The sequence below is a fragment of the Paroedura picta genome, chromosome 7, assembly GCF_049243985.1.
Source record: "Paroedura picta isolate Pp20150507F chromosome 7, Ppicta_v3.0, whole genome shotgun sequence".
NCBI lineage: Eukaryota > Metazoa > Chordata > Lepidosauria > Squamata > Gekkonidae > Paroedura > Paroedura picta.
In genome coordinates this window covers 77,048,418-77,336,775 of record NC_135375.1, presented here as the reverse complement: position 1 = coordinate 77,336,775, position 288,358 = coordinate 77,048,418, and the positions used below count along the sequence as shown (strand labels likewise).

The 288,358-nt window shown below is 42.1% G+C and overlaps 2 long non-coding RNA genes across 2 annotated transcripts; one reads left to right on the top strand and one right to left on the bottom strand.

Annotated features, from left to right (window-relative positions):
- The first annotated feature begins 152,541 nt into the window (after positions 1-152,541).
- On the top strand, positions 152,542-275,733 carry LOC143841923 (uncharacterized). The gene is made up of 3 exons (XR_013232949.1): positions 152,542-152,571; positions 183,042-183,212; positions 275,611-275,733. It is a non-coding gene; the product is annotated as an uncharacterized LOC143841923 (long non-coding RNA).
- LOC143841830 (uncharacterized) lies at positions 189,459-199,056 on the bottom strand. Its single transcript, XR_013232877.1, has 3 exons — positions 198,972-199,056; positions 195,069-195,132; positions 189,459-189,519 (listed from the first exon to the last, which is right to left on the bottom strand). It is a non-coding gene; the product is annotated as an uncharacterized LOC143841830 (long non-coding RNA).
- Positions 275,734-288,358: the final 12,625 nt, after the last annotated feature.

Genomic DNA, 288,358 nt, shown 5'->3' with positions numbered 1-288,358 from the left:
CTAAGCAGTTGCTGAGTCTCAAAGGATTATGATTTTAAAAATCCGTAGCACATTCCTTTGTGATATATAGGCTAATTACTTGGTGTAGTAAGATTTTATTTCTTGTACCTGGCAGTTTAAAGCTTCGAGCTATTAAAGGAATGCTTTGGTAATTTAAATTATCTGCTTTCTGTGCCATTTTTAACTGGTAAAATCACCGCTTTTTTTGGACTACAATCATTACATTGGCTGATGAAGTGTGCATGCACAGGAAAGCTCACACCTTGAATAAAGCTTTGCTGGTCTTAATGGTGCCTTCGGACTAAATTTTTGTTTGCTACTTCAGACTAACATGGCTACCCACCTGAATCCAGCACCAGTTAATTCATGTAGCATTTGTAGAAATAAAAAGGCAGAAATCCTGCACCTTTATTAATTCTTTCTAAGCCAAAAAGCCTCTGGAAAACACAGAAAACGCTGGAACAGGCACTACACAAACAAGAGTACCACTAATAACAGTGGGATGAGTTACAGACACCTGAGAACAATATTTTAGAAATGAAAAAATTGAACTCTTACCCATTTATTAACCCCTTTCAGGCCAAAATGCATCTTGAACACTCCAGAACTGGCATTAAACAAACAAGAGTACCACGAAACATGGGGATGTATTACTGATACTCAAGAACAATATTTAGAAATGAAAGAATATAACTCTTACCCCTTTATTAACCCATTCTGGGCCAAAATGCCACTGAAACACACCAAAACAGGTATTAAACAAGCAAAAGTAGCACACAAAAAATAGGGGAATGCATTACAGACACTCAAGGATATTTTTGAAATGAAAAAGTCGAGCTCCCACACCTTGATTGATGCCTCTGGAATATCCTGCAAAAGGCTGAAACACACATTAAATAAATAATAGTACCTCAAAAAATCAAGTTGTCAAATCAATTGACATTTGATCTTATCTGACAACTGTCAGCACACTAACTCATCAGATCTACTTGGACAGCTGTCAAGATGCAGGGCTATTTTCAAAACATTTTAAACTTTCTTTAACAGGTCTCAGTATTAAGCCATTGCAAAAAAGAAATATTTATAACTAAGCAGCAGGCATCACAATAATATGCCATTTACAAAAACAATTTAAGTCAAACTCTGCATTAAATTAAATTTGGTAACATCTTGATGAATATAAAGTTGAGGTTGAAACACGTAGATAATGAAGAACTTCATGTCATTTGCTGTATGTCTCCCCTCTATGAAGTGAGGAACAAGAGGAGAGTCCAAATGTCCAATTCTGGACCGGTGTTCTCCAATTTGTGTCTTAATAGGTCTTCTGCTGATACCTGTATACAACTTTGGGTACCTACATAATATGCAATATACAGAATTTTTTGTTTTGCAGCTAGAAAAATTTGTGAGATCTTTGAAAAAGTTAGCAGCTGGCCACTCAAACCTCTTAGTTCCTAGAGCAAACTGACACATATTACAATTTCTACATTTAAAATGACCTCATGGACCAGTCTGGTCTCCAATTAAGTCATCTCTAGTTAGGACATCACTTCTAACAAGCATGTCCTTAAAACTGGATGTCCTCCTTCAACCCAGAAATAAAGGTAAATCACACCTCTGTATGTCTGAGACTATATGCCAAGGATTTTTTTTTAAAAATATGCTGAATTGAATAGGAAAGAGGAGAAAACTGAAAGGCACATGTAAAATGCTTATTATATGCCCTTGTGGCTTCTGCACCAAATAAGGAATCCTTTTTACAGCTGTTTACTCAGAATAAAACCTAATTGATGACCTGAGTAAGATACTTTTGTTCTCTCAAATGTGTACACAAATTATTAGTAGCTATTTTAAATTTATGTTCTAAAGTTGCATTCCATTTCAAACAGAGCATCTGACCAAATGGTAAATTGTTACAGAGGTATCCTGTATGATGGGAAGTAAAATGTAGAAGAACATTCTGATGTGGGTTTTCTAAAAGGGTGGGCATAAAACTGGTCAAGACCATTCCTGCAGACCTCTGTGTCAAGGAAAGTAATTTTATTAGGATGATAACTTGAAGTGTATTCAATGTTTTAATCTATAGAATTCATCCAGTCCTTAAAGTTGTCAAACCACATTTTGTTCCTAAAAATAAGGAAATCATCAATAAAGTGATCAAATATGATGTCATAAAAGAAAGGATTAACCTTTTAATTAAGAATAATATACATATATATATATATTAATTTGCTATGCTGGGTGCTGCCGGGCTGCCCATGGCAACCTCTAGATCTATGTGAAATAGCAAAATCCACTTGCAAACCATCACTGGAATTGATTGAAACTACAGTAACTAGCACATGTGAAAGTGCCTGAAGTTATATGACAGATCCTAGGTGAACCATGGCTGATTTTTGGGAAAATTTAAATACTGTGCACTCAGCTGTACATTTGGAAATATGTTGGAAGACATAATGCAAGATCAGCTTGTGTGGTGCATAGGAGATTTAGCTATTCAACACTATCTTCTAGCTGTTCCAGACTTGATCTTGAAGATAGCTTTAGAAAGCCCATTCAACAGAGTTTACAGATCAAAGAATGAAAACACCCTGGGAGAATGGACCTGGATATAATAGTAGCCAGTGATGGCTGGGCAGAATATTCCTACTTCCTATTGTCCACTGAGATGGGGTTATCTCTAGTTCATTCTGTCATTCAAAGTATTTTTTTAAAGACTTTGGGAAGAGGAATTTGATACCCTAAACACTAATTTCCTGCTCAGCAGGGGAAAGATCAGCCCATTGGTGGTGAGGTTAAATTAATAAATTTGGTTCCTAGCAGAAGGCTGTGCCTGGTTTCTTCTCCAAATACTCACTTTAAACTAGGCTCAGCTATCAATACTTGGCAAATGACTCAAAGCTTCAATTATTACTTTTGCTGCCTCAAAATAAATCTTATTAGACATATTAGGCACCATACACACAGCTAAATTATACTAATAGGGGACTGCCATAGGTGATTCTTTGCCATCAGATTGGTCATGTGTACATCTCCAGAAATGGAAATCAGAGAACATTAAAGGAAAAATGCCAATGGATTACAGTGTTTGGCAGTGTTGCAATTACTGGACTGATAATAATATCTTATTATATATTATCCTCCTATAAAATAGTAATAACTCTTATTGTAAGCTGATGACAAATTATTGCTTTCAACTCTGGATTCATCCAAAGGGCAGGGGGATGGGAAAGGATACATTTTAAACAATAGGCGGTGACCTATTCAACAGGCAAACCAGCTTGGCACTGCCACTGCAAGGATTTAACAAAATGACACCATGACTTCATCAATGGTACTCAGCAATGTAAGCTAAGTTGAACCTGTCAACAGCTGTGATGGCACAGTGATGGCTAATTTCCCCATAAACTGTTCATAGCCTATTTTACATTTACAGATGAATTAGAATGAAGAGTCAGTTCCATCTCTTAAAATCATACCTCAACTTTTCATTTCACTTACCTTTGCTATTTGTGTTTGTTCACTTAGTGCATGTTCCTCTGAGGCTCCTTATGATGAATGCTCATATTTTCTATCACCATATGAATTCAGAAACCATTTAAACCAAGATTTAATTTGGATTCCAGACAGTAGAGTTTAGCATTAAGAGATTCCAAATAAGAGTTACAGTCTAGAATTTTTTGTGGTTCTGCTGTAAATATCTCTGTCTAGAATTCATTGTGTTGTCGATTTAACAATCACAGAAGCACTGACAGAGAGGACTGCCTTGGCTATTAGGCAGACCTTCAGGTTCAGAAGTATTACCTAAAACAGATTAGTCTCCCGAATTATGGATTGGGAGAAGGATATTAACAAACTCTAAGAGACCTCAGCAAGACAAACAACATGTGGAATCTCTGGGGTGTCCCTGCCATAAAACTCATACAGAGGCTAAATCTGAAATTAAATCAAAAGGATCTTTATTGAAAAAATAGCTTTAAAAACTAACAATTTGCACACAATTTAAATAAATGCAAGGATACAAGAAAGTAAAGGGTTGAGATGGTGCGATGGGGTATAATAATTTGAGTCAAAGAAAGTTTAATAGCGACCTTCCACAACATGAAGAAATCTAAAGGAGAAACAGCAAGACATTCTTTGTGCTGCTGGAGGCATGGTTTGGATCTGACAGCAACACACACACACAGCCATGGCCAAGTGCATTTGTTTAAATACTTAGTTTCGTGTCTAGAAGCTACGGCTGTAGCATCTAGATAATGTACATTTTGTTTCCTGTAGGTGCATAAACATGGCTGAGTCAGCTTCCTGGGTGAAACTGACATGTCTTAGTACATTTCTGGCCAACTGATGCTTTGCTAATGAGATGCAGGCAATGTTGTCCAAAAGGTAGTTTGCGAGCAAACGTCCCTTTTGCACATGGAGGGGTCTGAGTACTAATAAAAGGACTATGTGCCTGAGTACCAAATGCTTATTTGTTTGTTGGTTGAAGTCTCTGTCTGTCTCTGTCTCTAAATGGGTCTTCATTCAACCTGACCATTGGCTATGTCAACTAGTTACATGCCACACAGATTATGATGATGAACTCACAACTTTATCACTAATCTAAGGAAGTTATAAATGTAGATTAAAACATTCCAAGGATTGAAAGGAGGATGTAGTAAAATCAAGCAACTTATTACAATGTCTTTTAGCTGGTTCTCCAGTGGGTTTTTAAAAATGGGCTCCACTTCCCTATCTCCAAGACTTAAGGAAAAAGCTGCTTTGAATCATCTTTTTTATTTTACTGGTTTTCAATGCACTTTTAAAGAGGGAGAAAGGATGCTTTGTTTCCTTTGTATTTATTTACATCACATAGGCACTGAATTTTTTAGCAGTTCAAACTAAGTCTTTTTTTATACCTAAACTGCTAGTTCATTTTTTGTCTGAAACCTGAATGTAGCTGGATATATATTTTTCATAATGCATGAAAGGGAACAAAACACCAGCAAATTCTTTCAAAGCTCTAGTTACTTTTCTCTGGTAAAGCCAATAAAACCTGCTCTTTGTTAATAGACTAAACTGGCATGACCCAAAATGCATTAGGCGAGTGGTTAGAGAGAATATATACAACCTGATACATATTTATACATCCCCCCACACACACACACACTTTGACAGAGAGCACAACTTCTGCTTCTCATGTTCTTCATGGAGGGAAGGGGACCATAATTGAGGATCTATCCATTTTCTTAAGGAAAATTGTTACACTTCATGCACACTCAAATTGCATAAAGATATCTGATTGTAGAGAAGGGAATAATAACCATGTTATATTGGGTTTGCATAATGCCATACTTGGTGATCTGCTGCTGATGTCTTGTACATCATGCCCTCTATTAGGCACAGCCATAGTAGGTCCTGTGACTAAGACCTGCATACCTAATGCTTGATGTGTTTCAAAGGATAGCCAGCTTGATGTAGTGGTTAGAAGTGAGGACTTCTAATATGGTGTTGTTGTTATGTGCGAAGTCGTGTCCGACCCATCGCGACCCCATGGACAATGATCCTCCAGGCCTTCCTGTCCTCTACCATTCCCCGGAGTCCATTTAAGTTTGCACCTACTGCTTCAGTGACTCCATCCAGCCACCTCATTCTCTGTCGTCCCCTTCTTCTTTTGCCCTCGATCGCTCCCAGCATTAGGCTCTTCTCCAGGGAATCCTTCCTTCTCATGAGGTGGCCAACGTATTTGAGTTTCATCTTCAGGATCTGGCCTTCTAAAGAGCAGTCAGGGTTGATCTCCTCTAGGACTGACCGGTTTGTTCGCCTTGCAGTCCAAGGGACTCGCAAGAGTCTTCTCCAGCACCAGAGTTCAAAAGCCTCAATTCTTTGACGCTCGGCCTTCCTTATGGTCCAACTTTCGCAGCCATACATTGCAACTGGGAAGACCATAGCCTTGACTAAACGCACTTTTGTTGGCAGGGTGATGTCTCTGCTTTTTAGGATGCTGTCTAGATTTGCCATAGCTTTCCTCCCCAGGAGCAAGCGTCTTTTAATTTCTTTGCTGCAGTCCCCATCTGCAGTGATCTTAGAGCCCAGGAAAATAAAATCTGTCACTATCTCCATTTCTTCCCCATCTATTTGCCAGGAATTGAGAGGGCCGGATGCCATGATCTTTGTTTTCTTGATGTTGAGTTTCAAGCCAACCTTTGCACTCTCCTCCTTCACCCGCATCAACAGGCTATTTAGTTCCTCTTCACTTTCTGCCATTAGAGTGGTATCATCTGCATATCTGAGGTTGTTGATATTTCTCCCTGCAATCTTGATCCCAATTTGTGACTCCTCTAATCCCGCATTTCTCATGATGTGCTCTGCATACAAGTTAAATAGGCAAGGTGACAGTATACAGCCTTGCCGAACTCCTTTCTCAATTTTGAACCAGTCAGTGATTCCATGTTCAGTTCTCACTGTTGCTTCTTGACCTGCATATAAATTTCTCAAGAGACAAATAAGATGCTCTGGTATTCCCATCTCTTTAAGAACTTGCCACAATTTGATCCATGATCCAGCATATGTTGGCAATTTCCACACAATCAAAGGCTTTAGCATAGTCAATGAAGCAGAAGTAGACGTTCTTCTGGTACTCCCTAGCTTTCTCCATGATCCAGCGTATGTTGGCAATTTGATCTCTAGTTCCTCTGCCTCTTCGAAATCCTGCCTGTACTTCTGGAAGTTCTCGGTCCACATATTGCTGGAGCCTAGCTTGTAGGATTTTGAGCATAACTTTGCTAGCATGAGAAATTAGTGCAATGGTGCGGTAGTTTGAACATTCTTTGGCATTGCCCTTCTTTGGGATTGGAATGTAAACTGACCTTTTCCAATCCTGTGGCCATTGTTGAGTTTTCCAAATTTGCTGGCATATTGAGTGTAGCACTTTTACTGCATCGTCCTTTAAGATTTTGAATAGTTCAACTGGAATGCTGTCACCACCACTAGCTTTATTATTGCTCAGACTTCCTAAGGCCCATTTGACTTCACATTCCAGGATGTCTGTCTCCAGGTCAGTAACTACCCCACTGTGGTCATCAGGGATGTTAAGTTCGCTCTTGTATAGTTGTTCTGTATAATTTTGCCACCTTTGTTTAATCTCTTCTGCTTCTGTGAGGTCCCTACCATGTTGGTCCTTTATCATACCCAACTTTGCATGAAACGTTCTCTTCATATCTCCAATTTTCTTGAAAAGATCTCTGGTCCTCCCCATTCTATTGTTTTGTTCTATTTGTTTGCACTGTTCATTTAAGAAGGCATTCTTATCTCTCCTAGCTTTTCTCTGGAATTCTGCATTCAATTGGGTGTATCTTTCTCTTTCTCCCTTGCCTTTCACTTCCCTTTTCTCCTTAGCTATTTGTAAAGCTTCCTCAGAGAGCCATTTTGATTTCTTGCATTTCTTTTTCTTTGGGATGGTTTTAGTTGCTACCTCTTGTACAATGTTGCGAACCTCCATCCATAGTTCTTCAGGCACTCTGTCTATCAGATCTAATTCCTTAAATCTATTTGTCACCTCTACTGTGTATTCGTCGGGGATATGATTTAGTTCATACCTGAGTGGCCTAGTGCTTTTCCCTACTTTCTTCAATTTAAGCCTAAATTTTGCAACAAGAAGCTCATGATCTAATATGGTGAGCCGGGTTTAATTCCGCATTCCCAAACATGCACCCAGCTGGGTGACCTTGGGCTCACCACAGCACTGATAAAGCTGTTCTGACTAAGCAGTAATATCAGGGCTCTCTCAGCCTCACCCATCTCACAATGTGTCTATTGTAGGGAAAGGAAAAGAAAGGCAATTGTAAGCCACTTTGACCAATTATGCACAGGCTGGAATGCCTAAGATGACAGCAAAAGGGCTTCGGGAAAAAATCCCAAATTATACTTGAGGTTGCCGCCATCCCATCCCAGCCCTGGCCCGACCCAGGCCCTCAGAAGGCCCATGTTAAGGAAACACAGATTCTTCCGCATTCCCACATCCACTACCAGCGCAGGTGAGGGCAAGGTCAGGCTAGCCCAGTGTATAATCAGAGGAGCCAAGCCTTTGGGCCCAGCTCCTCTCCCGACCTACAATGTCTCTGCAGGGACACCTCCCACCTCTGCCAGCTCCATGGTTCCACAGAGCTGACATGGGCATCTCCCCACCCCCATCATGGTGGAAGAGCAGCAGCCCCGTGCCCCCACTCCCCACGCCAATGCTGATGCCACTGCAGAATGCTCCTGGCTCTTTTGGCCCCGTGTTGTGTGTGCAGGGTCATTGCATCAGGGCAGCCAGTGTGCACCGGGGAGACCGTCCCCCGCATGCATGCAGGGAATGGCGGGGCTTTTTTTCTCACCGCAACAAAATGGTGGCAGCCCGGTGTGGCTGCCATCATGCATAATAGGTCTTTGAGGTTCCTTCGGGTAGAGAAAAGCAGCATATAAGTACCAACTCTTCTTCTAAATAGGTTTTGTAAAACTCAAGTCTGTTCATTGGGGTTTAATCTGATGACATGGGTTTAGGGTTGCACTATTTGGGTGCTTATTAGTTATCCACCACCCAGACATGGCTATTCTTGAGTGCTAATTTTCTATGAAGTGGCAACTGTAAGGTTGGATCAAATGCAAAGTTTTTATGGTAGGACGATTTCTCTCCAAGGAGCATTAATTTATAGTATGAAGAAGTGACAAATTCGTGCTGTGTCATTTTGTACATGAGGGTCTGTGACAGCTGAGCCAGTATGGTGTAGTGGTTAAGAGTGGTGGCTTCTAATCTGACAAGGTGGGTTTGATTCCCTGCTCCCCCATATGCAGCCATCTGGGTGACCTTGGGCTCATCACAGCACTGATAGAGCTGTTCTGACCGATCAGTAATATCAGGCCTTTGAGCTGCTTTGAGTCTCCTGGTAGAGAAAAGAGGCATATAAAAAACAACAACTCCTCCTCTTCTTCTTCTATAAAGATAATGGCACCAGGGTTGCACATAACACAGTTCTCCTTGTAATCTAAAGATCTCCTACCTTTCAAGCAAACTGAACAAAGAATATATGTGTTATCAGTTTTATAGACCCTCCAAAGAAGGCAACTCCCTTCAAACTGCATTCTGTACTGATTCCTCAAATGATGGTCATTCAGCAGATCAGCAGGAGACCTCCAACTGGCCACAGCACTAAGAAAACATGTGTGCATTTTCCTTCTCTTGCAGTGACCGACTGATAATAGTGTCTTCCCATTCCCTCCTTCCTTGTTTGCTTCTGTTTGCTTCTTTTTACAAAATAAGCTTCTTTTGCAAAATTCTCCTTTCTGTGCCTTCCCGTTTTGTAAGGACCTGGAGTCGGCTGCTTTTCAACAAAATGGCCCAAAAATTGCATTGGAGTGAGTGCTGCCAAGCTGGTAAAGAATCACCAAGTTTCAAGCAAATTGTGTCAAGGGGATGAATTGTATAAATCCTTGAACAAGCGGGAAAGAAAACTGCTGTTCTTTGTGGCTTGTCTGCCTTGCAAGGATCCCATCAGAAGGAAGAAATGCCATTGCTCTGGGAATCAGTAGAATCAAAGAAACCCAACCAAATGCTGTGGCCTTCTAGCAGCATCAACAAAAACCCCATAGATTATTCTGGAAGGGAGCCAATTAATTAATTAATTAATTAATTAATTAATTAATTAGATTTTTATACCGCCCTCCCATATAGCTCAGGGCAGTTTCATATAACATTGTGGGGTAATACATGGAATGGCCTAATCATATAACATAGAAAAACATCAACAATAATCCAATAGTGGTTTAAATTAACATAGTATCAATGATTTTGATTAACAATAATATTACAGGAATGACAATTTAGATGAAAACCCCCAGAGAGGTCAGACCTTTATAGGCCATGGAAGAGATGTTTGAGGCGGGGACCTGTAGGTGTTATTGGGTAGCTCAGTCTCAGCGGAATGCCTGCTGGAGGAGCTCCCTTTTGCAGGCCCTGCACAATTGTGAGTGTTCAGGAAGAGCCCTGATCTCTTCCGGGACTTTGTTCCACCAGGTGGGGGCAGGACAGAAAAAGCTCTGGCCCTCATTGAGGACCAACATGCTTCTTTGGGGCCAGAGATCACCAACCAGTTGGCAGTGGCAGAGCATAATGCTCTTTTGGGGGTATAGGCAGAGAGATGGTCTCTCAGATACACTGGGACCAGACTTTGTGTGGTCTTGAAGGTAAGAACCAAAACCTTAAGCCAGATCCAGAATTTGATTGGGAACCAGCTGAGTTGTTGAAGTTTTGGTGTATTGGTGAGAATCCTGTGTGCAGCATTCTGAACCAATTGTAGTTCCGAATCAAGGATAAGGGTAGGCCTGTATAGAGTAAGTTGCAGAACTCTGGTCTAGAGGTGACCATCACATTGATCACTGTGGCTAGGTGTTCTAGTGCTAAGTAGAGCACTAGTAGTTTGGCTTGGCTTAGTTGGTAGAAGGCCTGCTGCTCTACGCTCGTGACCTGTGCCTCCATGGAGAGGGAGGCGTCACACCCAGGTTTCTGGTAGAGTGGGCGATTGCTAGACACACTCCATCCAGTTGGGTAAATGCACTTCATTGCATGGTCCTATCCTACCCAGTCACAGGACCTCCGTCTTTGAAGGGTTGAGCTTCAGACAACTCCTCTTGAGTAATTTTGTCACTGCTTTCAGGAATCTGGCTAATTTTCTGGGGGGGGGATCAGGGTGGTCATTCATCAGGAGGAAGAGCTGGGTTTGTATTGCTGTCCCAGAGAACCATGGCAATAGCCCAAAGTAGTAATTTCCATACATCTTGGCTTAGGGATTTTATTATGCACACCCCATTTGGCTCCTCCACCTCTTCTCCTGTTCAGGTGCTTGTGTTGTTGTTTGTTTTGTAAGTAGATTTCAGTCCTTGTTAGGGCGAAAAACTGGATATAAACAAACATATGCATAAAATTTCTTTCTAGTCGGGAATGCACACATGACTATTAGTTGCATAAGTTTCTTTTTCTTCGTGCCACATTATTACAGTTAAAATCAGTGTGTTTTCAACATCAGTCATAGATGAAGTATAAATAGCACCAAGGGCATGAAAGAAACAACACAAAAATCAGCAATGCCAGCATTGAAAGAAGAAAAGAAACTGATAATAACATAGCATATAAAATCAAAACAAGGCATGAAATTAGCTATTGGCTTATGCCCAGCCTTATATAAACCACCCTAGGTTTCCTGAAGGGAAAAACAAAATGAAAACATGATGAATAAATCCAATGTATAAAGTAGTGTTAAAATGAGGAGACTTTATCAATACCCTCTTATTGACTGCCTTGGTGATTTAAGTAAACTGTTAAAAGAGGATTCAATTTCTGTGGAGTGGTGCTGGCTGCACTATTCTAAATGCAAGGAAATAAACTAGCCATAATTTATGGTAACATAAATTTTCTAAAAATAAATTAAAGGACAGATAAACATTTGCAGTCCATAGCATCACAGGTCTATTATCAGCACACAGGGAGGAAAGATTGCTGTAATCTTACAGCACCAAACAATGAACTCTAATTAGATTTCTCTCTACATCAAAGATATTCTTAAAATGGTTTTCTAATTTTTATGAAGGATTTCAGAAAGACATGATAAAGTAGATGAAAACAGAAGAGACAATTAAAAAAATAACTGAAAGGCTGGATGACATTGGAGGGAAAACATACAATTCTTTGTTAAACTGTATGCTATAACCTTGTTTTGGAATTTTCTCATGATAGGAACTTGACTCATGAAAGTCAATCAATCAAAACCCATTAGTATCAGTGGCAATGTTGCCATAGCTGACTCCAATACTTGATGCCTCTGTTATGTCTGCCTGCCTGTTTATCTCATTTGATCCAGGTAGATGAAGTAAAGCTGGAAGTCACTGATACCATTGGTCCAACCTTCAAACACTTAATCCCATATTACTCAGGATTGGAGAAGGAGCATTTTTCATGTGGCCATCATAGCCCTGGTAAGGAAGCAGCAAGATGACTGTGTGGAGTATATGAAAAATATTTTCTCTTTCTAGGGTCTTTTACCACTGATGCTAAGAGGCACTGGCATCCCCAGCCTGCTATGCTTACAGACTTGAGAACTGTCCTGCCCAAGCATGAGAACAGCAGTCGTAAAAATGTTAGGTAAAATATTGCACTCTGTAAACTATCTGGAAAATAAACATTTTTTTTTCTAGAGTGCACCATTTTAGATTGTAAATCTAAGTAAAGGAACTAGTCCTCTCTTGTCTCTCCCAAACTCATTTCCAGCAGTTGGGTTAGCGTGATAGATTGGTATTGGGGGTTTCCCACCAATCAGCTGATGGAAGGTAAGGAAGAGCCCTTTTTCCTCTCCCTGACTCAACCTCCTTTCTCTCCTTCTAGCACTTAGCTGCTGTTTTGACTTCTGCTAAGGCTAGTGAGAGCAGCAGAGAGGCATTACCTTTGTCTGCAGAAGTCATCCACTAATGGCCTCAGTGTCCTCTCTGTCCTGTAGTTCGGTTTGAAAACAAACAGAAAGAGATTTACAGCAGATGATTTATCCATGGAGGCCTGGAATCTATTCAGTTATTGTTTTTTTTTTCCCAGGAAGAGCAAATTAAATAGTGGGTGATAATTCTTCTATAGCAAACTATGTAGTAAATATAGATAAATCCACTCTTTGCATATTACTGCATAAGTGCCCTTTAGAAGACATAAAGACAACCTTCAACCAGAAGTCAAATTGCAGCAAATCAGTGTGCCCATACATGTGCATGTTTCATGCAGAGTAGAGCTAGATAACAGATTTTCCCCTGAGAATCAAGACAGCAGACTGTTCATTAAATACTTGCAGGGCATCGAAAGTGGTTATTTTGGCTCCTTCATCAATGCTATGGGCAGTGAGGAAGAGAGACTTGAAAGTGCCCTGGAGCCAAAATACAAATGAAAGTTTATTTCAAAGGTGAAAGTTCTAAAGGATGGAAATTGTCTTGCAACTCCAAGGAGCTCAGGCGAGAAACAGTGCTTGGCAGATAAAAGCTGCATGTGAAAAAGACAGGACTGCCTTCTCCTTTGGCAACCACTTCATCTTCTTCAACATAGCTTGTTGATTCCCTGCTACCACCCCCATCCCTTTAGTTTTCATGACTTCTGCTTTGACACAGTTCTTTTCCTTCTTTATTTTAGCAATTGACTATCTCTGCTTTTAGCCTTTCCTTGTCTTTTGAGATTTCCATTTCATGACAAAAGACTGTAGCTCAATTTACAAAGTAGTGTTGCTGAAGTACGACAATGTGTTTTCCAGATCCAAAGATAAATACGTATCTGAAGAGTCTTGCTTAATCATTTATCAGTTCACAAATTACAATCACAAATTGACTGTGTGGAGTCAACAACCTCCCTCTCGCCAAGCTATTCATTGTCTTCTGTTTTGGCAATAACTCTTCACAAAAGGAAATGTGGTATTTATGCTAATCTAAAAAGAATGCATATTATTCAATTTAAGCTCTTTTCTATAGTTGTTTTTACTGGCTCTGGTCCTGTGAATTAACAGCAGAAATAACACACTGGAATCGGTCAGGTGAAGCGTTTTTCATCATTTGGCAGATCTTCTATGTTATTCCTTGTTTTCAATGCAATGGTTGCATCCAGCCTGAATTTGCACTCAGTCGTGCTCAGTTCACCTCCATACCACAGCAATATTCCATCAGTTTCAGCCTATACAGGTCCCATGATCACCAGTCTTTTGGGTGCCTCTGCTTTTTCACCAGCAGAAAAGTAGGTGGATCCAATTCAATGTGCCCCCAAAAACCCAGGCAGAATAAGGCAATGAAAGGACCCTAAGCTCATTTACTTAGCCTGTATCCTGGGCAGAGTCTGCACTTACTTTTTTTATTCCATTGTCAATCCTGTTGAATTCAGATCGCTTTGAACTCGGGTCTTCCTATTCCCCCCCTCCCCATTGAAACAGGAAAGTCTTCTGCACGTGGTTAGGGAGGCTCAGAAGAGGGGAGGGGGAGGCAAATGGAGACTTTCTCTGTTTTCTTGAAGGGGGGAAAGGATCCAAGAAGTCAGAGGAGGGAGGAAAAAATCCTTTCTTTTCTTGAAGAGGGCACAAAAGAAAATCCAAGGCCGACAGAAGTTGAGAGAAATTAGGGTTCTCCTTTGAGGCAGGCTTGTCACATGACCACCTGTAGCCAATCACGGGTCCTCTACCACGGAGGAGAGCCCAAATTCAAAACAATGCGATTTTCTGAATATATTCAGGATTAGCAGCAGTCTGAGATATCCCACAATAAAGGTAGGGTCACTCCAGATCAATCCTTCTTGCTGCAGAAGGAAAATTTAAATCACCCAAAATCCAAACGGAAATAGCATTCTGTGTAGAGGGCAGGGACTGAATCGATCTGGGGTTGGAATAAAAGCTCCGTGCAGTTTACACCCTGGTTGCAACAATACTAATAGTAATCCATAGGAATGGGCAAGAACCTAAAAATTCTGGTTCTGTTCAAGTTTGGGGTGGGGGAAGGAAGCAAAACATGTGCTCAATGACTTGCAGCAATTTAAAATTAATAGCTGATGGATGGACCAATACTAACAGCAGGGCAGGTACACCTGTCCATTGCTAATTTGAAATGGTTGTGAGCCATTTCACTGATCTGTTTCACTTCCCATTGCTTGGAAGTGGGTGGGGGAGTGAAATGGATGTGTTAAATGACTTGCAGCCATTTAAACCTAACAGCTGATGGGCCGATACACCAGGCTGTTAGTTTGTAGGAACTTTGACCCATTTCATCAGTCCATTTTGCTTTCAAGTAGGGAGAAGTGAAATTGACAGATGAAATGCTTACAGACATTTCAGCCAAAGAGTGGTGTGGGTGCACCCATCTGATGTTAGACTGAAATGATTGTGTACCATTTCACCAGTAGACCTTGTTTGGAAACAGGGTGAAGTGAAATGTGTGGGTTAAATTGCCTGCAGCCATTTACATATAACAACTGATGAGTGGATCTGTCCTGCTCAGCTGTTAGATTTAGATGGCCTGAATAGTGAAACCAAATGAGACAAAAGTCAGGTAAATGTTTGGGAAAGGCACCTTCCCTGAACATTGGTTCCGAGATGCCGAACCAGTTCAAGTTCATGGCAAAATCTGGTTTGTGAACTGGATCATGCCCATCCCTAGTAATCAAGTCCTGTTATTTATTATTTAGCTTCCAAACTGTGTTAAGCAGTTCAGAATCTTGAAGGGAAATATCTACTGTCCATGGGTTTATACTGTATGACTGATTTGTTTAGGACTTTTTGTGCAGTCATGGGTATTCAAGTACTAAAAATACACAAGCCACTATTTTTGAATTAGTCACACTGGCTTTATTTCTTTATTGTGTGACTGGGCTCTACAAATTGTAGCAGTAGTACTAAGAAAATCAAAAGAATTTGAGCATGTGGTTATCAAAGTGTAGCCATCTATGCTATATGATGTTTGGAAATATATATATATATCCAAAAGCAAGCTGTTTTATAGTATGGACATTTGCTGATCAAAGGAGGGGGGAAATTAAACATTTCTCTGATATACCCATGCTTCAGTATACCTATGTAGCTTTTTATCCCATCTTTTATACAGAATCACAGCCTTAAGCCCTTCCATGTTTCTAGACTTTTGGTGGGGGGGGGGGGCTTTCTGTTTTGCTGATAAGATCTGCCATTTAAAAATTTATGTGCTGTATATATGTTGTATGATCTGGTACGCACACCTAGGTATAAAAAGTTAGGTCCAAATCAACTTTATATGACAAAAGTATAAAATATGTCTTCCAAGTAGTACTGGCAGTACAGTATTTTATATCTTCACTATATATTGAGATGGAGGATGTGAAAAATCACAAGCATATTTTTCTCACTTAATGTTCATTACTGCCAATTCCACATTCTGAAAAGTTTGAAGCAAATAAAAACGGTTATGGAGATGTGTAAAATGTGTTGTAAAATTGTAAACTTCGCATCCTGGGATGCTTTTAAGAATGCATCTGTTGGTTTCTAAGCATTTAGACTTTTCATTACTGATGATTGAAACTTTTTTCTCATCTCTTTAAACTTGCAGTTCTTGAAGTATCTGAAAAGTTTGGGCTAAATAACAGATTACTTTACATATGTGAAACGGTTAGCTATTCTTCATGACAAGCAAGAGAGCTGAACTAAACTTAAAACCAAAATTCGTTTAGAAATATTTTCAGTAGACGAAAATTGAACTTGAACCTAAAATATCTCAATGACTTTGAAACTGAACCAGACCTGAACTATTAAAAGGGGAGGGGACCTGGCAATCAGTTCCAAATAAGGGATTAAATAGTAATGAGAGTTTTTCTCTGTTCCAGCTAGGTTTGGAGTAGCTGTATTTCTGAAGAGGAGGAACAGAAGAGGTTATTAAGCACAGCCTAGAACTGATCTTTCTTGTGCTAAACTACAGGCTTGCTCTCCCACAGATAGGGGTGCCAGTCTCCAGATGGGACATGAGGATACCTAGAATTGCAGCTCATCTCCAGACTACAGAGATCAGTTCCCCTGGAGAAAATGAATGCTTTGGGGGGCAGAATCTATTACCGTTTCCACACTAGCGGATATCATTCGGATTTGCTTTTCTAAACAGTCAACTGTTACGTCCATGTCTTCAAGTGCAGATCCAAATTGCCCCCTCACTCCCCTACGGCAAAAGAATCGCCAGAAAACACAATTTTTTTTTTCAAGCAGGGTCTAATGGGATCTAATTCATATCTGTTTGGTGAAAAAATGCTTGCATTCAGGTTTTTTGCCATGCCTGCCGAGGAACTAGAACACACACCTTTCCTCATTGCTGTCCTCCCTCCATTCCAAAAATCTGCCCTATCCCTGCATGGTGGCCATTTCTCCTGGTCCACCAGTGGAATTCTTTTTTGTATTTTTAAAAATTGATGATTTACATATTACTGTAGCATTCCCCTATATCAGTGGTCCCCAACCTTTTTATCACCGGGGACCACTCAACACCGGGGACCACTCACCGGGGACCATTCAACGCTTTTTACTGAGGCCCAATGGGCGGGGTAGTTTACTCCTCTACTCTCAACCACTGCCCTAACGCTCTCTGATCGCTATGGTAATGTTTAAACATCCCTTCAAAATAAGATACAGACACGCCACAACAATGAAGTGTGTTGTAAAGGGCTGGGGGGATGAAGTAAAGGGCTGGGGGGGGGGAAGAGAAGGCGTCCTTCGGGGCCCACCTCCAATTAGTCGAAGGACCACATGTGGTCCGCAGCCCACAGGTTGGGGATCGCTACCCTATATGACAAATATGGATGAACTCCTTCCTGAAAAAGGTCTCTAGTGATAGAGGAGGAAAATGTGAGAAAACTCATGTGGATGCTTTGTTAACACTGTAAATGCTTCTGTATCCACAGACATTACAAAAGACCAAGTGGAAATGACTTTCATTTGGGAAGCCTTGGCTCAAATTGGTTGTGTCCGCCTATATTTAAATAGTTTGTTTGCAACCATTTTACTACAGTTTGAAACACTGTGAATCTACTGAGACAGACAACTGCCCAGCTCAGTCAGTTTGCTATCATCTTCGGCAGTAATAGCCAGCTTGGTGTAGCTGTTAAGAGTGGCAGCTTCTAATTTGGTGGGCCACGTTTGATTCCCTACTCCTCCACATGCAGCCAGCTGGGTGACCTTGGACCAGTCACAGTCCTGTTGGAAGTTTTTCTCACAGAGCAGTGCCTTTTAGAACTCTCTCAGGCTCATCTACCTCACAGAGTATCCGTTGTGGAGAGAGGAAGGGAAGGCAGTTGGTAATCGCTTTAAGACTCCTTCGGGGAGTGAAAAACAGGGTATAAAAGCCAACTCTTTTTCTTTTTCCAAATCAATCTAGACATAGATAAGCATTTGTTTGTTTAATTATTGACTCTAAACTTTACCTTATTCTTATAGTTTATTTAGTTAATACATGTGCATCAGCACAGTTCCAGTCTAGGCTTTACTAATATATTAGCTGGATAGAGGAACTGCTATGAAGAACTTTGGTTGGCCTTGTGTTCCTTCATTCATTTCTCCTGAATATACTATATGTTTATTAAAAAGACTATCACCATCTTCCGGGATGAGTGCAGCATCTTACATTGATGATGAAATATGAACTCATGCTGAGCTCTGTAGGGATTTTGACAAAGAAGCTACCACCTATCTGAGAGAAAGAAGCCTCTTCACAAGCAAGCACTGACTCAGGTACTCCCTCACAGAAAAATATATTTCTAATATTTTCTTCTTTTAAACTTGGCACAGACCACCAGGGCTGCATTTCCTGTCTTCCCTCCTTTTGATGCCTATGAGGCCTTTGCAGGAATAAATGGATCCAGAGTTCTGGGATATGAAAATAGATTGTGAAGCCAGAACACATGCTTTATTGTTGAACTATGCTGGAGAGAAAATGCATGCCATTTTCACTATCCTCCAAGACACTGGTGGGGATAATAATTAAAGCAGAGCAAATTAGGCACTAACAAAGCATTTTCCTCCAAAGAAGAATGCTGATTTTGAGGTGTTTTGATCTTGCCAGGCTAAACAGAAGTAGGGACAATGCACAGATGAGTTTCATGCATGTTTGAAACACCTAGCTGCATTATGTGAGTTCAGCACCATAGTGAGTTGAAAACTCAAATACACATGGAAGTGCCTGTCCTGTCTCAGAAGGCAAATATTGAGGAGCCAAACCTGATAGTTCTAAATATCTTAGGTGTAGCTGTGACAGACTGCCTAGAAAAGTCTGAAAACCTTTGAATGACAGGCTGCTTTAATGGAATTCTGAGGAGATCATCAGTTAAGAAATGACAGCTTGGAACTGACACTGGAAGAAGAGACAGTTTAGCACTGATGGTAGACTAGAAAAGAGGCTGAAGGCATAAGAGGATCACAGAGGATCCCCATTCAAGCTGAAAAGAGACAGAGATTCCAGCAACAAGTAAACCCTGTTCAGTGAAAAGGGAGGTAGCTCTAAAGAGAGAAGTGATCCCTTGGTCTGTATACATAGAAGGATTTGGGGTACTTTTGTTTCCTGCCTTCTAAACATGAAGTATCAGTGCAACTCAGACAACTATGCTTGAATTTAAAGCAGAAAGCCTTTCTCCCCAAAGATTCAAAGACCTTGTTGAAAAGTAAAAACACTTACTTGTTGGCAATAAATTAGCTGGATTTAGTATAATTTCAAAGGTAACTTGGTGCTTGATGGAGGAAGGGAAGAGGACGGGCAATTCGTTACCATAGTATTTGATGACTATGAGATAGCAGAGACACGAGCACAGACACTGCTTTTAATACAGAAGGAGTAACAATGGCTGTTAAGTCCATGATGGAATGAGCCAAACACAGACCAGGCACCTCATGCTATTGTTGTGGAGAACATTACCCCCATGAGCCACCTATCCAGTCACAGGAAATGTTTATTACAAATGCAGCAAGTCAAACTATTTTGCAGCAGTTCATAAATCAAAATGATGGTTGCTTAGAAAAATTGCTACACCATCCCAATATAGAAATCCAAAGGCACAAAACGACTATTAATGAAGTTAATTCTAACTAACCTATAGCATTCATGCTTCCATGTAAGAACACTACAGCCGTGAGAAGCCAGATGACCTCTATACTTTCACCATCTCCTCAGTGCAAAAGGCACAAAATGAACCTAGTGTTCAACCACAATACAAAATATTCCCGCAGGGGCAAGAAATAGAGATCTTCATATGTACTGGTGCCACAGTCTATGATATGACTAAACAAACATATGACATGCTGGTTAGCAAACCCATTACGATTGACAGAAATGAAGTTTTATACATATGGGTCACACCAACAATTACCAATCTGTAGACAATTCTAAAGACAGTTTCATAATTGCAGAACCACAGCTATCTTCTGTGTTGCATCAGATGGCATTGATAATCCACTCAACCATGGAACAACTACTGAACTGATTTGTTTTCATGTAGTTTGCCACATGCACACGTCCCATTTGGTTATGATTCTTTGACTTAACACAAATATGTTTTTGTGGCATAGGTAAGCATACAAACAATTAGGTTAAGCTGCATATTTCTACCACTGTGAGGCCTGTGGTTTTACCACACAGACCCATTCCATTCTATGTATGAAAACTAGTAGAAGAGGAACTAGAATATTTAGAAAATGTTGATATAATTGATAACATGAAAGACCCTAGCCCATGGTCTCACCAGTTGTGGTTCCTCCCAAATCCAAGCAACATACCTACATGTGTCTTGCATTCACAATGAACTGTTCTTCATTGGAAGTCTGCCATTAATGTAAAAAAATTCTTCTAACGCTTCTTCTCTGCAACGAAAATCTGTACCATGGGGTAAATACAGTACACAAACACAATTATAATTGTGTCTTTTTTCCTTTTTCTCTTTTATTCTTCTTATAAAACACTTCCAAAGTTCCTACATATTAATTGTACTGATATTTTCTCCTCATGTACTGAAAACTGTATATTTATATTCAGGAAAATTATCTGTTGCCCATAAACAATAACAACCTTTGTCTAAAAGAGGAAGTGATTTTTGCCTGTTCAGTTGCATATGAATAGAACAGATTGCCTGCTTTTCCAAAGATTGCATGCAGACTGACAGGCTTTTAAATCAAAATTGTTTACCTATTCTTTACCCTTTAAAAAAAAAAAGAATCATACCAATACATTGCAGATTGTTTCTTTCTATGAGGACAAGGGGGCAGAAAATTGGAAGATTGTGCTAATTATTTCATGCATATGTTGCTGGTCATAACTAGAGAATGTTGTTGATTTTATGTTATTTTGATTACATTAATACTGCATGAATTATGCAGGTAGGCATTAGTTTGCCTCTCCCCAACTGGGCAATGGGACCCAGATAGTAGCTATTTCAGCAGTTAAATGCTGATGATCTCAGACCATGATATTGAAGGTTTATGGAGTCTTTCTTCACATAACTGCTGATGTAGATCGTCCAGTGTGTTTGAGGTCTACATGAGCTGCTCTCCTGACATATGGTTCATAGCAACCTTTGTGAAGCCATATGGCACAGGTGGTCAAGCCATTTCATCTGGATTTGTTCCAAAGCATGCACAGCTACAAAGTCAAATGAGTAAAAGTCATTTTGCCGCAGGACTTTCACAGTTATAATTCATAGAGTTATGGGTCAGGACCAAGACTTGCTTTGACAATTGGTAGATACGATTAAAATGTACATATTTAAAGATGTATTCCTTCTTATCACATGACCTATCTGCATAGCAAATGTTTTTTTTTTTATATTGTGGTAAGTTACAAAACCCAACCTAGCCAGAATCCAACCTGCATACTTCATATGTGAATAGGCATTAAAATAAATTGTAACAGCACTTTTTGCTTATTGCCCCTACCTAACATTATGGTGAGATTGTTGGCACTTAAAAAAATTATTTGCAGTAGTTGGGTATAAAAGCCACCCATCCAGAGACTTCCTTCCCATATAACATGTAATAAAGTTTCACATCCAGAAGTAATTTCTTCTTGACCCTATTCTTTTTAATATAGAGAACCTATAGGGGAGATCTCATTAGGATTACAGTATGCATGCAAGCAGATCTGTCCCCATTCTTACTGGGTGAGTAGATATCTATGAAGCATGAGAGAATGCCAGCAAAGCTTACAAGAATCAGAGGCCAAGAGCTAAAATAATTCAATATAAAACAAAGAAATTCAAGGAGTGTTACAAAACATTTATAGTCTTTTTGCCCAACCATCTCTATTTTTTTTCAAATGAGGCACCATTTTGCAAGCAAAACAAAAGTTGAATATAGCTCAAATAAAACTGAGAGTATCTGTGTTACAGAAATGGCAAATCACAGGGTTGAAAGTGAAGGGTGTAGAACAGAAAGGAGCTTGTGCAAGATGATCTCTCCTTCCTTTCCCTTGCTCTGGAGCCTCCTGCCCCTCCAGTGTGCTATAAGAACATTAGAACAGTTATAAGTAATAAACATGGAGATAAAGATCATTCTGGTATTAGTTTAATTAGAAACAGCATTTTATTTTATTTTTATATCTCCTTGCCTTTACTCCTTTCTTCTCCTTTCTCTCTTTAGAATAAGTATTTAAAACTTGTTCCCAACTTTTGGGAGATGTCTTTTAACTTTCTCTCTGTGTGGTGCTACTCCTCTAAATGACACCTAAAGGTGTGATTTGGAAATTACCATTTTTTTACAGAATCAAGAAACCATGGCTGGACACCCTCCCCCTTCATGATGGAATAGAGCTAAGGTTGCTGACTGACCAAAGAAAAGAAATGTCCTCAACCTTCCTAATGCCATGACCCTTTAATACAGTTCCTCTTGTTGTGGTGACTCCCTACCATAAAATTATGCAAGTGTTCTTTCACAAAACTGAACAATGGTGTGAAGATTCATTGTTCATATAAATTGTTTTGTTTTTTCTGGGGCTTCTCATTTCAGTTCTGCCTCTTGTGCCAGCATGCATGGGCACCTGCAGGAAGAGCAGCAACAATGGCAATGACCCCCCCCCCAGCCAAGCTGCTCAACCTGCTGAGGCCCCGTGAGAGGGTTGCTTAACCCCCAAAGGGGTCCTGACCCCCAGTTTGAGAACCGCTGCCTCAACAGGATGTGATGTGGGATGCGTTGTGTTCCTTTCACATATTAAGCCTCTATTAAAGTGAGAGGACTTTTTTTTCTCCAGGCCTTTTAGCAGCCATAACAAGAGTTGCTCTTTACTTGCATAACCTAACCACTGAAATTGGGGCTAATGTGGAACAGAAGAGAGCAGATATAAAATTCCAGAGAGACATCTTTTTTCTCTAAAGATTTGCTTATGAGGGGGGGGGGAATCACAGAAGGCAAAGACGATATATAAAGTACCCAGGTTCTCTGAAACAATATCACTGTTTCTTTTTCTTTACATTGATTTTTCCTTATAGTGAAACTATTCTATTCTGCTTAAAATACTGTTTCATTCCCTAGATCTAGTGAGAATGCTTAGAGGATGATACATTTGTTTAATGTATAGATGTAGCTATTTTACTGTTTAAATTGATATCAAAATCATTTGAATATTCAGTCTTTCATAGCAGACAAAATGGGGACTGAGCTTTTCCTCCCGTCTCCTCTGTTTCCTTACTCAACAAGAACACTCAACATGCACAAAGCCAACAAATCCTAGAATCTCTGTTCTGGAACCTAAATATCCTAGAATAGTAAGGATGTTAAATGATATTGCAGATTATTTAATCCTCAAGGAATAAATGGGAGGATGGATCCTCATTTCATACAAGTGATAACTCACAAGCAGAAATTCTGTATTCCCTGCTCACGTACCATTTCCCTGCCCAGATCACACAGAAGCAAAGGACAAAAACTAAAGCTAAGTATGTAGGCTTACATCCCCTGTTGTATTGCCGTATCTTAAAAACCTAAAGATGGGACTCCAAGGTAAGCAATTTCTCACTTTATCCATGCCATCAAATCACAGATGGATAATATATTTTAATTTTCATCCTAAAACATGAAAACAAGAGAAAAGTGCTGCTGTAGTTTTTGGGATTACTGAGCATTGTAATGGGTGCTGCTGCTGTAGTTTTTGGGATTACTGAGCATTGTTTTCAGAATAATAGACATTTTCTCACATGAGGCTAAAGTGGCTCTTGCTTTGACTGATTTGTAAAGCAAATGTAAAGCTAGATAGGTAAAGATTCTCCAGCTCTTGACAGTTCCACATGAAAAATAATCAGATATTCAATAAATAGTTTGAAAATGTTGCTGTCCATTCTGCATTCAGAGCAAGAGGTTGAGGAGGCAGCCATGGCAGGGCCTTATTTAGAGGTTAGTACTATGAGGTGTAATCAGGTTCCAGTTTGAAGGCTGAAGCACCAGGAGTCAGGACACAAGGCTGATCCAGAAAAAAAGCAGGAGCTAGAAACCAAAGTTGTTGCTAGTGAGGAACTGGCCAGAACCACTCAGGATCTACAGCAGGGGTAGACAACCTGTGGTCCTCCAGATGTTCATGGACTACAATTCCCTTGAGCCCCTGCCATCAGTTGCTCATGGGAATTGTAGTCCATGAACATCTGGAGGACCACAGGTTGACTACCGCTGATCTATAGGACTTCAATAGGTCATCCCTATCCAGGTATTTCTTGTCCTTTAAAAGGAGACAGCATTTCCTCCAGTCACAATCTTCTCTACCTTTATCTCTTTTTCCTTCAATGCTTCAGCAGTGAAGGTGGGGAGATCACATGGTACTCAGGGGCAGGGAGGGATTGTAATTCCTGGGAAGCATTCATGTTTGTGGATGGCTCTGACTATAAATCATATGGAGGTCCCATGCTTGCTGACAGTTCTAGTTACAGAACTTCGGAAGAATATGCATCACTTGACTACCTCCATTAATGGGTTGAAGCATTCTTAGTCATTCTCAGACTCCCCATTGACTGGATGTGGCTGAGGCATAGAGAGATGGGCTGGGCTGAATAGTGAATCATGACAACCACTAGACTTAGTTATGACAAAACTATGTAACATGACATTATTTTATTTATTTAATTGCACCCTTAAGGGCAATGGCCATTAGCCCTGGGCCTGATGTGGATCTTGCCAAGGGAACCTCATTGTACAAACATCCATGCCATCACTAACTGCTTATCTCCTGAGTATAAAGATCAGCTCCTCAGGAAAAATGGCTGCTTTGGAATGCGGACTATGAGGCATTGCACAATTTTGAGGGCCCACCTTCAAACCAAAAGGAATATTTCCAACCTTTGTTGTGGTTGTCAGCCCTTCAGTCATGCCTGACTCTTGGTGATCTCATGGCATAGTTGTCGTCATGATCCCCAATCCCACACCACCTCCCTCAGCCATGCAATGTTTTCATCTTGATTGCATTCAAACAGTGCCCCTTGTCAGCCTGGTTTCATTTTTTACTGACCAATCCTAGAATAATTGCTTTCTCCATTGAGTTGCATCGCACAATATGGTCAAAGTAAGTGAGCTGGAGTTTCGTGACTTTGCCCAGCAATGATATATTATATTTTATGCACTGTAGTATTTCCTTATTTGTGACTTTTGCTGTCCATGGAACCCACAGAAGCCTTCTCCAACACCAGAGTTCAAATGAATCGATTCTTCTCTTGTCCAATTTTTCCATTGCCCAACTTTCACACCCATAAGTGGCTATTGGAAATATGATAGATCTAACTAATCTGCATTTGGTAGTCAGGCTTATATCCTTGCTTTTCCATGTTTGGTCCAAGCACATAATTGCTGACCAACCCAGAGTAATTTGACATTTTATTTTTATACTGCAATCACCACACATCAATTTGTGATCCTAGAAAAATGAATTCTTGAATGCATTCTATCTCTTCACCATCAATTGTTATTGTGACATGTCTGTTTTTGGCAGTGTTCATTATTTTTTATTTTATTTTTTTTATAGAAAGTTTTTATTTTATTTTCCAGAATTGAAGAGTTGAAGACAGTGAGATACATGCAATCTACATTGTTAATACAAAAAAGGAGAGCTATACTCTTCATTTGATACACTTGGTTCCCCATTTTTAATCCCTTTTGTAAATAGTTCAGGTAAGGGCCCCATTGTTCTTGAAAGGCCTCTTAGTGTCAGTTTGGCTATCTTGGTAAGATCAGCTAGTTTATTCACCCAGTCTTCTGTCGAGGGTAGTTCTTACGTTTTCCATTTCTTGGCCAATTCTAGTTTTTCTGCCGTCGTCGCATAGAAGAAGAAGCTCTGTATGTGGGTTAGGAAGCACTGTGGAAAAACATTTTGGTTCCCTGTTTCAATCTTAAAAACCCTCTTCTCTCCATTTAAGATTATAAACTGGCTACAATATTATGGACTTTTACCCAAAGCTTATAGACTTTTTATAGACTTTTTCACGTTTGCACCACATTTAAAAAGAGAAGTCTACCTTGTTACCATCATTTCAACATTTGTTTGCATAGTTTCTGATAGTTTTAACAATCATAAACAGTTTATACTTAACGTAGTCCTAGAGCCCTCCACATTTTCACTAGAAAAAGGGAAAAAGGAAAGAAAAAAAAAAAGAATAAGCCTACTTAATTGTACAGAAAGAAGAGAAACAAATATGTATAAGTATACATTGTTAATACCAGAAATAATAAAATGGAGTCTTCATTAATTAATAGAATAGATTTTTCGTTAGTTATATTTACACCTCCTCAGTTAAAAACCTTCTTTTAGTTATGCTTTAAATTTAGGCTGAAAGTCACTACAGAGATATGCTAGATAATTCAAATTCAGCTATCATAGGAAATCTAAAACCCCACACTATAATATAAGCCCATTCCATTAGGTGTCTCCTTTTAGTTATGCTTTGATTTTGAGCTAGTAGGCAGTGCGAAATTAGGTTTAATAATACAGATTCAGCTTACTTAAAAGATCTTAGACCCCAGATTAACTTCTTAACTAGTTATATTGCCTATATGGCTACATACAGGAGGTAAAAGAGGAAAGGAATTTCGACCACTGTGTTGCATTTCCATTCCCCAAGCTTCTTAAGGAGGTCTCATTTCGAGGCTTATTACGTCTTGTGGCTCCCGTTGACTAATGTTCTGTCCTATTGGTCTTTGGCTGGGAAAGTACAGTTGTAGTCTTTCCCTCGAAGTATACATCGATAAATCTTGAAGCAGTTGTACCTCCTGGACTCCAATATCAGTACAGATGTTTTTCCATGAAGCTCCTTTCAATCGATTGCTTTCACCGCAGATCCATATGTCTTTCTTGTGTATTGTTGCTTTGGAGTGGCTATATATCTTCTCAGGTAGGGTGTCCTTATCTGAGCTGCAAGACTCTGACATCCCCTTTTCCATCTCCATAATTTCAGATTCCTCTTCTGCTGGTAATTTTCCATCTTGTTTAAAGCTATCATCAGCCACTACTATTGGTTCATCATTCCTGTTAGAGACTTCTTCCTTAATGCCTTTAAACTCCATGAGCATATTTTTAAGTGAACCATTTAGAGATTCTTTCAGGTCTTGTGTTTGTTTATCTAGAAGATATGCAAATTTTTTAAACGAAAACATGTTCCAGGTTTGGAATTTTGTTAGACTTAATCAGTTATGCATATGTTGTTTCCAAAATATATTTGCAATTTTGCAAATAGCCAGTAGAGGTCCTACAGAGTCCTAACGAAAGCAACAGTCTGTTTTGAATTAAAGGAATGTTTCTAGAGCTTAGTTCTCGCGAGATTCCACGGCTCTAATCTCTCTTATCTTCGAAGACCAAAAACAGATATAATAAGAGCTGTTATTTATTAGTTTGAGTTGATTTAAGTCCTTCTTCGCTTAGAAAAGAAAATTAGCCTGCCTCATGATGAGGTGGCATCAAGCAGAGCCAGAAACGGGGGGAAAAGTAAAGACGGAGAAGCGGAAAAGCACTTGCATCTCTGCGTTGATTAATGACTCAATATCTTGGAATTTGGCTGCTTCACCCCCTCAGTGGTAATAAATCCTGTCACTCTGGCTTGTTTGGATTAGCGAGAGCAACTCTCCACGCCGAGAGTTCATTCCAGGGAAGAAGGTGCCGAGGGAAACCCCACTCACTGTTTGTAGGCTCTGATGTCTGCCAGATGTTTTCACTCCGGAGTTGTGGTGAGTCGAAGGTCTTGCTGGGAGGTATCCAATTATCTTTGTAGATTAAAATAAGCTTTGTAGATTGCAGAGTTGAAAAAAGAGGAAAAGGAAAAAAGATTTTAAGATGGCGGACGGCGCTTGCTGGACCCTGTGCACACTGAGCTTACGTTCCAGTGGGAGATTAATTTCCCTGCGGAACAGAGAGGCCCCAGAGATTCACAAGGAATTCCTGAGAAGATTTATGGTTGGGTTAGCGTACCCAAAACCCGATTCTGTCAATCACAGCAGTGATTGACCCTCAGTGGAACAGGAGCTCGAAGTATTCGAGCTATCCAAGTGCCATGGCTCCGCCTCCTCCCCCGGCAGTGTTCATTATTTTTGATGTGAAACATCTATTGCGGTAATAGGGACAGCAAGATGAAGTGGAAATAGACTACGGAAGGGGCAGGCCTAAATGAGCTCTGAGGAAGCAATCGCAGTACGCATCCTCAGCTACCAAGCCACAGCTGCTGCCCCCTCTGTTCTCCTCACTCTCATCACACCTTCGCTAGTACCTGAGCAAAAGAGTGAAGAGGGAGGAAGACAAGGAGGCTGCTGGAGATGGTGGTGTGGGGCACGGCATGAGAAGGGGCCCGGACGCTTGATGGACGGTGGCCTGCTGGCAGAAGTGAGCAGGAGGAGGAAGGAAGTGCCACTGAGCTGCCTATCTGGCCCAGTGCGCAGGCCACTGACATCAGCACCCAGGGGGCAGGCCCAAGTGCCGTTTTATAAGTAGTAGCATCTATATGTCCACTTATCTAGTCTTCTATTTACTCCGACACCAACCTGACCTTTTGGGGGGATGCTGTAATAAATGCTTTGTGGAACTGATGTAGCTATTTTTAACATGTTTGTTGCCTATTTTAAATTAATTTCATTATTCTAATTATTGTATGTTATGTGTAACTGTGCACTGTCCTGAACCAGTGCGCTGGGAGGGCGGTCTAAAATAAATAAATAAATAAATAAATAAATAAATAAATAAATAAATAAATAAATAAATAAATAAATAAATAAATAAATAGCTATTCTCTACTTTGCGCTACTCAGGCATCATTTGGACTATTTCTGGACACTAAGCTTTATTAAAGACTGGAACTGGAATGGACTCAGGGGTGGGTAACAAAGATAGCTGATGGTAAAAGAAAGATCCTATGAGAAGAGCTTGAAGAAACCTTGTATGTTTAGAAGAGGAGACTGCGCAGAGAAACATTGGTCTTCTTTAGCTACCTGAAGGATTTGACGGAAGGGAGAACAAAGACATTCTCTGCTGCTCCTAAGGACAACACTAGATTTAACTGGCTTATGTTACAGGAGGGTAGATTTAAGTTGAATATTCTAATGGCGATAAGAGTTTGACAATGGTACCAGTTATCTGGGGGAAAGGGCTCTTTCTTGCTGATGATTTTCAACAGAACTCTAGTGAATCATGTGTTGGAATGGCCATATACAAGCTCTGGATTTATTGAACTGAGCAAGGTGTTGGACTAGATGTCTTATCTAGTTGGAGTAGAGGCATTCAACTCTAAGATTCTAAGATCAGAATAGGACTACTAAAAGTGACCTGCCTAGATGAATATGATTCGCTGTATTTTGCCAGCTGTTTGAGAGCTGTGAATTTTTACAATCACATGGATGCAAAAAGGTCATGGTGTTTAACAGTGGAGCTATGGGTTAAACTATGTGGGATACAAAGTGACCTGAGTCATATAACACAGCTGTATTGATACGTGACTGGGTCAGAGTTGGGAAGTAAAATGTTCTCTATAAAATGATCACCATAGTTGATTATCTGTACCATATTTTATTCTCTTCTATTCCTAGTGGGGTTTGTACATCTTCTGGGGATGGTAAGATTCCACTGCCCCTGCTCTCCTTCCCTGCCACAGAAATCTAGAATAGGTAATTATGGATAGAAGTGTTTAAAATGTTTTAGACATTTAATTATTTATTGTGTGAATTTAAATATTTTATTATTGTGTATTGTTTTCATTATGATGTATTCCACCCTGAGTCTGAGGAGAAAGGATGGGTAGCAAATACAATCAATCAATCAATCAATCGATCGCCTTCTATAATGTGTCTTTTGTGCTTCAAACCTATGGAATACATACGTTCAATTTTTTTTGGTTTTTCAATAAACTGTAGGTCTAATTCTAGACTCCTTTGTTACAGCAATGGAGCACATCCATATCCATTGTTCCCTCTTAATATTTGTGAAACAGCCCTGGGGATGAAGAGTGGACTGGCTATCCGAGATGGAATAGGGCCCATCAGGGTGTGGCCAGCAAAGTTAGCCACACCCTGATTGGCCCTCTCCCTCCAGCTCCCACCCTCCCTCCTTGTCTGCTAGAAGCCGTGTGGCTGCGGCCTCCATTTTTGCCCATGAGGGGAGAGGTGACAATAGGGTTTTGCAGCCCATAGGTACACTCCTGCTGCAAACTTCCCTGTGGGCCACAAAGCCCGATTGCTGAGGCGGCAACAGGGCTTTGTGGCCCTAAGGGATGCTGGCACTGGGAGGGAGCTGGGGGAGGGGAATTTCCACTGTCCCTTCAGCCCACTAAGCCGGCTTCGTGGGTTGATGGAACACTTCCATGGGGGGGCCTTCTCCTGACCCCTTAGACCCCTTTCAAAGCCTATTTTTAAAATCAGCTTTGATGTTAGTGAAGGATATAAAACTTGAATGTTGTGTTCCATCTTCCACTTGGAATTGTGTATAAAACTTTTCTTGCAAACAAGAATCAACACGGTATCAGAGTATAAAAGAATCCAAATTGTTTTTGCATTTAATAGAGACCGAGGTGTTTATTGAGTTTTGAAGAGACAGTTTGTTGTTTTCAAGTTTACAGGGACATTTTAATTATCACCTGAGATATACCCATATTTTAGGTTTTAATTGACAACACATAATTATCTGTTTTCTCTAACTTCAGTGGTATCATAAGCCAAAGAAAATGAGAAAAAATGGATGAAAGTTGCCAGGCAAGGGGATTCGGTAGTATATTTTTAAAAAAGACATATGTGTGTAGTTTTACTTCTAGCCAATTCATTTTTTTCCAGTAGTACAAGACAGCTGATGGTTGGCCACTTTTGAACATTTTCCTTGTTTTTAAAAGGTAAGCTAGAAAAGGTGCTGATACAACAGCATCTTTTGACCTTGTTTGTCACATTTTTCTGCACATTGAATCTGTCACTCATGGTATTTGGTAATGACTGTAGGAGAACACTGAGCTAAGCATGGAACAGTGAAAGAAAAGCAGCAAAATTGTTCAATAGTTCTGCAGCACAAGCTATGCAAGGGCGAAAACAGGCCTGCTCATGTCTTGAGTAACTGTTGAAAGCTGAGCAGTACATGGAGGAAAAAGTGACCTAACAATTAGTAGTGAAGATTACAAAGTTAAGGCAGCTTTTCATGTCCCTAAGGAAAACAGCAGCTGTTCTTCTGAACAAGTTAAACCCTTTGCATTTCTTTATATGAAAAGGATGTTCTTTAAATCAACACATTAGAAAAACAGCCACACCAGCAAACTATAATAAGCTGGTTCCTGACACATAGTACATGCAACAGGAATAGTTTCTCATTTGCAGAGATGTCATACTTCATAGTTAAAAAGGAGACTCTGAGATATTTTCATGATAATGGATAACCCTCAGAGAAGTGAGAGGAAATCAACAAAGGTGACTTTTCTTTCTGAAAGTTCCACATATCAGAGGCAAGGAGAAGAATGCTTGCTGTCAGAATTCCTCTTCATCCTGCACTCTGATTTGACTGTCATAAGGTGCTCAGATGATGGGGAATCTCTTTTCACAAGAATGTCACACCCATGTGTGAAGAGGCCAGAGCTTGTAATCATGAAAATTAAAGGTGGCTGCTTGCTTTTCTCTTGACACATTTGCAGGTCATATTCAACATATAAACAAAGCACAAAGCTACATGTTGAGATGCCTTAAGGTTTTCACTGTTTTTTGCTTGTCTGGCTTCATAATACAGTATGCCAAGCTGTTTTAAGGGGACTTATTCAAATAAAGGATACTAGGTCTTCAAAAGAAGAAGAAGAAGAAGAAGAGTTGGTTCTTATATGCCGCTTTTCCCTACCTGAAGGAGACTCAAAGCGGCTTACAGTCGCCTTCCCATTCCTCTCCCCACAACAGACAGCCTGTGAGGTGGGTGAGGCTGAGAGAGCCCTGATATTACTGCTTTGTCAGAACAGCTTTATCAGTGCTGTCGGGGAGCCCAAGGTCACCCAGATTGTTGCATGTGGGGGAGTGCAGAATCGAACCTGGCATGCCAGATTAGAAGTTCGCACTCCTAACCACTACACCAAACTGGCTCTCTTGGGAGTGGAAGGCTATTCAGTTATTGCCTGTGTGGACCTGTTGCCAGAGACAAACAGAATGGAGAGGCAATCTTCCTTTTAACATAAAGTACAATAAGTGACAGTGTTCCTGACAGGAAAACATGGAACCCTCTGGAGAAAGCATGACCCTAGATTTTTATTGCTAGAGAACAAAAAGGTGCTGAGCAAACGTTTGGGTGTTTTCTAAAAGAAATTCAAAGCACTTTGTTCTTTGCAGTCTCAAGGCATGAGGCAGAATCATCGCCTGCACTATTCTCAAATTGGAAAAAAAATGTGTATTCTGCAAGCTATTTCCAGTGCTAGTTTGTTGGAGTAATAATATTAGCAGCAAATAGTTCAAATAGTTGCCCATGTAATTCATCCTGTAACCCCTGTGGATGTACTCCCAGGATATGTCCCACAGAGTACAGCAGTTTCTCATGGTGGGATCATGAAACAAACTGTAGACCACAAGCCCATGTACTTTGCTGAGCAACATCCCTCCGCTAAGATGACTAAAAGGATTGGGACAGCTTTCTCATGAGAAAAAGCTGAACAGACTGGGACTTTTCAGTTTAGAAAAAAAGATGATTATGGGGAGGGGAGGTATGAGAGATGTGTATTAAATTATACATGGGATTGAGATAGTAGAAAGAAATAGGGACATCCAATGAAGTAGGTTCAGGACAGACAGAAGGAAATCCTTATTAAATAAAAATTGTGGAATTCACTGTCAGTGGGTGTAGTGATGACAACCAACAAAGACATATGGCTTTTAAAAGGAATGGACCACTGGCTTGATCTAGAAGAGGTTTCCCTATGTTCTAAGACCAGTGTGGAGACTCTGGCAGGCAGATAGTTGTGTTTGAGATAGTAGGTCATGTTCATACTTGACCTATAGTAATGATCCAAGACATAGGGTGACAAATGGGGTTGTGTTTCATGAGCACTTATTCTCCAACACAAACTATGTTACAGGGTAGTTAACCATTGCAAGAGAATACAAGTTGTTGAGTATTCTTGAGATAGTGCTTTAGCTCCTAGTCTACAAAGAGCTGGATCCAGACATGAACAGAATTAAGGCATGCAGAAGTTTACAAGGTGTTACAATAGTCAGCTCTGCTAGAAGTTTTCATCTTGTTCTGCAAACACTTGGACATGCTGAAAAGCATGCTGAGAAAATACCCCATAATGATGAGTCTTGAGATGTAAAATTGCCTATTTGTAAGCAGAGGCCTTCCACATACAGAAATCTGAGTCTGGCCCATGTACTTATTAGAAAATAGATATGTTTATTAGCTTATTAGAAAATAGGTATGTCATTTTTCCTGTTCAGGAATGCAGGCTGAGTTGGATCCCGTGGAGTATTTCCACAAGTGGGAAGGGGCAGTGATATCACAATTCACCTTTATAATATTCCCAGGGGTCCTGTACCCTGACCCCAAACAGTCTTTTGAGCAGTGGAAGAGAACAAGGAAAGTCTGCTCCAGTAACAAAATTGTCTTTTTCCATCAATGGAAATGTTCTGTGGGATCCAAGCCTGTTTTTAGCTATGAGCCCGACTTGATCATGCTAGTGCTGTGGATATATGGTTCATGATCACTTCTGTTTGAATAATATTATTGCCATTCTTAAGAAGGTGAACATTTTAAACACCCTAGCATTTTAGTTGTGCATACAACCATTTGAAAATAAATTTATGTTGACTTCACTGGAAACAGATTTTGGCCTATAGAATGTTCTTTAAACATTTGGTACCACAAAGATATATACAAAGAAATGCAAATAAAGAATCTGTAGCTTCAGTTATTACCCTTTAGAAATAACATGTTATCATTGGGGAGGGAGGGGGAATCCCAGTCTATTAAAGAATAACACTTTTGAGGAATCAAACCATTTTTGGATTTTTCTTTCCGGAATGCTGATGATAATTGCTACTGTATCTCATCTGAATGCCATTTCTAGATGGGGATTTTTCCTCTCAAATTGTTTCAGAGGATTCCTGTTCATCCAGCTAGGCTGAACTATTTAGGTGTGGACCTGCTACCGCTCCTTAACCTCTGCCTTTTTTTTTGCACTGGCCTGAGACTTGTTTACTTAGGTATTTCTAATGCAAAATATGGTGGAATGAATATCTCATTTGCCAAAATGCAGGAGACATGAAAAGCTGATGTTATTGTGCTCCAAATACAAATCTAGACCTCATTCTATAATTTTCTAAGTGTTGTATTTAAGTACATGTTACCCAAATATGTTAGGTCCATAAATGACCAAAACAGAATACTGGGATGACTGTATGGAAGCACAAAATAGCTGAATCCAGCATGGTAAATTGACACACAAGGAGTCTTCAATCTTCAACACAGTATCTGTTTAATAGTTCTAACACATTTCGCTACACAGTGTTATTTATTAGTCTGATATGTATTGTATATAGTCTAATTATGTCTGTAGCCAATGTAATGGCTTAAGAGAACAGTGAATTTGGAGGATATATTGTAGTATTAGGGATAGAATGAATGTCAGTGATTTTCAATATTCAAAGGGATTATCATGTTTCTACAGTTAACGTCCCAACCAAGCAAGTTTGTTAATAGTTCTTACCGAGCTGCCAAAATAGCACAGCAAATTGTCATGTTCGTCACTGTGCAATTAAACCAATTGTGTAATGATGATTCAGATCAGCAGAAGCCTGCCTATGCTTTTGAAGTGAAGAGGGTGTGAAATCAACAGATCTTGGCTTTTGAGTGGGAAAATATGATCAATTTCCAAAGGATAGCAATATTTTACAATAGTTGTATTTTTTCCAAATGTGAAGGAACACCCATGAACTTCTTTTATAAAATAACTAGCAAGAAAGCCCATTGTAACCAGGAATGCAATGGGCGCTAGGACCCAGGGGACACCAGGAGGTGCTTTTTTTTCCTGCTGCGTGGAGCTCCTACAGGGTTTTTTTTTTTCTGCTGCTTGGAGCTGGGAAAGGCTCCTTCAGGGTTTTGTTTTCTGCTGCTTGGATCTGCGAAAGGCTCCTACAGGGTTTTTTTTTCTGCTGCTTGGAGCTGTGAAAGGCTCCTGCAGGGTTTTTTTTTTCTGCTAGCTCTCGTGGGCGTGCCGGCTTGGAGCTCCTACAGGGGTTTTTTTTCCTGCTGCTTGGAGCTGGGAAAGGCTCCTTCAGGGTTTTGTTTTCTGCTGCTTGGATCTGCGAAAGGCTCCTACAGGGTTTTTTTTTTCTGCTGCTTGGATCTGCGAAAGGCTCCTACAGGGTTTTTTTTTCTGCTGCTTGGAGCTGTGAAAGGCTCCTGCAGGGTTTTTTTTTTCTGCTAGCTCTCGTGGGCGTGCCGGCTTGGAGCTCCTACAGGGGTTTTTTTTTCTGCTGCTTGGAGCTGGGAAAGGCTCCTACAGGGTTTTGTTTTCTGCTGCTTGGATCTGCGAAAGGCTCCTACAGGGTTTTTTTTTTCTGCTGCTTGGATCTGCGAAAGGCTCCTACAGGGTTTTTTTTTCTGCTGCTTGGAGCTGTGAAAGGCTCCTGCAGGGTTTTTTTTTTCTGCTAGCTCTCGTGGGCGTGCCGGCTTGGAGCTCCTACAGGGGTTTTTTTTTCTGCTGCTTGGAGCTGGGAAAGGCTCCTTCAGGGTTTTGTTTTCTGCTGCTTGGATCTGCGAAAGGCTCCTACAGGGTTTTTTTTTCTGCTGCGTGGAGCTGCGAAAGGCTCCTACAGGGTTTTTTTTTTCTGCTGCCTCTCGTCGGCGCGGCGGCTTGGAGCTCCTACAGGGGTTTTTTTTTCTGCTGCGTGGAGCTGCGAAAGGCTCCTACAGGGTTAATTTTTTTCTGCTGCCTCTCGTCGGTGCGGCGGCTTGGAGCTCCTACAGGGGTTTTTTTTTCTGCTGCCTCTCGTCGCGCTAGCGGCGAAAGGCTCCTCCGGGGGTGTTTCTTTTTTTTCTGCAGCTTCTCGGCGGCTGGAGTCTTGTGTTGTGTTTGCGGCGGGGGCTTCCTTGGGGCCGGCCTGACGCGGTGAGAGACGCTTCGCGCCTCTCACCACGTCAGGCCGGGAGCAACTGCGAGCCGCGCTGAGCGCGGCTCGCAGTTGCTGGGGCTGGGAATCGGAGGGACCAATTGGCAGGCGCTTCGCGCCTGCCGTTTGGTCCCTCCGGTTGTCTGTCATGAGGAAGGGTCCAATCCGGACCCTTCCTCATCCCGGACACATCCCGCCCCAGAACCCCTTACTGTTTTATTTAGTCCGTGGCGCCCGCGGCGCCACGGGCGGTGTACAGATAGAGTCCCCATCATCAGTGCCCCCAGCTCAATGGATATGAAGGCACATTTGAAGGCACAAAGCCTCATTGGGCAATGAAAGATATTAGCAGCCTATTGGGAGGTGAGTCTGGGTGGCTATATATTTGACAGACACATCCTTCAAGGAGGCTTTGTCTGATGGCTGCTGTCCATCCACACTTTCTTTTAGATGTCATGGGACTAGTCAGTTGCCCATAGGGCCAAGCAGCAATTTTGGAGGGTTCCCCATATTGGCATCTGAGGGTGCGTTTTTTTATCAGCTTCTTAATGTGAGTGACAGTAGTCACCCCCCCCTCCTTAATTAGACCTGGTCACTGACTATACACACCATTACTAGTTTGCACAGTGATGGGGCTGTCTGATCTCATGAGGTAGGGATTATTGGCCAGCACCCTGAGGCATCCAATGAGGTGGAGGGAGTGTCCAGAACAACAAATCACTGGCTTTGTGACTGGTGCAAGTGGGAATAAGCAGCCCTTGGTGCTGAGTAGCAGTTTTCAAAGCTTGGTAGTTCATGTGTAGCTCATCAGGTGAGAGAGAAGGGGCTGGGCACCTATCAGCATGTTGTGTGCAGTTGATGATAAAGCTGGCAGGGTGTACTGGTTGTGTTAGGTTGAGTCACCCAGAAATATTACACAGACCAGTTTAACTAAACAAATAAATTAAATCCCAGCTATTATTTTGTATCTTCTTTGGATGGGTGCTTGGGACAATAGTGAGGCTATCCATTCTTTCACACAACATAATCCTGCCTCCATTATGTGACAGTGTAAGATGAGCATTTCTGAATCAGACAAAAGAGCCATCTAGTCCAGCAACTTGATTCCCACAGCAGCTGAACAAATGTCATGGAAGGCCCATAGCAAGGTTAAGACACCAAAGCCTCCCCCTGTAATTGCTTCCTACAAATGACATTGGGGGCCTTTTCGCACAGGGATCTTTGTTGCAAATTGTTTGCGGAATGAAAAATCGCCATTTAAAATAGTGGAATTCGTCGTTATGCATACCTGCCTTTGTAGTGGAATCAGTTGCGTTTTTTAGCGTTTCCCACAGGCTTCCGGTCTCGGCAGAAATCGCTAGAAAGGAAGCGCTATTGCCAAGCTCGTCCCGCCCCTGGCCGTCAAGCAGCCAATGGGCAGCCATTAGCATGCTCCCAAACAGCCCCTTTCCCTTTAAGAAAGGTTTAAAAAAAAAAAAACGACCCATAGCAACGAATCTAGGTAGATTCGTTGCTACGGAGAGACCCATCCAGCTGCCTAATGTGAGCTGTCGTTTGATTGTATGATCGTTCGCACGCTGCCTCGAGTGATAAAAAAAAAATCCCCCCCCCCCTCTCATGGGCCCGATTTTCGGCTGAATTTATTTGTAAAAAATAAAGGGACTTTATTTCAGCAAACGGGCTTTTCAGTGGTTTGTGCTTAGTGACTAAAGGTGAAGGACTGAAGCCAGGGAAGCCTCTAAACAGAAAGAGGCTCGCCGGTGCGTTTATCCCCACTCGCTCGGAGAAAAAAAAATGGCGATCGCTTCGCCGGAAGTTTGGAGGAGAGAGCCAGGGGGAGGGACTTTGAAGAACCAGCAACAATGGTAACGCACAGGTCTTTAGCGCTACTGTTGCAGATCAGTTGCAGGAGTGTATCGCTATCCGGAGGGTGAATCCACTTTTCTGGATTCCCCTGAAAGCGCCACAACGAAGCGCTTTTTGCTGATTGGTTTCAGGATTGTTGCAGATTGTCTACAACGTCGTGGGTTATGGCAAATTAGTAGCGTTTCCAAATAGCAACCATTGTGCTACTTTGAAGCCGTGCGAAATGGCCCTCAGAATTACCCATGTTATGACCATGAAGGTCCCATTCAGCCATCATGCCTAATAGCCATCGGTGGGCCCATCATCCATGATTGCCTCTAATTGACTCTTAAAGCCATCTAACTTAGTGGTCTAGGTGCATCAACAAATTCTATGGAAGCACCTTCCACTATTTAATTACACATTGCCTGGAAATGTTTTCCCCCTTTTTGGTCATCCTGATTTTACAAACAAGAATAAAGATGCTAATCCAGAAATTACATATTGACAGCTATATGATACATCCTGGCAGGCAATGGCTGTCTTCAGAGAGGTAGAAATATCATCAGTGGATATAAATGGAAACGTTTTCCTTGTGTCTACCATTAGTCAGCACCAATGCCTCATCAGCAATCCATACATTTGGTGAGAAAATATAGACTGTATCTATTTAAGCAAAACATTCAGTTCATCTGACCTCGTTTAATCAAATGCTGTAAAAGCTTGAAATACTGAGAGTTCATATTGCACTGTACATTTTTTGAGGGGAAAACTCGATGGTTTATTATATATGTCTTGAAAGCTGGAACTCTGGTGTTGTAACGAAAAGTAACACTGAAGTGTCAATTCAAAATGAGCCTCACTTAGCGCCTGACTTTGTGAAGTCCATCATACACTTTTGTCATCGAATATCAGATGTAACTGGAAGTGTCGGCACAGAGACAGAGTGAAGAAAACCTATCATCTCATTTACCTGTGCTAAATGTTGTCGTGACATGTCCCTTTAAGTCCTTTGTTTCACTTTGATAAGCATATCAATTTGCTGCATTATTTTTCTCCCACAAATATGCCCATCAAGTTAGACATGCACCAAACCAAAGTGCCATAAATCTTGTTACCTAGGGGTGAAAATAAAAATGCTAAATCAATTTTGAAAATATGAGCAAAGTCTTGATTTACCTCAGCTGTCACCAGACCAGTCGCTCCACTGAACAATGATCAACTTCATCCCATCTCATGTAGATGACTAATAAGTGTATAACAGGTAAATTAATAATAATGGATGTGTCCAATATTTCCAGTATTTTTGTACTTACAACACAATATATCCACAGTGATGTGATTAATTTGTGGTAAGGATGGGAAGAGAGGGGTCGGATACATATGGAGGATCCTATGTACTGAAACAACTGCATATAAGTAGAAATGTATAACTTGAGAGGGTGACATATCACCTGCTGGTTTGGGATACAAATACTCTTCAGTCCCCTTCTGCTACTTTATAGTCTTGTATAGGAAATCCATTGCAGCAGAATACTCTCATATCAGGGTTAACACTATCAACACAAAGGGGAAATCTGAACATAATAAGGACTTGTGTCTAGGAGATTTGGCTGTCAGCAAGGATGAGGGATATGTTAACTTGGACTTTTTTGTTTCTTTTAGTTTTTGTCCATGACCTGGCAGAATATATTTGTTAACAACTTTTTTTGGTTTTATGCCATTCTTATGTTATTACAGTACTAGTAATCAAGCCCGCTGTAATAAAAATACAGTGGGCTGTAGGCAAGGGAGCCCCCGGCAGCCGTGCACAGCGCGGCTGCCGGGGGCTCCCTTGCCGGCAGCCTGACGCGTTGGAGGCGCAAAGCGACTCCCAAGGGAGCAACTCTGCGTGGCTCGCAGTTGCTTCATTGTCGGCAGGGCGGGAATCGGCCGGGCCCGGCCGATGGTCTGTCCAGAGGAAGGGGCCAATCGGCACCCTTCCTCATCCTGGACAGAGCCCGCCCTAACTCCTCCCACAAAGCCCTTACGGCTTTATTTAGTCCGCGGAGCCCGTGGCGCCACGGGCTGTGTTAAGATTCTATGGCATTTGTATGCTGTTTATATACAACTGATGATGCAAACTTAAGTTTTGAATATCTTTAAATAGGACAGGGTCCTATTAAATAAAAGAGTAAGGCCACCTGGGGAGGAGTTAGGGCGGGCCCTGACCAGGATAAAAACTCAGAGGGCCCAATCAGGAGCCGCGAATGCCTCAGGGCATTCCTTTTGAGAGGGGGGACTATCCCCTTCTGCCAAACAGTTGCCTGACAGGGAGGCTACAGAAAAGCCCCTTCTCACTTAAAATACTGCTCTGGATGGGGGTTAGACACAGCCAAGCCATGTGTCTTTCTTCTTTGCAACTCTCTGCAGATTTGAGGCCACTGCACAGCGTTATTCTGAAGCTGGCTCTTTTGTCTCCTGTTTCATCTGCACAACAATCCTGTGCAGTAGGCCTCAAGTCTTTCAATTCAACAACAACCTGTGTGGGAAGCCTTAAATGTTTCTTCTCTACCACAACCCTGTCCAAAGTAGCCCTTTCTGCCTGGGGAGCTGATCTTTATACTCTGCAGGTGAGCTGTAATTACAGGAGCTCTCCAGGCCACACCAGTAGGTTGGCTACCCCTGGGTTGGAAATATTCCTGGAGGTTTGGAGGTGGGACTTCAAAATCGTACAATGCCTCAGAGTCCAGCCTTCAAATGAGCCATTTTTGCCTGCAGTTGGTAGGGAGTGGTGCAGGAGTGTCCCTCCTGGCCTATGGGTTATGGCCAGCCCTTATCAGCAACTGTTTGTATTCTTGGGCGCAGACAGGCAGACCAGCATCAGTCCTGTGAGTCTGGAAAGTGCTGGAAGATCTAAATAAATATTTACAGCCTGAAACTAAATAAAGAACAAGTAAATGTCTGGAGACACATCGTAACTGAAATAGTAACTGGCAAATAAACTTGGCCTTGCAAATAAAAAAAACAGTATTAAAAACCTTACTAAGGTCAAGACTGCTGTGCACAGACAGTCTTCCTCTTAGGGTTGCCAGCTTCCCTGTGAGCCTCGCTACCCCGCCTCCCTCATGGTCTACTATGGGGAGAGAAGGAGAAGACGATTGAAAAATGCTTTGAGACACCTGAGGCCTGTTGTGTCACTGCGGCCCATTCCCAGTTCTCTCAGATCTCTCACAACCCTACATTCCTCACAGGTTGACTATTGTGGAGAGACAAATGGAAAAGGTGTTTGTAAACCGCTTTGAGACTCTTTTGGGTAGTAAGCAATAGGGTACAAAAATCCGTTCTTCTAAGGAGCAACCATGAAAGAAGCATGTGGGCACATAACATTTTACCAACAGTGAAAATATGGGAGACAGAAGGAACAGGGTGGACACCTGTGTACTGTGACTACCCTATGTGTATTAGGGCAGAGGGGCATTTCAGTTAATGTGGCCTCATTCACACAAGAAGGGAAATGATGCAGAACTGGGGGGAATTGGTTGCCATGTAATCTTCCCCTAAGAAGAGTCTCCAGTCTGATTTTCCCTTCACATATCTGAGGACATGGCTCTGGAAAGCTCATCTGTAACCACTATGCCACAATTCTCAAAGGTCAGTCCTCTCCCACAATCAACGAACATTCCACACCACAGGTTCTTGACACCCATGGCCTCATTTGCCACCATGCCACCACAACCTCCCACACAACACACATGACAACCCCATGCCCTTACAGACTGGACAACTCCTCCCCTTCCTCTTCCCACTGCCAAGCTCTAGCGCCCGTTGTATTCTTGGAGACAACGGGCTTTGCCCCTATTCATTAGTATAATCCGAGGGAAAAGATGATTTCAGGTTTTTCTTCAAGTAGACAAGCCGATTAAGGAAAATGTTGAATCAATCTCATACCTTAATGAAATAAAGCTAGATAGCTAGTCAGAAGTGTATGCTTTTTGAGAGACTGATCCTATCTTTAATGCTGGTAAAACAACCCAAGTGGTGGCATATGAAAATACTCTACTGGAATCAATAGATTGTTCAAAATTACTGAAGGGAAAGCCTTGTCTCAGTACTAGAATTACAATTATGCAAAACGTTATCTGTGTTTCGGTTCAGATCTTTAGCTAACTGTGATGTATATGAATGAGCTTCAGAGGGTTTAGTTCCGTTTAGGATTTGACTGCCCAAAGCATACCTACATGATCTCACAATTTAGTGATCTTGGTATTCCTTAGTGTCTGTGATTTCTGCAGGTGCTAGAGAAAAAAAATTTTTTAAACAGGAATGGTAGAAAATGGGTGGACCATTCTCTATCTAGGCTGGCAGTCTTCTCTGTTGAAGTTTGTGAACTTGAAGAGATTTGACTGAATTCCATTAGAAGGGACAGAAATCTAAAGGGGATGCAGCTACCATAATATGTTAATCTCTAATTTTTACTAAAAGTGAGGCAAACCTCTATACAATTCGTCACACATTTGCAATTTTGTGAAAATGTTCTTCTGTTAGTATAAATTGTTCTCTGGTGTCCCTGACTACAATATCATATCATGGCATTTGCCCATTTCCTACACAATCTCTGCTTAAGTAGGATCACCTATGTGAATAGTGACCAGTCCTTGTGGCAGAAGTATTGCATGGGGGTAGGGTTCAGAGTAAAATGGTGCTGAAGCAGGATTAGGTGCATCCTAACAAATACCTTCAAGGATCGCTGCCTTGCCGTGGCAAGGGGGCTTGCGTAGCTCAGTGAAGCTATGAGCTATGCTGTGCAGGGCCACCCAAGACGGACAGATCATAGCAGAGAGCTCTGACAAAAGGTGATCCACTGGAGAAGGAAATGGCAAACCACTCCAGTATGTTTGCCATGAAAACCCAATGGACAAGTTCAAAAGGCAAAACGATATGATGCCGGAAGATGAGCCCCTCAGGTCGGAAGGTGTCAAATATGCTACTGGTGATGAGCAGATGGCTAGTATGAGTAGCACCAGAATGAATGAAGCGACTGGGACAAAGCCGAAAGGATGCTCAATTGTGGAAGTAACTGGTGGCAAAAAGACAGTCTGATGCTGTAAAGATTTTTATTCCATAGGAACCTGGAATGTCAGATCCATGAATCAAGGCAAGCTGGACATGGATAAACAAGAGATGACAAGACTGAACATCGACATTTTAGAAATCAGTGACCTAAAATGGACAAGAATGGGTGAATTTAATTCAGATGACCATCAGGTATACTACTGTGGACAAGAATCTCGCAGAAGAAATGGAGTAGCCTTCATAATCAATAAGAGAGTAGGAAAAGCAGTCTTGGGATACAATCCCTAAAATGACAGAATGATCTCAGTTTGAATCCAAGGCAAACCATTCAACATCACAGTAATCCAGGTGTATGCCCCAACCACTGCTGCTGAAGAGGATGAAGTTGACCACTTCTATGAAGCCCTACAACACCTTCTAGAAGCAATGCCAAAAAATGATGTGCTTATCATCATGGGGGATTGGAATGCTAAAGTAGAAAGCCAAAAGATAACCAGGATAACAAGTTTGGCCTTGGAGTACAAAATGAAGCAGGGCACAGGCTGGTAGAATTTTGTCAAGAGAATACAATGGTCATAGCAAACACTCTTTTCCAACAACCCAAGAGACAACTCTACACATGGACATCACCAGACGGTCAAGACAGAAATCAGATTGGCTATGTGCTCTGCAGCCGAAGATGGAGAAATTCTATACAATCAGTAAAAACAAGACCAGGAGTTGATTGTGGTTCAGATCATCAGCTTCTTTTTGCAAGATTTAGGCTTAAATTAAAGAAAGTAGGGAAAAGCACTAGGCCATGCAGGTATGAACTAAATCATATCCCCAATGAATATACAGTAGAAGTGACAAATAGATTTAAGGAATTAGATCTGATAGACAGAGTGCCTGAAGAACTATGGACAGAGGTTTGCAACATTGTACAAGAGGTAGCAACTAAAACCATCCCAAAGAAAAAGAAATGCAAGAAATCAAAATGGCTGTCTGAGGAAGCTTTACAAATAGCTAAGGAGAGAAGGGAAGTGAAAGGTAAGGGGAAAGAGAAAGATGTACCCAATTGAATGCAGAATTCCAGAGAAAAGCTAGAAGAGATAAGAATGCCTTCTTAAATGAACAGTGCAAACAAATAGAAGAAAACAATAGAATGGGGAGGACCAGAGATCTTTTCAAGAAAATTGGAGATATGAAGAGAACATTTCATGCAAAGATGGGTATGATAAGGGACCAAAATGGTAGGGACCTCAAAGAAGCAGACGAGATTTTATAAAGGTGGCAAAATTATACAGAAGAACTATACAAGAGCGAGCTTAACATCCCTGATAACCACAATGGGGTAGTTACTGACCTGGAGCCAGACATCCGGGAATGTGAAGTCAATGGGCCTTAGGAAGTCTGAGCAACAATAAAGCTAGTGGTGGTGCCAGCATTCCAGTTGAACTATTCAAAATATTAAAAGATGATGCAGTAGAAGTGCTACACTCAATATGCCAGCATATTTGGAAAACTCAACAATGGCCACAGGATGGGAAAAGGTCAGTTTACATTCCAATCCCAAAGAAGGGCAATGCCATAGAATGTTCAAACTACCGCACCATTGCACTTATTTCTCGTGCTAGCAAAGTTATGCTCAAAAGCTAGGCTCCAGCAATATGTGGACCGAGAACTTCCAGAAGTACATGCAGGATTTCGAAGAGAGATCAAATTGCCAACATATGCTGGATCATGGATCAAATTGTGGCAAGTTCTTAAAGAGATGGGAATACCAGAGCATATTATTTGTCTCTTGAGAAACTTATATGCAGGTCAAGAAGCAACAGTGAGAACTGAACATGGAATCACTGATTGGTTCAAAATTGAGAAAGGAGTTCGGCAAGGCTGTATACTGTCACCTTGCCTATTTAACTTGTATGCAGTGCACATCATGAGAAAGGCGGGATTAGAAGAGTCACAAATTGGGATCAAGATTGCAGGGAGAAATATCAACAACCTCAGATATGCAGATGATACTACTCTAATGGCAGAAAGTGAAGAGGAACTAAAGAACCTGTTGATGCGGGTGAAGAAGGAGAATGCAAAAGTTGGCTTGAAACTCAGCATCAAGAAAACAAAGATCATGGCATCCAGCCCTCTCAATTCCTGGCAAATAGATGGGGAAGAAATGGAGATAGTGAGAGATTTTATTTTCCTGGGCTCCAAGATCACCGCAGATGGGGACTGCAGCAAAGAAATTAAAAGATGCTTACTCCTGGGGAGGAAAGCTACGGCAAATCTAGGCAGCATCCTAAAAAGCAGAGACATCACCCTGCCAACAAAAGTGCGTTTAGTCAAGGCTATGGTATTCCCAGTTGCAATGTATGGCTGTGAAAGTTGGACCATAAGGAAGGCCGAGCGTCAAAGAATTGAGGTTTTTGAACTCTGGTGCTGGAGAAGACTCTTGTGAGTCCCTTGGACTGCAAGGCAGACAAACCGGTCAGTCCTAGAGGAGATCAGCCCTGACTGCTCCTTAGAAGACCAGATCCTGAAGATGAAACTCAAATACTTTGGCCACCTCATGAGAAGGAAGGATTCCCTAGAGAAGAGCCTAATGCTGGGAGCGATTGAGGGCAAAAGAAGAAGGGGACGACAGAGAATGAGGTGACTGGATGGAGTCACTGAAGCAGTAGGTGCAAACTTAAATGGACTCCGGGGAATGGTAGAGGACAGGAAGACCTGGAGGATCATTGTTCATAGGGGTGTGATGGGTCGGACACGACTTCACACCTAACAGCAACAACAAATACCAAAAAGACAGTGATACAACTCAAGGTCAGAATTACTAGATCTTAATCTATAAACAACCTCATTGATAATCAGTTATACAGTTCTACATTCCTCCAATCAGCAGCAGCCATTAGAGGACACAATGGCATCAAGCCAGACTGGGAAATGAAAACATTTTACAGTCCAGTCCAAATTTAGCACTTTAAAGCATCATTCATTTCAGTGGAAGTGTGTGCTTAACCCCCCCCCCATTAAAATTAATTAACTCTGTAAAAAAATGTTTAGCTCTATGTGGATCATGCCCTAAGTGGCTTATCTTAAAAAAAAAAAAGTGGAATTGCTAAATTCTTGCCAAAATTTGAAACTGAAGAATATTTGGCACAACTCTAATTTTTATTATAAATCACAATGGATATGTCCTCTCTTTGTGATGCAAAATAATTTCTGTCTGAAGGGAGTTGTCACCATCTTCAAATCACAAGAGGTTCAGTTTCTCCTTATCAGGAAGAACAATGAGATTTGAATCCTCTGAAGTTGAAGCTCTTCATACAGCAAGAAAACACTGGGAAGCATTGCTTAACTGTTATGCAAGACCACTAGGGAAAACAGACTTCTGTTAAGAATAATTCTTGCTATAGATATCCTTTTTTCAATCCCACACACTGCTAAGAAGCTCGGGGGGGGGGGAGAGAGTGAGAATCTAGAGGACAAGGTGAGTGAGCTGTAGCCCTTGATACCACACATTTTTCATTTATCCAAATAAGATATAAAGTATCCTGAAGCAGATTTTTACATATTATATTTTGCTGCACCAAGCTGATTGTAATTCTGTCATTGCATTTCTTCATTAATATATAGGCAACCCAAATATAGGCAACCCAGCTCTCCAGTCTTCAGAAGTGAGATGCAATGCCTTACATTTACTTCTCATACAGAAAGAAAAGATGTTAATTATTACCAATGTTAAAAACTAAACTGTTAATTATAGAGGCAGCAATTTGTCTACCATGGGATTTGACATAACAACATAATAAAGAAACGATAATAACAACATAATAGAGAAAGTGGAATAACCCCAAAACTACTAAGTCCAAACATGTAACAGTTACTAAAAAGGATGTATAGGTATTTTTAGACCCCCCCCCCCTTCATTTCTTCTTTCTGCTGTGCTTTCATTAGATACCCCTAATCCTTTAAGGCATGACGTCTCTCCCAAACAGTGGATTTGAGTTCATCCTTTTTATGATACTGCAGAACTTGCTTGACATTTAGTTTGATTAATGTCTGGCAGTATTGAGAGAGGATGTTCCAGTGGGACTGCCCAGAGGTAATCACAGGAACGAGGATCTATGTTGCCCTATTTTAGCTGAGCTGTCAGAACAGGAATCCCCCAATGATTATAGCACTTAGGTTGTGATCCAGCTAAACTGTTTGTGTAAAATGTCAGAGAACCCTTAGCTGCTAGAGGTTTCTAAAAAGCAATTCTACTGCAACTGTTCACACTGTGGAAGAGGCCAGCCATTGTCCAGTTGAAACACAAGTTTTGATAATGAATGCTTAGAATCATGAGCATAGAAGACTTTGATGTGATTCTCACCTTGGGGATATATGTGCTTGGTAAAATGGCAAGGCCCATTAATAAGCAAATGAGCCTTTGTAATATAAGGGATTTACAACCACATTTTGGAAAGTAGAAAATTGAGATTGCAGGTTATATCATTTGATGGCAGCGGAAGTGGAGGGTGGCTCAGGGGAACCTACTTCAAAATCTGAGGATGAGCATCTTCTCCAGGAACTTGAGGGGCTGGATCTGACTGATGTTCTTGGGCTCTCTGACATTGAGGGGCTGGTGGCTAAGAACAAGGCTGCTTGCCTCCTAGGAGAGCGGTCCACATGCACATAGAGTGCACCTGGCACCAGGACTGTGGTACACTTCCCTAGTATGAGGTTGCGGGATCCTACTACACTGGCTATTGGAGCTGGGCACGATGTGGGGGTACCAGCAAACAGGAGCCTAATGATGGAGTTCACAGTGCTTCAGCATGGGTTCTTGCTGGGAGACCCACCAACAGCCAGCAGGGCACCCCTCTGAATCTTGGCCGGGGATACACATGACCCCATGCCTCCCCACCAGCAAGGTACCTTCCAGCCAGGTCGAGGCTGGTGAGGAGGAAGTGATTAGTGGGGGTCCAACTATGATGGTGCCCACTAAGGACTTCTGGACTATGATTGACCATGTCCAGACATGCCAGTTGATGCTGGAGGATGCACGCTCACAACTGAAAAGCATCTACTTTCTACAGGGTGATAACCAACTAACACCCTCTCCCCCTGGGGTTGGGGGAGATTTGGATGCTACTCTCCTGGGAAATGTGGATAACCTGCAGTGAATGGCACCCCACCACAGGTCAATCTCCAGGAAACCCTGCTGCCTCCCCAGCACATGTACCCTCCCTTCCCGGTGCAAGCCCATCTCATTAATGAATACATCTGTTCTCAACTGGTAGTGCAAGCCGTTTTGGATTGTGATTGCAAACTGGCCTAATCAAACCTGAGACTGTCTGGGGGCTGGAACTATAGACTGAGGATCTAGAGTTTACCATTATTATGACACAGGGTGATGGGAAGCTGGTGCAGTTGTGAATTGGGCTCTATCATCTGCATGACGATAGCCCCAGTCTCTGGGTACTTGGTGCTCCTGGGTCTGCACTGGTTTATGGCCCACTTATCCATTTTACTGTGATAAGAATGCAAGGTTGAGATCTCCAGTTCTAAGTGTATCGTACATTTCTGGATGTGTCCTCCCACTGAGAATATCTTGGCTAAGGTGACCATGAATGTTGGTGCACACTCCTTCCATTTGCACATGCGTGTTTTGGCCTGTGTGGGAGGGGGTGGCCACCCCGAAGATTGAGGACCTACCAGAGTGCTACCAAGACTTTCCCCTAGTGTTTTCAAGGGAGGAGTGTGACCAACTATCACCTCACTATCCTACAGATTGCACAATAGAGCTGAAACCAGGGGCCACTCTGCCTAAAACTAAACTCTACAATATGAGCCCCACAGAGTTGATGGAGCTCTGTAACTTCATGAATAAGAACCTTGCTCAAGGTTTTATCTATCCATGGCTGCCCCAGTCCTCCTTGTAAAGAAAAAGGATGGGATGTTCTGGCTATGCATGGACAACCGAGCCATCAATGCCATTTTGAAGTCCAACACCTACCTCACCCCTCTGATTAAAGACCTGTTGGGTCAATTGGGATAGGAGAAAGTATTTACCAAGCTTGACCTGAGGGAGACCCTGGGGATGAATGGAAAATGACATTACATACCCCCATGGGGCATTTTGAGTACCTCGTCATGCTGTTTGGGTTAAGTGGGATTCCAGGTGTAGTTCTGAATTGATCAGTGATGTTCTGCATAACCTGCTCTACAAGGGTGTTATTGTTTATTTGATGACATCCTCATATAAAGCCAAATGCTGGAAGAACTCATATCCCTGGTGTGGGACATTCCCCAATAGCTCCTTGACAACAAACTCTATGCCAAACTATCTCAGTGCAAGTTTCATAGAGAGAGTCTGGACTATCTGGGGTATAGGGTCTCCCTGGAGGCCATCCAAGTGGATCCAGCTAAGGTCCAGGATGTCCTCGGCTGCCCAATCCCTGAATGCACAGAGAGTTGCAATCCTTCTTGGGCTTCAGCAATTTTTACTGGGACTACCTGCCTCACTTCTCCCAAGTTGCTCTGCCCCTCACTGATTTGTTAAAGATGCAGGGATTGGGAGAAGGAGCAACAAACCAAGTAGCCATTTTGAATGGACCAAGGCAAGCTATGAGGCTTTTGCAGAACTAAAGAGATTATTCACCACCAAGCCAGTGTTGTCTCATCTGGGCCCAGGCCACCAATTAATCATGCAAATATATGCTAGCAATGCAGCTATAGACAGAGTATAGACAGATGGGAGGATGGTAGGCTGCACCTGTGCGCATACATCTCCTACAAATTCACTGTGGAAGAATGGAACTGGGAGAAAGACGCAGCCACGGTGAAAACTGCTCTAACTGCCTGGTACCATTTTCTGGAGAGAGTTGGGGTGCCATTTCAGATCTGGACAAGCCACATAAACTGAGTGCCAAGCTGATTAGATGGGGTCTTTGAGGGGCTTTCAGCTGCCTCTCACCACCCGGTGGAGTGGCTGGAGGTCATGTTATGCAACTTCAGATTTATTTCCATAGCAGGCAGGCTGGGGAATGGGGGGATATGGGGTAGCTGGCAGGTCACCCGGTGCTGGATCACTGTGCTGATTCTGAAGTTGTATTCCATAAAAGCTGTGTCCTATTTTTCTTCTAGTCATGTTTCAGGCGTTGTTTCTAACTCTCACTCTCTTGCTCCCTCCCCTGCCCCTATGCTGTCAAGGCAATGGTTGGAAATGTATTTGTACAAATCTAATGAACTTTTTATTATTGTGTCCTTGGTAATATTATTGTGTACAAAAAGTGGTAATCCAGCCTCAACTCCCCTGTGGTGTTGCCACAACACAGACTAACTTGTCAGGTCTATAAAGATAGAGGTTGAAGCAAGAGAAAACTGTATGGCAAATTTAACAGTAAAATAATTGTTTTCTACATGGATGGAATTGCTTGATAATCTTTTTCAAGGGCTGAAAGGATTGTGATGCTAAATGTCACTAAGCTAGCTCCAAATGACAGCTCCCCCCTCCTAAGTGCTCTTTTGCCACTGCTAGTTCACAGCATTAATGCAATCTATGACTAACTCTCCAGTTACTGAAAGATGTGAAAATAATTACATGTTATGCCTGAGATACTATAAACAGTGACACAGTCTTGGAGTTCTGCAAAGCAAGTAAACGTTTAGTTTGCCTCTTTTCACTTTGCTGTGTGCAACTTGCTTGAGAAAGCAGTGATTTGAGTAGGTGAATTTCCTCGAGGTTAGGCTGGATTCTGGAGGTTTTTTTTGGGGGGGGGATCACTTGGGTATGAAACTGGTATCACAGTGGGTAGGCAGGTAGTTATGAGTTCCTGCACTGTGCTGGGGGTTGGACTGGATGACCCTGGAGATCCCTTCCAACTCTATGTTTCTCTGATCTAAAGCTATACAAACACCAAACCAACTTAATTCTACTATATCATTGCTACTCTAGCAAAATTTACTCCAGTACCATCATTTCAGTGCTCTGTTGGGAGGTGTTATTTCTCCTTGTGAATATTTAAAATAGTACACAATATAAGGAGGTTGTACAAGCCATGCCAGCCACCCACCATGTGAATTGCAGCATCTGTTCCATTCTATAAATGCTCAAACAGTATCTTGTTGCATAGAGAATTAAAATTGCAGCTATTGTCCCAAAGTGTCTCAGCACTGCCTTCAGTATAATTGAGATAAGATTAAAAGTAAAGGATCCTTGCATAATATACTGGAAGAGCCTTGGGAGAAAAGTATACCCACTACAAAATGGAAGTTTTTCCAGCCCCATTTAATGTATCTCTCTTCTACTGTGGTGGCTGGCATGATATGGCATGCAATCATCCATCCACTTGCTAGCCATAATTAACCCTCCTATCATTGCTTCCCAAGGGTACCAAGGCATTACACTTATCATTCCACAACAGGACTAATACATATTTATTGCATTCCAAAAACCCCACTTCAATTAATAGCAATGATGTGCAGCAAATGTATTCCTTAGGCAGGTTTTATTGCGTTAACATCCCTTAATATGGGAGCTTCATCATGTACTACAATTCATGCTCACTGGTGTCACCCGGTGTATTTAGCAAAGTGCAGTCATTTTTAACAAATCTCATAGCAATTACACATGCATGAGGATGCTTCAATAAAATGGCTAGGCTCTCATTCACTTTTTAGTGTATCTTTCCCAGATGACTTTTTGTCCAAGCTATGTATAGATTTCTTTTCATTTGTTTGTTTGCCTATGGACAATTTTGAGAGACTAGGATGAAAAACATTATTTCATTCTTCTGTCAAATATTCCTTCACTTTAGGCATTTTACTGTACTGATTTCTTTTTCAGCTCAGAGGGAGAAAATAGAACTGGTAGGCCAAGCTGTTGACGGTTATTCACCCACCGGCAAGCAATAATTTTCATTTCCTGTGCTTTATTCGTGCCAATGTGGAAATAATCAATAACAGCAACAACTGTGGATCCTGTTGTTTTAAGCACAATGTACACTGGTCTGAGAAGAGCTTGTGAAATCTGTGAAATCTTGGTTGCATGGAAACATTGTATGCTACAAAGTCCAGAAGTGGTATACTTACAAAGCCACCAAATGGAGGGCAAAGGACAATGCAATCTAATGGGGAGCTGGCCTTTGCTGGAAAAAGGGTACTGGAATCTGACTCAACAAATCATTTTTTTTTTAAGTGAAACATTTCTCATTTTCTATTGAAATGGAACAGATGCGGCACCACTTGTGCAGAATATGGTTAGGAAGCATAGTTGTGTACACACCCACCTGGGGCCACTCCCTTTCCCACCCCCTCCAGACCCATCATGGGCCAGGCATATGGTCATATCACCCAATAAAAGGTTAACAATTCTTGAAAAAGTATATTTTAAAAATTAACTCCTACCCATTTGGGAAACACTTCCATGGCCATCAAGAAACCCCAGGATTTCATGAAAGCCTAGTTGAGAAAGCCTTCTCTAAGCAATCAAATACAGCACTAGTTTTGAAGGTCCAGATATGTAATTTCCTTTTACGTCTGAACCAACTGGGAAGGCATGGTATAAATATTTAAATAAATAAATAAATAAATAAATAAATAAATAAATGTGCAAACTTTGCTATTTAATAATATATGGTCAGCAATCCTCAAATGTTATGTCAAGAGTGATCTTCAGGAAATAAACAGCTTCAAAAATTGCCTATCTTAGACCGTTTATGCACTGGGAACTTCACTGCCCTATCTCCCATGCAGGAGCACAAATTGGGGGCAGATGAGGCACACCAGGCCAAATGCTCCCCTGTGTGGGTTCAGGAAGAGGTGGGGCCACCTGCCATGACTAAAATTCCAGCCTGCAGCTGGGCATGAAACTTCCAGTCTTAGAGCCCCAAATACTCAGCCACTGAACGGGATGTTCTCTACTCAAATCTGGCCTTCCCTTCTTCTATTCCTGGGCAGGCCTGGAACTATGTCACTATGCCAACATATCTTCTGAGATATGCTGGGGTAACTTGGAGATATGATTGCACAAGGCCCTGGATCCACCATAACAGTGGTGAGAGCTGGTACGAAGCAACCACTGCCCTCCTATCAAAGTGCCACTAATGCAATTCCCTGTACCAGTAGGGAATGGGGCAAGCAAAGTAGCACAAGTCCAGTGGGTTGGTTCCCTAATCCATTTCAGCCTGGGAACACCCCAGGACTGTTGGAAAGTTATGCCAATAAAACTCATGGTTACCTCATAGGCACTCAAGGAGGCTGAAAAAAATCAATACCCCAGACAGCTACTATATCCATATATCCTAGGAATGTTAGGAAGACGTCAAGTTCAAGGGATCTTTGCCTCTTACCAGCTGGGGCAATGGCAGCTGCTGCCCAGTAATCCTGCAACACAATTAGAATCATAGAATCATAGAGTTGGAAGGGGCCATACAGGCCATCTAGTCCAACCCCCTGCTCAATGCAGGATCAGCCCTAAGTATCCTAAAGCATCCAAGAAAAGTGTGTATCCAACCTTTGCTTGAAGACTGCCAGTGAGGGGGAGTTCACCACCTCCTTAGGCAGCCTATTCCACTGCTGAACTACTCTGACTGCGAAAAAATTTTTCCTGATATATTGTTGTACTTGTAGTTTAAACCCATTACTGCGTGTCCTTTCCTCCGCCGCCAACGGGAACAGCATCCTGCCCTCCTCCAAATGACATCCTTTCAAATACTTAAAGAGGGCTATCATGTCCCCTCTCAACCAACTTTTCTCCAGGCTGAACATTCCCTATCTTCATAGGGCTTGGTCCCTTGGCCCCAGATCATCCTCGTCGCTCTCCTCTGTACCCTTTCAATTTTATCTAGTCCTTCTTGAAGTGAGGCCTCCAGAACTGCACACAGTACTCCAGGTGTGGTCTGACCAGTGCCGTATACAATGGGACTATGACATCTTGTGATTTTGATGTGATGCCCCTGTTGATACAGCCCAAAATGACATTTGCCCTTTTTACCGCTGCATCACACTGCCTGCTCATGTTTAGTTTACAATCCACAAGTACCCAAAGGTCTCATTCACACACAGTGTTACCTAGAAGCATATCCCCCATCCAGTAGGCATGCTTTTCATTTTTCTGACCCAGATGCAGAATTTTACACTTATCCTTATTAAATTGCATCTTGTTCTCATTTGCCCATTTTCCCATTCTGTTCAGATCTCGTTCAACTCTATCTCTATCTTTTGGAGTATTTGCCAGTCCTCTCAATTTGGTGTCATCTGCAAACTTGATGAGTAGTCCCTCCACCCCCTCATCTAGATCATTAATAAATATGTTTAAAAGTACCGGACCGAGCACTGAGCTCTGAGGTACCCCGCTACTCACCTCCCTCCAGTCTGATGAAACACCATTGACAACAACCAGTCTGATGAAACACCATTGACAACAAATTACATCATCAAGTGTTCAAACACCTGCTTGATGACCATGACGGTGAGTCTGGTCTGGTGAGTCTGGTGAGTCTGGTTGTAGGTGCCATGGTCCACTGGGTTCATCCCTGGCATATGGCATGAAGAAGTATGGGAATATGTGGTAGCCCTGGTGGAATAAAAGACAGTTGTCAGGGCCCCACCATTGCCTAGCACCCTTTGATGGCAGAGGAACTGACCCAACAATTATCCCTTGCTCTCTGGTCAAACAGTCAGCAGACAGTTGAGACCAGACATAGCTAAGATTTGTGCATCATGCATGGCACCTGGGAACTTGGCCACAAAAAGTTCACAAATATGCTCTGGTGGCTGCAGGTGGTTTATAGAAGTTCAGGCTGTAGAAGTTGTGTTGGTTGTTAGCAACTCTTTCTGGGGGGTTATAGGTGTAATTTGGGCACAATCCATGTCCCTCAATATCTTGGAGGCCAACAAATATACTAGACAAGACACAGATGAAGATTAGTTCCAGCTCCATTGGGAAAAACACATGTTTCTGCAGCTCTTCCTGGGGGGTTATAGCAGTTAATGTTTTCTCATTCAGAAGGAATGAAATGCTTCTTACTACAAGGTTTTTCTCATTAAAAATGTATAGCATGAAAAAGTCCTCAACATTTTCCAATTTCTCCAATGGAAAACCTAGGAAATTTGGGTGAGCACTGGAACAAACTATGATTTTATTTTATTTTTAGAATTTTGGAATGATTTAAATAAAAAGGCCAGATTCTAATGGAAATGTGTGGTATAAAAATGTGAAACAGGTCAATTCACATCATTGCACATTTTTATGTATATCATAGAAGATATATATTTTTTCAAGACTTCTTTGTTCTTTAAACAGTTTTGCCAACAATGAATCTGCTGCGACATGTTGAATGATAATGTATCATTAAACAGATGAATGTTTTAGAGTATTTCTGACCAAATAATACAATTTAACTTGTTCAGTAGAGAATTTGTTTTCTATCTCTTTTAGTTTTCCTATCTCTCACACGAAAAAAGTTAAAATATATGTGCTGCTGTAACAGAGACTTGAGAAATTTGCAACTCTTTCTTAAATATTGAGTATATTGGCAATTTTTCTTACAAACATGAACATTCATACTTTTCAGTTCCATAAATATGCCAAATGGTACAATTTTATATGTCAACTAAATTGTACATGGTGCATTTGATATTGTTAAATGGGTAAAGGAACTTCAGATTTAATAGGAAAGCAAGTTTTGCATGTATTTCATTTATTTATACTCCGTCTCCCCAATGGAGACCCAAAGCAGCTTACATTGTACTCCTCCCCTCCGTCTTATCCTCAAACAAGGAAGTGTGTGATTGGCACAAGGTAATCCAGCAACTTTCCATAGCAGAGTGGGGATTTGAACTTGGATCCTATTCCAGCATTTTAACCACTAAACCAGTGGTCCCCAACCTTTTTATCACCAGGGACCGGTCAACACTTGACAATTTTACTGAGGCCCAGCGGGGGGGAGGTAGTCTTTTGCTGAGGGACGTTGCTGCTGCTGCCTGAGCTTTCCCGCCGGCGCCCCTGACTTCCCGCTGCCCACTGGGGGGCGCTGCCAGCAGTAGCTGCGCAATGGCGCGCCGAGGGGAAGCCCCAGCCATGGCGGCCACTGAAGAGCACCAAAGGTGAGCCGGTGGGTGGCAGGGCAGCCCCTAAGGCAGCAGCCAGGGAGGAGGACAAGGAGGAGCCGCAGCCCGGTACCAACTGATCTACGGACCGGCACTGGACCCCGGACCGGGGGTTGGGGACCACTGCACTAAACTATACTGGCTTTTAATTTTCTCCATTATTACCATTATTGCCAGAGACAGAATGACTCCCCCCCCAAAAAAAAAGTTCTTCTCATGCCTTCATGGAAACAAGGATGATGAAAAATCAGGGTTTCATGTTGGATGTATAAATGCTGCAAATTCAATGTATTGCCTCTTTTAAAACAAACAAACAAACAAACAAACAAACAAACATGGCAGGCCAATTCCACACAGCAGAAAAGGCCAAGAGGGCACTCACATGGAAGCGAGGCTGATCCACATTTCCACATGATGCAACCATTGGGCAGCCCCCCTCATGGGAGAATCCATGTTTCAACAGTGGCATAGAGGGGGCAAAAATGACCCTGTTGGCTTTGCAGTGCTTCACTGAGCTGCAGGGCAGGCTAGGACTTTTCTTTTTTATTTTGCAAGAAGATAGGATGGTGTTCTATGCAGTCCCACCTAACTGCAAAATAAATAAAAAAACATGGGTGTTCCCCCCTTGCACAGCAGAACCTATCTGCTGCTGCTGTGTTTCCCAGAGGGACACATTTCAGTGAGGCACCAGATGTCCCGCTGAAATGTGTCTCCCATGGGGACATATAAAGCTGCAGAGCATAAAGCATAAAGCTCCACAGCCCAGCACTGCCAGCCACCCAACACTGCCGCCACTGTGCGGAATGACACGCAGTAATGCATATTGAGAGCATTGTGGGTAGTATGTGTTTCCAAGTAAGCTGATCAGCAGCCTCTTTCTTAGCCCTCACAATAGTCATATCTGAAAAGGGCTACATCTATCTTTATCTGAGAGGCAGGACTGTCTATGGCTCCCCCAGGCCACATCTCAGCATTGAGTCAATCCAACTGATGTCAGTGAGTGTAAGTATACTTAAGTGTGGATGAGTTTGATACCCCAGTGGAGAGACAAGTTAGCTGCTGCATAGGGTGCAGAATGGCCCTAAACTAATTTTTTGACATTGAGAAGGTGATCATGATGTGTGGTTAAATTTGTTTAACATTTTAATCTCCAACATGTCAGCCTATATAGCTGTGCTGCCCCTTTACAAGTGCCATCATATAACAATGCAAGCAGTGACTGACAATACTAATAAATTAAAAAGAAATGTTCACCTGGGTATAATTAAATTAAATGTGGGGAAAGTTGTAGATTAATGCCTGCAATCAAAGCATGTGCTTTAATCACCTCAACTGTCACTGTAATTTATGGGCAATCCTCTTCGACAATTTCTTTTACCTAAACATTTAAGGGATGCATATGAACATTATGTTACCGTACTTTTGGTCAGAATGGTGGGCATTTGGATCAATATCTGCATGTTCTCCTCAAGCAACGTCTAAGAAATGTTGAGCTTCTCTGATAATTCAAGTAGTCAAAGCCGTCACTACACCAGAGGGAGGGAGGGCTCTACAGCAAAGCTCTCAAAGTCTTCTGCATGGCCCAATTATTTCCATAATTTATTTGTTCTTTTCCAGATCACCTTCCTTACTGAAACTGAAAGGGAATTTAAAAAAAAAACATTAAAATACATGTACAACAAACACAAACACATATACAATATCTATATACGTGAAATCATGATGGTACACCCTGACAAAATGCTGAAGGTTCCAAAGCCTCCTATTGGTGGAATCTCTCCCCCCCCCACCAGGCCAATTGCTGCTCTTGCTTAGGATTCCACACCCCCTTCTTCCCTTCAGGCCTGCTGTGAAGGGAGCCTCTAACAGCCACTAACTTAAGCAAGGAATTTGTTTCCAAGAGCTATTCAGGGGAGTCTGTGAGTGTGCATGGGCACTCCTTTTGATGCTTTCTCCTTCTGCCTAATGGCTAGCTGACAGGGAGGCCACAGAAAAGCCCCTTTCTCATTTACTATACTGCTGTGGATGGTCTTGCTCCCCTCTTTGAACCTTTGAGGCCTACCACACTGGGCTGTTGTGCAGTTGAAACTGGATGCTGTTCCAAGGTTCTTTTGCCAGCTTGGTATAGTGGTTAGGAGTGCAGACTTCTAATCTGGCAGGCCAGGTTTAATTCCATACTCCCCCACATGCAACCAGCTGGGTGACCTTGGGCTTGCCACGGTGTTGATAAAGCTGTTCTAACCGAGCAGTAATATCAGGGCTCTATCAGCCTTACTGATCTCACAGGAAAGGGAAGGTGAGTATAAGCTGCTCACAGGGTGTCTGTTGGGAGAGGAAAGGGAAGACGACTGTAAGCCGCTTGAGACTCCTTTGGGTAGAGAAAAGCGGCATATAAGAACCAACGTCTTCTTCTTTTTGCCTCCTGTTCCATCTGCACAATAACCCTTTGCAGTAGGCCTTAAGAGTTTCATCTCCAAAACAACCTGTGTGGGAGACCTTAAATGTTTCTTTTGCACAGCAGCCCTGCCCACCCTCCAAAGCAGCCATTTCTTCCTGGAGAGCTGATCTTTATAGTCTGGAGATGACCTGTAATTCCAGGAGATTTCCAGGCCTCATCTGGAGGTTGGCTATCCCTGGGTTGGAAATCCTTGAGGTTTGGTGGTGGGGCCTCAAAAAGGTATAATGCTTCAGAGTCCATCCTCCAAAGCAGCAATTTTTGCCTGCAGAGCTGATCTTTATAGTTTAGCGATGAGCAGCAATAGTAGAGACAATGGTAGAGGTATCCCTTACCAGCAAGAATTTGTATATTTTGGTGCAAACAGACAGATAAACCAACTGGATGGTAAAGACAATGGTAGAGGCCTGCAGGCTGAGGTTGGGGTGGCATGGCACAGGTATGTCCCACCTGGCTATGGGCACTAGCCAGCCCTTACCAGCAAAAGTTTGGGCAATTCCACACATTAAAAAAAAGTAGCATTACACCAGCGAAATGGCGTAGTGCTAAAAATATTTGCAACCCCAACCATTCCTCACCTTCTGGCTCTCTCACTTCCATCTGCCACCTTCTTGCACTCCTTACACTCTGCATGCTTGTTTGAAATGGCAGAAGAGAGCAACACATTTTAAACACGACTCTTTTCCACCTGTTAATCAAGCCAGGCAGCCAATTCCTTTTCTCCATACTTTAAAGGGCCCACAGTGCCAGCTAATTTTTTAAAGTAACATTTCTCCATTTAAACACCTATGCATCTAATCATAGATTAGATTTATTTTATAATACCACCCCTTATGGAATCATGAGTCTGTAATCTTTAAAAAAATAATCTCATTCCTGATCTTTTTTTGGGGGGGGGACTTTACAGAGGCATGCTTTGTGTTTAAACTATTCAAAGGCCGAGACTAACCTCAGGCCGCGGCTTGACGCGGCGGCGGCGCTAGGAAGCCGCGTGCTCCTGTCGGGCTTCGGAGCCCGAGTCACGTGGCAGGGGCTGAGCGCGGGCCTATATAAGGCCGAGCGCTGGGCTTCTCGGCCTCTTCGCGCCGCAGCCAGCAGGACAGCGTGCTGTCTCGCTGTGCTTGGGAGTAGGCCTGGGGAGGCGCGGCTGAAGAGTAGCGGGCAGAAGCGGCGGCTGATTGTGACCTGGTTTAGGTGCCGCTTGTCCCGCAACAGAAAACTACAAAAAAAAAAAAAAAAAAAAACCGGGCATTTTACTTCAAGGGGTTAGGAGCGGCGCGGAGATGCCTGGCCGGCGCGCTTCGGCTAAAAAGGGGGAGGTGGCCCAACGGGCATCAGGGGATTCCCCCAGGCAGTCCCCCCCGCCAGCAGGGAGCCGCTCCAGTCTGAGGGCGGACTCGGGAAGACGGGCCAGTGCGTTGCGGGCACGCGACGCATGGGCTGGGGCTGTGCCTGTGTCAAAGCCCAAGGGCGGGAGTAAGCCACAACCGGCCCGGGGCGGGGGCAGCGCGCCATCAAAGGCGGGTACCCCAAAGGGCAGGGCAGCATCTAAAGCTGCGGGTAGCGGGGCCAGGCCCAAGGGGCCTAGTATACGGCTCGCGCGGCGGGCTCGTAGGGTGTCTGCTTCGCCAGGGGGCACGAGTGTCTCTTATAGCCCTGAGATTGGGGGCGAAGGGCATGAAGCCAGGCGGGGTAGGCTGAGGGAGAGGAGGCCAGCTGGCACAGCTGGCAGCGGGTCCGGGCCCAGGGAGCCTAGAAAGCGGCTCGGGCACCGGGTTCGCAGGGAGTCTCCTTCGCCAACTGAGGGGCCTAGCTCTTCCAGCTCTGATATTGGGGGCAAGGAGCAGGGAGCCAGGCGGGGGAGGCGAGGAACAAGGAAAGCAAAATCTCCTTCTCCGCTCCGGCGGAAGAGGTCGGGAGGTAGCTCAGGTGCGGCTGCGTCTAGAGCTATTCCTCAAGGTAGTCGGGGGAGGAGCAGGTCGAAAAAATTAAGGGGGGTAACAGGCAGTAAGAAAAATAGCCGTCATGGCAGAATTTCTTCATCTTCGCCCTCTTCGGGGCAGTCTAGCTCATCAAAATTGCCTGGGTATTGGGTAGGCTTCTCTAGGGCGGCAGCCCGATTTGCTGCTAGAGGTCCTTCTCAGTCAGCGGTGTCAGGGCAGAGCTCATCACCATCGCTTAGCCAAGTGGGCAGTTCTGATTCTTTTGTAATTCAGGACGAGTCGGAGCAGAAGGGGACGAGGCGTAGGAAGAAGCAGTCTGAGGCTTCTAAAAAGCGGCGACGTTCTTCCCGAAAAAGTCCGTCGTCTGGTGAGTCGTCCACATGGGACGAAGGGGATGATTCAATTCATGATGGCTGGTTTTGGATTGAAGGTGCTTTTGTACCAGGCCTTCCTCCATGGTTAGCAAATCGGAGAAAAGAAGCTAAGCGGCTTCTTGATGAGGCTGGGATTAGCAAAAGCAAGAGGGAACCGCCCACAGGTTTTAAAACCGGTGAAGCACCACCAGGAGTGCATTTGCCGCCGAGGATTCGCGAACGGGTCCTTGATGGTCACTTTGTAGACTTCTTTGAGCTGGCCGCTGGGTATGCAAAAAAGGAAAAATCAAGCACTCGGGGGGACAAGTTTAAACCCAAGCCTCAGGGTGAGAGGTCAATGCTCAATTGGATTAAGGGCTTTATTGAGTTTCAGGGATTGATTTGCGGGGCATATCCTGAGAGAGGATGGCACTTGAATCGCTACTTCAAACAAGTGGTCAAGGCATGGGAAACGGCGGGCGAGGAAGCGGCAATTGAATACGATCGTGAGTTCAGAGAACTCGCCTCTCAAAACGCTTCCACCCGTTGGGATCTCAGGTTCCACGACGCGTGGATCGTGGAAGTTGGCCCCAGCGTGAGACAGCGAAGGGAAAGGGGAAAAAACAGCACTTCAGTACCGGTCAAAAAGTTGTCCGGTCTGGTGTGTTGGGATTTTAATAGGGCCAGCTGCAAGCGCAGGAGGTGCAGATTTGATCACCGTTGTGAAGCTTGCGGTGGGGGCCATTCGGGGGCCAATTGTACGTCGGGTTCTGGACAGCCCTTTCGTGGATCCCGGTCCTCTGGAAAGAAGGACGGAGGATCGGGATCTGCAACAAATCCCTCCAACGGCAAAGCAGCATAAATGCAAGGGGTATCTCAGCAGTTTGGCTCCTACGCCCATCAAGCTGGGTCCCCTCCTCTGTTGGCTTTACAGTTACCCTGACGTAGCGGCCAGGGATTATTTAGCCAAGGGTTTTATAGAAGGGTTTCGTATACCGTTCACAGGCCTTAGGGAGGCCACTGTGTGTGGTAATCTGAAATCAGCGCAGGAGCTGCCGGAGGTTGTGGCAGCGAAGATCAGCAAGGAATGTCTAGCTGGCAGGGTGGCAGGCCCCTTTGATAGCATGCCTATGAAGAACTTGAGGGTGTCCCCATTAGGGGTGGTGCCGAAAAAGACCCAAGGCCAGTACAGGCTCATCCACCACCTATCCTATCCGCGGGGCAGTTCTGTAAACGACCATATACCAGAGGACTTGTGCTCAGTGAAGTACACTTCATTTGATGCCGCGGTAACCATGGTGCGGGAGTGCGGACGGAACGCAATGATCGCAAAATGCGATATACAGTCGGCTTTTCGGCTCCTTCCGGTACACCCCGAGGACTTCTGCCTGCTGGGCTTCCGCTTCAGAGAGCTATGGTATGTAGATAAAGCCATGCCTATGGGCTGTTCCATTGCCTGTGCGGCTTTTGAGAAGTTTAGCTCATTTTTGGAGTGGGCGGTGCGAATTAAAGGGGAGTTTACGAGTATAGTCCATTATTTAGATGATTTTTTGATAGCGGGCCCTGGAGGTTCGGGTGTATGCGGGAGCAGGCTACGTTTGCTTCAATGGGTGATGGAGCAATTGGGCGTTCCTTTGGCCAATGAGAAGACGGAAGGCCCAGCCACTAGACTCACATTTTTGGGTATTGAAATTGATTCAGTGGCTGGGACTTCCAGGCTCCCCCGAGACAAGTTGCTTACACTTAAAGAAATGCTCAAGGGGTTGTTACAGAGAAAGAAATGTACGCTAAGGGAATTGCAAGTTGCCCTGGGCCACCTGAATTTTGCATGTAAGGCGGTGGCTCCGGGCAGGGCATTTTGTGCGCGCTTGGCGCATGCGACAAGGGGCATTCAAAAACCTTTTCATCATATTCGGCTGACCAAGGAAATGAAGGCCGATATTAAGGTATGGGAAAACTTTTTGGAAAACTTCAACGGTGTGGCCATTTGGCAGACACCTTATGAGCTGCGGGACATGCTCCAAGTACAATCGGACGCTGCCGGTAGCAGCGGCTTTGGAGTGTTTTTCCAAAATAGGTGGTGTGCCGAGCGATGGCCTGACAATTGGTCGGACGCCGTTCGCAGGGATTTAACCTTTTTGGAATTCTTTCCTATATTGGTGGCCATATTAATGTGGGGGCACGTTTTTTCCAACAAAAAGGTTTTATTCTGGTGTGACAACCAGGCAGTGGTTAGGATCCTGAACAGACAGACATCAAGGTCGCCCCGGGTCATGCGTTTGGTGAGGCGCATGGTCTTGGAGTGCTTGTCGCTTAATATATCCTTTTCAGCGCAGCACGTGGCGGGAGTAAAGAATGAGGTAGCCGACGCCCTCTCTCGTTTTCAGGTAGAGAGGTTTCGTCGGCTCGCCCCGGCGGCGAATCCAGACCCAGACGTATGCCCCGGAGAGCTATGGAGTCTTGGCGACGAATAATCGTTGACGGGGTCTTGTCATCCCTGGCGCCATCGACTCGACGAGCATATGAAAGGGCAGCCTTTGGGTTTATAGACTTTGCCAGGCGGGCTGGTCATCAATCTGCTTGGCCAATGGAGGAAGAATTGGCTTTGCGATATTTGGCCCATTTGAAAGAAAGAGAGTTGTCGTGCAAAACGTTAAAAGTGACTTTAACGGGGTTGTCATTCTGCAGTAAAGCACTTGGGAGTTGGGACCCTGGGACTTCCTTTTTGGCCAGAAGGGCAATAAGAGGTTGGGGGCGGCAGACTCCCGGACTGGCCGATTCCAGAAGACCGATTACGTCTTCCATTTTGGGTTCCATGTTTGGGATGTTACCAGAGATTTGTTTCTCTAAGTTTGAAGTTGCCCTGTTCAAGGCGGTATTTAGCCTGGCGTTTCACGGCGCCTTTAGGATTGGGGAGATCGTGTCATCTTCGACAGTGCCCTGGGGCTCGGGGGCATTGGCCGTTTCGGATGTCCACCTAGGTGACGGACGGGTTTCCTGCTTCCTGCGGAGCTCAAAGTGCGACCAACGGGGCAAGGGTTCATGGGTGGTACTGGTGGCCATGGGGGATTCACGTATTTGTCCATGCTATTGCATGAAGCGCTACCTACAGTTTCGGCCACCTTTGTCTGGCCCATTGTTCATTCATGGGGACGGGAAGTGTTTGTCCAGGTTCCAGTTCACAGCCGTTATGCGATCTTGTCTGACTAGCCTGGGCCTGCAGGCGAGTGCATACGGTACTCATTCCTTCAGAATTGGAGCTGCCACTGAAGCACACATGATGGGCAAGTCCACGGATAAGATCAAACGGCTTGGGAGGTGGAAGTCGGAGGCGTTTAGGAGTTATATCCGCCCGAAGCTTTGTGACTAACATATGCTCTTTGCAGGTCTTCTTCCATCGATGCCGGCAGTGCTGATAGTAGGGCACAGCATCCCGTACTGGGCCAGCCGATATGCTGCAAGATCGGGTTGGGGGACTCACCTTGGTTTAGAGTCATCGTGCCGAGTCATCTGGTCGGGACATCGGGGTTTGCGATGGCATGAAGTGCTTCGTGTGGTTTCTGACGAAGTTTATCGGCATGGAGCGCCTGATTTTCTCCTTCTGCACGCAGGAGAGAACGACTTACCCACGATGTCCGGTCGGTGCCTGGGCCTAAACATCAAGGCTGACTTACCTGTTCTTCATCAGCGGCTGCCGCGGACTAAACTGCTTTGGTCTGATATGCTAGACAGGCTTACTTGGCGCTCGGCCGAAAGGCCTGAAAGGGTTAATTGGGCCAAGCAAAAAGTCAACAAAGTAGCCCGCAAAGTTGTTCTTGGTTTGGGGGGGGATGTTATCGGACATCCTGATATTTCTTTTCGTTTACCACCCCTGTTCAGGAGGGATGGTGTACACCTTTCTGATTGGGGGTGTGATTTGTGGTTGTTCGATATTCGGGCGGGGTTATGTGATAATTTGTTCCATGAGGGTTGGCGGGAACGGGGCAGTGTTGCTCCCGTTCAGTGGCGTATGTCGGCCGGTAAGGAACCTGTTTGGCAGGGAGTCCCGTCTGCGTACGGGACTCCCGTCTGAAGGGGGTCTCCTTAACGAGGCCGGTCACTGAAAAGGCGCAGCCTACCCGGCTGGGGGGCTAGGGGCCTGTGGCCAGGCAGCTGTAGAGCCCAATGGAGGCGGACGCCCTTTGGTTCTCTATAGTTGCCTCCCTGCGGGGAGATACCGTGACGCAGTGTGACCTGCCCTCCCGGCTGGGAGTGTGGCGGGGACCCCAAGCGCCACGGTGGTGAATATATTGCAGCCGGACGGCTGAATATGGTCAGGTTCCTTTCCCGGTCGTAGGGCCAACCCTCCGTTGAGGGTATGTTATAATAAAGGCTGTGGCCATTTTAATGCCAACAGGAGCAGTGCCTTCCTTTATAGTCGCCGCCTGATAGTCAATCAAAGGCCGAGACTAACCTCAGGCCGCGGCTTGACGCGGCGGCGGCGCTAGGAAGCCGCGTGCTCCTGTCGGGCTTCGGAGCCCGAGTCACGTGGCAGGGGCTGAGCGCGGGCCTATATAAGGCCGAGCGCTGGGCTTCTCGGCCTCTTCGCGCCGCAGCCAGCAGGACAGCAACCCTCCCTCCCGCCCTGTTTTATAATACTTGTTTCTTGTTTCTAATTTGTCACAGCTGCGTATGTCGGCCGGTAAGGAACCTGTTTGGCAGGGAGTCCCGTCTGCGTACGGGACTCCCGTCTGAAGGGGGTCTCCTTAACGAGGCCGGTCACTGAAAAGGCGCAGCCTACCCGGCTGGGGGGCTAGGGGCCTGTGGCCAGGCAGCTGTAGAGCCCAATGGAGGCGGACGCCCTTTGGTTCTCTATAGTTGCCTCCCTGCGGGGAGATACCGTGACGCAGTGTGACCTGCCCTCCCGGCTGGGAGTGTGGCGGGGACCCCAAGCGCCACGGTGGTGAATATATTGCAGCCGGACGGCTGAATATGGTCAGGTTCCTTTCCCGGTCGTAGGGCCAACCCTCCGTTGAGGGTATGTTATAATAAAGGCTGTGGCCATTTTAATGCCAACAGGAGCAGTGCCTTCCTTTATAGTCGCCGCCTGATAGTCAATCATTGCTCCAGGCAGTTTGCTTAAAAAAAAAAAACAACTGTTCCTGGAAGAAGGATGAGGGAGCCAGGTGCAAGGGCAGGACATTGGAGGTGGAGATAGCACTTCTTAACCTCCATACGTTTCCTTAGCATGAGGCTTGCTGGTTTCTCTTCTGTAGCTCATACTACATAGGTTGGGGAATCTACTTTATATGATTCCCCAACTAGCGCTTTAAAATGGAAGATGTTGCTTGAAGTTTACTGGATGGACATGGGACGTTGGCAATGTCATGCAAAACTCCAAAAATATGGCACCTTCATAAGGTAAGCATTTCACAGTATTTATCGGGTGTGGAATGGCTCTTTGTACTTTTTGGCGCAAACAGAGAGACAGACCAGCAAGGGTCCTATGAGTCTGGAATGTACAGGAAGATCTTAATAAGGAATATTTAGACCCTGTAACTGTAAATGGTGAACAAGCAACAGGCTGGGGAAACAGAGGCAGAAGTGACTTTGGTCAAGTCTAGTATGATAAATAAATATCATTATTTAACATTAAGGTCCTATGAAACAAAAGGCAAAAGTGTCCCAGAATTTCACTTGGGAGTTTGCATAAAAAGTGTTTACAGGAAAGTAAATAGTGAGATTTTGGGGGGAACTAGGTTTTCCAGTTTTATTAGGCAACAATTTGACTTGCTTTGCAGACAACAGGAACTGCAGTTGCCAGCAGTAGGCCTCAGTCTTCAGAAGGGTAGAGCCAAGCAACACTGTGCTAGCTAAGCCCAGTGAAAACAAGGTTTTAGCTATAGCATATTCTATTAGCATATATGGAAGTTGTCTAAGTATATACATTTAAAAAAAAAAGAAATGACCTTAATTATTTCAAGTTGGCTGAGGCCATATTCATGATCAAGTCAATGTCTTTATACTGCATTGTTTTCTGTTTTATTGTAGAATATTCTTCATTTCAAGATATTTTCAAGTCTTAACTAATGATGATTTCAAGGCACATAATTATCTGAATTGGAATATAAATGGTCATATGCTGATGTAATATGGATCCAACACCATTTCCCTGAAAAATTCTGAGCTCTGTGTAAGATGTCATAAGTTTCCATAACATGAAATAAAAACCATTGTCATAACTGTGCAGACTCTTGTGATATGTTGGTTTAAAATGCTCAAAATCTCTGAGCTTTATTTTTTCCATGCATTCTCTAAGAATACTTATAATTACTGACCCATGAAGCCAAAGGATTCAACACCTTTATCGACTTCTTCAATAAAATATATACCTTTGTCTTTAAACCAGTTTCCTGTAACAGTCAAGAAACACTATATCCATGGAAACTCCTCGATTTGTAATTTACTGCTCCAGCTACAAATGCACAGTATAATAGTCTCAAGGTGGCATTCACATGCCAAAGAATAACAAGTTCATTATACAGTAGAGTAGACGGTGTTACAGATGCTTAGTGTTGATAAAAGTCAGCTTTATCAGCTTTAGAAACTCTCTCAGTTTGGTTAATAGAGCAGGATGATAGATATCTGCTCTTGCCAGAAATTTAAGCAACCGGGAACAAGTTTCTCCACTGTCCACTATCCTCACAAAATATTGGATCTCCACCTCCAGATTTTATTATTTCCCTAAACAACTCTGAGCACTTTTTGTCCTAATCAATGTGGAGTTTGAGTAACTTTATTATTGGAGCAACTTTGATGGCAGCACCATATATGAATAAAACCCTCCTTTAAAAGAAGAAATATTGATCAGGGCTTTATGAGACAACCTACATCCATAGTGTGATTCTGCTGAATGGTTTTTTCATTCATTTTGGATTTTTAAGCACTTTTCTTGGCAATAAAATGGAGCTCTTTGACCAGATCTTTGGTTGAGGCCAGGACAATTAAGATCTGAGCCCCTCCCTGAGCCAGCCAGGTCATTGGGCTACCCCAGTTGTTATTCCCCTGAGCCATTAGCCAAGAAGCTTGTAGGGCCAGGAGAGGGAGTCTATTTTATCACCACCAGGGGAGGCTTTTATCTGGTTTTATGATGTATTTTTATGGGTATTTTATTGTGGAGTATTGATGTTACCTGCCATGAGGCATTGTTTGAGAGTGGCAAGCTAAGTAAGTAAGTAAGTAAATAAATAAATAAATAAATAAATAGTACATATGTGCGTACATACATACATACATACATACATACATACATACATACATACATGCATGCATGCGCTATTTTTCTTATCTGGAAATACACAGTTTGTAGATATGATCAACTTACACCATTTGCAAAACATCCCACAGGAACAGAAAGGCGGTAAATCATTCAGAATTATTGGTGTTCTGGCCAAAATTTGCAGTGCTTAACAGATTTCCATGAGCTAAAGCACAACTTTAAACACCACTCCAAGGAATCTCAATATACAATATAATCCTTAAAAAGTGTTACATCACTATAAATCCACTGACTTCAACTGATACAATCAAATGTGCTTAGAATTACATGGAAATTCACTTATAAGAATGGACATGAACTGGAAAAAAATCCGTTTTCTTCAATTCATGATTTGTGACATGCCTGGTTCACAAACTGCGAACTGGTGTGAACTTTTAGCTGCCAAACAATAGGTTCATGATGTGGTAGAATGCTCCAGTATGCTATAGTCAACAAACCCACAAGGAATCTCTGGCTGACTCTCTACCAAACCTCCAAGTTAGGTGAGGATTGGGTTTACATAGTCCAAGTTACAGTCCCCCAAAGAAGGTGCCTCTGGGAATGGTTTTCTGGGGAAACAACAGGTACAGGTTGAGAAGCTTCGAGAGTGTATGGAATGGAACCTGTACATGCTAGAGACACCAAACTCAATGGGGACCTTCCCCAATGCTCCTCTATATACCCTCCAAGTTCTGCCCCCTATGTTGCTTTGAACTTTGGTGAACATTGAGTGGAAAAAGTCTGTCTGGAAATATATCTATTTACAAACCACCACAAACTGCTTGGAACTTGATGGAAAGTTTGTGCCAGTTGACGTGTCATGAACTTCAGTTCACAAACCATGAACTAGCCAAAACAACAAAAGCCAGTTTGGTGTAGTGGTAAAGAGTGGCAGACTCTAATGGAGAAGAGGATTTGATTTCCCCATTCCTCCTTCATATACAGCCAGCTGGGGATGACCTTGGCCAATCACAGTTCTCTTAAGAACTGTTCTCATAGAGCTCTCTCAGTCCCACACAGATTATCTGTTGTGGGAAGACGAAGGGTAAGGTATTTGTAAGCTGCTTTGGGTCTCTTTCAAGCATTGAAAAGTTGTTTATAAAAAAACAGTTCTCCTCTTCTTCTCATAATCCATCGGAAACTTTAGTTCATGAGCCACTTTGTGCCCATCCTTGGTCACCTACAATTACATGAAAAGAACAATTGTATTTGTTTACAGTTGTACAAACTAGTAAAAACAACTTTGAATATCAAATAAGTCTTTGACTACTCTAAGAAATGTTGATGATTTTCTTCTACTCACAGGAAAGGGCATCAACACCAGTTGAAGAAAAGTAACTTCAGTGGAAGTGTTGAACCTGATCAATATCAGCCAAAATAATAGATCTACCAGACACGTCAATACCGTGAGGGTTTAATAGTCATCCAAGGTTGCAGGTCTGGAATAAAGCATGAAAGTTCACAAGCTGTGATGGCAAACATAAATGAGGCAAATTGATCAGAAGACTATCCGGATAGAGAGCTGGTAATTCCTGGAATCTGCTTCTGTTAATAAACAAGAGCAGAGTGAAAACAAAGAAATCAGACCCCCCTCCCCCCAAAAAAAAGAATTTGTCCCATCAACTACATATATAATTCTACACTGAATTTTATGGATTCCCCCCCCCCCTTGGCTGCAATGGGATGGTATCTGGTAAATCTATCTGAATAATGTCATTTAAAAAAAGAGAGAGAAAGATCAAGTTAATCAGCTCTTGAAATATTTCTATAGCCAATACAGCAATGAAAGAATTGTGCCCTTGTGCCCTTTGTGCTGCAGTGTGGCCACTCTTATCATTTCTGGGACAATCTGCTATCTTGGACCTGTCACAGCACACAGGATATTTGTGATAAATGACTTAGCAGCAGCTGCTGCAGGCCCTTCCAAAATAACAGATTAGGTACAGTATCATATGCAGAGTAATGCAGAGTGAAACTGACTGGCTGGATATTTTGGAATCGAAATCGGTACATCTTTTTCTTTACAGTTTATACCCTGCAAAGTACCATTGAACCTAGTGAAAATCATTTCCCCAAGGTCACTTGTGGGCTAAAGTAAGAATACATTGAGCCAATTTTGCAGATTGTTGCAATAATCTAATTTGTACAGTCACCCTCTACCCCCTTGCGTTCTCTCATTTGTTCCTTTCTGCTTCTTCTTGCACTCAGTTCTCCTACTTGGATAAAATAATTTTTTATTCTGTCATACATCTTTATTTCAGAACATAACCTTATCCAACCACTCATTTTACTTGGAAAGAAGGAATCTTCTTTGTTCTGGGAAAGTTCCTGACTCACCAACAGCCCTCACATTGAATTATAAGCAGCTCCTGGACAGCAGAGTCCAGAAGAAAGTGAATCTGAGGCTCATTCCGCACAATGGCAAAAGTACTGCATGGTTCAGTGCAATATTTTGTAGCGTGTCACCATTATTTAACACTTGACAGCCCTCTCACTGTTTTCTTCGTTAGTCTTTCGCTTCTAGTATTCCTCACCCTCTTCCGTTTAAGCCCAAGGATGGGCAACGTGTTTCAAAGTTGTAGCGCTCATCCCTGCCCGTTCCTGTCAATCACTCTTGACAACCAATTACCTCACAGCACAGCTTGTGGGTTTAAAACCCCTGTGGTTTGCCGGGAATAATAACTTTAAAAGTATTAATTATTTGTTGAAACGAGTACATAGGTTGGTGGAACATTTTTTTAAAACATTTTCCTTGCACCCCACAAATTTTGGTGAATTCTCATTCCCATACAACACACACACATGGAACACCTGAATACAGCTTTCAGGAAGCACACCTTCTTCTCCCTCGTGGTGGCTGATCTCAGATCTACTCTGCAATAGAGAATCTCTTTCGTGCTTTGCTAGCCCAGCTGTTCCTTCTCATAGGTTGTGCCTATGCAACCCTTCAGAAGATGAGGGCAGACGCAAGTGCTTTCAAGAAGATAGATAATAAGGAGAAGGTATCATCTCAGACTCGCCCTCACAAAGCAACACCAGACACTCATTGCCTCCAGGAGGGTTCTCATGTCAGCCAGGAAAAGGTTGTACACTCTCTCCAAGCTCTGGTTCCCCAAGCATATGTGGGTGGACAAGAGGACCACCAACTGGTGGGATAATTTTGTGTTTGCCCACTGGAATGATGACCAATGGATCATGAACTTCAGGATGTCCAGGGGAACCTTCTTCAAAATTGTTAATGTGCTTCGAGGGAGGGTTGAGTGCCAGCAGACATGTCTGAGGTGGCCCATTCCAGTGGAGAAGTGTGTGGTTGCTGCCCTCTGGTACCTAGCCAGCCCTAATTACTACAAGCTAGTAGAAAAGCAGTTTAGCATAGGAGTCTCCACCATGGGAGAGATGGTTCTGGAGTTCTGCTTTGCAATGGACGTGGAACTCTACAGTATAGTGGTTTGCCTGGGCGACAGACTTGGAAAGGTAGGTTATCTGTGTGCCTCTTTAAATGTTTTTTCCCCTTCGATGTCTCACAGCAGCAACAAACATCCATTATTCTTTGCCCACAGCCCAGCACAAAACAGGGCAGTGGGCAAAGAAGGCAGCTTTAAAGTCTCTTTAAACCCACCCTCATTAATGTTTGTCTTCTGTATTGATTGCAGAACATGGATGGCTTCAGAAGCCTTGGCTTCCCACATTGCTTTGCTGTGGTGGATGGGAGCCACATACCAAACAGATCTCCAGAGGGGGGCATTAAGGAGTATGGGAATAGAAAGGACATCTGCTCCGTGCTTCTACAGGGCACCGTTGAACAATCTGGTCATTTCATTGATGCAGAGGTGGGCTGGAATGGGAGAAGACATAATGCCCTTGTCTTCCAGGAGTCCAATTTTTGCTGTGCCATAAATGCAGGGGTATTTCTCCCTGGAAAACCTATGGTGACCATTGAGGGAGTCCAGGTGCCTGTGCTGATCCTGGGTGATGGAGATTATCCCCCATACAAGCAGCCAAGGACAGATTTGCAGAGCTACTACAACCTCTGCCACCCACATGCAAAAAATGTGGTGGAATGTGCCTTTTGCTATCTTAAGGTGCTTTGGAGACCCTTAGGCTCAGAGATCCTTGTCCACCTCAATCATGTCACCCCTCTTGTAATTGCTTTTGTGATTCTGCACAATACTTGAGAAGAGAAGGGTCATGAGGTGCCTGTTTACCTGGAGGAGCTAATAGCAATGGCGGTGAGTAAAGAGCCTAAAGCCACCAGAAGATCATATGACCAGGGTGTCATTGTAAGAGATTCCATTGCAAACAACACAGATAAGCCTTTCTCCCTGTATTAAAGTTAAAATAAAGCTTGATTTGTTTCTTTGAAGGTCTACTTTTTCTTGTCTGTTACTGGCATGAGGTTTACAATGAGAGGGTGTCCAGAGGGCTCAGAGGACATCATGAATGGGGACTTTGGGTTATGTCCCTTTAAATGGTTTGAATTACATCTCTGTGCTTCAGAACAGTGGTCCCCAACCCCAATATTATTTTTGCGTCTATGCGTTCTATGAAAATATTTGTTGCTCCATATAGACCAAATTTTTAATCAAGAACCCCCCCCCCTGTCAATAGTGTCCCGCTTTACCTATGTTAAAATCTGGTCACCCTAGTCTTTAATGGGAGTCCACTAGAGTCCCCCCCCATACACCAAGTCTCCCAAAGGATTCATCCCTGGGGGTAGAAGGCTGCTAGATTTGAATCCCTTACCCTGGCCCATAAGCACACCCAGAAAGCCAAACTCTTTATTGCCAGCCCCCCAAAATGATCTTTCCCCTCTTTGTCCTGTCCCATCAGCCACACTAGCTCCAGCAGCCATGGCCTCCCAGCCTACCCCTGCAGCATCCCAGCAAGAGAGCCCAGAGGAAGAAGGGCAGGTGGGCACACCTGATGAGGGAACCTCCTCTTCTCAAGCTGCCAGAGGTTTGTACAGGAAAACTTATAACACTAGGGAACTTGTAAAACCGTGGCATTGCCAACTACACATTTATATGTTGAAAGTTTTCTTGACTTCCCTCTTTTATACCTTTCTTACGGGAGAAACTCATGTTGCACAGCTGCAGCAACGTGTCTCTGTCCTGGAAAAGTGCTGTGAGGACCTAGAGGCGTGGAAACAGAAATGTGGAAGGGTCCTCAAAAGGCATGAGCACCTTATAAAAGAACTGTTGGAGAAAATTAATGAACTTTCTGAGGAAGTGGGGGGGAGGGGGTGTTGGGAAAGGGGTGTAAATAGTTATTTGGGAGTTGTTAAGGTTGTTGATGTTTATTGTTATTGTGTTTGATGTTGGGGTGTTTGGGAAGGGAGGAAGAGTTTTTTGTCCTTTTCCTGTTTGTAAACCTTTAATAATAATTATTATTATTATTTGTTGTAAATTGGCTGTGTTTTTGCTAGACTCCCCCCCCCCCCCGGCAATTAAGGTGCCCGCACTCTCAACCCCACATCCACACACTGATACAATCACAGCAGTGAGAGAAAATGTCAGGGAAAATTTTTCCAGTTAGTTCCCCACATAAAAACATCTCTTGCCATTGCACAGAGACAAGAAGAGCACACAATCACACCCAAAGGGTTTTTATTAATATGAAAACAGGGGGTGGTGCAATGGGAATGGGTCACCAGCCTTGCTTTCCTCACTAGCAGCCTTGCCTGGTGTGCTTGGAGTGTGTGGTCCTGGTGTTGTGGGGTTGTGTGGTAAGGCTGGTTGTGGGGGGAGTGCTCGATCCCCGGCCTCCTTTGCTTCCATAACAACTACAGCCCTCTCTAACCCTATTCTGTTGATGGATTCAAGAGTGCTTTCAAGAATTGCATGTCCCCTCTCCATGTTGGCATTGAAAGCCTAAACCTCTCTGTTAGACAAGGCATCAAGCCTGCCCAAGTACTCTCACTCAATGCGAACCATGGAACCCACTATGGCCCTGCACTGCCGCATGTCTTCCTCCCCCTGCTCTAGGAGCCTGTGTCCAAGGTTGGTCAGAAGGCCAACCCTCCTTTGCCTCCTCCTTTCTACACATAAGCCGCTCCTCCACGGTCTGTGCACTCCTTGACAACTCAGGAGTGCCTGGCCTCTGCCGGTGTCCTGGAAGCTTGAAGCCTGTGAGGAAGACGCCATCTCAAGTGGGCAAGGCAAGGGAGACAATGTCCAGCCAGCTTGCCTTTTTAAACCTTTCCGACCTCTCGCTGGCAGAGAGGATTCCAGGCTCCTGATTGGCTGGTGAATGCGCAATGTAATTCAATCCTTGTCTGCAACGTTTTCTTTGTCCACCGAGCATGCAGTTGCTGCCATAACAACTGATGGCACATTTGTGTGTACTCATTGCTCCACACAATAATGTTTAAAAAAGAAATAAAGGAATACTCCATGGATGGACAGGATATTAATCTAGCTTCGCACACTTAGCCCCTGTAGTGTCACTAGTTGCCCATCCAAGAACAAAGAAGCACTTACATTTGGGGGTGGGGGGGAATATCACCAGGGGAAGCAATATGAAAACTGGCTCTGCAAGACTGCAGGCAGGTTATATCTGAAGTGTAATTTCAAAAAAGAAAACTGCCCCACTCAGTGTGGTTTCAACACCACAAAAATACCATAGCTTTGCAAGCCAATCAAACATATTTTTCTGGTGCGGGGGGGGGGGTTTGGTAAGCCTATGTATGTTCTGGAAGACATTCTTAATAAAGGTTTTTTTTTGGGGGGAGAGGTAACGTGGGAGAAGCGCAATTTGGGACAAGTCCAGGAAAACTTCAACATTTTGCATCCTCCCAAAGGCATGTGAATGGGTATTCGTTGCTCCAGCCTATTCAGCATTTTTAAAAAGAAAAGTAAGTAGCGTTACTTTTTCTATTTTTAAAAAGAAAAATTAATGCTACTTCACCTCCAGACCTTTCCTTTGCCGGTTGCTCACTGCCAGCTTATGTCTCCCCCCCCCCCCCCCCGTGGAATCTAGTTTTGTTGATTCCCCAACTCTTGCTACAAATCGGAGGATGTAGTAAGAGTTTTGCAGGAGGCGGGATGTGGACGATGTCATTTCAAAATGAGGAAAATATAGTGTCTGCGGGAGGTAAGCCTCACACTATTTTTTCATAATGCGGAATGAGCCTGAATATTCTGCATTATGACTTTATTGCTGAATTGAGAGAAGTAACAGAAAACTGAGCTCCATTCAAATGAGACCCATATACATTAAAGAGAAGCATTATCTAGTGGCTTAACAAGCAAAACAAAATCCAAACGTATTTGTTCAGTTTAAAATTGATTTTGGTGTCCTGAGCAGATTACATTTTTGGTAATTAAGTAAATAGATATATGGAAGAAAGTCTACCCAAGCTGATATTTTTTTCATCTGCTTTACAAAACAGCTCAACTTTTTGTAATCCAGGGGCAAGGGGAGATCTTCCTAGCTAGTTCATCATGCCCAGAATATCTAAAGACCGATTTAAAAATCCTCAAGCTTACTCTTTCCAGTAGTCAAAATACCAATGAGAATAATATTGACAGATCAAGCTGAAACAATATGACTTTTGCCTTGTTCTCCCTTTTGAACTGGTTTAGGAAAGTGCCTCTTTTATCTGAAATGAATTAAGACGACCTGTAAGTTTTGTCGGTGCCTTCAGTACAGGAATGTCCCTTGGAAAGTTCACCATCCTTATAGTCAAGCTTACTCCTCGGCTTTGATATGGTTTCATCAGGACTTGAAGGTGACCGCCTTGGCTTTATTATGATTTGTCAGAGTTGTTCTCCTGGTTACACATTTCTGAGTAATAGTAAATCTTGAATTCCATAGTAATATTTCCAAACAGCAAAGTACTCAACACATGCATGCCTGATTCTGCGCTACAACAAACTGTACACAGAACTGCCAAGTTTGGTTTCGTTTCACTGTTTTCAAGAAAATGAAATATTACCTGCACAGAAAGTGTGTGGTCTGGCATGAGAGCAAGTACAAAAAGCCTGACTATATACTGTTTGGAGGCTTACTATGGCTCCCAGAAACATGTGCATTATGTTTTGAGTTTATCCTTGTAACTGTGCTGACTAGACCCATTCTTGTGGGTCATTTCTTGAGCCTCTTGTGGTGCAGAGTAGTAAAACAGTAGACATGCAGTCCAGTCTGAAAGCTCTGCCCACGAGGCTGGGAGTTCAATCCCAGCAGCCGGCTCAAGGTTGACTCAGCCTTCCATCCTTCCGAGGTTGGTAAAATGAGTACCCAGCTTGCTGGGGGGGGGGGGGGTAAACGGTAGCGACTGGGGAAGGGAATGGCAAACCACCCCGTATTGAGTTTGCCATGAAAACGCTGGAGAGCATCACCCCAAGGGTCAGACATGACTCAGTGCTTGCACAGGGAATACCTTAACCTTTTACTTAGACCCATTCTATGTCCTGGCACGGCATCTGAGGATTTCCAGAGTATAATTCCTATATAAGATCATATGTTTGAGGATTGCCAGGACTAAGTTGGGACATTTCTGGAGTTTTGAGGGATGGGGCCTTGGGCAGGAGTGTGTTGGGGTAGGGGAAGCACCTTAGCAGGGTATAGTGCTATATAACTCTAAAGCAGCCATTTTCCCCAGGGGGACTGATCCCTAGTCTGGAGATCAGTTGAAATCCTGGGAGCTCTCCATGGCCTCACTTGGGTGTTGGGAACTATAGTTTGAAATTCAGGAAGGCCTTTTTAGCTGCCAAATTTCGAAAGAATTTCAATGCTGGAATCCTGGCCAGGAAAGAGTTCTGGGCATTCTGCTCAGTATGCCCTTTAACCTGATGATGACGAGTCTTACCAGAAAACTGCCTCAACTTTTTTTGGCTTACATGATGCAGAGAGCAATAGTCAGTTATTATTTTAAATGTAAATTTGGCTTTAAAACACGTTGTAATAGATACGTTGGGTGGGGGGTGGGAAGGAAGACTTGGAATAATGGAGCTATACCATCCCATTTTTTACAGGAAGATAAAGGGAGGTTGCTACAGAATCCTATTTAGAGCGAAAAAGTATAATTACTTGTGGCTGCTGTGATGTTAAAATTACTCCAAAGATTGAAATCTGTGTCACTTCTTGCATGGCTGAAATGCCTTGGAAGCCACAGTATATCCTCCCCAGGTAGAGGCTGGAGTTTGATTTTTTTTACTAATCTGGTGCCTTCCTTGAAAAACTAAAAACCCCTGTCAGTCTGGGGTTTATTGTCTTATTTCTACTGAAACAATGTAATGCATTAACATATAAATGGTTGTATTCACAATCTATACTACTTTTTGGAATGTCCAGCAGAGGGCAGTAAAATATAACATTGCCCGGTCATAGTACTAGGTCAGGTCATGCTGATGACAAGTGAACCTTTGTGGTCATAAGGGCAGGTAATGGCACCAGTAAGTGAAAAGAAAACAGAACAGAAATGTTGGCTGTTATACTCTGCTTTTCTCTATCCAAGAAATCTCAAAGCAGCTTCTAATCTCCTTCTCTTCCACTCTCCACATGAAACACCTTGTCATGTAGGTGGGGCTGAAAGAGCTCTGAGAGAATTGTGATTGGCCCAAGGTCACCAACAGACTTCACGTGGAAGAGTAGGAATTCAAAACAAGATCTCTGGATTAGAGTCTTCTGCTCTTAACCACTAAACTGTGCTGGCTCATGAGGCATGCGTGGTCCCACATGAGGCCTAAGCTTCTGTGTGGAACTCTTGCCACCTGAAAGTGGCATGCAAGTGGAGCCATGCAGAAATCCCCAAGCTGGGCATACCACAGCAAGAGCTTGACTCCAGGAGGTCTCCAACCCGGGGAAGCATGCAGGCATAGCCATCCCCCCAAATAGATCCAGCTCAATGCCTGAAACCACCATCAGCTGTGACATAATGAAAAGAGCAAGAATTGCCACATTTACAATCATAAAATGGTGAGGAAAGGAGTATCTAAGGAGCTCAAGGCCAGGGACTTTAAATAGGGGAAGAGCGGAGCACTGAAGCTTGTGCTTTTCAGTTCTGCCTCCTTCCAAGCTCTGCACACACCAGATGCAAGCACCAAGTGGCCAGCCAATGCCTGGTCACATGAAAGGTACCCTTCTGCCCGGCCACATACAAAAAACACCACAGTAGAAACACATGGTCCTTTTCCCTTCTAAGAGCCAAGCTCTGCGGCCACAAAACAACCTCTTGGTAAGCCTGCGGCCACAGTTTCTTTTCTATTAGGGTTGATAATTCCATGTTGCATCCACAACTTGGAAGAAGAACTGTTGAACAGCCTCTTCTCTTCCAGTGAATATTCCCCCCCTAACTTAGACCAACTTATTCTGTGGATGTGCTGACTATCACTTCCAATAAATACTTCCAAGTGAGCTTCCACTTCTCCTTGAGTAACTGTATTAGTTTTGCATTTCCTACTCATCAGCTCTCTCTATTACCTGTCCACATGCCTGCCTGCTTGTCCCTATTTCACAGGTTCCTTCATTCATGATAGAGCTGCCAAGCCACATCCTGGATCCCTCCCCCCACCAGATCATTTGGGGTAGGGAAAGTTACACCAATTAAACCATAGAGTTTCTGGCAAATCCTAAAGCCCCCCCGCTCAGAATCATGATACCACATGGTAGTGTGATGCTGGTTGCCTCCTCTCTGCCTCCATGTTTCTCCTGCTTGCCTTTCAGTCCCTGGTAGACAATGATGAGGATTGTCACAAGGTCTCAAAACACTAACTCTATTACCTAGTAGTCCTTTATGGCCTTACAAGATGTTGTCCAGTGACTAGTAAAATGTTTATCCACATATTTGCCTGTAAGGAAAAGGGAGAAAACATAATAACACTATATAGCAATTATATTGGGCATTTCAAGCTTTCCCAGCCATTCACATGTATTAATCCAGTAACTATCACTGGCTGCTGTATTATTACCTCCACTGCCTTCAGCAACAGGATATTATTTTTCAGGCATGTTGGTAACCAGAATTTAGATCTCCTACAGACTGTGGGTTGGATTCAGTAGATTTCCTCAAATGGAAAGGTGATAATTTTTGTTAATTCTCCCTTCCCATGGTAGACCACTGACTCCCTTCATGTCATTCCTTGAGATCCTTTATCATCCAGGAATAGTTTTTTCCAGGAGCATTTTGGTATGGAATATGATAAAAGTATGTAAATATTTATTGTGTATGCGACAATGGTCGGGTGTGTTCCCTGCTCTCACATTTCTGTATTTTTGTTGTACTCATTACTAGTTTGGCTGCCAACTCAGGTTTAGGAAATACCTGGGGACTGGAGGGCAGAATCTGTGGAGGGCAGAGTTTAATGGTGGTGGGAAGTTAATGAGGGATGTAGTTCCATAAAGTCAACCCTCTGGCATTGCCATTTCCTCAAGGACAGGGGTGGCCAAACTGTAACTCTCCAGATGTCCATAGACTGCAATTCCCATGAGCCCCTGCCAGCACATGCAAACTTTATGCAAGGTAAGCAAAAGCTCCCCCTCCAACCCTTACAGCTGAGAACAGTGAATTAATTAACAATGATGTTAGATGCTTATGGAAATGGTCTTGAGTTTTTAATGTGGGGAGGGCCAGTGTGGGGAGGGCTACTCTTACCAAATTACTAGTCTTTTCCCTGACATCTGGCAAGACAGGGAACATTGTCTAATTGTGGCTGTGTCTCCTTTTTTCACAACATACACACACACATACCTATGTACTTGCACTCAATTCAGACATCACCAGAAATTGTTGGTAAAAACAAAACAAACACTATTATGAGTTTGTGAAAGCAGGAATTCAGCTCCCAAATGATCAAATCTCAGTTTGCCTTGGCAAGTTTTTGGTTCGTTATCTTTTCTTGCATCAAGCCAGGCAAAAGCCAAGCTTAAACCATTAGCAAATCTGGATGTCAGCTTTGCAGTCATCATTAAGATGAATTGAATTGAATTCTTTATGATTAGTCCATTAAAACATTTATACCTTGTGTTTCCTCATGGTTTGATTGTGGTAAATAAATCATCTCAAGATCCTGACATCAGACCCATTTGATGGACCCTAACTTATCATAGTTGGTTGGAGTGGCCTGCTCAGTTCTATTTTCACATGGCACTATGGTTTAATTAAACAAGACAATCATAGTACGTATAATGTAATTAAACTGAGGCTTCATGTGAAGACTCACCTGAGTGATATAAATGCACAGTGGGGAAATATTTCTATGCTCTCCCCAACCATGCATAAAGGAGGGGTGTGTGCTTTGTGGTGGGTTTTCCTTTACTAAACCCTTCAGTGAAGGAGATGCTGAAACCTCTTTAGTCACTGCATTCAGATTCTGAAAGGAAACCTGTTTTTTTGTTGTTGTTGTTCCCTTTTGGAATCTGAAGTTCATTGTTTCTTGTTCTGTGCTTAATAAACTGGACACACGATTGTTCCTCTTCTTCCTGATATAATTCAAAATATTTGAAAACTGTCTAATCAAATGCTTCCAAAATGGTCTCCTGTGTAGCTTCACGTTTATGAATATTTCACAGTTTGCTCTTGTTGAAACTGAACTTTGACAACATTCTTTTGACATGGCAGATTCATTTGATTAACTAATGTCCAAGATTTTCTGGTGCAATGACAGGGGAATACCTTTAAAATGAAAAAGCCACTAGTTAAAAGGGTCTTTATTTAAAGAACAAATAAATGAACAATTACTTTAAAAAGTAAAAAGAAACTTACCTCTTACAACTTCAGTGTCACTATATTCTAAGCCCCATGAGTCTATATTACTTCCCATAACCACATTCATTGATATATCAAAAACATCATCACTTCTACTGTGCTAATAAAAAGGATTTATGAAAATTAAAGACAGATATATGTGGAAAAGCTTCACATACTTACATATGGAAAAAAGCTTCCTTTTTCATTTTGATAATAAATTGCTTTACTTTTCATTTCTATGGTCAGAACATAAGGTAGTGCCTTACTGGGCCAGACTGATATTCTGATGTTTAAACTTGTCCATCCTTTGGTATCCAAGAGAAGCCATTCAACAAGTAAGCAGAGAACAAGAGTCACTGAATGTGTGTGTGTGTGAAGTAGCTGTGAATTCCCTGCATTGTTGGACTAGATGCCCCTTAGGATCCCTTCTAGCTCTATGTTTCTAAATAGGGCATGAAGGTGCCAGTATACAGATGCATGCTGCCTCTGAACATGAAGGTTCCAGTTTTGCTGTCTTAGCTAAGCTATAGATAGTCCTATGCTCTATGGACAGACCTAGAATATATCCCCATTGAAAAGGCATTGCCACTGTAGCAACAACAAAGAAACTATTTGAGTCAGAACTATTTTTCTGCCCTTTACTCTGTTATCCTTCCTGCCACACACACACACACACACACACACACACACACACACACACACACACGTGGCTTTTTGTCAGAGTTTTTTTTAAGTCGTTACTAACACCATAGAACTGCAATAGTATAACTATATATTGGGACAGCCACCTAATTCCTAGCATACTTTAAAAATCTTTAGCCATTTTCATTGTGGAGATGAGTGGGAAAGATATATGAACCCAATAGATTGTTATAATTGAATAACCCAGAACCTCTCAGAGGTTGAGAGAAGCCTGGGCTGCTTCTATTGTTCTGAGGCTTTAGTGGAAGCAAAAGGAAGGTAGGAAGCCATGTTGAGCCTAGTAGGTATGGGCTCCTCTGCTGCCCTGCATAGCTCCCAGTCTTGTCATAGTTTGTCAAGTATGCCATACAAGTGATGTGCCCTGGTAAGGGGAAATAAGGTTATAGTTGTATGATGAATGTCTTCTGTCAATGTATCCCTGGAACCACATGTATAATTTCATCTCAAATGGAGATATAATCAAAAGTGTATCCTATTGTAATAACATGGCAATTACTGTTGTTAAAATTGTCAAAAAGACCTGTGGTAGCATAATATGCAAGTCATAGAAAGCTACTAATGCTGATGTAGATGTGCACATTCCTGTTCACATGGTGTGCAAAGTTGTGTTGATTTCCACCCTACAAAAAATAAAGATTGCATCAAAGAATTATAGCAATTGTAATACTGGGAGATCTCCAGGCCCTACCTGGAGGTTGGCAGCCCTCCTTGTAGAAGCACCCCTGTTCTCCATGAAGAAGAGCTGCATTGCTAGATCTAGCACCCAAGACACTCTATTAGTCTAGTGTTGCAAGATACCTGGGTTATTTACAATAAGCTTTTGAACTTTTCTTCTTTTTTCTTTGTCTCTTTCTCCGACTTGGATAACAGTGGCAAGTCAACATCCTCTCTTCATGTTAAGTCTGCCAGTATTTTGGAAGATCTCAAAGGTGATGTCATGCGAAGCTGTAACCTGAGCAGTCCTTGCCTCCCTGCCAATAGTAGGGGCAAGAATGCTGACTCTGAGAATATCTATCGTGCCTGAACACTTGCTTGACAGGAGGGGGGAGGAATGAGAGAAAGCCAATGGCTGGATATATCTTTGATGATACTGAGCAAAATTATCCCCTTTCTATTTTTGCTTTGCAGTTCCTCCTTAACAAATGGCATCTCAATTATACTGTAAGAACAATAGTCTATATTTTTCCAAGGGCTAAAATTATGAGCGGGTTCAAGAAGGCTAAAGCACACACACATATTAGAGGGGAGGGGGAGGCAGAGAGTTCAGACAGATTAAATTAAGCATGAGGACTCAGAGAGAGAAACAAACCGCCAACAAATGTAACTAATACAGAAAGTTGAAATGACTAATTCTGTGGTACAGACTTGAAAGCATATTCCTTCCGTCACGTTAGAAGCACAGTCTGCCCTTGAAAACTCATTTGAAACTTGGCCAAGGAAATTTTTTTTAAAGACTTTCTTCACTGCCTTTGTCTCAGTGTTCACACTTTCTTTCTTCTTTACATTGTAGTTACACATCTAGAGGTGTTTTAAGTTTCTGGGGGAAATTAGCATTCTTACTATATGAAATGATCCTAAGGGAATTAATTTTAAAGTTATTCATTCTAGTATATTAAATAAGCATCTTATAGAGTATCCCCATTGCTCTAGTTGTTTAAAGGATACTTCTGATGTGACCTTTTTCCTATTTACATTATGAAGAGCAACCAGAAAAATGGGCATAATGGAACATTTTTGTTCCAAGGGAATGAGGAGGCTTGCAAGGCTAAGCCTAATGTTTGCTCAAGAGTCCAGAATCTTTCCTACATTTACATGGTTCAGAACAGATCGACCCAGTCACTAGCATTAGGATTGTGCATGCATCTCCCCTCACCACACATGTGAGATAATATATAATTTAAAATTTCAATGCATACAGGTCACAATCTCCACTATGGATAAAGGTGGAGTATAAATAAAGTGAATAAATAATAAATATATTTGAAGTTGGAATTAGGGATCAGCACAAACTGGCTGATGAACTACAATTTGTCATGAATTTTGGCCCACTCATGATTCACAAAATGATGTTCATGCCACAACTGCCACAAACATCCACACATTTTGATGCAGTTCATGGTAGTTTGTGAAGAGCAGAAAGCAAGGGTTTATCCTGGCTTTCTGCTCTTCATAAAAACAGCTACGTGGTTCAAATGGTTCAGAGTGTTCTGTTCCCCAAGAAAAGCTGTTTCAAAAAGCTGACTGGCAGGATTTAAATGGCTCTGAGCTGTTTAAATGACTCATCTTTGAGTGGAGCAGAAAGCAGGGTCAAAGTAACTCAGAGCCATTTAAGCCAAATAGCTGAGCAGTGGTCCCTACCCCTTCTTTTTCCTTCCTGTGAAAAACTTGGAACTGTAAACATTAAGTTTCTCATGAATCAATAAAAACTGGTGAAGCAGCATATCAGTTCATGGTTCGGTTAATGGTTCAGTCACAAACTATGAACTGAACTGTCAAAGTGCAATTCATGCTTTCCTGGAAGGGGAGTGGCTAGCGGACCCATCCCCAACCTTCAGGGAGATCGGAGCAAAGCCACAACCCAGAGAGGGCTGGAGGCCCCACTCATACCTAGGCCAGAACACTCCTGGAGGCCACGAGAGACTGGGCCCAGTGAGGGGGGGATGTCATGAGCCACAAGGCCCCACAAAACTTGAACATGCAAGAATACTTGAGCTTAATGGTGTTATGACATTGGAGCCCCCAGAGATACCACTAGTCCAAGAAACTGCACTGGTGGCTGGGAGGGATAACAGGAACCCCCACAGGAACCCACCCCATTCAGTTGTATGGGCAGGTAACACCAAGAATCCCAGGAAGGGAGTCAGAGAGAGGCAGAAAAGAGAATTACCTGAAGCCTTGGAGCTCACGGCTCAGCCGAAGCCAGAGGGGTGTGTCCAATGCCAGGACAAGTCAGAGTTGCCAAGAGATTCCAAAGGAGTGGTAGCCTCAATAATCCCAGCAAAATGGCAAGGGTGAGTGAGGCACATGCCTCAACCCCACCTCCCTTGCCCCCTCAGAAGGGCTAGCTAGAGGAGTCTCTTAGAGAGGGACAGCTTCCATGGGAGCCTCAGGATGCATGGAAAGAAGAACAGAGAAAATACTTACTGACAGCCCAATGGAAAGGCAAAACCTCCCTCAATGGAGATGACATGGCCAGGGGGGAAGGGATTCCAGTTTAAGAGGTGGGAGGCAGGGCAAACACAGGGGATGAAAGGATGCTGAGGAAGGAGGGAGGGGTCATTGTATGAGGAAACAGGTAGACTCAAGAAGAGTTTAATGGTGTGAGTGAGAGAAAAGAACTGGAATAAACAGCACAAGTATATTGCATCCTGGTCTTGATGTCTTTATGACTGTTTATGCACTGGGAACTTCACTGCCCCAGCTCCCATGCAGGAGCACCAATCGGGGGCGGGTGAGGCACACCAGGCCAAATGCTTACCTGTGTGGGTACAGGAAGAGGTGGGGCAACCGTCCCTGACTAAAACTCCAGCCTGCAGCCTGGTATGAAACCTCCAGTGCATAAATGGTCTTTCAGAATCAACCAAGATAGCAAAGGGTGGTAGAGGGTTGGTGGTCAGGCCATGTGACAACATAGTGCCCATTCCTAGTTGGAAGGCTGATAAAAAATTGAGTTGATGAATGGCTGAGGAGAGAATAAAACAGGGGAAGTGGAGAAAATATGTGTGTTGCCAGGAGGAGAGAAAAAGAACTAGTGTGGGGAAGGAGATACAGGAGAAAATGAAGTCCTCCCTCACAAGTCCTTGAGGGAGCCTGTAAGTGGGCCTAAATGAGATACTGGAAGCATAAAATGAAGTTACAGTTTTCCCAGGCAGAGGCCAGAAGGAAGGAAGGAAAACTTAAGACAAAGTAGCAGATAAAAGTAGGTTAGTTTGCGGGGAAGGAGATAGGGTTGACAAATTCAGATTAGAAAATGCCTAGAAGTTGCGGGGGGGGGGGGGGGGAGCCTGGAGACTGAGGGAGATAGAATATGAAGAGAGAAGGGACATCAGGTGGGCATAATGCCATACACTTCACCTTTAAAGGAGCCATTTTCTCCATGGGAATTAGGGTTGCCAACCCCCAGCTGTGTGCATTTGGTTTATTTGAATAAGGAGGGGGGAAAAAACCTTACCCGTTATTTGGGGGGGGTATTTTCTAAGCTGACCACAAATTCTCTGATCTGTTTCAGCTCCCAGTAAACTTGTCAATTTTTTCCTGATCATTTGTCTGTTTTGTTTCTCCCCTCTCCCAAGTGAGGGGAAGTGAACTGGACCACCAAAATGCTTACCAGCCATTTAAACATAGTAGCTTGATGGATCCACCTATCAGCCGTTAGGTTTACATGGCCAACAGTCATTTAAACCTTCCTTTCCGCTTCCCTCTTCCAAACTGAGGGAACTCAAAGGGACTGCTGAAATAGCTTGAAGCCATTCCAGTCTAACAATATGTGAGTGCTTTTCAAGCCACACAACTTTCATTCCTGACTTCATGTAAACTTGAAGCTGAATATCATTTTGGTATTGGGATTTGGGAATATCAGGAAATACCAATATTTTTTTTCTGGTTAAGTATAACTGAATCCCCCAAAATACCATATGTGTATGTGCACACCCCTATTTACAACTGCTCTCCAGATGACAAAGAAAATGGTTACTTTTAACGGTAGAATTGATGGCATTATATTCTGCTGAAGTCCCTCTCCTCAAACCTCTTACTCCCTAATTTCCACCCCCATATGTTCAGGAATTTCCCAGGCTCGAGCTGGCAACCCTAGGGGGAAACTGATCTTTGTAGTTGGGTGCCTGGTTGTGATTCGAGGAGATCTCCAGGCCCCAGCTAGAGGCTGACAACTCTAGAAGGAGAGAAGGAGAGAAGGAGGGGGAAACATGGAGAGGCATTGGAGGCTTTCAGGAAAGAGAAAGAGGAAATCATGGGGGCGGGGGGGAGGAATGAGACGCATCCCTCAAGACTTTGCAGGTTCCCATGTGAATTATATTGCATTTATATACAAGTAATTTTGAACAATATATTATTTTGATGCATGGGATTGGCACAAGGAAACAGAAAATAGTGTGAAAATAATGATCCAAGTCTAATTTGTACAAGGAAGAATATTAAAGTATTGGATTTTAAAGCTTTGATGAAATGGTAATTCCAGCAGAAGGGGTCTATAATAGTACATCTTTGGGATGAAAGTACATGTATAATAGTACATCTTTGAGATCTGGAAGAAAAAGGCTCTAATAAACCAAAATGGAACAAGGCAAGTGGTTCATAAAATCAAATAAAATTGTACCGCAGCTTACTAAATGACTTGTAGAGGAAGTTGTGGAAACTGGAAGCTTATGATTAAAATATATATGTATTTGGGGTAGTGATGCTTGGCTCTTCAAACTGAGGACAGGTCAGAAGTTGGTACTGAAGATTCAGATACATAGCGCACCAAAAAACAAACCAATCAAAAATCTCAACACAAATCATATGCAAAGCTGTTGCTGCTTTCCTATTGGTTTGTAATGCAATTTTAAGCAGTTACACCATTCAAAGTAATAGGGTTGGAAGGACGTGACTCGAGGATCACACTGCTAGTATTGTTGCTGTCATTTATGTATTTCACTGATGTCTCACTTTTCTTCTCAATGGGGAATCAAAACATTCTAATCTCTACTTTATCCTCATGGCAACTCAGTGTGATAGGTCAGGCTGAGAGTGAGAGACTGGCTCAACTTCAGCCAGTGAGTTTCTATGGCACAAATGAGGATGAGAACCTGCATGTCCCAGATCCTTTGAGTCCAAAATTCTAAACAACATTCCATACTGACTTCTATAATGTCATTGTTGTTGTTATTGTTGCTATTTTATTGTTACTGTTATTGTTGTCTTTTATGACGACAGCTGTTCTTGATTTAGTATTTATTCTTTTAAATTTTATGTTGTAAAACATCTGATTCCTGAATGCTTTTGTAGAAAGAGAAAATATAAACCTGATCAACGAATGCATAATTAAAACCATAAAATGTATAGGCTTAGGACAACTTCAGTTATTCAGTGACTTAAGTTTGTTTCTCCTAAATGTTCTACTTCATTGCACTCAGTACCCTCCTTGATGTGTGAAGCAATATCACTGCTAGAGTAACCTCGGCTGTCCTTTCTATAGATCAGATAACAGTGTCCTATTGATATTCACTGTTCTACCAGGTTTCTAATATCCCCAATACAGCTGTGTTTTCTTCCATTATCAGGCATTCTGAACTCGCTCTCCTTGGCTTTGGAGCTCCTATCAATAGCATATAAGCGCTTCTATATTTTCCAAAAGGGTGGTTGCATTAGTGCCTTCAGGACCTATAAATCAATAGTGGAACACCCTTTTCTGGCCCATAAAATCTGTGCCATAATAAATTTGCTAGTCTTTAATATGCCACAGAACTCCTGTTGTTGTTGTTGTTGTTGTTGTTAGGTGCGAAGTCGTGTCTGACCCATCGCGACCCCATGGACAATGATCCTCCAGGCCTTCCTGTCCTCTACCATTCCCCGGAGTCCATTTAAGTTTTCACTGACTGCTTCAGTGACTCCATCCAGCCACCTCATTCTCTGTCGTCCCCTTCTTCTTTTGCCCTCGATCACTCCCAGCATTAGGCTCTTCTCCAGGGAGCCCTTCCTTATGTTAGCAATAATGTTTGGGGGATGGAGAAAGCAATCTGGGGAGAGAAAATGTTGTAATAATGAGTACCCTCGGTTATCCTCAAGTATAAAGCAGATCCTGACAAAGTTTCAAGGTATGATGAACATTGGAACATAGAACAGTTGAATTCGTGTTTAGTGGTACCATGAGCAGGGGTAGTTACAGAGATGTTTGTGAGCTGCCAAAAACCACCATGGTTCTCCAAGACAATTCTTATCATATCATCCAAGCAAATGTTATATGAAATCAAACCAAGTAACTTGAGTTGTTACCCAGGACCCCTATCACCCACTCCAGTCCCGCATAATTGTTGTTAAAGTGCTTGGGAACAATTACTGCAGTGCTATCCAATTTTGCACGTGTTTGAGTGCCAGAATCCAATGGAGTCCCATTTAACTTCAGAAGAAGAGACTTGTCAAAGTCGATGGGATTAATAAAAAGGAAGTTGAAGAAGTTGGAAAAGTTAAGAAGGACAATTGAGAACAATAAAAAAGAGAATTGAAACCAAGTATAAATTGACAATAAAGCTAGCAAAGAATTAACATGAGAATCAAACAGCTTAATGCATATAAATATAATAAAAATACTTAGAAATCAGAAAAAAGGGAAACAATGAGGAAGGTGATAGGAATTTTCAAAGACAGTGGTACAAAAAGAATGAACAGGAAGATGGAATAGAGTTAAGTGATTTTTGTTGTTTTTGTTGTTGTTGCATATATTAGCTAGGGAACATGAACATGCCTTGCCTGCATTATGAACCAAGCTCTTTCTTACGTACATTGGTGTTTCTCCACTGCAGCCAGATAAATATACCTCAGTTGTTTGAATGTCATTTTCTGAGTTTCTGTGAAGTTTGAAATCCATTGCAATAACTGTAGCATTGTCAGTAGACAGGAAATGTTTGCTTACTACAGTACTCTGTGAGTGTGACTTTTGCAGGTCCTTGAGCTTGATGGTAGGGTGCATAAGTCTTCTGAAAGTGACTCTGATACATTGATTTATGAAAATGTTTCAGAAATAAAACAAGTGAGAAGAACAATGGGATGACTAAAGGGATGATGCACAGCTGTGCAAACATAGGAAGACAAGCCAAAGATCTGCATTGTATACTGAAGCTACCAATCTTTCAAGTTTTTGTTTGTTTGTTTTAGTTTTGTTTTTTAAGAAATGAAAATGTACAGATTTTAGTTCCAGGAGTTTCAGCAGTGGTCTGCTAGCACACAGAAGGACGGAGGTTAGTTCTCCAGAACAACAGTTATATTCATTTTACATGGTGAACACAAATGATCATGTAATGTGCACTGACTTTTGCTTTTTATGAAAAAACTTCAAATTAAAAATCTTATGAAATTTTAACAGATTAGGACTAGCCAGTGCTGTTGTAAGAAAAGGCAGACAAACATCAGGACTGATATAGGTGTAGCTGTGATTTATACAATCTCAAGAAAGTTAAGCATGTTGTTAGAAATCAGTGAAAATGGAAATCAATGGGACCAATGGCATTCATATTCACTGGAAAGTAACTTCCACTGAATTCAATTAGACTTGCTCCCAAGTTACATAGGTAATAACTGCTAACAAATATATGCTGAAGTTCCATTGCTTACCTTTCTCAGGATCGGGCCAGTGAGCAAGAAGCCACAGAAATCAAGAGCAGCCAGTGTTCACACACAATTTGATCCAAAGGAGCTGTAGAATGAAAAGGCTCCCATGTTTGACTACATTATCTGCCGGCTGCTCTTTTCACATGATAAGAAACTGCACAGTGCTTTTACAAATATTATTTTTACAAACTGTTTTCCTTGATTGAGAAAAAGGGCCTTCATGCAGGTAAACTTCCATGAAGGACTGAAGCATCCACAAGCATCCTGATACCAGGATTTGTCAGTAAATAAATAGTGATGAATCATTGGCTTGAGCTGCCCTTCCTTGATGCCCTCAATGTTCAGAAGGGCAGGACTGCCACATAGGTTTGCATATTTCCACAATTTGAAAGCCATGGCTAGGAGAATTATTAGCTGGAGGTGGCTGCTGCACTACTGTACAACTCCTTTACCAGAGACTTTAACAGAGTTCATTGTGGTTGGATGTTCTTTTGGACTGGGGGAAATACAGTACTGTAGGTAGTGAACCTTTTCATCATGTCGGCTTATTGGGAGAAATTAGCATCCTAGGACCTATATTATTTGAATTAGTTCAGCAAAGATCTTGATCAAGAGTTCTTGTGCTTCAGGCCTGCACAATGCCTGACCAGTAGCACCTTTCAAGAACATTTTGTGAGCCTTGCTGGACCTAACTGACACCATGAAATGAATTGCTTCTGAAAGGGAAAAGGCTTATGAGTTAAAAAAAAAATCCTAGGCATTCTGCAGAGCCTCTTGAAAGCTGCTGTAAAGTGGTGAACAGAGAATTGGTTAGAGTAAACTATATTTGCTGAAAGGACAAGGCTAGAGAGAAGCTTTTCAGCCTGTTATACAAGAGATGACTTATGATACGTATCTTTGGGAGTGAGATCCTGTGATGAAATTCATGATTCAAAGCCAAACATTCAGCAGCCAGCATGTACACTATTTACTGGAGGTAATGAGATTGAGCAGAAGAATATGTGAACATGGTGTCAGTCTGTATAACACTGAAAAAAATATTGTTTAGGGTTGTATTACCAACTAAAATGAACACTTTTTTAAAAAAGAAAGAAAGAAATGTCAATATCTGTGAAAGATCCCTCATGGACATAGAGTCATCATTTATTTCTTTTGGAGTTAGAGAAATGTGGCTTGTTTTAAAATGAATGGTACAGACTAACAGTTTGAACTAGCCTAAGCCTTGAATATTATCACCAGTGAACTATTACATCATTCAGAACCCACTTTTTCTCACATGTAGAATAAGAGCAAATCAGCTCACAAACTATAGTTCATGACAAATTTTGACTGTTTTGTGGTTTGTGAACAGAAGTTTGTGGCAGGTCAACTGGAACAGACCTTCCATGAACTTTCAAGCAGTTTCCAGTGGTGAAGTTTGTTTGTGAATGGATATTTCCAGACAAACTGTCTCTGCTCAAAATAGGAATAATGTTCACCAAACTTAAAAGCAACAGGGAGTATTCTCCAGCCTTGGAAACACTGTTATCAGTTTCAAACTAGTCATGTCAGATTCAAGAGCCCCCCCCCCCTTGTCATTCCTTTTTTCCCCCTCTCTTCCCATTTTTTTGCACGGAGATTGCAAAATATAACCCCCTGTTGCTTGGATTTGTGACTGTGGTTTGAAATCAGTTTTTTCCCTCTTCAATGGAAACAATCGAGGATGGGGTCATCTTCTTTATGGGATGATAACTTGAACCCATAAAACCATTGGAGGGCAGTTAGAGGAGAGTCAGCCAGAGAATTCCTGCAAGCTTGGTATCTCTAGCTAGTGTCTCTACCATGTCACAAATCTCACAAACCAAAAGTTCATGATATTCATGGCTAATGAACTGCACATGCCACAAATCATGAGTAAACTACATTTTCCAGGTTTTTGCCCAACCCTACTCATATAAGCCGTTCTAATTACTATGATTGCTAAAATAATCTTAAGGGGAGGTTCTCCATAGGTAGCCTATTAAGTACATCTACTGGTACAATACAAGACAAAAAAAATCCTTATCAATTGGGGTTAGCAGTTAGCATTGCCAGCTTCCTGGTGCATTTTGGCAATCTCCCGGAATTACATGATCTCAAGATGACACAGATCAATTCTCCTTAAGAAAATGGCTACTCAGGAAGGTGGACTCTATTGTATTATATTGTTCTCAGGTCCCCCCTCTTCCCAAAGGCTGCTGTTCCTAGATTTCAAGTCTCAAGGAATTTTGTTACTTGGAATTGGCAACCCTACATAAAACCAAAATCACCAACCTAAGAACATAGTCATCATCAAACAACAACTACAGTACATGTAAATCCAAAAACAAATTGAGATGGGTGCATCTTTAGGTCCTGATGAAAGGAGGCAGGCAAATTCCAACAAGAGAAAATTCAACAGATGGGATAGTGGCAACACAAAAGATTCTATTTCTCTCTGTCTCTCATGGAAATCCTCCTTTCTTCATACCAAACTTTGTTACTTCAGAGAAATGCAGATTACAGCCTGTTATACAATCATCTCAGTGTCTGGGCATGACAATATGGAAAGAGACAATTCTGTTAGGTACACTGGTTGACTGTAGGAGGCTTTGTATTGAGTTAGGCCTGGGGAAAAAACTCTCAAATTCACTTAAAAAAAACAAATTGAAATGATATGCTGAAAAGAATTTTGTGGCAAAGCAACCAAGGGCTAATGTGTATAGTAACAATCTCATCCCATTGGATCTTTGTGCGTACATGATGATGGCGATGATATCCACTCAGTCGTGGCCAGCCCTCGGCAATTCTATAGAAAAGCCTTCGCCATGCACCCCTGTCTCTGACTGCTTCTTTTAGTTGGTTCATGGTCATTCCTGTATTGGCTTTGATCGTATCGAACTAGCGGGTCCTTTGGCAACCACGTTTCCTTTTGCTGGTGACCATTCAGAGCATTAATGATTTTTCTAGTGAGTTTGATTGCATGATGTATCCAAAGTAAGTGAGCTTTAGCCGTAATATCTTCCCTTCTAATGACATAGTTGGTTTGCTCCTCTCTAAAACTATCTTGTTGGTAACTTTGGCTGTCCATGGTATTGACAGCATTCATCTCCAACACCATAATTCAAAAGCATCTATTCTCCTCCTGTCTTCCTTTTTGAGGGTCCAGCTTTCATGTCCATTGGTTGTTATGGGGAAGACAACAGCGTTGCCTAGCTGGCATTTTGTATTAAGGCTGATATCCTTACTCTTCCATATTTAGTTCATGGCTAACATAGCGTTCCGGCCCAGTATTATTTGCCGTTTGATTTCATGACTGCATCCACCAATTTGATTGATCATAGAGCCAAGAAAGATGAAATCATCAATACATTCAATGTTCTCATTGTCAATCTTGACTTTGATGCTACTGCCAGTAGTTGTCATGATCTTGGTCTTTTTGATATTTAGGTATAGTCACATCTTTTCACTTTCTTCTTTTAGTATCTTTATCCGGCCTACATAGTCCTTATCATCTTCAAGGCCAGAGTTAGAAATGGGATAATTGATTCATGATAAGAAAGTATCGGAGGGGGGAAATCAAGAGTGATGAGGTAATTTTCAGGAGTTCCATCCTGATTGGATTATCATCATCTGATGTCTGTTGGCCAAAAGCTATAATAAGGCTAAGAGCCTGAATGAGAAAGCTAGTTTGGATTCTGATGGGCTAAAGGCCTGGACTATGATATACTTAGGTCACATAGAGGACACTTAATCTAAGGCTTTTGAGGTTGGAATTTTAAGATTTGCTAATGCAGGTTTCAAAAGTGTTAGATAATTAAGCTAGATTTTCTTGTTTTCTTTTCTGTATAGTTTTAGCGTGGTGTGTTGTCTAGTTTATTATCTATTTCTGAATATTATTTAAATGAATTTCATAGGATTGCTTGTCTTGTGTACACAAGCTCTGGGAACCCATGGGGTTCAGGCTGAAATCCTTGACACTAACTGACCCCTTCCAGTATACTGGTAGCCATGCTGTGAACTAGTTGGAGCTTCTAAACTATTTTCAGCACCCCCTAGATTTAATTATAGTAATCTAATCTGGAAATCACTTATTGGTGGATTACCCTGGTGAGATCTTGCTGAAGGTTAACTTTAAGTCATATGTTTTTTTGTTTTGACATCTATCCTTATGTTAAACAGTGAGTTAGCTTTAACCTTTTAAATGAGAGGGTAAAAAAACAATTACAAAGTTAATTCATTAATTGTCTCCTTTATCCATGCCAACATGAAAAGCTCACATTTATCAGCTCCTTAATTGTCTTCGATGGAGATGCTGCAGCTGTTGTTAAACACTGCAGTAGACTCTTGTTTGCTGCCAACTATAAGTAAATACCCACATTATTTAAATATGAATAATAAATCACAATGTATCATTTATTCAGAGTAAGCTAAAGTGGTCAACAAATTTTGGCAGAGTTTTATTTTTAAAGTGCATAAGTGTATTTACCAAAGATCAAGCTCCTGGCAAACAGATTTCATTTCCCCATAAAAGCACAACAGACAGAAATAAATTCTAGGCATAATTTCCTTGTATTAATGGCAGTGTTAGACCTCACATTGTCTTTTTATAATAAATTTTATTAGGATATGTATGTCTAATGTGTTCCTACTGGAAATGAAGAGACAAATTACCCCTTTCCTTATATAATAGGTGAAGTCATAGTAATAAAGGAGGCATTTCACCTTCAAATACATGCTGCAGGGCAGGCACAGTTCTGAAGCCCAAGTCAGTTGCTGGGGCTATACAAACGGAATCCTTTTTTTCTTTTTGACAAACTGGAATCCCACCAATTAGGTATTTGGTAGAAGGAGGGGAGGTCTCTTCTTGTGTTTGTTTTTTAAGGTTCATACACATATCTCTAGATGTTCTGTATGCAATCTGTTGGATGTGTGCAATTGATTTGTGCTCCTTGAAACATGTTGACACAAATCAGAGTCTAAGGATCATTAAATATTCAAATCTCACAGGACAAAACCACCTGGGCTTATCAAACTCTAAAACGGCAACTTTTAATTTATTGTCTTGGACAACTATCCTATATGCTTTACATTCATGTTGCCAATATTTTCAAACATTCCAGGGCAGCTAGCCAGTTTGTAGCAGAGATACTTGCTCCTCTGGTCCTGTAATTGCCCATTCATCCATTTGTTCTTGCATGATTTCACATTGTGGCAGCAGGAGGGTATATGTACATAATAATGTACTGTCTAAGTGCTTGGTGGAAGGTAATTACAGGGAAATTCTGCACTGTAAGAAAATTAGTGTTATACTAGTGCAATGGCATAATGCTAAAAAACTCTGTGCCTCCGGGAATTCCTCACTTGCTGGCTCCTTTGCTGCGATCTCAAGCTTCCTGCCATTTCACATGCCTGCTTGAAATGGCAGATAAGAGGGAAGCACTATATGCATTCCTCTCTTCTGCCTGTCAATCAAGAAAGGTGGCCAATCACCTTTCTCTCTATTTTAAAGGGACCACAATGTGAGCTAATATATATATATATATATATATATATATATATATATATATATATATTAAAAATGAGACGTGTTTAAACGGATATGCATCTATTCATCGATGCATAGGGCTCTTTTTACTGCAAGCCTTCTTGCAATCTGGAGCCTTGAAGCTTTAATAATTTTTTTGTCAATTTGTTTTTTTTCCCTTGGGGGGGGGGGAAGAGGCATGATTTATGGGCAAACTGGTGGATAAAAGTTTATTGGCAATCGTGTGCCGATTCGTTGCTCCAGGAAGTTTTTTTTCAAAAGAAAAGAAAAGCCCCGTCCCGGGTGAAGAGAGAGGGAAGTGGGCTTGATGGCAGGCACTGGAGCTAGAAATCTCATTACTTCAGCCACTTTGGTAATGTACATGTCTTTTGCAAGTGGGTTGCTGGCTGCTCTCTTCCTGCTCGCAGTACATGGCAGTGGGAATCCAGTTTATGCAGTCCCCTTGCAAGTGCTTTACAATGGAGGATGTAGCTGCTCTTTTGCTGCTGGAATGCTGGATGTTCACGACATTGTGCAAAACACCAAAAATATGGCGTTTACAAAAGGTAAGAATTTCACTTTTTTTATCAGGTGTAGAATGGCTCACAGAATTCTCAAAACCATAGTAACTGCCTCTATGTCTAAGCCTATCTGTAAATGAGTCATTTGCAGTCTTTAAGCAGTGGCTGGACATCTATTTACCATTGATACTTATCCTGAATGTTATAGGTTAATCCTGCATTGAGCAGGGAGTTAGACTAGATGGTCTTTATGGTCACTTCAAACTCTATAATTCTATGATACCTGTAAGAGCTTCAACAGGGTTGGATTTTCTTGGTCCACAAGTTTTGAAGCCCCAACAAGAACTCCAGCAACCATAAGTTCAGCTGCTTCAGTTCTTGCTGGGCCTTCACAACTACCTGAAAGTGTGGTGATTGAAATTAAAAGATACTCTTAGATTTCTTTCCTCTCCAATATAAACATTTTTCCTCTTCTGCCTAGTTCTATTGAACAGCTTCAGTTATGTTGGGTAGAATGCTTTGCTCTGTTTATCCAAACTTAAGCATGAGGAAATGTTTCCCAGAATCCTTTAGGTCTATTGAAATGGTTCCCAGCCTATCCTGGAATAAGATTATAGCAACTCATCTCTGGAGGTGTTAGAGCTAAAACTGTTGTTAGTGAAAGGAAACATGCTGTTCCAACTAGACTATTTTTGAAGAAAAAATAGAAACCACAGTGAGAAACTGTTAAAACAAGAGCTGTGCTTTTTAAAAAAGGACTGCCAGGTTTATTTGTCACACAAAAATATATTAAATATAGACTCCAAACTATCATATAGTATGCTGGAAATAAGGAAATTGATTCAAGCTGCGCTGCCTGCTCCCTAGGGTAGATACTGTTCAATATCCACTTACAAGTGTTAAATTTCACCCTGGGTGGGATGCCAGATGAATTTATAGTATTTATAAGCCAAAACGTACATTTGATAGAAAAGTCCAGGTCAACATATTGACATTTCAGAAACATTATGAAGATGCAAACTGTTTGCTGTTCAGCTTGCAAATGGGAAGGTGCCTGAGATTAACTACTGCTGCAAATATATATTTCATTTACATTCGATTAGGGACAGTGTGAAAGGCTGTTTTAAAATGGCTGACCCTGGAATGACTCTATGCAACTTACAGCTGTTTGCTCAGTTCTGGATGTTAACCTCATTTTCAACTGGAGCTGACAGCTATGTGCCATCTTATTGATCTCCAGTTTGGTCTTCATTCGGGAAGGGGGGGAGCACTGGAATGCTAAAGAAATGAGATGCAACCACCTGGTACAATCACTTTTCCTAAAGACATACTTCTGAGTTGTAAAAAGATGTATGAGATTTGAGGGCACTACCTCAGCATGTCAGACAGCCACATAGACAGAAACACTAACTGAAGTGATGGTTAACAATAATAGATATAGCATACTGCCAGGAACATATTTATGTAACAGCACAGGAATTACAATTTGATTTTTGGTTTTTTGTTGTGCTATTTAGGGTTTTCTATATGTATGTAGCTATGATCGCAGGGGACTGGAAGAAAGGATAACAGATCTCTTATCCTCAGATATTTTGCTATCATACTCTAGAATTGCAGGAATATTTCCCCTTGTTTGCTTCATACTGGAGTCCTGCCTTCTTCCCCATCCTAAAACTGGTAGGAGGCTACACAAGAAATGATAGGGCTTGTTACAGGATGGATCTATCCCCTTCTGCCACACGTGATAATCTAAACAAACAGCAAAGTATTTATCCAGATGAGAGGGAAAAATATCTAACTCAGCTGGGCAGCTTGGATTGCAGCACCCATCTGGAGGAAGCAGCGGTAGAAAACGACTTGTAGCACCATGACTTTAGGGACTTGGGGATGTTTTATGCATCCTACATGGCTCACACAAAATGTGAAAGGCAACAAGTTCCCATTACCTTATTGTGCAAAGCGTTGTTCTCCCTGCACAAGGATTTGTTTTGTAGTTATTTAACCCATCAATCATTTACAAATTCTAGTGGGAACAACAGCAAGTTATACGAATATATATCTTCTCATGCCTGCGTCGCTGCCTAGGAAGAAGCCTATTTATCGGAAGCCTTTTTCAGAAATGGAACTGGGTTGCGGCAGTCCACAAAATGCCTCTGGATGTCAGGATGAACATAGCTTGTTAAAGCCCCCCTCAATATATCATTTGGCCTGACACCAATGAACAAGACAACGGGAAGGCTGACAAAACAGAGGTTAATCCATTTGGAAAGTTGTTCACATTCCAAATTGTAATTAGGGAAACACCCTGAAAGAAAGGATGTTGTGATTTGCTTAGAAAATAGCCCAGTACATTTTTGTCACATAATGTTCTGCTTTCTAGTAGTATTCAGGACATACTTCAAGAATTAATGATAGATCTGGGGATTAGGTAGAAACACTGAGTGCAATCCAGCCAGAATTAAACACATTTGAGTCCCTGTGCTTTCCATTACAAAAGACAATTCAGTGTGGGGCTAAATTACTTCTGCTGATGTCAGTGGGACTTATAAGTACTAAACTTTGGCAGATGATGCTCTTGTTTAAGCATATATAGTCCTATGATTCTGCATCACTGAGAATTTATATGTACTACAATGTATGGATTTTCCCCAAGAAACTAAATATGCACAAACATAATTCTACATCATTTAGGTATGTTCTTGTACAAACATATTTATCATAAATAAAAAGTTCTTGTTTATGCTACCAAGAAATCCCCTTGCAGTTTAATTTTATATAGTCTTGTCGATTGGCTAACTTTTTGATATTTGTATATGGCTGAATTCCACTAATTCAGGCTTTATCGACAGGAGCTTGGTGAAACCCTGGGGTTCTTGACAGCCCTGGAAGGGTTTACCCAATTGTGTGTGGGGGTTAATTTATTTTTAATATATTTTAATTATCTAGTGACATGACCACATATGGTTATGTTGATCTGCCTCTCCCAAATGGCCAATGAGGGGCCTAGACGGGGTGGAAAGGAGAGGGGCCCCAGTCATAAGAATCCTTGCTGGCCGAGGCTTGTTGCAATGGAGGTGACTGGAGTACAGAGGGGTAAGAACTCTCATTTTAAATTAACTGTGTTGGGGGGGGGGCAGGGGGCATGAAGCTGTGGATGCCTGCCCCAGTCGTTTTCCCAACTGAGCAAGGTAGGCCACTGGGCCATTTCTGGCAATGGAGTGTGATATCACATCTGGTGGGAGTGCCTGGGTAAAAGGTTGAGGAAGTCTGCATTAATTTATTCTTGACTGACATAAACTATTGTAATTTACCTGGAGATTCCAGCAGCAGCTAATCATCTACCTAGCAAGTTATTTTGCTTTCCCTTCAACTGGTTTTAGCTTTCATCATATTAATAAAGGGTTTGATCTGAAAATCCAGGTTTGAAAGTTAGATCAAATGTTTAAATTTAAAGGATTTTTTTTGACACAAAGTTATTTATTTCAAAACTGTGGTGCCAGCAAAACCTGACTTCACTCACTAATGTGTGGCAGCATACCAATGTTTGCCAAGAAGTAATATAGTGAACTGGCAAGTTTTTTAAAAGAAAGCTTTAAATGCCAACTGATCTACAAGCCCAGGTTTTGACTCTGTGTTTAAATATTTGCTGCTACCCAACAGGTATGCATAAGAAACATGTGTATAGATTTATGAGGACTGCTTATGTGGACTGCTAAACAAAAACAACAATTCTTAAGCTCTTTTGGCCCATAAGTGTGGTTTGCAGTCTGTGTACATGCATGTTTATCTGGGTATGTGTGTTTTTGTTCATATATGGCAGAGGCAGGAAGGAAGAAAGGAAGGGTTGGATCCAATCACTTATTTGAGTCAGAATCTTAAGAAGAAATGAGCTCATTTTTGGATGTCAATTTTTTAATATCCAAGGGAGCCTCAAAGCAGCTTATAATCACCTCCCCTTCTCACAACAGACACCCTGGGAGGTAGGCGAGGCTAAAAGAACTGTGAAGAACTGTGGCAGCCCCAAAATCACCCAGCTGGCTACATGTGAAGGAGTGGGAATCAGACCCAGATTAGAGGCTTCCATGCTTAACCACTACACCAAGCTGTGGAAGAAGAAAGTGTGGAATATTGTTTTGTGAACTTACTTAACCAGGCAGAAGTTTTCTCAACTCTTTCTCTCCCTAAAGAAAATATAATCCAGAGAAAGGGATCTTCAGCTGAAGGGAGACACCGGATCTGACCTCTTGCTCTTGGTAGGCATAGTATTCCTTGTGATGTCTGCTCTTGGAGAAAAGGTATCACTTAGGCCCATTATGCACGACCGCCAAAACGGCGATTTCGGGTCACCTGGAAAACGCAGAGGGGGAAGAAGCAAAGCAAACCGCTTATGCATGGGATGGGACACCGGCAAAACCCAGAGTAACCAGTTATGCATGCGGCGACCCCGGCGCCGCTTCTGGTTGCACCCTGGTCACCCGGAAGCTGCGCTTTCTTCCACGTTACGTTAATGCGGCTTTTTCGGCGGCATGCACCAAATCTGGGGACGGTTGCAGCCGGCTCCGTGTGTTATCGGTGATTTTAGTCGCCGCCATTCCACCCCGAATGCGTGCTATCCCCCCGTGCATAATGGGCCTTAAAAGCACCTACCCACACATGCAGAAGAAGAAGAAGAAGAAGAAGAAGAAGAAGAAGAAGAAGAAGAAGAAGAAGAAGAAGAAGAAGAAGAAGAGTTGATTCTTATATGCCCCTTTTCTCTAATCAAAGGAGTCTCAAAGCAGCTTACATTCACCTTCCTTTTCCTCTCCCTACAACAGGGATATGGGTGAAGCTGAGAGACCCCTGATATTCCTGCTCAATCAGAGCAGTTTTCTCAGTGCTGTAGCCAAATTAGAAGTCCGCACTCCTAACCACTACACCAAGCTGGCTCTCAAAACTTCTAAAACTCACAATACAAAGAGGAATTTCACACACACACCTCCAATTAGTGCTCTGAAGTAAACAAATCAGAGATGGAAGAATATTGTATCATTATTACAAGACAATCTCTGGTCATAACTGAGAGGGTAAAAGAGAATCCTTGGAGAGAAAGGAACATTTTATTTTGGAATAATACTTTGTGAAGGCTAGGGAACTTATTTAACCAGGCAGCAGTTCTAGTTTCAGTTTTCCCAAATCTTTCCCTCCCTGTGGAAAATATAATTTATTGTTGCATCTTACCCTTAAGTAGGCCACTGAAACAAAAATAAACTGAAATTAGAATAGTAACAGTTTGCTAATCAAGTGGACTAGCAGCTAGCAAGGAAGCTGTTTCCTGAAGCTTCCTAAACAGCTTGGCAAGAATGCTTGAAGTCCATCCTGATGTAAATAAAACTTAATATTTACAGGGAATATCTCCTGTTCTGGTTGAGGTTGCTTTCCCCATAAGGGACAGGGTTTGTAGCTTTGCGTCTGCTGCAGGAACTGGGTCACCTGTTAGATAAACAAGCAGCAGCAACAGCCAGTGGCATCTTTCACCAGCTTTGGCTGGTGAGCCAATTACAGCCCTTCCTAGGAGGGATTGGTCTTGCCAGTGTGGTGCATGCCCTGGTAAAATCTATATTAGATTACTGAAATATATTTTATATGGGGCTTCCCTTGAAGCCTTTACTAGCTGCAGTTGCTAAAGAATTCTGCCACCAGAATATTGTTCCATCTACCCTTGCTCCCAATTGCTTCCAGGCTCATTTCATGGTGAATGGATTTAACTGTGCCATCATTTTCCATCGGCTTTTGCAGAACTCTTCCTTGGGTGTGCATGACGCTCAGGGTTTAGCTAAAAACAAAGAAAATATTCAGGAACATCAAAAATGGATGATCAAATGAACATCAATATTCAAAAACATTCAGAAAATATTCAGGAACATCAAAATAGGCTCATTTTTAGTAGGCAATCAAAAAGATCTCAAGTAGAAGAAGGAAGTTAAGCTATTGACAGACCATAACTGAAGGACTGTCCTAGTATGATTTTGAAATAAAATTTAATTGATTGGAAAAAAATCAATAAAGGAAGCCATGACCTTCACTTTGCAAAGCCTAAGAAGCCTGTTAATGATAGGACCTTTTTGAGAGCATTAATTCATAGGGTCACCTGAAGTAAAAAATGAGTTGATGGCACATAACATACCTAAAATATAAGGATATTGCAGATTTTGAAGATGTCAGTCAGATATGAATCAATTACCTAATTTGCTTGGTTTGTGCTGAGCTTCAGGGATGGCCACAAGTAGGGGCACAAATCAGATTTTCCCACAAGTTCATACTTCCTGGTTCATGTCCTGTTCGGGAGTTCGACTGGCAGCCATTTTAGGTTGGCAGCAGATTGGTGTCATGCCCCACTGTCAGCCCAAAATGGCTACAAATCATTTTAGCCATAGATTCCACTCCCCCCCCCCCACACACACACTTCCAAGCATGAGGGGAAGAAATCAATCACTGAAATGATTTCCAGCCATTTTGGACTGATAACAGGGCATGCACATCACCATGACCATTTACGCACTGGAGATTTCATGCTGGGCTGCAGGCAGGTAGCCCCAACTCTTCCTGCACCCACACGGGGGAGCATTTAGCCCGGTGCGCCTCACCCATCCCCAATTTGTGTTCCTGCACAGGAGCTGAGGCAATGAAGATTCTAGTGCGTAAATGGTCCATGGCTGTAAGCCATTTCAGAATGCCATTTTGCTTCTCCTACTTCTTATATATCTTAGCAGGGAGAAGTGAAACGGACCTACCTGAACCCAACTGGTTCAGTTCTGAAGAGTTGTGTCATTTGAGCTTGGTGATTTTGATTTGGGAACACCCTGAACTAAACCAGAGTTTTTGAGCCTATGCCTCATCATAATAGCCTGGTTTCCACTGGGGTTTTACACAAAGACACTACCAGTTCAAACAGGTCAGCAGCCAATAGCATTAAACTAGCTGCTCACCTCATGCTTCTGTACCCCTTTTCATAGTCCTGTTTCACCAAGAAAGCAGATTTGGCTCTGGGGATTATGAGAACTGTCTGCAATAACACCAACAACAAAAAGTTGCCTAGGGTTATTTTCAAGGAGACCTGGGCTGATTCTGCACTTACTGTGTTTTTTCTGGTGTGGATCCTACTGAATCCAGATTGATTTCAACTCGGTCTTCCTCCTCCCCCCCCCCCATTGAAACAGAAAAGTGTTCTGCACGAGGTTAAGGAGGCTCAGAAGGGGAGGGGGGAGCTAAGCCCAGATGGAGCCTCTTTCTTTCTTTCTTTTCTTGAACGCGGGGGGGGGGGGGGAGAGGATTGAAGATATCAAGGGAGGGAGGAAAAAAAACCCAAGAGGCAAACCTCTACCCACAAAAGTTACTGCTTCTGTAGCTTCTGGGAGAGAAAATTAGCACTTCCCCTTTAAGAAAAGCTTACAGCCTGGGCAGCCTTTTCTACCACAGACGTCAGTCCTGACCAATCAGGGCTTCTCTACCACAGCAAACATGCTTTCTCAATCTGATTCTGAAAATATTTAGGGTTATTTCCACTCCTAATATTGCGGGGGAAAGGTAGGGTCACTCTGGATCAATCATGTTTGTTGCAGAGGGAAATCGGACAAAATGAAAATCGCATTCTGTGTAGATGGCAGGGACTCGACCTGGGATTGGAATAAAAGCTCCATGCAGCTTACACCCTGGACAGGCATCTCTGAAGACTGCCTTGTCAAAAGAAGATTTCTAATTGTTTCTAACTAAAACACAACAACCCATTTTGATTAAAAGATAAATTTGAAGAGAGGAGGGGCAGAAGAGAAGGCTCTACAAAATTTCAGAATTTCATTCAGGACAGGCAATGTTTTCTCAAACCTCCCTACTCTCCTACTAGAGTACCCATCATGCATAGCACCAAAAATATACCCTTGCAAGGTCTACAGTTGCAAAAGGGTACATAAAGATATAACAAATAATGACAAAGAGAAATCAAAGTGGAATTAAAGTTTGTTTTTTCTTTACAAGGAGAATACAAGGAGGCAATGACTAAAAGGTGATTTTTTTTGGGGGGGGGGGTCCTACTCTGAGGCATAATGCTTGTAAAGAGTAATTCTTCCAAAAGACTGCTAGCAAGTCATATTCATCTTGATAGTTCTCAAAACTAAACCTAAAGGATCATCTTTCTTACATTCAAAAAGTGCTCGTAGGTTCAAAAATAGTCCTGAAATCAAATAACAGTTACCAGCCATAATGATCAGGAACATCAGTAAGACATTAGCTAGGCCAGCAAGAGTCTTTCCTCTGTCACTGCTGAGACCATTCCAAATGAAAGAGAGGGACACATGGAAAGATTCTTTCCATGATCCTGCAGCCATGAGGAGTGTCACATGCTACATTGACAGGCAGGAGGGCATGTGGTCAAGCAAGAAGCAACTCAGATTGGAAGTAAAAGCCTCAGCTTTTATTTTATATACAAACCTCCAGTTGGTGGTTTGGCCTGGCACAAGATGAAGAGCCCCTCTCAGCCATCCAGCTGCTCATGCCGTAGCTCTGGCAGCACCCTGGTACCTGCTTCCATCCCAGCTGGGATGGTGGGTTCCTTTCCCCCAGAGACCTACTGCCAGGGAAGTGGCTTGGTGGATGACTGACAGGCAACCACCTCATTCAGGCACCTGGCCACCTGACTCAGAGCCGTTGGCCCACCCAGAGCCTCTGGCCCGTCCACTCTTGCATGAGATGGTCTCTTACTCAGATCCCCCCACACACACACACTTCAGGGCTTCAGTATACAAACTGAAGTCCTGAAACTATAGGCTCTTATCTCATGCCCCCTTTTAAACCGCTATGACGAAAGAAAAATAACACAACCATTAAACATAGGGTGGGTGGGTGGGAAGCTGTTCCGACAGCTTCTGGCAGCAAAGAGGCTGAACCCAGCATGTAGCACCTTATAAAGGCACCTTGGGCCCACCCCTGCTGCCACTGCCCTGCGCACCTGCTGCAGCCTCTGCTGTGCCGGTGTGTCCAGCTTTGGCCTGCCCTCTGCTTCATCAATTAGTGGCTGCAGTCAGTTGCGGCCACTCTTTTTATCTGTATGATGCCGTGGAGGGTTGCAAATCTTCTTGCCAGCCCACAAAATATGCAAACTAGGCCTCAGAAACAGTATCAGGATCTGCTATTGTCTGCTAGCCTATCCTATTTTTGTTATTATGTGAAGTTCAAGCTGAAGGGAGAAGAAAGCAGTTGACCTTTCTTTCTGTAAAATACAAAATATATTTTACTGTGCAATTGTACAACAAGCCTTTCACCTTTTGCATAGTCTACATGGATCCCAGCATGTTTAGACATTTGTAGGTGAGGAATGCAAGGTGTAGGTCACCAAGAGTAAATGGTTTTTAATCGCTTGACCTGATGTCTTTTGCTGTTGCTATAGTGATGGCCCATCTGCTTATAATATTTGAAAAGCGGTGATTCACTGTTCTTAAGAGAAAGACTAGCACTAACACACAAATAGAAAATTAATTTGCTTCCTCCACTACCCTCACCCTCTGTTTTGTAACTTGGAAGGATTCAGTATGATTTTAAGAAGAAAAACATGTTTTTCCTAATTAGAATTACACAACATACTGCTCCCCCCTCCAGACTTTTAGCATGTTTTTGTTTTAGCAGACTTTCCCCCCCTTAAGAAGAAAACTGTGGGGGGGGGGTTGGTGGTGTCGTGGGGAGAGGGTTGATGGATTTGGTTAAGGCATTATGTCCAGTATGCTTTTTATGCAGATGGGTGAGGAGATTAATATAACTAACAATCCCATGTCGGTCAACTCATTGCGAAGTCCTTTTCATTTCTTTAAAGGCATCTTGCTGGCTGAATGTCTTTTCTTTTGTTGTCATGAACACAAGACTAACTTGCCTTTTTAGATAACCAGGCTATCAATCTGGGCAATCTTTCATGTTGTGCTTGAACAATGCCTCCTCTAATTCACCTAAGAAAAACTACAGCCAAGCCTGGGGATCAGCATTGTCAGGAGGCTGTTCTCAAACTCACCATGGTCATTTAAAACAGAAACAACAACAGAAACTACCCCCTGACTGGCTTGCCTCTAACCATTGGGGATTTTGCATTGACAGAAAGCTCACTGGCTCTGCCTCACCAGAAGGAGGTCTCATGTGTGGACTGGGAGTGAGAAAGGCAAAAGGGAGAGGCAGGAAAGGCCACCAAGACAGCAGAACTGGCAAGAGCTGTTTGTCCTCATTTGTCATCATGCTCTTCTTGCAGACCCTTTATCTTTGATGGAAAAGAAAAGGAAGAAAACATTTCTTTGTTAGATATTTCAACTGGACTTTCTGTATTCTCATATTTACTTCATTTGTGTTTGGGGAAGAGGCGTCTATCCTGCATGCATTCTGCAGGCATTAAAAACCTACAGTTTAAATCTATGGATGTTTAAGCCCAACTTAAACTGATATACTATCTAGCTGATCACTTGAGGGATTAAAGCACACTTTAACCAATTATGCATGGGCCAGATAATCTGGGATGGTGGCAGCAGGACAGGCCCGATTGCATACAACGCTGTCACCCAGCACAACATCCTGGAAGACATACAGTAAGGGGATGCAGAATGTTCTGCATTCCCTGGGATGCCACAAGAGGTAGGCCAGGCTGGCACCATTCATAATTGGCACAATGCCATAGGGATACCACATGCCCCTTTCAGCTCCGCAGAACCATGGAGCTGGCTGGGGAGTCCCTCACCCCCACCTTGGTAGGAGAGTGGCATGCTGCTCCCCTCCATCATGCAGTGGGGGTCCCATGATTCCTGCTCCCCCCCCATGCCTCAACCTCTAGGCAGTGTAGCAGGCTTTCTAACCCCGGCGTTTTGCACATGTGTGCGCTATGCCAGAGCAGTCCGTGTATGCCAGGGGATTCCATCCCCCATGCATACGTGGGAAGTGCTGGGGCATGCTGCCCCGACGCAATGCCCAGCAGCAGCCCGGCGTGGCTGCTGCCGTGTATAATGGCTCATGGAGCAGAAAAGAAAATCCTGAAGTGACAGGAACACACATGAGAGAAAAAAGAGAATGAGGAAAAGCCAAAGCTTAGGGTCAACAAAGCAATGTATTAAAGTCTAGCATTATATTCCCCTAAGGATGCAGCATGGGTAATAAATGACGTGCACGTTGGGGTGGTGGTGGTATTTTTCAGATTCAAATATCAGGGAACTGGAAAATATTAGTACTTCTACTTATTTGGGTTCCAAATAACTGTTTAGTATTCTGATTCCCCCTTTTTTGCAGGGGGGATTTGATATTATCCTCTCTACAGTGAGATTTTCCAGGAATGTTATTTAAGCTAATGGCACAAAAACTTCAATGAATCTGTTGGTCCACTAAATAACCCCAAGTTAGAAGTGAAGAGGGCCAGTTTTATGGGCACCTGTACAATCCCAAGTTTTCTCCAGGGCAATCGATAACCAAACTGATGACTAATCAAAGCAACCACTAGCCAAAAGCCTCCTAGAGCAGAGAGAACTAGCAAGCCCAAAGAAACTGAAGCAAAACCAGGACATTCCAACAGAAGCACAAGGCAATGTGGCAAACTTAACACAACAGATGTCAAATTAGAGACTCCACAGCAATGACAACTCAGACAATCATCCACCCCAAAAGGATTTAACAATGAATGTTGCTGCAAGCCCAACAAGTCAAATCAAAGAATCCACACTACGGTGGACCCCAAGAATCCATGTCACTATGAAACCAGAGTACACAATGAAAACCAGAAACCAAATGCAAAGTAACTTGGACAAAGAACACAATGTTGTAGGACCAAGAAAACCAGTATAAAAGGAGAGAATCCAAGCCAAATCAATCTAACAAGCTGATACCAACTCACAGAAAGACATAGACACACAATATAATTGGGGAGGAGAGGAGGAATGGTCCTGGAAGCCTTGAAAAGTTGGCTCCTAATATTTCTGGCTATCCCAAGGTATTTCCATGAATGTTTGGGAGCCATCTTGCAGTACCTCAGAAAATCCTGGGTACCATCTAGATACCTGAATATGTCTGGAGAATACCACTATGAATTTTTTTTTCAGATATATATTTGGACCAGAAATATCCAAATACACATTCCCTGTGGATAACTTTCCATAGATTGCACAGTTAGTCAGGACCACAGGGATATAATGTGCCCAGAGAGTTCTGCACACCTAAACATGTTCACAATGTTCTATACATGTGATGAAGACCTGTTCATTCTTAACTCAGAAAAGGAAACAAGACAGTGTTAAGAACTCTGCTTGAGGACAGGAGTCCCATTCATGTTCTGTTACCCAGACTGGTCAACAAATAAACTGAGTGAATGACTAGGTCAATGATCTTGTCTCTCCAGATATAGAGGGCATAATTTGGACTGTGAAGTGACTTTTTATCACAATCACATAGAACTCTCCTCAGTTATGACATCCAGACCCGAAATACTTGTTATGGCAGCAGTGGTATAATGAATATACTTAGTTTATAAGCACATTGCTGTGGAGGAACAGATTTTTTGAAGAAGATTTAATGAGTATAATATTTGCATTCAGAAATATGCACATATGGGTCACTGTAAGGCGTCATATATGTGTCTTACTAAAAATGGTTCTAGTTAATTTAGTTGCAATTTTACAAGTGGTGACTTTGTAATTCAAATGCAGATATTCAGAGGACCCAGATCTCACATTCAATACAAGAGATCATTTATTTCAATGGGATAGTACTTGGCAGTGGTGCAACTTTTCAGGTAGTTTGCTGCAAGCACCTAGTTAAACTAGGGTGAGGATTATTATCCCCATTTTTCTAACATGAATCCCAAAGAGTGCATCATCTGTCACTAACTGTGCGGTATAAAACTGCTCATTTTGTTTCCTTTCACTCACTCTGGAAGCAGAGCACAGAACAGTCCCTTAGGCATGTTCATCAAAAACTGTGATCTGGCTGATTAAAATGCAGAGATACTGGTGTTTGTCTTTTATCTGGAGTCCGTCATATCTGTATTGTTTGAATCTCATTAACACTGTGATTCCAGTCTTCTTTTAGCATTGTTTCCCACTTTTTAAGCAACTAATTAAGCAGCCACATCTTGTTGTCTGGCATGTAACTTTCTCATGTAAATTCCTACAACATTTGGAGAAAAAACTGTCTTCATGTCTCTAATACTGTCTTCTTCTTGAGATGTAATTTGCAGGCACAGTGTAGAATTTGAAATGACTGAAAATATCATTGCCTTTGTATGATGCTCATCAGAGCTTGCATGCAGCTGAAGTACACCTATGGTTGGTATTTGATCTTCTTTTTGTGATCTCAGTGTTTGGAACAGATTTCCTTTGCATAGGTTTTTGTTCTTTGTGTATCTCTGGCAAGTCCTTGTCTGTGTTCCCCTGCCCTTTGATAGCCTTTCTTACTTGAATGTTGGGTACTTGTACCTGCATGATACTTGCTGTACTTGTCCAAAGATTCCCCCACTCCCAGATATAGCTCAGCTGATTCCTCTTTTTTCCTATAAGTGTTTTTCATTCACAAAGAAGTATTCCCTTTTGTGAATGTTTTAGTTCACATGATCATAACATCAATACTTTCCAGCTTTGGGAATATTAATAATTGATCAGTTATTAATTAAGTAAATATTTTCAACTTGGATTTTCCCTTAATTGCTCCCTCTGCAGATAATTCTTCTGGTTTCTAATGAAACAGTGGAGAACTATGTTCATATTATTACCCCGAAAACCTTTCTACGTGTAGATGTTTCTCAGATGTTGTCTGATTTGTCAGAGGCTCTTGAATTTATAGATAATAAGTCTAAACATCAACAAAATCACTGTCATTTTGAGATCTTTTCTTAGGGTGGATTTACATAACCACTTTGCCAGAGTGATGTCACTTTCCTGTGGTCACTTGGAAGCATCCATTGAGTAAACAAGCAGTAAGTGTTGATGGTCAATGATGAAGCAGCTACATAACAATAATAATCGTATAAAGGGAACAGGGAATTCTAACTTTTCATAATAAAAAATAATATATTCCTCCTTCTTGCAGTCATTGAACAACACTGAACATTTGCACATGGCTATGCAAAACTCATTTCATGTGTTTATATGGAAATAATAATCTCTTTATCCTCTTTGGAAAATGTTTAGCTTTGAATTGTTTCTTTATGACAGTTAATAATGCTCAGCCACACTATTCTATAAAATGATAATAATGTTGGAAGCTTGTCAAAATTATATTTTTCATGCAAAATCTTAGCCTTTCCCCCCAATGATAAATATGTAGGTCTTGAATATGACAGAAAAATAAGGCATACTAGTGATAAATGAAGCAATTAAGTATCTTGTGGAGAGTGAAGGCAAAGTGATAAAGAAAGAAATATCAGATCAAAAGCCTATAGCCAGGAGCAACAAATGTTTTAGGAAAATGATTTTCAGGAACATAATGAGGAAATGGCATGAAATAAGGGGAGTTGAAAGAAGACAGTAATGTGTTTTTGTTATTGTTGTTGTTTTTAAGTGCAACAGTGAAACAATATTTGGCATAAGACTAATCAGTTCAGTCATCTGCCCTGTCATTCTTTCCCTTTATTTATCATGTATTGAACGTTTTATAATCATGTGCCTTTCAAGGTATTCCACTTCAATTTTATTGATAGTTTAGATATGTTCTAACATATTTTAATGTTAGGGTAAAATGGTGACAGTTTGTGTTTTTCAATTTTGAAAAGTTTTTGTGAGATTGGGTGCTGTGGGGGGCATCTCAGCAGCAGAGCACCTGCTTTGAATTCAAAGTGTCCCAAGCTTGATCCCCAGTATGTCTAGTTAAAAGGATCCGGTAGTGGGTGATGTGCAACGCTTCTTCATTAGCCTCTGGAGGGCCACTGTTTGTCAGAGTAGATAGTGCAGATCTTGATAGACCAATTGGTCTGATTTTGTATGAGGCTTCCTGTGTTCATACTAGAGAGAATGTGCTTCATGTAACCCATTCATCAACAAGAATGTAAAACACAAGCAATAAAGATCCAGTATGGAAGAGACCATGGATTCCTTGAGTCCAGCACCCTATTTTCAAAAGTGCCCAGCTAAAATTCTTCATAAAGGCAATATCCCCCCCACACACACACACAAACTGTTTGTCCCAGCATCTGATAGGTTTGAACTATTGTATTTATCTACCACTTGCTAATGTTACCTACCTTGATTTTTCTAATCTTTTTTTTTAAAAAGCCAACATGTCTCATTTAATATAAGGTAATTTACTTGCTTTGTCTTCTGAGGGGCATGGTGTTTTATGCCTGTTTTTTGCAAAGATATCAATTGGATCAGATGCACTGATGTGCAAGGCAGAGCAATGTTGGACGCACCCTAAAGAGCCACTTTGACTCCCCCCCCCCGACTCTACTAAACATACATGTCAATGTCACTTTGTAGTTCTCATTAGTTACAAAAATACTATGTCTTAGAAAAGCAAGTCCAGAGTCCTCCTCAATAGGCAGAATGAATTAGTTGTATGGTGTTTTCTATTCCCTTCTACAAGAAGAGAAGAGATTATTTCATGTGCAAGTCTTCTACCCTTAGACTTGAGGGCAAGATGCTAATGTTCCCATTGCTAGCAAGGAGATGAAGAAGACTTCTAAACAGAGAGGTACCATTTTCCCAAAGAAAACTAGCTTGTACAGTACAGTTGATCATCTAAAACATGATAAGCTCTTAATGCCAATTTAAGACACTATCTGATCTTCAATCAAATCTCTTCATAAAATCCATTTCTTCACTGATAGCTAAAAAGCTATAAACATTATTTTACATCCAGGGTGTTCCTAATAGGTACTTGAATGGAAGACATTCTCAAGTGAGAGTGCAGTGCTTGGAAATACAATCACTGTAGTGATGAGATTAACTAAAAGTGATTGTTGCTATCTTCTACGAAAACTCTGGAATAAATAATAGAAAATGACATTTGCCCAGTATGCACACAACACCTCTGTGTTTTCACTGAATACTTGAGACCACAAAAACTCATCAGTAACATTCCAGAACAAGAATAATTGATCACAGGGAGGGAGAACTTGCATAGCTACTTCCTCCATGCCATCACTGCTGCAGGTAAACAGGCAATTGTGCAGGGGATAGGTCTGTTCAGTCCCTCTCTGTCTCTCCCATCGCTGGAATCCAGTGAAGATGTGCAGCTGTTGCATGCACCAGGCTGACATATGAATACTTTGGGGACATAATGGCTCCATGGTTCACTATTCACCTACATGACTATTCAGCTGGATGACAATTTGCTTCAAATCTGAGTACGAAAATCACAGTGTCTAATGATTTGGTTTTCTGCATTATCTAAGCCTGTCCCATTTGCTTAGATGTTTCCAAACTCTATTTGTTATTGCATTTTATGCATTCTTCTATAATGGTACTCAAGATTGGGTCTTCCGTCCAGGAACAAAACTAACTCAAGACCTGCTTAACTTTAGCAAAATTGCTGGATAATGTATGTCCCAGTTATACTCTGAACCCCACAGAGAATTCTCAGAATGTGTTAAAAGTTTTCTCCAAGAAAACTCAAAAAAGAGCAAATTATGAGACACCCTGTAGTGAACCTTGAAGAAAACTGTTGCAATAATTTTGAATAGCCAAACCAAATAAAGAGAGACCTATAATTTACAGAATAAGCTGCCTGATATATTCACTCCATATTATAACTTCCATTTTAACCCAGCAATTGGTACTCAAACACTGCATTCAAACATGGATATTCTATAAGTTATCCTAGCTAAGTTCTAATATCATTGTGTAGAAGGTCAAACGATTCAGAGACATGCCACTAAACAAAGCAAAAAAAATAAACCCATGTTCAATCCTGGAAACTTCCTGAGACTCCAACAAACATTTAAAAGGAACTGTTACAGAAGAATCCAGTCTGTTTTTGAACTGAAGCACACACAATATTGCTTGGTCCCTACATGTTGTAGAAAAAAAATCGGAACAAATTCCCCAAATCACATGTATTTGTACATTGTAAAGTGAAGAAAATTGGGTGAGAATTTAAGCTTTTGTTCTACCTTTTTATCCATCACCTCCATTCAATTTTACATTATGTCTAGGCAGAGGGATCAGCAAATACAACATGATTTCAAATACAATTATGATAATAAAGAGCTCTAAAGGGGTTTTTGTTGTTGTTGTTGCAGATGCCGCTTGTATAATTGTCTCTTTCAATCTGCTCTATCTTATTTTCCCCTCCCCCTATTTAAATACAAACCAGATACAACAGAAGCAGATCCAAATTAAAGAGGATTTGTCAGGTTCTGGGGGGAGCATGATTAATGGATTGCTTATCCTGACCCTAAGGCTTGATGAGCATTACAATGTGGAATAGCAATAAGGATTATCATGTTACACTGACACAGCAATAATGATAATCTCAGCGCTGATGAGCAAAACAATGGGAGCCGATAAGTACTTTGTGTGTGTACTTCAGAGGAGAAATGGATTGAAAACTGTGCCTCCTTGAAAAATGGCTTCTTGTCACCTTATTAAATATCAGCTGATAGCTCAAGCTAATGTGCTTGTTTAATGTGCTCAATGAAGATGGGAAGGTAAGAATTTTTAGAGTAAGAAAAGTCTGATTTTGAAGAGATTTAGTTGTGGCATGGGTAGATTTAATTATGGAGGGGGGGAAATCATCCAGTAAGGGATGGGCACATATGTGGTTTTCATTTCTTTGTTGTTTATAGATGCTGCCATTCTAAATGGTTTCAGTGCAGTCATTTTTGTTACTGGGATTGTAGGTTTGTTTCTTTCTTTACACATTTTTGGTAAAATTTATTTGCAATTTATATTCCATTCACTGATACAAAGGTAAGTTATATATACATGCATGGTGGTGGAAAACACAGTTAAGCCCCACTTGACTTATGATGACCCTGTAGAGTTTTCAAGCCAATGGCTGCCTCCACATTATGATCCTGGGATTGCTTGACGGCCTCCCATCCAAATACTAGCCAGGGTCAACCCTGCTTAGCTTCCAGCATCCCCCAAGATAGGACTAGCTTGGGCTATCCTGGTCAGGGTGTACATGTATACTATATGGATAATACATAGTGCACGTGTTATGCGTGGTCAAGTCATTTCCAACTTATAGCAACCCTATGACCTCCAAAACATCCTATCATTAACAACCTTTCTCTTGCAAATGGAAGATCGTGGCTTCCCCACCACTGTTTCCACTTTGAAAGAAAAAGTACATAGTCATCTTCTCTACATAGCTGTGAAATCCTTTACTTGAGTTAATATATTGCATATTAGTTCTTCTTTTCCTACCGCCTTCCACTTTTCCTAGCACTGTTGCCTTTTTCAGTGACTCTTGTCTTCAGTGAGTACTGATTTACTAAGGTACAAAGAATACCACAAATGCATACGTTTTATGAGGGCATTGAAATTAATCAGGAAATGAATTTTAAAAATGTTTCTAACCCAACCCCCGTCCTCTATTATATCCTCAGAATAACTCAGTGAGGTAAATGAGGCTAAGAGAGAATGACTGGCCCAGGGTCTGGCAACAAACGTCTATGGAAGCGTGGATATCTGTAATTCATCTTCTACTACCTTAACCACTACACCGTGCTGGTTCCTCAAGTTTCTCTTTGCATGGGAAGCAAGACTAAAGCATGACTACCTGAAAGAAGCTTGCAAAATTAGATAGTATCTCTGCTTATCCTATCCAAATGACAATATCAAAAGGAAGCCATGGGAAGAAAAGGAATGCAAGCAATGGGCCAGGGGTGGGGGAGAAGCAAACAAAGTACCACAGATAAGGCTTAGGGTCTTCTTGGGATAATTGATGCAAATGGCTTAGCCCCAGCACCTCTGTCCATTCTGTCTACTGGAAGGGAAATATATAATTTATATTATAGGTGATCATAGGAGCTATGCAGAACAGCCATCTTGCAGTGTAAAAATTGGTATTCATGGGATAGAAAGAAGGAAAGAGATTTATCACGTCTTCCTTTCACATCAAGGAGACAGTGCAGGATACTACAGACATCACAAAAAAAAAATAACATGCTCTACTGGAAACTGTAATTGTGACACCTATCCCCTTCATTATCAGTCAAAAGGCACAGAAGGACAATGACCCAAGGAAAGCTTGTTCACAGATGCCGCAATCCATTATTTCCCCTCTGAAAATACGGCATACCATTTTAATTGGATTAGGCGCCACTCTGTTATATGACAGCACACAGCATGAATCTTCACTTGTGTAGCTCTATAGATGCCATATCCATAGGAAGCAGAAAAGCAAATTCCGCCTGCGTATGTGAGTGTCTGGTCTATTGTATTGACACAGAGGAGAAATATGGATCTGAAGGGGACCCAATATTTATCCAGAGCAATTCCTATGGGGCTACAAAGCTGCTAATTGTTCTTGTGATACAACTGGCAAAGGATTTTTCAGAGAGATTAAGGCAGTTTGAAAGAAATATCACTGCTCCTAGTGTATAAACTTATCGTACCTTTGCTTACTACAAGGACAACCCAAAGCCAGGGATAATTGGAAGTCAGTTCCATTTTATTCATTTACTCCCAGGAAAGTGGGATTGCAGTCTTAAACTGTATATGCACTGGGAAATTCACTGCCTTAGCTCCCGTGCAGGAACACAAATCCAGGCCGGATGAGGTGCACCAGGCCAAATGCTCCCCCATGTGGATGCAGGAAGAGGTGGGGCAACCTTCCATGACTAAAACTCCAGCCTCCAGTCTGCAGCATGAAACCCCCAGCGCAAAAACGGTCTTAGAGGGCTTTTGTATTGGTTGCAAAATGAGCAAAACCTGATTGACCATAAGGGGATAATAGAAATACTTGTGGGCAAGGGAGAAGGAGATTTTCCTGAGAATAAATTCCATCAAATGATGCCCAAGTAGAACTTCATGGGCTTTATTTTCATGTCTATATTACCTCCCTGGAGCCTAACCACTTAGTCATCATCAAGAAACAGCACCGCATTTAGTAAAAACTACAAATTCCAATTAAAATTATGAATAAAGTTATATCACAGAAGACTGTGTTTATCCAGTATGCAAAGCTATGTGAAAAGAATAATAAATAAATGGCTTTTTTATTTTTAAATTGCAGAAGATTTGATTTGGCTTAATGAGAACTACAGCATTGTTTTCACCTCAAAAATGACAGCGGTTTGTAGCTTTTCATTCACCACCCACACTCTTCAGAAAAGAGAAAACGGAGGGAAGAGAATGATAGACAAAACCCAATCTGGTGTTTCTGATGCTGCATTCTAAAAAGGCAGAGGAGAATTCAAAACTCCCTTCCCCCCATGCAAACAGCTGCTTTGGTTGGCAAATAAATAAATGGGTTTGTTCTCTGCTGTGCTACAAAGTGAGCCCATAAATATGCTTCCATAGCAATTATTGCTAGGATTAGCAGATAAGTCTCTGACATTCCTCATGTCTAGTCATTATAACAAACTTATTTCAAGTGGGTCAGAAGTAGAGAGCTAGCATAGCGTTTCAATTCTCTGTGGAGCTGGCAGGCTCACTGCTGTCATACACAGGGATTTGTTGCATGAGCTTTGCGTGAAATGGGTCTAGAGTTTCTGGCTCTGGATTCACCAAACATGAGGTTACTTAGCGGAGGAACCCTAATGAGAAACAAGTAGAGTGACCTATAGCAGCTGAGCTGCCACCCTAAGAAGCTTTGGACAACGACCTAGGAAGTAATGTCTCTGGGAAAGTGTCTACACTTCACAATACACTAGAAAGATGCTCAGATGGTCAGTGCTGGCTGAGAAAGCTTATAGGCATACAGTCCCATTTAACATTTCACACATATTCCAGTTTACACATATATTCCAATTTTTGTCCTAAAGAATTCTCAGCTGGTCTATAAACTCTTGACAGATATGAAGCTTCTCCCACCTTCCTTGTCTCAAAAGCAAGATTTTCCCCTTCATTTCTATTTCGTTTTAGTGACCTAGCTGATTTTAGTGACTTAGTGACCTAGTAATGTATTTTCTTCTTTGCTGAAGAATATATGATATTTTAGCTGTTAGCTCAACCCAGGAACATGAGCCCAGGATCAGGAGTTTGCTTTAGCGTAAACAACTTAAATTGCACTTGAAGCATTTTGAAATTCAGAAACCATAAAATATTTTATTCAAAAGTAACAAAGCATCACACACACCCCAGGGTTCAGGTCATATACTTATCAACAGATTTTTAAAATTTAGAATAATTTTAGAAAGGTTTTGACTGTGATTTAAATTGTATTATTGTATATGTTGTTCACTGCCCTGAGTCTACACTGGTTATTTAAACATAACATAGAGAGGGAAAGTCAGGGGCTGAAATTTCTGAGGTAAAACTGGAACATGCAGTGACTGTAGTTCTTATATTTTGTATGTAATGAGAGTTTCTTTTCACAAGGCCATTCCGCACAACCACCAATGTAGCTAAATGTAAGTGCTATTGTAAAGCGCTACAATTAATAGTGGCAGGTCTTGACAATGCATACAGCCATTTCTAGTGGGAAAAAAGGCTTTTTTCATTACCTACAAGTTTCCAGTCTCGCCAGAATCTCAACAAAGGAGACAATATATTTCTGCGCTTCTTCCCGCCCCTGGCCATCAATCAAACAGAACAGCCAATGAACTGTTGTGTTCGTGCTCCCAGAAAGCACCTTTCCCTTTAAAAACTGTTTTTAAAAAAACCCAAAAACACCAGTAGCAACAAATATTTGTTCATTCGATGTTTCAGAAAGACCTTTTTTGCTGGCGTAGGAGCTGCCACTTAATCGTTTACATGCTCTTCAAGTAACCCCCCCCCCCCGACAGGTGCAATTTCTGGCCAAAAATAACGGGCAGTGTCGATTAGGGGGCTATATTGTGCTCGGAAAGTTTAAAGACAATTGCAGAAGGGAGTTTTGTTTTACTGTTAAGCACTTCTGTGGAGGGACTTCAGCCAAAGAAGCCTCGCTTTTTCATTGCTTTCGCCGGTATAAGGGGGAAAAAAATGGTGATTGTGTCTCCGGAAGCTCGGGGGCAAGGGCTAGGGAGGGACATTCTTCCTACCACTATACTGAGAACGCACATGTCTTTTTCAGATATGTTGCAGGTTGTTCTCAGGAGTGAAGCGGTTTTTAAAGGGGGAATCCACTTTTTACGATTCCCCAAAAAGCGCTACATCGAAGCACTTTTTGTGGGAGTGTTGCAGGAGTATTGCGGATTGTGTACGACGTCGTGCATAATGTTAAAAAATAGCATTACACAACAGTAAGACTTCAGCAACATTAGTGCTGTGCAGAATGGCCCACAGTGTTGAGAGGCTTTTGTTAGTTTTTTCCCCAAAACACTTCAATGGCTCTGAGACACACTTTTCTTTCATGGATTCTGATACTGGGGTATTTAGTGTTCATTTTTACAAAAGTTTACATAGACCGTTTATGCACTGGAGGTTTCATGCCGGGCTACAGGCTGGAGTCTCAGTTGTGGCAGGTTGCCCCACTCTTCCTGCACCCACACGGGAAGCATTTGGCCCAGTGTGCCTCATCCACCCTCGATTTGTGCTCCTGCACAGGAGCTGGGGCAATGAAGTTCCCAGTGCATAAATGGCCATACTGTCCCAAATTACAGACCTTGGTAACTGGCACTGCCTAGTAACTGGCATGATCCTTAAGTGCTTTATAGAACAAAAACCATGCTTATTGTATTGATGACTTAAATGATCATTGTGGCGGTGAAGCCTGTGCACAGTCCACAGGAGCAACGGGCAGAATTCTTTGAGTTGGCAAATATCTGCAACTCAATAAAAATCATCTCTTAAAGACGGAAGTTCTTCTCTTTCCAGTCAGTGCTGCTTTTCAGAAGCTCATTCCTGTTGTAAACAGACCAGACGGGCAGGCACAGAAATAGAATGCCTCCAAGAGCGGGTGTGATTCTCCTGCCTTGCTTTAATAACAGTATCACACTTGGTTTTGAAGTGGTTGTGTGCCTTCTTCAGCAGACATCCTGAAGGTGCCATCAGGCATCTGAATAACAGCCAGTGTTTGAAAGCATGCCAGTTTGATGGCAGCTAATTGAGGAACGGTGTGAGTCCACCGTTGTGCAAAGGCAAATTACACAAAGGGGTGACACTTCCTTCCCAGCACCTTACAATGAGAAACGGCAGAGGGAGCTGTCAATCTTCACAGAAACAAAGACATGCATCAAGCACTGGCATTCATCAACCAGTTGCCACTAGGTTATATAATAGGGGAAATGCCCTATGTGTCCCTGTATGTGTATGTGTGTGTGCGTGCTCGCACACACGTGCATGTTTGTGTGCGCACGTATATTACTTCTGTTGTGGTTTTCCTCAGCCATGTGAAATCTCATTTCCATTCATATTTTGGTATTACAAGAACCACACACAGTAATGGCAGTTCATAGAATAGTGAGTACCAGAGGCCACAGAAAAGTAAGGTATAACCATCCAAATATTCTTTCAAATGTTCAATGCATAATTCAGTTATAAAAAAGGAAAAGTATAGCAATTGACGGTCTGCTAGCTACTAAAAACACCATTTTGATATATTTTTCAGAATTGTTACAATTCCATTGCAGAATGACCTTGAACAATTGTAGTAAATGGTTACTTATCAGTCAATCATAGAGGATTAAGAAATATATTTAAATCATACATCTGTGATCCAATTTCTCATGTGTAATTCTGAACATCTTGCATGTTTGGGTCTAATATCAAAAAGGCTGCATCTCAACAGTCATACTTTGCTATGTTTTGCATGGTATATAGGGACTGTTTCCACTGTTGCATGGTATGTGGGGACTGTACTTTTTAAACTATGTGCATATTTGATTTGCACAAAGCCTTTCTTTCATGTGGCCTTTGTACACCTTATTCTCTTTAGTTTCTCACAGAAACCTCCTCTGTTTTTGCTAGTTTGCAGAATGGCTCATACAAACTGGTAGCCCTTATGCCTGCAGGAGACCAGCTTAATCTGTTTAACCAGCAGCTGAGCGAGTAGCTCCTTCTTCTTGGCTTTTAAACATAAACAGTCCTTCCATCTGTGTGTGTGTGTGCGTGTGTGCATGCGTGCGTGCCTGTGTTTCCAAAGCAGCCCTAGGACCCAAACTCATGTGAGCATGTAGTATCATCTGTATTGCAGGTGATTCCAGGCAACTGGGGTGGGAATTCAGTTGCAGAGTTTTTAAGCACTGCAAAGTGAATCATTTCAATGCTGCACACAGATTTATTTCTTGTCAGCTCAGTGCTGTGTGAGATGTGGTACAGATCATTTCTGTCTTCACTTGAGTGCTAATTTGCCCAAGGCAAATCCTTTAAAATGGAGCTCAGTAGTAAATGACATGATTGCAGGAAGGATATAGGTAGTAAATCAGGGGAAGTCCTCAACAAAGCCATTTTTTAAAGATAATTAGAAAATAATACATTTGAAATTATACATTATATTTTGGAAGGAGAACAGTTTCTTGAACAGTTTTTGGAGTGCATGGTAATCAGCTGGAATTATAAACCATCAGATTCCTAGGGCAAATATGTTAACTTCCTAATGACAAAAATGAGATAAAGAGAAGGAAGAAAACCCACTTAGCAATGTTAAACTAGGCAGATAATTGTAGTAGATATTTTCTTTAATATAGTCTTTTATTCTGTGTTATCCTGAATTCTTTGCATGGCTCCCCCCTCCCTTTTCACTGACTGAGAGATGTGCCCGTGGGTGGAGAGATACAAGAATGTATTACAAGCATAGGCATATAGCTCATATAATTTCACACATAAATCTGGTCATTTCTAGAACAACAACGATGCAACGAAATGTGAATGACTTTCTACTACATTGGCTCAGCATTTTTGCTATTTGCCTGAACCTAAACAACCACATAAACATAGCAACAGTGCCTGGAAGCTGGGAATAAATATTACTAATGCAGTATGGAAAAGCAGTCCCTGATCTGAGAGTGTATGATAAAGACAAAATTTCTTCCTACAGCATGAAATGCATTCAGCCCACATACCACTCAAGAGAACACAGTGCTTCAAATTTTAACAATCTATTCCATAAATTAAAATACTGAAAATAGTAGCTAATAATAAGAGATCGGCCAGTAGGAAAAAAATTCAAGCGAGAAGTCATATAGAAATAAGTAAGGAGAAGAGATGGCGAGAAAAGAGAAAAAATGCCACAGAGGAATTTGTTAGTTATACAGCTCTATCAGTTCTCTACATGGTGTGTTTAATTCAGTGTAATTGACTTAGCACCTAACTATATCAATTTCTTTTCAATATGCTTAAACTGGAAGAAATCAAGACAAATTTACTATGCATCATTTAAAGCGTATTTGTATTTTTATCTTAAGAGAAATGCCATAAAGACAGTGCTGTACACACCTTAATAATTACCCATCCCCCTTTATACATCTGTCTACCTTCATGTAAAAGTATTTGAACAAATTCCCTCTACATAGCATCTTGTTGTGATTACACATGTAAATGTATATCATAGTAATAAATCAGTTCACAACAATAGTGTATTTTGATATAAATTTCAAAAATTTAAAAAAATGTCCCAACCAATTTAGAGAATTTCATGTTGAGATCAAAATTACATATACCTTGTGAAGGTGTGAAGCAGATAACCTGAATAGCTATCAATCGATTCAGAAATATGAAACATGAGCTCTGAAAGCTTCCTCTCAGTTTATTACCAGGACACACCACCAAAAATGAAAGTAGCTGGAAACCACTATAAGTTGCATGTGTCAAATCGGTCTTAATCAGGAATCTGATTTGGGATCTCTTTTTTTAACCCCACACTAGCTCACATCATCAAAGGTTCTAATACAATGTCCCTAGATTCATTGTATTGAGCCAACAGGTGCATCATAAATTTCCAGTGTTGCTGCATAAGAATGAGGGGGGAAACCCCTTCTCTTTTGTTAAATCTTCCCAAAATAAATTAAATCTTAGCTATGCAGTATGAAAAACTGATTTCACAATGCAGTAATAGTCCATTTTTGACATATACAGAAAAATTTGCAAGACTGATCTGTGTTTTATTTGAGACAATAGGATTATGAGCTGCTGAGCTGTTTGAATATATTCATTATAGTTCTGAATAGTACAACACGTACAATATGTTTGCCAACAGAATTACTGCACAGTCATTTCAGAAGGCATGAATGTTATTTTGAAATGCATCTTTACAAACTTAAACTAAGACACTTGTCAGCACATAATCACATTTTGACCTCTTTCCAAAAATAGATTTCTGGAATCTGCTCACAGTGCAGCCCAAAGCAAGCTTAACACCCCTTCTAAATCCATTAAAGTCGATGGACTTAGAATAACGTAACCCTGTTTAGGATTGTTTTGTTAGTCCCTTATTTTTTAACAAGGGAAATGTTTACGAGTCCACAACAGAGTGACTGACGTGTTTTTAATCTCCTACTTTTATTATGGTCTTAATCAGCTAAAATCTGTCAGAGATGAGGGTTAAAGCAGGCTTGGTGTGTTTGGGCTAGCTGGCTACAGGGATATTTAAGCAATATTTTGAATTCAGGGGACCATTTCCTATGTCTCTGTGTGGTGTAGCCATTGTTAAATTAGAAATTATACCCTATATACTCGCATATAATCCGACCCGCATATAAACCAAGGCACCTAATCTTACCACAAAATCTGGGCAAACATATTGATTTATTGGGAAATGCTCCATCATCACAGGCTCTCCCATCCAGCCCCCCCCCCCAACAAATACAGAAAAGTCAAGAGGATTAATAGCTGCTGGTTTTTGTAACTTGATTTTCACTAACCAAAGGAGTCTCAAAGTGGCTTACAACTGCCTTCCCTTCCGCTCTTGATGCCTGAGAGAGCTCTGACAGAACTGATCTGTGCGAACAGCTCTGGCAGGAGAACCAAACAGTGCCCCCCAGGCCAGCAAACCAGAGCAGAACAACAATACCCAAAGTTGGCAACCTACTACAACAAGTACAACAGCTACCAAACTGGGAGAACGGGCAACTTTAACTGCAACTGCAGTGCCCCCCCCCCAGAACAAAACACTGAAAGAGAGAACTGTAAAACTGAACACTGAAAGAAAGAACTGTAAAAATCAACTTTTAAAAGAAACACAACCCCAAGAAGAAAAGGCAAACAATGCTGCCCTTCAGATAAAAGAAGAAACACTAGGAGAAAGAAACAGTAAATCCCAAAGCACCCCCAAAACCCACCCCACCCACAGAAACCAAAAGACTAGTTTGGAAGAAATGATTAAGAAGAGGAAGAAGTGAAGGCAAAATGAAAAAAAAACATTAGAGTCCCTCAATCAAACCATTGATGTCCTACAAGCTGCCGAGCAAGCTCAGCTTGCAGTACACATTTGCAAAAGGCAATACAACAATGGGCTGGCTGGAGCAGACTTTTATTTCAATTACAGTATATATCTGCGTATAAGCCAAGGAGGGCCTTTTCTGTGTGAAAAACGTTGCTGAAAAATTAGGCTTATACGTGAGTATATAAGGTAATTTCTAGTTACATGAACACTCTTTTTAAGATGTTACAATCATATATATACTTGGAGGCCACCAATGGGGTACACACTAGCCACAGTGCTAGTATCTATTATTCTCCTTGGCTTGCTCCTTGCCAACAAACCCCCTAATTATATCAAGCTCCTTCTTCAATTGGAGCTATGATATATGCAAACAGATTTGTGCATTGTCCTTTTGCACAAAATGGTGACTACAGTATCAGAGCCATATGGGAGGGCAGTATAATCAAATGAATGAATGAATAGTGGGCTACCAGTACATGCAGTTCATCTCTCTTTTTCTTTTTCTTTTTTTATTGAGAACATTAAAAAAAGATTAACAACTCCAGTACAAAAAAAGAAATGGGGGGGGGGGGAGAACACAGATATATAAAATAAATATTTCTGACCTAATCTACAACTAATAAAAGTGAAGTAACAAAGTAATAATCTTATCACTTACTTTACAGTTATGACCAACTCCTCCCTTTTTCTCTTTTGTTCTCTAAGTCCATTATTTTTTGGGGGGAGGGGTCATCAAAACCACAAAATATCAGTTCATTTTTCCTGCAAAAAGTCCACAAGGAAGTTTCTGGTTAGTAATGAATGTAGACATTATCTTTTCTTTAAACAAAGAAGTAAGTTTATCCATAACTGCAAGTTCCATCATCTTTACCAGCCAATCCTCTATAGTGGGTATTGTCAGCCTTTTCCATTTTTGAACAGATTGCTGCTGTTTCATGACTTTTTTCTAATTGTTTATCCATTATTCTCAAAAGAAAAGCCTCTGGCTTCATTTGTACATTAATCTTTAAAATCTCCTGAATTATTAAATGTATTTGCATAGTGGGGGGGGGGGCTCGGAGGAGGCGGATGAAGAGTACTTGAACATGGTGTATGCAACAAATAAGGCCACAGCTTTATTATAAGCCCAAACAGGAGCAGGGTGCAGCACGGGGGAGCTGCCCTCTGACAAGCAAGTCCAGTGCACAGAATCAGACTACCCCCAAAACATCTCTGCCCAAGCCCAAACCTCCAGTTGCAACAAAGCATACAGAGACAAGGCAAATAAGGAAACATTATTCAGCCAACAGTAACAACAATCCCAACATGTACCCGAGAAAGAACGGAAGGTTAGGTGGGAAGCTCCGCAACCAGACTCTTAGGGAAGAGGCTGATAATAAGAGCCTTTAAATACAGAGGGCCTTGCCTTCTGCCCTTCTCAGCATGGCACAAAACTGGCCAAACAGGATGTAAAGCACTCTGGCCTGTCCCTGCATCATGCAGGGCTGTTATACAACTGGCCAGACTGTATCCTCTTCAGGCCCTGCCCTCCCATGACTCCAACGAAGTGGCCAGCTGTAATGTGAAGGCCACATTTGTATCCATTTTTTAAGAATTTTCTTACATGCCCAACATACATGATAATATTTTTCTTCATGTTCACATTTTCAATATACATTTGAAACAGTTGTATACATTTTAGCTCATTTATCTGGTAGCAAAAACCAATGCATCATTTCATAAAAATTCTCTTTTAGATCAAAACTTAATGCACTGCTCTGGAGATCTTTCTTCCGATTATCTTTCCAGAGACATCCATTTGTGATAGAATTAATACAGAGCCAATAATGCATCAAGGCATTTAATGACAATGGTGTAATTCAGACATAACTGCAGAAGAGGGATGGACCATTTTTGCAAGGGGGAATGGATATGGGGTAGCAGGTCACAGAAGGTTAGGGGAGTTATTGGGTCTTTCTGCAGAAAAGTGATTATGGTAACATTCTTCCTTTGGAGACATATTTACCCTACTTGGCCCCAGAATACTTAGCAACAGTTATTCATGTGATGGTCACCTTTAGACTAGACTTCTGCAACTTGCGGTATTATGCAGGCCTGCCTTTTATACAGAAACTACAAATGGTCCAAAATGCAGTGGTAAAGTCTTCACAGTAAAACCATGGAGGTCCCACATCCGGCCAATCCTCCAACAACTGCAGTGGCTACCAGTCAAATTCCAGATCAGACTAAAAGTTCTGGTAATCGTCTTCAAGGCCATATAAGGTCAAGGTCCAGTGTACTTGAGGAACCGGCTTTCCACCTATACCACTCAAGCAGCAGAGAATGGAAAAACAATTGATGATGTGACTATTCATTAAAATAATTTTAATATTTTCATCTGTTGGCTTCTCAATATTAAGAATATCAAAAGGGTGTAGTTCACATGGGTCACTTTAAATGACCACCAGAGACTGGAGGTTTTGACTTCCTACAAGAAAACTGACAGGAACACTTTATTGCATTTTTCCAGTTTCCATCCAAGTTATATAATGTTCAGTATAAACCGCCCAGAGCTGCAAAGAAATGGGTGGTATAGAAATCTAAATAAATAAAAATAAAATAAATAAATATGAAAGATAATTGACTCTTGGGATAATTTCTCCAACACAGATGAATGAACGCTTGATTTGAGGATTTTTGTTCAGCTAGTGACGTTTTTGACACTCATTTAAGACAAAGAGGGTACCCCAATCATGTGTTTGCCAGGTCCTGGCAGTAGCCAATTAAATAGAGAAACAACATACCAGTCAAAGAACCATTCACAGGAGCCAACATGGTGCAGTAGTTAGAGGGCAGGACTGGTAGACCTAGGTGCAGATCACCATTCTGATATGAAGCTAACAGCACAACCCGTTATTCTAGGTCTATGAATGTTTCCGTGAGTATAAAGCAAAGGAAGGGGAGAGCCATGTTGGGCAACCAGAGGTCCTCAACAACAAGGAGTGAAAATCTGAAATAATTCTATTTCCCTTGGTGATGTTCCTAGGCCATGAATGAGCAAATGCAAAAGTTAGCAAGATCATTTTGGTTTTGTTTCTCTAGAGTTTACATTACAATGAGCTATTTATTTTATTGGGTTTTTATGGCTTCCAATCAATTGTTCACATTTTATGCCAAACCCATACAGTAGTCTCAGGTCAGCTGATAGCATTCAAATATGATATATAAGAAGAAATATGCTAAAATGGAAATATAAGCATACAGCTAAAATAAGATTTAGTTCACTGAATGGCATGAGTGATGTGCAAATAAACTAGGTCATGACAAAACTCAGGAGTATTTACACAGCACAGATATTGAATTCAGCTGAAACAAAAATATATACTGTGTGATGGATGAGGTCATACTATTCCGTCTAAAACAGTGGCCAATCCTCATCATTGTACATTAGCCCACTGTTACATGAATACGTTTATAACACTAGTTGGTGTGCAAATACATTTTATTAATGTTTTGTTAATTCTAGGGGTTTTTTTTACATTGTTTAATCACCTTATGCTGTTTTTAGAGTCATTGACAGTGTGGTATTTAGATTATATGAACTTTTGTTTCAATAGGAAATATATGCTAACTAGGGATGGGCATGAATTAGTTCACAAACTAGAGTTCATGATGAAATCTGGCTGGTTCATGCTTCACAAATTCCCTTTGAATCCATGCTTTCTGGTCTGACCACAAACTGTCTTAAAATATAGATCCATCACAAACCTTGATTTGCAAGCAACAAAGATCACAACACTCATCAAAATTACGTTGTGGTTCATGTGATGCCCATCCTTACCTCCATTTCACTCAGGCATTATCCATTGTTCCTCATGGGCATTCCTGTCATCCATTTTAGTATATCCCATAATTCTGCCCAATGGGGAACTTTCAAGGGGGCTGGGGAGGTCGCCTACCTCCAAGTCTCAAGTGATTAAACCAAGAGAGAAATTCTTGTTCAGGAGCCATTGAACAAGTTACCCCATCCCAAAGTATCATAGTTGCCCCTTCATAATTTCCTTCAGGGGTCTTTTGGGGAGACTGCCAGTGACAAGTACCTGAACTCAAAAACAATATGGATTGCTTTAAGGAAAGTAGTTGAGTGTCACTAAGAATCGTGGATTCCATTACCAGCTTTTGTGTCACAAAAGATGTCTAGGCTATGATTATAAATCCCATTTTACAGTCTCCAATTTCCCTTTTGGACATGAATGAAATCAGGATGATTCCAATGTCAGCCTTAGCTTTAGGATGTAAGCCTTCAGTAGCCTGTGTAGTGATTGATTGAAGAGGCTTTGATCATAGACATTGTTTTGACCAATTTCTTCACAAGCAGTTCTTCAGTTAGCCTTTCCCCACTGACCTCCTCCTGCTTTATTTACATCAAACTTGACACATACATCTAGTCAATGACATTGTACCAAGTTAGTTCTGGGTAACCTCACCCACCCAATAGGTAGCCTCAAGTGGTGACAAATGGCAATATTGCATGCATTAATGTAGGATGGTTGCTTTATAGGTTGTGTATCATAAAATACATTGTGCTCTAAAACAAAAAATAAGGGAACATGTAGTTCCTCAGGAGGAGCTTTCATGCCTACTGACTTGGTGACTGCCAATGACAGACAACTTTGAGATTTGAAGCAAGATTTGGCTGCAAAGTGTGGGAGTGAACAAAGAGAGCAACACTCAAGTAAAATATGTACCCTGATTATGGTTTCATTTGGGAGATTTTAGCAGCAAAAGATGTACAGTATGGCAAGTTGGGGCCTTGATTGGTAGGGAAGTGTGATGGACTACACATTTAAAGTGCTGTGAAAACAGATGAAGGACTGTGTAGGTTTAATTCTTCATGGAGCAGAGATCCTTGATTGACAGACTGTTCCAAGAGAACTGATTGGTTAGCATCAGACTTCTGAACTAGATGCTGAAAATTCAGATTGATTTCAGCCCTAGCTGTGAAGAGTGGAGTACTGATCATTTCAGAATTCACCCCTGACTGAGAGCAGTTTGACACAGACAGGAACTGGGGAAAAGTTGGCAAAAACAAGTGGGTACTTATACAGAGACTACTATTCCGGCCAAAGAAAGAGGATACATATTCTAGTGAAAGGAAAATCTCCCTACCCAGTCAAACAGAGAGTTAGCTCACAGAGTTCACATTTTCAGTGATTTCCACTGTGCAAATATACTCTCTGTTTCCTGTTAATTAACCAGTTTTTATTCAACAAGATGACTTGTCCTCTTATCGTAAGACTGCTGGATTTTCTTTTTGAGTCTTTGATGAGAAATTTTATCAAAAGCTTTCTGGAAGTCTAGAGTAACCCTTATCCACATGCTTGTTCATCTCCTCAAATAACTCTAAAAGCATAGTGAGATAAGACCTTCCCTTACATAATCCATGCTTATTCTTCCTCAATAGCTTTTGTTCATCAATATGCCTATTAATGGTGCACTACAACGTGCCATGGTAAATCAAACCATCTGAGCTATAGAAGTATTTGGCTTGTTGCTGACTATTAATGGGTTTTTAAATTATGTATTTATAATGTTTTACCTGATTTGAATTATATTTTACTGTATTTATATGGACATTGGAAGCTGCCACAAGCCAGTAACCCTGGGAGTGGTGGCATATAAATTCAAATAAATAAAATAATAATTAATAGTAATAATTTTGTCTTTAATAATGGATTCACCAGTTTATCTCTTATTGCTTTTAGACTGTCTGACCTGTAATTTCCTGAATTCCCTCAGGAACCTTTTTAAAAGATGTGGGTTATATTAGTTGCCTTCCAGTCCTCAGGAATGGAGGCAGATTTTAGTGATAGATTAATTATAGATTTAGGGATATGTTTTAATGATAGAGCATCACAATGCAAAATGTGGTTTTTTTCAAGCATGCAAATTGTTCTCAGTAACACATTTTGATATCATTCTTCTTGATCAAAATATTTCCTATATCACGTCATGAAGTTTTATATCCCTACCAGCAACAACTATTTGAAAAGCAAGAGTCTATTGGCATATAATGAATTGCAACTACAAATTATTGCAATTGACCCCTCCCCAAACAAACAAAAGAAGTTTCTATGAACTTCTAGAATCTGCTGTAATTTACCAGTTGTCAGCTATGAATAGGAGAGAACATTGAACAGGTAGGCCAATTGTATTTAAGCTGACAGCTCTGACACAGAAAGCATTCTGTAAGGAACATCTCCATTTCTTCAATTTATATGTTTTAAGATAATGAAATGACATAGGCATGATTTTTAAAAAATTAATCTGCCTTTCTGTGCCTCTTAAATCAATTGTTGATCCTAAACAATTTTGAATGGATTGTATCTTGTGTTCTTTGAATTAGAGTCCCTGGTGGCACTGATTAGATTATTAATGAGAGCTGGAATAAAACTAAATAGGAATAAAACAGGATAACTCAGTCAGTAACCTTTTATTGGCATAAAATATGTATAAAGCATATAGAAATAGGGCTTAAAATTGCAATGAAATAATAAAATAGGGCATGGGGTTACATAACCCAACAGATCTTAAAATGATAAGATAAACTATAAAAGATAAAATACAAAATCGGCAGCATATTATAAAAGCATCTTAGTTAAGACTCTGGCAACTATAATGGTTACCTCTGGATCTCTGTCAGAGAGCAGGAATTGCAAGGTCATAGACTTACAGTTACAGAAAGCTTGATTTCCAGCAAAACAACAAAACTGTCATCCCGGCATCATTCATATAAGGGGCAATCTAACAAAATGTGTGAGATAGACTCAGGGCAACCAGAACCATATGGGCAGAGTCTTGCATGGTATGGAATATGGTTAAAACTTCCCTCTAAGACCATTTCCAGGTTTTCCCAGGAGTGACATAACAGTGTAAGTAAAAAAAAAATATTTTATTTTTTCCTGCAGTCACCATCAATCATAATGGGATATGAGAGCTATGTGTGTGTGTGTGGGGGGGGGGGGGTTCTCTACATAGACTAGAGGACAGAAAACCCTAGGCAGAACTATGCAGGTACAATCCTATAAAAGAAGATGAGTTACACTAATCAGCTGTTTGGAAATGAAAGAAAGGGATTTAATCTCTCTTTTCTTTAACAGCTGATCCAAATTACACTTTATATCCATAGGATTGTGTGCTGTGTGCAGGAACCCAACTGCTCTTCACTTGCACTGTGTTCAATTTCATTTTGCAAAAGGAGATGGAAATTTTAAATGTATCAAATTATGTTTAATTGGCAAAATCCAAACAGGGTGTTTGTACCTTGTAATGTAAATTTACCACAGAAGATTAATCCTTAATTTCAAAAGTATAGCAATATATGAAACTAGAAATTAAGCCCTCTGTAACCCAAATTCAGCGGGCGCTAGTGGATGGGGAGGAAGAATTTAGGGAAGGAAGGTAGAATAGGAAAGGAGGAATGGGAGGGAGAAAGGAGGGGAAGGGGTGCTTGAAGGGATCGATAGAAGAGAGGAAAAAAGGAAGTGAGGGAGGAAGTAAGGCAGGAAGACAGGAAGCAAGTGAGAGGGAGAGACTGAGAGACATGAAGGATATGTAGAAAGAGAGGAAGTGAAGAAGTCTGAAGGAAGGAAGGAAGGCATGCAGGCAAGCATGGAGGTAGGTGGAATGGGATGGGAGAGGGGTGTGCGTGAAGGGTCTGGTGTTGGGGGGGAGATGGGTATGTGTGTGTGCATGTGTGTATGTTGAAGCTGCTGCGGAGAGCGGGAGGATCGAAGGGGAGAGGGAAAAGCGTGGTGTGTGTGTGTGTGCATGTGTGTGTGTGCGCGTGTGTGTATGTTGAAGCTGCAGCGGAGAGCGGGGGGATCAGGGGGAGAGGAGAGGGGGCAGACGGGGGAAGAGTGAGGTGGCCATGTGTGTGTGTGTGCATGTGTGCGTGAGCTGAGTCGGCAGCAGAGCGCGGGGGGCTGGCGGGTCACGGGGGCTTTTGGGGGGGTTGGAATAGCATGCTGGGTAGGGATAGAAGCGGGGGTGGAGGCGAGGCCACAGTGGAGCTTACCACCGCAAGGCTGGGTTTCATGCTGCAGTGAGCTGGCTGCAGGCAGCTTCAGCCCTTAAGGAGCAGTGAAGGGAGAGTCCCGTCGCGGCAGAGACATGGAGGTGCTGTCCCTTGTGCGCAAAAGCAGGCTCCTGGTGGCAGGTGCGCCGCAGGTCGGGTGCGCGACTCCGAGTGGCCATGAGCAGTGGCCCATTGCCACCTCCACCAGCTGTCGCCTCCAGCAGGCTACCCATGTCGGGCGGTCAGGGCAGCAATGGCGGCGTGCAGGGAAGGCAGCAGTTTGGGGGGCGGGGTGGGAGATGCCTCACAGCTCTCGTCTCATCAGCTCGGTGCCAAGGGGCTGATTGGCCCTTGGGGGCCAGAATGGCAAGCGGAGGGCCCAATCAGCCGGCGCTTAGCTCCTGTCGATTGGGCCCTCCGCTTGCCATTCTGGGGGGAAGGGGCCAATGGCTACCTTTCCTCATCACAGACAGGGGCCTCCGCCAGGGCCCTTACTGTTTTATTTATACCGCTCCTGTGGAGCGGTTTAAGATACAAGCTGAAATGAGATCTATCACTCAAAGAAATCTTTGTCTATTATTCCCATGAATTTTCATCATTTAACAAATTTGTATGAGATCTATCACTTAAAGAATTTTTTGTCCATTACTCCCATGAATTTTCATCATTTAACAAATTTGTATGTGAGTAGAAGCCCTAATTCTGAATCAGAAAAGTGTGCTCTGTTTGTTTGTTTTAGGTTATGCAGAGGAAATACTACCTTAGACAAAGCACTCAATTTCCTCTCACAGGTAAGGGAGAATGCTCCTTTCTAGGAATGCTTTGCTTCTCTTCCCATGTTTTTTAAAAAGAGTTTATATTAAAAAATAAACTTTTTATGTCCCCTAATCACCTAGCAGCACATTTGTAGACAAGACGTGTTTTAATCAATCAAACTTAGTTTCAGTCTTGATTTAAGCACAGATTAGTAAGAAATGCACAAAAATTTCAATGTAAAAGGGAAAGAAATGTCTTTCATCGATACATGCCCTTGCAGAAGTTATTATTATACATTGTCTCTATCTCATGGCTCTTTTGTACTATCTATTAATAGATTTCTCCTTTAATTACTACACTTTCTCCCATAGAGAACCTTGCCAAGTTATGAAGAAAAAAATATATGAATGGAAGCAATTAAAGGCTCAAATTTGAGCTGGTATATCAGGTTTGCATCGAGAGAATGTCTACTTTGACAGAAAAAAAATTACTTTTTAAAGAGTTCTCCATTTACAACATATGTTTATAAGCCATGAAGAAAAAAATGTCCTGAAAAACTGGCAGTCCAGCATGTAAATCTCAGCATTATCCACATATGAATTACTGAAAAATGAGGAATAAATGTGAATGAAGCACTGCTATAACAGCCATATAAATCATCTGCTCCACCTTAATTCTCAGTGGTTTATAGGTTTATCAAAGGAAAGGAGGAAACACACATTCAAGGGAGTGTCAGAAATGCCACAGACTGCTGTTGTATTTCTTTCTTTTGTCTTCCTAGATATATATTCCTGTTTAATCTGACCTTCTGCAGGCATGAAAACAATTCTAGAACTATGATATAAACCTTAGCACTATGGAACAAACTTTGACATTTTAATCGGTAGAAGAGAATAATTGATTGCATACATTAGAATGATGTTGATCTACACCAGAAGGCAACCAAGCTGCATGTTAGTCTATCTCCCTGAATCCCAAACAAAATTTCCTGGCTATTACAGTTTCTGAAGTCCCCCAGAAGCATCCATGAGAAATGAACATATCTTAACCTTCTGGCCCACTCCCAGGTTAGCTTTCTTCTAGTGAATATGAAGAGATATGGTATATGGTGAGTCTCTTGGGCATAAATTGCATGGACCTGGATTCTTCTTAGGTTATCCCTGCTTTCTTCTTTGGTATATTTTGTCCTGATTACAGCCAATTTTGCAAGCCAGATTCAAGATGGCTGGAGCTTTGTTAGCTTTTATAATGTTTCGATTGTTTATGAATTGTTTTAATCCATTGTTGTAAATCAACCCAAGCCTGCTTGTGAAGAGGTGTGGTATATAAGTAAAATAACGAACGAACGAACGAACGAATAAACACATGAAAAAGGAGAAGGAAGAACTTCAGTACTGATATATAACTAAATATTGCCATGGCCTTGTGACCAAAATGGCATGGTTCAAACTGTTCCATTCCACCACACAGCCTCCAGTATAAACTGCATCTGAATACATACAGCCACAGCTGTGGTCATCTTTCTCCTCCCTTTGTAGAAGGGAGGAATCATACAAGCAGGTCTCCAACTTGTGTGGATGTGGTATGAGTTGCTCTTTCCTTGTACCATTTCAATGCCCAACCACAATTAAATATATGAATCAAGGCCAGAGCTACCAGATGATAGTAAAAATGAGCATATTAGGAGCATGTAACAATTTGTATAATAAGAGTTACACACGAGGTACTCTTCTATAAACCGCTGCCTCTAGCAAGGGTGCCAAACATAAGGCCCGAGGGCTACAGCCTACTTGTTCAGGGCTCTTATTCATCTCACAAGCTATTGTTGCAATGGAGGGAATGGGAGGATGCTGAGAGGAGAAAATTGAGTGGAGCCACTCTTACTGTGTTTTCAGCATGGCAGAACAACCTCATCATCAGCAGTCTATCAGAACTCCTTTGCTTCAGTCACAGCCACATTGGCTATACTGGTCACTGGGTGGCATGGGGTCTGCCAAATACAAGGCCTTGCACAAGTGGTGCCAACTCTCAAAGCAAATGATGCAGAGACCTTCAGCCTGGGTCAGCTGCTGCCTCATGAGCAATCACTGATTTGAACCCCCAGTACTACCTAGCATTGTTTGCCTGATGGTCTTGGCTGGAGGCAGCTGCTGTCATGCTGCTATCTCTGGCTTACTGGACTATGTCTTGCCATACATAAGGCCTTGCATCTGGGACACCCCCCCCCTTGCTTCAGTAGGCAATGGTTTAGTTCAACTTGTCTTCCTTGTCCCCTTCCAAAGTGGCTTAGGGGAGGGAGGGGGGAACCACTCAACACCCAGATGCTACACAATTTTACCCTGGGGGTTGTACCCACAGGTGAGCTGGGGAAGGGTTTGCCCAGGCAGTTTGCCCTCTCCCCACACTAGTGTCTTTTTCGCATTCTATCCTTGTGGTTTGCTGAGGTCTCTTTGCTGTGGATCGGGCTGAGATGCCTTGTTTAATTCCCTGGCAAACCCCCAAAATTCCTCTGGGTTTTGAATAGCTAGGGAACAGCTCTTAGGTGGTGGCAGCTTACCGTACAGGAAGGACAGATTAACCAACCATCCTGCTTGGTAACTGAGACTGCCTCACTTGAGAATGAATGTCACCTAGAGGGGTGTCCTCTAATTGGAGGTCCTCAAGGTATATATGTCAGACTAGCACTTCTTTGATAAGAGAGCCACAAACTAAATGGGTCCCAAGGTGATTGGGCCTAATAAAATTGACAGGCAAATCCAAGCACAGCTTCTGGTTTTTTCCCATGTGGATGCATCAGGAAAAAAGACTGCTTAAAGCTTTCACGCGACATTATTGATTTCTCCCATATTTCCTAATTTTGCATTTGATTGCTTTTGTGTCTTCTCCAAATCATATTTTGTTGCATTTCATTGCATTATTGCAATCAATTCCCTTGCCTTGACTTGTCTGTTTCTGAATTCCATAAAGATCAAAATGCATTCAATTAAAAGTTGACTCTGTTTACTTTCTCCAAAAATTTCCTCATTATTGTATCTGTGTTTATTCATCCTTGGTTTGCCAGGATTACAAGGTGAATATGTAAAGGCCATATAGTTGTGCATTCCACTGACTATCATGAGATTTCCGGCCACAATATATGGCTGTTGCAGCATCTCACAATGTGGAAGCCTTCAAGTGGATTGGAAATATCTTGCAGATGGGTTGTGAGTTGAGGTAAGAAAAATAGGAAAAGACATTTCTTCCTTCAAATGTCAAGGGGATCTTACATCCACAACTTTTCGGTCATATGTAAATAAGATGAGAAAGTGGAACTGCTTTTTTTATTACCTGCCCCCTCCCTTCCTTAGTGAGGCAGATGGAGAAAGGGTTAGCCATTCAACTACAGGACAGCTTGAAGGTCATGACAGAAGATGTGTAACACTTCTTAGACCTGCGTTGTCTGTGTCTGAGGCCAAGCTGTTAGACTACCACAGATTAGACAATGCTGCAGACAATATGAGAAGAATCCGGAGTGTTAGCTAATGCTCCGTGCTTTCCTAACCAAGCTATTAATGGTTGAGGCTGAGCCAAGCACCTGCAGCAGGGCTATCAGTGCTACAAGGATTTGGCTCAGACCAAGGAGGTGACAGATGTGGAAATGAATGCCCAACACATGTTGGCCCCATGTTGCCAAGGCTGAATTAGGTCTCTGTGGCAGTAAAATGGCCTCACTGCAAACAGTTGGAGAACATCTTAGTGCATTAGAAAACATGCAGATATGCAACAAAGCTATCAAATGACTGATGGAATGGGCAGTAGGCATGAAATGTGACCCAGTTTCAGTTCAAAGCATTCTGGACTGGTTGCTAATAAAGATGCAGGATTTCATAAGAGCTTCCACAGAGAACTACCATGTGATACTCATTGTGGCAGGTTTAATACAAGCCTGTTCTGTCAGCTATCAAATGTTTTAGTAGAAGATCAGTAGCAGATGATTAGTAGCTTTGACCAATTTAAGCAGTAACCTTTAGTCATCAGGAGCAGTAGAACCAAAATTTTCTATTCATAATTTCCAATAATGAGGCATGCTAGAAATTAACAATTGACCCATTAAAATGCTTTTCTCCTTTTTCAGCATTCCTAAATATCCATGCACACAAATTTCTGGAAAGCAATACTTAGTGGAATGTAATGGTGTTTGGCCATGTGAATTGCCCTTAGGAGCTTTTAGCATGGCTAAGAGACCAGTTATTCACTTGCTAATGGCCATAGAAGTGAAAATGCTTACTTGATTATACTGTATTTTAATTACAAGAGAGTCTAGTGAGCTCCTAAAGACTGCTTATCTCAGCCATGTTAAGACCACAGGGTTTTTTGTTTTGTTTTGTTTTTTGGTAAATATAAGAATAAAAATGTTAACCACTTAGTTTCCATTTATGATAATTGTGTCATTATCTATTAAAATATGCATAAGAGTTTAGGAATAAAATAAGGAAATTTCTAACATATTCACCCCTGTTCATAATTCATCAAAGAATTAAGCATGGTCAAAGCCATTAATCTCATCTAGCTTTAAACTGAACAGGCCCCCCAGGGGCTCTCTAAGTCTTCTGATTTTTGTTTCCTTTTGCAAGGAAAGGTGTTTGGTTCCTTTTCAACTTATGAGTATGACTAAACCACCACTGGGTCTATTCCCTTCTTCTATTAAAAGAGTGAGAAGGAAGAGCATCATGTAAAAACACACGTTTGGTTGATGTAAATTGATTAAGAAATATTAACAAATATTCTAGCCATCATATCAACTACTTGGGACATCCATGGGCCTTGTCTTTTTCATCACCTCATTCATCACTGAATGAGGTGAGTTCATGACTTCTAAAGACAAACCTACCAAAAACAACAAACTGTATGAGATGAATCACACAAAAATATATATTAGCCTCTCACCTGTATATTTGTGACATGGGGACTTTCTGCATGGTAGACCTATCATGAGTTTTGTGGCAACATACCTGGCAAAATTTTGCTTGGTGTTTCAGTTCATTCCCACCTCTAATCAACTCTTCCCCTCTGGACAAACTATTCTGGTTGGAAAGACCCATATGGCTAGCGCCACTAATATACTTGCTTGATGGACATGTGCAGTCTTGGATTGCACCACAAAGCAATGTGGAATGTGCCTACCCTTCTTTTTCTCTCTCCCTGCATATGTGAAGACAGCCTTACTCTTATGTAAGTTTGCATAGAATTGTGTGTGAGAAGTAGATGGGTGCATGTAGACTTCTCCCCTTCATCTGATTCATAAGTGGATTTCATGCATAATTGTGCCAGGACAATATTTTAAATTCTTGCTGCCAGCTGTTGTTGCAGTGTGATGCATTGTACTTGATTACGCTACCATTTCACATCCTGGAGCTCAAAGTGACATAGTGACACTAACAAGATCTGACAGAGCACTTGGATGAGTCAAGCCTAGGAAATTTTTAAAGGGGTGATTTGTTTAACAACTCATGGAATGGTACCAGGATGCCGTTGAATTCTTCCTCTAGTTTCTCCCTTCAAAATACAGTATAATTTTCTATAGATATTTTGGTAGCTTGACCTACAGACAAAGCCTAAAGAAACTAAAATCAACCAAAGTGACCATTGCAATCACTAAGAATGAAGTATTGAGCTTCACTGACACCAATTTCACAAAGGCATCTTTCTCTCAGATGCATCGATGGCTTCTTTGTATCCATCATGATGTAAGCATTTTTTTTAAAAGAAAGATGTTTGATTGATGGCTTTGGGTGAACACCAAGGGCACAAGCTAGCCCACCCAGTGGCACAGTGTCCATGTACAGAAGTTTCCTGTAGGATCTGTAGAATATTGTTTCCTAGGTTCAGCAGAGGTCTATAAGAACCTACCATATCCTACTCTTCTTCTTTTCTTGTTTCAAGATACCTCATGCTTACCACCTGTAAATGTAAAAGAAGGTCTGGATAGACAGTTGTGCAGATATCTAAATGCATCCTGTGGTAGAATAGTCACTGTTCACTGCTTGTCGGGGGGAGGCTCAATGATCCTTTGTCTTTCGCTGGACCTATAAACCTTTCTTAAGAGCTAAGGTGAGGCTGGAAGGAAAACTCACTTCCTCTTCCCTGCCTGTTTCCAGTCCTGAAACACCTTAGAAACCTCTCAGTGAAGGTTTTACTCAGGTCAGACCTGAACACAAAAATGCATTTTCATTCATTCATTCATTCATTCATTCATTCATTCATTCATTCATTCATTTGGATTTTTATACCGCCCATTCTTTACAGCTCTGGGCAGTTTCTTCACACATCCCAGATAGACTCAGTAAAATTGTGGCACTTCATTACCGCTGGACATATGCAAATTGCAAGTGTACTCTAAAGTACTTACTGTGGGCAAAATTGATGGGAAGAACAAGAATAGTTAATTCTTGACCTGAAAGAAAGTTAATCAATGGGCCTGATGCACACAGCCATCTCGTAAGTATTTCTCTGTGTATCCAAAACTGCGAACTGTGTCAGGGAACAGATGAGATTAAACAAGTAAATTAAACAACCTGACCACTTCAGTTTGCTGGTTACAGGCAGGGGAATACTTGCTTGCCTTCTCATTTACTCTATAACTTTCCTGCTATCATTTTCTTCCTCTTTTATCAGGGCAATCTCACTTTTTATGAGAAATATAAATAGATACATAGAAAAGCCATGACTGTTTCTAAACACCGTGAATTAAGGAAGAATATCCTGACATAGCTTTGAACTGCCATATTTGAGTTGGGGAATTCCTGGAGATTTGAGGGTAGAATCTGAGGAGGGGGGATTTGGAGAGAGAGGGAGCTCAGGAGAGATGCAATGCCATATTGTCCATCCTCCATAGCTGCCTTTTTTCTCCAGGGGAACAGATTTCTGACTGATTCCGCATGAGGAATCTGCCCCTGGAAAGCCTCTGATTGTTGGTGAGTTTTAGACCTTCCTCCACATGAGTTGATTCTGGGCTTCTGGTCAGGAGAATGGGAGGCTCCAGACTATATGATATGGAACACACATGCTCTTGTTTCCTGTCTTGATGCACCAATATAATATGGCCTTGGTTTTGATGAATGTATCACAATCCTTTGTTTTGTTTGAAAGAATATCTCATGGAGAACACTCATCATGTGAAAATACCAAGTTACAACAAAAAGAAAGGACAGCTGTACTGAATAAAATCTGTAGAGTGAGCCAAGTTAGAAAATGACTTATCTATTTAGATTACCATACAGGAAACAAAACACATAATTAATGTGGCCTCCCAGAGCTCACAGATTAATGCATTTGAATTAAAAGAAGCACTAACAGAGCTTTAATTTACAAATTGGATATGAAAAGCTAAATCATTTCCTTTTTACTTACAAAGGACAAGTGGGGAGGAAGTTCGGAAAAGAGATATAGGAATCTTTCTGTTTTTTAGCCTTCTGCATAAGGATTCTGAATATTATTTGATTAAGTTATTGTTAGAAAGAGAAAGCCTAAATTGAACATCAAGTTTCAAGCCTAATAGTCTTTCCTTATAAATTATTATTATTTCTCTTTAAAAAGAAGACACCCAAGCAATTTACTGTAGGCAAAGGTAGTCTGTACCCAAAAGGGAAGAGCACAAACAAATTGCTTTCATTCTCAGTTCATTGTGGTTTTAAATATCCATGTTATTTGTATCATCATTATTACATGTATTATTTTCATCAGTTTCAGTAGGAAATACCTTGCTGATTGTATTTTTCCCTTTCTTGAAGTGGAATAAGAATTTCAGGGCTTGTAAATCTTTTTCGAAATTTCTTTCTTCATGCATGTACAGAGCATTTTGCAGAGATGTGTGTTCTTAGGTATGGTCTTATGAAATTTCCAAAAACGGACCTGCTGATATTTCATCAAAGCTTGTCAAAAAGCATTGTCAAGACAACTGCCTCTCTACAAGCAAAATGGGGCCAAGCCTGCTTCCGTCCACTTCTGTCCTTATAGCATGTGAATCAGCCCTAAGGAAATTGCTGGAAAGACAACAGAAATAACTAGAGAAGTATAGATAATTCCATTAACATTTATGCTAGCATTCCTTATGCTCTGACAGCTGTAAACAAACTTTTATTACTTCATCAGTCTGATGGAAAGCATGCCCTACTTTCTTCAGATGTAATTTCTCCCCTTTCAGAATTACGTGCTGCTAAATTACAATTCTAGATATGGGTCACTGACAAATATGACCAGTATTCCCTACTTTTAGGTTTATCATAAAAACTACATTGCATATACATTTATGGAACTAACCATGTTTTGCAACATTGGATTATTTCTCTCATCTCCCTATATAGAGTTTTTGGAGAAAACATGGAAATTATATGGAGCACTTTAAAACAATAATAATAGTACAGCTTCTGAGGGTTTCTTCTTCTGCAGTAAATGGTTTCATTTCTATACAGCCCAGCAGCATTTCTTATATTCATGAGACAGACTGAATTTAAATTACTACAAATGGAGCTGCAATTGTGTAACAGCATTGCTGCTATTCCCCCTGAAGAACCCATCATACGTCACAAAATTCATGAACATGTAAAGTCATTAAACTGCCTTACACTGAATCAGACCACTAGTCTCTCAGGATCAGTATTGTCTACTCAGATTGGCAGTGTCTGTCCAGGGTCTCAGGTGAGTCTTTCATATGACCTGCTACCTGGTCCTTTTAACTGGAGGTGCCAAGGATTGAACCTAGGACATTATGCACGCCAAGCAGATAAAGAAGAGTTGAAGAGATGGTGTTTATACCTTGCTTTTCTTTACCCTAAGGAGTTTGAAACTGGCTCAAAATTGCCTTCCCCTCCTCTCCCTATGATGAGGGACAACTTATAATGTAGGTGGAGCTGAGAGGGTTCTGAGAAAACTGTGTTACCCAAGGTTACCCAACAGGCTTCCTATGGAAGACTGGGGAATCAAATCCAGCTCTCCAGATTACAGTCTGCCACTCTTAACCACTACGCCATGCTGGCTTTCACCAATTCTATCCCTGAGCCATAGCCCTGCCCAGAACTATAGCTATCTATATAAACTTTGCCCTGCTGATCAGGGGATTCCCAGGAGCAATGCTGGGCATTGCGTGGAGCCCTCAATAGGAAAGAGAAACTGCTAAAAATCAACATTCTATTGTCACCTATGGCAGTGGTCCCCAACCCCTGGTCCAGGGACCGGTACTGGTCCGTGGATCAGTCGGTACCAGGCCGCGTCTCCTCCTCGACCTCCAGCCCAACTACTGCCTTGGGGGATGCCCTGCCACTCTGGCACCGGCTCACCTTTGGTGTTCTCCAACAGCCGCCATGGCTGGGGCTCCCCCTCAGTGTGGCACTGCGCAGCTGCTGCTGGCAGCACCCCCCAGCAGGCGGCAGGAAGTCAGGGGTGCCAGCAGGAAAGCAAGCAGAGCAGGGGCTCAGGCAGCCACAGCGGCGATGTCCCTTGGCAAAAGACTACCCTCCCCCCGGGCCTCAGTAAAATTGTCAAGCGTTGACCAGTTCCTGATGGTAAAAAGGTTGGGGACCACTGACCTATGGAAGCATCCTTCCACATGTAGAAAATATGGTTTGGACCCAACCTGCAAACACTGGTTTTATTTTCTGTGGTCTGAAAACAAAATGGCAGAAATGACTAGGCAAAATAATTATACAAATTTAGGAGATGCAACAAAGTCCAAATTTAGTTAACATGGTATTTCACATATTCAGTCCATCTCTCAAAAGGAAATAGTCATGCCAGGTGTAACAAATGTAAAATACAAGGACAAAACATTACCTAATCCAAACATCAATTTCCCAGAGAGATTTGGAAATACAATGGCTTAGATCTAGTTGAGATTTATGTGGGCAGAAGAATTTCTCTCCATAGAGTGCAACTTTCTTACCTGAGCAGACTAAATCTCTGGAAGAAGGTCAGAGGAGAGGTATAGTCCTAAAGGAGGCAGTGGCACAGCTGCAGAGAAGATGGAAGGGCAAGGAATGTCTACAGAGGTAATATGTACAGACAAAAGGAACAATAGCCAGGACTAGGTCCCTATGGAGTAAAGGTTTCTTCTGTTGTAGAGGTCTTCTTGGGTGGGAGGGGGGGAGGCCTCCTTAAGGGCAAGCTCAAAAGAAGCAGGAGCTGATAGTGGCTAGGAAGGTATGGATAGAAAGCCTTGGTTCCCTGCTTGTTGTTCCAATTTATTCCTTGCATGTATGTGCCAGTAACATATAAACTGGATCAAACTTGAGGAAATGGTATAAAAATGAATGAGAATCTCAGCTTGAGAAACTGTATGCAATGAAAAGGCTGATGACAATGCAACAGACACAATTAACAGTGACTGATCCAGGGCATATTTGCACAGTTCACTTGTACTTTGGAGAGTGGTTGGATAAAGTCTTGGATCTGTAGACTCAATGCAAATTGTAGTGGAATATCTCCTCCTGCCAGTCTGTAGTCCTCCAAGCATTAATCAATTGTGTGTATGGTCAATTTCCATTTAAGCTATATGTACATAAGTTCTACACACAATTTCACCTGCCATATTATAGGGAGGGATCTTAGTGGTACTTAGAGAGCTCTAAGACACATATAGAGGAAACAGTGGGGTGAATCACATTTATTCTTTATACTCATTGAATTTGTGCATATTCTAATGTCACAAAAGGACCACCTCATACAAAGTTCCAGGTCAGATCAATAAAGGATGAGTCACTGTGGTACTATCTTCAATGATATACAGTACATCTCTCGATTGCGAAGTTTGAGTTTTATTGTTTGGAAAGGGAGGGAACTGACAAAGAATTCCAAGGGCCAGCTCCAAAATACATCCTACAGACATGTGTAACAGGCCCCAGGGAACACTGGGTCACTATTTCCCATAGTCTGTATCTACAAACCAACATTTGGGTCTTCAACTATAATATGAGAAATGTGAAACAGGAAAAAAACGTTGAGGGGAAAATATTATCAGGATATCATACATACACACAAAACTTTAAATATTAGATTATGTCATGAATTGTTTCTATTGCTTTTAAAATATCAGTACGTTTTGGGCTAAAGGTATAGAGATAACATGCAGAAGGCTTAGGGAGTATACTGCTTACCAGCCACCAGGAATTTAACCATTTTAAATTCATGCATTCCAGCCCAACTGTTCCCAAGAGCCTTGGATTGCCTTACTATGGGTTTGTAATGAGAATATACTGACACATTTTCATTATTAGATCAAAGGAGCAGGGCATTACATGAAACTACTTGCAAATGAAATATCAAAATTGGCTGGGGTGTACGCTTCCATTCTAATCAAATATCATTCTCTCTCTCTTTTTCAGAAATCAATAAAGGAAACCAAAGAAAGGAGACGGAGTGTCTGAAATTAATCCAGCTAGTGAAATCAGACTTAAAGTAGGTTCATTTAGGCATGGTTGACTGGAATAACTGAAACATGGATTTTTATAATTAGAATGCCTTTTGGAAATATGTGCCTAATTGATAAAACACTTTAAAAACAATATTTAACTTTGCTTGTCTCAGGGTAGAGTAAATCTATGTTCTTAGCTCATTCCTTCATGCTGAAATTAGCATTAAACTTCTGCCATTCACTCCAAAGCTCCATTTGTTGGAATGCTTTGGTAGCTGAAGCTTTGAAAGCAATGAAAACACACACCTTAACAACTCTGTATCTTTATGACTGCTTTTGAGGTAGTATGATACAAAGTCAATTGGGGGCATATAATTAGATTAGTCCTCATTACCATCATCATAGGCTGTAGCACATCTCCTGAACTCCTCATTAGTAAGTAGCAAGAAGTAAATGCGGGTGACCCGTGTGTCGATAGGAGTTAATCAGCCGTCATGTATTCACATAACAAAGCTTCTTCCTCTTTTTAACATGCTCCAGAAGAAATTACTTACACAACAGAAGGGAAATGGAATCTTGTTGGTAGTTGCTTTGACTTGCTAGTGTGTCAAAAACTGGATGAGATCAAACTCTTTGTTATCTGCTTATAAGAGGAACCCACACATGTATCAACATGTTACTGGTTGACTGTACTAGATCACAGTGTAAAGGAACCATTTGTGGATATCCTGGGGAATCTTTTGCAGTACCTTGCTTACACACAGTGATTATGAGCTTGCTTAATCAAAAGTGACTTCAAGGAAAATTATATTCAGCAGAACAGGACTGGGGTCCCCCTCCTTTCCAATACATTTTTAAGGCAATGTAACCCCTACAACAATATAAAATAAAAATGTCATGCAATGTTAGCATCTAAGAGATGCCTGTATATTGGTATGCAGTGGGTTCTACTGTGCTTGCTGAAGAGTTTTTCAGCATGTTTTGGGTTTTTTCCCCACCCTCACTGAAAGAAGTGGAACTATCAAAGAAGTATCACTCTTCTCTTGGCAAACATGCATGGGCCTTCACCTTGATATAAAGAAAAGGACAGCTCTGGCATCTGCCAAGAAAGAACATCAAAGGATGTATTATAAAAACAGTACCATATGATTCTGTATCCCAGGCCAATGATGTCTTCTTCCAAACCTGAACTGGCCTTTTTGTCCAGCTAGTAGCTGGTTGAAGGATATATTCCATTAGGGAAGTGGACAGAGGTTTAGGAATATTTAAGTCCTGGGTAGAGTTTATTCAGTGTAGTGCAAGGACCATTTTTATTTAATTATTATATTTTTATTTCTAATATGTATATCCCAGGTTCCTGCAAAAAGCTCTGTGTTGTAACCGTATGAGGGAGAATTGATCATTTCCCACCATGCCTTCAAAGTATTCAAAAGAAAAAAGAAATCACAAGGCACAATGATGTAGTAGTCTTCTCTATATTTATAAGTGAAAAAGGTTATAACATAAAGTCTAAGTAGTCAAACATAAAGAGTCAACCAAAACGGGATCTTAGGTTAAGTAACCTGCTTTCTGTTCTAACTTTGTCAGTGGTTGCTCTTCCAATATACTATTGTAATAGTAATCATAGTATCACATTGGCAAAATGCTCATAATATCCTGGAGATTTCATAAAGTGCCCCTTTCAAAGTATTCAGTACTGAGCTACTTTGATACCCAAGGCACTGTTAATATGACTTCATTTTAACTCATATAGTCAGTCAGTCACTCAGTAAACCTTTATTGGTATACTAGAGGCAAAGCCTGTTGTATCCAGGAATACAGTGGGTGCTAGAGCTTGGCAGTGGGAGGAGGAAGGGGAGGAGTTGTCCAGTCTGTAAGGGCATGGGGTTGAATGTGTGTTGTGTGGGAGGTTGTGGTGGTGTGGTGACGAATGAGGATATGGGTGTCAAGAACCTGTGGTGTGGAATGTTCGTTGAGTATGGGACAGGACAGACCTTTAGGAATTGTGGGATAGTGGTTACAGATGAGCTTTCCAGAGCCATGTCTTCAGATATGTGAAGGGGAAATCAGACTGGAGACTCTTCTTAGGGGGAAATTACATGGCAACCAATTCCTCCCAGATCTGCATTCAACATCATTTCCCTTCTTGTCCCCCTGCCCTAATACACATGGGGTAGTCACAGTACACAGGTGTCTACCATGCTTCTTCTGTCTCCATTTTTTTTACTGTTGATAAAATGTAATGTGGCCAAATGCTTCTTTCACAGCTGCTCCTTAGAAGAAGAAGAGCTGGATTTTTGTATCCTGCTGTTTACTACCCAAAGGAGTCTCAAAGTCTTTACAAACACCTTTTCCCTTCATCTCCCCACAATAGACAACCTGTGAGGGATGTGGGGCTATGAGAGATCTGAGAGTGTGATGTCTGTTTCTTTAAGAGGTTCATTCTCTTAGCACACCTGTGATGTATTTAAGCAACCTTGTTTTTCTGGTGCGGCGTTCTCCTTTCGCTATCGCCTTTTTGTTGCTGCTCCAGCTTTCTTTTAATCGTTGTGCAAATAAACGTACCTGTGTTCAACAAGACAATCTGGACGTTGGTTCTTGGGCCAGAAGAGACATTACATGGTGTCAGAAGTATGGATTTTTTTCGACCCCCACGTCCGCTTGTTTTGCAAGGTAATTTGGCTGAGAACTGGAAACGCTGGGAGCAAACTTTTCGACTATATTTGACTGCAGCTGGAATTGATAATGTTTCAAACAAGCGGCAAGTGGCTATTTTGTTGAATTGTGTGGGCGATGAAGCTTTGTTAATTTATAATACTTTTGTTTTTTCTGGTGGAGAGCCAGAGGATGTAGAAGAAGTCCTTGAAGAGTTTAAGAAATATTGCACTCCACAAAAGAATGTGATATTTGAACGTTATTCTTTCTGGAATCATTCGTGGAGACAAGGAGAGACTGTGGAGCATTTTGTAACTGAGCTTAAATTAAAAGCTAATAATTGTGAATTTGGGTCTGCTTTTAATGAGATGGTTAGAGATAAAATTGTTTTCAGTGCAACCGAGAGACTGAAAGAGGGGCTGTTAAAGGAACCTAACCTTAACCTTGAGAAAGCAATTGAGATATGCCAGGTGGCTGAAGCAACAACAAGTCAAATGCAAACTATGGCAAGCGTTTCTAAACAACTGCATGAGGCAACAGTGATAAAGGAGGAACATGATGAGGTTCCAATACAAACGCTTGGAAATAGAAGACCACGTGCTGAGTGGAGACATGACAATGGAAGGGATAAGGAATGTTTCCAGTGTGGGATGGTGCATAAGACTCAAAGGTGTCCAGCATATGGAAAAATTTGTCACAAGTGTGAAAGAAAAAATCATTTTGCAAGACTATGTACTGTAACATCAATAGGACATGGCAAAGGACAGCAAAAAAAGCATGTTCATAATTTGGATTTACATAGTTTATTTATAGGAGTGTTGTCCCATACTGCTGGTGAACCGGATGCATTTCAAGCCCCTGGATGGTATGCAGATGTAATAATAAGAGGACGTACAGTAAAGTTTAAGTTAGATACTGGGGCTAAAGCAAATGTTCTCCCATTAGAAGTATATAATGACTTGCCAGTTCGGAAAGCATTAACTAAAAGTGATACAACTCTAGTGGCTTATGGTGGAACAAAGATAAAACCTTTGGGCACTATTGTCCTTGCAGTTCATACCATAAAACAGGAAGCTGAATTATTTTTTTATGTAACAGACAAATCAACTCTTCCATTGTTAGGTAGGGTAGCTTGTGAGACTTTAGACTTGGTTCGTCGTATAGATGTTGTAAACCCAATTGAATCATTGTCACGTGAACACTTGTTCACAATGTATTCTGATGTTTTTGAAGGTCTTGGGGAGTTTGAAGGTTCCCATCATCTACATGTTGATCCAACAGTTCCACCAATGATTCAAGCATGTAGAAAGATACCTTTTGCAATATTGGACAGACTTAAGGAGACATTAGAACAAATGGAAAGGGTAGGTGTGATATCTAAAGTTGATGGGCCTACAGAGTGGGTAAATAGTTTGGTCATCACAGAAAAAAAAAAGGGAAGTTGCGTATATGTTTAGATCCCCGTGACCTGAATAAAGCAATTCGTAGGCAGCACTACACCATCCCTACGATAGATGATGTGCTGAGTCAGTTGGCTGGAATGAAAGTTTTTACAATTGTAGATGAAAAAGATGGTTATTGGCAAGTGAAACTGGATGAATCATCATCACACTTATGTACATTTAATACGCCATGGGGAAGATATTGTTTTAATCGCTTGCCATTTGGGCTCAAATCCTCTAGTGAAGTATTTCAACAGAAAAATCAAGAAGTTTTTGGCCATATAAAAGGAGTATTCATGATAGCTGATGGTATGATTATAGCAGCAAAAACTTCTGAAGAGCATGATCAGATTTTGGTTCAAGTAATGGAAACAGCAAGGGCTAAGAACATAAAATTTAATAAGGAAAAGATTCAATTCAAAGTGGATTCTGTTAAGTACATGGGGCATATAGTAACAGCCCAGGGTGTTAAGCCAGATGAAGAGAAAGTAAAGGCTATTAGAGAGATGCCACCTCCACAGGATAGAAAAGGTGTTCTCAGGTTTTTGGGGTCTGTACAATATTTGTCAAAATATATCCCAAAAGAGGCAGAGCTTACTGCCCCTCTAAGAAATCTGTTAAAAAAGGATGTCTTATTCCAGTGGATGCCTGAACATCAAGAGGCTTTTGAAATGGTTAAGCAGCAATTGTGCCAGGCACCTCTGCTTCAATATTTTGATCTAAAAAGACCTGTGGTTGTTCAGGCAGATGCATCAAAACATGGGTTGGGAGCCTGTTTACTTCAAGAGGATAAGCCAGTATCCTATGCATCTAGGGCTCTTACAGCATCAGAACAAAATTATGCTCAAATAGAGAAGGAGTTACTTGCTGTGCTATATGCTATGAGGAAGTTTCATCAATATGTATTTGGTAAGGTTGTTTTGGTCCAGACTGATCATAAGCCATTATAAGCTATTTTTAAAAAACCAATTGGTAGTGCTCCTGCTCGGTTACAACGTATGCTCTTACAGCTTCAAAGATACCAACTTAATGTGGTGTATACTCCCGGGAAGCAGATGTATCTAGCTGATACCTTATCAAGAGCCACTGTGGGTGCTCCCGTAAGTGATGAGGAGCAGGTAGAAGGCGAAAGAGTGGTACATGAAATAAATAGTTTAGAAATGAGTCCAGAAGGTGTAACAGCTATGCAGGAAGCAACAAATCAAGATGGTCAACTTCAAGCATTAGTGACTGTTATAAAACAGGGATGGCCACAATACCGTAAAAGTGTTCCTCCATATGTGAAACCTTTTTGGCCAGTAAAGGATTCAATCCGTTATGAAGAGGGTATTCTCTATGTGGGTGAAAGGGTGGTCATTCCTGTGTCTCAAAGGCAGAATATACTTTCTCAGCTTCATGAGTCACATCAAGGAATCCAGAGAACCAAAGCTAGAGCAAGAGATTTAATGTATTGGCCTTGCATGAATGATGACATTGAGGCATTTATTGGAAAGTGTTCAGTATGTGCACAGCTTGCACCAAGGAATCAAAAAGAACCACTTATCCCACATGAGATTCCTAATTTGCCATGGGAGAAAGTAGGAGTAGATATATTCGAATATGACCTCTCTCCATTTCTTCTAGTGATTGACTACTATTCAAAATACCCAGAAGTAGTCTCGCTACCAGATAAAACAGCAGGAACAGTGATTGCCAAACTCAAAGCAATATTCGCTCGGCATGGCATCTCCAAAAGAGTTGTAAGTGACAACATGTCATTTGCTAGTCTGGAGTTTCGGCAATTTGCTCGGGAGTGGGGTTTTGAGCAGTGTTTTAGCAGTCCAGGATACCCACAGTCAAATGGGATGGTGGAAAGAGCAATACGTTCCATAAAACAACTCATTATAAAGACAGAAGAGGGGCAAATTGATGTATATTTGGCATTGCTTGAATATCGAAATACACCTATCACAGGAATGGCATATTCTCCAGCTCAGATGTTGATGGGTAGAATGCTTAGAAGTAATCTGCCAGTAACCACTGAGCTGTTGCGCCCCAAAACACTGAGTGAGGTAAAAGTTGATCTTCAAAGGATACAGGAGAGACAAAAATATTTTTATGATCGAACAGCAAGATCCCTTAAACCATTACAAGAAGGGGATCAAGTATGGGTGGAAGCTAAAAAGGGGTGGTTTCCCGCCCTGGTAACAGAAAAATGTAATCAGCCACGCACGTATTGGGTAATGACCCCTGATGGACGTAAGTACCGGAGAAATAGACGTAAGTTGAGGTATTGTGGTTCTGGAAGTAATGATGTGGAGCAAGAACCGGAAGTAGCTATTGAAGGGCAGTCTAACCAGCATTGTAACACGGAGAATGGGAGTATGGAGGAAGTTAAACCGGATGGAAATGATTGTAGTATAATGGGTGAAACACAGAATAGGCGAACTGAAGAAAGATCTCCGAGATATGTAACATCTTATGGTAGACCTGTTTTCATACCAGAAAGATATACACCATGAAAATTGTACAATTTTAAGGAAGATGTTTTTATAAAAGTGTTTTTGTTGTACAGTTCTATGGAAGCTTTGTTATCTGTGAAGGGAGATGTGATGTATGTTTCTTTAAGAGGTTCATTCTCTTAGCACACCTGTGATGTATTTAAGCAACCTTGTTTTTCTGGTGCAGTGTTCTCCTTTCGCTATCGCCTTTTTGTTGCTGCTCCAGCTTTCTTTTAATCGTTGTGCACATAAACGTACCTGTGTTCAACAAGACAATCTGGACGTTGGTTCTTGGGCCAGAAGAGACATTACAGAGAGAACTGGGAATGGGCTGCAGTGATGCAGCAGGCTTCAAGTGTCTCAAAGTAGTTTCCAATTGTCTTCCCTTCCTCTCCCCATAGCAGACTCTCCGTGAGGGTGGTGGGGTAGAGAGCCTCACTTGGAAGATGGCAACCCTAAGAGGAGGCCCCTCTGTGCACAGCAGTCTTGACCTTAGTTTAAAAGTTTATGCACACCTAGGTAGTATGAAATTCCAGAATATGACTCTATACCAATCTGGCAACCATACCTCCTCTCTGCAATGTTTTCTTGACCTAAAATATGTCAGGGGGTGCTAGGTAGTTGTGGGGGCATTACACACTTTTGAAGCCCCACTTTCAGACTTCAAGGAATGTGTTCAGACTAGGGACAGGCAACCTCCAGGTGGGGCCAGGAATTGCTGCTCATCTCCAGACTATACAGACCAGCTCTGCAGGCAAAAATGGCTACTTTGGAGGGGTGACTGTGTAGCATTGTATCCCATTGAGGTTTAGGGAAGCCAGCCTCCAGGTGGGGTCCGAGAATCCCCTGGAAGTACAGCTCATCTCAAGGCAGTTAGGCTGAAGATAAAGCTCTTACCCCTTTCATGCACCCCTTCAAAAGGAATGCACATGGACCCAGAATCCACTTGGTTGCTTGGCTGATGATGTCTACCCTTCTGAAGCCTGAGACCTACTGCTGGCAACTGCAGTCCCTGTTGTTGTCTGCATGGCCAAGTCATCGCCTAATAAAGGTGTATCACCTAGTTTTCCCCCAACTGTCTACTTTCCTGTAAAGCTAAATACACTTGAAATTCTGGGTCACTTATGTCTTTGAGTTCATAGGAGTTTTTATTTACCAGGCCAAGCTTGAAAAAAGTCACTTTAGTTCCCATATCTCTCCAGCCATTTACTTGTTCACTATTTACAGTTTCATGCTGTAAATATTCTTTATTTACATCTTCCTGAACTTTCCAGGCTCAAAGGATTGATATTGGTCTGTCTGTCTGTCTGTCTGTCTGCAACCCAAAATACAAACAGTTGCTGGTAAGGCCTGGCCAAAGCCCATAGCCCTGGATGGACACACCCACAACCACTCCACCCTAGCCCCAGTCTGTGAGCCTCTACCATCCTCTCTAGATTGCTGCTCATCTCTAGATTATAATGATCAGCTCTGCAGGCAAAAATGGCTACTTTGGAGGCCGGACTCTGAGGCATTGTACGATTTTAAGGCCCTCCTCCAAACCCCTAAGAATATCTCCAACCCAGGGGTAGCCAACTTCCAGTTGGGGCCTGGAGAGCTCCTGGAATTACAGCTCATCTGCAGAGTATAGAGATCAGTTGCCCAGGCAGAAAGGGCTCCTATGGAGTTTGGACACGGTTGAGGAGAAGAAACATTTCAGGTCTCCCATGCAGGTTGTTGTGGAGCTGAATCACTTGAGGACTACTGCATAGGGTTGTTGTTCAGATGAAACAGGAGGCAAAAGAACCTCTGCAACAGCTTCCAGTTTCACCTGCACAAGAACCCTGTGTGGTAGGCCTCAAATCTGCAGAGAGTTGCTTGGCTGTTTCTTCCCTCCAGCAGCATGGCCGGCCACAGCAGTATTTTAAGTGAGAAGGGGCTTTTATGTGGCCTCCCTTTCAGCCAAGTGTTTGGCAGAAGGGGAAAGCTCCCCCCCAAAGGAATGCCCACCCCCATGCCCTCAGACTCCCCAGCATTGCTCTTGGAAACACCTTCTTCCCCTCAGTCAGGGCCTGTCAGAGGCTCCTTCGCAGCAGGCCTGAAGGGGGGGGGGGAGCACTCTGCAGCCTCCTGCCAGCTCTGTCAGTGTTCTGAGGCAATTTGCAGTTGGACTTGACAGTTAGGACAGCCTTGGGGCGAAAAGGGCTTGTGCAGCCTGTCCAAGCCTCTGTTCTCATCCCCTTGGCAGCCCTGCTGACCACCTCTCCCTTTGGTGGTCAGGAGCAGACTGGCAGCAATGTCTCCAGATTGCCCCTGCTGGGCTGGGTGGGTGGGTTGGGAAGTGCTTTGCACCTTCTGACTGGATGGAACTCTGGTCTGTCCTGCTGAGGGCACAATCGGATTTGCCCCTTGGCCCTAGACTGACAAGCAGAGGGGCCAATCGGAAGGCGCTTTGCTTGTCAGTCCAGGGCCAAGGGGCCAATTGTTGCCCCCCTCCCATCATGGACTGAGTCCATCCCCAATCCCCTAAGCTTTTTATTTATACTGCGGAACGCACAGATAGAACCATCACTATATGAGGTTAGTAATTCATATTGAATACATATATGTTTGTATCTTTCACATGATGCTGTTGCCATTTACTACTGAAAATAAAACATTTATTAGAGCCCGGTATTGACAACCCTTGCCAATGTAGAGCTTTCATGATGGCTAGGATGAATGTTGTCCCCTCAAAGGTGCTAACTGGGATATAACCCCCCCCCAAAAAGGGGGGGGACTAGAACTGGAACCAAAAGAACTCAACTAGTAACAATTAGGATCTACAAAGGTTGAATGTCTGTATTGCTGTTAAAATTTTATAACTTTTATTGTGCACAATTAAAAAACAACTATAGGAATTAAAAACATATATCCAGCCCATAGGCTATTGCAAACCAGTATGCTATGCACTATGCAAACCAATAGACCAATGCATTTCGAGCCTTATAGGGCCTTCTTCAAAGGTCTGGTTTTAACACACGCCAGTTTTCAACACATATAAAATATGTACAGCAGGCAATATGAGCTCCAAAGTAAGAGCTGTAAAGTATCAGAGTCACTTAATGAAAGAGGATGTCTAGTTATCAGTCAACAGCTCTCTTCCAAAGGCTGCTCAGAATTTTCAGTGGTGTCTTTCCTTATTAGTGCATGTATTACAGTGAGTGACTTTGGAAGATAGCTAAGGACTGAAAACTAGACATCTTCCTTCATTAAGTGACTCTGATACTTTACACCTCTTACTTTATTATTATTATTTTATTATTGGATTTATTTCCTACTGTTCACAGCAAACCACCTCATGGCAGATTACATGATAAACCCCCACATAAAAACAGGCAATCCCCACTAAAATCCCAATTAATAATTAAATCCAGTCCTGGTGGTAAAAATTATCACCCCTCCCCACAGCCAGTACGCCTGCCGCTCGGTGCACCAAGGGGACTGCGCCTGCTGCCAACCACCAACAAAGATGAACTGGCATTAGGATGGCTGTATCTTACAGGGGGGCCCACTTGATCTTCCATGCCCTGGACTCAGCCATAAACCTGGTGGAAGAGCTCTGTCTTACAATCCCTCCAGAATGCAGAAAATTCCCGCAGGGCCCTCAGCTCTTCTGGGAGCTCATTCCACCAGGTTCGGGCCAGTACTGAAAAGACCCTGGCCATATTCAAGGCCAGGCAAACTTCCCAGGGCCCAGGAATGACCAATAAGTTGGTACCCACAGAGCTTAAAGCCCTGCGGGGGACATAGGGCAACAGGTGGTCCTTCAGATAGGTGAAAAAAAAACATTTTGCCACTTTCACTGCCATCCCATACACCCTCATAAGTGTGTGATAGGATGTTCTTGCCACTTCATTGTGAGTTTTCTGCCACACTTGCTCTAGTCGTCTCACTTCCCTCTTCCTCTCCTGAAGATCTCTGGTATACCATGGGGCCTGTTGGAGATGAGGGCGGAGAGGACATCTAGGGGCGATCTGCCCACTGACAAATGGGACTGCCAGTCCTTCACCAGCACCATCAGCAAGTCACCAGGATGCATCAGGTCCCACAGAGCATTCCAGAATCCAATCGGATCCATATATCTCTGGGGGCAGGCTAAAATGCACCCTACACCCAAATAGGGAAGGGGCCCACAGAGTGTAGTGGTCTGACTATGGGACAACTGATGGCACCTCCAAATCCACCTTTCTCAGCACTAAAGATCAAATTGAGGTTGTGGCCGGCCTCATGGGTAGGACCGATAACAAACTGCAAGATCCCTAACATCACCATGGTTGACACAAGGTCCAAGCCATGTCCCAGAGGTGACGCATCTGCATGAACATTGAAGTCCCCCAGGACTATGGGCCTGGGAAACTGCAATGTCCAAGCAACCACTGCCTCCAGCAAGCTCAACAGGGCATCTGGTGGTACATTAGGCGGGTGGTACACCCACCAGATGGCCAAGCCCTTGACCAATTCCCATCTAATACTGATACATTTCACTCCAGGGATCACAGGTGCCCAGAAAGCCCTGTAGGAGGAAGCCTCCCAGACAAGAATGGCCACCCACCAAAGGGTCCAAGTTTGATGCAGGAACACAAACCCAGGTGGGGCTAGTTCTTTCATGGTCAGTGTATTGTTTTCCCACTCCATGTCTTGGTCACACAAGCAAGGTCCGCCCCCAACTCCATGAAAAAATTCTGCAGAGTCAAAGCCTTGTTGTTGATTTACCTTGCATTGCAAAGCACCAAAATCAGATACTCCCTTTTGGAGTTTTTAATGGCTGCTGTACATATTTTATATGTATTAAGAACTGTTGTGTGTTAAAACCAGACCTTTGAAGAAGGCCCTATAAGGGTTGAAACATATTGGTCTATTGGTTTGCATAGTGCATAGCATACTGGTTTGCAATAGCCTATGTGCTGGACATATGTTTTTAATTCCTACAGTTGTTGTTTTTTAAATGTACCCAATAAAAGTAATATAATTTTAACAACAAAATGGATACTCAACTTCACTAGCTGGGAGATACCAGAAGATTCCATTCCAGGAGAGGTTATGTTTATGCTTGGCAAATTTACTGGATTCAGCTCAACACATCATTCTAGATTACCAGCTTCATGAGGTTACTTGCAAAGAATTTCTTCTCCCTTTATTGCATTCTAAGGGATTTGAAAATGAGGAAAGTGCATTTTGATACTTATTAAGTAATTATTCACCTGAAATTATGTCTATGGTTGCAAAATTCTTGGTGAAAGTTCTAAAAGTTAGAAGTAAGCTCTTTTAGCAGATCTTATTACAGTTGTCCTGTTGCTAAATCTATAGCCTCTTGTTTGACTTGTCTCATTCATATGTTGTATGAGAGCCAGTTTGGTGTAATGGTTAGGAGTGTGGACTTCTAATCTGGCAAGCCAGGTTTGATTCCCTGTTCCCCCACATGCAGCCAGCTGGGTGACCTTGGGCTTGCCATGGCACTGATAAAGCTGTTTTGACTGAGCAGTAATTTCAGGGCTCTCTCAGCTTTGCCTACCTCACAGGGTGCCTGTTGTGGGGAGAGGAAAGGGAAGGCGACTGTAAGCCACTTTGAGATTCCTTTGGGGAGAGAAAAGCAGCATATAAGAACCAATCCTTCTTCTTCTTCTTCTTCTTCTTCTTCTTCTTCTTCTTCTTCTTCATGATGTTATGGCATGCCAATAAAGGTAATGAATTTTTAAAAATTCTGAAAATGTTGCATGTACTGATATAATATCAAAGATATTGAAAGATGTCTTAAGTAGCTGGCAGACCATAAACTGATATACCTTGCTAATTGTCATAACTTGCAACATTTTTATATTTGAATGTAGATTCAGGTGGGTATCCATGTTGCTCTAAAGCAGCTAAAAATGTGTGGTTCCAACTAAGTTTAATTCAGTGTATAAGCTTTCGTGTGCATGCCTACTTTGTCAGATACATTATATCTTCAATAAAACTTTGCTGGTCTTAAAGATGACTCTGAACTCAAACTTTGTACTTATATTTGAATAGGCATACTTTACTATATTGTGCCCTGTCTAGAGGAATTGTTTTCACTTATAACACTGTCCTTGTACACTGTATATATTCATATTCAGTTCGCATGCAAGTCAATATATCAGCCTTTTTGTGAGTCTCAAAATTCCAACAGTGCCCATGGGTTCAAAAAGGTTGGGGAGCCCTGTGTTACAATGTGATATCAGAAAAATCCATTGTACCATCTACATATTTTGCTTAGACCACCAAATCCCTAAAGTCAACAGCAGCCAAACAAAGTGGAATAAAACTCAAACACAAAGCGCTGCTGCTGTTTTTAATATTTTTAAGCTAAAGCCCATAAACATACAAACATGTCTCATAAGTGCCATAAATTAAAAGGTTCCCCATGGGTGGGTACAACTAGTAGCCAAGCCCAAGTCTTGCTGCTTTACTGAGCCGGTCTCTTATGGTTCAACTCAATGAAGATCATTTATAACTGTAAAAAAACCCAAAACAGCATTGCAAAAATCCTGGGATGAAACATAATATAGGAGAATATTTACCCTGTGGGGGATCACTAAAAACTGAAGAAGATAATAACTGCTCAGTGGCTCTGAAATAATTTACTCATACAAGGATCTTCATTAAAATAACATTAAGGGGTATTTTCACTATGGAGTGCTGGGATTTAGCTGCTTAATTTTTTGTAATATTAACAGCAAGGTGTAAAAGCAAACACATTTGCAGTTAAGGCATCGCTTTGTTCTGCCCAGTTGCTTCTGCTAATGTGTGTGATCAATGCATAAATATCAAGGATATAGGCTATGTGTGCTGTGGTTCTAAAGTACATGCCTAAATTGTGCACGTGGCTCATCTTTGGTTGTTACCACATCTATCAATCACATCCAAATGTATCTGAAGCAGCTTGCAGTGACTCATCAAAGCTCCTATCCTGCCACAAATTGTGTTACTCTTTAAGGTGCTGCTGGACTCTTTACTCCTTTCTATGACTACAGACAGACTAACACAGCTACCCATCCCGATCAATCCAAATACGCTAAGCATGGAGGATAAATAGATTCTGGAGTCATTATTTCTTGTTTTTTTGCATTCTGCTTAGGCTCCACTGAGGATGGATCCACAGGATCTGTCTATTCCATGGTAACATGTTTCATATATAGTTTAGTAAGGTAAATCTGTTAAGAAGAAAAGTTGTTTTTTATTCTCTTCTTTTTACTACCTGAAGGAGTCTCACAAGTGCCTTCCCTTCGTCTCCGCACAACAGATACCCCGTGAGGTAGATGGGGCTGAGAGAGTTCTGACAGGACTGCTCTGTGAGAACAGTACTATCAGGACTGTGACTTCCTCATCACTAAAGGTCCCAAATTCCTTGATAAATCTTATTTGTTACTATATTTTTCTATTATCCAATTGTTTGCTTTCTTGAGGTTAAATGTTGAAGGAAACCATCCACTGAGAAGTTCTTCTGTACAAATGAAATGAAAAGGATTTGCATGAGGGCATAACTGTGATCTGCAGTAGTTCATGGATCTCAGTTGTATTTATATGAAGTACAAGAGGAGAAAATGTCAATTTTGCTATGTGGGGGGAAAGCACTGTATGCAGTTGTAATGTCTGTGAGCTGCTCTGACCTAGATTTCAAGTCAATGCCTTTGGAAACAATTCACTGAAGAATGCTTCTGTGGCGTTTCTGAAGAGGCCAACTGATAACACCTTCCAAAGGGTAAGGGTGAGTAAGGCCTCTAAGAACCTCTGGTGTTAATGAGGATTCTATCTTACCCTTAGAAGTCCCTAGAATCTGTCTTAAAGCAGGGGACCCAAGGCCAGTTACCATAGTTTCCTACCCCACCTTTACGACTGATTTTGACCTAAGGCAGTTACAAGAGAATTTAATTGGATAAAACATAAAAATGGGAGCAAATAATAAAAAAAGGGAAGTGGAGAAACAAAGGAAAGTTGAGGGCACAAGGAGTGTTAGAAGTATTATGTATCTGAGAAATACCTATGTCATCAGATAAAAGGCTAGAGAGTGTTATGAACAGTCACTATTGAACAAAGGCTTTCTTTTAGTACTAGTCGACAATGCAGCCTGCCTTGGGGGGGAAAATCTTTGAATGCTTTCAGTGTTATTTCAGCTTTTAATGAGAGCTACTGGGCATGCCTCCCTTCTGAAAATATGTGTCACCTTCATGGCTAGCCCATTTCCATTCTGCTGGTGCAAACCTCCTTCATTAATTTGCAGATTGCTACAATATACATCCCACTATAGAAATTAAGCATTGCGTTTCATTTTGGATCAAACTGTATTATAACATTCGTCTTTTTAGCAGATACATTCCTTTCTTTCCTAAGCATAATAAGATGCCTTGTTGTCTTTTTTTACTCAAGAACATTCCATTACATTCAGACACCAGACTTCAGAATCCTGAAAAGGAACTGTGCTTCTAAGAAAATGAAAACATCAGTTATTTGGCTGGGGAAAGAAATCAGCAGCATATGCTTAAAGTTGAGCACGTGTTTAAGTACTGCATGACTATGCATCTGCATCAGGTTCCTAGACCAAAAGATGGGGGGGACTGGCAACATTTAAGAACTAAGAAAACATTCCAGAGAGGAGAATATTTATCACAGCCACTAATGAGTCAATCCAGACCACTCCCATAGAGAATGGCAAGAATGCCTCTGTGTTTATTTTGTAGTACAGCTTTTGAGGCAGCCAGGCAAATCAGAAACCACTGCGTTTTCTAGAAGCAACAAGTTGCAGAGGTTGCTTTACCAAGAGAACAGGATCAGAACAATAAAGAAGGGCCCTGAAGACCAATTCCACACTGGCAGAAAAGGCCATTGACTAGCAGGCAGCGATTATGCCAATGAAGATGTCACTCAGTGTGTTGGCAATAAAATGGCCGCAGCCTTTATTACAACCCAAACAGGGGCTTGGCCCAAGATCCAAATAAGGAAGCCTGACACTCAGCCATCCAGCTGATCATACCCGTGAACCATGACGCTTGGGTTCCCTGCCTGCTCCCAGCCGGGAGGGCAGGTCGCACCACACCATGGTAACAATCGCTCTGGAGGCCACTTGATGGGGGTCAATGGGCGTCTTTCTCCATGGATACCCCTGCCACCTGACCACGGGTCCCTGGCCTCCCAGCCAGGTAGGCCGTGCCCGCTTGGCAGCCGATCTCTTTAGAGAGGCCTCCATGCTCAGGTCTTCCCAATCGCAGATAGGAATCCCTGCCAACAGACTCCTTACTTGGTTTGACACAGAGCTGCAACAAACATAACATCCTAACAATTAACAATGGTATGAAAGGGGGGGTAGGCGGGTAGCTGTTCTGAGGCAAAACAGCACGGAGAGGCCGAGAGGGTGACACGCCGAGCCTTAAATAGGCTGTAGCCCCGCCCCATCCGAGCGACACCTGGCCACGGCGAAGGGTGTCCCAGCCAAGCTGCCATCACTCTTCTTGGCCCACTGCCACATCACCAATGGCGGCTGAGTTAAGTCACGGCTGCTAATTATGCACGGGGAGCCTAATCCCCGTGTCCACATGATGTTGCTGCCATTCTGGTCTCCCTCCAGGGCCTGCCACGGATTAGGCTCTTATTTGCCCAAGGCTAAAGGAACTATTCAAAATCTTAAAAGACAATGCAGTAAAGGTGCTACACTCAATATGTCAGCAAATTTGGAAAACTCAACAATGGCCACAGGATTGGAAAAGGTCAGTTTACATTCCGATCCCAAAGAAAGGCAATGCCAAAGAATGTTCAAACTACCGCACCATTGCACTCATTTCTCATGCTAGCAAAGTTATGCTCAAAATCCTACAAGCTAGGCTCCAGCAATATGTGGACCGACAACTTCCAGAAGTACAGGCAGGATTTCTAAGAGGCAGAAGAACTAGAGATCAAATTGCCAACATACGCTGGATCATGAAGAAACCTAGGAAATTCCAGAAGAACATCTACTTCTGCTTCATAGACTATGCTAGAGCCTTTGTATGGAGCACAACAAATTGTGGCAAGTTCTTAAAGAGATGGGAATACCAGAGCATCTTATCTGTCTCTTGAGAAACCTATATGCAAGTCAAGAAGCTACAGTGAGAACCGCGCATGGAATCACTGTTTGGTTCAAGATTGAGAAATGAGTTTGGCAAGGCTGTATACTGTCACCTTGCCTATTTAACTTGTATGTGGAGCACATCATGAGAAAGACGGGATTAGAGGAGTCACAAATTGGGATCAAGATTGCAGGGAGAAATATCAACAACCTCAGATATGCAGATGATACCACTCTAATGGCAGAAAGCGAAGAGGAACTAAAGAGCCTTTTGATGCGGGTGAAGGAGGAGAGTCAACATCAAGAAAATGAAGATCAATTCCTGACAAATAGATGGGGAAGAAATGGTGGTGGTAACAGATTTTATTTTCCTGGGCTCCAAGATCACTGCAGATGGGGATTGCAGTAAAGAAATTAAAAGTGGAGGAAAGCTATGGCAAATCTAGACAGCATCCTAAAAAGTAGAGACATCACCCTGCCAACGAAAGTGTGTCTAGTGAAGGCTATGGTCTTCCCAGTTGCAATGTATGGCTGTGAAAGTTGGACCATAAGGAAGGCCGAGCGTCAAATAATTGAGGCTTTTGAACTCTGGTGCTGGAGAAGACTCTTGTGAGTCCCTTGGACTGCAAGGCAGACAAACCGGTCAGTCCTAGAGGAGATCAGCCCTGACTGCTCCTTAGAAGGCCAGATCCTGAAGATGAAACTCAAATACTTTGGCCACCTCATGAGAAGAAAGGACTCCCTGGAGAAGAGCCTAGTGCTGGCAGCAATTGAGGGCAAAAGAAGAAGGGGACGACAGAGAATGAGGTAGCTGGATGGAGTCACTGAAGCAGTTGGTGCAAACTTAAATGGACTTCGAGGAATGGTAGAGGACAGGAAGGCCTGGGGTCGTGATGGGTCAGACACAACTTCACACCTAACAACAACAACAACAAAAGGAATGTGAGAATCCACGTTCCCTTTGCCTGCTGTGGGAACCAACGGGGTCTGTGCTGTGACAGGCCCATGTGGACAGGAAGAGGCCCTATGGTGGCTGGGAGGGGACAAAACTGAGACATGTATTTCAGGAATGCGACACTCTGCCCTATCCTGCATCTCACTCGTGCTTGAATACTTTCTTTTGGATTAGCAAACTGTAAGGGTGCAGGCTTTTAAAGAGAGTGCAGGCTTTTAAAACATGTGGCATGCTTCTGAATCTACTTCTTTCTCCCTGTATGTCATAGCATGAACAGAAGCCTCAAAATAAGGTGCTACATTCACTATACTATGTGCAACAATGCAAAGAGGACAACGTATTGAACAGCACATGAGGATGTACCTGCCAATATATTCCCATCTTTATTTTTCATCTTTCAAGTGCAAATGCTCAGCCATTTCAGATTTTACATTTTTTTTAAAAGAAAATGAGGGGCGTATACACACATCCCATCTCCAGGGAAAAGCAGAGGCAGGACTGATTGAAATTAATCACTCACGTGCTTGTATTTTTATGTACAACAGTGAATTCCTTCCTTTATTTTAAAAAAAGAAGGTAAGAAAACAAAGTTGGCTTAGGAATAAAGGCTCACAATCATAGCAGAAATGCAAGAGCCTTAACCCAGTATTGAAGTCAATGGGATTTGAAAGCATGAAATGAAAATACCACCAGACAAACTTCTATTGTATTCCCCCTTGCAGGCCCACCTACGATACCAGGAATCAAAAAGACGCTTGGAGTATAAAGAATTGATTGTACTTTTCCCTCCTATTTAAAAGACTACCTGATTGACACAATAAGTGTTTCATTTTAATTGGCCCTTCTGTGATTTATCAGTGTATCATGTTGGGAACACCCCACCAGGCCATTTGTAAGTGAATAGCGGGCTATTGCACAGTTGACAATACTTGAAGATTAATAATGATGGCTTTGCATAAGAGAGAGGTATCTGCTAGGATCGTTCATCTCACCATTTGATCCAATTAATGAATTAGGCTAAATTGTGTCCTTCCCCTCTGAGAGGGAATACAGATATAGTGCTCCAAATGGTCCCAGGTGCCGTTAGACTGTCACATTCCTTCATTCTAAAATGGTGTGAACAATAGCATTTCAGAGCCTACCCTGAGAAGAGAATCAGGCAGTCTCATTCTGTCAAAAATAATTGCCTTGACCATTTCAGCTCATTACTTTCAATATAACCAGAGAAGAACACACAGACTATACCACTATAATCGTACCTTAGACAAACAAGGGACCGTTTCACATCTTGCTTGTAGATTAAGCAAGTAGTCTCTTGATATTAAAGATTGGGAGTGTGTGTGGAAAACCACTATATTACAGTTGTTCCACTGACACATGCAGGTTCTTTCATAAAAAAAACTAGATTAAATTTTCACTCCAAATTGGTTCTGCCCAGCTTTGGGGGTAAACACTGATGCCTGGCTTTTTACCAATATACAATTGTGTGTTTTCACATGTCTTAATTTAGGTGTCCCTTTAAGTGATAACATGGCACAATGCTCACTTAGCACAGAAGAACAACCAAAATTTTAACATGATATATATTTTGAGACTGTAAGGTTCTACAGGACAGGGTGTGGTGTGGAGGACAGAATGCATCTATTAAGCAGTTTGTATATGCACTGCTGGAGACAGAAAAAGTAATAATTTATCTTCCTACTTTGTAATCCATACATTTTCCTCTTAGCATTTTGATCTGACCTAGATGTATTCTTTTCAACTCCTATACTACATATTGCACTCTGTGCACTGGCAGCTATAAGTCGCCACCCTGCAGTCTATTATTTATCAACACCTAGACACACAGATGCATGGTTAATGTGAAAGATCACTATTAACCCACATAATTCTAAGAAGTCCCATAGGTGTTGAAGCAGCATAGAAACAATAATTAAAGGGAAAGACCAAATTGCTTTATACACATGCTGAAAAAGTAAAGAATCTGTATAAAATGCTTTGGTAACTTTAAGGAAATCTGTCTTGTTTTAAAATACTGCTGACAATGTTTTAATCCAGGGCATTTCAAGGTTGCTTCCTTTTTTGGCATTCCTTTTATTGTTGTTTTCTATCAGTAAGGTATTCTGCCAAAAAATCAGAGATTTAATGAAGAATAAACCATCAAAATGGACTGTTGCCAGAGAAACAGATATTTAAAAATCACCCTGAATAAGTAAGGTTTTCAGCAGTTTACAGGACTACTGAGAGCCATGATAGGCCTCTGGACAAAGATTCCACCCCCCCCTTCAATCCCAAATATCATAACTAAACAAAGAAATCACTTGGCTTGCTGTTACCATTAATTTATTGTAATAGAAGAGTTGTCCTGTCTGTCCATATTTGTTTGTATATTTATTTACTTCATATCTCCCCAATGGGAATCCAAAGTGGCTTACAACATTTGCCTCTCCACCATATTGCTGGCAGGAGGGCAGGCTTTTCTCGTAAAGAAGACGCGACCAAGGTTATTGGAATAAAATAGGCCACAGCTTTTATTACAACTCACATTGGAGCATTGGCGCAGGCATGAGGAGGGATCCAGATTAATCTGGTCAGCCGACCAGATTATGCATGGTCCCAGATGGCGCCCTGGGGTCAAGCCTAGGCATCGGCCTGGAGCTTGATTCACCTTGCCATCTGGAACCCCAATCAGGGAAGATGGCTTTTTAGGGGATCCAATGGGCGTAAGCCTCTGGCTGTCTCCCAAAGCCATCTGGCAATGCGAGCTTGCCCATCCAGCTGGATGGGCGCCCTGCTCGCATACACGCTGTCTCTTATGAAGACCCCAATGTGGAGGGCTACTGATACGCAGACCAGTCTCCCCCAAATGGCCCTCCCATGCCGAACCGCCAGCTGCGACAAACTTTAACAGCAAACCGACCAATAACAAATTGCAACACAAAATCTTAATAGGGAGGGAGGGAGGGAAGCTTCCCGCAGCGCCGCCAGGAGGAAAGAGGCCGAGCACGTGCTCGCAGCCTCTTTTAAAGGCATCTATGATGCCTCCTCCTTTCCCCGCCCCCACAGGGAGCGAGCAGAACAACGAGCCTTAACAAGGCTCGCCGGGAGAGCATGCTGGCAGCTGCGTGTCTCCTGCCCCGCCCCCACGACGGAGCGCAGCTCAGCGAGCCTCATTAAGAGGCTCTGCAGGAGAGCGCTCAGCCACGCGTCTCCCGAGCGGGCTTGCGCCTCCGCGGCAGCAACCGGGAGCCTCTGGTGAGTCACGGCTCCGATTATCTTCACAACAAACCTGTGAGACCAGGAAATGAAAATAAAGCAAATAAACACAGATAAATTAGGTGGACAGAGATAGAAATGAATGAGAAAAGTGTGGAAAAGAGGAGATGACTGAAGATGGTGCCGTAATAGCTGGGCTTCTGTCCGGCTCTTAAGCCATGCTGAGGGTCAGGAGCAACCGCACCTGGCAGACCTGAGCAGATACGCAAATCTGCTCGCCGGTCGCCCCAGGAACCGGGAATGGCATCCTGAGGGTCCTACAGATCTGTGGAGAGGGAGGAAGACTAAGCTCTCCGGATCGCCATGGCAGGTGCTCAAGGTCATGATGGCGCCCTTGTCGTAAATAACTTTCTAAGCTTGAAACAACCAGCTGACCCTACATTCTTCCCAGATCATCTTTTACCAGACTGACAGGAGCTGAAATCTACAACAGTAAAGACTGTGAGTGTTCTGGTTTTTCCTTTCTTTTCCTCACAAGCTCTTCCCCCCCTTCTCATCCAATTTACTAGTGAATTCTTTCGTTAAGTGGGAGCTCCCAGATAATCACACCCATTAATCAAACAAAGAAAGAGCTTAAAGAAAAGAGAGACTTTAAAGATTTGTTGGAGAGAGTTCAGTGGGGGACGTTGACTTTATACGGAGATCGACAAACTGATAATTTTGGATCGCTCGAGCTCCCGCGAGACCTCACGAGACTTTCTGTTTATAATCTGTGACTGCCTAGAACTATGGAAGAATTAACTAAGGCACAGCTTCTCCATTTGTTATGCGAAGGGAACTCAAAGATACTGAAAGCAGTCAACAAGCTGGAAAATGAAATCCAAAAGACTAAGAAAGAGCTTTTAGACAGAACCGACGGTTTGGAAAAAACAGCTGATGAAAACACAACTCAGCCAACAATACTTCAAATGAGAATTCAATGTCTGGAAGTTAATCAACAGGAGGGGGAAAGAGCTTGGGATGTAAAAATCAAAAGCACCTTGGAAGAACTTAGGAAAACAGATTTAAGGAAGCAAAGCACCGAAAACCTGGAAGTCTATTTAGAGCAGGAAGTGATTTGGATCAACAAAATAAATAGAGTCTATTCAAAGGCGACAGCACGCAGGAAGCTATCAGGAGATATCTCTGTGCAACCAGAGGAAGAGATCCGGATTGACAAAGTATACAGAGCCTATTTAAAGGCGACTGCAAGCAAGAATCAAGCAAGAGACTTCTTTGGCCCTGACAGAAGGGCCAGAAATACTCTATACAGGAATTATCAGGCGACACTATGGAAAAAAATACAATTTCATTCTGCGACCACCTGAAGGATGTGATGAACAGTGGAACATTCTCCTGGTTTCCTGTGGGAAAGACAGCAGCAGTAACTTCTAGGTCAGGGCCAATATATGAAGGGAACTGGTTTTATATTACCTAAGACAATAATAGAATATATTCTTATAATAGATTATACTCTCATATGTATCAACAATTACTCTGCTAAGAAAGATGGTAATAACTTCTAGATCAGGATCAATAAGTGATGGGAACTGAATATGTATGCTAATATGTATGCTAAAAGAGGATGGCAAACTATACTTCATATGTATCAACAAGACAGCAGTAGTAACTCTTAGGTCAGGGCCAATATATGAAGGGGACCGACTTTATATCACTTAAGATAATAATAGAATATATTCTTATAACAGATTATACTCTCATATGTATTAACAATCATTTTGCTAAGAAAGATGATAAAAACTTCTAGACTAGGATTAATATGTGATGGGAACTGAATATGTATGTTAAAAGAGGATGGCAAACCATATCAGCTGGTCGCTTTTTTTTTCTCTTTTACTTTTCTGTAAATGCTTTATATAATAATAAATAATAAAATTATTAAAAAAAAGAAAAGTGTGGAAAAGAAAGAAATGAAGGGAAGGGGGGGGGTTGTTTGTTTTGCTATTGGAACACCCTAACTTCTACTTTACAAGATCTGGCTAAGCTGGGCACAAGAAAAGGAAGAGAAGAAAGCTAGCCTTTCATAGAAAATGATCTTGATTAGCAGACAGCAGGCCAACAGTGTAGCAGCCATCAGCTGAGATTGCTTGTCTTGATCCACTGTTGGATAGTTGATATGTTTAGCATGATCTATTAAGCAAGCTTGCTTCAGTCTTGGAAAAAGTGGAATCTAGTCCATATTAGAGTACCTTCTCCTGTGCTCAGATGTCCCCAAGGGCTGCAGCCAGAACTTCATTAAAATAAATGGATGTTTGGCTGTATGCATCATCAGGTTAGTTTCAAGGATACAGCAGATGACCTGAGCTTCCCAAATTTTGTTCTCTCCAGTTCTCCTCTGTCAGCAATATATCTTCTATGTCTCTTTTAGCTCCTTTCCACAAAAGGTATGTAGACGATGTCTGTTCATATACGCTAAACAACTAGCAGTTTATGCTCTTAGAATCTGTCATGGGTGATTAGAAATATGACATAGGCCGAATTGTAATGCCCTGGCTGCGCATGTACACAGCTATGCTTACCAACCATATTCTGCATAGTTGTGACACTTCTAGGGTTTAGCAAAGCCTGAAGAATGTTTCATGGGTTTCTCAATGGTTAAAAAGTTGAGAAAGGCTGCATTAAACTGAAAGATGGGATCTCTTCACTGAAAGACACTTCTGAAAAAGAATAATTGGTTTCTTACATTTATATCCCACTTAAATTCACAGTAGTGTTTTATCTTCATAGTAGTCTTTCCAGATGCCAGGGAGCACAGCCCCCCTCCTTACCTGGCACCAAATGAGTCCCCAGGACCAGAAGTCAGGGTAGGAGGAGAAGCAGCATCCATATTTATGATCCCCTCTGGGATATAGGACAATTGTCTTGTACCTGCCACAGTTACAGGTGATCCATGGAACTGGAAGGCTGTTCAGCTCAATGGCCCAATCACCTTATGCAGTCAGCCCCCTGGAAACTAACCATAATAGTATCCAATTGCTAGGAACATTGGAGGTTGGACTGGAAATGCCTCCCAGGCATCTGGAGAAAGACAGAACAAAGCTATAGAAGCTTAAAAGGCCTTTTTGAAGTGTTGTAAGCACTCTGCCCTCAGTCAAAGCCTTCCCAAAAGTATAAGAATACAGGTGAGGCAGATGGGGCAGGTGTGTCAAAAGCCCTTGTCTTTTGACCTGAGGAACAAAGATGAAGCATGGTGAGACACTGTGGTGGGGGTGCCCCGATCTCCCAAAATACACCCCCCAGGTATGCAGCCACATTTGGTTAACTAGCAGCAATACTGACTTAAATTTGAATTTATTGTTGAAAGCAAAGCCATAACAATTATGCAAACAAAGTGTTAAAACAGTAAAATGAATACACACACACACACACGTCACAGTATAAACAAGTGACCAGAATAAGAAAATTGCAAGTGCAGAATAAAATAAATAAAGAGGAATTAAAGAATTATAGATCAGTTAAAATAAGGATTCCTCGGCCATACTTGAAACGAACCTTTTTCTAATAATAATGGATGCGGTAGGTCAAGGAGACCTCAGTTTCGTCAAAGGAGCTTCACCAGTAGACGGGGATTTCAACTTGGATTCCCCACTCACTCCCAAACCCACCATGCAAAGCCACTGCTCTATCCAGGGTTCATTAATGGCATACAGATATGTGAAACAGGTTCATGGTGTCCCTCACCTTTTGGGGGGAAAGTAGCCCTTGAATTCTTGTAAATAAATAAATATATGTTTGCATTTCACCAATGTCTGGAGGGAGTCATTTGCTAGACTTAATTTACATGGCTAACTGAAACAAATGGAGTTAAGTTTATCCATAACATATCATGCCTCCTCCACTTTCCTTGCCCTCACTGTCTTTGTTTGTACCAGCTCAAGCTGGTACTCTGCAGTATGTTTTCAGGACTTCCTTCCTCATTCTTTGCTCCATTTATTGCTTAAAACATAATCTCTGACATTTTTAGTAGACTGTGTCAAGTAAAGTGGCAGCATGGTACTACACATCCTCCCACATGCTTTTTATACATTTTAAATACGTTTTATATAGCTAAAACCATTATTAAGTGAAACCAGCAAACATTTTATGGGTGTTGACAATTCATCACAAGAACACCTTGCTTTAAGGATGCGGTATTCTGTTGTGTTAGGGATGTGGTATGCAATAGTATTCAGATCTCCTGGTACTGTTTTGGGATTCAGGTACAGCCATTCTCCCTGGGAGGACTGGTTGGGGGGGGGGGTAGAGTAACTGTTTTTCAACCCAATAACAGAATTGTGGGGGAGGGCCAGTACTGCCTGTCCATTGACCTCTTCCTCTCCCTACTTTCAAGTGAATTGAACCAACGGACCAATTCTATGCATCCCCTCAGCCAACCTACATACAGAGCTGCAAACTGGAAAGAAAAATTGCCTCGCCCTTGTAAAAAATGGAGGGGACAAAAAGTAGCCAGACAGGCTTGAAACTTTGCCAGGCTTGGAACTTGGCTCATACCAGCTGAAAACTGCCTTCCCTGGGCCAATTTGATCCAGCTGGAAGAGGGAAATGCCAGTGCCAGGGAAATTCAGACAATTAAAGAAAAACAAGATCTTTATGGCTACTAAGGGTAAGCACCCAAACACACAAAAGAGTATATGTTTTTTTTTGGGGGGGGGGGGTTGTTTTTTGTAATAAGAATCTGAATTTGGGTAACCATTCACCCAAAAAAAGTCATGGTAATAACTTGAAACAGCTATTTTATTATATATTTCAGCATAGGAATTCTGGAATGCACAACCCTGCCTAGCATATTTAAGAGAAGAAATTAGATACCACTCTGGCATTTGACATATGAGGAGCAGTTGACCAATGCTTGTTCTGTTAGAACTCAGGTGTCTGTATACTCATCAAAACCAAAAATGTGTCCATCAAGTCCTGGATCAGAGCCTACTTCTCAGGGTATCCTATATATCAGGGGATACTGCTTTCTGGCCACCTTCAAGAAATGCTTGCTTCCAACTTTGTTTAGCCTGGAACATAATATATCAAGTCTAATAACTGTGTTTTGTTTTCAAGTTCCTATTGCTTCATTTATCAGATGTTTTATTTGATTGATTACACTTATTCACATTGTGTAGTCCACCTTTAGTCTCAATGAGAAAGGTGGACCATAAAAACATAAATTAAATCTTCCCTTTTCCTTGCTGAACATGTGAAATGTGATGTTCCACTGAGTACCATCCTCATCCCCAGGGCTAGGCACCTTCTGTATGGACTCTCCCAGGCTCCCACTTGAGAGACCAAACTCTGGAGCATCCCCGCCTTTGCTGACAGGCCCATGTTGGGGCAGGCACTAGGGGGAGGCCTGGTTGCTGGGTGAGGTAGGGACACCCATACCTCTATTTAGAATTTGTGCAGTGACATAGTGACATATAATGAAATTGACTGTGTACCATTTAGGGAGTCCCAACCTAGATGGCCCAGGATAGCCCAATCTTGTCAGAACTTCAAAGCTGATTGTAGTTGGCCCAGATTAGTATTTGAATGGGAGATCTCCAAGAAATTCCAGGGGTACTCCACAGAGGTAGGCAATGACAAGCCACTTATATGCATCTCTTGCCTTGAAAACCTTTGGGGGCTTCTGTAAGTAGACTGAGACTTGATGGCATTTCCCATCACTACCATTTAGGGAACATGGTTGAAACCACCATCACCACTTTCAGTACTACCCTACAAGGAGATTGAATAGAGTGAGGCATGCATCAATAATACACTGAAATGTTTTTCCACTGTTCATTGAGTGGTGTGCTTCTTCAAAAAGGGTCATAGTAACATCTTCTAGCCCATTTCTTCCCTCTCCTGATCACATTTCTTAATTTTGCTTTCTGGAAACAGAACACAGAAGAGGGAGGAATTTCACCCATAAGAAGCATGCACAGTTCAGTACAGTTCATTTCATAAGGATCCCCTTTCTCTCTATACAGAATTTTGATTGTTATCAGTTATAAACATCTCCCATATGAATTCCCGGACATTTCTATAATAAATTTGGTGAATACCTAGTACAGTGCTCATAGTGATTCCAAAAGAGTTTGCAGAGACTAAACCTAGACACACCATCCATCAAACATACAGCTGTCAGGGGGAGTTTATTGGGATGAGGGGATTATAATAGAAGTCTTGTCATTCATGAGCATACTGTTATAGGGTGAAATGAACACAAAGCATCAATGTTATGTTAAAGAATCAAAAATGCAAAATAAAAAGAAGCAAAAAAAATGTATAGGATTCTTATCTCGCTACACATGCTAACTTGCTGCCCCCATCACTTCTCTGTTGTACTCAAGATGATTATAATGTGCTTTGGACCTCTACCCCCGGAGTTCCTTCTTCACAATGTCCCTCCCACCTTCTGACTAGAATATAAGGACTCAGAGGGCTTCATTTCAAATCATCCAATTCATATGTAGCAAAGAGAGTTTTGATACCCTGAAAAACCTGTTGTCCTAATTTGGGCAGGCCACCAGAAACAAGCCAAAATTTCCAAGTACGCATATGGATGCCATTACTAGAGCAGAAAGATAGTTGAGGGAAACTAGAAAAAATTAATTACTCAAATTTGAGCAAAATACCACCTTAAGTTCTGCTTCCATGCCATGATTTATTTTAAACGTGTAGAAATGAAAGCTAAGTTTTCTGTAGCAATTTACAAGCATGGAGTGCTGGAAGCTTCAATATTGCAAAAGATTCTGGACCTCCTGAAGTGAGGAAAAGAAAGAAAGACTAGGCAAATGTCCAGAACTTATGTTAATGCTGAAGTAGTTGGTCTCATCAAATGTGACAAAAGTGACACAATTTTAAATACGTCTAAAAGTAAATTTCCTATTATTCAATGGGGACCACTCCCTGGAAAGTGCTTTTAGAATTGCAGCCACAGTGGTATTTCACACACAGTAGTGGGGCATATACAGAGTATGGCTGGAGGACAAAAATTAATAATGGCATAAAAGCATCTAATTAGCCCCCTTCTTTAAAGCCCATCTGTGCTCATTTGATTACAGTAGCTATTTTGTCCCTACTATTATCAGAAAACAAGTGGTCAAAGGAAAGCTGTAAAGTGATATATTACACTTCCAAGAAAAACATTTATTTCTAAGCAACTGTTCATAATGTGGATTATGAGCAGGATATCAGAAAGTGAGGATTAGGGCCATCATGGACTAATTTTTTAAAATAATATTTTTTTAAAATTCTACAATTAAAATAATTTAAAACATTATTAGATAAAGAAAAATATAACAGTGCCAACACGAATACTGTGTGGGAAAAAACCCAAAGCAACCAACAAAAACAAAACACAATATGATTAACTAAATACGCAAAGTAACATATTTACATAATTGACTCCCAAACATTGCTATATAAAGATTTCTTTTTGTATTCTATTAATTTCTTCCAGACTTAATCAAATTCATTCCTTTGACAGGCTCCTTGAATTATCCTTATATTGTAAGTTATTTTTTCTAGAATCATAAGTTGCTTTAGTTCCACCATTTATCTATTACCAAATTTTCAGCATTTTTTCCAAATGGACTAATAAAGACCCTGATGGGAAAAAACTCAAACACTGATTGTTTTGAAAGCCAGAAATGGTGATCACCAAAAAAGAGTTCCTTATGAATCCCGAAAGACTGTGAATTTAGGAATCCTGTGAACAAAAATTGTCATGTAACTACTTTTCAGGTGATTGATATGGAAAATTTTATCACCAATGTTGGTATTTTACCTTGTAGAACTGCGAGGACATATTCTAATGTAAAAGGCCTGGACATTAGAACAGTAGAAGTAAAATATATGCATATTTAATGTTAAGTCCTGGGTTCAGGAAAAGAGAAACATGGAAACTAAAAATGATTTACATGGGAATGTATTGAATAAATGGACAGCATAGTCCATGGAAATAGAAAACTATCTTGGTTGACAAACTAAGTCCCCGCTTGCAGAGTGTGTAAAGTCACCTAATCATCAGGAATCAATAACACTGCATACAAGTACTTAATACAATATGATGGTAATTATTTATCAAACATTTTTTTCCAAGTTCTGTTGTACATGTGTATTTTGTTGTGTTTACTGGAAAAGCTATCAATAAAAGGGTCAGACCTTCATTGAGAGGCCTCTCAAAAGCAGGTTATGATTAGGGCTGCTCCCGCAGTTACACTGAAAATTCGGTGCCTCTATCTCAACTCCCCATCTCCCTAGATCACAGAATAAATGGAAAACTTTAATGGTGCCATATGTTATTATGGCCCCAAATGGATTCAGATTCAGCCTAATCAATGCAACTGAATCTAAGCAAAGGAAGGATGCTTTGGGTACTTAACATTTAGACCCAATCTGAATGCTTTGGGTACTTAACATTTAGACCCAATCTGAATGCTTTGGGTACTTAACATTTAGACCCAATCTGAAATGGTCTGGATTTATTTTGTCCCCATGCCTTTAATGGAGTCTTTGCTGCCTACCAAGATATGGGGAGGCTTTAAAGGATGCACACTCACATGTTCTCACACACACACACATACCTTCTCAGGCATTGGAGAGCATCTCCATTCCTGAGAAGGCTTGGTGGGAGGCATTTAAAGAGCCCAACTGATTATGACAGATCAGCTGTTTGGTGTGTCCTCCCCACAAGCCCTCTCAGGAATCAGAGATGCTGTCTGCTGTCTGAGAAGGGAGGGGGGAGGGGGGAGAGAAGTTTAAACTGGTTGAATAGTGTCTGAATTGTAAATATTGTAATTCAGCCACCACTGATTCAGCTGGTTTAAGAACAGGGATGGGCGATTTGGCTTAGATATGTCCAAAAAGTACTTATCCAAACCCGATTTCATATCCCTAGATTCAATCAACATAGATCTCACACAGAAGAGACCTCGTTCTGTATGTTCAATATTGCAAGAACACACCGGCCCATTCCGCACAAGTATCAATGTGGCCAACTGTTTACAGTAAGCAATTCCAGAATTTAAAATAGTGGAATTCGGCGTTATGCATACCTGCATTTGTTGTTGAATTCAGTAGCGTTGCAATCATTTCCCACAAGTTTCCAGTCTCGCCAAAAATTGTTAGAAAGGAAGCGATTTTTTCTGTGCTTTGTCCCACCCCTGGCTGTCACTCAAACTAACAGCCAATGGGTGACCGTTATCATGCTCCCGAAAAGCCCCTTTCCCTTTAAGACAGGTTAAAAAAAAAAACCACGCACACGTTGCAACGAATCTGCATTGATTCATTGCAACGGAGAGACCCATCTAGCTGGCAGGTGGTGTAGGAGCTGGCGATTCATCGTTGCCATGCTCCCCCGAGTGAAAGAAAAATCCCCCCGTGCACGGGCGTGATTTTCGGCCGAAAATAAAGGGAACTTGCAAATGGGGCTGAGTTGTGCATGGTGATGTAAAGCAGCTCTGTGGAGGGACTGCAGCTGGAGAAGCCTCACTGGGTGAATGAAGGCTCGCCGGTTCGTTGCTCTCCGCTCGCTCTAAGAAAAAAAAATGGCGATTGCTTCGCCGGAAGATCAGAGGAGAGAGCCAGGGGAAGGGACTTTGCTGAAACCACAACAATGGTAAGGCACAGAACTTTTTCGCTAGTGTTGCAGATTGGTTGCAAGAGTGTAGCGCTTTCCAGAGGGTGAATCCACTTTTTGGGATTTCCCTGTAAGCGCTACAACAAATCGCTTTTTGCTGATCGGTTTCAGGAGTGTGGCAGATTGTGTACGACGTTGTGCATAACTGCATTTTAGTAGCGATTACAATTTGCCACACTCCTGCTACAATAAACCTGTGCGGAATGGGCCACTGTTACAGTCATGTGTGAGTTCAAACAGACTGAATTGTTCTTCATTATGACCTGCTTTCTAGTTAATAGTTCTGAAGTTCAATATCTTGATCCTCTTTTCCATGCAAACAAATGTGAACAAAACATTTTGAAAGGATGAGTGAGTGCAAACTTGATATTTTTCTTTTATGTATGGAGTTCAAAGATATGTGATGTTAGTATTTGCTTTTGGTTTATAGTGAAAGCTGAAGGTATTTTAGACATAGGGTCGCTGACTGTAACTTAAAATAGGGAAGCACTATTTGGGGAGGGGAAAGATCTCAGAGAAGTATAGCAGCATAGATTTCTCCCTCCAAAACTGCCCTTTATTGCAGAGGAACTGATCTTTCTGATTTGGAATTCAGTTATAATTCTAGGAAATCTCCAGGCCCACATGGAGATATACACCACTCCTTCTTAAATACAAAATGATATGATTAAAATATTTGAAAATGCCATGCCTCTCCCCATTGAAATTTTAAAAGCTCTTAAAAATTAAAGGCAAACATTTTTAAATCACATTTTTACAGCAATGTGTTACAGCAATATTGGCAATGCTTTCTGCTTTTAATCAAATGGAAGAAAGATGTGGTGCTATGTTGAGAGAACCAGAAGAAATGAAGGCACACAGACAAAGATAAAGCTAGATTGCATCAGAGATAAACAACAAAGAATAGAGCAGTTATGAAAGGCAAAGTTGGCTGCATTACTTTATGCCATGTACAGTTATAAAAAGTTTAGTGGCAGGGAGGTTTTACTGTTTCATTTCAAATGGACAAATTAAAAAGTAATAAATCAACAGGTCCAGATGGCATAGGGTTCTAAAAGAAATCAAGGTGAACTTGTGGATCTCCTGCCAAAAAAAGAAGAAGAAGAAGAAGAAGCAATCTATCACTAAATTCTGACTTCTTTTCCAAGGATGAAGGGAGCTAAAGTAACCTTCATCTTTTAAAAAGGTTCCAGGGGAGATTCAGAAAGTGACAGGCTGTTCACAAGATTTCATAAACGTATACCACATTGGTCAGACTGCATCTGGGATCCTATATGCCATTCTGGCCTCACTTGAAAAAGGGTGTAGACAAAATTGAGAGGATGTGGAGGAGAGCAATGAGGATAACCAAGCCCTGTGAGGAAAGGCTGAAGGATTTGAGAATGTTCAGCGTGGAGAAGAAGAAGGTGAGAGAGGACATGACTGCTGTCTTTTAAGTGTTTCAGAGGTTGTCACTTGGAAGAGGGCAGTAATGGGTTTAAACTGTGTGTAGAACAGCACCAGCTAGATATCTAGAAATCGCGTCCGCTAGCTCTCACCCAGCCCAATTATTTAGGATAGTTCGGACCCTTACTGCCCTCGAAGGAGGGCATCAAAATAGTAGTCAATTGGAACTAGGCTGCGAGGCTTTTGCGAGCTATTTTGCGGATAAGATCTTGTCGCTCCGTCGTGACCTTACTGCCACAGTTGATACAGTTCGTGAACTAGAAGCTCCGTGGCCGTTACGGGGGATCAGGTTTGATGGCTTCAGGCGGCTCTCTTTATCCGAAGTGGACAAATTGCTAGGGTCGGTGAGGGCGACCACTTGCCCCCTTGATCCCTGTCCGTCGTGGTTGCTTAAGATCAGCGACCCACGGATAGGTGTTCCCCTGAGGGAGATTATAAACCTCTCCCTTACATCGGGAGAATTCCCTCAGCGGCTCAAGGAGGCAGTGGTTCGCCCTCTTCTGAAAAAACCATCGCTGAATCCGCGGGACCCCGCCAGCTACCGCCCGGTATCGCATCTTGCATTCCTGGGCAAGATGGTTGAGAGGGCCGCCGCGGACCAGCTCCTAGCATTTTTTGGAGGAAACTTCGGCCCTTGATCCATACCAGTCTGGCTTCCGTCCTGGCCATGGGGTGGAGACTGTGCTGGTCGCCCTGACAGATGATCTCCGGCACCAGCTGGACCGGGGCGGGTCGGCCATTCTCGTGCTATTAGACCTGTCAGCCGCATTTGATGTGGTTGACCACGAGCTCTTGGTTCACCGCCTCGCTGATACTGGGATTGGAAGGGTGGCTCTTAAATGGCTATCCTCCTTTCTAGAGAACAGATCACAGAGGGTCGCTGTGGGGGAGGAGTTATCCGACTCCTTCGCACTCCCATGTGGGGTGCCACAGGGAGCGGTGCTCTCCCCCACGTTATTTAACATCTATATGCGTCCCCTGGCTCAGCTGGTACGGAGTTATGGGCTTGGGTGTCACCAGTACGCTGATGATACCCAGCTCTATCTCTTGATGGATGGCCGGCCAGATCTCCCCCCAGAAAAATTCGCCAGTTGTTTGGAAGCAGTGGCTGGATGGATCAGGAAGAGCCGCCTGAGACTCAACCCCTCTAAGACGGAGGTCCTTTGGCTAGGCCGAAGGGAGCAGGAACAGGAAGCGCGTCTTCCCTGCCTGGACGGGGTACAATTGTCATCTGTGCCCCAAGCCAGGAATTTGGGAGTGATTCTGGATGCCTCACTTTCCATGGAGGCCCAGGTCACTAAGGTAGCCCGGACGGCGTTTCTCCATCTACGCCAAGCTCGGCTACTAGTGCCCTACCTGCCCCCGGAACACCTGGCCACTGTGATCCATGCAACGGTTACTTCTAGATTAGACTTCTGTAACTCGCTCTACGCGGGCCTACCCTTGTCTCTAACCCGGAAGTTACAGCTGGTACAGAATGCAGCTGCACGGGTCCTCACTAAATCATCTTGGAGGTCCCATGTTCAGCCTCTGCTGAAGCAGCTGCACTGGTTGCCAGTTTGTTTCCGGATCAGGTTCAAGGTTTTGGTACTAACCTTTAAGACTATACGCGGCTTGGGTCCTGCATACTTGAGGGACCGCCTATCTCCTTATGCCCCCCGCAGGGCACTTCGCTCTGCGGGTAAGAATCTGCTGATGATCCCAGGACCCCGGGAGGCACGCCTGGCCTCGACAAGGGCCAGGGCCTTTTCGGTCCTGGCCCCTACCTGGTGGAATGAGCTCCCTGAAGAGCTGCGGGCCCTGTCGGAGCTCTCTGAGTTCCGCAGAGCCTGCAAAACGGAGCTCTTCCGCCAGGCGTTTGTCTAAGGCCGGGTGATGGCCCGGGGCTAAGATCGGACCCCTCTCCCCGGAGGGGGGAGGCCAGTACTAAACTGACCTGGTTCCCCAGAGTGTTCCATCCTATGCCCAATTATCCTCCGTTCCCTTCTGCTCATCCAGTGGGCCTGTACGGGAATAGTTTTAATCGCCATCATTGTGACTTAGTCATTGTTTTAATGGGGTTTTAATGGGGAATTTTAATGGTTAATATATTGTATTTGTATTAAAATGTTGTGAACCGCCGCGAGCCGGTTTCCGAGAGCAGCGGTCATACAAATCAAATAAATAATAATAATAATAATAATAATAATAATAATAATAATAATAATAATAATAATAATAATAATAATAATAATAATAATAATAATAATAATAATATCTGGGGTTGGGGGGGGGAGGAATTTTCCGAGTAGTTCAGCAGTGGAATGGGATGCATAAGGAGGTGGCTGTCTTTAAAACTTACTGGCAGTATTTAAGCAGTGGCTGGAAAGATATCCTGGATGCTTTGGGCTGATCCTGCGTTGAGCAGGGGGTTGGACTAGATAGCCTGTATGTCTCTTTCCACCTCTATGGTTCTTTGATTCTATTAAAGGTTCTAATGAATATATGGAAGTGGTGGAAATATGATATATTGAATGTACAACAGTTATGAAACCAATATTGTCGTCAACACAGATTAGCTATATAGTCTGAAATTTAAAACTTAAAAACGATGAATACGATCGTATCCAAAATGAAATAAGAACTATTGTATTTTAGAAATAAAACTGTAAAAAATTATAATGAAGGAGATGAAAGAGAAAGTATTCCCTGTCCTATATATTATGTACTACATGATTGACTTTGACAAATGTAATTCTTTTGCATAACCTTTTCTTCTTTTTCTCTTTTCTTCTCTAAAATAATAATGTTTAAAAGGCCAGTGCTCTGCTGGGGATTATTAGGAAGTGGATTGAAAACAAATCAGCCAGGATCATAATGCCCCTATATAAATCTATGGTGTGGCCTCATTTGGAATATTGTGCATGTTCTGGTCACCGTGTTGCAAAAAAGATATTCTAGCATTGGAAAAGGTGCACAAAAGTGGTGGAACACCTTCCCTATGAAGAAAGGTTAAAGAGGTTAGAGCTAAACATGGTATAGTGGTTATGCGTGGCAGATGCTAACCAGGAAAACCGGGTTTGATTCTTCCCCCCACCACATATGTAACCACCTTGGGCTTATCACAGTTCTGTTCTCCCAAAGCAGTTTTCTTAGAGCTCTCTCGGCACCACCTACTTCACAGGGTGCCTGTTATGGGGAAAGGAAGGGAAAGGTTTGTAAGTCACTTTTGGGAATCCTTTGGGTAGTGAAAAGGATGGTATAAGAAAACCTGCTCTCCCTTTTCACTTGAAGAAATGATGATTGAGGAAGTGACATGATAGAGCTTTACATAATTATGTATAGGATGGAGATGGAGATATTAGAGACATAAGTACTTTTCTCCCCTTCTCACAGTACAAGAACTCATAGGCTCTGATGAATTAATAAGCTGTAGACTTAGAACAGATAGAAAGATGTACTTCTTCACCCAAAGAGTAATTAACACAAGGAACTCACTGCCATAGGAAGTGGTGGTGGCTACTAGCACAGACAGCTTCAAGAGGGGACTGGAGAACAGAGGTTCATCAGTAGGTTTTATAGCTACAAGGTGTAGGGCAGTGATGCTCTGTGTTCTTAGTGCTTGGAGGGCAACAGTGGGACGGCTTCTGGAGTTCTGGCCCTGCTGGTAGACTTCCTGGTGGCATCTGGGTTTTGGCCGCTGTGTGGGTTCGTCTGGATGGGCCAATGACCATGGGCCAACATGGCTCCTCTTATGTTAATTCATGCACTTAGTTTTCAATATAAAGAATGTGCAAATTTTGAAAAATTGAAATTCAAAGATTCGGGGGGTTTTCTTTATACAAAAGGAATAGAAAAAGTGGCATTAGCAATGGTAAATGTTTCCACCCTGGCCCCTTCAGCTAAATAAGGCACAGGGTAGCACTGGGCAAGGTTTTTTTACTTGTAACCTTATTTAAGTGTGTGCCTGAGCAAAGATACATATAAGGTAAAGGTAAAGGTATCCCCTGTGCAAGCACCGAGTCATGTCTGACCCTTGGGGTGACGCCCTCTAGCGTTTTCATGGCAGACTCAATACAGGGTGGTTTGCCAATGCCTTCCCCAGTCATGACCGTTTACCCCCCAGCAAGCTGGGTACTCATTTTACTGACCTCGGAAGGATGGAAGGCTGAGTCAACCTTGAGCCGGCTGCTGGGATTGAACTCCCAGCCTCATGGGCAAAGCTTTCAGACGGCTGCCTTACCACTCTGCGCCACAAGAGGCTCATACAAAGATACATATAAGGCACTGTAGTTAATGGTTGATGGAATAAATCCAGAATACTTTATCATTTAAGCCATGGATTAACAGGACATTATTTTTATGCAATTGGATCACCATACCAGAATCCCATGAGATAGGAGTTGATAGACTGCAACCAAAAGAAGGGGCCCAAATTCAAGTCAAAGACTACTCATAATATCTAATTATTATGAAGGATCAAAATTAATGTTATCATGTTGAAAAGGTCTCTGATGTGTTTTCAAGGAGGAAAAGTAAGGAGGATAATGACAGCCATTTAGCCCTCAGTACAGGTCAGGTCAGAGTTTCAGAAAGGATTTTAATACTTCAATACTTTGCTAGCGCACCGAATATAGATAAAGAGGAAAATTTTTATCTGTGTCCCCAAAAAATAGCATCACTGTAACATAGGAAATAAGATGTACATTGAAAAAGAGACAAGGAAAAAGGAAACAGACAAAGGCTGAGGATCAGCACAGAAGTTAGGGTGGAGGGGTATAGGATCCAGTTGTTAATGACCTGCTAACAGGAGGGTCTCTCAGACAATAGGCCCAGCAAGTAGTAGAAAAAGGAAAACAACAACAGACTCCTCATGAATAATCAGCCGCTTAGCAACAGACTAAGGAACACATAATACATTAAAAATATGCAGCATCTAATTTTCCAAATTAACCTTGAACTCAGCATTGAGATTTACCAATGAAAGGAAATCAGTGCATAGGTTTCAAGCCAGCCATCAACTACATACACATCACCATTGTACCATCTCAAAGTTAGACATGAAAAAGGTTAAAACTAAAGGATATACAACACAACAACCTGAATAGCAGTAAAAAAACATACACACACTTTTTATACATCCTTCTTATTCTGCCAGCATAGCAGTGTTTGGATCTTAGGGGAAAAGAAATGCCTATCTTTGTGCAGCATCAACATGATAGGATACATATGCCTACAAATGAAAAAGAACAGAGTCTCTGTATGCATGCTCCATACTATTGTGGCAATTACCATGGTCTATCCATCTTCATACGGATAGAGCAGCATGACACAGCATGCAGCATTTGGCACAGTTCTAACATATTAACACAGTTGTACACAATCATTAGGAGATCAATAGGGCTTACTCCCAGGAAATATTTCTTTGCACTGATAATTGAAAAAAGATGACATATACTCATTGTCTTTTTAAAAAATAGCTCCAGGCAAACACACAACAAACGTCATATTTAGCCAAGATAATGTTCGGTTTGTGTGCAGGCAATGCACCTACTACCTGATTTGGCACTCCCCCACAGAGGGCCAATCATGACTCTGCCCTGCCCCTGTCCTTCTCCTCCTCCTCCTCCTCCTCCTCCTCCTCCTCTTCAATGCCCCTTCCAGCTGGAAGAAGGTAAGCTAGGGAAGTGGCCAGCCATGCTGGCACTGGTAGCCCCGCCCCCATGTTTGAGACACTGCACTCCTAGGCCTCCTGGCCACTGGAGAGGCTGCTGGCCATGCACCACCATGGGGGCCATGCCAACTATGGTGGCTCATTCCCTATGGCTGAGCCACCCCACTCCCAGGCCTTTTCCCACCAAGGAGAAGAGAGGCTGGGCAGCTGGGATCTGCTGCAAGCCCCATGCCCACTATGGCAGCTCAGCCCCAGTGGCTAGGTCACCCCACTCCCAGTTCTCTTGCCCACTATCAAGTAGGAGATTGGGAGGCTGCTGTGCTATGGGGAGCCCCTCCAACCTGCTGCCTCTTTTAAAGCCAGCTTTGATACTAGTACTAGAATAAAAAAAATCATTCAACAGAATCCAGGAGGCAATGAAGGAGGCCTCCTTGAAAATTAAAGAATTCCAAAAGGACTCAAACTCAGCAGATTTGAGAATCATTTTGTCCAAATGATTGCTTTGGTTTAATGAATCAAATTAAAAATTAATTATGAGGCAGTCCCAGCAATCCACAGTCTCCGTAGTATTGTCCAGATTGGGGGACTACTGTTCATGCAACGTGGTATTAAAGTGGTAGAACACTTTCTGACTTTCCATTCCCCCCCCCCCCATCATTCACATAAAGTGAAATAAACACATAAATACACACACAATCAAGGAACAAACTAATAGTGAAAGAGCTGATAATTATCTTCCTGGAACCTTTCCTTTTTTGAAGTGAAACTAAAGTGAAAGTTCAAAATCAAAAGCTATGGATCTTTCAGACACTGGTCTGATTAGAGAAATAAACTTGAGTTATATTGGTGTTTTCACAAATATGGTATGCACTATAATGGATGAAGCTGTCAAAATTAAAAAGAAGCAAACAAGCAAATAAATATGGGATAAAGATTGCAAACTTTTTCTGTAGTTAACATCAATGCAATCCGAAACAGATTTCTAAGCTTCGGAGCCCATTGATTCAAGTGGACTTAGAGGACTTAGCTTTGCCTCGGATGGCATTACGTGACACAGTATATCATCATGACATACTATTGGTAAACTGAACTGAGCATCCAAATTTGTTGCTGCTCCTTAATTACATGACAATATTTATTTCTGAGTTTCCTTTCTGTAGAAATATATATTATTTCTGCTTCTCCTTGCTAATACAGATGCCTCTGTGTGGTTGCTAAGGCCAGATAATAAAACCTTATGTTTGCTTATCACAGACCTTTCCTCTTTTCCCAACTGGATACCTTTTTGGTGATTCAGTTTGCAACTCTATCCCCATTACTGGATGGATCTGTATTTAACTTTTGAATCAAACAAAGGCATTGATAATTTTAGAAGAAGAAGAGTGGTTCTTATATGCCGCTTTTCTCTACCAGAAGGGGCCTCAAAGCAGCTTACAATTACCTTCCCTTTCCTCTACCCACAACAGACACCCTGTGAGGTGGGTGAGGCTGAGAGAGCCCTGATATCACTGCTCAGTCAGAACAGCTTTATCAGTGCTGTCGGGGAGCCCAAGGTCACCCAGCTGGCTGCATGTGGGGGAGCGCAGAATCAAACCCGGCTTGCCAGATTAGAAGTCCACACTCCTAACCACTACACCATCTGGCTCTCAAGTTATATACACCATTCACTATCTACACCAAATTATAACATTTAAAATGCTGTCTTGGCAGCAAGGCTGGGTGAATAAGGCTGGGCCACACATGTGACAAGCTTTCTAAGCCCATTCCTTACTACCCCACCCCAACGGCATGACACTTTTGCATTGTGTCACTTCAGTGTGCCCATGTGTGCATCGCCAGCTGTGTCCTTTTGCCACCTGCTCGTCCACGGCATCAACCTGCAGTCCCAATAAGTCAGGGCTGTGATTTTCAGCAGCTCAATGTTTTATATTTTGTATGCCCTGGCTGGATATTTAATGCTGAGTTTTAAATAACAACTTTTATGGGTTTTTTCTCTCACAAGTAGGTTCTCCAGAGAGGAAGCATAGAAATTTTCTACATAAATGGATAAGTAAATCTTATGACCTCATCCAAATCTATCCATCGACAAATCATGTTTAGCTGTGTCTGCAGTTTCATGTATTCTGAGTACTCCTGCAATCAAAAGTACCAGAGCAAGGCAGTGGAACATACAAACGTGAGTCCATTGATTCTATCAATATTCATACACCCTGGAGTGTGTTTACATAGATTTTGTATGGTGAAAAACATATGTGAGACACAATGCAGGATTTCACCAAGAATTGAATGATTATCATTGATCATATCCTTGGATTTCCTTCATCACATTTCAGCAATGACTTACTGTATTTTCTTCCTGCACACAACATTTCTGATACCACAGTCTTATTTAGCCTCTCAACTACTTCTAAAGCACCTCCTACCTTAGTAAGTTGGATGAAAGACAAGACTGGCTCTTTGCTTGGAGAAAAATATTATCCATTAAATACGCAAATAGGGGGTTAGGTAACTATTGGCAGGCATCAATAGACACTGGAGATCTCTGCATTAAGGCATTCTTGAAACTTTGTTACTACAAAGGATGACATGTTTCCATTTGGACTAACCTGTGCATGTCGCACTGATGCACTTCAAAGGAATTTAACAATAGTTGTTCCAGCTATATCCAGACATGGGAGCCTTGGGCCAAAGATTAGCTCCTGCAGCAGGAAGGAAGAAGAAGCTGCAGCCTGGCAAGCAGTTTACTCATGAAGCACCAGGCAAGGCCTCATAGGGAAAGCATTAGCTCATCCACTCAGTTGGACTATTGAATCCTCTTGCTCTTCACTCCTTTATGATTCTGCTTGTTTCAGTTCTGCTAGTTAGATCATTTTTCTGCTTTGGCTTCCATCTGTGTTTCTTTTTGCTTCACATTCTGCCATGTCCTGCCTGCCTACCCATCTGGTATTCATTGTCATGATTATTATCTCCCGACAATATTGCTAGTATTATGGGTGATTCAAAAACCATGTAGAACCACTTCAAGAGCAAGGGACTGTGTCAGTTTCCCAGGGTTATTCAATCATTCTCCAAGCTTCACAGAAATGTTTCATTTTAGAATTATTATCCGTTTGGTTCATCTTTTTATGCATTTAAAGAAGGGAAATTCTCCTTGCTCATTGAGTTTCATTTATTTTCAGTGTTTTCTTCCTTTTTGCATGACTTTATCCTCATGCAAATTATCTCCAATTGTACAGAAAGACATGCAAGGAGTAGCGCTACTATGCTATGTTCTGCCTACCTGACATACAGCCAAGATACTGATTAAGTGGCATTTAGGGTTGTGTTTCCATCCTTCTTCCCGTGGCTCTGTGCTCACCAGTTTTTCCCCTGCTGCTGAATCACTAACCTGAGATCAGCTTCCAGCAGCAGTATGTCCAATGTCTTCTCTAGTGCTAATTGTGGTGACTGGAAACTCTCTTTCAGGACTGGTTCTCAGGTTAATTATATCACCTGCCCAACAAGTAAGCTCTTGTGATACTCATGTACAGAAACCATCACTGCTTCACACAGTTGAGGGCAAGCAGAGAGGGTCTACTATGTGCAATACAGACTGCAGCAGACATAAAGGCCTCTCATTTTGTCACTGGCATTTGCCAAGACATAGACATCTCTGTAGACGTTTTTACAGAGGCCTGGTATAACTAGGTATAGCTGAGAACCATTCAGGTATATTTTCTGCTTCTAGCAGGTCATACATTCACGCAGAAACAGTGAGCCCAGAAATGCTAGAAGGATAATTTTTCAGCAGCATTCTTATTGGTAAGTTCACCAATGATGATTATTATTATTATTATTATATTTATACCCCGCCTCCCCCCGAAGGCTCGAGGTGGTTTACATAATCCCGTCCCCATAAACCATAAAATGACAATAAAAACCGATAATTTACAGTAATGGCAACAGCGATGGCGTAATCTACTCATTTGCTCTCCGCATCCTCAACTATGGAGGGGGGTGACGCTCTCTACCGCCAGTTTGTGAGGGTGGGATGATCTTCTTTCCGCCCGGCCTCAGTTATAAGCCTGGCGGAAGAGTTCCATCTTACAGGCCCTGCGGAATGCTGGTAATTCCCGCAGGGCCCTCAGCTCTTCCGGGAGCTCATTCCACCAGGTTGGGGCCAGGACCGAAAAGGCCCTGGCCCTAGTCGAGGCCAGGCGGGCTTCCTTGGGGCCGGGAACGACCAGTAGGTTAACCCCCGCAGAGCGTAAAGCCCTGCGGGGGATATAGGGCAAAAGGCAGTCCCTCATATATGCTGGGCCTAGACCACAGATGGCCTTGAAGGTCAAAACCAAAACTTTGAACCTGATCCGGAAGGCGACCGGTAACCAATGCCGCTGCCTCAGAACTGGCTGGATGTGAGCCCTCCATGGTGTAGCTGTGAGGACTCTAGCAGCCACATTTTGGACAAGTTGCAGTTTCCGGATCAAGCCCAGAGGCAGGCCAGTGTAGAGCGAGTTACAGAAATGTAGTCTAGAGGTGACCGTCGCATGGATCACTGTGGCCAGGTGTTCGGAGGACAGATAGGGTGCTAGTAGCCGAGCCTGGCAAAGATGGAAAAATGCCCGGCTAGCTACCTGTTTAACCTGTGCCTCGAGTGTTAGTGAGGCATCAATGGTCACCCCTAAATTCCTGGCCTGAGATGCAATATTAAGTTGCGTCCCGGCCAGAAAGGGTAAGCGCGCTTCCTGATCTGCCCCCCTACGGCCCAACCACAGAACCTCCATCTTGGAGGGGTTGAGTTTCAGGCAACTCTGCTCGAGCCATCCAGCTATGGCTTCCAAACATCTGGCAAATGGATCTGGGGGGGAGTCCGGGTAGCCATCCATGAAGAGAAAGAGCTGGGTGTCATCAGCGTACTGGTGGCAACCCAGCCCATAGCTCGGTACCAGTTGAGCCAGAGGGTGCATAAAGATGTTAAATAATGTAGGAGAGAGCACCGAGCCCTGTGGGACCCCACAAGGGAGCCGGTAAGGGCCCGATACTTCCTCTCCCACGGCTACCCTCTGTGTCCGGTTTTGGAGGAAGGAGCGTATCCAGCGTAACGCTGTACCCCTTATCCCCGTACCGGCAAGGCAGCTTGCTAGCAGCTCGTGATTGACCACGTCAAACGCGGCCGACAGATCTAAAAGAACTAGCACAGCAGAGCCACCTCGGTCAAGCTGGCGACTGAGGTCATCCAACAAGGAGACCAACACAGTCTCCACCCCATGACCAGGGCGGAAACCAGACTGGTATGGATCGAGTGCCGAAGTATCTTCCAGGAACGCTAGGAGCTGGTCCGCCGCAGCCCTTTCCACCACCTTACCCAGGAATGCTAAATGCGCTACTGGGCGGTAGCTTGCAGGATCATGTGGGTCCAGGGATGGCTTCTTGAGAAGAGGGCACACCATCGCCTCCTTCAGCACCTCAGGAAACTCCCCCAACTGGAGAGAGCAGTTAACAATATCCCTGAGCTGCTCACCTATCCGTCCATCCCTCCCCTTAAGGAGCCAAGACGGACAGGGATAAAGGGGGCAGGTGGTTGCCCTCATCCTCCCCAGCAACCCATCCACTTTGGATAAAGAGAGCCGCCTGAAGCCATCAAATGTTACCTCCAAAGGCGGCCAACAGGCCTCTAGTTCATTAACTGTATTAACTGTAGCTGGAAGGGAGTGGCGGAGCGACAAGACTTTATCCGCGAAATGGCTCGCAAATGCCTCACAGCTGATGGTCAAATTCCTACTATTTTGGCGCCCATCTTCCAGGGCGGTAAGAGATCTAACAACCCTAAATAGTTGAGCTGGGCGAGAGCTAGCGGATGCAATTTCCGCGGCAAAAAAGTCACGTTTAGCCGCTTTCAGTGCCATCTCATACGCCCTCATAAACGTGCGATGAGATGTTCTTGTAGCCTCGTCACGGGCCTTCCGCCACACTCGCTCTAGTCGTCTCAATTCCCTCTTCTTCTCCCGGAGCTCCCCAGTATACCAGGGTGCCCGTTTGAGTCGAGGGCAGAGAAGACGTCTAGGAGCAATCTCGTCTATGGCAGCCGACAGGCGGGACTGCCAGTCCTCCACCATGGCCACTAACGAGATGCCGTGAGGTTTCGGGTCCCGCAGAGCATTCTGGAAACCAATTGGATCCATGAGTCTCCTTGGGCGGGCAAAAATGCGCCTGCCGCCCAACTGGGGAGGGGGTGGGGTCTTGATCCGAGCCCGCAGGGCATAATGGTCTGACCATGGTACGGCCAAAGCTGTATCCAGAACCACCTCTATCCCTACCCCAAAGATCAGGTCGAGGGTGTGGCCGGCCTGATGGGTGGGCCCAGCAACAAATTGCAAGAGCCCCAGCGTCGCCATGGCTGACACTAGGTCCGAGCCAAGTCTTGGGGGCAGCGCGTCCGCATAGACATTGAAGTCCCCCACGATTATAAGCCTGGGGTACTGCAAGGCCCAGGCGGCTGCTGCCTCCAGCAGGCTCGGCAGGACATCTGGTTGGGCATTGGGTAGACGGTATACCAACCAGATGGCCAAGCTCTCGACCGAGTCCAACCCAATACCGACGCACTCCACTCCTCTGATGTCTGGGGCCGGGAGAGCCCTGTAGGAGAAATCCTCCCGGACCAAGATTGCCACCCCCCCTCCCCTCCTATGGACCCGGGATTGGTGCAGGACCGCAAACCCTGGGGGGGCAAGTTCCCTTAAGGTGACCGTTTCGCCACCCCTTGCCCAGGTCTCAGTCACGCACCCAGACTCCATGAAAAATTGTTGCAGAGTCGAGGCCTTGTTGTTGATTGACCTTGCATTGCACAGGACCAAGACCGGGTCTACCCTTGCCTCCTCCCCCGTATATCTGGAGATGGGACGGAGGTTAGAAGGGCAGTGAGCACGCCTCGGGCGTCTGCCGTGTAACCACGGCTTGGCCCAAGGACTAACACAAGTGCTCTCTGACCTTCTCTTGTCTAACCTCCTCCCCCAGCCATATCACCCTCGACCCATTATGGACGAGATCTCGGCCCCAACTTGGGCCCCCCTCGTGGCGGTACCCCTCCAATCATACTCCCAGGGGAACAAACCCTCAGCTAACTCGCTGCCCTAGAACCCTAGCACTAATACTCCTAGGTCGCACTGAAATATCCCACCCTAGCCCCCCCAACCCAATTCCACCCACTAAACCCACCCTAACCTCCCTCCCTAACCTTATCTCTGCAAGCCAGCAGTCCTATTTCACCAGCAGGCTAGGGCCTAGTCAGATCCCGCCTCGAGGGGGTTCTCACGACCTTGCCCACCACTGGTTCCAATAGATCCCTGCTAGGGTACCTTAACTTATCTAATTCCCCGTAGATGGCCTTGAGTATCCCCGTATTCTTATCCTTATGTTGCCCCTCCCCCTCAGCCCCCTAATGAGCTGATTCGTGCAGGTGCTGAGTCCAATTTCCACTTTAGTCGGTTGCCTGCTTCCAATGGTAACTCCAGGAGGCAGCTGTTTTGCTAGTCCAGCAGAATGATCCTGATAATCTTGAATTATTATTCTGGAGGCCAGTAGATGGCGCTGGAGGTCGCCAGTAGATGGCGCTGTATTTCCCTTGTAGGTTCCTTACAGACTATTGTTTTCTATTAAAATGGAAGGCTGTCCTTCTGAGGCAGGCTTTCAGTAGTTAATAGACAGGTAGGACTCTTTTAGAGACAAAGACATACTGTTTTATGTTTTAATCCTTTGTTACTTGATGGGGGGGCCATACATTACCTTAAGCTGGGTTGTAAGATAAAGTAAATAAATGTTTTCATAAAATATTTCCCTTCTAAATTCTTCTTATATTATTAAGCCATTTGCCCTCTCTCTTTCAAATTAGAAATCACACTAATTAACAATATGTTAAAAATTTAACACTTTGATATCAGCAGAAATCCCAAACTTTTAATGTAAATATGCTAAAATTATTGATTATGATGCAGTGGCACAATTCCAGCAAAAGTAGAAGCTCTTCCTTGAAAATGTGCCACATTTACTCATTTTAATTAATTAATAAAATATGGCAAATATAATAATCTCTGCTAAAAATCTAAAACTGGGTGTGATGTGGAGATTAACCTGGAAGCAGCATTAATGTGGTATTAGGACAGAAAGAAGCTGCTGCTTTGGATGGTCTCATTGATATTAGCTGGCCTTCTCCAAAGGTATATTTGATACACCTGTTGTTTCTTCATGTTCCAAGCAAAAGACATTGAATCTTCTGTCATATTAGTAGCATTTTGACATGAATGGGGATTCAGGGATCAAACACTGTGGTTCTTCTTGCCAAGAAGGGAATAAAGAAAAAGGCCCCTCTGTCCAGGCTACTACAGATAATAATGACAAAGACTTTTAAAAAAGGATACGTTTAAGGACTGAGGTCCTTGCTTCCTAGCAAGCATCGTGTCTGGATGTTTTGTTGAAGTTTGTCGAACCCTTGCTTGAAAGATTTGCTATATAAGTGGAGTTGAGAAAAAAGATATATGAATATATGAGTGACCCAGTTTTTAGGGCTTGAAACATTTCTATGAAGAACCACAATTCTGAGTTTGAAGCATACCAATAAACAGCAGTTACATATCTAGAATCTAAAGCCTATTATGTAAATGTATCAATTTTGAGGCATTCATGGCAAATGTAAAGAAAAGTCATATGAGAATAATCTTTCTCTGACTATTAGTGCCACTCTGTGCAGAGTCACAAGCTTTCTAAAATTCGTTTAAGTCAGTGAGCTTAGAAAGATGTAAGTCTGCTAACGATGCCATTGGACTTTTTCTAGTTATTAAAAATGATTAATATGTGCTCAATCTGGGTGAAATTTCCCATGCACAGATATAATTTGTCTAGTCAAAAGAAGTCCCATATGTTGATTACAGGCACACAGAAAGGGTAGTCAGTGTCAAAACTTTTCTAAATATTGAGAGTTCTAGGATTCTAATAAAATGCTCCCTGTCATATTTTGATTCTCTAATAAAACTGCTTCCAAATATTACCCAATGCAGTATAGGAACAAAGCACAACTGAATATATTAAGATGTAGATGGGAATCATGAAGATTCATTTGCCATCTGCTTGCTACCATAAAGCCAGGTAAGCTTTAACCTAGCAGAACTGATATGTAGTGATTAGATATAATGGTATCAAACTATGGGATGGATAGCACAGAAAAGCAGATCTGCTTCAACTGCCAAACAGAGGGCTTTTCTGTATGTTTTACCCCCCATTGGTTCTGGCCCCATACTGCTTTGGTTTATCCCCTAATTTCTGCAAGCATTTTTGTACTTTTAGTTTTCACTTAGGATTTGTTCTAACCCCTCTCCCCACATACACACAAACACTTTAGTTATTCTTTCCTAGAAACCAATTTTGAGTTGGATTTTCCCATGCATATTTCTGGTGGTTCTCTTGTCCCTACTCTCAACCTCCAGTTCTCTTCCAGCAATTGGACATCAGCATCAACCCCTCCCCCTTTAAAAAAGATGAGTATCTTCAGTGTTTTCAAGACCATACAATATCAATGTAATGTTGTAATGGTAATTTAAGCAGGTTCTCTGAACTTTTAAAAAGTAAGCATCTCTCCTCTTCCCTCCTAAATATATGACTTTTCCCTTATATCATGTGGATATGGGATAGAGACTTTTTTTAAAAAAGGAAAGCCGGGAATTTAGAGAATCTGCTTAATCTCTCATTACAACATTACATCAATATATCGATCTTTTAGGGCCTTAAAAATGGAAGTGGGGGTGCTGTGACACCATCAGGGATGCCACTGACAGCACCCTCCTTTGAAAATACTCATTATTTAAGGTATGTGAGGAAGAAAAAAATAACTCCACAGCTTTAAAAATGCACAGAGAGGGCATATGTGCAGAAGAACCATGCCCACACCAATGCCAATGCTTGTGGATCAACTGCCAAGAAAATTAGGAGTAAATTGAAGGTGTGGAAAAATAGTGATTTTAATGAAGTGATTTCTCTTTACCTAGTGATTCTCAGCTAGATTGGTGTTCTGACTTATGCTATATCTGAAATGTGATTACATGAATATTCTCTCTTGAATGTTTCATTCTTTATTGTTCATCATTTAATGTGGTGGTTGCCAAGTGATTCCTAAATATAAACCTATCCCACTGCATTGGAACCTGTACTTTGTCAGGTCAGTTGTACTTATTGTTAGAATACTTTGATACCTTGATCAATATCAGCATACCATATCAAGCTGATCCATGTTACAGTTGGAAACTAGACACTGAAAAAAGTAATTTATGCAACACACCCCAAAGATGTTATCATATTTAATCATAGAGTTCGAAGGGACCTCCAGGATCATCTAGTCCAACCCACCACAGACTGCAAGAAATTCACAACTACCTGACCACCCACGGTGACCCCAATTCCATGCCCAGATGATGCCCCCCCCTGCTAAAAGCTAGAATCCATGGCCATTCTTGCCTGGAAGAAATTCATCTCCCAACCCCAAAGTCACAAACGTCATTTCCCTGGGCATACAAGAAAGGGCCACAAGAGCCAACCATGGACACAATCCCTTCTGCCCAGCCTTCATTGACTTTTATTCTACTCATATTGCCAGTTGTATATTATCATTATGGTTTCTTATCTCTCTCTTTTTCTCCCAATTTTCTTCTGCTTCCCTTTGACCATATACATGTGTGTGAGTATGTGTATGTATCGTCTCCCTTTTACCCTTCCTTCTCTGCTGCCTCTTCTGAGTGTGAGTTGACAAACCACTTTTCCAACCACAAGCCTTGTGCATTATATAGTTAAAGGAACCCATCAATGCATACATATACAGGAAGCATAAGGGAAAAAATTGTTAAAACATTGATGATGGAATTCACATGCTGAGGCAAGCTTGTTTTAAAATTCCACTGATGCACCTTTCTCTGCTTGAATTCCAAGGAGTATCATTTATGCTTGAATTCCAACCATTATTTATAGGAATTTTACATGGTTTGAAGAAGTAGAATGTCACTTTCTATGCTTTGGCTGTTTGTCTTTCTAGCCTGTTTAAGACTATTAGAGTAATACCAGAATACCAGTATTTCCCTGGGATTGGTTCCCAAGAAATAGGCAGGGGCAGGTTTACATAAAACAGGCATATACCATTTACACAAAATGTTATGTTTGTCCAGCTTTACACAAATTCATGTTCAACAGGCAATAAAAACAGTATTGCCAAATAAATCTTATCCAGGTCTTTGGATTCCTATAATCTCTTACAGCCAGACCTGGTTGCATCATAAAGGCTGCTGTAGTTGGACAAGTTAATGGTCTCTTTTCATTCTGATGGATAGAAGGTAATTCAATTTGTAATGTGTGCACATACTTGTAGATTTTTATGCAGGACAAGAGGAAAACGTATTTCGCGTGGACTTGGTAATGATTTTGCATTGTTGTTTAAGAGTGAAGGCAGACACAGTTGGGTGCTCAAAGAGGGTTTAAAGTTTTAGCATTTAAATTCAAGCACATGAAATATTGTGTTTATAGAGATTACACTTAGGGGCAAAGCTGAATGTCTTGGTAGTTAGGTTTATGCTTTTCATGAGTTTCTTTTGCCTTAGGGAACCAATTATATGTCCAAAGTAAAACATGATTTGAACTTAATGTGGAATTCCCACTATCCGATGGCCATGCAGCTTTGAGAAGGACATATTGTTCAGCCTTCTCAATAGGGTCCTAAGACACTGAAAAAGTCTTGTCAACCTAAACGGAAATAAACAAATACCAGTAACAACAGTTGACACGTTATACTCCATTCTCACTTTGATTTCAAAAAGTTACCAAAACATAATTAATTCCTTGCTTGTTTTGTTTTGTTTTCCTCAGAAATGATAATTGGCTACATTAGGCCCTGCTTCATGCTATGATTACATTGCATTACAAATGAAATGTATCTGGCTACCCTCCAAGGATCCCAGGAAAATAATATTTTTTATGTGATGCTGGGGTCCTCCTTAAAAAAAAACCTGAATAATTAAGATAGAATCTCACAAAGTTAGGCATATGAACAAGAACATTAAAGTATTGCTAAGTAAATCATAGAAATGCATTTCCTAATCTTGAGATCAGTACAAGGCATCCATTGCACTATGGTAAGGCCATTTTGGGCCTTATGTGACCCATCCATCTTGAAGAGGAACTACAGAAACTGTTTAAACTGACAGTGCCTCTCTAAACACCTCCCATTTACCCATCTAGGGCACAAATTACCAGCCACCAGCTCCAATTTCTTGATTCTGAGGAACAGAGGAGGGAAAAGTGGCTTCTTCATGGTTGAATTTTCCCTAACCTGTATGGCAAAGACCATTGAAATTAGGGGAGGCAGTCTAGAGCATCACCTGGAAGTGACATTACATTGCCCTCTAACTTGTTTATGTTTATTATAAATGTTTAGACCACCCTCCCAGCAAGCTAGCTCAGGGCATTATACACAAATATAAAATATACAATATCAGCAGTAAAATTAGATTTAAAATTAATTTAGATAAACAGTAACTAGTTAAAACAGGTTAAAAACCTGATGAGTATTGAATCCTCTCAGATATTCAATATGATTTGGGAGTCATCAGTATATAGTAGACAGACCAATGAGTGGGTGGGGCCATAAATAGGTAGGTAGGTATTTCCTGGCATTTGCTCAGGTGGTATTGTGATGCTGACCTTTCTGAAGGCACAGCTGCGTCCCCTCCACACTTCTGAATACTGTGGGATTAGCTAATTGCCTTCTGAAGCAGAGTAGGATATATGGGGGCTGTCTTCAAACTGGCACAGAAAGAAGCCTTTTTTGCCTGTTTCCATTGTGCACACATTTAGGTTATTTCCATTTAAGCCTAGTTCTTCTGACTGGTTACATCATAACTACAGATGACAGGAATAGTGTGGGTTGCTAGAATATATGCTAGTCAATGATGAGATCTATGAATGGGGGGCTCATGACTAGCCTGACCATCACAGGCTTATCCAATTGGCTGAGGGAGGAAACGGAGGTCCTTGGGGTGGAGCAGGAACAATTAAGTGTTACAGGAAGGGTTAGGGAGAGAGGAGACTTACCTCTTGATATGATTTTGATGTAGAGGCTAAGATAAACAAAGTCAGCAGTAATATTCACCAAGTTTGGAGCCAGGGCAGTATTCACAGTGCTGGTAATGATTATAGGTTGCTTATTAGCAGAAACTAACTCAAAAACAGATGTGTTTTTTTTAATGATCGACTAAAAATAAAACCTGTATCAGTTTATATATTTGATTTCTCATATCTTCATTTGAAGAAATACAAAATATTATAATATTTAAAACATTGTTATGCTGCCTTTCCATTCAATATAGGATCCCCAAGAAAACAGGAGGGTCTGATGGAAGGCATTAACAGAGGAAAGGCACAACAAAAAAGGCCCTTTCTTGAGTTGCCACCCATCTTGCCTCAGATGGTGAGGGGCACCCTAAAACCCTAAAGATACCTGTAAAAAGGTATCCCCTGTGCAAGCACCGGGTCATGTCTGACCCTTGGGGTGACGCCCTCTAGGGTTTTCATGGCAGACTCAATATGGGGTGGTACACATGTGCTTCTGTAGTACTTAAAGAAGTCCTTTATAATATTACAAATGTATAGATATATAGATATAAACAAAATTTAAGCCCTGGAAGCTATAGATATCTGCCCATGTCTAAAAGGTGTTTATTGCAATCTGTTTGATGCTGATATTGCTTGGGAGGAGTTCTTAGGTTCTGCTGCAAAGATCCCCATTATTGCAATAAAGTTTCCTCTGATTCCGAAATCTCACTGGTAGTTTTCTTTGTTGGGCATTGGCACACCAGGAAATTGGCCCATATGGCTAACAGTACCTCAGCAGTAATACTGTTCTTTGCCAAGGAAAAGCTACAGCTGGCTCACCAGCCAAAGCTGATGGAAGGCCCCTGGCCTCTATTGCTGCATGGTTCTTCAACAGGAGCCCTGGGTCCAGCAGCACCCCCAAGATACAAACCTGCTTTATTAGAGGGAGTGCAATCCCATCCAGAGTAATTCCAATTAACTAGCAGCAGTCTCTGCTAAAAAAAAAAATACACATTTGAAGCAGGTCTAAAATCCCTTGGCTTTCATTAATACAGAACAGGAACAGTGACCATTTTTCAGACTGAAAATAACATTTTATGTATAGCAAATGTTGCCAAAGATGTCTTGTAAATTAGTAAGGCTTATGCAACTACAAAGATTCATGCCAGCTGGAATGGTAAAACACAGGTTAGACTTGCAAGACAATCAGCTTCTATGTTTTTACGAACTTCTTGATTAACATATATTTGTTTGTACTGATGCTTATCTCCATTTGAAAAAGTTTTACCTGCTTCTTTGTGCTACCAGTGTGTTGTTATCCTATAAAACACCTATTTGTTCTTATAGTCCATCGACAATTCAGTTTAAAGTGTAGATGTAATAAATGATCCAGCTAAAGTTGAGTTGTGACAAAGTTTCATAGAAACCAAAAGAACAACACAGTAATGAAAAACCTGAGCCACGTTACCTTGAAAAGGGCACGTGCTGCAATCCTAAATATGTTTCGTAAGTGTGCATGGGATTGCACAACTGTCTTTAGCCACTGTGTGCAGGCCATATTCTGCCAAGATAATATATCATGGAAAGAAATGTGATGGAAACCAAACTTCATTGGCTTTGCATAACATAAAAACAGTTTTCCATAATGGATATTCTAGAGAAAATATTGCCAAGATAAAAATTAAACAATGTTTACAAAGATTTTAAACATTTACTTCTAAAATTTTCCTTTACTCTGGAAATCTTTCAAAAACCTTCTCACTAGTGGAAAGCATTGTGCCATTCCTCATGCATTATAACCAAAACAATATGAAGACAGTTACTTTAAAATGGACTTTCTTAACCAGGGTTTCATGAAACCCTGGGGTTTCTTGGCAGCCCTAGGAAGTTTTCCTGAATTGATGGGAGTTAATTAAATTTTATACATTTTTAAAATTTGTTAAACATTTATTGAGTGCTATGGCAATATATGGTGGTTTCTCAACCAGAGTTTTGTGAAAATATAGGGTTTCTTGACGGTCGTGGAAGGGTTTCTTGAATGGATGGGAGTTAATGATAGATCAGTTTACAATTCCACCACATATGGAATAAGGATACAATAGCATCTTGACATTTCCAACATTTACCATCAGTTTGATTAGACATTTTACCGATAAGCTTAGGTGTTAAATACCATCTGCAAAACATCTCATATCAATTTCCATGCAGTGGCTGGCACTTCATTGTTAATGTTATTCAAATGCTCATTGCTGATGGATATTTTAATGATGTAAGAAACGTGCAGAATAAACAGTTTAATAAATTAATAAATAATACACTAAATATAAATCCACAAGCTACATATTGTAAAAGAGCATGCTCCTCTTTGCTTATTGGTCACCTTCTTCTCTTGCTCCAAGAAAATCTCCATGTGGCTTCTGCTAAAACAGCAAAAGGAATTCCTGACTTTCTTCCCTAATTGTTAGAAATTCTGGGCCCCTGACTCACCTGTGGCCCCATGAGCAGACAGAGCTAGCAAGGGCAATTGGGGCAGTTAGGGCCTGCTAGGACTGGTTGTGGGAGGGGGGGAGTGAGGCAGCAGCAAGGGCATTATGTTCACTCCTCCCTGGACTGGTCTATGATCATCTGGGGTTACAGGGAGGGGAGGGGTAAACAGAGAGAAATTGCAACCATGGTGCCCTGCTCAGCTAACAATGTGAGAACATTTAGGATCAGTGCCTCATCACTCCTACCATCCAAATGTTCCATCACTCCCCCCCCCCTTCAGCTTGGCTGAAGTATATGCCACATGATCTCCTTTGCTGGTTTTCAGCTGTTGGACTGAACCTTTTCCTGCAGGGACATGTTCCAAGAGGGTGGTCTAGACTAGACTTAGTCCTGAGTCCCTTCAGAAAAAATAGAGCAGCAGAGTAACAGAGCATTTGCAGTTATTATATATTAGGCACAGGTCCACCCACAGCAATTTGAGGTTTAAAAGGAATACTCTTTATTAGAAAGTTTATACAGAATATATACCACATTAATTTGCTTTAATCTCCTTATTGAAATATTGCATAAAAACTTAAAAATAATTACAGAGAAAACACATTGCAAGCCCGTATGAATGACTTTGCAGGTAGGACTACATGCCCATGCATCAACAGATGGAGAGAGCTGAGAGCTTAATGGAGGATTTGCTTCCTCCTCACTACCAGAGATCTGAGCAGAGAAAGAGGAAGTGGGTAGTGGCCCAGCTTCAACAAAGAGATTGCTCAGGCCATATACTCAGGATTCTTCCACTGCAATCCCAGCTGTGACCATCCAGTGTCACTAGTGAACACACAGGTACTGTTTAGCAGCCTAACAATTTCCAGGGTTGCTTTCACCAAAGTATTTGCTGATCACAATTCCAACAGGTGGCAGCATGGTGAGGGGCTTCAGGTATGGCTCCATAGCTTTGTCTTGGTCTCTTTTTAGTTTTGTCCATGTATTTTGCCTTAGAATTGGTTAATCCTGGTTCTAGTTGCTGGTGGCCAGAGTTTGAAATCCATATTTCTCAGATATAAAATTATTTTTGTATAAACTCATATAACATCATGAATGTACATGAATGAGTCAAACCCTTTTTCTATTGAATATGCGAGCCATAAAAAGAATAAGTCTGTTAGATTGCTTGCCGCTTGCTGATAAGTTTTGTATTGCAGTTTTTTCTTTCACTGTCAATCATGTGTTCCTGTAGACATCATCACTGTGTGACAAAGTGGTAAGTATATGCATATTTGCATTGTATAGTCACCAACATTTAAGTTACTGGACAATCCAGATATAACACTGAGCTTATTGTCGTTATTTCTATCAGGTTCATGAGCTGGGGGGAGAAATCAGAGCATGGAAAGTGATACTTGTTATGTATTATAGATATTCTAGTAACATCATTTGGCATAAGACAGCAGTAGTTTTTGCCAACATCACAAATGATGTGACTTAAATAAATCAGTGAATTATTAATTCTTACAGATTTAGAACTTCTTTAAACATTACAAGAAGAGTTGTTTTTTTATACTCTGCTTTTCACTGCCCGAAAGAGTCTCAAAGCAACCTACAATTGCTTTCCATTCCTCTCCCCACAACACCCCTATGAAATAGGTGATGAGAGAGCGATGACAGGACTGGTCGGTCAGACTAGCCCAAGGTCACCCAGCTGGCTGCATGTGGAGAAGCAGAGAATCAAACCCAGCTCACCAGATCAGAAGCAGTTGATGCATGTTGGAATAGAGTTATAGCATTTATGAGCCTTGAGAAACAAGAGGTGACACAATATGTTCACGCAAGCAATACAGTTCATCAAAATAATGAAATACAGCAAAATACAATATCCACCTATTGGATACATAAATTATCCCATGCCTATCATTTCTCTACCGAAATAACATTTAAAGATCCCTAAGAACATTTGCACTAAATAGATAGCACCAGTTTAAGTTCAATATTGAGCTCCCCGGGCTCAGTAAAATTGTCAAGCGCTGACTGGTCCCCAGTGATAAAAAGGTTAAGAACCATTGAAATAGACCAAACCTGAGTTCCCCTGGAGAGGAGGGGATGCCTGTTACTGGCCTGGGGGGGGGGATCTCTCAACACACTAGGAATGAGACAGGAGGCTAACCTCCAGGTAGAAGCTAGAGACCAAGTGATATGACATCACAAAGAGCACACCTGAGTTCCCCTGGAGAGGAGGGGATGTATGTTACTAGCCTTGGAGGGGGGAGAATCTCTCAACACACTAGGAGGCAAGCAGGCAGGTCAACCTTCTGATAGAAACTGGAGATCAACTGATATGACATCACAAAGAGCTCACCTGAGTTGCCTGAAGAGAAGGGTATGGCTCTAACTCACCTAAGTTGGGGGAGGGGATATCTCAACACACTAGGTTTCAGAAACAAGGCCAACCTTCAGGTAGAAACTGGAGACCAGCTGATATGACATCACAAATAGCTCACCAACTGATATGACATGATATAGACCAGCTGTCCCCAACCTCCAGTCCAGAGACTGGGACAAGTCTGTTAATCAGTCAGTATGGTAACATGGCTCCCCCTTGTTCTCCTCCCCGGCTGCTGCCTCAGGGGCTGCCCTGCCACTCTGCCACTGGCACACCTTTGGTGTTCTCCAATGGCTGCCATGGCTAGGGTTCCCCCTCGGCCTGCCACTGCGCAGCTGCTTTTGGCAGCACCCCCCAGTGGCCAGCATGAAGTCAGGGGTGCCGGCAGGAAAGCAAGTAGAGCAGGGGCTCAGGCAGCAGCGATGTCCCTCGGCAAAAGAATACCCCCCCCCCGGGCCTCAGTAAAATTGTCAAGCGTTGACTGGTCCTGAGTGATAAAAAGGTTGGGGACCACTAACATAGACCAGATCTGAGTTCCTCAGGAGAGGAGGGGATGCCTGTTACTGGCCATGGCAGGGGAGGGCAATCTCTTAACATACTAGGAGTGAGACAGGAGGCTAACCTCCAGGTAGAAACTGGAGACCAAGAGATGTGACATCACAAAGAGCACACCTGAGTTCCCCTGGAGAGGAGGGGATGTATGTTACTAGCCTTGGAGGGGGGGAATCTCTCAGGGCCATTTCGCACGGCTTCAAAATAGCACAATGGTTGCTAATTGGAAACGCTACTAATTTGCCATAACCCACGACGTCGTAGACAATCTGCAACAATCCTGAAACCGACCCACAAAAAGCGCTTCGTTGTAGCGCTTTCGGGGGAATCCAGAAAAGTGGATTCACCCTCCGGATAGCGATACACTCCTGCAACCAATCTGCAACAGTAGCGCTAAAGACCTGTGCGTTACCATTGTTGCTGGTTCTTCAAAGTCCCTCCCCCTGGCTCTCTCCTCCAAACTTCCGGCGAAGCGATCGCCATTTTTTTTTCTCCGAGCGAGCGGGGATAAACGCACCAGCGAGCCTCTTTCTGTTTAGAGGCTTCCCTGGCTTCAGTCCTTCACCTTTAGTCACTAAGCACAAACCACATAAAAGCCCGTTTGCTGAAATAAAGTCCCTTTATTTTTTACACATAAATTCAGCCGAAAATCGGGCCCATGAGAGGGGGGGGGGATTTTTTTTTTATCACTCGAGGCAGCGTGCCAACGATCATACAATCAAACGACAGCTCACATTAGGCAGCTGGATGGGTCTCTCCGTAGCAACGAATCTACCTAGATTCGTTGCTATGGGTCTGTTTTTTTTTTTTTTTAAACCTTTCTTAAAGGGAAAGGGGCTGTTTGGGAGCATGCTAACGGCTGCCCATTGGCTGCTTGACGGCCAGGGGCGGGACGAGCTTGGCAATAGCGCTTCCTTTCTAGCGATTTCTGCCGAGACCGGAAGCCTGTGGGAAACGCTAAAAAACGCAACTGATTCCACTACAAAGGCAGGTATGCATAACGACGAATTCCACTATTTTAAATGGCGATTTTTCATTCCGCAAACAATTTGCAACAAAGATCCCCGTGCGAAAAGGCCCTCAAAATCTAGGAGTGAGACAGGAGGCCAAGCTCCGGACAGAAACTGGAGACCAACTGACATGAAATCACAAAGAGTTCACCTAAGTTGCCTGGAGAGGAGGCGATGCCTGTTACTGGTCTTGTCAGAGAGAAGGGGAATCTCTTAAAACACGAGGAGGCAGACAGGGGGCCAACCTCCAGGTAGAAACTGGAGACTAATTGATTTTTTTTTTGCAATTCAAATATTTTATTGTGATATCAAACAAGATATCCATACCCATTACTAATCCATTGATTTTTTTAAATCTAACATTCAATCATAAATCAATAAAATATATATATTCAAGACTTGTCTCCTAATCCTAAGAAACAAGATAGTAAACCTAAATCTATGACATTACTTAAAACCTGCTGTTGCTATGTTAAATTTTACAAATTGTCACGAAGTCTGGATAGGTTTTTTTTCATAGAATTCCAAAACAATGTCCATTACTTTACATATTTTCCAAGATCGGGATCATTGTAGATGGCAGACAATTTGACAACTTCAACGTAGTCCACCAGTTTCGTTAACCACTCTTCAGTCGAGGGAATATCAGGGCACTTTCATTTAGAAGCAAAAACTATTCTGGCTGCAGAAGTCGCATACATAAATAAAACTCTATGAGCTTTATGGACCCTATCCTCCAAAAGGTTCAATAGAAATAACTGTTTTTTTTTTCAAAATTACATTTTTATATTTTTTAAAAATTCCTCAAGCGTATTTTCCTCATACTGTCTTGCCTTCTTACATTACCACCACATGTGAAAGAAGTCACCCCTCTCCTGTTTACATTGCCAACATTTGTCACGTATTTTTATTCCATTTTGCTAACTTTACAGGAGTAAGATGCCAACGGTAAATCCTTTTAGAAAAATTCTCTGTAATAGAGTAGCAAGGGGTGAATCGCATATCGAACCTCCATAACCTTTCCCAAGTGTCCAAACACACCGAGCTGCCAAAATACCTAGCCCAAGAAATCATTACTTCTTTGACTCTTTCTTCTTCCATATTCCATTCTAACAGCTCCTTGTAGATTTTTGAAATTTCTTTACCCTCCTAATATTTCTTTCTGAAATCTAGATTTTTGTATATTGAAACCCTTTTCCTTGTGTATTTTAAACAATTTCGCCATCTGATAATATAAAAACCAATCTATCCTATGATCTGAAAGGTCTTCTCTTGATCTCAGTTTAACAATTTTCCCATCAATACAAATCAATTCCCTATAGGTAAACCAGTTAGGGGTTAACTTTAATCCCCAAAGTCTCGACATTTCTTCCAGAGAGAACCATAATGGGGTATAAGGTTCTATCTTATCTTTATATCTCTTTCCAGACTGTTAAGTTTCTTCTTAAGCAATGGTCATTAAACTCTTTATGTATAACATCTTTATCTTGCCAGATATATTGATGCCAACTAAAATGTTTACTAAAACCTTCTAATTCCAACAATCTAGTATCTTTCAGAAAACACCATTCCTTTATCCATGTCCATAATGCTGCTTCATGGTAAAGTTGAAGATTTAGAAGGGGGTAGGGGAATCTTTCAACACACTAGGAGTCAGAAAGGAGGCCAACCTCAAGGAAGAAACTGGAGACCATCTGATATGACATCACAAAGAGCTCACCTGAGTCGCCTGGAGAGGAAGGGATGCCACACTGTCCTTGGGGGGGGGATCTCCAAACAAACTAGGGCAGTGGTCCCCAACCTATTTATCACTGTGGATCACAGCCATGGCAGCAACCAGAGAGCACCAAAGGTGAGCCAGCGGTAGAGTGGCAGGGCAGCCCCCGAGGAAGCAGTCGGGGAGGAGGATGAGGAGAAGCTGCAGCCCAGTATTGACTGATCCAGGGACCAGTACCGGTCTCCAGACCGGGGGTTGGGGACCACTGCACTAGGGGTTCAAAGGACTGCTATGGGGGTGTCTCTAAACATACTAGGAATCAGACAGGGAGCCAACCTCCAGACAGCAACTGGAGACCAACTGAAATGACATCACAAAGTGCTCACCTGAGTTCCCCTGGACAGGACGGGATGCCTTTTACTGCCTTGGAAGGGAAACCAGGAATCAACACACTAGGAGTCAGACAGGAGGCCAGCCTCCAGGAAGAAACTGGAGACCATCTGATATAGAATCATAGAGTTGGAAGGGGCCATACAGGCCATTTAGTCCAACCCCCTGCTCAATGCAGGATCAGCCCTAAGCATCCTAAAGCATCCAAGAAAAGTGTGTATCCAACCTTTGCTTGAAGACTGCCAGTGAGGGGGATCTCATCACCTCCTTAGGCAGCCAATTCCACTGCTGATCTACTCTGACTGTGAACATTGTTTTCCCTGATATCTAGCCTATATCATTGTACTTGTAGTTTAAACCCATTACTGCGTGTCCTCTCCTCTGCAGCCAACAGAAACAGCATCCTGCCCTCCTCCAAGTGACAACCTTTCAAATACTTAAAGAGGGCTATCATGTCCCCTCTCAACCTCCTTTTCTCCAGGCTGAACATTCCCAAGTCCTTCAACCTGTCTTCATAGGGATTGGTCCCTTGGCCCCAGATCATCTTCGTCACTCTCCTCTGTACCCTTTCAATTTTATCTATGTCCTTCTTGAAGTGAGGCCTCCAGAACTGCACACAGTACTCCAGGTGTGGTCTAACTAGTGGCGTATACAATGGGACTATGACATCTTGTGATTTTGATGTGATGCCCGTTGATACAGCCCAAAATGGCATTTGCCTTTTTTACCGCTGCATCACACTGCCTGCTCATGTTTAGTTTACAATCCACAAGTACCCCAAGATCTAGTTCACACACAGTGTTACCTAGAAGCGTATCCCCATCCAGTAGGCTTGCTTTTCATTTTTCTCACCCAAATGCAGAACTTTACACTTATCTTTATTAAATTGCATCTTGTTCTCATTTGCCCATTTTTCCATTGTGTTCAGATCTCGTTGAACTCTGTCTCTATCTTCCGGAGTATTTGCCAGTCCTCCCAATTTGGTGTCATCTGCAAACTTGATGAGTAGTCCCTCCACCCGCTCATCTAGATCATTAATAACTATGTTAAAAAGTACCGGATCAAGCACCGAGCCCTGAGGTACCCCACTACTCACCTCCCTCCAGTCTGATAAAACACCATTGACAACAACTCTTTGTATGCGGTTCTCTAACCAATTCCCTATGGGAACCTTATCAAAAGCTTTACTAAAATCCAAGTAAACAACATCAACCGAATTTCCACGATCCAGCAAACCTGTTGCTTGGTCAAAAAAGGAAACCAGGTTGGTCTGACAGGACCTGTTGGAGACAAATCCATGCTGACTTCCTTGGATCACCAAATTATCCTCCAGATGTTTGCAGATCACTCCCTTTAATATCTGCTCCATTATCTTCCCCACAACAGAGGTCAGACTCACTGGTCTGTAGTTTCCTGGGTCATCCTTCCTCCCTTTTTTGAAGATCGGAATAACATTTGTTCTCTTCCAGTCCTCTGGGACATCTCCAGTCCTTAAAGAGGTCCCAAAGATGATGGACAAGGGTTCTCCAAGTTCTCCGGAAAGTTCTTTGAGCACTCTCGGGTACATTTCATACGGCCCAGGGGATTTGAACTCATCCAGTGTCAGCTAAATGCCTCTTGACAACCTCTCTATCCATGTCAACCTGCCACCCAGACAGCTACTGCCATCTCTAGATGTGCCTAAACCCTTTGACCTGTGGGGAAAAACAGATGTAAAATAGGCGCTAAGCCTTTCTGCTTTCTCTGCATCTTCTGTTAGCGTTTGTTCATCTGCACCCAACAGTGGGCCTATTGCCTCCTTTACGTTGGCTCCTCACATAACTGAAAAATATTTTCTTGTTACAATAGACTTCCCTGGCCAATCTTAGCTCACTCTCAGCTTTGGCCTTTCTGATGATTGATCTACAGTGCCTAGTAACCTGTAGGTACTCTTCTTTAGAGCTCTGTCCTTCCCTCCATTTCCTGAACATTTTCCTTTTCTTTCTTAGTTCCTCTTGAAGTTCTCTGTTCAACCAAATAGGCTTTTGAGAGCTCCTGCAGTGTTTTCCTCTTTCTGGGACAGTCATTGATTGAGCATGCAATAGCTCTTGTTTGAGTAGCGCCCACCCTTCACATTCTCCCTTCCCTTCCAGCATTCTCGTCCATGGTATGACACTCATCATGTCTCTGAGTTTATTAAAATTTGCCCTACAAAAATCCAACATCCGCGTCTGGCTACAAGCTTCCTTGCCTCCCCATCTCAAAAGGAATTCTATGAGGACATGGTCACTTCCCCCCAGGGTCCCCACCTCCTTCACCTCATCCACCAACTCTTGCCTGTTGGTCAGTATTAAGTCCAGTATGGCTGAACCTCTTGTGGGTTCATCTACCATTTGATAAATGAAATTGACATCACAAAGACATCACAAAGAGCTCACCTCAGTTCCCCTGGAGAGGAGGGGATGACACTTACTGGCCTTGGGGGGGGGGGAATCTCTAAACACACTAGGGAACAGATAGAGGGCTGCTGGGGGGGATCTCTAAACACACTAGGAATCAGACAGGGGGCCAACCTCCAGAGAGCAACTGAAGACCAACTGAAATAACATCAGAAAGAGCTCTCCTAAGTTGCCTGGAGACGAGGGGATGTCTGTTACTGGCCTGGGGGTGGGGAATCTCTTAACACACTGGGAATCAGACAGGGGGCCAACCTCCAGGTAGAAACTGGAGACCAACTGACATGACATTACAAAGAGCTCACCAACTGAAATGACATGACATAGACCAGCTGTCCCCAACCCCCGGTCCAGAGACCGGGACCAGTCTGTATATCAGTTGGTACCCGGCTGTGACTCCTCGTTGTCCTCCTCCCTGGCTGCTGCCTTGGGGGCTGCCCTGACACTCTGCCACCAGCTCACCTTTGGTGCTCTCCGATGGCTGCCATGGTTAGGGCTCCCCCTCGGCATGGGACTGCACAGCTGCTGTGCGAGTGGGCGACGGGAAGTCAGGGGCAAGACAGCAAGCAGATGGGCTCAGGCAGCGGCAACATCCCTTGGCAAAACACAACCACTCCCTGGGCCTCAGTAAAATTGTCAAGCTACCAAAGTGAATGATGCCATCTGCCCACATGAAAAGCCAGTTAAAATACTGCCCATCATTGTAGAAAGTGCCTGCTATGAGGTGGCGGGGGGGGGGAGGAGAGGACACTGGGAACAGGGCAAGTTCATTTTTAGCATGTTTATTTGCTTGCTGGAGATCTCCATCTCAGATTTGTACATCTAACCCAAGAATACTGGCATTTTTTCTGAGGTTTATTCCTGGAGAAAAGAAAACAGTTTAGTGCTTGTGATGCAGACACCTCACACTAGATGATCTGGGATTCCCTTTCCATATTAGCAGTGATTCCATTGTGATAGTTGATCATTTTTCATGATAATTGTAAACATTGCTATATCTTTTAATCATAATTAAATGTCATCTGATTGATAGGATGTGTCTAAAGATACAGGAAAAAAAGAGGTCCATCAGTATGAATTTGTTTTAACACCATGGGGTAATTCTCTGTAATGGTTATGCAAAACAGCTTATATCAGAAGGATAAATGAACACAATCCTTGGCTTTTCTCCATCATAAATATATGTATCTTGAGAATATGTTCTTTTTCATCATTTTTATTTATCTAATTTGCTTATGATAACTGAGCCATGTCAGGTGTTAGAAACCAGCCTCCATCTCTGAAATAAATGAGTACCTGATGAGCTTACAGATGGTTGATGGGCTAAAGGTGGACCTCTGATTTTGCAGTGATGTCATATTTTCCTATGAACAGAGCTTTCCAAATAGCATAGCCATGTAAAACCTGCAGGACGAATCCCTCTGGATTTTTTGCATGGGATTCTATCTTGACAGTGCCAAAAAGCTTGACTGAAGCCCCTCTGGAAAGTCTCTGCAGCACCAGGACCAGTTGGAGGGATGATTGGCACCATGTTGGGTATAAATTTGGCAGCCAAGACAGGCTACAGAAAACATTTGCAGCCCAAAATATTTAGTTTTCTTTTCTCAGGTGAATTACAATGACAATTGGGCTTTAAATCATAAATCAAGAAAATGGCAAGGCTGTAGAAAGGGCCATAAAATTGCAGCCAGCCTATGGGGGATCAATAGGGTTGTCAAGACAAGGGATGTCCAGAGGTGGTTTGCCATTGCCTGCCTCTGTGTAGCAACCCTAAATTTCCTTGTTAGTCTCTCATCCAAATTCTAACCAGGGCCAACCCTGCTTAGCTGATGAGATAGGGCTAGCCTGGGCCATCCAGGTGAGGAAGTCACGTTTGTTGTCAGAGGTATATGTCACACTATTGTTTATTGCAAACAAGAAAAACAAAGCAAGCCAGCTCTCAACCTACCTGCGTTGATTGTGTGGCAAAGTACTATGTAAGTATATATCTTTCTAAAATTGCAGCATCATCCATTTCGGCCGCCTTATTTCCAAAGCCAAACATACCCATCAGTTTTTCTAAACTGAATCACAAATGCTTTGTGTTTCCTTATACTGATGCCTGGGAGTTGTTATTTGATTCAGTAAATCCCTGAGCATGTGACAACATGATGAATACTACAGACTGGTACGAATGCATCACCTATACTAGAAATGTAATTGATTTTAAAGGATGCATGGTTCGGTTCCTATGCAATCCAAACAAGCTTGTGAACTATGAACAGTGATTACCCAGCTAGCCACCAAAGTGAATGATGCCATCTGCCCACATGAAAAGCCAGTTAAAATACTGCCCATCATTGTAGAAAGTGCCTGCTATGAGGCGGGGGGGGGGGAATGGACACTGGGAACAGGGCAAGTTCATTTTTAGCATCATCTTGGTGAAAACCAAAGTGCCATTGGTGATAACAAACATGACCCTCACATTCCAAAAAGTATTACAGGAATTCAGGTCCTAACAATGTATAGTTTTTCAAGAAATACTTTGGAAATATAATGTGCTTTAGACACAATGAAAAGGCCTCTCATGCCGGAGAGAGCTGCAAAAGCACCACTTCCACTGCAATGATAACACTGACAAGGTGATGATAAGGTATTTTTTAAAAAAACCATGAAATAGCATGTGCAAATTATATATCTGCAAGTGGTGTGCAATGGCTGGTGAAGAGCTGAGAAGCATGACAAAGTTAACTCTTTTGCACGATAAATATATTTTTTTAAAAAATTGTAATTTAAACATAAATTAATCTCATCTGTGGATAATTTGAATTGATACAAAAACTAATCTGATCTTCAGCTTCTACTTCTATTTCTAGTAATATTATATTACTCATCTACTGGTTGTGGGTGGGCAAGACATTTTCATTAATATGTAATTGGTTAAAAGCTCGTCTTGTTTCTGCAAACGGCCTGCCACGTTTTTACTAATGTTTCCCCAAACTGTCTGTTAGAGACACAGTATGAATGCCTTCTTTTCATGACAGCATGGAAGCCATATCTGTGACACTTAAAATTGGGCATAGCTGGCCAATGCAGGTTTGATTCTGTTTCAGCAGTTGTGATGAAGGTCATCACTAGAGACAGAAAGCCATTCATCTGACTAAAGTGTGGCTGCATTTGTACCTTTGACCTTAATAGATAAGAGTCACCTCCTGTGGACAGCTGTGAGTTTCTTATAGAAACAATGATTTCCAATTACCAAGGCCTGATGCAACGTGGCAAGTGGCAGCTGGGAAGATAACTAGTATCATCCCAGAGTGTCTGTAGTGTATTGCATCTGGATTGTATAGATAAAGCCACACATCAGTGCCACACTGGAAATCTTATAGAGCTTATAATTGAAACTTCCTAGTGTGAAACAAGCCTGTACCTGCATGAAAAATTGTGTTTCTTCAAATTTGATTCCTCTTCCCTTTCAACAATCAAACATGCATGCATATTTTAGGGGGTATCAGAAAGATACACTCCAAGCCATGGGGCATTGATTTCTCTAAAGTAAAGTAGGACTTTACCAGTGGCTTAAATATACACAGGACAACCCCCAAAATGCTAATGTGTCATCCATTGCTGCAATCAAAACTGAACATTTCTAAAATTTTCTTTAGGCCAATTTCTCCTGGGATTTTAGCACTCCGAATTACTTGGTGTGGTTTCCAAAACATTCTAACCAATAAAACACTAACCCCCATTAATTAATAACACAGTTCCAACTAGGGTTGGGCACTTTGGTGTCTGAAGCCGTTGTTCACACCCAAAGCAACCAGCCGTGCAGGGGGGAAGCAGGCGTGCACACACACATGCTTTTAACTGGCTTTTCATGTGGGCAGAGCACACACTTGGCACTGGATGCTTTGGCCACAAACAGCCACTTTGGACGCCAAAGTGTCCAACCCTAGTTCCAATCTATAACATTGATGATATAATAACACTACCCTATAATGCTTCACTGAGCATGGTTTCCATAAAACGCAACCTAGCATGCTGCTGATGTCAAAAAGGAGGACAGAGTCTTAAAGGGGGAAAGACATAGTATAATACATAGTTCTGACCCCAGGGGGAGGGGAGCAGCTTGATCTTATCACTCTGGTCCCTCCACCAGGCCTCAACCAAATGCCTGGAAGAAGAGCTCCATTTTGCAGGGCCTGTAGCTCATCCAGGAACTTTACCAGGAAGGGGCCAGGACCAAAAAGGCCCTGGTCCTGGTTGAGGCCAGCCATACTTCCTGGGGCCTTGGGGCCATCATCAGATTCATAACCAGCAGTGGGCATATGGAGATAGCTGGTCTTTAGTTATGCAGATTAGTGACTGCATTAGAGAACAAAGCGGAGTTGGCAAATCTACAGGGGACAGGGCTATGAATTGTTTCATGCAGAGAGCATTGCAATGTAGTTTCTCAACAGACTATATTCAATACAGAACAACGATTGTAATATAATAAAGCGGTCTAAACTGGTTGCCTCAGCACTGACTGAATGTGGGCTCTCCAAGATGTAATTGTGAGGACCCTAGCAGCCGCGTTCTGGACCAACTGCAAATTCCAGGTCAGGGTCATGTAGAGCAAGTTACAGAAATCTAATCTGGAGGTGACCATTGCATGAATCACTGTGGCCAAGCAATCTGAGGGCTGATAGGGCATTAGGACCTGTGCCTGGCACAGGCGGAAAAATGCCATGCATGCTACTCCTGTGATCTGGGCCTCCATCAATAAAAAGGCATCCAGAATCATCTCCAAGTTCCTGACCAAGAGTGACATGTTAAGTTGCACCCCTCCAGGGTGGGTAGGTGCACTTCCTGGTCTGCCACCTTCCTGCCAAGCCACAGAACCTCTGTCTTGGAAGAGATGAGTCTCAGGTGACTCTGCTCTAACCATCCAGCAATGGCTTCTAAACATCTGGAGAATGTCTCTGGGGAGAATCCAGGTTGCAGTCCATGAAGAGATAGAGCTGGGTGCCATCCGCAATCTTCTTTCGACAACTAATCAAACACCTGGTCAAGCAGGATAGCCTCATCTCACAATGCATCAATATTCTGTCAGGATGCACATTTTTCAGGCACATGGCCCCACAAAGGCATCAACCTTACATCACCAGTGACATCTAATCACTGGAGCCACTCCATGAGGGATCTCATTCAATGACATTCACCATGTGGGTATCCCACAAGGGTCCTGAGAACTCCCAGACTCCCACCAATTGTCAGGTTAAGAATCATAAAGAGGGCACTCTGAGCCTCATTTTTTGGCAGTTTCTTCCCTGAACCTTTTCCCATTAGCAACATGATTCATGTTCTTCAAGTTAGGAGAAGTATAACCCATCTTTTCCTTTGTTTTCTTATCCCTTCTACTATAACTCTTTATCCAATGCTCATCCTACCCCTCAGTCTATTCTGTTAACCAAGTTCCAGTTTCCTATTATGGATCTATCTTTTGACTTGCCTGAAGATTCTTTCCCAGTCCTCAGAGCTCCATGGTTTCTTCTGGATCACTTTGATTTTTTTCTTTCTTCTCTACAGCTCCCTTATAAATCAAATACCTTTTCTTTATTTAATCCCCCCCCCCCTCTTCTCCTACCTCCATCTGTTGGAATTGCAATCAGCAAGCTTCAGGAAGAGCAGATCAGTGTGTGTGCTTTGCTGAAGCAAGGAGCAGTCCTTACACTTAGCATTCTCCATCTGCTGATATGTGGCATATAGTCTGTCCACAGCCCAGCCACAAGAAGCTTGCAATGCGCTCCTTTGGCGTAATGATAAAACATCTTTAAACTTTTGTACTCTGCTTTAGTAAGGAGACTGAAGTAGATTAACATGATATAGTTTTTTTAATAATCTTTCCCAGTAAAGATTCTTTATTCTAAACCTCAAAGCACTGTGAGTAACTAATAACGGCATACTTTCAAAACACTCTGCTTCTCTGGAGGGACGACTGAACCAAGTAAAAAAGTCCCAACACCATTGGATATACCTACATCCCTTCTCCTCTATCGCTGGATGGGTGTCTTCTCAGGCCAACCATGGTTGAGACATTAAATTGGATATATCAAATTATTGAAGACACCAGGTATGGTGCAAACTATTGCTTGACTTGGATTTGCTGAAGTGTTTTACTGCTAGCTACTATTTGAATTTGCCAAAGTAGATCACTGCCAAGTACTCTTAGGGTTTGCCAAGACATTTTGCTGACCATCACTGTTTGATACAGTTTTTCAATCTGATGATAGCCTTGTTGTTCATTCTTGTTTTTACCATACCCCTTTCAGCCAGCAAATTAGTCTGATTAAGAACAAATGAGTCATTGTGGTGTAGTAAGCAAACTGTCTGATTAGGATTGTTTATTGTTTGATATTTACTGTTTAATGCTTTAAAATGTTATTGTATTTTAACAATGTTGTAAACCGCCTTTAGATGGCTGCACCAGGAGGGGAGGGTCTAGAAATTTACAAATGAATGAACGAACAAACGAACAAATGAATGAGGATCTGTGCTATAGAAGCTTGCTGGTTGACTTTGGGCCAGTCACACACTTTTGACCAAGCCTACCTGAAAGGGTTGTTGTGAGAATAAAATGAAGACCGGGGGAACATTAGGGTCTCTGTTTTGGGGGAGCAAAGTACAGTATATATAAAGTAAGCAAATGAATAACTTGTTTCATTGGTATGATTGGTTTGTAATTGCACAGTTGTATTATTTTGGCTTGTTTTCTTTTAATTCTCCTTTGGATATTAGCTAGGTTGAAATGGTTACATACAAGTTTCTTAAAAATAATGCTGCAGTTGGAGTTTGAACACTGTCACAACTATTAGTTTCTTAAGTTCATATTTATATTTTAGTAATCTCTGCATTATTGACATGAACACATGTATTCACAAAACAGTGCAAAAATGCAAACAATGTGTATACATATGATTGCACTAAAAGTAATCTTGTTTGGTTTGGTATTTTACTGATGCATGCACATAGTAAAATACCACACTGATAGGATGTTGATTCAACTGTACTTAAGTCAGATCAAGATAGGTTTATTTGTTATGATAGTGTTATCATTGCACATGCATTTTTCCATAATAGAGAGGCAGGGAAAAGACAAAGTAATGGAAGTAACACCCAAAAAATGCAGAAAATTGAAATTCACAGCTCTATTCAAACTTTGGAAATAAAAAAACAAAGCAATTTATCAGTTCCAGTTCATAAACAAGACATGGTAATTTAAAACTCTAGGGGAAAGGGTGGGTAAGAAGAATTTCAGAAACATCCTTAGTTTTTTAATTCTTTACCACCTGCTAACTTAAGTCTTGTGACTCATGTGTACTAACATTACCTTAAACACCTACCTAGTCTATGTATTTAATATATTTAAAGATATCAATACCTATTGAAAAGAAGCCAGCATTTTCTTCCCCTTTGCTATTCATGTCCCTTGAATAAGTCACTACAGAAATGTTATGAATTTTCACTACATTTATTAACATTAGTGTTGTATGCGTACAAAACCTTAGTACTAATATCTTGTTCTGAATTCTATGTGGATGCAGACATAGCTGAGTGAATTATAAGATAAGGGTTTCTTTTCCCATTTTTTCTTAATACAGCTAAGATAAGGGTTTCTTTTCCCATTTTTTCTTAATACAGCGATAACATTTTAAGTAAATGAAATAAATATTTGTATATTAGAAATATTTCAGATCAATAAGAAATGAGGAAGAGAATAATAGAATAAAAGAGTTGGAAGGGACTTCTAGGATCATATAGTCCAACTCCCTACAGAATGCAGGAAACTCACAACTACATGCCCACCCATAGTGATCCCAATTCCATGGCCAGATAATCCCCCCCCCCAAAAAAAAAACAGACAAACAAACAAAACCCATCCATCTGGCTTGGAGGAAATTTGCCTCCTGACCCCAAAGTGATAATTGGCTTTTCCCTAGGTATGCAAAAAAGAGCTACAAGACCCAAGTTCAGACACAATCCCTTCTGCTCACCCACTTACAGAATCTTCACAGAATCAGTATTTCTGTCAGATGGCTATCTAGCCACTTTTTAAAAATGTCCAAAGTAGGCATGTGCAAGGGAGCCCCGATTCGGACCATTTCAGATCCGAATCGGGCCAATTCAGATCGATCCGAATCGATTTGGAGCCGTCCGAATCGATTTGGAGCCAATGCAAGTCAATGGCACCATTGACTTGCATTGGAAATCCTTCTCCCGCATATTCCGGGGGCTGGGGGGAGGGGTGTAAGTTACACCCCTGAAACTTCTTGGGGAGCTCAGGGAGGGTCTTGCCTGAGGCTCCTGCATGTTTCAAGAATATTGGACCAAGGGGTCCCATCATAGGGGTTCCCAAAGAGGGTACCCCTATCCGCTCCATTGAAATCTCTGGTTTTAACTTTATTGTCCATAGACTTCTATGGGAAAAGGTCTTTGGGAGCCTCTAGGATGGAACTCCCTGGTGCAATCTTCCTTAAACTTGCAGGGGACTCAGGCAAAACCCTCCCCTGCAAGTTTCAGGAAGATTGCACCAGAGGGTCCTGCTCCCAAAGAGGGTCCCACAATTCCCACTTTGGCAGCCCCTAGGATGGGACCCCTTGGTCCAACCTTCTTGTCACTTCTCTCCAAGAGGATGATGATCCATTAACAAGCAACCAATTATCAATCCACCTAACAGTAATAGGATCCATGATGCATTTTACCAACTAGTTAACAATATAATGTGGAACCTTATCAAAAACTTTACTGAACCTTATCAAAAGCTTTACATTATTTTTGTGGTGATATCTCATAAAGGCTTTTACCCTTTTACCCAGAAGGGTAAAAAAAATCTTGAAATGAAGGATTATACATACTGGGACTCAATGGCCAATATGCAACAAGAATTGAGAACCAGTGCTGTTTCTAGGCAAGATTCTAGGAGACTAAATTCTGAATCCCCACCATGCTAGGGAAGCATCTAATAAGCTATGCTCTAAGAAGCTACAGCCCTGTCACATGCTCTTAGGCTATCCCTCATCAGAGGATTCTTATTGGGATAAAATGGAGAAGAGGAAAACAATATAAGAAGAGAATAGCTGGGGTTTTTGTACCCCACTTTTTACTACTGAAAGGAGTCTCAAGGCAGCTTACAATTGCCTACCCTTCCTCTCCTCACAGCAGATTGGTGAATTTAAAAAAGCAAAAAAGAAGGAAAGACATGGAATCATTTGTGATAGATGAAGAAAGACGCCTTTTGCATAATAAAATATATCCAGTGACATTAGGATCTGAGCCGACTAGATAGAAGAAAAAAAGCAGATGATGTCTAGATTGCTCAGAGTGCAAAGCCAGGGAATTCACATATCTGTGAAGGAGAAAATATTTGCCTGATTTTAAGAATTTGCATGAAAAACACATTTGATTGATTAAACAACAGGCAGCTTGAAGACAAGCTAAAAAAAAAAACCTAGTTGGCAAAATTTGAATGTCAGGCTTGTGTAAATGAATCTTTCATATTCAGATTTTGGGCAAAAGATCAGAGAAGTAATGCATCAGGTCTCCTTGAACAGTATAGATCCAGAAGTGAAAATGTAGACATTCATGAATTCCTTCATGGTATTTCCATCAGCCCCAGCAATTCAATCAACTCTGAACATGTTTGAACATCTGTTAATAATCTTTTTGCTGACTAATACATAGCAACCATGCAGATACTGCTGTACTCCAGAGTCTACTCATTTCCAATGATGAATACATTGTCAATATTCACATGTTGGTCCTCAATTAGAGAAAAATGACTGTGATAAATAGTTATACCTTTGAAAATGACTTTTTGTGAGGATCACAGCATCAACCAAAGCCCAAATAAATGAAAATTTGATTTTAACTACCCACCTGTGAGGATGTCTATGAATCCCACCTGTTAGTAAAAAGAGTAGCCATTAAGGGGTGATATCCCTATGTAAACTTGACAGTATGAAATTCACCCTACAAACCTTTCTGTTTACATTGCCAAACCCATAATATGCACCTTCTTTGTATTCTCAGTTTTTTTCACAGCTGATAGCTTGAATCCAACAATGTGAACCATAGATGTCAACTGACTTAGTGCAGTTCCACTTGCGCTGAATCTTGTGCAACAATAGCAGAATCATCATTTTGTTATTAATAGCCCAATTGAACATAAGGGAAAAGAAAAGGCTACATGTTGAGGAGTCTCTTGTGCAACAGCATGCATATTCACTCCAGTATATGGTATATGTTATGTGCTGTCATGCCACTTTTAGCTGACAGTGACTCTATGAATTAATGACCTTCAAAACATCCTGGTTATAGCAGACTGGCTCCTGTCTTGAAAACTAGGGGTCGTGGCTGCCTTCTTTGCATAAATCCATCTCATGTTGGGTCTTCCTCTCTTTCTGCTGCCTTTAACTTTTCCTAGAACTATTGTCTTTTCCAGTACTTTTTTTCTTCTAAATAAGTGACCAAGGTAAAATATCCTCAGTTTAATCATTTTATCATCTAGGGAGAGTTCACACTTGATTTGGTCTAGAATGTATTTATTTGTCCTTGGCAGTCCATTATATCTATAAAACTCTCCTCTAATACTACATTTCAAATGAATCCACTTTCTTCCTCCCAGTTTTCTCCATTATCTGCCTTTCATATCCATACATAGTCATAGGAACGATTATGGTAGAAATTAACTTCAACTTGGTCTCCAGAGACACATTCTTAAACTTCAAGATTTTTTCTAGTTGCTTCGTGGCTACTGTTCCCAGTCTCAATCTTCTTCTGATTTCTTGGTTGAAAACTCCCTTTTCGATGATGATTGAGCCAAGGAATAGAAAATCCTTAACCATTTCAACTTTTTTCAATTCTTCAGAAGTCATTAGCTTTAGCCTTCATCTTTAGTCATTTCAGCTTTTCAGTTTTTTTCTGTCAGTAATGAGTTTTCATCTGCATATCTAGACTTCTTCATGCTCTTTTCACCAATTTTCTTTCTGCCTTCCTCTTGAACGAATCCAGCTTTTCTTATATGTTCAGCTGCAACAAGCAGAAATGCAAGTGGGATGGTTAGGCCATGGATTCACTCCCAGACCACCTCTAGCCTCTGAAGCTACACCTGACAGTCTGTGAGAGCAATTTGTCAGACTTACTGCAGCTGGCAAGTTCTCAGCAGTGAACTCGGGACCAGGCTAGCACCAGAGGAGACAGCAGCAGATGTGGCAGCACTTGAGCACCACCTAACCAGGATGTTTACCACACAGAAGCTGGTGCACTGGGCTGCAGCCACACGGGGGAGACTTTTGGCAGCTGCATCTCCTCTGCCTTGGATTTGTTCCCTCACATGAGGTTCCGCCACACTGTGGGGCAGTGGTGGTCTTTTTTCCTTTTGTTTATGAACGTGGTATTGTATGGGAATGTAATGCCATATTCCTAAACAAACAAAAAAATGCCCCAGGGGCTTTGTGGAACTGTAAAGCACTGCAGAGCCACCTGGGACATTTTTTGTCCTTTCCAGGATGCCATAGTAGGGGAGGAGCAGGGCCTGAACAGCCCAACTCTTCCTTCCCCATGGCCAAGGCCCAGCATAGGCCCCATTGCCACCCAGGACAAAAAAGGGAACATAGATATACCTGCATTCCCTTGCCATGGGGCAACAGGGAGTGTGAGTCTGGCCATACCTGGGACAGAACTGGAAACTTGCTCTACTCCTGGATGACTAGTAAGATGGGGATAATTATCGATGTGGAAACAGTCCAGAACAAGCAGGCAGTCCATGAGGAGAAGGAATAAACAGCAACATGTGCAGGCCCATGAGAAGCAGGCCTGAGCCAGCTGCTGGGAATTTCCACTCAAACAGGCCTCCTGGGTCAGTCAGTAAAGAGCTTGCAGGCAGCCCCAAGGGGAACCTTTCCCAGGAAGAGTTAAGGAGAAATGAGCTGGCTTATCCCTGCTCTGATAGGCTAAAGAATTGGGAGAGTGTGGAAAATAGCCAGGGCCATACCTAACCCATATAAAGGTGACCCCACAACAGGCCAGGGAGGAATGCCTTGCTCCAAGGTCTGGGAGAACACAAGTGCAGGGAAGAGTGAGGAACAAGATGCCTTAGCCCCTTCCTCTTCCCATTCTGAGTCAGTGGTAGCTTATGCGTTGCATGACAGCAGAGAGGAAGGCAAGCAGGTGTGGCTAGGGAAGGAGGAGCCTCACACGTAAATACAATAAATATGAGAGTGCAAGCAATACCTATCTTTTTTTTCTTGTGTTTTTGTTTGCACAAGAGCTCTTAGGCAAACAGAAATGTTGCTCTGGAACCAACCCAAAGAGCTTTATTAAGTGTAAGGGCTAATTTATTTTGTGTATCAATCCCAATCATTTGTAGCCTTGTTTAGACAATGCCAGCAGTGAGCAGGGAGCAATTGCTTACTCATTGAAAATAGTCTCCAAGGAGAATACTGTTCCATTATTCTTAAATTCCACTATGACCTGACATTGAAAACTATCTGAACCGAATGTGGATCATCAAGGTTTTCTCAAGTGGACACAAGCTTAATTTCAAGCACTTTTGCATCACCAAGAGCACTTTATCAAAATAAAATAAAACGGCAACATTATGAGCATGTGTGGGGGGGGGGAGAGAACCAGAGTAAAGAGCATTGTATGCTGATAACACTTATGCAGATTAAATGGTTTTTTCTTCTTCTCTGTATCCTGTATTTAGGCCAGGATGAAACAAACATCTGAATGTATCTGTTCCCTCAGAAGATATGCAGCTGGGATTTTGATGAGAAATCTCTTTATCTTTATTTTCTTTCTTGTGCTGAACTAACAGCAGAAAATATGTGGATTTGCTAGGAACAAAAGCTAATTCTGTAGCACTGGAGAGGTCAGAAAAAGTGTTGCTGCAGAGATGGTGAATCTTGTGAATATAAAATATTTCATTATAAACTTTAAAACTTTTCTAGTTATGTAGGGCCACGTATAACCCCAGGTGTGTTGTTTAAATAATAACAGCACTCTGCACATGTTCGATCCTTTTTGCTTTGTTATACTTTGGCTGTTCAGGGACTCGACTCTTGCCCTTACAAGAGACTTCTACAGGGCTAAGTTTGAGAAGAAGCACAATGACTTAGAGTAGGTACAGAATGAGGACTTTTATTGTTTAAACTCACATGTCTGGGGATTGTGTTTGTGTGTGTATGTGTATATTATGTGTTTCCAAACACATTAAGAGCCTAATTTTCCAAGCTAAAGGATGTTGCTTAATCAGAAGACACTGAGATCCCTGGATGTATTTGCTTCCTAACTTGCCCCATCAATAAAATTATATATTTCAAAGGAATATACACTACATTTATGACATTTGAAATTTAGAATGTTGGTTAAAAAGGACATTTGTATTTTATAACAAATGCCTTATAGAACAATTGTATTTTATTTTTAAAAGTCTTAATATTATAATGAGGGGAATGTTGGGGAGAAATGTTTTCTGTTCTATATACCCTGTAATGTATGCAATCCAGAGAACATCTGCTGTTAGATAGTGTAATTTGATATTTTGAACTGCTAACCCTCCTATCTTTCTCATCTTGGGAGTATTTTAAAACTTATTCTTGTTTTTTTTTACCATTCAAATACATTTATCTGTCCTTGCCACTCTGACAATATTCTTTCTTCTATGTATATAGATAATGTTTGGAATTTTAAAAGAATAGTTTTGAGATTACATTTTGAATTATCAGTTTATCATTATCTTTGTTGATTCAAGTATATGAAATTATGCCCCCCAAAAAGCAACAACATTATAAAAACCTTTATTGAACAATGTTAAGGTGTTTTTTTTCTTGATATATCCTCAATTTAAGTCTATAAAAATTGGAAGTAGATTGTGTGATTTGGCTACCAAAGCGGCCATTCCTGCCCGTAGTAGCCAGTGCCGTGCTGTGGGGGGAGGTGTGGGCGCCAGTGTGCCAGTCAATGCACACACATGTGCCCTCTGACTTACCATACGCTGTGTGTGTACGTCGACTGGTATGCCAGCACTGGCACCTCCCCCCCCCTGTGGCGCGGTGCTGGCTGCTACAGGTGGGAACAAATGCTTCAGAGACTGAATTGCACAACCCTAATTGAAAGATGGTGTTCCCATCTCTGCATCCCTCACCCAAAGAATTCTGGGTACTTTGATTTACACCACATCAAAATGGCAGTTTTGACCTCCTTGGATGACTCATATCATTTTCCCTTTAAATGATCTTGAGTTTTATTTTAAAAAATGAAGTCTGAAGGGGCACCATCTTGGGAGGGCGGTAAATATGGATGGATGGGTGGGTGATAGGTAAGGAGATAGGGAGATGGAAGATGGAAGAGAGAGAGAGAGAGAGAGAGAGAGAGAGAGAGAGAGAGATGCTATAGAGTGGATTGGGTGAGGTTTCCCAAAGAAATTCTCAATGCATCTCAAAGAATGAGCAGGTACATTGTCATGATGGGGGGGGGGGGGAGGAAATCAGCACAACTTTCCTGGCCTTTTTCTCACCCATGTAGATTTCAATTTATTTTATTTCCTCCTCTTGTAGGGATCTGTTTCAAAAAGTCAAACTTTGCTTTAACACACTTGTTGGTAGAACATATAAGATCTTCATTTCACTTTTCTGCTACTTTAAATGGGGATTCTCTTTGCCACTTAAGTGTTGTGTTCCATGCTTTCATATGCATGAAGTGAATCAATATGACCTGAGGTAGATTATTCTTAAGTGCAAATCTTGAATTCACTTTAAATATTTAGTCATTGTTGGGAAAATCTCCTTGTATTTTCAAGTAATCTTGGAGCAGTTCCCAAAATTCATCCTCTAAGTTTAGCCTCCAGAAATCTTCTAGTGTGCCTTTAAAATGCAGATTATTAAATTTTAGGTGGAATTTCAAAATTTCAATTCTTTGTTCTGCTTTCTTAGTCCAGGAAGCCTATCTTTCTAGATGCAGTTAATTTTTGTTTTGCTTTTTAAAAAATACTTGGCATTTCTTGTGTTTGTCTTGTAGTTTTGCATTAATCTTTAACAGTCCAGTTCAAGAATGCTCTTCTGTGTTTTTCCCTCAGATTCTTTAATCTTCTCCTGTGAATTTTCTTCTGAATTTGGTCCTCAGATTCTTAGATATTTTTCAGGTTAATCTAAATCTTCTGCGTTCTTTCTTCAAATTATTGCATTTGATTCACCAGTATTCTTGATAGCTTTTTCACCAATTCTTTATTTAAAAAAATAACAACAGCTTCTTCTACTTACCTTTAATCTTTGTGACATGTTTCAGTTGCTGCTATTCTTTTTGGTCTTCTGTTTCTAAAACAACTATACAGTTTTTTTATATACTGTTTTGATATAATCAGCTTGGTGAGTGGTTAGGAGTGCAAGCTGGGTAAGATTCCCCACTCCTCCTCCATATGCAGCCAGCTGGGTGGCCTTTAGCTTGCCACAGCACTGATAAAGCTGTTCAGACTGAGCAGTAATATCAGGGTTCTCTCAGCCTCACATACCTCACAGGGTGTCTGTTATGGGGAGAGGGAAGGGAAGGCAAATTTAAGCCGCTTTGAGACGATTTCTGGTAGAGAAAAGCAGCATATAAGAAACAATTCTTTTTTCTATCCAGATATAGGTGTATACAACTATTACATTTTATACTGTAAAATAACCAAACTATACTGAATATGTATTATAACAGGGAGAGATATTATCTGAAATGTTTATATTTATAAATGAAATGAAAAATGTAGCTTATTTCCTAACCAATATTTCCTGATCATAGTTATGTTATAAAAAAATGTTATGCTTTCTATTAAAGTTTAAATTTCATAATAAGGGTGGAAGGGGAAAGAAATAATAAGGGGAATGGGAATTCAGGAGAGAGAATGGAAAGGGAGGGGAGATAAAAAAAATAAACAAACAAACAAAAACAGAAATTTTATATTAAGTATTATTGAAAAAGTAAAAAGAAATAAAAAACAAAAAGAAAAGAATCTATTTTTTTTATTTAAAAGCTCTTAAAAATCTAAAAAAGTGAAAGGAGGTATTTGCCCAGCAGCTGTATTTCTGTTTACTGGTGTGTTGATTCTTCCATGGTTCCCATCATCTGAAGGGGGAAAAAGTCCAAAATCCAGAATCTTCTTTTTATTTTTATAAACTTGGAATGATCAGAGCTGGTACTCTAGTAGATAATATATTTAGAATAAGAAAGTTTGTATCTTCCTCTTGTGCTTTCTGTTTGTTGAATTTGCCAAACAGGTCTTTTTTGCTGAGTTACACCAGAGCTGAAGCAGCAATCCCTTCAGATAAAAACTCTCACCGGACAAAAAAGGCAGATCTTTAGAAATAAGTCAAAATATTACTGTTTTCTTTTTTTTAATGACCAAATAAAAATGAAGTATAAATAGAAATGGGGTTCAATGTTTGCCAGCAACACCCGCCATTATTCTCTACTGACTTCAGTGTTATCAGAACCCAAATGGTGTCTGAATAAATCACATACACAATAAATTCACTTGTCAGCTGAATCTCCTTTGTAGGGGAGATGTAAAGATAGAGTTTATTCCCTCCAATTTTTCCATTAAATAGATTCATTGTTCTACACTAACTGTTGAATGGGGCAATTTTGTTTTTTTTAGGAAGGTGGGATTCTGTTCTCATGCAATCTCACCTTCCTGCAAAAAAAAATAATAATAAATTCCTGACTCCCCCCCCCTCCAAGTGGTAGAACCTTTTCATTATGGCTGCATCTCCTGCAGGGATTCAGAAAGTGGCATACCAGTTTCATCACTGAAAGGTGCCCCCCATGGGTACACAAGATATGACAAAGCATGCTGCTCTGCTGCAAAGCACTGTGGTGGCCCAGAGTGGTGCTGCTGGTGTAGATTCCCTCAATGCATGTATTTCCCCATTTGGCAGCCCCAAATTAGATTCCACCTTGACAAATGAAATAGCTAAAACAGGGATTTCCAAAACATGTGGTAAATCAGGGGGCAATTTGGGACTATGCCTTAAAAGGCAGATTTTAATGAAGAAATGGATGGAAACTCAGTCCTTTAAAAAACAAATGCAAACAACATTGCTAGTGCAGAAACGGGCCATAATAAGTTACTTTTCTTAGGGCTTTGTCAGCTGAGCATTCACTTAAGTAGACTTCACAGGAATGATTTTACTCTTAATGGACTTCAGCAAACTAGCCTCAATTCACATACTTGGATTTAACAGTGCTGCTTTCTTTACTACACAATGCTTTTTCAACAAATGAAAGATGAGAAACCAATGATATTACAGCATTTTAGATAAGTTAAAATCTTTAAATTCAAACTCTAAACTGATGCAATGAAACCATGATGGCAGAGATCAAAGCATGGAGTTGTTATAGCAACTGGTATTCAGAGAAAAAGTCAGAATATCAGAAATTACATATAACAGCTCATGACATACAAAAGAATGAGCTGGAATACAGTGGGCAACCGTTTGAAACAGTGCTCCAAGCCCAACAAAGGATTCAGCCAGCAAGAGTTTCCTTTACAGGATGAGCCAGCTCCCTGGATACAGCTAATGTGCAGTAAGAAGATAATATATGTTTTTCTTTATATATTTTATGTCAGGGAGACTTGGCTGGTTTTATTTTTGAGCAACATACATTCCTCAAAATGATGTTGTTTCCAAATATGCAAAATATACCCATGTTAGATTTATGGAAATATATATTAAAATATTTTTAATTTATTATTATTTTTTGTAAAATATGTCAACACAAAGGCAACTCAACACAGCTGGTCAGAGATGAATTCCCCATTTGCCAATTGCCACAACACAAGAAGTGTAAACTTTTAGTCACCATCTATTGGTGACTAAAAGGAGAGGAACTAAGTAGTGAGTTGTCAATCCCTTTCTTCATCCTTCTGGTTCCACTGAGAAATTAGTGGGGTTGTGTAATCAAAACAAGAGAATACAAAAAAGGAACTTGTGACATTCTTCTATACTGTCCTCAACCTGCAGGATTGCTCTTCTGTGATAAACAAATCCCCAGTATCTACAAAGCTTGTGGGGTTTTAAAAAATCTCTCTAAAACATGCCAAAGGAGCTTATTTTACATGAAACAGATGTTTTTTGGGGGGAGGTAGAGTAAATAAAAGCTGTAGCTGCAAACTTATATTGTAGCCCCCATTGTTCTTGCCATGAGGCTGTCAGTTTAGCATTATTCTTTATAATAATCATGGTTTCCATGTCTGTTAAGATTGCATAAGGGAGGGGCTGTAGTTTTTAGGTAGAGCATGTGCTCAGCATGTAGAAGGTCCTGGGTTCAATCCCCAGCATTTCCAGTTAGAAGATCTGGCAGTAAGTGATGTATGATGTAAAAGACCTCTCCCTGAACCCCTGAAAAACCTCTGCCAGTATGAGGAGGCAATACTGACTCTCATGAACCAAGGGTCTGATAAAAAGTAAGTGTCATGAACCCCGATTCATGCCATCCAGGGCTTCTTCCATTCCTGCATTCCTCACACCTTCCTGCCTTCCCTGGCCGGCTCTGGCCAAGGCCATAAAGCAATAAACCTGTCCTCTGGGATCCTTACTCCCTTCCTTCCCCAGCGGGAGAGGCTCCATGCGAATGTATCAATCTTACTGTAAGTGTCCTTGTGGAGACAACTCAAAGTCTCAACAATGCGCCAACTGCTTGATAAGGTTCCGGGCCATCTGGCGGCTTGGGAACCCACTCTCCCCTGCCACCCTTTCTGCTCTCCCGCCGAAATACTTTTGCCCCCCTCCCTTATTTGGTGAGCCCTATAACTACCCCACCTGTCCCCCTTGTACTTTGTTATTATCAAGATCTTTGCTTAGGAAGATCTTGGCATGCTTTAGCTTTCTGTGGACTTTGCCTAATAAAGCTCTTCTTGGAAATTTGCAACTGACTGTTGGATTTCGGATGTGCTTTCACTTGGGACTCCACAGGCTGGACTCAGCCTGATTCCTGACAGTAACTTCATGTGAGCATAGATTGCTTGCTTGTTACCATGACCACTTTTTTATTATAGAAATGTGAATGGGGATCAAGTGTTGCTTGAAGGGCAACCAAACCACATGAATATATCATAGAAGGGCAAATTAATTTCAGCTCAGTTCTCATAAGGTTGAGAATGGCCCAGAATGTTGGTCTACACACTGGTGCTGTACATCAGCACTGATGGTGCTATGTACATCACTATCTTACTGCCCATAGGAAGTTAGTTGTTTTCACCTGCCAGGCATGCATAGCAGAGAGCAGATAAGATTTCAGTTGTCTCTTCCCCACTTTTAGCTCCCAAAAGATGAGCAAACTTGAAAAAAAAGTTGTAGGTACAAACTTGACTACATCATTAGGGCATATACTTAAAGTTGACTATCAGGTGCTACATCCACTAGGACTAGTAAAGCTTTTACAGCCATTCTCACATGTCAGTAATTTATGACGGTGATTTTTCAGGTTAAGGTGGATCTAAGACCTTACATATCTACAAGCAGATAGGACAGAGGATAATGTAGCACTGGAGCTCCCGGAATTCACTTCAAAGGAAAAGAGTGCTGCACTATTCCATTGGTGTCTCTTTAAAACAGTCTGGGAAGTACTGATTCAAGGGAATGTATTCTAGACTGAATTTATTTCCTTCCAGGCACTGTAGATATTAAATCTGGAATCCAGCAGTATTCATCATTGCTCACACTCTCCCTTTGCCAAAGATATAGATTACATTTGAGTTCAGTTAGAAGACAGTTTTTAGACCTTGCAAAGATTTTTCTCCAGGGCTATTATTGGTTCTATCTCCTTTTTAAAACTGAGCTAAGCTGAATACCTGGTCTGTAGCATACCTATGAAAGGGTGACTGGTTTTCAGGCACACCTATTCAGAAGTAGTGTGGGCTGGATTTTTAATGGTGCATATATATCTCTCACTTTTGTTTTCAAACTAGAAATAGAACTGAATAAGCAGGCAAATAGATAGGTTACAGGTTAAGATTGAAGTTTCACCCATAATTTGTCTTTGGATTTTCATTCAACTTGTTTTGTTCCTTATAATGATTGCTTGGGCTAATAACATAAGAAGGTAAGAAGAGCACTGCTGGATCAAGCCATATACTCACTAGTTTGAGATGAATTAGACTATAGGGTCTAATTTGGGGCATCGGCATTTGTGGTCATCCTCCATTGTTTCCTGTGGGGGAAAATCATATGCAAAATTCCAAGGCAACACATGAACAAGCAACTATTGGCTGAAAGCCTTCAAATGCAAACTGAACCAATACACCCAAAAGAAGAAGAGCTAGTTTTTGTGCCCCACATTTTGCTACCCAAAGTAGTCTCAGAGTTGCTTACAATCATCTACCCTTTTTCTTCCCACAACAGACACCCTGTGAGGTAGGTAAATCTGAGAGAGCTCTGAGAGAACTATGACTGGTGCAAGGTCACCCAGGTGACTGCATGAGGAGGAAGAGTGGGGAATTAAAACTGGCTTTCCAGATCAGAGGGTTCCACTCTTAGCCACTATACCAACAGCAAATGAGGGAACCTCAGCAGAATCACAGCCTAGTATAGCAAAGCCATCACATCCAACAGGAAATCCAAACCAACTGAAGCAAGGGAGGGAGGGAGAGAGAGAGAGAGAGAGAGAGAGAGAGAGAGAGAGAGAGAGAGAGAGAGAGAGAGAGAGAGAGAGAAAGAAAGAAAGAAAGAAAGAAAGAAAGAAAGAAAGAAAGAAAGAAAGAAAGAAAGAAAGAAAGAAAGAAAGAAAGAAAGAAAGAAAGAAAGAAATTTTATTACGGTTTGCACCCAGACATACAACAGAGGAAATTATACAATGCATCCCAGATAAAACATGTTAAAATACAAAAATATATGTATATATTATTAAAAGTAATTTTAAAACTTGGTGGTAAAATGTATAGTGGATTTTTAAAACTAGAGCAGAAATAGCTTTGAGCCTGAAACAAAATCCTCATATTTCATTTTTCATGGTGGACCCTACCAGCTCCACGAACTCTACATACTATTGAACAAAATTTAGCAACAGGTTTAGTGATTTGGGGGGATTCATCAGACAGTAATTTATTGATAATGTCTGTGTTATGTGTTACAGTTTGTCCTAACTTTTGCTTTACAAAGGGATGGATGAACTCAGCTCTGGCCTCAGCATAGAAAGGACAGTACAAAAAACCGTGTTCAAGATCAGGGGCATGTTCTCTCAGAGAAGGGGATCCTTTTATACCTCCCTTCCAATATTGCCAAGGGTACAAGGTAGAGATATGATTTCCAGCCCAACAGAACCAATGTTGAACTACAGAAGCCAAGCAGAACCAAACTGACAAGCTCCCCTTAATATGTGATCAGTTTTCTGTGAGAAATGCCTCCCTTCTGTTTCCCTTGAAACTTGCAAAAAGCAAAAGAAAACTCCAAGATTGACAATTTAAAATGCTGCCCCCAAATATTTCCAGATATTCCTCAATATTTCCAGGAATATTTGGGATCAGGATACTGGCATTGCCAACATTCCTGAATATATATTAGAAAATATACCAATGAGCTATTTTCCTGGTTGATATGGGATATTGATTGCAAATTCATTGCAGAGTGGTCATCATTCCAGAGTGGTCATCAGTTAAGGTTTAATTTTAATGAAAAAACTGGGGGAGGAAAATTCAAAGTTCATTCTACTCAGATTTTGGAATCATACCTACCTTTTTTACACGATCCACCCTTCCATCATAAATATATTTACTCAAAAATAAGGTTCACTGACTTTACTGTGATATTTTCTAAAAAATATATTTAAGAATGCAGTTTAAGCATCAGTCAGACAATATTTGATTGAGTTAATTCATTCGATTTGTTACCCGCCATTCTCGGCATGCTGGCTCATGACAGGTTACATGACAATCCAAATACAATAAAACAGCCAATTAACACCTGGATGTGGGCCCTCCAAGGTGTTCCTGTGAAGCCGTATTTTGCACCAGATGCAATTTCTGGGTCAGAGACAAGGGCAGGCCCATGTAAAGTGAGTTACAGAAATCAATTCTGTAGGTGACAGTCGCATGGATCACCATGGCTAGATGTTCGGGAGACCGATAGGGTACTAGTAGCCATGCCTGACTAAGATGGAGAAATGCCTGGTGAGCTACTTTCTTGACCTGTGCCCCCATGGTAAGTGAGGCATCCAAGATCACTCCCAGTTTCCTGGCTGGGGGTGTAGGAGTATGTTGCGTCTTGGCCAGGAATGGTAAACATGCTTCCTGATCTGCCCTCTTCCCCCCCCCCCAGAGACATAGGACATCCATCTTGGAGGGGCTGAGTTTCAGGTGAGTCTGCTCAAGCCATCCAGCCACTCCTTCCAAACATTTGGCGAATGGTTCCATGGGGGAATCTGGGTAGCTATCTATGAGGAAATAGAGCTGGGTGTCAATGGCATATTGATGACAGCCCAGCCCAAAACTCTAGACCAGCTGGGCCAGAGGTCACATAAAGATGTTAAAAAGAGTAGGGGATAGCACTGCCCCCTGCATAACTCCACAAAGGAGCCTACAGGAGCGCAAAATCACATCAATGATGCAAAACCACATCAATGATGTTAATGATTAATCATTTTTACAACCATCTTTCCACTGAGTTCCCTTTCCCCAAATGGCAAACTGATTAGGCGAATTCATAAGGATCTTTTTAAAAGTGTGAACTGACTAAAAATGCACTGATTTCCATTTTGCAGGAGGGGGGGCAAACAGTTTAATTATGTAATACATAGACTGATGTCTCCCTATTTGCTATTTTTATTAGACTGTGAAAAGACCCCTAATGGGAGAAGTGGTATAATTTCTCCTTTGGGATAGCCTGTTCTACAAAAAGTATATGGAGAGAACAGTATGTGGAGAGTATGTGGAGAGAACAGTATGTGGAGTGAACAGTTATGCATGACCTTATAGGAAACCAGGTTCTTCATGTCCTATGACCTGTGATTTATGACCTTTTGGTCAACTGGCTGAGTGCTTGTCACAAGGAATTATGCAAATATCCCAGGTTGGTCTCTTTGCTATTATCATATCAAACCCTTTAAATATCACAAGAGGATATTGCATCTCAAAATATCTATTGAGTTGAAAAAGATCATATCAGTATCAACACAGGTCAGGACTCCCAGCAACCATGCTTATACTCCTTGGACTAATTCCTGCTCAAGCCAATTTTCCAGCACATCTCTCAATGCTATAGAGAGTCCCACTGAATAAAATGAAACACTTCAGTTAACCTGCAGGTTTTAATTGATTATATGAACAAATCGGGCTGCAGGAGGGGGACATTTCTCATCATTTTTTATTTGCATTTGATCCTGCCCCAGTGTGAGCACTTAGAGTAACCTACAATTTAAACAATACACAACCCAATCCTAACTATGTTGTTTCAGCTGTGTCCTATTGATTTTTCTCCCCACACTATTAAAATGTTTAGATTATAAGCTCTTTGGGTCAAGAGTCTGTGCTCATGTACCACCGTTTACATTCATTGTGTTGTAAGGTCTTCACAGTTAGGGTCTTTCAGTAAACTGAGCACAGTCCATTAGTCATGTACTGCTGTAGCATTAGAAGGGCTTGCTAAATCTCCAGCCAACCCATGGCTACTGAAAACCAGGGCACTGCAGTTGGCCCAGTTGGCTATGCGTTGTATAGGCCTAACTCTTTCAAAATCATAATCATTGTCTCCCCTTCAGAATGCCCTCTCTTCTCTTATTCCAGCTAGCATTTAATAGCTTTGCATAATACAACAGCTGTTGACAGCATCTGGTTCCAGTGTAGCAGCAGCCAATCCCGACAGTGTTAGTAAGGTACCCCATGTATCTTTGCAGAGATAGCATTATCCCAGGTGGTTATGAAGGTATTTAACAAAGGCAGAGTTTTAGTGGGGGGGAGGTTGCTCCCCATCTTAATAACTTATGGCTGGTGCAAGAAGATATGGCAATCCCCCCAAAAATGTTCCAAAGAATATTATAAAGAAACATCTCCCAGCTGCAAATTGGGTTGTCTGTGATTGGTGCTTTTAATATCTTCAAACATCACTGAATTTAATCTTACACCAATATGGATTCATGGATCAAGCGCAGATCCTTTCTTAAATAAGGTACAAAATTAGTTTGTCTTAATGTACCTTCCCTGTTATCAATTAGCTTTTCTCCATGAACTCAAGGTTGATTTATTTCCCTGAATATATATATATATATATATATATATATATATATATATATATATATATATATATATATATTCTGGATTGCTTAGAGGTTTTTCTAAAAACTGTTGAAATTGGTTTTATTGGAATACTTTGTTATATAATCTCTGATGAAATAAGCTTGCTGCTTAGGCTCTGCACTCTTTTAATACATTCCATCCAAAAATCAAAGAGTGACTTAATCAATAAGTACAGTTGCACCCTTTTAAGTCCACCAAAGTCAAAAGGGCGTAACGCTGTAATGTTAAAGTCATCAAAGAGGACTCAATGCCCAGTGCAGCCTTTGAATTTTCTCTTCTCAGAAGATGAAGTTTTCATTTCATATTATAATTTCAGAATTATAATTTCAGAATGTTGCTGTGCTGGTCAGCAGTAGAAGAGTTAGATTCAATTCCAGTAGCACCTTAGAGATCAACAAGATTTTCAGAGTCTAACACCTCAAGAGTCAAAATTTCCATTGTCAGATTTACCTGATGAAGGTATATTTGACTCCCAAGCTTATACCGCCAAAACTCTTGTTAGTCTCTAAAGAGTTACTGAACTCTAATCTAGGTCATAGTATAAATTGCTTTAGCAACTGTCTGTCATTTCTGAGAGGCATTCTGTGCATGGAGTACATGCACAACATTTGACTAAAGCCCACAAAAGCTCACAGAATTACACTGCAATCCTAAATAGAGGTATGTCCTAAATCCATTTAAGTCAATGATTTTAGGATCCTCTTTAGGGATGGGCAGGAAATAAAGTTCATCACATATTTTGACCAGTCGGTGGTTTCCAAAGTGATGTTCATGGAAAGGTGGCTGGCACAAACATTCCACAAATGGTCATGCTTTTAATGGCAGTTTGTGGCAGTTTATAAATGGCTACATTTCCAGGCACAGTCTCCACTCAATTAAACTGTTTACAACAAAGCAGTGCAGGTTTTTTTCATTCTTCAGCCTTGAAAACACCAATAGTGCACCACAAAAGCTAAATATCAGCTCAGCTGATTGTGAATGCCTTGCTCTTTTAGGGTTTGGGTGTTAGGTGGACTCAGGACTCTGAGCCACCCCATCTCTCTGATTGTACTGAATAAGTTATTGGGTGCCTCATTTGAGTAAGGATCCACATTTTATACCCTCCTACCCTTCCTGTGAACACCTCTGGTGGAATTTTGGTGTTAGGTAAACTCTGGGTTCTGAGTTACTTTGTCTCTCTGCTCACACTGAGTACCTTGGATGAGGAACCACTTCTCCTTGCAACCCACTGAGCAGGGGATGAGGTCATCACAATGTGCAAGGGATGTGTCATCAAGGCTATTTAAAGAGCCCCTCACTGGCCTCTAGTCTCTTCAAAACTACTCAACTTGCCTTCCATCCACCCTTGGTGATTAAGCTTTGGGACAAGTGGGAGTGTTGTTCAATGTACATTTATTATTTCTGCTGGTGGTTGGTATAGTAGGATGGATCCTTTTGGGTGGAGTCCTCACCAACATGCCAGCCTCCCCCTTTTGGGGGCTCCCATAAGGCGCCTTGGGAGATTTCCACATGGGAGTGGCCAGCTGTCTCACACCACCAAGAAGTAGTGGGGAGAACATGTAGAGGCCAGCACCCACTTGCATCCCAGTTACTTGCCACTCCATAGTTATTTCCCAGCAGGCTGGCTGGGGAGGTAATCATGATTCAGCAAAATTATCTTCATGCAGTTAAACTGAAATAGTTTCTTGAACTGATGACTGAAACTGATACCAGTAAAATATCTGAAGAGGAATTCCAGTCAGACATGGCAGGGGAGAGATGAGTATGAAATCAGCCAATTCACTGAATTCCTCAGAGTTTTCAGATTGATCCTAGCACCCAAATCCCTCTGCAAATACTTTGACTGGCACAACACTGAGCAGGCATGAAAATTACATTTTCTACTATACCATACAACACTAGTTTTATCATAAATATTCTGTCACCCAGAATTCCTTGCAACGATTTTTGTATTTTTCTAGACTAGTTACTACCACTTTTAGATTACACATTCCTACTCACACTCAAAATAATACTTTGGTGGAGCTGTTATGACAGAGTGTAATTTTTCTTAGCAATTATCTACTTGGAGCTTTTTTCCCCCAAGTGTTCTTGAAAATATAGAATGCCACATGTGGGAAGAAAATATAGTCACAATGTTTTCATAAAAGAAAATCCTGTTTGGTTATACTTGGGTGGTGATGGGCAGCATGTGTCTCTTTCCCTGCATGAGAATGTGGAGTAGTTTTCTATTCTTTTTATAAACCATGATATGAAGTCCTTTTTAATACTACCTGGAAAAAGTTTCCTTTCACTCGAATATTTGGGATTTCAGAAATATGTGACTGGCTAACTTTAGCAAGCAGACCCCTCTCTACACTGAGGCAGATATTCAGAAACACCATTCTTTAATATTGCATCAAATATTAATTTGCAGCATACTGCCTGACCAAAATTGACATTGGAATATCTGTCAGTTGCTACTCAAGTCAAATGTAAAAACATACTGTCTGCTTCCAAGCAGTAATAGGAACATGGGTGCCAGCCAGGTTTCAATCCCAAGGACCTACCTGGACACTCAGATTTTGTGGGAACCAAAAGAGATGCATATCTTTGGGACAATAGGATCTCAGAGAACTGGTAATTAATCTGGTCAATTTCTCAGTGTCTCTTCCCTTCACATTCACATACCTCAGTTAGCAATTCCTAACAGCCTGCCCCACCTGCCCCACCTTGAAAGCTTCTCATCCATTATTCAATAAAACATTGACACCTTGGATTCAACTCAGGTAGAGCAATTGCCATTGTGTGTGTTTTATGTGCTTTTTGTGTGCCTATTCATACTGCTTTAATTATCACTAATAAGGAATACTTTCAGTTTACACATGACTGAAAGTTTTATAAAGGAATATCCCAGTATACAGCCATTAGTTACTTACCTCCCACTGTCACCAATTAAATCACGAATTTCCACAATCATATAAAGAGACCTCCAATTTGGGTACCAGTAGGGCATCACCCCAAGTGTCAGACATGATCCGGTGCTTGCACAGGGGATACCTTTACCTTTAATAGATAAAAGGAATTTCCTCCATGTTTGTCATTTTTGTCTAAAGACAAAATTAGACTTTTTAATTTTAAAAAGAAAGACTATGGCAAATAATAATTATAGACCTTTACAAAATTGTGAATGTTATGGAAGGTGTGGACAGAACTTTCACCTCCCTGTCTCATAATGCCACAATTTTGGCTCTGGCAATAGAAGCAGACCACCCATTGGGATTCATTGCTGTATTGGCATTCTACAGCATAATTTGTAAACTCTCAAAAAACTTGTTTTCCTTTTACACCAAGTTTGACAACTCGGAATCTATTTTGGAAAACATGTAAAATTAGAATTTCCTGTTTGGTTCATATCATTTAATTACTTACATCATTTGTAGTCTGCCTTTTTCACAGAGACTCCAGGTTCAGATTGCTATAGTTTCTGCTTAGTATTTCAACCAAAATAGAAACTTAACTGCCAAGTTAGAAATGTTCAGTTTCATAATTCCCCCTCAAAATACTTACTGTAATTCTTCTCTTGCATGAATTATACTTTGTCAAATATAATTAAACCATGACAAATATATCTTTGGAAAACTAGTACCTCTGAGTTAGTGTTATCTTTGTCTACTTCTCTTATTTGCAGGCTAACAATATTTTACTTTTTTCTAGAAAAGCAGGTAATGAAAACATGAGATAGTTAGGGTTTTATGTAGATGAATTTGGCAGCCATTTCATATTTGCTTAGATTGGAAGATATAATTAGAATCCAGAGGTCAGTTTCTCAGAGAATAAGTCAATTTTAACAGAATAGATGTTTGTTCATTAATTCAGTCATGAATGGATTTTGATAAGTGAAATGATGAATCAATGTGATTCGTTTATTCTGACGTTTCTCAACAATTTATATTTAGTTCTTAATATCTGTTTTGTTTAATATTATGAGCGGAAGAACCAGCCATTGGAGGTAAGATGCAGAGACTGTTACACCAGGGCTCCTTTTCCCGGATGTCTCTGGGGAAAAACGGAAAGGGACAGGGCTGGATCTTGGCAGGACTGGACACTCACCATAGTGAAAGTCCATTGGCCACTGTAGTGATTTTTATCATCATCAGCAACATTACAAAGCTTTGGCTGGCATTTATTCTATTTCTAAATGTGCTTATTGGAAATAAACTTGACAGAATCCAATGCAATAGTAATCCTTACTATTATGGATTATATTGAAACAGAAGCTAGCACATAGCCAGCTGCCCTGGAATGGGACAGCTTTTCCAATAAAGACTGAAGCATGTTTACCTCACCTATTATATCATGACTGTTGTGAAAGTACAAACCACTGAATTGCACTGCTCCTGTTAGACTAGTGCAAAATGTTGTGCATTTTGTTCTTTTTAAAGGTTCCAAAGACTTCCAGAAGTTATAAACCTTTATTTGCTAAAAAAACTTTGCTGAGTTGTACCTTTTGACACTCTGCTGTTAACTGAGGGGTCATACACCGGTGGAATTTTCTTTTGCTGTAGTAGGCAGGGGAAAATGTCTTTTGTCTACAGCAATATTTTTACACAGCAAAAGGTAATTATGGGATACAAGTTATTATTATTTTGTTGGTTTTTTTAATCCCAATCTACCTAAAATTACCTCAAAGTAGCATAAATGGGTATGCAAAATGGCTTTCCATTCTGGATTTATCTGGGTGCCTCTACTGAATGCATCTGCTTAACTACATAAAGTGTCCATTTCTATTATTACTGTGTTCTACCTGGAATTCCTTCTGTGTTTGAAATTTGTTTCCAGTGTTTTATTAATCACTCTCCACTTCAACTCACAGCAATCTTTTAAGGTGAGGTAATATGAAAATGAATAACATAGGCAAAACCTTCCAGTCAGCTCCATGGGTACAGCAAAAACATGAACCTTAGCCCTTAAAACAATACATCAGCAAATAATAGATCTGTTCCTGCCCCATGTGGATTTGCAGACTGAAAAGAACATTTGCTTTTATTTCATAGTGGCTTTGAATGTGTCAATGGAGCCATTAGTCTTGGCAAGGTGTTATAAGAAAGTATTCTGGATTTCTGGGGTTTAAGGAAAACCTACCAGGACTTATTTGTGCTTTTTCATAGCTGTCTATCTCTCCAACAGCAAAAATGGGAGTGAACAGCAGCTATTAGATGACACTGTGGTAGTTAACACTGAAGAAAGACATGGGCTGATGTAGTAGAATGAATTATTAGAGTGCTAATTCTCGACTGGGAAGACCTTTGCTGAAAATCTTACTGTGGAATGAAATTCACTAGCATGGGAAGAGGTTTTATTTGTTTTAATGAAAATAGTCATGAATTTTGTTAGCTGGTTATTCTGTTTTGCTTGTTCTTTTTCTGCTAGACATAGGGAAAGAGTTTTGTTGGCATATACTGGCATATAAATATAAATATACTGGCATATAAATACTGGCACTGTGGAGTGAAAATAATATGGTAAACATTATACTTGGTCCCTTCCCTGGTCTTGTGTCAGATGTTGCTGGTCTTAGCTTTAAAAAAAGGATGGGGGGGTTGCTTTCTTGCTTTCTTGCCAGCTCTGAATGAGCTGAGCGAAGCGTTTTGGCACATTCCTCGGCAGGCGCAGGTGCAACCCTCCAAGCAGGCTGGACAGCTCCAGAAGGAGTCAGCTGGGCGCTGGAAACGGGTGTGCACATGCATGCGCACAACAATCGAGGCAGCGTGGAGGCAGCCATTGCCTTGGCTCCACCACTTTTGCCCACCTCTGCCAGCCGCCAGTCACCACCTCCACCTGTCTCAGCCACCACCACCCACCTCCATATGCCACCGCCTTCCACTACCACCAAACACCTCCATATACTGATGTCTGCCACCGCGGCAGTGGCCAACCTGGTGACCCCGGCGAAGGGGCCAGATGACCCCAAATGGGGTCCTGACCCCAAGGTTGAGAATCACTGTTCTAGCACATATTCTATATACTGGTGCACAGGTGCACAGGTGGGAGAAGCTTTTGAGAATGGCAAGTACTGAGAATAGCATGAACTGGGAAAATATGATTCATGTCAGTTTGTAGTTAGTGGCTGAATCACGAACCAAACCAAGAACTGAATAGAACTGCAATGAACCAAACTTGCAACCCGCCCCCTAAAAAAACAACAACAGGTGAGCAGCAGGGAATGCCCTGTCCTTCACTGCTCAACTGCTTTTGCAGCTTTAACAGGGAACAGAAAACAAGAGTTTAAAGAAACTTGGGGTCCTTTAAACTCCTTCTTTCTGCTCTATCCATGAACTGTTTTAAAAGCTTATGGAAGTTCTTGATAGTAGACCCATCATGAAATATAGTTCACAATGTATAAACAAATCAAAAATTGTGATGAATTTTGCTTCATGGTTCGGTTCATGCTAATTCATAACTACAAGGTTGTCCAGCTAAGGGCAGATGTGAAGATATAGTTCAAAGATGGAATGTATTTGTTGGAATGTAATAGATAATGTGTGAGAAACTTGTACTCATTGCTTGCAATCTCACTTGTTTTGGTGAAGACATTTATTGAGCCAAATAACTGTTATCTAATAATTACCTATGCAGAACTGATGACTAAATTGTTCTGTTTTATTATGTTAGTCAGTTTAATTGTTGCATATTATTAATGAATGGAATGGAGGCAGAGATTCTCTAGTAGTATTTACACCAAACAAATTACACACTCTGTTGAGGCATACCTCTCACCAGGAAATTAATGATCTGATACAAAAAACCTAACTAGATACTTGAAGAGCCATCTTATCTATGTGACTTATCCACCTGTATGTGGCTTATCTGCATGTGTCTGACCAGACTAATCTAGAAAAGTCACACAGCATTGCCACTAGACAGAGATGTATGGGGATTTCTTTTGGGGAAGAGTTGCATAAGTTACATAAATACATTGTAGGGGAGGGGTAGAGGAGAAGCTGGTAAGTGCTATAGTTATATTACTCCCAGCAATAGACAATGTCTGCTTTGGTGCATTTTGACATTGTACACTGGAAAGGTAATGCACATTGATAGAGGCAAACTGAGGCAAAAAGGCTTACGACCAAAGTCCTAAAAGAGGATCATAAGGGTCTGAGATCTTGCAATGTTTTGCTTACTGACAGAGAGACTGCTAAATATCAACAAAAGGGAAACAAGCAGCTTCTTAAAATTTTGAGAAACCATACATTTAACCTATAAATACTTCCCCATAGTTGTTTCTCACAGTGATAAGTAGGGGTGTGCAATGCATTCAGCTATATCTTTGGTGAAAAATACCTAACCTGTATTTGGGGGTGTTTTAAAAGCTGAATACATATCGGAGAATTTGGAGGTATTCTGCATGGAGCCAAATAAAACAGTTTAAAAAACAACCAGTTTAGACAGCTTTATTATATTACAATCGTTGTTCTGCATTGAATATAGTCCGTTGAAAAACTACATTGCAATGCTCTCTGCATGAAACAATTCATAGCCCTGCCCCCTGTAGTTTTGCCAACTCCGCTTTGTTCTCTAATGCAGTCACTAATCTGCATAACTGAAGAGCTTCTCTGCACGGCTAATAGGCCATCTCAGGCAGGCAGGAGAGAAATGAATCGGTGAAAAGCATCTTCCAGAAACAACGCTTATAAGACGCTTAAAGCACCGAAGAGACAGTTCACCATGCAGAGCAAAATCAGTTTTGCGGAGTATATTAACTCTTCTATGCAGAGATCAGAAAAACAATGATGTATTTAGTGAGTTTTCATTAGCTTATCCATCATGCAGAAGAGGCTGTGGACAGCTACTAGTACAGCTGATCCAAAATAAAGCTGAATTTTTCAGTGTTTTCTGGTATTTTGGCCATACCAAAAAGCTGGAGAGATTTAAAAGTTTACAGACTTAATGTTCAATTCTTTTTCCCACCTTCTGCTCAACTGGAGGGAGGGGGAAAGGCACCTCTGCAGACCAATAGCAAAAGCAAATGGCATTGCCTTGCAGGTTTGCAACTTGCAAGGTTATTGGCTTCAGATGTGAAGTCCAACTAAGTAAATACCTTGCTTTCCCCCACAGAACAGAAGGGAGGAGGGAAGGAGCAGTGACAATATGGCAAATAGGATTTCAGGTTGGGGGGAAAATGCTTTTCAGCCAATCCCAGACATTTGTTCTTTTTTTGAAATTATGCTGTGCATGGGCAAAGAGCATGAAAGCAAGGGTCTGGCTGAGCTAGACTCTACTGCTAAAGGAGGTTTGGAGAGTTTGTACTGCCTTTGGTTTCAGCTGCTACTCTAAGCCTTACTCATGCTACCTGACAGACTCTGCTGTGGAGTTCAGATCGGATCCTGCCTGCCTGGCAAACTGGTTGGCCTGGATATATTTTTTAATTTCCTTATTTTACTTTTACTTGTTCTTTGGGCTTAGTATATGGTAGGTTGTGGGAGGGGGGAAGGGGAGTGAGGCCAAGGGACTCAGGACTTTTTTTGTTTCTCTTTGTTTTTATTCTTAGGTTTTGTGGCTTGCAATTTGGAAGGTTTTGTTACTTGTTTGCATCTGTGTGTGATCGAGGACAACTTCTTCGGATGCCCACAGAATTAGAATTCTGGTCCAATCTTTTTGAAATTTGATTATTTTGAGGAGAGACTACAGTAGCTATGTGGAAAAGCTTGGTGCCTCTACCTCAACCCCTTCCCCAGACCACTCAACATAACCTAGGATAGATTTGCAATTGATTTCAATGGTCTCCATAAGGTATAATGGACCTGGAGGGGGAATCAGAATTCCTAAATATTACCAAATATGAGCACTGGGATTTGGAATATTGGGAAATACTGATATTTTTGAATCCAATATACCTAACTTAGGGAAAGTGCATTTTTTCCTCTTGCATACTCCTAATGAATCACTAGTATTTGAATCACCAGTATAAGGCTTTGGGTTCACTGCTAAGGTTATGGTGAGAAAGTAGAACACAGTAGCTGCATACAAGCAAATGTTATGTACAAAAGAAAATTTATGTAAACGTTATGTTTAGCAAACAGTTCAGCAGCACTGGTCCCCAAACTGCTACAGTAGTTATGGTTTCAGGTCATGATTTAAATTCCTTTTTAATACTTACAGTTACAAACAAGCTTTCATTGTCTAGTTACCAGGTTTCAAATCTCTCACTCACTCACTCACTCACTCACTCACTCACTCACTCACTCACTCACACAAAGCTCCATTGTCACCTGCTTGCTATTCTCCAAGAGTAAGACTAAATGGTTACAGGTCTGCTCATCATCAGAGGAAAGCTTCATAACCAGATGTTCTGTCCTCTCCCAAAGGTAACCTACTCTGACACACTACCAGGCAGAACCATGCTTTAAATTTGCTGATCTCTTGCTGATGTCTGCTTCTTTGCTTCCTTTCAACATGCCATTCCAACCCTCTGAAAGGTGTGAAATGCTCTGGCTGCCTGGCTGTTTCACTTTTCAGGGGCAGGACAGACTCCTGTCCATCATACTCACATATAAAAGCAGCTCTGTGGGGCTATTTAGATTAGAACCAGGGCTGATTCTGCACTTACTTTGTTTATTCCGTTGTGGATCAATTTGAACGCGGGTCTTCCTCTCCCCCCTTCCCCATTGAAGCAGAAAAGTGTTCTGCACGTGGTTAGGGAAGCTCAGAAGAGGAGGGGGAGCCAAACACAGCATGAGCCTCTTTCTTTATTTTCTTGAAAGGGGGGGGGTGAGAGGATTGGAGACAGCAGAGGAGGGAGAAGAAAAGAAACAAGAGGAAAATTTCTACTGAAAGAAATTCAGGCTTCTGGAGCCTCTGCTGAGAAAAGTTAGGGTTTCCCCTTTAAGGCAAGCTTGCAGCCTGGGAACAAGGAACTGAAGCTTGGCCAATCAGGGCTTCTCTACCACGGAGCTCAGCAGTGAGTTTGGAACACACAGAGCTCTGCGTGCTTTCTCATGGTTTCGCATACAGATTTTTCAAATATTGAGGGCTATATCCGCTCTAGGATATTGTAGGGAATGGGTAGAGTCCGGATCAATAACGTTTGTTGCAAGGGAAAAATTTAAATCAAACAAAATCAAAATGAAAATCACATTCAGTGGAGATGGCAAGGACTGAATCGACCTGGGATTGGAATAAAAACTCTGTCCAGTTTCAGCCAAGGTCTCTAGAAAGGAAAGGCAGGGGCCTTGATCCCACTGTGTTCTTCAGGAGAAAACTCCCTATTGTTACTGTTCTGATTCAGAAATCTTCAAACATAAATACTTATTTAGTATTTTCTTATAGGAGAATTTAAACATTGTTGTTTTTGTTAAATTCCACTTCAAAATTCCCATGAATCAAACAAAGTAGATTTTACATTATCTATTTCTCTATCTATCATTCATTTAGAATTATTACCTGCCACTCCCAGAACCGGCTCGTGGCGAGGTACAATTTGTCTATATAAAACCCCATTAAAACACTCTAGGATTTAAAACCATACAATAGAGTAAAAAAAAGACAAAAAGACATGGCAGTATTCAATCTCCTAGCCGCCCCCCCCCCCAAATAACATCTAATAGAGGAGTGGAAAGAGGGAACACAGATGACAAAATGTTGACATCGTTTACACCTCTTAGCACCGGGGGGCCCACAAGATCTTCTCGCCACATGGGCCTCAACCATAAATCTGGTGGAAGACCTCTGTTTTGCAGGCCCTGCAGAACGCTGAAAGCTCCCGCAGGGCCCACAACTCCTCTGAGAGCTCATTCCACCAGGTGGGGGTCAGGACCAAAAGGTCCCTGGCCCTGGTTGAGACCAGGCATGCTTCCCTGGGGCCAGGGATGACCAGCAAGTTGGTACCCACAGAGCGTAAAGCTCTGTGGGGGGTATAGGGCAAAAGGCAGTCCCTGCAATATGTGGGTCCCAGACCATGAAGGGCCTTAAAGGTCAAAAACAGAACCTTGAACCAGATCCTGGAATCAACTGGCAGCCAATGCAGCTGCCTCAGCACAGGCTGGACATGGGCCCTCCAAGATGTCCCTGAATTTTGAACCAGCTGCAATTTCCAGATCCACATAATGTGAGTTACAGAAATCTATTCCGGAGGTGACTGTCACATGGATCAGGTGTTCAGGGATTGGTAGGGCACTAGTAGCTGTGCCTGGCAAAGGTGGAAAAATGCCTGGCAAACTATCTTCTTGACCTGTGCCTCTGAAGTTAGTGAGGCATCAATGACCACTCCCAAGTTCCTGGCCTGGGGCGTGGCCATAAGTTGTGTCCATGCCAGGATGCGCAAATGCGCTTCCTGGCCCATCCCTATATGTCCCAGCCACAGGACCTTTGTCTTGGAGAACTTTTAAACTTTCCTGCCTGTTAATGTGACCATGTTCTTTCACCCATTTAACTGCTGTTATTTCTGGGTGTTATGGGCAGGGGAGGCTAAGAATAATTTCTTCTTACAATATATTTCCTCCAAAACATAAATAAGTCACTTTAATTTAGATATGCCATCTGAAACATTCGGAATTACTGAAAATTTTAAAGAGGAAATAACTTCAGGGGGAGGCATGACACTCACTTGTCACATGTAAGCTTTTAAAATGGTAAGACTTTTAAATATGACCGTAAAAAGTAATGAAGCCAGAAATGTCATAGACATGACAGGAGAGAAGGACAGGTACATATTTCAGTCTTTAACAAGGGTCTCTGCCCAGTGATACATCGCCCAGGCTTCTAATTACCACCATTGTTCATTACTGACATTCAGTGAATAAATCTACCCACCTCTGACATGCCAATCTCTATTACTTTGTGGTGGCAGCTACAGAACAGATAGAAGAAATCCTGACAGGAAATGTTTTTTCTCCTCCTCATTGCTTTAAACTACTGTCTGATTTTTATTTTTATCAAGAAGTATTTATTTCTACAATGCTTATTGCAAATAGTGACCATTCATTTCAACTAATACAGGACTTGCCCTCAGGCAAGTAAGAAGTTTAAGTCAGAGGAGCTACTTAGGGGAATGGGTGTGCTTAAAGATCAACTAAAGATTGGGCATGGACAGATGTGTTTCAGGGGAAGGCCAAGCCTGCACACCAGCCTCCCCATTTGAGGAAGCCTCCATAAGAGCCAGGGCAGATGGAGGTGGACTTTTGATAGCTGACTTGCATTTCCAGGTAGTGGGGGAACCCAGCAGAAGTTAAAGCCCAATGGGTTTCCAACAATCTGCCACCTCCTGTGGACTCAGCAGGCTATGGAAGGTGGGGGGGGGGATCCAGGCAAGCTCACCATTTGAGCCCTACAGAATTAGCCTGCTGACATAATGGGGCTAGTTTGCAGGCTGCTGGCCACAAGAGGACAGGCCCCTTTCCCCATACTGTACCACATTTTGTTATATCAGTAAACTGTGGCCACGTTTACACCAAAAGAATATTGTTGCCTGTGTCCTAACTGAGGCACAGAACAATGTCTCCTTGTCAAGTAAGAGGAGCTACATAGGGGAATGGGAATGATTAAAGAGCAACTTGAGAATGGGAAAGTGAATAATAAAAGGGTATTTTTTAACAGGAGGTAGAGTCACAATATTTAGGGACAGCAAAGGAGGAGGATGTCATTCTTGTCTTCACAAAGGATGTACAAGTACTAGAGGAACAAAGAGGGAGAAAAGTGTGGGTAGACAAGTGGGAGCAAAAGAAGGAAAACATCTGAAAGTTAATAGAAATGTAAACCACAAGAAAGGGAAGGAAGGAGACATCTTATCTTAGGCTGCATATTTTCTTTCCATTTACAGAACAGGGAGAACAATTTTATTCAACACTGAGTGAAGACACAAAGCCAATTAATACAGATTTTTAAAGACTGAGAAAAAATGTGCATTAGAAAGTGTCAGCCTTTTATAGTGCCTACAATAACATTTGGTTATACAACCCACAGCACCCAAAGACCACTAGAAGTGGATGGATTGGGAAGTTCAATCAGTCCTGGAGAAGGTTGCCGGGTATTGCCTTGTAGATCACAGAATTATGCGAAGTTCTCATGTCTGACCTTGACCACGTGACATTTTTATTTAAACAAAGGATAAGGATATTTTGGGAAGTAACTTTTGAGAACCCACAAGCAAAAGGTTACTTGAAGTTTAAAAGAGAGCCATTGCTTTAGTCATTGATCATTTGTCAGTTACAATCTTGATTAAAATAGAAGAAAAACAATTTACAGCCATTGAAGGAGTGGAATATATTTAACTGAGTATTATTCGATATGCAGAAAATAAGTTGGACAGTCCTGAGAATTTTTGTAGCCAAGAGCTGCCTGGATTTGAAGGTTCAGGCATCAGCTGTGGACAAACAACTTCCTCCTCCACCCATCTCACAAAGCAGGCCACAAAGCAGCAAAAATACATCAGTCCATTAACTTATCCCAGTTTCCTCACTCCAGCTGTCATCTTCACTGCATGCATTTCATAAAGTGCAGCTTTAAGTGATCCTGAACCTATGGCTACACCAGTAAAGAAGCCTCCATGAAACACTGAGCCTGAGGGACCATTTATATGATAAAAGCCACTGAGGAAGAAAACAACTTTGAAAACAGGCTATTGAAAAAAGAAAACTGTTTGTGTTTATCCGGAACCTGTTTTGGTTTATGTTTGCACGTCATAGATATGAAAGCAATATCTACAAAATAAATTGGAATAATTATAACCAAAAATATTACAATTTTGTACCAGCCAATTGGTTAAATTTTCCTTTGAAGGGAGGCATCTTGACCAAGCACATTCAATGATAACTGAAAGTAAGCCTAAGTAAGCCTAAATGGTTGACGACCTTATTTGTGGCATCTTCAGACTTGCTCTTTACCCTTCCTATATAACCAAGTGGCTCGTACTAATACTTTATTACATTGGTCTTTCTCCCTCTGCTATCCCACTCCTTCCTTTACAGAATATTAGCGGTGAGTTTGTGTATTTATTTATCTTATTTATTGTCCACCTTTCTTGCTTCAACTCACTGTTTTCTAATTGAACAATTCTGAGAAGGCTGTATTTTGTTTAGACAGTGATAGTGTCACAGCGTGCCATACTGATCAAGAATAAAATATAGTTCATATAGCTTTAGTATCCCATGCTTTAAACTACATGCAAACGTGTTTCAAAAGTAGGCCAAAGAACTTAAAGTCAGCTTTTCTTGACGGGTTGCTGATACAGACGATGCAGTCATTCCCTGTGTCATGAACATTTGAGAACAGAGGATGAGCATTTTTCTACCTATGATACTTCACTGCCATAAATTAACCCAAATGAATAATTAATTATACCTTATTACCTCATTAACTTAATTATAACATTAATATTCATTAACTCCAATTTTTGGAGCTGTATTAACATTTCGATGATGCTCCAATAGTTTCATTATCATCTCTTACTTGTACTGTATCTTCCTAGTCTTTACAGAGATAGGAATTATTTATTAATTTATATTAATTTAAAGGTAAACGTAAAGGTTTCCCCTGTGCAAGCTCTGGGTCATGTCTGACCCTTGGAATGATGCCCTCCAGCGTTTTCATGGCAGACTCGATATGGGGTGGCTTGCTAGTGCCTTCCCCAGTCATTACCGTCCCCCCCCCCCAGCAAGCTGGGTACTCATTTTACCGAGCTCGGAAGGATGGGAGGCTGAGTTGACCTCGAGCTGGCTGCTGGGATCAAACTCCCAGCCTCATGGGCAGAGCTGCATGTCTGCTGCCTTACCACTCGGCGCCACAAGAGGCTCTTAATATATTAATTTATATATTTTAAATAATTGTTTTAGCTCCCCATTGATATCTATGCCACAAAGCCTTGCTACTACATCTTTTCCAAGCCAAAGTAGTTTCGTAGATATGTTTTGACAAACACCTTTTACACTAAAGAAACTTATGAACCTATTTCAGTAGTTTTCAGCACAAGGTAAAATTTATCCTACATCTATACAATGATGGGTCTGATTTCCAGGTGGATGTCAGGAATCAGGAAAGAGAGCAAATCACTTCTGATGGAAGAGGTGATGAGTCACTTGTCTCTGTTATAGTCATACCTGTTTTGTGGCTGTCACTCACCATTATGGAATGGTGCAACAGGGGGAAAATAGTCTTCATGTTTTTTCATTAGAAATTTTGATTGCTCCATCTATCTATAAAATCACTGAAGAATCTTGTACTCCTAACCATCACAGTGAACACAAATATAGGCACATTGGTAATGGTTTTGCAGGCCACAAACATGGAAATCTTAAATTAAGGTTCACATGCCTCCAGTATAATTCTAAGAATGCTTTCCTGGGAGAAAGCCTCATTGAGTATGTCTGCTTAGTATTCTAGGCCTGTTTTGCATTTCTCTTAATTTCTGAGTCATGTAAGCACTAAAAGCATTCTATAATCTCACATGCTACACTTGCAGCTTAGCCTCTATGCACCTTCGTCTTTCAGCTCCAATCACTGTAGGGTTTCTCGATCCTATAAAGTATTAATTATGTTTTTATTCCAGCTTTTCATACAAAAACAATGTCCCAAATCAGGTCATTCCAGTCAAAATTCAATTCACAATATCATGGGTAGAATGTGCCCATAAATAAAAATAAGAAATACATTCAGATTTCAGCCTTACAAACTAAAACGAAGTACGCACAAGGAAATGGGAATGAAGGGGGGAAAGATAGTGAAAGAAGACCCATTCAGTAGTACCAGAACAACAGCAGAAATTTGCTCACAAACATTAATGACCATCTAGTGTGGACTGATGGCTCATTACTAAAGTTCTGTTATACCTCCTCATATGAGAAGTTAGGCAGGAGAAAAAAGAAGCTTGCCTGAGACTTCCATATGGAGATCTCTGGATCCTTCTCTCTGCCCTAGGCATCAAAGGGCCAGAGCCTACCTCATAGATAGAAAATGGTAAGCAGGTTCCTGAACTCCTGTGAAGCTTAGCTGCCGAAGCAACCATTTCCTCCACCCCACTACCTTTTTAATGTTAAAGCAGCAATTCAATAGTTTCATACTGATATAACAGTACAGCAATATGTGTGTCATATTCCCAATTTTCATTGGAAAACAAATAAATTACTCTCTAGCACCTTTCATTGCTGAGATAGGAAGGCTATCAATGCAATGGAAGGACCTAGAGACACACTGTTTTAAAAATGAAGGATGGGAATATATAAAGCACTAGAATTTAAGCCTGCTGTAGGCAAAATACACGGGCACTAGTGCGCAGTGGGTGGGTGCGGGAAGCCCCCCTGGCCTCCCCTGCCTGCCCACCCTCTGAGCCCCCAGCTTCAGTGCAGGGCTCAGAGTAGGCCCAGTGTGTCTGGGACGCGGCAGGCCTGCCCCGCCCCCCTCCCCCTTCACTCCGTGGCTTCAGCACGGAGTTCAGAGCAGGTCTGCCTCACCTGGGACAGAGTGGTCCTGCTCCAAGCCCTGCACTGAAGCCTGCCCCGCCCGCCCCACCTGCCCCCTCCTCCCTGAGCTCCCGGCTTCAGTGCGGGGCTGTCGTATCTGGGACGCGGTGGGCCTGCTCCAAGGCCTGCGCTGAAGCCTCCCCTGGCAGGCCCCCTCCGCGCTGAGTCGCGCTGCACGGCTCTTGATTGGCCCCTTGGCCTCGGACTGACATTTGGAGGGGCCACTTTGGGTTTCTATCCCAACTCACCCTGCCTCTTTCTCCGCCCACTTTCCCCTTACCCTTTTATTTATACTGCTTCCGCGGAGCGATTTACAGATGGTTTACTGTTATAGAAAACTATTCATTAACTAATTAGAACAAAATTTAGTTTTTATACCCCACTTTTCAGTGTCCAAAGGAGTCTAAAAGTGGCTTACAACTGCCTTCCTTTCCTCTCCCTACAACAGGCACCCTGTGAGATAGGTGAGGCTGAGTGAGCTCTGATAGGACTGCTTAATCAGAACAGCACAATGGACCAAGTTCATCCAAGAGGCTGCACATGGAGGAGTGTAGAATCAAACCCAGATCACCAGATCAGAAGCCACTGCTCTTAATCACTACATCATGGTGGCAAACCTCAAAGGAGATCAGGAGCCTGTAAATCCACCTACCATTTTCCAGATGGAGGGGGAGGGATCCTCTGCTGGAATTCCAGGAATGTTTTGGGCCTGTGGAGATCCAAAACAGCTAATTTGGGGTACCATTTTAATTTGTATGTACTCAAATGCACATGGCTAAGTAAAACTATTTCTAAAACAGAACAAAGCAGAGCAGCCAAGGAGGACTAGAGGAAGACCATTTCCACAAAAGGAATTTGATCCTGTCTAGCCTCTCATTGTGGGTTTTAATGCTGCTTTCTCATGACATTGGCAGCAACCCATGGCTGTGCAGGGATTGGTGTGAGTTTTTATCTTCTTCGCCCTGCGATGAGGGAAAGTGGTAGAATCTGCTTACCCTTTTTTGTCATGGTGTACAACAAGGCAAAAAACAGGGCAAGCCTGTCTGGAAGAAGAAACATGCAACAGTCTCTGTAGTGTTTTGCCTACTCTCACACCCGCCCTCCCCCCTCCATTTCTGGATCACAATTTTTTTTAAAAAAATGGCACGATCTGCATTGCGACGGGAATGCAAACTAATGTGCCCGTGTGTCTGTTGAAATAAAATGTACCATCATGTTCTCTTCAAAATGCACAGTTATATATTGGGAGGAGCCAGCAACCCTATCTAAAATACAGTCACATTTTTGTTTTCTGGTGAGAGGTCATGAACAGGGAAAGGGAGGTGCATGTCATGAAGCAGATCTCTCCCTATTAGCATGGCATCCATGTTCTGTATTTTATTTTGTATTGTGAGTAGCAAAGCAGAAATTTCTTTTTTAAAATAAATTAGGGACTGGGGGGGGTGATGTTTGAGTCCCCAAAACTACCACTGAGAGGGGATTGGTGGCTTACATTGATTGAGAACCTGAGGAACCTGCAGAGTGTCCATGCTTCCAGCTTCTCAGCCACCTCATTGGGAAGGGAAGATCTGCAGGGAATATGGCGGGATAGCGTGGGAGGGGTCTCCCTCCAGGAAGCAGCCAAACACACAGTTTACAATTGTGTTTTTACAAGCAAGAGGCGGTGCATGGTGTCCACCTCCATGTGGAAATGGTCAAAAAGAATTCTCATGTCCTGACGCACCAAGAAGTCTAGCTGTCTCATCTTGTTATAATAACTTATTTATAGGCCACCCTTCCCTGCTTGGAAAGGAACACCTGGCACAACATCTACAGGCTTTATTAGGAATCCAGACACTTTCAATATAAGTCTTTATTTGACTTGAAAGTGTAGTAAGTGTTTTCTTGCACTTGCAACAACAAAGCACATGTTGTGTCTCCCCAAAAAGCAAAGGGTTAAAATGATGGACTCTGTTCTTAGATAGTCACCCCTCCCACTCAACTCTGTTAAGCATGACAGACTTTCTTCTCTTCTTTTCCTAATCTCTTTAGTCATACTGGGAGGATGTAATGAAGAAGAAAAAAATCCAGAATGTTTAGTGAGGCTTCTTCTCTTTTATCGTTTTCTCAACACTTCTTTATCTTAATTTTCCTTTCTTTTTTTCAATTGATGATTTGTTTGTGGGTGACGCAGAAGAAATCTTTATGGTGGCAGTGAGGAATGGTGGTCTTTGAAAATTCTAGATCAGGTCTCCATAATTTAGCTCAAGAACAATCCTGCTGGTAGGAACTAAAAGCAAGCTCATCGCCTAGCTAGTAGCTAACAGTTAGGCTGCTCCACTCCTTACTGTGAGATTCTTGATCCTCAGTCTACGGGACAAAGTCAGGTGTTGCTTTCCCCTTTACTGCATTGTCAGGCCAACTGGCAAATGGAGCAGAATTTTGTCCCTGACACAAACAGGAATCTTCCTATACATAACACTTCTTTATATTTTTACTGCCAACTCAATAAATACATGCTGTAGTTGTGTCTTACTTCATTTCAGCTTGTAGCTCAGAACTGAACAAAATTAAACATCTGAAGCCAGATGAGATTTGCCATATAGTACCATTTAGGGGGGGAACAAAGAGATGCCAAAAACCCACTCAAAAAAGCCGCTGAACATTGTTCATGTGCCACTTTTTTATGTGTTCTGTTTTCACCTAGCTTGACTAAGCTGGACAATGTGGGCCTCTGTGTATCTTGACACTTTGACTCTTGTTGGTGATGCAAAGTGCTCTGAAACAGCAACAGCAGCATTGTATCAGCATCACCAAAATTACTTTCCTGTTTATTAGAACAGTTTACTTTTGATTCCTTAATGAAAGAGCCACATTTAGTATTCTCTTGGGTGCCCCGTGTTACACCAAAATCCTTTGCTTAAATTGCTCTGGCTCACACAGCAAGTAGTCAAGCAGAAAATAAAGTGTCACTTTCAACAAGGCTTCTTGGTTTGTGGGGGGATGTTATTAAATAATTCAAGCAAAAACAAATGTAGCGTTAATTAATGGGGCAGAGGAAATGGATTTAATGTGACAATATTTTCGAAGGGCTATTAAAATAAGCTTGAAGATCTACTCAGCTCTGTCCTTAGTGGAAGTTATGCATTGTGTAATGTAGCATAACTATCCTTGTGACTTGACACTATTATGGATTGGAGATTAGAATGTTAAATGTAAGTGTTATTAAGTCTAGCTGAAAGCCACAGAACAAAATTGAAAGGGAAGCTAATTCATTTTGTGTTTAACATCAATATATGCCCTTCTATTTGTGCCATAAAACTTCTCTATAAACTATGAAAAATTTAACAAATATCAAGCAAGACAATTCAAAAGGCAATTCTTGTAATGTGCTTCCCCATTATGAACTGATTTTCACATATCTTGAAAAATAACAGGGTAATCAAAATTTGGTCACCCTCTCTGGGAGAAAAGTGGGGCTATATCAGTGTATGTATTGTGTTTTTGTCTGCCTTCTACTTCCATAAGCACTAGTTCAACCTTTCAGATATTGCTTGGTAATTTGACTCTTCTTTCAAAGGCTTAGATTCTTTCTATCCATTTTATCAGGAAAAAACCCTGAGAGACCTAATATTTATTCCCCGCCCCCTGCTTATTTTGCATATTTCTAGACACTTAAAAAACACTCAAGAGGTATTTCTGAAGTGGCTAATCAGAAGAGTGGGGGAAAGCAATTACATATGTTGATTTTGATGTTTTATCAATAAAATATGTGTAGAAGTTTGACACAAGCCCTTTCCTTACCCAAACTCATCTCGCTTCCATTTCCCTAGCACATATGCCATTGACTGCAGAAAAGGAGAAGGGATTGTGAGAATGGTTTTCCCAAGATAAGAACAGAAGACTTCTCCAGAGCTGCTCAGAAAGACAGTTCCACTGGGAAAGAAAAGCACATGAAGCTCTTATATGCTGAGTAGACCTTTGGTCTATCAAGCCCAGTACTGTCTGTTCTGGTTGGCAGCAGCCCTCCAGGCTCTCACACAGAGGAGTTTCACAGTAGCTGGGATACCTGAATTGAGCCTGAATTATTCGGCATGCAAATCATGTATTCTTTCATTGAGTCTCAACTTTTTCTTCTTTGCTAAGCAGAAGTGATCATGGGGAAAACAGTGCAACTGACTCTGGACAGGATTGCTGTGTCATTACATAGCTTCAATCAACTGCTTGCGTGGCTTGCTCTGAGAATTGGCCCTGTTTGTCATTTCCCAGGCTACTATGACCACTAATTATCTTTTGTAAATCATTTTTGCTGCATACACTTTACATCTGGAAACAGTGGTAGAGCATTTAATGGGTTGTGTTAATGCCCACTGCATACTGATAAAAACTGGATGATTAAATAAACAGGTTGTAGCTATAAACCATGGGTTTATGACAGTGTACTGTTCTGTAGTTCTGCATTGTTAGTTCTGCATCGTCAGTTTAAAGATGAAGCTTAACAGAAGACTAGAACTCAGAATGAGGTGATATAATTTATTCTGCATTTTTGGGAACTGAAAGAAACAGTTATAGTTTAACAAAAGTGTATTTAATGCATTTTGCTCAGCCATTAAAGAAAACATACTTTATATGTGAAAGAGTCATATTTCCTCATCTTTATGTAGTGTGTACATTATTGAGCCATTTTAGCTATCATATTTCTCTGGGCAGTGATGTCTTTATTATCATTTCATGTGTCAGTGTCTGGGTAAGCATATTTCCTCTTGCAGTGTCAATTAGAAAGGTAGCCTGCAGGTGACTATAAACCAATCCATCCGAAGAGGTTGGTGGTGAGAACTGGGTGACTGTGTGATGAGCTTCCCTACTGTTTAGTATTTAATGCCATGGAAGAAAAGAAAAACAGGGATCAGAAAAGAAGCAGAAACTGAATCATTCCTAGACAAATACACACACACACACACACATACATCCAATGAAAGAGAGCTTGGCTAGGAATTACTTCAACTGAAGCTGAAAGCTGAAGGCCTCCCCAGGAGCAGATTTTCTCATGACTAAGTTCCCAGAGGTACAGCATATTCTCTTTCACTCCCCTTCCAAAACTGGCCTTCCCAATGATTTGTGTGTGTGTCTTTGCAATGGGTGCAAACTCTTAAGAAGAGGTAGCAGTCAAGGGGAGGAAGGACTATCTTGCTGTTGGGACAGAATGCAGCTGGAAATGTTAATTCAGATGTGCTTCCAAAGAACCTAACTGATTGTAGTACAGTCTGGATGAACAGCATCCACATTCAGATTTCCCTCTGGATTCCATCCCTGGGAACTGTTGGGTTTGAAAGTTATCTGATGAGATAAGCATCCGATCTACATTCTGCTCACCTCTGGGTTAAGTTCTTGTGATGCAGCACTGGCAAGCAAGGAAACCAGCAATGCAGTTTATCAACTGTGTCGCCTGGGAAACCAGGAGGTGTTCTCTCTTTCCTCCCTTGTTGGGAGCAAAGAGTGGTCTTCCCATGTCCTCAAAGACTTCATTGCAAAGCCCAACTCCATTATATATTTAATTCTGTGGAATTAACTTTTTTCATTCATGAACTCTAATCAGCTGGGATCATGCTGCAAAGAAGCCCTTCAATGTGTTGTTAATGGTAATAAGCCACAGATCAGGAGAACAATGGAAAAGAACATATGAGGGAAAATGTAGAAGAAGTGGAAGGGGAGAAGATTTGCAAATTTTCACAAATCTAAAGATTGCAACTTTCATAGTATCTGTTTAAAAGTCATGAACATTTGGAGGAATACTATCTGGAATACTATCTGGAATATATTGACACCATTCAAATACTGCTTAATTATCCTGTCCCCATTACAACATGCATTTTTTACTTCCTGGGCTATTGCGTACACGTACCCAACTGCTGGCCTCACTATGATCCTGTATTGCTTTACATATTTCAATATGTTTAAATATTCCTAGAACTTCCAACATTTCTAAGTTAGTATGCTGAGGTAGAAAATCTCTTTGTGGTGAATCTCTGCATCTGTCTCCAATCTGTCCTGTCCAAGCACATGCAATCTCTTTTCATTACAGCATGTTGTTTCTCCCATCACCAGCAAAGAAAACAGGAGACTAATGCAGCCATCAATACTTCCCGAAGCAGGAAATACAAGAAGCCCACTTTCTAAAGGGCAGATAAAAACTGGTCAACAGTAATAATCATAGCACTTAAAGTCTGTTCAATTTTTTATTATTGCCTTTACCTTGTACCTGCTGTGTACCTGCTGTGTTCCTGCTGTGCAAGCTGGAGAACACATTAGTTACAGGCACTACTGAAGCCCAAAGTTCAGTTAACAACATATTTTAGTTACCAGGAGTGATCACTGGTGTTCAGCAGGAAGAGATAACTATCTGTGTAGCCACCAAGGAAGTCTAGCTATGAAAACACACTGTTAATGTTGACTCTAGTAGTAGTTCTAATATGAAAAGCCAGTCCAATGAAACTTTTGCCAGCCAATCAGACCCTGTTTCTCAAGTTTATATCTTCAGAATCTAGGTGTCAGGATGAGAATATAATCCATTTTTGGTACATATTATCAGTTGCTTTGGCTCTTTGCTCTGTAATATAGGTTTGTATGGTGTATGTCTGCCATGTTGTTTTATATGGAATTGTATGGTATTTATAATTCTGCACATATCATCTATAAACATCATTCGGTACCGACCAAAAAGAGACTACTCCATTTTTCTTCTTCACCCCTCTGAATTCCCAAAATTCTGTTCCTGGACATCTTGTGAACTTGATGAAATGTTCTGGGGTGGGGGAGCAGGGTTGCAGTGGAAAGTGAAAATAAGAAATTATTTCCTTCTTCCACTAACAGACCTGGCATTTCAGCCAGTGGAAGATATATCACAGGATGCGAAATGCTGATTTACTTTTTTTTTAAAGATATTTTTATTGATGTGGAACATATATTGTAGTATACCCCCTGAAACAGATGTGAATATGGATGTGACATCTGTAGTCCCACCCCAGGGAATGTACCAGAAGAGGCAAGGGGGTGGCTGGTGGAGGAGGACAACCTGCACAGCCTCCATGGGCCGGGATTGCTGTGCTGCCAGGGAGCTATTTGCGCAGCTTCTATGGACTGGGATGGCATGACAACAGGAACGGCCAGTGCCATCACTGCCTGAAAGGGCCAGGGCAGTTGTAGGGTGGCACAGTAGCAGGCTTGGCCAGTGCCGCTGCTGCCCGGGTTGGCCGGGGCAGTCATGGGGAGGGTCAGCAGTAGGCACAGCCTGCAGTACCTCGAGAGGTAAGGAGAGCGGGAGGTCAGGAAAAGGTGAGAGGGAGGAGAGAGTCTGGGTGTGTGTCTGAAGGAGGGAGAAGGGACCAGGGAGAAGGTCAGGGAAGCGAGTGGTGAGGGGGTGAGGGCAAGGGAGAATGGGGAAAAGGAGTTTGTGTCTGACTTTGTGTGTCTGGGAGATGGGGAGGGACCAAGGAGCCCAGAGCAGGAATGTGTTTGACATACCTTGTGAGAGTCAGGCTGTCACTAATTTATTTTAAATGAGAAAAAGATAAGCATACAAGAAAGATACAGGAAAGAAAATGATAACAAGTCATAACATTCAGAAATTATTATATATTGTAAAATATATTTAAAATACATGCAAAAAGAAAATATTTTCCCCATCTCCTTCCCTTCATAATCAGAGAGCCAGTTTGGTGTAGTGGTTAGGAGTGTGGACTTCTAATCTGGCGAGCCGGGTTTGATTCTGCGTCTCCCCCTCCCACATGCAGCCAGCTGGGTGACCTTGGGCTCACCATGGCACTGATAAAGCTGTTCTGACAGAGCAGTGATATCAGGGCTCTCTCAGCCTCACCCACCTCACAGAGTGTCTGTTGTGGGGAGAGGAAAGGGAAGGCAATTGTAAGCTGCTTTGAGCCTCCTTTGGGTAGAGAAAAGTGGCATATAAGAACCAACTCTTCTTCTCTTCTTAATAGTTCTTCAAATATTTTATAACTAACTTACTTTATGGCTATATGATTAATTTTTATCATAACTACTTTTTCCATATTAAACATCTTACCTCTGCATAATATCAATAAATCACATTTAAAATATTAATTATAACCATTAATATAAGGGGGAAAATTCACCATATATCATATACTGAGGAGGGAAAAAATTTAAATTAAAATTCTCATTATTCAACTTCCACTTCTTTATAAATTTATATTCTATTCTAAATTGTTTCTCATTCTAAATTTATCTTCTGCTTTCACACTAAACTCTCCAATTTTCCTCAAATTTTGATCTGTTTTTCAACTATGACATTAATTTCGCCATTACAGCATAATTGGTCAATTTATTTAATACTCTAATGCCAAACTATAATATTCTGGCTCAATGTTCCACTGAAACCAATTTCATGATGTTCAGATTCTCATAATTAGTCCTCCTCAGGTAAAGCCTCGGTCTCAGATGAGATCTCCATTGAACATCTGAAAAAATATTCTGAATACTGGGCCCTAGCACTAGGTAGTTTATTCACTCTTCTAGACCATGATGGCATAATACCAAAATCCTAATTAATGCCAATCCATAAAAAGGTAGATTCAATGATTAAAGTAATTATCCTATCAGTTTATCATAAAAATTATATTCTAAGCATCTGGATCATTTATTGAGTTGAATAAATAGGAACAGATATATTGGGAAATTGGATTTATAAAAGGGAAATTGACTGTGGACCACTGCTTTACTCTTGACACTTGAAGCACAAAAAGTACATTTGATTTGATTCCCAGAATATTATTCTGGGAAAACCTGAGGCCATTAGGAATAGAAAGTTGTTATTCTTCCTTTTAAGAAAGTTACATGTTGCCACAAGTCAAGTTAAGCTTATGTCTAATGATCAACTTGGGGAAGGCACTGGCAAACCACCCCGTATTGAGTCTGCCATGAAAACGCTAGAGGGCGTCACCCCAAGGGTCAGACATGACCCGGTGCTTGTACAGGGGATACCTTTACCTTTACCTTAATGATCAACTATTGCCTGATTTTCCAGCCTCAAAAGGGGTCCAACATGTCTGCACCCTGGCACCATATCTTTTCACTGGACTCTAAATTTGTTCTGCAGCTTCACACCAACATGGCTACCCACTTGAGCAGATGTTTCATGTTAGCCTGTATACTTCACCCCCCCCCCAAGTACTCTTGAGAAGATACCAACATGTTCCCTTTCAAGAGAGACTCTGTCCATGTGGTCTGAACACTCCTGATACTATTCATCACATAATCCTTGAGTGTACTCTTTTTGAAGATCTTCATTGTAAATTTTTACTAGACTTTAAGCATTCTGGGAATTATGTGAGCAATGAACTGATGATTAAATTCCCACTGAGGGACACTGTCCCTGGCACTACTTTTGCTATTTCCAAATTCTTGCAAAAGTTTCCAAGATCAAATCTAAAGTTACACAAATTGTTCCTTTTCATGTACATATCTTTATACATTTTACCTAGCACGATTATCTCACTGATTTTTATCAAGTTTGTGCACTTTTATCTGGCTAATTCTTATCAGCTGAGAGTACCTTATAATAGATATACCAACAAAGGTTTTAGCTAGTTTTAATATAGCTACTATTAGAAAAGAGCCTCTTGTGGCGCAGAGTGGTAAGGCAGCCGTCTGACAGCTTTGCCCATGAGGCTGGGAGTTCAATCCCAGCAGCCGGCTCAAGGTTGACTCAGCCTTCCATCCTTCCGAGGTCGGTAAAATGAGAACCCAGCTTGCTGGGGGGTAAACGGTAATGACTGGGGAAGGCACTGGCAAACCACCCCGTATTGAGTCTGCCAAGAAAACGCTAGAGGGCGTCATCCCAAGGGTCAGACATGACTCGGTGCTTGCACAGGGGATACCTTTACCTTTACCTTACTATTAGAAAGCATAAGTGGGCTTTGGTCTAGAAACACTGCCCTCTAGTGAAGGTGATTTTTACACAGCAGGTGGGTGAGTAGTTGCCTGGCAACAAGGCAAGAAAAGGAGCTGGACTCAAATAGAAAAAAGTAACTGAAATATTTTCTTATGAGAATGTAGAAAATTTATGTGAAAGAAGAACTTCTTTCTGTGGAGCAGTGAGAAGGGCAGTTGGCAGAACAGTGACCATATTCTGGTGTGAGCCTTTGATCCACAGCATTTATGGGACTTCTATAGTTGTGCAGGAAAAAAATTATTCATCTTCTGCTGCAAAGACCTTGGAAACTATTCAAATCTCCTTGGAATTTTTGAACTACAGCCTGGAGAATATAACTCCCTTTTCACCCTTACTGTGGAAATGCTCATAGTTTGTCATTCTCAGCACTATTTTGTTCAAAACTCTCAGCTCTGTACCCCTTGTTTTATTCTTTTAAGTACAGTTTAGGTTTAGAATGGAGATAACTGACCACTAACATGCCCCTTTTAAAGCTAAATGGGTCAGAGGTAGCAAATGCTGGCAGGGGCTCAAGGGAATTGTTGTCCATGGACATCTGGAGGACCACAGGTTGACTACCCCTGGGTTAAGATTTGTAAAGCAAAACACTGGTCAATTGAATGAAAAATAAAAGAGATGACTGACATCAATCATCTGAGTTCAAGTAGGATGCTACATAGGCCCTTCAAATTTTGCTTCAAACCATCACTTCCCTTGCCTATGAACTTTTACACCACAGTGCAATTCTAAATACAGTTGCACCCTCCTAACCCAGCTCACTTGGTCATTTTACCCCAGATATTCATTGCTGGCCCGGTTCCAAATAAACCAATGTGGGTATAGAGTCTTCAAACAGCCTTTCACATCCATTTAACTGGATCTGAATCTCCGTGCCACACTGATTTTTTCCCCCTGCCTATTTCACAGGGTTACCAGGTTGGGAAATTTCTGGGGATTTGGAGGTGGAGAACAGGGAAAGTGGGGTCTGGGGAGGAAAGGTATCATGCCTAGAATCTAGTCTCCAAAGCAGCCATTTTTTCCCCACACAACAATGTCTGTTGTCACGAGACCAGCTGAAATTCTGAGAAACCTCCAGTCCCACCTAAACATGGATAACTGTCCTCGACAACATTTCGTTTCAATTACATATCAATGGCATAATATGGCAGGAAAGAAACAAAAGGTTCGCCAGTAAAAGGAGCTGGAGGCTTTCCAGAAACAAATTAAATATGGATACCTTACAGACAAAGAACAGAACGTAGACTGCGAAAGGCAAACACAATACAAAGATACTCTGTCCTTTAAATTATTATCATGCTTCACATAGTAACATATTGAGAAACAGGCAGGTCACGGGAAAGAAGAACACTGAAATGAACTGCTGCAGGCTGTTCTCTGTTTTGCGCCCACTCTTCTACAGCACCATGAACAGGACAAATTTATCTCCTAAATTACACCATGTCTGAAGCAGTGGCTTACATTATCATGTTCTATTTCTGGAAGTCTGCTTTGATTTGTTGCAAACTAGCCACTAAAAGGAATGGGATGTGGTAACCTCTTGATACACTGAAACTGCTTGTATGATCAGCTGTTTTGATGTAAAAGGTAAAGTGGTGATGTGTGCAGGAAAATGGATTCTAAATTCTATCACAGCTTCTCTTCCTAGAAAGGGTGAGCCTGGTCTGGGGAATAATTTGGATCAGTTGATACAACAATTTTTGGTTTTGTTAATCTTCTATCTTTTAATTATCATCAGCCAGTATAGTGTAGTGGTGGCTTCTAATCTGATAAAACAGCTTTGATTCCCCGCTTCTCCACATGCTACCAGCTGGGTGACCTTGAGCTAGTCACAGTCCTGTTGGAGTTGATCTCATAGAGCATTTCTCTCAGAGTTTTCTCAGCCCAACCTACCTCACAGGGTGACTATCAGTGGGAGAGAAGGCAATTGTAAGCCACTTTCAGACTCCTTGGAGTAGTGAACACTAGGGTATAAAAAAACCTCTTAGAATCATAGAATCATAGAGTTGGAAGGAGCCATACAGGCCATCTAGTAAAACCCCCTGCTCAATGCAGGATCAGCCCAAAGCATCTTCTTCACTTCAGTTTCATTGCTTTTATTGAAGAGTTGTTTCTTTTCTGCCATTTTGCACCATTTGTATGGGGATGTACCATCTATACAAAACTATTGGTAGAAACTGTGTTAGACTCATTATGTATAGCGGCTGCTATGCATAATATGACCCTGAGATGATGCTCCTGCAAGCTGAGCAAAGCAAAGCCATAAAAGTTACCCCCAATGATTTTGTTCCCCATAATGAGGGGGTTGACCCCTCAGTATATCTTTCAAATATTCCCCTGATCACGGCCAAGCTTCTCTGACTGGCAACCCTCCACAGCAGAGTTTGTGGGATGTGGATGTGACGATGTCAGCTCCTCCCCCCCTACACACACACACACACACTGTGGCCTGGCTCCTCTGACGTGTATCTCAGTTTACTTAGCATCTAGGCAGAGGAGCCAGTAGGGTACAAATCCGATCCCACAGAGAGCTCCCTCTGCAGACTCATCTTGGGGTCTGCTAGGTGGCCCAGTTGGAAATGGGCTGTGCAGCAGAACAAACGAGACAGCTGAGCCTGCAGAGAGATATTTTCCCACAGACATGGCTTGGGGTCTGATTTTACCCCCTCACTTAAAAGTAAGGAGAAACTAAAAGTGGTTTAAATGGCTTCCTGTCAGTTGGTCCACCTGCCAGCTGTTAGGTTTAAATGGCTGGCAGCAACTTAAGCCTTCCATTTTGATTCCCTTCACTTGAAAGAGGAGGGAAGTGAAATTGATAGTTTAAATTGCTGCCAGCCATTTAAACCTAACAGCTGACTGCTGGATCCACAAATCTGTTAGGCTAAAATGGCTGCTAGACATTTTATTTATTGTATTTATTGCCTTATATACCACTACTTTCAGCCTGTCTGGCTCATGGCAGTTTACATTAAAAACACCTACATTAAAACTAACCCATACAATATCACAAAAAACAATTTACAATTCAAAATGACCTACAATAGCATTAATGGTGCTAAACATATGCCCTAGTCCATTGTACCCCACTGCCTCAAGCCTCCCATTCTCAGTTTCCTGTCCAAGAGTTCATCTCAGGCAATATTCAGCCCAGGGAGGAACTAGTAATTGAAGAAAATAGGGGGGGGACCTGATCTTATTACTTCAGTCTCAACCCAGCCTCAACTAAATGCCTAGTACCCAAGATCTGCTTGTGATAGGGAGGGTATCTCATAGCTCCTACATCTCCAGCTGACCAGTAAAGTTGAATATCCCTAAAGAAAAAACGGGGGGGGGGGGAAATCAGCTTTTATTTTGGTCAGCTATATCTGGAGCCAAAACAGATTGTCTAATTTGTATTTGGCTTAGAAAATATCTTACTTTTTTCTGTTGGGGTAAACTGAATGCACTCATCTAGTTGTATTTAACAAAATACATTCATACTACTGATAATTAATAGAAGCTAATCAATAGCAACTTGCTGAAAGCCACTATTATGGCCAATGAATGTTTCACCTTAGATCGGTGGTCCCCAACCACCGGGCTGTGGCCCAGTGCCAGGCTGCGAAGGCCCTGGCACTGGGACGCGGCTCCCTCTCCCCGCCCCCCCACCCCGCAGTAAGAAATTTCCCAGGCCACAAGCTTGCGGCCTGGCAAGCTTCTTACTGTGGGAGGGGGGGAGAGAGAAGCAGGGCCGCGCATGCGCGGCATGCATGGCCGGACATTCGCCTTCCCTGCTGCCACCAGTCCCCAGCCTGAAAAAGGTTGGGGACCACTTACCTTAGATAACTCCAGTTCTAGCTAACTTTTGGGACTGTTTAGATATCCATAATCAACTGACTAATGATGCTTTTAAAATCATGGAGTTGGAAGAGGCCATATGGACCATCTAGTCTGACTCCCTGCTCAATTGTACTAACTGACAATATTGCCTTGATTTGGATGGTTGTTTTACCTATTTTGCATTCAAGTTTGGAACATATTTACTGGTTCTCCTTGGATAACACAAGCTTTGCATGTGCGTTGCTTCTCTTGCAGTTCAAAACCAGTCATAAAAGAACCATACAAAATATAAATATATTACCACCTAGGGGCGATGTAACTGTTTTAGCCATTCTTTCGGAAACTTCATTGTCAAGCAGCCAAACTGGGTCACTTTAAATGTGACAACGATGATGTCATCCATTCAGTCATGTCCAACCCTCGGCAATTCTTCGCCATGTGTCCCTGTCTGACTGCTTCTTTTAACTGGTTCATGGTCATCCCTGTATCGGCTTTGATCATGTCGAGCCAGTGGATCCTTTGGCAACCACATTTCCTTTTGCCGCTGACCATGCCAAGCATTAATGATTTTTCTAGTGAGTTATGATTGCATGATGTGTCCAAAGTAAGTGTTGTTGGTTAACTTTGGCTATCCATGGTATTCACAGCATTCATCTCCAACACCATAATTGGAAAGCAGCTATTCTCCTCCTGTCTTCCTTCTTCAGGGTCCAGCTTTCACATGCATAGGTTGTTATGGGGAAGACAACGGCATTAACTAGCCGGCACTTTGTATTAAGGCTGATATCCTTACTCTTCCATATTCGGTTCATGCCTAACATTGTGTTCCAGCCCAGTGTTACTTTTAATTGTTATCTATTAATAATTTTAAATTAAAGTAGTATATTTCCATGTTCGTGAGTAGAATGTGAATATAGTATGACTCAAGTTAGGAAATAACCTTTTTAATAGATATCAAATTATTTTTGATGGGCACTGATGGATAGAAAGTGTTTGGTCAAATTACCAATTAGGACTTTAGGTTGCCAGTTATTAATTGGGTGCAGACTGCAGACAAACAATTAGTATGTAGCCAAAGAAAACAAAAGTCTGACTTTTGCAGCTGGCAAGGAATTCTTGTAAGCCTCCAAGGGCAAGTGATCCCAGGAAACCCATGTTATTTTCCAAACCAGCTTTGTCTTTCATGATGCAGATTTGTTTCTCCTTGCTCACTTCGTATATCTGAAAATGAACAGATGTTAAAAATACACTCAATCCTCCAGTTCTTTCTCTGAAAAGAAACTGACCCTTTTAAAACCTACCCTTGGAGACTCCTCTCACTTGGTAAAATTGGATGTGTAAAACAATACATTTTTAAAAAATCAATTACTCTTTATTGTATTTAAGGAGAAGCAGAGAACCATAAAAGCCAAGTGTAATTGTTCTATTCAGCATATGCTAGTCATTCTTGAGTAGATTTATATTCCTTGACTTTTGCACTTTATTATTATAGCTAAATATTTAGTTGCTAATGTTAGCATGGGACAGGAAATATTTCACTAACTAACATGGTAATGAAGCTGTTTTGCATATGCTGCTTTACTGTTGCAATATAATTAACCATCTTGTTTATTAATCCAGAACATTTCTTCCACAACTCTTATGGTATTGGGGTTATATCTTTTATCACGTACTTCTCCCACCCGCAGTTCAGAAAATACAATTAAATATTTTGGCCAAACTTCCCTCATGCTCCATTGTGTTTGACTATTTTATTCACTTTCAGTTAACTTGTCTGTGTTACTTATACACATTCCAAATTACAGAACTGGCTCAGTGACTTATCCTTTAGGTGTAAATTAAGAATGTACTCTTTATGATCATTACAAAATGGCTTCTAGTAATTCAACTTGGAAACCTCAGGGCTTTGGTACTGGTGCCATGTCCACCTTCTTCTCTAAGAGCAACCAAGTACACTTCCATTAGTAATTAATTCCCTGCTTTCCAATTAACAGAAAACTGTGTGCCATTTTCAAATGGATTACAGGGTTCCTACTGGATCACAGGCTGGGGCTAAGGCTTTTGCAAATTATACTTATGAAGACTTTTCTTCATCAGAATAGGCATTTGGCACAATTTGGCCCACCTATTCGTTTAGAATAATATGTGATTAGCAGGAACTCCAATGGAGCCAAGAAGGAAATTTGGATACCCTTTCATGTTTGGCTGGAAAGGTTTCTGTTACACCAGCTCTGCATTGTTTATGGAGTTTTGGAAGCATTATAATGAGTCCTGGTTTTGGTCGGGTTAGGTGCTGACAATGATTGGCATAAATTGCTAAATCATACATGGCATTATTTGACCAACACATGGAAGCACCTAGGAAGGAAAGGCTATTCCCCTAATTGGCCCATCTTTGGCTTGTGTGGTTTTAACACCTTCCATAGAGGACAAAGGGAGTTCTCAGTTCATCCAGGGCCCAAGATGCTAGATTAGAGAAATTTACCTTCCCAGCTTTATTCAACTTTCCCATCACCCAAACACAGCACAAGAATATAGGCTAGAACAGAAACAAATATCAGCAATCCTCTCCTGTCTCTAATAGATCAATAATAGCCCTGTGCAGCCCCATTTCAAAATGGGATCATGTAGAACAGGGTAAAGTTTTACACTTCTTATCTTTTGCTAGTACTACTTTAGAGAACCAAAGACTAAGTTGAGAGATACATATAGGAAATCTGGCTATGATCTATCTCTAGAAAATATTTGTGTATCTGGTAGGCAGGGTGGGTCAGCTCGATTAGAAAGAAATGCTACAATAGGTTGTGTGACAAAATTCCAGACAAACTGCCTGGAATCAAATTACTTTAATGCAAGTTGAACAATCAATACAGACAATGGCTATTTTAGCTAGTGTAATACCCAGCAAGTTTCTCTAGCTAATAAAGTACATTTCTGTACCATCATTACTCCTTTATTAAACATAATGTGAGATTGCTTGGAGTGAAGGAAAACACTATGTATTGCCATGAGCAAAAATATAATACTTATTGGTTTGTGGCATGCAGAGATCCTTGGCAAGCACTGACACCCAGTATTGGCATGCCTACAATGTTTCCAGACCTAAGACCCAAACACATAAAGGTTGATAACCTAGAACAGTAAAGGAGGAAAATGAGATGTCAGACAGTGCTGCATGACATTAGACAGCACTGGACAAGCTCTATGCTCTTGAGAAGCAGGCTGGATCTTGAGTTTCTTCAGGCATCTCCAGCATGCCTGACATTTTGGCCAATTTAGGGCTTTAGAAAACCATATTAAAGAAGTACATGGAGGTGAGATAGTGATGTATAAGTGTAGGTCTTGTGAGTATAGAAGTGGTACGGTTCAGTTTGTGTTGAGTCATCACCAAAGTAAATGTAAGTATGAGAGGTGCAGAAGGCACTTTTGGATAAGATTGTGAGTTGCAGTTTATGATGAAGAGAGGGCTATCACAGCATAGAAGGTATAGGCATCCTGTAGAAAGGGGGGAAAGGCAAAAATTGAACTGGTTAAGGGAAAGGCGAGCATAAGTGAAGGCAGTCTAGGGCATGTTGGACTCCTGCAGAGTTTATGAACTTAAAGGAATTGGAGATGAAATATAGAGGTCAGAGGAATAGCAAAGTGTTGATAAGTAAGGAGTTAGTTACTAAGACATAAACAGATATCAGGTAAGATATTAGATTTGTAGGTAACAAAAAGTAAGAAAAGAAAGACTGGAGAGGGAAATGTGGTTTACAGGTTAGTAAGTAAAGGAGAGATGAGTGAGAAAGTTGTAGGATTACAAGAGTACTATATACAGAATTAATGATGGAAGGCAAGAGTAAGAAATGTTATTTATTAGAAACAAATAATATGGCTCAGGGCAGTTTACATATAGCGTTGTGGGATAATACATGGAACGACCAAAGCATATAACATAGTCAGAAATAACATCAATAATAATTTTAACAACACTGTTAATAACATCTGTAAACCGCTCCTGCAGAGCGGTAGTAATAAAATGCTAAGGGCATTGTGGGAGGAGAAAGGGCAGGCCCTGTCCGAGATAAAAACGTGGAGGTTCCTGGAGCTGGGAGAAGGCCCCGGGTTGCGGCCGGGTGGATGGGGGGCCGGCTGCCTTCTCCCGGCCCCCCTATTCCTGGGCCCGCCTTACAGCCCTGCCTGCTTGTGCCCGCTGCATTTTTCTTACAGCGGGCTTACATTCTAGTCAACAATAATCCAACAGTGGTTTAAATTAACATAATAACTGATTTTGATCAACAATTAATATAACAGGAATGACAATTTAGATAAAAAACCCCAGAGAGATCAGACTGGTGTAGGCCATGGAGAAAGTGTCTGAGGGGGGTACCTGTAGATGTTATTGGGTTGGTCAGTCTCAAGGGAATGCCTGGTGGAGAAGCTCCCTTTTGCAGGCCCCGCAGAACTGTGGAAGTTCAGGAAGGGCCATGATCTCTTCAGGGAACTCATTCCACCAGGTGGGGGGCCAGGACAGAAAAAGCTCTGGCCCTTGTTGAGGGCTGACATACTTCTTTGGGACCAGGGATCACCAGCCATTTGGTGGTGGCGGAGTGTAATGCTGGTTTGGGGGTATAGGCAGAGTGATGGACTCTCATGTTCACTGGGCCCAGACTGTGTATGGTCTTGAAGGTAAGAACCAAAACCTTAATGCTGATCCAGTATTTGATTGAGAGCCAGCTGAGTTGTTGAAGTATAGCCTGGATGTGGGATGTCCATGGTGTATTGGTGAGTATCCTGGCCACAGCGTTCTGAACCAATTGCAGTTTCCAGATCAAGGATAAGGGTAGGCCTGCATAGAGCGAGCTGCAGAAGTCTAGTCTAGAGATGACTGTTACATGGATCACTATGACTAGGTGTTCTGGTACCAAGTAGGGTGGCTAGCTTGACTTTGCATAGGTGGTAGAAGGCCTGCCATGCTACTTCTGTGAATTGTGCCTCCATGGAGAGGGACGTGTCAAGGTTCACACCCAGGTTTCTGGGGGAGTGAGCTACCTCACTTGGTCCCTTCCTACCCAGCCATGGAACCTCAGTCTTTGAAGGATTGAGCTTCAAACGGCTCTGCTTGAGCTACTCCATCACTGCTTCCCGGGATCTGGCTAAATTTTCTGCGGTGAATCGGGGCAGTCATCCATCAGGAGGATGTCATCTGCATATTGATGGCAACCCACCCCATGGCCAGACCAGAAACCTGACTGAAATTGGTCAAGGGCTAAAGTTTCCTCCCAGAATGCTGATATTTGCTCCACCACAGCACTTTCAACTTAACTCTTTTAGAAATTTTATTTTTTTCTGGAGGTGTGTGAAAAGATTTAGAAGGCATGCAAAAAAAAAGCAGGACCACATGGAATTAAAATAGCTAGTCTGAAAAGAATGGATGCTGGGGGGTGGAACTTGGGTGAATTGTTTAATGTATTGTTGATTATGAGTTTTATTCCCCCACTGGTAGAATAGTATGAATCAGTATTAATTCCTAAGGATTAATGATGAAAAGGATTTGTTAGAAGTTGAAAATTGGTAGCCACTCACTATTGCTTTTGTGGTACTTAGAGTGTTCTCTAGAATTTTAACTGTAAGATTGCAGGAAGCATGCCCTTTTTGACTGGCACGATGAACGCGGCAATGAAGACATCTCTTGGCATAAACAGGCCACAGCTTTATTAACCAAACATAAAACACGGGTTGGCCTGGCACGAGGTACGAGTATTCCGCGCAGTCGTCCGACTGCTGCCACGGGCTCGAGGGGCGCCCTGGGTTCCCCCTTCCTCCCAGCCGGGAGGAAGGCTCCCTTGCCCCTCGGAGTCCTCCCCAGGGAAGAGGCAGGTCATGGGTGCTGGGCGTCCGCCACATGCAGCCCACCCCCACCTCTTGGCTCCGAGCCCCTGGCCTCCCCAGCCGGGTAAGGCCGCACTCGGTAATGCCGGTCTCTTATGGAGACCCCCACCGCAGGTTCCCAGTCACAAACTGGTCCCTGTAACCTATACTCTGCCTCGTGCCACCTATTCCGCCACAGAACGAGAACCATTGGAACTCGTTCCCGCCAACCCGACATTGCACTGACCCCACAACATTAGGGCAGCACCCAAACCATTCAACCATAATTCCACCCCCTTGTCGGAGAGATGCACCCCATCTCTCCGAAAGACGGAGTCTGCCTTATACGTGATCCCGGGGTGTCGAATGACTGCCCCACCCAATTCAGCCATCAGCTTCCTGACAGCCCTGTTAACTTTTTCCTTGGCCAAGTGGACCTTCTCAGGCCGAGCCGCAGACCGCCACATTCTGCGATCCAGCATCTCAGACCACATTATATAGGTCCGTGGGAGCCGCTGCCCCAGCAGGCGGAGGTCTTCCAACATCATCCGCCGCAGCTGCAAACCCGACACCGCTGGCAGGTCATTCTCTCCCAACTGTATCACCAAGACCGCTGGGGCACCCGACAGGAAAACTTCGTGGGAAACCACATCCAACAGCGCCCGCCACTTCATCCCTCGGTGACCAGACCACTGAACCCGCAGCAGGCCGTCCAAGTTCCGCCGTTTCTCCCATCCAGAAGCCGCCGCATAGCGACCCGCCCAGAAGACTATGCTGTGCCCCACGACCAAGGCAGTGGGCTGAACCGGGCACCAACCTGTAACAAGCCAGAGGTTAAAAACAAAACCCCGTCCGAACATACAATTTCACAGCTTTTGAGCGCCATCTCCCCAGTCTCATTATCTCCTCCACCCCCATTCCGTCCCGAAATGCTTGGGTGGCTGCCCCAATCCGGAATGAGTGGGTGCCAAACCATTCGGGGTGGAAACCAGCCCCTCGCAAACAGAGCTTCAATACCGCCGCAAATTGAAAGCGGGAAAGGTTCGACCCATCCCTGTGAATGAACAGCAAACCCGGGGCAGAAGGGCGCACGGCCAAGTACTGTCTCAGGTTCGACACCGGGCAAATCAAACGGTGCCCCTCCTTGCGCAAAATTATTGACGCCCCCCTCCCCCTCTGGTCGGTCTTAGAGCGCCGAAGCCAGAGTTGCACCCCCCGCCCCGTGAACTGTATGTCATCGGAGCGCAAGGCCGAGGAGGTCTTCGTGTCCCTGGACCCAGCCACCACTTCCCCGCACCGTAATGCTCCGTGGTAGGTAACCAAAAAAGCCGCCCGAAAAAGTGCGGTTTCATATTCTGATGCACAAACAGTCCCCAACTGTTCCAGGATCTGACTAAGGACTTCCCAAGTGATGGGACGCCTGGCATCTGGCCCTGGCTCGGCCAGCCTGCCCCAACCCTGAATCGCCCGTTTTGCCAAAAGGGACGACCCGGGATCCCAAGACCCGTGGGCCTTGCTGAAAAAGGCCAACCCCGCCATCGTGACTCTTAACGTCCTGTGTGACACCCCCCGACCCTTCAGGTGAGCCAAATAGCACAGGAGGGCTCGCTCGCCCAACGGCCACTGGCCCGGCCATCCGTTGCTCTGTGCAAAAGTCAGGAAATCCCGAGCTGCCCCTTCATAGCTCCGCCTCGTCGATGGAGCAATCGACCCGAGTACGCCGTCCCATATCACACGGCTCCAAGGGTCCAGAGGCTCTCTGGGAAGACGTCCGGTTCCAGACGGGCCTGGGGGGCAAGCAACCGAAATTTGTCGACCTGCAATCGAGACAAACTGTCAGCAATTGTATTTTGCACACCCGCAACGTGCCGCGCATGGAAAGTGATATTGGCTTCCAGGCAGACGAGCACCAAGTGGCGTACGAGACGCATGACTCGAGGAGATCTGGCGGTCTGTCGATTAAGGACGCGGACCGCTGCCTGATTGTCACACCAGAACAGAACTCTCTTATCCCGGAATTCAGCCTGCCAGATCACCACGGCTACCAGAATCGGGAAAAACTCCAGGAAAGTTAAGTCACGCCGGACCTCGGCAGACCAGCCACAGGGCCATGCTCGAGCACACCAACGGTCTCTGAAAAAGACCCCGAACCCAACTCCCCCTGCCGCGTCCGAGTGAACCTGAAGGTCCTGCCCGAGGTGCAGGTCAGTTTGCCATATGGACACCCCGTTGAATGTAGCCAAAAACGTCTCCCATACCAACAGATCCTCCCGTATCCCCTGCGAAATGCGCAGGCGATGGTGCGGCTTGGAGATACCTCTGGTTGCGTGCGCCAAACGCGCACAGAAAGCCCTGCCCGGGGTTACCACCTTACAAGCAAAGTTCAAGTGGCCAAGCAAGACTTGCATGTCCCGCAACGTGCATTTGCTCTGCCCCAGCATGCCGCGGATGACCGCCCGCAGGGTCAACAGCTTCTCCTCCGGGAGACTAGATGTCCCTGCTACGGTGTCCAACTGGATCCCCAGATAAGTGAGCCTGGTCCCGGGGCCCTCTGTTTTATCCTGCGCTAGTGGGACCCCGAGCTTGCCCGCCAAGTCCTGGAAACAACCCAAGCGCTCGGCGCACTGTCGTGTCCCTCCCAGCCCCGCAAAAATAAAATCATCTAGGTAATGGGCCATTTCCTTGAAGTGCCCCTTCCGCTTAGTCGCCCACTCTAAAAAGGAACTGAAGGCCTCGAACGCCGCGCAAGCTATGGAACACCCCATTGGCATGGTCTTATCCACATACCAGTGTTCTCCAAACTTGATCCCCAGCAGACCAAAGTCGTCCGGATGGATGGGAAGCAACCGGAATGCTGACTGGATGTCGCTCTTAGCCAACAGCGCTCCAGGCCCGCAGGAACGCACCATGGCCACCGCCTCGTCGAAGGTGGTGTAGCGAACTGAGCACAGTGCCGGGGGAATGGCATCGTTGACCGAACCACCATGGGGGTAAGATAAATGGTGGATCAGCCGGAACTGCCCGGCGGCCTTTTTTGGTATGACCCCCAAAGGGGAAACCCGCAGGGCTTGCAGCGGGGGTCGGGCAAATGGACCCGCCATCCGCCCCGCCTCGCACTCCTTTCGCAACTTGTTGGCAACAACCACAGGGAAGTCCCTGGCGGACTTTAAGTTACCGCAAGAGGTGGCAAACCGCTCCCCCGTGTAAGGGATGCGGAAGCCCTCGGTGAACCCCTTTGCTATGTAAAGGGCCGCCCCTTTCTTGGGATATTGTTCCAGCCAATCCATCAGGGGCCCCAACTTAATTGGGGTAGGGGCCAATCGCCGCAATACCAAAGGCAGCTCAGGACGCCTTTCCTGCGGCAGAGGGACCGGCTGCACCCGACCCGCCGTCCTTCTTTCCGGCGAGCCGGGTCCCTCGAAAGGGCGGGCCCCCACCTCCCTGAGGGCAGGCTGGCAAGGCGTGAGCCCCCCCGCAACCCTCACATTTATGTTCAAAACGGCAGCGCCGCCGCTTGCACCCGGTCCTATTATAATCCCAGCAAACAAAGCCAGCTAGCTTTCTGCTGGGGACCGGGGGCTTGGCCTGTTCCTTCTGCCGGCGCACGCTGGGACCCACCTGGACAATCCACGTATCGTGGTGTTTCAGGTCCCAGCGCGCGAGAGGGTTATGGGAGGCCAATTCCCGAAACTCCCGATCGTACTCGAGAGCAGCCTCGTCTCCCGCTAAATTACGTGCCTCCAGCACATGCGCAAGATACTTCCACGAGTGCCACCCCCATTCAGGATAGGCCGCCGTCACCAGCGCCATGTATTCTGCCAGTCCACACAGCCAATTATCAAACGACCTCTCAGCAGGCTTCTCCTTCTTGCGAACCTCTTTCCGCTTCCCTGTGTCCCCCCCTCTCCCCTGCCCCCTCAGCATGGCAAACAAGTCCACAAAGAACCCCTCCAGCGCTCGTTCTCGAATCTTGGGGGGCAGGTGAATACCCGGGGGGGAATCAGTGGCCGTATACCATACTGGAGGCCAGCGATCTTCTTCCAGGATTCCAGCCTCCTCCTGGAGCCGTATTGAATTCTCTCGCCGCTTCAGCAACCAGCGGGGAAGGCCCGGCACATATGCTCCTTCGAGCCAGTACCAGCCCTCCCGCAGATCCTCTTCTCCTTCCCAGGAAGACGACTCACCCGACGAGGGACTCCGCGTACGCCTGGACCTCCTCTCCGACTTGCCCAGACGCTCCCTCCTGGGCAGCCCACTGGGGCCCGCGCTGTCACCTGGGGAATGACTAGACACCGTTAATTCCCCCGACCCAGAACCCACGGAGGCCCGACTGGACCCAGATGCCCCACTGTGGCTCCCGCCAGCCACGTGGGCCAAGGCCGCGGAATACCCCCGCCAATAGGCGGCGTCATCAGGTGGCAGAGCAGCAGCCGTATTGGCCCCGCCCCTGGCCCTCTTGGGGGTGCCCCCCGCAGCAGCATCAGCGGGGCCCCTACGGCGGCGACGGCCCCCAGTGGCGGCCGGGGAGTGGGACCGCCCCCCACGCCCCGGGAGGGGCCCAGTCGCCGCCCGGTCCCGGCCCACAGAAAGGCCCGCGCGGACCCTCCCAGTGCGACCCTGCCGTGCCCCGCCCCGGGCCCTGTCGGGACTGCGTGAACTGACTGCGATGGCCCGGGGCTCCCGGCCTGCCGAGGCCGTCGCCCCCCTCTTCTTTCCCCGTTGTCTCCCCCCTCCACGCGGAGAACTGCGTGCCGGGGCTGACTCCGTGCGCGGGCCCCCGCTCCTCCGCGAAGAGCGAGACCTGCTAGGTGGGGAAGCCCCGTCCGCGGGCTCCCGGGCTCGCCCCCGCCCTTCCCCGGCCCCTTCCCGAGCCGAGCGGGTCTTTGTCTTGGGGACGGCCACCGCCCAGGCCTCCCTGGCCCGCAGCGCGCTCGCCCTGCTTGGACCCCGCCCCTCGGCCCCCCCAGGGGTCCCTCGCCGGCTCCCAGGCCGCTCCGAGGCTGCCGCGCCGCTCCCCGACTTCCTCCGCCGACCGGCCATGCCGCCGCGCCCCGTCCTCGTCGTCTCCAAGGCCGGGGACCGCCGTTCCACCGTCGCCGATCTCCGCCGCAATGGGAACCGCCGCTGCAGCCCACCCGGAACAGTCCTGACGCAGGCCGCTATGACGCAGCTAAGGCCTGTGCTGCTCCCCAGGTCTTCGAGCCGTCCGTCCTCCGGCCCGCGCAGCAGCAGAGAGGAGCTCCCTGGCCTCGTGGCGCCTTATAAAGCGCCTGGCCCCTCCCTGCTGCTGACGCCGATTCCCTGCGACGACGCTCCTAGCCAGGAGCGTCGTCGCGTCTTCCTGGCCTCGGCATCGGCCCCGTCAACTGCGGCCCCTGCCAAGCCGCGGCCGCTCTTAATCTTAAGCAATGAGGTTTTAGAACGTCAAGCTGCTCAGAAAATGTGTAAGTATTAAGAGCTGTTGTAAAGAGCAAAACTATTACAATTGCTATTGTTTTTGGTTAATATTGCAAAGGCCTTTGAAACAGTGTTGCATGTCTATGTCTCATAGACCTTAAGAAATAGAGGAATAGATGATCATATGATAGGATTGCGAGGAAGTACAATGGAAGTAGCTAGCACAAGGTTCCAAATGAAGGATAAAAGGACAGAGATTATTAGGCTGCTGACTGGAGTTAAGCAAGGAAATCCATTACCCCCATCACTATGGAGAGAGCAATAAAAGAGGGGATAAAATAAACCAAACTGTATATGCAAGTTAGGAACCTTAGAGACTGCACAGCAGAAGAAAATACTCAATATTAAAATAACAATATTTATTGCCATTTTTAAAATTAAAAAAAAACATCATTAGTTTCCCATGATTGTACAAAGCCAGAGCATATTGACACATGAATAAATGACCTGATACAAAAAAACCCAAATGCATTTCAACACCTCTTGGGATCTTCCTCAGTAGTCTGATATTTTAAATGTAATATAGTAATGGCAACTATAAGGTGGTAAAATATGAACAAAGAGCCTCCCACACTTATAAAATGTGTCCAAATTTATCTCTCATGGAGCCCTGCCCCCATTAAAAGATTTATTCTCTAAAATTCTACCCCTATTGTAGCCTTCTCATGTGTCTCATAGAATATGAACATAAGAGCAAAAAAATTGACCTGGACAAATATAACATTTGAAAAAGACATTGCGGCCTTCTTTGCAATATTGCCAAAACTGGAACAACAGAGTATTATTATTAAATATGTTGAATGTGATGTACAATGAATTGGTGAAGATATCTAAGGTGTCGATTGAAAATAAGGAAGAAAAAGAGTCCCCGAAGATAGAAACAAGGCAAAAAGAACAAATGGGAACCTCTAAAACTGTCTGTAAACTGCTGTAAACATTGCAGTTTGGTAGAACAAATGGTGGTCTCCAACATCATTCATGTAGAGTCCAAGGTTATTGTAAACCTGATAAATGGGAATGCTTGAGTCTGTTATGAATTACATATTGGTATAGTGATGTTATCCCCAAACCGTAGATTGTGATGTCTGCTTGGATAGGCTCTTTAAAGTTTGTATCCATTAATATAAATAGCCTTAATGAGCCCTGTGATATTATAAACTTAGAAAAAATATGGCAGATATATTTTCTTCTTCTTCAAGGAACTCATATAAAAGAAAACCTAAATCTAATTTAAAAATCTATATTAGGTACATTATTTTCTGCTTCTTTTGAGCAGAAAACAAGGGAGTATCCATTTACATTAAAACACCCATGTTTAAAAGTATATCAAATAAAAAATTAGATTTATAGATTTATATTGATAAAAGGTAAATTAGATGGGAAGAATGTAATATTAGGCAATGTATATGCTACAAGAACCTATCAGAACAGTTTTATGATAACTTGTATAACGTTTTGGTCAATTTTGTGGAAGTTGATCTTATACTGGGTGGTGACTTCAAGGCAGTGATGGATCTTGATATGGATATTTCAGATAGATCATACCATTTAGTTGGAATATCGCCAGACAATATTAATGTTGAAGTTAAGAGGGCTCTAAGGGTTAGACCTTAGACACTTCTTAGTGGTAGGCCTAGCCAAAATACTGAATATAGATACCAAGGCCTTGATGAGCAATTTGAAGAAGCATATTGGATTAACACATCTAATCGTAGGTATAAGAATGCAGTAGACTGTATTGTACAATTTAATAACCAAGCAATTAACTATCTAATGTTACGAGAATATTTCCTCACTCCATAGAAAGCCACAAGATCAAAATACTGAAAAAGATCCCATCCTGCTTGCTATGCAAGTAGAAAGAGTATACATTTCTGATGGAAGCTTTGAAGCAAAAAGGAATGTCTTTCAGAGGAGAACACCCATAGGCTTGGCCTTCAACTAAAGGGCAAGTGATTTAAAATAAAAGAGCCTATCAAAGCTCAAGCATTCTGGTAGAAATATTAAAAACACTTCAATACACCTCAAGAACAGAGTTCATTATAGTAATTGGATAGCTCCTCCTTTTCTTAATTTTTTCCCTCTCTTCTACTTAATGGATATTTATGAATTTAAATTCCATTTCTTGGAATGTTGATGGTTTAAATCAAAAGGTTAAAAGAGGCAAAATACTGCACTTGTTATACAATCTTACGTTGAACGTGATATGCCTGCAGGAAACGCATGTTAAAAAGTGATAGAAGATTTTTAGTTGGGAGAAATTTAGGGGAGGAATTGATAACCTCTACTACCTAAAAGAAATATGGTATGGTGTTCTGGAATTAAGTGTAATTGTGAATTTAAATTGGTATATATGGATGATGATGAGAGATAGTTGATATTAGAATTTTTTTTATTAGATTTCCCGCCTCTCCCTGTAGGCTCGAGGTGAGTCACAATAGTCTCAATCTCATTAAAATCCCCATTAAAAGACATTAAAATACCCAAAATACCAAAATGACAGCAAAAAAGAAAAGAATCCCATCCCTCTCCCTCCCCCACTATCAATACAAAGAAGATGGAGGGGTTATTAGAAATACTAGTGAATGGGGAAATGTGAACCATGGTGGTAATATATGTGTCGAATGATAAACAAGAGACATTTTACAAATATTTAGAAACCGGACTACTGACTGCAAATTAATAATGAGTATAGCAAAAGATATTAGGTTATGAAAGGAACGTGGGAAGGTTATCCATTATCTCTTTTATTACTTACCTTGGTTTTGGAAACTCTGCACAAAGCTATTTGGTTAGAAGATAGGATATTTTTATTATGTATTTATGTTCAAAACTTATTCTCATTCCATTTCTGGAATGTAATACAGGTTAATACAATTTTGAAACTGTTTCTCATTCATTCTAGGTTTATCTCCTGCTTGTGTAATAATCAAAACTCCAACTCGTTGAATTTCAAAACTAATCTATTTCACAAATAAATTGTTCATTTTGCCATTACTGCATAGTCAGCAAGTCCCGCCCCCCCAATCCATTCTTCTCAGCTTTGGCAAACATCTGATTTTTCTCCATAGATGATTCTAGCCACTTTCACCAATACCATACACTTCATGGTCTCTTCATCTGCTTTAATTTTTTAAAAATAGCTCATTCATTTATTATCATTAAGCAAAGAAGAAAGTTTCCAGTATACAGGGGAATGATTGATCAACCCCCTATAGTCTTTAAAAAACTGCATTCAAACAAAACATGAAGTTAAATTAATCCTATTCAAACCATAAGGGCAAATTCTATCAGAATAAGGCATATTCATAAATTAGCCCTGTAGAACCACTGAGAGTATAATAGTCAACTTTGTGAATAAAAGTTCTGCAATATCATGGGTTAGTAAGATAATATATATGGGGGAGGTAAATGTTTAGGAGAGAAAGACCAAAAGACAGGGATAAGCAAACACAACAGCCACTTAAAAACAAAGTACTGCAGTAAGTTTCTAGGACATGCTTTTCAATCAAAGAAAATACTTCTGATTTGCCTGTAACATAAATATGCTGAACCAACATTCCAACTAACATAACTCTGGGGATATGCTCCCCCCTTATTATGGAAGAGCCTCTTTATAGAATTTGCACATGGTTTTGCTTTGCTGAATGTTGCTCTAAGGGGGGGGGGGCAGGTCTAAGATCAACTCACCAAGAACAGTATCCCCAAATAGGAGAAAATCTTAATCTGCTCAATATTGAACCTATTAATTGACTATTGAAGTGGGTCCCACTTCCTGGTCTTATCAAAAACTGAAATTTTAGATTTAACCAATAAGCTGTAAACACCAACCACTATAAAAACCTGGCCTGAGAATAGCAGGGAAAAGGGCACCAACTAGTAATCAACAGAACACACACACCCAGACAGCGCCAAAGATGTTGCAACAGCAAGCAACTTCAAACCAGACAAGACATAGCAGGTCTGAAGCCTTCCATCTTTGCTCACCAAGCCTAAAACTATGAAACAGTATTGAACTCCACAAAACACACATGAAAGAGGCACCAATTCATAAAACTCAATCCATATACCTACTGAACCAAAAGCAACAAGCAGGAGAACACCAGAGCCAATAAACCCAAATTTAAAAGTTAAGGATGGCCTCCTAATTTCATGTTCATGCACCCACATGACTTCCAAAAACCTGAGAAATCACACCAGTATAACATAGATGTAGCAACATAGCAGCAGTACATACCAAGCAAGTCTATCTCTCTTCAGCTATCAAAAGCCCTGTTATAACAGCAGACATACTGACCCGGCCCAGTAGTGGGCAGCACTTAAGCCCAGCTTGTACTGAAGCTTCCCTTACTGAGCCAACACCCTATTTTTTTATCCCTAATCTTAGGTAATAAACAGGGTTGATTGGTTACACCTGGCTCCCAATTTGTAATTCCAGTGATGCATAACACCTGGGCCATGTGCCATTAGCAAAGATAAGAGCAGGTGAATCCAATTCAACTTGGGACCCTCCTTAATGTTCTACACCTGTAAATCCTTCCCTAATTACAGGAATTTGGTAAACGTGTTTTCAACTTAAGGTGCTACATATCATCATGAATCAGCAAAATAATTAAAAGCAAAATATGCATAGAATGTGAGGAAAAACAAGACATGTCACTCTAAGCTCATCTTGACAATATCTTCCACTTCATTGCCTTTACAGAAGGAACCTCCAGCAGCAGCAGCAGCAGCAGCAGCAGCAGCAGCCAGCCAGCCAGCCAGCCAGCCAGCCAGCCAGCCAGCCAGCAAAATCTCTGGGAGTCAGCTGTAATCCTTTTAAAACACCGGGTCAGTGTGTTTTATAAAGTCAGAAATTATAATCTTCCCTAAACCTTGTATTATAGAGCAGGGGTAGTCAACCTGTGGTCCTCCAGATGTCTATGGACTACCAGTTATAGAGAAAGCAAGTAGTTTATTGCTCCATAGATGATGGGCCAATGTAAGCCAACAGGAGAAAATTTGATGTGGCTCCAAAGTCACCTATTTATCTTGCACTGTAAGACAGGAGATACAGTGAGTATAGAGCTGCTTTACCAAACTGTTGAAGTGGGAATGGGTCCCTTTAAGCTCACCAGACCCCACCTCCCATTGGCTAGCACATTTGTCTGGTGCAGCTGGTTTATTTGGCTGAGAAAAACCTGTCCTACATGCTCACGGATGTTACCTGTGCCCATGTAAGATTTAAAATCTTGAGCATGTTCATAGATTTTATTCTTCCATTCCCCTGCTCCCATGCCATTTGGAACTTTACAAAACAACACCAGCACATTGAACTGAGTCTGGAAACAAATCAGTAGCCAGTGAACCACTGGAGTTATGGGTTCCTCACAGGAGAGCCACATCAAGCACTTTACCTGTGTGGGTGCATTGAACATCAGCACTATCATGTCTCTGTCTGAAAACTTTAATTCTACTCTGAAAGTCTCCAGTACGTGCTGAAAAAAATGCTTCCATTCAGAGTCCTGAGGAAGACAAATGGTGAACACTTGAAACTGCCTTATACTCAGGGTCAGATTTACCCATAGGCTAAGGAGGCTGAAGCCTAGGTCCTCAAAATCATAGGCCTTTCTTACACATGTTATCATAATACACTGCTCTAAACAATCCTTCGGTATTTTATTCCATTCACTGGTTACTCTTCAAATTTGGTGAGCTGTTCGGCTGTTGAGTGCTGCCTTGATGAAGTGAACAGTTTTGGTATTATCAACAAAATGTATATGTTCTTTTCATCCTCCACATAGAGAGGGGCAATTCAAAAATCATTTTTGTAATCTAAGTCAAAAGTTCCTAAATATTTGTCAAATATTTGTACATGGAAGAGCCACATAAGCTATTTTGGAAAGTTACGGTGCTATCATTGATGCCCTCAGACATTTGTTGTTGTTGTTGTTGTTGTTGTTGCTGTCAGTCATTCAGTCATGTCCGACTCTCGGTGATTCCATGGCATAGTTGTCACCACGATCCACAATCCCACACCGCCTCCCTCAGCCATGTAATGTTCTGGCTGGTGCCCATTTTGATTGCATCCAACCACTGCATTCTTTGTCAACCTGGTTTCCTTTTCCCACTGACCAATCCTGGCATAATTGCTTTCTCCATTGAGTTGGATCGCATTATATGGCCCAAGTCATTTGTACTATGATGTTAATGGGATACCAGACTTCAAGTTAACAATCTTTTCAGAAAATGAAAGAAATAGAATTTGTGTTTATGCTGCATTTGGAACAATGTGCTAGGCCATTTTCACAAGAACAGCAAAGCCATGCAGAAATCAGAACAGTTATTGAGTAATTGTGCAAGGTTGCACAGTTCACTTAAGGATTTTTAATGGAAAATTAGAGATTTTGATTAATTTGAACAACAAGTGAATACTACCTTGCTGAATATCAGCTACATAGCTAAATCAAATGCACATCCCTATATGTGATCATGTAGCCATGGATTATATTGCTGCCACCCCACCAACTCCCTCGGCCTACTCTGTATCATGCTAGTGAGGTTTTGCACTGTATAGTCTACATCCATGCTCTGCACATAAAGCAAAACCATTTTTTAGCCCAGTGGCAGGACTGTTTCCTCCTGGGGCCAAACAGTCTGAACAGACAGGTTCTCTGGTTTCAGACGTAGAAGTAGCTATACTGATGGCTGATCCAGCGGTCTGTGTCCTTGTTCTCTGGAGAGCTCAGCCTTGACCATGGCCATTGTGAAGCGGTGCCTGGTTGAAAAAGAAGAAGAGTTTTCTCTACCCGAAGGAGTCTCCAAGTGGCTTGTTAATTAATACCTAGTAGCCAGGTATTGCAGCAGCCAATGAGAGACTATATTCTCCATGAGGGAGAAAGTTTTGCTGATTAGGTGAGTGACTGCTTCCTGAGCCCTCCATGAAGTCCTTTTGGTTGGCACTGCTGGTGTCCCTGGAGGAATGACCTCTTAGACGGTGGCCTGCCTTGATGTCCAGAGTGTGGAGAGCCTTTCTTGAAGGAACCTCCTGTTTCCCCTATGCTTTTCCCTGCTGGACAGGTGATACCTTTCTAGGGCTGGGCTCTAGTGGGCTGGCAGGGTGAATTTTATGTTTGGGGATGGTGGCCTGATATACACAGGGGGTGGAGGATTCTCCCCCCTGACAAGCACCCTTTGCACCCACTTTCACCTTCATGGCACACTCTCATGGCACAGAGAGTATTACAATCAGGGAAAATGGGAGGGTACAAATGTGGGTTCTCTGCCAAGGTACCCAATAGCTAAGTACCTCTGCCTGGCTTCAGCAAACAGATGGAGTGGCACCAAGCATGGGGATAGGTGTTCACAATCAAGAATAAATGAATGTGCTCTGCTTTTAAAAACTTCCCTGCATCACTATCTGCCAACAGAGGAGAGGCTAGGCTAACCTCATTCTGATCCCATAGAGCAGCGGTCCGCAACCTTTTTCATGATGCAGACCACTGCCAAGGGGTAGGGGAAGAGGGTGACTTGGGCCCCCGCACATGCGCGGCAGCCCTGAGAAAAGCAGCGGCCACACTTCCCTCCCCCCCCCCCGTAGCAAGGAGCTTGGCGGGCCGCAAGCTATTCGGCTGCTTCAGCGGCCAATTTGCTCGTGGCCTGGCGATCTTCTCGTTGCGGGGGGGGGCAGGGAGAGGGAGCCGTGGCCCGGTGCGTTGGGGACCACTGCCATAGAGCATAATGGGAACTCTGTTATTGGCAGTCAGCAGTGCATGTTAAGATGTGAAGGGCCCATAGTGTGTTTCCAAGGCTGGAAAATTCCCCCCCTCCCCTGCTTTCCAGTTTGGTAAACATTTTGATTGAGTGGAGACAATCTGTCTGAAAATGTCTCCTTTCATTGGTCTCCATGAACATATAAAGTTTGTGCTGGTTGACCTGCTATGAATTTCAGTCTGCAAACCAGAAACTAACCAAAATTCATCATAAACTTTAGTTTATGAGCTGTTATGTACTCAAACTTTCTAGTGGAAGATTTTATAGATTAATTCAAAAGTGAAGAATGAACTGTTCTAATTTTATAAAGTGGTAAGAGACACAAAACATCTGAGTTTTAAATCAGTGTCTATTTTATAGGAAGATTTACTAAGCTGAAATATTATGAAACTGGGATAGAAAGATGTAGTCTGCATTGCAACTAACTTAGGGCCATTCCGCATTCGTCCAAAATAGCACAATGGTTACTAATTGAAATCACTACAGTTTTGCCGTTATGCAAAACGTCGTTGACAATCTGCAACACTCCTGAAACCGATCCGCAAAAAGCGCTTCGTTGTAGCGCTTTCAGGGAAATCACAAAAAGTGGATTCACCCTCCGGAAAGCGCTACACTCCTGCAACCACTCTGCAACACTAGCGGGAAAGTTCTGCGCGTTACAATTGTTGCGGTTTCTGCAAAGTCCCTCCCCCTGGCTCTCTCCTCTGATATTCCGGCGAAGTGATCGCCATTTTTTTTCTCCGAGCAAGCGGAGATCAACGCACTGGCAAGCCTTCGTTTACCCAGTAAGGCTTCTCCGGCTGCAGTCCCTCTGTTTAAAGTCACCAAGCACAAGCAACACAGAGGCCCATTTGCTGGTTTATTTTCCCTTTATTTTTCACACTGTTTTCGGCCGAAAATCGCGCCCGTGAGGGGGGGGATTTTTTTTTCACTCGGGGGGAGTGTGGCAACGATGAAACGGCAGCTCAAACACCACCTGCTAGCTGGATGGGTCTCTCCGTTGCAACGAATCAACGCAGATTCGTTGCAATGGGTGTTTTTTCTTTTAAAAAAAACTTTCCTTAAAGGGAAAGGGGCTGTTTGGGAGCATGATAATGGCCGCCCATTGGCTGCTTGACGGCCAGGGGCGGGACACAGCTCAGCAATAGCGCTTCCTGGCTAGCGATTTTTGCCGAGACCGGAACCCTGTGGGAAACGATAGAAACGCAACTGGATTCCACTACAAAGGCAGGTATGCATAACGACGAATTCCACTATTTAAAATGGCAATTTTTCGTTCCGCAAACAATTTGCAACATGGATCCCGGTGCGGAATGGCCCTTAGGGTAACTCTAGAAAGGGACTTTTAAGGCAAGTGAGAAGCAGGAGTATCATTTTCCTTGCATACCCACTTTGATCTCATTTTCCTTGCATACCCACTCTGTTCAGATTTGCTGAGACTGGCATATATTATGCCTGCCTTCCCTTCAGGGTATAAAGTACTCTATTCAAATTCAAATGCCTTGTAGGTGTTAGAAACAGCCACTGTATGTAACTTTTAATTCTTTAATCATTAATGGAGCTGAAGTATTGTTTAGGTAATTCTTTCACATTATCAAATGTACCCCTGTAATTTTCACTGTACCATTTAACAAGCTATCTTGAAGTATATTATGATATAACAGTATTCAAATAGCAAGAAAGCCATACCTGTTTTAATGAATTATAATTATTTTAGCTTGTATTTTCCAATTCCCACCACCAGAGAGCTAGAAACCTGAATTCTTATTGTCTTTTATTATCTATGGACTACCGCATGTATTGTTCTAATAAGAAATTGTTTCCCCCAGGCATGTGTGTGCGCTGCTAAATGAGAAGGAGATCCCTTAAAGAGAGCTAGTTTGGTGTAGTGGTTAGGAGTGCGGACTTCTAATCTGGCATGCCAGGTTCGATTCTGCGCTCCCCCACATGCAGCCAGCTGGGTGACCTTGGGCTCGCCACGGCACTGATAAAACTGTTCTGACTGAGCAGTGATATCAGGGCTCTCAGCCTCATCCACCTCACAGGGTGTCTGTTGTGGGGAGAGGAAAGGGAAGGCGACTGTAAGCCACTTTGAGCCTCCTTCGGGTAGAGAAAAGCGGCATATAAGAAACAACTCTTCTTCTTCTAAATCATCTGGAAGCACAAAATAAGATTTAATTGCCGAAACTCATGTGGTCTGGAAAGCACATGCAAGCTACTCTGACCTCATTGAAGAAAGGGTAAAATATAAATATAATCCACAAGTAACTGTTTCTTTGAGATTTACTATTACAACATGGTTCAGAATATCTCACTTTTGGGACATCTGAAAATTCCAGTCAATTCGATTACAGAATATATCACAGTGTATGGTAAACATACCTAGATTCAGTCAAGCAATGCCAAGGGAACATTTTAAAGCAATTATTCTCCATTAACCTTAATCTGAGCATTCTCATCTATCACCTTTTTTTGATTTGCACTGCATTCTATCAGTTGCCCACACTGCCATCAACTTTAGGATAAATGCTGCCCTTTGGGCAGATCTTTATATTGCTGTCAAATAATTACAATTGGTCCCTACTTCTTCCAAAATGAACTTCTACTTTGTGTCCATATACAATGCAATTTTGGCATAATCTCTCCTATAACATTTCACAATCTTTCATAAAAATGTTTCATCTGACTTTGGAATTCTTAAGATGATATATCTGACAAACCATCTTTAGCCCTTTCTCAAATGCCATTTTTGCTGTAATTCTATACAGCAACTCCTGAGAGCAGGAGTTCATGTGTTTATAGATTGAGGACCACAATTACGGTTACGAAGTCATGCTTGAGTTGTGTGTTGTTTTCAATTCCCACATATGTTTATGGTCCAAATTGGGACCATAGAACACATGAGACTTCCTTTCTTCACTAACCCATGCAAGTTATTTGATCCAATACAGAAGACCATCCAGCACCACACTGTCTCCCACAAGAAGCCATTTGGTTTTTTGCCCCTGGACCAGTAACAGTAGCAGTTGTTGTCTGACCCATCACGACCCCATGGACAATGATCCTCCAAGCCTTCCTGTCCTCTACCATTCCTGCAGTAGCACTAGAGGGAGGTAAATCTCCTGCATATGTGTTAAGGTTCTAATACAGAGCATATAGCATGCATTCTGGAATATCTCAATCGTATATGACTTTGTAACTGTCACATATTGAGTCCACAATGTCTATCCTGTGAACTCCATCTCATGGAAATTGACCCTAATTTCAGCATGCTTTTTCTGGCTATATATTGGGTGTTTGTCAGAACAGTCCAATTGCTTTCATTCACCACTTGAGTGTTGCTTAGAAACATCTGGGTAGCCAGTGTGCAACAAGATGGACCTTTGGCCTGGCTCAATAGAGCTCTTTGAATAAAAGAAAACAAACAGTAAATTTGAAAAACTGGTTATAACTAAGGGAGGCACATGGCTCAGTGGTATACGATTCATTTTACAAAAGAAGATCCCAGATTTACTCCCAAGCATTTCCATTACAAGAATGCATACAGTATTAGCTGGGGAATACCATTCTCTGACCCGGAGCCTTGATAGCCATTGTCAGCCAGAGTAGAGGGTACTGAACTAAATAGGTATAAAGTGGCAAAAAGCTTATAGAAAAAGAGAGGAACAAAGGCTGTTTCAGGTGATTCTCTGCTAATGGAAGAATGGTTAGAACCATCTTTTTTCCAATGGGAGTGAAGGACACCAGTTACATTATAGCTGGAGCTCAAAGCTGAAGCAGTCATTATTTCCTTTCTTCATCCTTCTGCCTGGATGACGTTGCTGAAGGCCTCCCAAATTACATCTGTCAGACTGGTGTTACAAATGTGAAATTTCCATTTACCTGAATAATAAACCATGCTGTGCTCTGCATTGAGGCACTAAAGCTTAGTAAAGTACATTTAGACCCCCCAAAGTTCACCCATGCTGCCTGTTCAATACACAAGCTTTAGGCGAAGGCAGCTGAATTAGCATTTTCAGTTGTATTAAAGATTTTGAGCAATGCTCTGTCTGAACTTAAAGACCTTTTCTTTTCCAACTTGCCTAGTTGTAATGAACATTAAACTTTTTAATTAAGGGTTTATATAATTTCCGTATGATTATTGCAACTCTTAAGCTTTAATCATGGCTTATAATAGCATTTAAATTAAAAAAGACTTTTTGCCTCTAAAAAAATCATTATTTGTCTAGCAAGAAATCATCACACTTTTATTTTACAAAAATTTGTAATTAGGTTTCTAATTTTAAACTTGAAAGAACTGCTTTGATTCAAGTGAAGTGGCATTAATATTGATTTTTCGCTTTTAAAAACCCTCTGAAACTTTAGGTGTTTTCACTTATGCTTTAAAAAAATAATAATAGTTATTTTTCCTTAACATATTGATATTTAAATTCTACCTGAAACATAAATTGCCTTGTGACATGTTTGTTTGAAACATTTTTCCTCTTTTTTAAAAGTTCACTTGAAAGAGCAAACACAGATATACAAACATAGTTGTGGACAAATGCCAAGTGTACATTCCAGTGCATTGACCTGAAGGCAACCTGTCTGCACTTGGATCAATAAGCCATCTTCCAAAGTGTTTAGATACAGGCATTTTCTTCCCTCCTGAAACTCTGCTACATTTAAAGGAACTCGGCACACTGTTTCCTTAATTCCAAAGCAATGAATTAGTTCCAAAAGTCAATCTGAGGTTTTATACAACAGTGATTTCTAAATGGCGGGTCATGGGAGATTTATGGCCTGCCAAAAAGTGGATCTTGAGACCCTGTGTTGCAAAGAAGAAAGAAGTTTGATCAAACTTCCTTTGATTCATTCCATGTGAGAATTCATGTGGGACTGTTGTTTTTGTTTTGGAGGGTTTTTGGGGTGTGTGGGCAAAGCATGAGTAATCAGTAGCTAATAAATCCAAAATGAATATAATAATCCTTAAAGGCTGGAATCTATTTGAAGCATTAAAAAAAATTTCAAAAATGAACAGCTGTTTTTACATACTCGATGTGACCTGTATTTTTAAGTATTCAAGCTGCAAACAAATCAGCTGACAGTTTTGTTTTTCTGCTTAAAAAAAAATAGATCCTCAATCACAGATCAGACATACAGTGCTTAAAACTTTAAAATGGAACAAAGTCAGATCTAATACTGATGACGGAAGAAGGAATGGCTTCCTGTTCACAATTCATCAGCTTAAAAAAGAAATGGTGTGCTTTTTAAATATCCAGATGTGTTCATCACAGATGTGTTCAACATAATCTAGCTTAAAAAAAATCATTCAGGAACCTTGAAAAGTTTCTATTCGTGGATGTTGAAAACAACAACCATCAAACATGAAGATGTTTGTGAAGGCAGAGAGAGGGCTGGAGTTAATCCTTGGGCCTTGTTAAAATGCAGATCATTTGCAATACCTATAAATAGCGTCATTCCCCAACCGCTCTGCTAATCCTGACATAATTCAAAATGCTGAATTATCCAACATCTCTATTAATGTTGTTACATAGAAAATAAACAGTTCTCTGACAGTTTTAAATTACTTCCCTGAGTAGTTTCTAGACCCAGACATTTTGGATGCATTATGTTATTAACATGAAACAATAAAGTGGAAAGAATCTTAATAAAGAATCTTAATAAATATGCAGCCCAGTCTTAGAAAGGTTCCTTGCAAATGACTTACTGTGTATGGTGCACTGTAATCTCAAATAAAGATACATATGAGTACAGTCTGATTCCCCAGTATTTACCCCAATATTAGCTAGACATAGTGCACAATTTCAAGATTTGACAAGGTGATGACCATTCACTGCAAAAGAACTAGAAACCTGAATGAAATGAGCATTATCTTAGGCACTTGTTTATACAAATGAGTGAAAAGCTGTCTGTAAATAGTACCAACATAGACAGCCAAAGTATGCAAACCCCTTCAGTAAAAAGGTCTCTTCATACAGATGACCAAACCGAATAGGACGGAATGCTTTCCCGAAATGTAGGCCTACTTAGCCAAATAGTGGTGTAGTGGTTAAGAGCAACAACTCTAATCTGGACAGCTGGGTTTGATTCCCCACTCCTCCACATGCAGCCAGCTGGGTGATCTTGGATTAGTCACAGTCCCATCAGAGCTGTTCTCATAGAGCAGTTGTGACAGAGCTCTCTCAGCCCTACCTACCTCACAGGGTGTTTGCTGTGGAGAGAGAAAGGAATGGCAATTGTAAGCTGGTTTGAGATTGCTTCATGTAGTGAACAGGAGGGCATCAAAACCAACTTCTTCTTCTGCCCTCACTTACATACTACACACCTGTTAGTGTAGGTGCTGTAAGTACTGTCCTGCCTCACGGGGATGGTCTGCAGAGTGTTGTTCTATGGATTAATACCAGACCATCATAAGCCTCTAGGAAATACTTGCTCAAGAGCCAGTTACACAGATGCAGCCAGTGGTGGAAGGGAAGATCAGATCCTTCCCTGAGAGGAGCAGGATCTTCATTTTTATACATTCTCTTCGATACTATGGCGAGATGAAATTGAAAGCATCATTGAAAGCATCAGCAGATAACAAACAATTAAAGCAATCCCAGAACTAAGCTAGAGAACAGAGAAATAGATACACATAGAGACAATGTATTTACTTATCAGAGTTCCTTGTTGCTGCAGATAAGATATGGACTACAATCAGAGTCACACTGTCTAGAGAAGAGGCCAACCTTCCCCATTTGTGGGGTCCTTTCTTATACCCTGTTCCAAATAACTATGGGCACCACTGTGCATTAGGGTGAACCTTCCCTGTTGCCACCCACTTTTATAGGGGTGAGTTTGGATAAAGAATTCAGGCTATGAGAATAAGTTGGAAATGCCCTCAAGAACATCAAACTGATCAGTTCTTGGAGAAGTCTGAGTGTTTCTGACATTGCTCTGAGCAAACTTGCAGAAGTTGAGTCTTTGCTAGCTTCAGCTAGAGTCTAATGCCTTGGACTGAACCTGCAACTCCTTTGCATTATTAATACAAATTACTATTTTGATACTGTGAACACTTTCGGTAGTTCAGCAAGCCAATTAAAAATATTGTGTTCATCTCCATTACCCCAACTTCAGTTCTTTTTGTTTATGACATGGAGCAGTGTATGAACAAATTTAATGTCCTGCGATGTTCTGGTATACGGATTTCATTATGTATGTCATACAAGGGAGCAATCAGAAAATACCCACCTACAGTTCGAAAAATGCTGTAGAGACAGTTTCCCTGTAGGTCTTACTGTGCTGGGAGTGTATACTAAGTACACTGTGCTGATTCCCTTCTTACTCCAGACTTCCATGTGTTAGTTCCCGCCGGTCATTATCAAAATATATGTGGACACTTAAATGCATATAATTTAGAGTGTATGATCTAGTTTTTGGTAGAGAACATATTAGGTATACAGACCTTTGTGTATTTCTTTATATATTATGTATATGGGCGGTGGAATCCCTTGTGCAGACAGGATATTGAAAGCATGGGATTCCAGTACCATGAGGGACAACACACCAGTTCCCTTGACTCAGAGTCTACATAGATCTAATGTCTGTACATGGTTCCAGAAACTCAGCAAAAAGAAAAGCATTGTGGATTGTAGTTGTTGTGAGAATCAGGACTGCCTGAAGACACAAGATAAATGTGTTGCTCTGAAGCTGAAGATGGACTGGACTGGTGGCTGTTGCTGAACCAGAATGTTTTGTGCATTCTTGAGTTTAGTTTGCAACAGGGAATAGAGAGGGAAAGAGGCCATTTTGTTGTTTTGTTTAAAGGTGTAACTTAAGGAAAAATGCCTGAACCATGTCATTACTGTGTTGTGATTTGGTAGCAAAAGCTCTTGCCTGCTGTCTTGCCTGATCCAATACATAACTGGAGGGTAAAGGAAGAAAACATTCCTACTGCTTCCTCTTCGCCAGGGTTATTGTACTTTGTGAAGAGGAAATGAGAAAAGGCCTAATGCTGGACTCTGTTATTTAGGTGGAAATGTGAATGGAGGTCATTGAACTGCAAATGCCATCCTTGTCAGCAACAAGAAAAGAAGCCCGGCCCTGACACTGCAAACTCCACAAGGGTTTGTTAAAATTGGGGAAGAAATGTTTGGATTCCAGCTGCCACAACATGCTGCTTTTTAAAGGTATTGTTTAGATGTTATTTTATTTTATTCCCAGGTACCTACTGGACAAATCGCATCTGAGAAGACTCATCCATTGGCACTGCCAGGTAGCCTTCATCCAAAAACATCACCAGCTTTTCCAAAAAAGGGGATTTTTTAATTTCCCCCCCTCCCTCCTCTTCCCATTCATGGATGAAAATGCTTTCATTTCTGGTGAAATTTTCAGTTCCCAGTATGCCAACATGCCTTCTTTTCAGAGCCCTTACCTTATGAAAGCAAGCAGGTAGAGAAATTGGAAAGTAAGGGATGGGGGAAGACCGTGAAGCAGCCAAGATGCAATTATGAGTGACCTTGCAATACTAAGCTGGCTCACTCTGCAGAATCAATATCTAGACAAGTTTCTGTGGCAGATCCAATCAAAGGAGAGCGATAGAGCTGGCATGGGGTGGGGGTAAAAGCAAGCAGGGTGTGTATACGAACCTGAAGTGATGATATTACTGTTCTTTCCACCTTACCTATGATTAAGAAACCAATGGCACCTTGATTAAGGCACCAATGGCCAATTAAGAGTACAAAAGATATAGTCATTATATGCTGTGCTTGCTGCAAAAATAGGTTCTTGAACATCAGGCTGCTAGGCACAAATCACAGGTTCACATGCAGTTTATTGCTGGAGGAAAGTTATATTCCCTGTCAAGATATTAATAAATACACAAAATTCTGCTTCAGAGGGTGGGGATCTTTGCAACTACATGCATAATAAAAGATTTTTTTAAAGTGGAGAATCTGTTAAACTGGATATTAACTTTGCAAAATAGGTATAGTATTTTTTCATATTACTTAAATATGACATTATCAGGCATGTAAAAGGATTTTGCTTCTCAAATGATGTTCTGCATAATACAAGAAGGGTGGACAGACTAGGGAAAATAGCCTTTCTCTGACACTGGTGCCATGTAATGCCAGGTCCGTAAATAACAAGACTACAGAATTTCCTTGTGGGCATGCTTGATGGAAACCTGTATGAGAGAGGGTGAAACATTAACCTTGAAAGAACTGAGCCCATCTGGGTTCTTTGTCTTCCACCAATCCTGGACAAAAGGCTTGGGGGGGGGGTTCTGATACTGGTCCAAGAATCACTTTCTTTTAGGGGACTCCCCACCCAAATGTAATGATCCTGTGAGTTGAGTATGTGGACCTAGAGTGGAAGGTTTGGCCATTTGTTTAGTGTACCCACTGCCTAACATACCAACAGATGCCCTGCTGAATTTCCTGGAGCTGGTGGCTGGATGGGCACTGCAATATTCCTGATTATTAATTCTGGGAGACCTCCATGTCCCCACAGAAAAAAAACAGCTCCTCGCAGAACTCAGACTTAGTGTCTGCCATAGGGATGCTGGAACTCTCCCCATTTATTACTGGTTCCGCACATCAAGCAGGCCACACCCTGGACTTGATTTTTGGAATGGGAATAAACGTTGGTCCAGTACATTCAAACAGGGTGCTGTGGTTGGATCACTTTGCCCTCAAGTCTCGGATCAATACCCTGCT